At 37.6% G+C, this 288358-nt stretch overlaps 10 protein-coding genes and 1 pseudogene across 18 annotated transcripts in view; 6 read left to right on the forward strand and 5 right to left on the reverse strand.

The window, feature by feature from the left end:
- Window positions 1-4799: 4799 nt before the first annotated feature.
- Window positions 4800-11867, forward strand: LOC128860810 (DC-STAMP domain-containing protein 2). The gene is made up of 12 exons (XM_054098566.1): window positions 4800-5107; window positions 5169-5479; window positions 5545-5665; window positions 6386-6525; window positions 6596-6809; window positions 6862-7015; window positions 7085-7253; window positions 7318-7626; window positions 7689-7794; window positions 7882-7956; window positions 10917-11051; window positions 11118-11867. The coding sequence occupies exons 1-12, from the start codon at window positions 4800-4802 to the stop codon at window positions 11188-11190; spliced, it is 2115 nt and encodes a 704-aa protein (XP_053954541.1). The 3' UTR covers window positions 11191-11867.
- Window positions 11868-18868: 7001 nt separating this feature from the next.
- On the forward strand, window positions 18869-134367 carry LOC128862217 (breast cancer anti-estrogen resistance protein 1). 2 transcript variants are annotated; one of them, XM_054100721.1, is made up of 5 exons: window positions 18869-19589; window positions 107104-107247; window positions 112985-113299; window positions 131501-132285; window positions 132355-134367. In XM_054100721.1, the coding sequence occupies exons 1-5, from the start codon at window positions 19284-19286 to the stop codon at window positions 133472-133474; spliced, it is 2670 nt and encodes an 889-aa protein (XP_053956696.1). In that variant the 5' UTR covers window positions 18869-19283; the 3' UTR covers window positions 133475-134367. The 2 variants fall into 2 exon arrangements, with proteins under 2 accessions (XP_053956696.1, XP_053956697.1); XM_054100722.1 differs by lacking the exon at window positions 18869-19589 and adding an exon at window positions 73790-74744.
- A 92-nt stretch (window positions 134368-134459) lies between these two features.
- Window positions 134460-135596, reverse strand: LOC128862219 (dual specificity protein phosphatase 19). The gene has a single exon (XM_054100724.1). The coding sequence runs from the start codon at window positions 135594-135596 to the stop codon at window positions 135000-135002; it is 597 nt and encodes a 198-aa protein (XP_053956699.1). The 3' UTR covers window positions 134460-134999.
- On the reverse strand, window positions 135568-136892 carry LOC128862218 (tRNA pseudouridine synthase-like 1). The gene is made up of 5 exons (XM_054100723.1): window positions 136765-136892; window positions 136576-136704; window positions 136182-136490; window positions 135851-136109; window positions 135568-135792 (listed from the first exon to the last, which is right to left on the reverse strand). Exons 1-5 carry the CDS (start codon window positions 136809-136811, stop codon window positions 135568-135570), a joined length of 969 nt encoding a protein of 322 aa, XP_053956698.1. The 5' UTR covers window positions 136812-136892.
- A 936-nt stretch (window positions 136893-137828) lies between these two features.
- LOC128862438 (mitochondrial carrier homolog 2) lies at window positions 137829-139647 on the forward strand. The gene is made up of 5 exons (XM_054101054.1): window positions 137829-138185; window positions 138294-138465; window positions 138528-138846; window positions 138911-139089; window positions 139149-139647. The coding sequence occupies exons 1-5, from the start codon at window positions 137960-137962 to the stop codon at window positions 139231-139233; spliced, it is 981 nt and encodes a 326-aa protein (XP_053957029.1). The 5' UTR covers window positions 137829-137959; the 3' UTR covers window positions 139234-139647.
- A 547-nt stretch (window positions 139648-140194) lies between these two features.
- LOC128862437 (uncharacterized) lies at window positions 140195-157857 on the forward strand. Its single transcript, XM_054101053.1, has 6 exons — window positions 140195-140508; window positions 140572-140818; window positions 155256-155382; window positions 155475-156682; window positions 156999-157283; window positions 157435-157857. The coding sequence occupies exons 1-6, from the start codon at window positions 140305-140307 to the stop codon at window positions 157629-157631; spliced, it is 2268 nt and encodes a 755-aa protein (XP_053957028.1). The 5' UTR covers window positions 140195-140304; the 3' UTR covers window positions 157632-157857.
- Window positions 140733-144229, reverse strand: LOC128862440 (uncharacterized PE-PGRS family protein PE_PGRS24). Of its 2 annotated transcripts, XM_054101056.1 has the most exons (3): window positions 144095-144229; window positions 140867-141878; window positions 140733-140809 (listed from the first exon to the last, which is right to left on the reverse strand). In XM_054101056.1, the coding sequence occupies exon 2, from the start codon at window positions 141866-141868 to the stop codon at window positions 140894-140896; it is 975 nt and encodes a 324-aa protein (XP_053957031.1). In that variant the 5' UTR covers window positions 141869-141878; window positions 144095-144229; the 3' UTR covers window positions 140733-140809; window positions 140867-140893. The 2 variants fall into 2 exon arrangements, with proteins under 2 accessions (XP_053957031.1, XP_053957030.1); XM_054101055.1 differs by having other exon boundaries at window positions 140733-141878.
- On the reverse strand, window positions 157628-162328 carry LOC128862436 (kinesin-like protein Klp61F). Its single transcript, XM_054101052.1, has 10 exons — window positions 162104-162328; window positions 161730-162030; window positions 160904-161486; window positions 160401-160846; window positions 160197-160340; window positions 159974-160133; window positions 158829-159914; window positions 158588-158721; window positions 158292-158528; window positions 157628-158228 (listed from the first exon to the last, which is right to left on the reverse strand). The coding sequence occupies exons 1-10, from the start codon at window positions 162190-162192 to the stop codon at window positions 158205-158207; spliced, it is 3204 nt and encodes a 1067-aa protein (XP_053957027.1). The 5' UTR covers window positions 162193-162328; the 3' UTR covers window positions 157628-158204.
- Window positions 162329-163677: 1349 nt separating this feature from the next.
- On the forward strand, window positions 163678-192867 carry LOC128860645 (LHFPL tetraspan subfamily member 3 protein). Of its 6 annotated transcripts, XR_008454282.1 has the most exons (7): window positions 163679-164165; window positions 187886-188077; window positions 191097-191230; window positions 191408-191534; window positions 192045-192287; window positions 192355-192625; window positions 192693-192867. XR_008454282.1 is itself a non-coding variant. In XM_054098285.1 (6 exons), exons 2-6 carry the CDS (start codon window positions 187936-187938, stop codon window positions 192546-192548), a joined length of 840 nt encoding a protein of 279 aa, XP_053954260.1. In that variant the 5' UTR covers window positions 163678-164169; window positions 187886-187935; the 3' UTR covers window positions 192549-192867. The 6 variants fall into 6 exon arrangements, 5 of the variants coding, with proteins under 5 accessions (XP_053954260.1, XP_053954263.1, XP_053954261.1 ...); XM_054098285.1 differs by having other exon boundaries at window positions 163678-164169; window positions 192355-192867; XM_054098288.1 differs by having other exon boundaries at window positions 163678-164165; window positions 192382-192867.
- Window positions 192868-213040: 20173 nt separating this feature from the next.
- LOC128859644 (scavenger receptor class B member 1) overlaps window positions 213041-288358 on the reverse strand; it is a 108018-nt gene continuing 32700 nt past the window's right edge. Inside the window, exons 1-10 of one of the 2 annotated variants that reach the window (XM_054096611.1) lie at window positions 275368-275461; window positions 263797-264055; window positions 226825-226916; window positions 226583-226740; window positions 217025-217163; window positions 216756-216959; window positions 216432-216687; window positions 216111-216364; window positions 215903-216028; window positions 213041-215706 (exon numbers count right to left, since the gene is read on the reverse strand). In XM_054096611.1, the coding sequence (XP_053952586.1) occupies window positions 215365-215706; window positions 215903-216028; window positions 216111-216364; window positions 216432-216687; window positions 216756-216959; window positions 217025-217163; window positions 226583-226740; window positions 226825-226916; window positions 263797-264046 (1821 nt within the window). In that variant the 5' untranslated portion in view covers window positions 264047-264055; window positions 275368-275461 and the 3' untranslated portion in view covers window positions 213041-215364. Of the gene's footprint in view, window positions 215707-215902; window positions 216029-216110; window positions 216365-216431; window positions 216688-216755; window positions 216960-217024; window positions 217164-226582; window positions 226741-226824; window positions 226917-263796; window positions 264056-275367; window positions 275462-288358 lie in introns of those variants that run through there. The other variant, XM_054096610.1, reaches the window with a different exon arrangement.
- On the forward strand, window positions 274379-274479 carry LOC128862641 (small nucleolar RNA U3; annotated as a pseudogene).

Genomic DNA, 288358 nt, shown 5'->3' on the forward strand with positions numbered 1-288358 from the left:
TTGACACTTGTGAAGTAGATAGCTGCAGCACACAAACAGACAAGCAATACAGCGTGTAAAGGTCAAATAAAGATTTCTATCACTCAAAATTTATTTGTTTTATTCAGTAAAAAAAAAGAAATGATTCATAAAACAATTGGATGGTTTATTTTGCGCCACTTTATCCAATACTTATTATCCAGCTACATGCGATCTAAAGATAACGTTGAAATTTGGTGAAAATGCCCAGTTGGACTTGGTTAGTTCTAAAAGCTGAGTTTTGCCGTTAAATCTTTAATTTGCCCTAATCAGCATGGGTTTATTGCTAACAGATCTACAGTATCTAATCTGGCCGTTTTTAGTGAATACTGCATTGATTCTTTCTCCGCTGGCTTCCAGGTCGACTGTATTTACACCGACTTTTCGAAAGCCTTCGACAAAGTTTCTCATAGAATCTTAGTTAAAAAATTAGCTAGTATTGGCTTTAATTCTACATTTCTGCAATGGATAAACTCTTATTTGAGCAATAGACGCTGTGTTGTAACAATCGATGGTATTTCATCTACTTCCTTTGCTGCCATCTCAGGTGTTCCGCAAGGAAGTATCTTGGGACCGCTTTTATTTGTGTTATTTATTAATGACATCAAAAGTTGTTTCACATTTGCTAAATTTTTGCTTTATGCTGATGACCTTAAGATCTTCTCAGCGATCAAGACGCAAGAGGATGCCATTAAACTTCAAGCAGATATGAATAGGCTTTATTTCTGGTGCCAGAATTCACGACTTTCGCTGAACTTATCTAAGTGCTTCCAAATATCGTACTCTAAAACATCTAATATTTTGTGCACTAAGTACAGGATCTCGGCATGTGTCCTGCAGTGTGTTAGTGAGTTTAAGGACCTTGGCGTCATCTTCGATAACAAATTCTCTTTTAATAACCATATAAATTATATTACTTCTAAATCTTTTTCGATGTTGGGCTTCGTCAGACGGAACGCCACTAAGTTCTCTGATCCCTATACCATTAAGTTACTGTATACATCTTTTGTTAGATCTCACTTAGAATATGCTGCTTTTATTTGGAGACCTTGTAGTCAGCTAGCTATTAATAGAATCGAACGTGTGCAAAAAATATTTCTCAAATATGCCCTTCGGTCCCTGAATTTTATTGATCCCATGCCATCATATTCTGCTCGTCTCATGCTTATAAGTCTCAAGTCCTTAGAGATTCGTAGGACTATACTGTGTCTGTCTTTTACTCATAATATTATTACTGGAGTAATTGATTGTCCCTACTTATTGGAAAGGATTCGATTTAATGTTCCCCAGCGATCTCTTAGGAACTTCTACCCTTATTATGGGGGAAACTTTAAAACTACGTATGCCAGCAATGCTCCCATTACTCGTGCTTTACGGGAATTAAATGCCGTTCATAATGATGTTCTTCTTGATTTCTCGCTTTCAAGAACAGCACTTTTAAATCTTTTGAATTCTATATTATAGTTAGTTAGTAGCTAGTATAGTTTTTAAATACATATAATATATTTGTAGCTTAATCTAAGCAACTTTTGTGTCATAGTCTGTAAGGATTGTAATTCATAGACTTAAATAAATAAATAAATAAAATGTACGCAAAGCTCTTACACCAATAATTTTTACTTAATAAAGCATCCTTTTAAGAATTATGTTTTGTTTAGAAAATCAAGAACGAAAATTTCGTGTAAAAATGTATTAATGGAGCGTGTTATTTTATATCAGAATCGTTAAAAAAGACCGTGTAAAAAGAGACTTGGCTGTACTGCATATGTAAGTTTTAAAGATGCAGTAATTTAATATCACATTCAAATTCGTACTATTGTATTATAAAATAATAATATTAAATTAAATCATATGGTAGCATGATTTTCTCACCGCTGCAATTAACGTAAGTTAAGAATCCAAAATCAACAGCTTTCAGTTTCTTTAGGGGTTACACGCAGTTATGAAGCAAATAAAAGACGGGTTGTCAAAGATTTATCCTGAAGAAACTTCAGAATATTTTAATTTGAAAATTTTTGGCGGTTATAAAAGCATCCTTCAAGAACGTAACAAAATTTTTTATTTATGAAAATGTTGATTATAGAGCGCGCTGCAGGCGATTTCTGGAACCTCCTTTAAAAAAAGACGATTTACGGTGTACATCGTAACTCAGGATTGGATTATCTGAAATGAAAAAACCAAACAAATTTTGTTAATATATTAGATTATCTAGTAATTAATCGTGCGGCTAATCAAAATAGTGAATTTTCACAAAATGGCAGCTTTTAAAAGAAATGATTTCGATTTTTACGTTAAAATTTGGCCGTAAATTGATTATAAAATGGAAAATAAGTATCAGATTTACAAAAGGAACGATTAATTACTAGAAAATGTATCTTTAAAGATTGAGTTAAAACGGTTGACCGATCAAACAAGCCGTTTTCGAGATATCGTGTACACCGACTTGAAAAATGCCGTTTTGAAAAAAACACGTTTAAAGTTTCAATACCTACCTTAAAACGTGCCGAGGCATCTCTACATATTTAGGTATAACTCCGAAAGTATTGCTTAGATCTACTTCAAATTTCGTGCGTATACTTTTGAATATATGTACATTACAAAAATGCAATAAAAAATCGATTTTTTTGAAAGTCATAACTGCGTATAACCCCTTAAGGCTGGTATAATCATTTATTTATGTTTCCCTTTTCGTAGCTTGCTCTTTGTTAACTAACACTTAAGTCTAGGGCAAATACACTATTAGTTCTTTCCAAGTACACATAAATACGGTTTTCCGCGCTATGTATAATAAAGGAAAATATTTAGCATTCACTTTTGTGCCAGAGATCTTAACAGTTTAAGTTCTGCATTCTCATTATTTCATGTTTCTGACACACCTTGTACATATGATACAGAGTGCTGCGTGAAATAATTTTTCCATTGTGAATGGTTGTTGTCTGGGATATTAATGAATAACATATACGCGACATCGGTTCACAAGCTAACGACAGAAAAATTTCCTTAACTCCAAACGTCGCCTTAAAGCCAGGTTCTTAAAAATTCTCAAAGCAGCAGTGACATAACAAATATGATATTTTTTGGTACAAAAAATAATAAAATAGATTTATTTGTTTAAAATCATCGCTAGTAATATAGTAAAATTTCAAAGAGCACAATTATATTATGCTTTTTTGATTAAATAACACTCAATATTTTTGTGGCGGTCCTACATCTGCTCATTGCCGTTGGCTTAGAAATATTTTTATGTATTTAATTTGGCGACGTTAACAGTTGCAGTATTAAAGTCAAAATGTAGGCTGCGTTCATAAAAGCCTGTGCATTTTTATCTTTGCCACAGGCTGCAGGCAGTCCACTGTCGTTAATGTGATTATGGTATTAGTAAATAAAACGGCACAGGAGCCATCAGGTGAACAGAAGAACAACACAGTCTCACAAAACATTTTATAACAGAGAACCTAATTTGAAGTTTTTGTTTGCGCATCACCCTGCATCAAAGTGTAAAAGTTTAAAATTTGCGGAAGACCAATTATTTTCTGCGGAAGTAGTTGAATATTCAAAAAAAAATCCCTAAATCGAGAGAGCTAAAACCTCATTACTGCCCAAACACCGTGATGCATAGTGAAGGCAGTTTAATGGCGTGTGAGTGTTTCTTTAACGCTGGAGTGGGGCCGCTGTATCGAATCAATGGCATCACAAATCAGCAGGTTTGCAAAGATATTCTGAAAAATGTAAATATCGAGGCATTGTATGGCAAGTGAGAAAATCCCCTTGAGTGGGTCTTCCACAGGAATGCTGACCCAAAACGGCTGCAGAACACATAACTGTAATGGAATGACAATTACCCTCATCGATAAATATACATATTTTGGATATTACGTGACCGCCGTAGTATAAAAAAAAATCGCACTTGAAAAACCGTGAAATTTTTTTTTATTTTTATTGTTTTTTTTAGTGTTTATTTGCCTTAGTTTTATATGAAATATTTTTTAAATGATTGCATTTATAATAAGAACAGCGAATTAAAATTTTATTAAGTTCCACACATAGCGATAAAAGTAAAAAGATTCCTAAACATTAACTAATATTCACATAAACAGTCCGGTTCACTAGATTAGAGGTAGTATATTTTATGGAAAAAAATGAAGCAATCAAAGGTTTGCTCATAGTTCAAGGGAAGACTGTACTTTGCTCGGAAATAAGCGCACATCTAAATATTATTCCATCTAACGGTATTTCGGCGCAGTAAAACTCCAGCACTGTTTCTGCACCGTTGAATTCTATCTTTTAGTCTAGTTAGACGTAAGTTTGCAATTTAATTAGGTATATATTTTCATTATCTTTTAGTTTTAGTCAGCAGTAGTCACTTTCAAATTAATTTACTTCACTTCTTGAAAAAATAAAATAAAAATTTAGACGGCGCTTATATCCGGCAAATACTGTATACACTCAAAAAACCAATGGTGATTTGAAATAACTGTTGGATATTCCACATACATATGGATGTACGAGTATAACAGAGGTTTTGAATAGGATCAGTTGGTAATTTTTACTTGTTTCCTTTTTATTTTGACACTTGTGTAATAAAATTTCATAACTCAAAATACGTCATTGATTCCCATGATTCAACTATAGTTAAATTATAATTCTATAATTGAATCATGACTGATTCTATTCAGCCGTGAAAAGGCTTTTAATTAATTATCCGTCATTATTTTTTTTTTTTTGTGAACTTACGAATATTCTCATTTCCAAAGCTCCATAGAAGTAAAAGAAGAACGTAAATGTCCTACGACACTTCAACAACGGCTTGGCCAGCAACAACTGCGACTAATGATCACGTGTCCATAACGACAAAATCAACGAAGTCAACGGCAACATTAGGTCCACAGAGCCGCGAGAATGAACACCGAAAATTCTCTGGTAAAACCATTGTAACATTGCTGATATGCGGATACTTGACTGGAATGGGCCTGTTTGTGGCTTGGCACATGTACGAAACTGGCAACGTCCAGCTTCTAAGAGGCAAATGGCTCAAGTATAATGCGGCTGTATTAGTGTTCCTTCTGCTCGCCTACAGTCGACATGTGCGGTAAGAGAATCCTATTAGCAAAACCTTCATGTCAATTCTCGTTCACTTATTGTTACCGCAGTTGCATTGCCACATTGTGCATTCCCATTTTGTGCAGCTCTAAGGGGCGGTCCTTGTTGATCGCCTTTGCTTTTGTGATGGTCGCTGTGGGACCAACTGTGAATATTTTTCGGAACGTCGACGTGCTCGTGCGTAGCCTCTCCTGTGGCCAAATGCAACTAAAGGAAGCGCTAGAAGAAATGCTGGAGGTTATGAGACAGCCGCTGGTGGCCATTAAGAAATCTGTTAGAACTGCCATGAATAATATAAAGCAAGTCGTCAAAAAAGTCGAATTATTGCTGTTTCGCATAAAAGAGCTGGTGCTGGTGATCTGTGAGGATTGGCGCGAATACTCTCTTGATGTGTCTTAATCGAATGTGCTTTTACTTTGTTTGTAGTGAGCGCGATCAAGAACATGTTTGAATGGCTGAAAAGCATCGTGAGCTTTTGCAATAAGGAATTGGGCACACCCTTCGATCGGTGCATGAGGACCGCAGACGATGCGATGAAGGATTGCAGGTATCCTAAAACACTAAGTGTTTGAGTGATTCGAAACCTTTAGAAGTGTTTAAGCAACTTCCACTTAAATTCTTTCCCGCCTGCAAATACTGCTGCTTATTTATCATTTCCTTTGCCGAACAGATCGCAACATCTCTCAAAAGGCTTATGAAATGGTAAATTTAAAGTGTACACTGCGTGCATACTACAGTCTTGCAATGCACCAAAGCGTTGCATCAACAAGTTCTTCACATAGAGTATCCCCGAAATACATTTCATCAAGAGCTCACACCAAAGCTCAAATAATGCATTGCAGAACAACCACCATGAAACTCTGCACGAAAGCTCGTCTCTTTCCTAGAGTCCTCGAGCCGTAGCTTATGCGAAGATGTTTAGCCGCAGCACACTCGGGTGAGAAACGAGCTCACCCAGAAGCTCAGTTAACACTCTCAATCCGTTCCCACAGCATTCGGTTTTACGTTAACGCAGCGACCAGGATTTATATCCGGCCAAGGAATGTCACTCCCGGAGCATTCCTCGTACATGTAAGCGGAACATTTATGGTGCTTCAGCAGCAACAATAACAATCTCTATTAACACCCACTCTATCTAAACTAGAAAAGGTTTTTTTTTTGCTTTGTGCAATTTTCTACGGGAGAGTTACCAGACTTTGCCCTACACATTGGAAAAATGATTCGAAATATATTTCTGAATTTTTTTTCTTTCATGGCACTTGCGTAGTGAAAAACTAGGCTCATTCAAGGGACTCTGTCAGGCAACGCACATCTTCTCAATGCTTTGCTATACAGTCAAAATAGTCGATGTTCTCTGTGTGATGGTAGTCTTCTTTGACGATGCTGTGCTGGGTACTATTATGGACAGTAAGTGATATATGGAGACGTATACACAATATGCACGAACTCCAAACAACCTCACCGTTATCCATTGCAGAATTGCGCGAATTCACGGAGGAGATAAAGAATATGTTCGAGGTGTCAGTCACTTTCGATCATGACTTCAGCTTTACAACGGTGGCCTCAAGAAATCTCAGCGATGTGGGCCGCGATATTATGAGTGAGATACATGGGCGTATGGCAGGCTTCTTCCTCATTTTCGGTTGGCTGGATGTGATTAGCGGACTCCTTTGCATTTTAGTGATAATCAAGTGGGAGCTTTGCCAACCATAGTCTTCATACTGAATTCTACATATTTTTCAGAGCAATTTACTTCAAAATGAAATACTTGCGTCAGCCGGGCTACAACAATCACTATCTCACCAAAGACATTCTGCAGATCGATGAGCAGCGCAAGGGCGCGGGTTTGGAACGATTATTGCCGCTGAAGAAAATCGAAAAGCGCAAATACATTTGGGTTGGTTCAATCGTTAACTGAATTAGAGTTACTTAGTGGAATTAAACTTAATCTTTGCCCATCACTTAGATATCCAACTGCCGTTTGACACGCCGAGAGATCTATAGGCTGATGCGCTCGATGTTATTTCTTTTTATTTCCGTCATACAGATTTTCTGCATCTGTTTTTTTGATTACAGTCTATATTGGACATTGGCTATGATCAACTACTATGGCAGCCAAGAGGCAAACGTGGAGGGTGAGCTACTGCCAGCCACAGATATTTTTTTATTTAATTTTTTTTTTCATACAATCACTGACAGTTCCGCCCTTCATTACCGTCGATGTAAAGGGAGGGGGCTACACGGCCGAAATTTTTCGCGGCATTGTGCAGGCTTTCGAGCCGCTCAGCCAGAAATACAACATCGATGCGACGCCTTGCCTTCCGGTGCCGAAGCGTCCGAATTTGAAGCGATATATGGAAATTGCAGGTATTTGTTTGTTGGCTTGGATTTTCCTCTTCTGTCAGCCTTACGGCCTGCGACTGCGACACGTTGTGATGCGTCTGTATTACCCAGCGGAGGCGCGGCAACGAGCTGCTTGGCTGTACAATGAGATACTGATGAAGCGCAGTGAGTTGTTGCAGAAGATATAGAGTAAAATAAATATCTAAAAGAGCTTTACTTACTCGCAGTGACATTCTTCAAGCTGATGAGACGGAAAGCGCGCGCAAAGTTTAAAAATGAGCCCAAATCTGATCCATATACTTTTCTAGACTGGGTTAGAGCGAAGACCGCGAGGTACTTTGAGAAATCTCTTGTTTTTTCCAACTTATTTAATTAGTTTTTTTTTTATCTAATTATTATATGCAAATTAATTTCTTCCAGCTGCTTTCTTTGCCGTTTTATACTCGGACATCGTAAAAGTGATACTTGCATTTTGTGCGGATTCCCCCTGAAAGAGTAATATTACACGATTTCAATGATTGAATGTTGATAGAAATGAACTTAAAAGGCCTAGTACGAATGACTATTCCAATGACAGAAGTCGCTCACCGACTGGTAGGAGGTTTTTATGAGAAGGGCGCCTTATGAAAGAAAAGTACTGGAGGGTTTGACATTACCTGCTTAGGGAGGCCAGTGTATTCCCTGCAACATAATCACTTTGTTAATAATTTAGTTGGTGCCGTGAAGTATGGAATATCGGTGGAAAGGCATAACTCCGATATAATTCCAAGGCATAACCCAACAACTGCCTTCATAGACGCTTATAACTTGTAATAGAGTACTCCAGTACTTTGCGCTGGATGAAATGGGGAGAGTTTGTCCATTGTTTAGTGGTAGTGTAAAATTTCGTATTTTGTATCCAGTGGTAAAAAGCATGAGTTCTGTTTTACGTGGGTTCAAACTCAAGCCACAGCCTTTAGCCCAAGTGTTGAGCTCCCCTAGCACCCTTCGACTGATTCCACTAATCGTGTTAGGATACAGCTCAGATGCCATTACCACATCATCAGCATACGTCACCACTTTTATCCCACCTCCATCAAGTTGAATCAAGATTTTGCTTGTCATACGTTGAGTGCAGCTGTTATAAATCGACTGGAATCATCACAGGTTTTCTTAATTTCATAGTAGTCGAATCAGACGAATTTTTTCGTGCTTTTTTTATGCCCGTCCAACTGAGATCACTACGCCAGAAATAGTCGATAAATCTTAGGAAAGGCGCTCGAACTTGAAGAAGCCATCGTTTCAGCACATGGACAAGTGATTTAAGTTTCGCATAAATATGTGGGTGTGAAAATTCTATTCGGAAGATGGGCGTTTTATTTGATTTCATAATTATTTTGATTAATTCAAAGGAGCGTTGGCGGAACTTAGATTCGATACAACACACCAGAGACCAAGTAACAGTCGAGACAGATCACCTCGCGTGAGTTTGCTGATCCTCAAAGTCATAACGACAGTTTTTCCGATGCGCCCAGTGTTTTTCACATCGTTTATCTTAAAAAGAGTTTACCGATCATTGAAGCATATGAAACACTTTTAAATCGATTCTACTCACAAGCCCGTAGTCCAATAGAAAAATGTTCGGGATTAAATTACGAATTGTTTCACGATTTATCATATTCTTCAGATTTTTCACCCTGTGACAACTTCGAGCTCCAATTTACCAATATTAAGAAGTGGCTCGATGATAAAATATTGGGTCAATGAAATGGTCATCAATAAAATAAACAAATATTTTGAAGGTATCAAAAAATTAGAGAAATGTTTGGTAAAGGGTATCGAGTTCATAAAAAAAGAGAACGTTTTCAGCCGACTAGAGTATTATTTATTCAATCTTCAGAGACATTTGACTCACTTTCGTAGTACTAGATTTTCTTTTGGTCTTCCTTTGAGAAACAATGATTTCTTGTGTCATTTTTAGAGTCCAGAAACCAAACTAATAAGGGTATTCATCTACAAGTATAAACCAAACTCACGACACGCTGAAGTTCTCATGCAAATTTTGACAACTGATTTACGAGCTTGGAAGCTTAAGAGGTTGAAGTGATTTACGAGCCATTTAAATGCTAAGATGAATACCCTTAATGCAGATAATAGGACTATGAATAAGTTCGTGCGGGTTTTTTTCGAAATTTGAAACTTTATTGACGTAAAATGGTTACAAATTTAATATTCAAAATATTGTCCATCGCTTACTACTACTTTTTCCCATCTTTCTGGCAATTCACGGATTCCCTTTGTGAAAAATTCGGTCGGTTTTGCCGCAATCCACGAATCGATCCATTTTTTGACTTCATCGTAATTACGGAAGTGCTGGTCAGCCAGGCCATGTTGCATCGATCGGAAGAGATAGTAATCGGATGGCGCAAGGTCTGGACTATACAGCGGGTGGGGTAGGACATCCCATTTGAGCGTTTCTAAGTATGTTTTGACCACTTGTGCAACATGTGGCCGAGCATTGTCATGTTGCAAAATAACTTTGTCGTGTCTATCGGCGTATTGCGGCCGTTTTTCTCGCAGTGCTCGGCTCAAACGCATCAATTGTCGTCGGTAGACATCCCCCGTAATCGTTTCATTCGGTTTCAGTAGCTCATAATACACAACACCCAGCTGGTCCCACCAGATACACAGCATAACCTTCAGGCCATGAATATTCTGCGCCGACGTCGATGTTGAAGCATGGCCAGGGTATCCATACGTTGCCCGACGTTTTGGATTGTCGTAATGGACCCACTTTTCATCGCCAGTCACAATTCGATGCAAAAAACCCTTTCTTTTGTGCCGTTGAAGCAGTTGTTCGCATGCCATAAAACGGCGTTCAACGTCTCTTGGCTTCAATTCATACGGCACCCAATGGCCTACCTTTCGGATCATTCCCATGGCTTTTAAACGTTTGGAAATGGTTGATTGATCAACTCCCAAAGTTTTTGCAACCTCTTCTTGCGTTTGAGCCGGATCTTGATCGAGCAATTCCTCCAATTCGGTATCCATGAACTTTGGCGGCGCACCCTCGCGTTCTTCGTCTTCCAAGCCAAAATCACCACTTTTAAAGCGTGCAAACCACTTCTGGCACGTTCGCTCAGATAGAGCATGCTCACCATAAACTTCCACCAAGATACGATGACTTTCGGCTGCTTTTTTCTTCATATTAAAATAATGAAGAAGAATTCCCCGCAAAAACACATTATTTGGCACGAAATTCGACATTTTCAAGTGTGGTAAAAATATTGTTGTTTACGCTTCAAATAAAAAACTTATACTGAGGTTTGTGCCTTACGACAGTAGCTCTCCAATGAATGTTTGGAAATGTGGATCGATGGAATAATAATCAAGTTACGCCATCTGTTGTAAAACCGAAACGAACTTATTCATAGTCCTATTATGTAGTTGTTGCGTTCATTTAAATGGTCTTTCAGAGACAAAGTGGAATGTTCAAATCCTGGCTGCAAGGCGGTTTACTGTCAGAGTTGTTTTGACGAGTCCAATAAAAATTGTTGTATATGCAAAAGGCCGGTGGAATACGGCGATGACAGTGACATCTCAGAGGAGAAGTAAGCACCGAGTAGACTCAATTTCACAGAAGTAATTTGAGAAGCTTAACGATTTACTTCCAACAGGGATTCCTCTGATGACCCGAGCGCCGTACGTGAGCCGCGCGAAAGCGATAAATATTGTATTTGGGTACCCTAGTACTCATCAAGCAGTAAATGAAATCGCACAACAATTTCCACCAACTTTGGCCGATTTGAATTCTATCTAAATTTTAAATGTATTTCATTAAGTGCATCCACTACCATTTACAGTACCACAGACTATGGAAGACTGGCTACTGGCTACTGGCTACTGGTTATTGGCCACTTTTGTGAATTCCGCATTGCAAACCAACTATGGTCACAGTAGCCGCAAAACAACAGGAGAACCAACCGATTTTGGCTAACTCACAGCTGCAATAGATACACTGGCGTAAGTTATTCTGCGGTGCTTTCATTCAACACCCCAATCAAGACTCTGCCCAAATAAGCAAAGTAAGCAAACGACCGCTCCTCGTCCCAATTGGTTAGGATGCTTTCTGCGTCGAGTTGGCGTAAATGAAGCAATGCTGCGGCTAAAGTTTCGATCGGTGGAGCGTAGATATGATCAGCATCACAACGAGTAAATGGACAAATTGTTTGTTGTTTAAGGCACAGCTGCAGCTAGAAACGTCATATGCACTATCGGATTGACACATGCACATACATGTACGTACATACATACTGTGTGAGCACCACCTTCCTCGCCCAGCCACCGCTCCATCGAACCCAACGCGCAATTCGAAAAACATTTGAAAATTGCTGACGAATCGTAACTTTAGTCCACTGGCTGCTGGACGGTTGGACAAGTGAAGAAGCGACATATTTTTATGGCATTTAGCGGGAGTGGCTCTCGTGATGATGATGGTGCTGGCGATAGTTATGTATGCTACTGCCTTTGCTGCTGACTGCTGATGATCGTGCGCTTTTGAGGGTACTCGTACATTGATGAAGTGGGAATGTTGTTGACATTTACTGCGAATTAGTGTGGTCATGACGACATTGTTCACATATTTTCGCGCACATCGCGGCTGCAGAAGAGTGAAAGACAATTAAATGCACACAAAGTCGACAGCAATTGGAATTGCGTAAAATGGCTGCCACGTCTGCATAGTTCTGGACAAAGCGTGGAACGTCGACGACCCTTCATAATTCACTTCGACGGTATTTTGTGCTCCATTCCTCAGAATCCGCTGTAAATTACGCCCGTGTAATCAGAATCAGATAGAGGCAAAGATCGCGATGATGGTGTAAAATGGTCGCATTAATAGACAAAAGACTCCGAAGAAGGTACATGTCGCCACTGCCGACGCAGCCATCCACTGCAACTACGCATAGCAAACGTGACATACCTGACAGCCGCGCGTTTGCGATATGTGTACGAGTATGTCTGCGCGCAAATATATGTATGTATGTATGTATGTATATGAATTTTGAAATATCTGTTGCCCCCTTTGGATTTATTGTTGTTATGTGCAACATCGGTTGGCTGCGGTGTATTATTTGATCTTTGTTTGTTGCGTGCATCTTTTATTCGATTTTTATGAATTTTTAATAAAATCTGATATTAGTTCATTGTGTTTGCCACAACATTGTTGTAATTTTTTTATTATTATTGTTATTGTTATTATACTAAATGCATGTGTGCACAAGTGTTTATATGATATTTAACACCCGGCAAATGCATTCACCAGTCTGCATCTTTGGGTTGGTTCTCTGGCGGTTTTCGTTCTCTATTTATTTCTATCTTTATTTTTTTACTTTGTGTGTGACCACCATCGACGTTGTGACATATTTGGATCGCTTTGTTGGGGGGACACGCACAAGCCCCGAAATGAACGCAGAAGTAAACACTCCAAAGGCGCGCCGTCAGCTCTGCTGGCGATCCGCTGCGGCTGCGCCTGCGCAATGGGTATGTGAAACGGTTGGGGTTTCTTCGGCCGGGTTAGTCGCTTTCCGCAGTAAAATGGTTATGATAAACAGATTAGGTTACCACAAATTTTATGGGGACACATTTTTAATTTCAAAGGAATATTCTTTAGTTGTGTGTGACTGCGGATAGGAGGGTTAGGCGCAGGTTGCGCTACCATCGTTAATGATAAAATATGATCTCATACGTCATTACACTTGTTTGATTTCGAATTTATTTACATATGTTCATACATACATACATACATATGCTCTAGCTGTGTGTTGTAGCTATTTGTTGTTGACAATTTAGCATTCATGTTTTCCATAAATTAATTACTGACACAGAAAAGGGGTTCAACCCGAAAACGTATGTCTGCCTTGTTCGTAACTGTGCTAAACAAGGTTTTTAACAAAATTTATTGTTTAACTAAAATAGAGCACTTTCTAGAAACGTATGCTGGAATTTGTAACTGTGTTTATTCATAAAGAAAGCAATAAGAAGAAAGCTCATTTATGCGATGTGACTTTAACACCACGGGCAGGCATTTAAGAGATGTTCGGTCATGCTGGAGGAAATTCAGACGCCACAAAATACCACCGTGATAAAAAAGTTCTCGAAATATTCAAAGGAAATTCAAAATACAAGTTTATTCCTCAAAAGTGATATTATCGCCTTCAAAGTACTTCCCACCAACTGCAACGCTAATGCCATCGTCATCCGCGACTCACGATCTCTACTGAAGCGTTCATGTCGCTCGCAAACGGTTGTTTTCTTAAGAGTATCATTACCGAAACAGTTTTCCAGCATTCCTATTGAATCCATTTTTAACACAAAATTGAATGCAAACTCGTTGTTGCAAATTCAAATCCATTTTTAAAACTGTAAAAAATCGAAAACACGTGCAGAGGAAGATTTACTCAACACGGCATAACGTTTACAAATGGCAAGCAATGTCTATAAAATTTAACTCAATATTTCACCCATCAGCCTGCTGTGAATGCTGCACAAAAACCACGCACTTTTCGCTTAAAACATGAAGGAAAATTTTTACTTAAAGCTATTAACTCATTTAAGAGAAAAAACATTTATGAAATACACCCAGTGGTACAACCATTTACTAATTTTATGATAAATAATATTAGTTTAGACAAATTTATTAACAAATGAGGTCTTGTGTAGATTTTATTTTGAGTCTGATGAAGTTTATGGGATTTGCAATTATTACTGTTACGAGAGGGTTTGAGTGCGATTGGATTCGTGTGTTGTGTGATGTGGCATATTTTCTTATTTCTTCGATTCTTGTGGGTACTTTGGGATCACGATGAATTTCTGCATTTGCTATAACAAGAGGCGTTTGAGATCTTTCTGAGGGTTTTTGATTGGAAGTATTTCGATGTTGGAGTTGGCAGTCCTCGAAAGTTGAATGCCATATGTCCATATGGGTTTGAAGATATGTAGCTGAGTAAAATAAGAGCTTACTTTCGAATGGAAACTAGTTTTGGTGAAAATAGGGGTTTTCCATGCGAGTTTGCTATCAAGATGCATGCCGAGATATTTTGTGACGTTAGTTTGGGGCACGATTATGTTATTCAGCTTGGCAAATTTTTCGATTTAGGTAAAAGTGACTTGGGAAGATTTTGCTTCGTTTGGCTTAATGCGTCACTCTTTCAACCAATGAGTTATTTTATGAAGTCCTTTCGGCAGGTTTTTTTGGTGAATTGTGAGTACGGCAGTGCCATCCGCGAACGTTCCACCTATTGTTTCTTCAGAATCTGGTAAATCGTAAATGTATAGCAAGTATAGGATGGGGCCCATAATACTTCCTAGGAGTACACCAGCTGAACAATCATGGCATTGGAGAGAAAATAGTATCAAGAAAACTGCGGTGCTCTTCAGAAACAAATTTATTTTCAACGATGTCTACTCAATAAATCCGATTTTGGTTGAGTGAGTTTGGAAAAACAGTTTCAAATTGTGAAAAGGTACATTTCTGATGCTCTACACTACTCTTATTTGTACATTTTTACTGAGCCCGTCTCAAATCTCCTAAAGACCAGTTAAGTCAATTTAAAAACCCTCTGCAGCCCTCCGGAACTGGTCTTAAGGGGTCCCGGTTATCTAGAACTCGAAAATTTAGGGTATTTTCAGGAACTTTTTTTTTTACAATAAAAAAATGAAAAGCCATTTTAAACTTTTTGGCTTTTTATTTAACTTCTTTTACATAAATAAAGGGTGTTTTTTTAGAGGTTAGGTTTTCAAGATGAAATAAAACGTATATAATTTAATGTTATGGCTAAGAATTTAGCTTTATTATAAAGATAAGGGTTTGCCATTATGTTTTAAAAATGATTTCGGGCAAGTGGCCGCCGCGGCTGGCTCGAATAAATTCCAGCTGAGAGGCCCAATTTTCGACCACTTTTTGCAGCGATTGGGGCCGTATGTCAGCAATAACGCGCCGAATATTCTCTTCCAAGACGTCAATCGTCTCGGGCTTATCTGCGTAGACAAGCGACTTCACATAGCCCCACAAGAAATAGTCCAGCGGTGTTATATCGCACGATCTTGGAGGCCACGCCACAGGTCCACGGCGCGAGATAATGCGCTCACCAAAAGTTTCCTTCAATAAATTGATTGTTGCGTTGGCTGTATGGCATGTAGCGCCGTCTTGTTGGAACCAAAGGTCGTCCACATCAACATCGTCCAATTCAGGCACGAAAAAGTCATTAATCATGGCTCTATAGCGCTCTCCATTGATTGTAACATTATGGCCGGCTTCATTTTTAAAGAAATATGGACCAATGATTCCCTCTGCCCATAGAGCACACCAAACAGTGACTTTTTGAGGATGTAACGGCGTCTCAGCAATGGCTTGTGGATTATGTTCACTCCAAATGCGACAATTTTGCTTATTGACATACCCATTCAACCAAAAGTGAGCTTCATCGCTGAACAAAATTTTCTTGTGAAAATCGGGATCGGTGGCCATCTCGTTTGGGTAATAAATTTGCACGATTTGCAAACGTTGTTCAGGTGTAAGTCTATTCATAATGAAATGGCAAACCAAACTGAGCATAAATAAAGTGACAGCTGTCAAAAAGACCATCTACGAAAAAAGTAGTGCCAACTTGAAAACCTAACCTCTAAAAAAACACCCTTTACATACATACATAATTGATGCGTACATCCTTTTGGGGTATTTGGCCGAGCTCCTCCTCCTATTTGTCGTGTGCTTCTTGATGTTATTCCACAAATGGAGGGACCTACAGTTTCAAGCCGATTCCGAACGGCAGATATTTTTATGAGGAGCTTTTTCATGGTAGAAATACAATCGGAGTTTTGCCATTGCCTGCCGAGGGGCGACCGTTATTAGAAAAATGTTCTTTTACATACAAAATTGAAAAATTTATTTTTTATTTTAACAATTTAAAAATGGCGCTGAAGTTGACCCTCCCGAAAAATTGGACCTGGACGGTGTTGTCCATTTTGACTCTTCTATGTATCTGAAACACAAAAACCAAGAAAATTATTAATCAGTATGACTGTAGCTACATATGTGCCGTACTAGAATAAAAAAAAGAATTGACAAAATGGCGCGGTTTTGAATTAAACACTCTAAATATTTTTTTTTTCTGAGTTAATAAAAATAAATAATTTAAATAATAATATAAAATGATTCTAGTTCGGGCGATAGCCATTGATGTTGTGAACAAAATATTTCAGACGATTCGGTTGAATATTTTTTTTTTTTCACAACACCAGGCCGGAAAGTAGTTTTGATATAATTAAGTTTAAAGTTCTGAGGGTGGCCTCGTGACGAATCTGACACTACCTGCTAAAACTACTGTAGAATCAATATCCTTCCGAAAATTTGACTGCATATTCTTAAAAGCGTATACTTTCGAAATATCAAAAACAATCCATTTTTTGAAAATTTTAGACCACCGGACTCCTTCATTTCTCTTTTATGTTAATTTCAGTAGCATTCTGTGTTATCAGCACAGCTTCTGTTAATGTCAAATAAATGCTAACAAAATACCATTTTTCAATTCATCTCTGTAAACCTCTGTTGAAATGTTAGCTTGCTAGAGTTGGAGCAGAGAATGCTAATTTTGTCATTAATGTTAATGACATTAACATTCCCTCTTTCGATTCTTTCGGTCAATAGTTTAAATTTTTTTTTTATGTTTTTGCTAAGGAAAGCCATTTGAGGATGAATTATGACTTAATTATTTTTGAGCAAAAGTATAATTTTGTGAATGAATAACTTCCAATTCAATGTTTGTGTTTACACAATTGCTCTACGTATGTAAATGTATATGTATCTATGCATAACGAGCTTTCGACGTCCTCAGTGCACTCAATTTCTGTTTACGAATTATTTATTTAATTAAAAAGTTCGAGTGCTATTGAGTTGTTTTGAGTGTTTTGAAAAACCATACCTCCTGATAAGATTATTTTCATCAATCTCAAGCGTAGCACAAATCTATTTTTAAACACTCTGAAGGTCATGACAAAGAGTTATTCATCTAGTTTTGATGGAAATGAATAAAAAAAAATTTATAAAAACACTTATAAAAAATTGTTTTTTCTTGACTTAGGCCCTAGATTTGTTCTATGACCAAAAAAATTAGACACTAAGTCTCTTTAGTATTTTTTATTTACCATTGAATTCGATTGGGATTTTCCTTAAATTTGGAAAAAATATATCTACAGTCGATATTATTCAATTACCTCTTTCAATTTTTCTTTAGTAATGTCCAAACAATGATGCCCAATACTTCATTGTAAAAAATTATTTAAACCTCACAGAATTTAAAAAAATGAAAGATTGGAAGAGCAATTTTTTTCTCGGTCTTCCATTATTTTTATTTATATCTTTGAACTGCATGAGAACTATCGATATAGCTATCTATGGTTTGTCAACTGAGAATGGCAAACTGTGCTAGTATTTCTGTTCAATAAGCTTGGCAAATCATCATGAATCGTTTATCACCAGAACAACGCTTTGAAAAAAATAAATCTGTTCGCGAAGCTTATAGAGCGAAATGCTGAAGAAGCGCCTAAATGTCGATTCATGATCATTTTCAAAAACAACACGAACAATGTGTTTAGTTTTTGCTTTTGGTCCCTAGAATCTTAAAATCTACAAGCAAAAATTGACAGTTTGGAGCAACTTAAATAAAATTTGACAATTTAAAGACCAAATAAATTCAAAAGAAACCCTGTTAGAAGTGCTTGCTCCATAGTAATTTTTTGTTGTTTATTTGTGGGTATTGCTGTGAAAATACTTTGAATTTTATCGTTACTTTATTACATAATCTACACTACCAATGGAATTTTAAACGATAAACCCATTCACTGAGCTTTTCCACCGCCTGATGGAAAGTACAATATTTTCCAAAAACATCCGGGAGATGTATTGCTTGGCTTTGGAATCTAAAACTGAATCAACTTTTTAGAGTACAAAAGTAAATGGCCAAGTGAGCTGAAAGTAGAAATTAGAATTATTGTTTAGCTTAGGCGTTCAATCGCGCATACATAAGTCCGAGATCCAACTACCCAATACCACCCCCGTAACTGCATATTTATGTATGTATGTATGCCTTGCGCGTGCTTTATTTGAACTTTTTGCGGCCAGCCGTTCTACTGCGCAGCGCAGATAATTCTGAGCGCGAGTGTACGTAGAAGAGCACACACATTTCCTGTAGATAAACAGACGTCGCTACCGACGCCGATACCGTCATTGTCATTGCCAATGCGTTGGGTATTTACCACTTGGCTTCTTAGTTATGATTTTCCAAACAAGAAGTGAACATCGAAACCAAATCACTAGATTATTTCCACACGGTCAAGCGTGTGACGCGAGTAAACATCAACGGTTTTTTGGTGAATGCAATAATTAGTGTTAAAAATTATTACATCCGCACACCATATGTACATACAAGTGTAAAAATATGAAACAATGAAGCGATAAACCCGAAAAATGCAACCAAAGTTTTTGAGGTCGGTGAGTGCAACAAAAGTATGTGGGTAAATATCACACAAAAAATTAATTAAAAATCCAGCGAGGTGAATATAACTCAGAAAGAGATTAAATCGCAAAGGAATCAAGTAAGGGGAGGTTCGTCCCAACGATAAGTGCAATTTATGCGAATTATGCTTTAGAACGGGCTATTTATTTGTGGTGACACATCCAACGCATATGGCAAAATAGCAATAAAATAAAAATAAATACGAGTAAACTACAAATAGGGGAAACTAAAAACAACAAATAACTATTTAGTGTTCGTAAAGAGCTAATAATGTCCGCATTAACACAATCGCGCGAACCGCAAATGCAAGAAAATCCAATTACGGTATCTGGTGGCAAGCCAGCAGCAGCAGTGACGACGCAAAATACACAACAGCACCAGAAGCAACCGCAAACGCAGCATCAATTGTTTCAACCGCTTCAACAGCAGATACAATCTCAGGCGCTGCCAAAACATCTGCTAATGCATTCGTTGCCTCTCAGCGCCAAGGCGCAAACTGCTGTGACAGTGGGCGGAGGTGGTGGTGGAGTAAGTTACGCGGGTGTTGGTGCACTACAACGGGCACAAACTGCGCAGGTACGTATCCCGAATCCGTACAACGACACTGTATGTATGTATGTAAAGTGTATCTTTACGAAACATCCCGTTATATGATGCTGTGATGCTCGCACTAATACATACTTGCATATGTCACACATACGTGCATATGTATGAACGTATAGGCGTGCGAATACGCAGATACTTTTTTAATATGCGAAGAGGCGCGAAAAGTGCCGGCTCACCGGCAAACCTGCGCCATCAAACGTATAACGATTAGGCGATGGTATAAAATTGACATTCAGACGATGTCTGCAGAATGATGTTGTCTACAAAGGCTGCGCTATATCTTGTACATACATACATACACACATACATACAAACACTCACACACATGCATATGTACATAATTGTATAGAGACATAGATATATGTACATATGTACGTATGTGCACCCAGTCAGCCTTAACCGGGGTGATTTCGGAAGGCCGAACGACTTGTTCTGCTAAACTACTTCTATTACCAATTGCCCATATATTATATTTAAACGAAGCTTTCATTAAGCAGATTTGTCATTCGAGTCTGTTTCTGTGGAATTTTGTCAAAAATCCTGAGTGCAAAATAATTATCTCTCGCCAAGTCTCTGCTATCAAAAACAAAAACAACCTAAAAGCTATCGGATATCGGTGGCTGGATAAAACTCCAGCGCCCTCCATTCATAGAAATTAACCCTCCGTCGGACATCTTTTTTAAAACCTCCGGTTGGGCACCCGGGTCTGGCCTTTTTTCGTCCTGTTCGAGGATCCTTTTTAAAAGGTTATATTCATAAATCGATATAAAATTAAATTTTAGGAAGTTTAGGAACCTGAAAGCTGAAGTCGTTAGCTATAATAGAAATATGTTAAATTCACGTTCGAAGTAGAAAAAGTCTGGCCAGATTCGGGTGTCCAAGGGAGGTGTAAGGCATACACAAAGTATTGGTTCTGTGAGCCTCACTACCTATAAGCGTTATGATGCAAGATACACACATACATACATATGTATGTATATATGAAGTTATGAAATTTAGACAGTTGCATAAAATTTTCAATATCTGATGAGGAGGCTCATATACTTATAACTAAAAAAGGAATCTCGCATTTTCTTGGGATTTTGAAATTGGGCGCCATGTTGGACTCAGTTTATGCAATTCGAAATGATTTACATATGTTAAATTCTCTTTATTGTTACTGTCAAAATTTCGCTAGTTGGGTGAAAGCAATATCGCTGCAGCTCGACGTAGCCTATGTGGTACCCTTCAACATGGATTTCGCTGCTTTGTCTTAGCGTTTTATGGGCAATTGCAACAAAAATTATAATATCGGTGGCGGTAGGTCTTGGGCGTATTGGCGTATTGCGAACACAAATACAAGGACTTGCAACGTCATGAACATATTTATGATTGTAGGTATGTAAATAGACGCAAATAGATATGCGTGGAGAAATATGCGTGCATTACATGCGGGCGCATACTTGTGTTCAAAATAATAGAAACGGACGACGTTTTAACTATTTTTTGGATTTATATTTTTTGTGGGTTTTTTATAAAACTACTTAGTCTTGCCATAAATTCTGTGACACATTTTGAAATGCATACGGCGAGAACAAATTCGCAGAAAAAAGTTCCGTTATTTTTGCTTTTGTTCGTATGCATTGTCACTCACAAATTATACTCAGTTTCGTGGAAAATTTCGCTTGTTAACAATGGAGTAGGAGCTAAGGATAATCGCATTGCAGTTATTGGATTACAGAAGTGTGGTAAAAGTGCAAGCGAGATTTGAAACATCTGAAGTGACAGACAGAAAGGAAGTGGTCGACCTGGCGTGGTTCGAACCAGTGCAGGCATAAAAGCCGTTCGAGAAAGAATTCGCAGAAATCCCCTTAAAAAGCAGAAAATGATGTCCAGGGAAATGAATGTATCGACCAGATTCATGTAAAGACTAATTTGAGATGATCTCCACATGAAAGCCTTCCGTCGCTTAACTGGTCATCTTTTGACAACGCACTTGAAGAAAATTAGTCTCGCACGCGGTTAACGGCCATGAAAATATTCTTTTCACAGATGAGTAAATGTTCACTCTTGAAGCAGTTTTTAATAAGCAAAAATGTTGTTCCAAGGATTCAGCGTGGACACTATCCAGCCTCCGTAATAGTTTGGCGTCTCTTGTAAAGGCATTACATCTCTTCATTTCTGCGAAAAAGAGGTTAAGACCGGGGCAAAAGGGTACCAGGAGAATGTCTTAGAAGGCGTGGTGAAGCAGTTGAGCAGTACTCTCTTCAATGGAGAGCGTCGGATCTTCCAGCCATATTCCGCTCCAGCCCATAAGGTAAAAACCACCCAGCAGTGGCTAAAAAACAATGTTCCTGGGTTCATAGACGCAGAAGATTGGCCGTCTGGAAGTCCAGAACTGAGTCCATTGGGCTACAGTTTGTGGTCAGAATTGGAGAAAATAGCCTGTCGAAGACCTCACAGAAATTTGGAGAGTCTAAAACAATCTTTGGTTCGAGCAGGGACGTCAATCTCTGTGGAAATATATCGTATTCTACAACAAAACCCAAGCTTCAAGCTTTGTAAAAAATTCCTCTAAGCATATTTCTGCCAAGCTCCTCATAAAAAGCCATCTGCCGGTTTGAGTCAGCATAAAATTGTAGGTCTTTTCATTATTATGTACAGATATACATATGTATGTAATATTGCGAGGAAATATCTGCTCCGCGGTAGTACAGAATTGGAGGATTTTTTCCGGTGACAAAACAAGTGTGCGACAACACAACTCTCCCAAATTATTTGTGATTGGATTATTTATGCTCTTACATTGCGTCGTTAAAAACTCACCGCTTCAGTGCTAGCGCAATTCTCTGCATGGTGCGTGCGCATGTATGCGTGTATTGTAGGAGATGCCTGAATTTTCGCAAATACGTACGTATGGTATGTTTCTATTCATGATGCTGACGACGCAGAGGAGACACATACATAAATACATATGAACGTATGTATTAGTACCATATCCTCGCCATTGCCGGCTGATATGCATTCATTCAGTTCATTCATTAATGCTCTGTGACGCGTAATAAATTTGTTGGCGTCATAAAAAAGCGAATTTGCCTCACTTCCGTTGTTGGTTGCGCAGTGTGCGCGAGTATGAATGGGGTAAGGCACACTGTTTGGGCGTGAAGTATCTGGATATTCCAATGTGGAATTTTATTGGTTGAGTTAGTGACGTTAGAAATGGACTTTAATGTGTACCATAAATATATATATTCAAATGCGGAAGTTCACCTGATGGTACTCGCATGTCGCTTACGTACATTTATGTATATATGTCTGTATGAGTGCGTGTGTCTTAAAAATCTCCATGTACAAAGAAAGAGAAAAAAGGAAAAATCAAAAATATCTAATGATAATAAGTTTTTCAATTAGCAAAGTTTCTCACACCAAGAGGCCCTGGGTCGGATTGTTCGCAAGCAGGATTATAAAAATGTAAAGAAAGCATTACAACTTGGCTACACATATACCTATGTAGGTATGCTGTAATTAAAGGTTTACACCTTCCTTTACAACGAGAAACTTATTTTTTATAACTCCAGTAAAAAACACATACCTAAAAAGTAGCCACAGTTCCGACTAGTGCAAGGTTGCTTGCCTAGGACCAGACGCTAGGTGGCCCTAAGGCCCATTGTGATGCCATTCTACTGGCTAACCTTAATAGTTATAAGTTATAACACCTGTGAGGTCGCTGGTATTGATTTGTTGAAACAAGACAGAAGTTTTGCCCTCTTATGATTCAGTTTTGGTTACAGCGATTTAGAGACGCTGCAGTTAGTAGTCACAGACCACCTTCTATTGATTTCCGCGATTACGCTCAAGTCAATCGTAGCGCTCAGTGCGTTTAGAGAAATATTTACGCCCTCATCCATTCGTTGAAGGTCAAACTCAGAGCCTTTACTTGCAAACTGATCCGCTCTTTCATTTCCCTCCACTCCAGAGTGGCCGGGGACCCAATAAAGTGTTGTGTTGTTGAATAAGCGAGAGCGACCTCCTGTTTTCTTGAACACATCTTGAATGTATACGTAAAGAATCTTTGCTTTTCAAACTTGACATTACTTGTCGTGCTTAGATGGATGTTTTTAATTTGTCCAACAAACATACAGAAGTTGAAAGTAGTTTTCTCGCATGACCTGGTAAAAAATATAGGTATTAAAATCGGCACCTTTGTGCTAGCTCATCGTACGTATGTATGTATGTGTACATATATAATGGCCTAACTATGTATCTCTGCACTTACATACCATACTTTACTATCACATTCCACATCCATAAAACCATCCATATCCACTTTGTTAGATCCATTCATTGTCCTTTTATGGCTACAACGCTCAGCTTCTGTACAAATAAATACACTCGTATTAACATACATAGGTACATACTTACATACATATACATACATGTGTACTCCTGCTTGACCCCCACGACTTCACTCATTGTTTTCGACCCTGACACTGTTGTGAAAATTTCATTGTTCGCTTGCTATCCCTAAGCTTTGAGCAGCTGCTGCTGGAACCTTGCACTTGTTTACCGCAGTTGAAGCACTCTTGGGGTGGAATTCATTGTTCAAACACTGACATTTTAAGCCAACGACCAAAAAGTCAATGCGACGTGGGCAATCATCTTACAGCATTTGGCTATGAAAGGCAATTGCTGAATTACCCAGCTGAATTTATCTCTGCAGACCATTGACGAGTAGAAGAGAGAGCGAATCCGCAGTTTGAGAGAACTTCGAGGCACTCTTCTGCCGGGTATGTGGCAGGAAGCAGTCAGTCAGCCAACTAGCCAGCCGGCAATGGGGTTGTTTTGTGTCCCATAGCGTGCAGCCAAATACCCGCCTCGTGCAACACCTTGTGCAAACATTACACGAATGCTGATGTGATTACAGTGATTTTATGTTTTTTATTGGCTAAAATAATTTCACGCTGAATGCCTAAAATCGATGTTGAACTTGAGGTTGTTTTATTTGTTGCTATCGAACTAAGGTTGTCGAACGTCAAATTGTAGCGACAACATTCGAATAATCTATTATATGCTCCGACTTTTAACACTGTTTTCGTACTTAACTCAGTAGAGTTATTCTCAAATTGCACTAATTTGAATGGTGCATTCATAATTTTGTTTATTACCATCAATTTGGGAGCCAATCCAAAGCTGGTGACTGGGGTGGAATATGAAATTATCTCAAAAAGTTGAAGGGAAACTATATGAAAGTCAGGTGACATTAAGAAGGAACCTGCAACTAGTTATCGTCCGGAATTCCAATAAGCACTTTGATTCAGAACTAAGTTATGGATATTTCGGTGAGCATTCTACCTGTATATGTATGTATGTACATATATATACAAATACATTCAAGTATCCTCATATATATCTGCACTACGGCCGGCAGCGATCACTAAATTTTTACCACTGAAATCAAAAATGAATTATAAGGTCTTGAATTCAGACGTGAAAGGTAAGCGAATGCGGGTTGGGTAAGCGAGTGATGAGGGTTGGCGAGTAGAAAATAAATATAATAAGACAGAAGTAGAGGATCATAAAATAAAAGAAGCGCAGTCTGAGAGTTCTTGGCTTTTTGAAATTGCGGCAGTCGGTTCTACGTTACCTAAACGAACCCAATTTATAACCGGCCAAGAACTGTCACTCCAAACGCTGTGTAAAAATTAATATATGGCAATAACAAAAATTAATATATGTATTTATACATATATATGCGATGCAATTAAAATGAGCTGTTCCATACCTCTTTTTGGTTAAATGCCCTTCCAGCATCAGGCTAAAGAAATCACAATAAGCCACAAGAAGTGTGTTACCCTGTCTGAAACCTCGTTTGTTAGCAAACGCCTCGGATAGGTCCTCCTCAATTCTAACCGCGCTGCTGGTATTGAGCAGCTTTATTTTGCATAGCCATATTAGTTTTGAGACGTCGTGGCATATAGGTAACTCCTTTTCGTACTGCCGAATGCAGCTTTAAAATCGGCAAAAGGGTGGAGTGTGTCGATTCGCCTTTCATGGGTGTCTTCCAAGACTTTTCGTGTTGTGAATATCTGATCGATACCTCCTTCAGCTTTTTAAGGCTGGGGCCAATGCGCATCGATTGGCAACCCCTTGACTTTTTTGATACGATTTTCCACGCGCGCCATAAACTGTATAATTACCAGCCCTTCCAGCTGTATTAAACGAAACAGACGAGGAAAATGTATAGGTTTATGTATTTAATGCATAAAATTCGGCCGCCATAGGCGACTGGGCTGGTGCGTGACTAACATTCGGATTTCAGAGAGAGAGCGTTGGTTCGAATCTCGGTGAAATACTAAAATAAATAAGAAAGTTTTTTCTAATAGCGGTCGCCCCTCGGCAGGCAATGGCAAAACTCCGGGTGTATTTCTGCCATGAAAAAGCTTCTCATAAAAAATAACTGCCGTTTGGAGTCGACTTGAATTTGTGGAACAACATCAAGACGCACCCCACAAATAGATGTAGACTTTTTGAGTTTTATTTATTTGTTTATGTTTTTATAGATGTAAAGTGTAACAAAAAGAAAATATAATGAATTTTTCCAAGGCAAAATGCACTATTTTTTGGTGAAATTCAATTGAAGGATACGCCACGTTTTTTTTCTAGCCGCCCGTCATGGGAAGCGCCGAATTCACCATTTTTGCCTACAAATTAAATTTAATGAAAATAAATATGAGTTTATAACTTTTATTTAACGGGGCTAAGGAAACAAAAAAACAACGGCTTGCTGCTTGGCGTTTACGGTAATTTCGCGTTTAGGGCCCGATACATTTTGTTTATTATAGAATCTCTTTTATTATAGAATTTGTTTAAAGTTACTCACTATTTATTTGATTTTAATGTTTTTATTTTTTTTCCATTTCGTTCTCATGAGCTTTCGTTTGCCCATTGAACAGACGCTTTGTTTTTCTCATTTGAATGTAGTCAAGGAAAGAGTGATTTCATCTATGATTTAGTGCTAAAAAGTATGTATGTATACGAGGTGGTGCAAAACTGATCACCCTCTTGGAAGATTTGGATGCAATGGCACACGAAAGGTAAAAATAAAGATTTCAATCACTCAAAACCATTTTTTTATTTAGTAAGTTATTCAAAAACAAAATTGGATGAGTGTGTAAATATTGTAAATTATAATTACATGCAATGGTAATCAATTTGGTATCTCCGTAAACACGCAAAAAGTGAAATGAATGAGAATCTTTCTGGCAATCCATAATAGTATTAAATATTCTCGAAATGCATCGATGTAAGCATTCGTACAGAAATACAATACCAAGTACTTACACACATACATACATAGGAATATGTAAAGCTGTCAAAAGTGTTTATATACCCATGAATACCTTAATTACTTCATTATGTGCGTATGTATGCATGAATGTCTGGATGAAATACAGAAAATGTCATTGAAATTTAATGATAGTGGAAATGCAGAATGTAATTACGCTGCAATATTTATTGCATTTTCAAAGCAGGCGTAGAGTAGAGGCTGAAAATGTTGAACACAAACAATGTACAGTAGTCCAAATTCGAACGTTTTGGAATAGTTTTCGAATAATTGTAATTTTTGTAAAATCTTTAGTCACATCTTCGGAACTGAAGAGACCAGAAAACTTTTCTTTGTCAGGCAATTGAGAAAATAAACAGAGTTGCTGGCTACCTCCAACTTCGAAATAACAATACCCAAACACTAATTTTACGAATCTTATAATAAATTCACATATATCCAGGTTATCTACCTTTTCGAGCTTAACTCCCAATCAGTATTTAAAAAGCGAGATTACATATAAAAAATTTCTCTCCCTAAATCCGAGATTGTAAAATAATCTTAGATTATAACTATATCTTTTCCGTACAACCCTGTGTTTTCTCTGCTATCAATAATTATTATTACGAATGTACAGGGTTCGGCATTGGAAGTGTAAACAATTAAAAAGGCCATAAATTTAGTTTGGAAAATTACTGTCATTCAATTCGAAGTAAAAATGTTTGAAAATAACACAAAATTAAAAATCAATTTACTTTTGCTCGATATGACCACCTTTTGTCTTGTCTATGGCCTTGAAATGGCCCAGAAACGAATCGCAAGCTGGCTCACTCGCGGACAATGGCTTTTTTCAGCGCCTCGAGACTGGTTGATTTTTTAGTTCTAATTTTGCTCTCTAAAATAGTCCAAAGATAATAACCCATCGGACTCACTCCATTGTGTGGAAGTTATATAGTTCGAACGTTGCTTTTTAATCATTCTTGGTTCCCTTGAGCTTTGTGAGACGGTGTCGAGTCCTGTTGAAACGTCCATGGTCTGCCACCGAAATTTTTGTCTGCCCACAGGTCCAAAGCAGCCTCTAGAATACTTTCCCGATAATATTTCGCATTTAACTTGACGCCAGGCTCGATGCGCGTTTTGGATCTTGTAAGGCTTGACTTTGAGATCATTTTGCAATATACGGTGGATGCTACGGTCAGATATTTGCAGTTCTTTCGCCATTTGATTGGCACTTCGTCGGGAATTTCCCTCAAATCGCTTTTTCACTTTTTGAACCATTTCATGTGACGTTGCAGTCGAGTAATGGAGAGATAAACAAAATTTTTGTTTACTTTAAGGTGCTCGAGCTCACGAACAATCGCTGGTTGTGATTTTCCAGCCAAATATAATGCAATCACACTATTATGTTTGAAATTCATTTGCTGATTTTCTTTTTCCGCGTTTAATCTCGGCAAAATACTTCCGCGCGCTTGTAAACAAAACTCTGGGCTGTCATTGATGCCCGTGCATCAGCTGCGCGAGTGGTCTGAAGTTACACTTTGAGTGCCGGACCCTGTAAGTAAAAACTAAATAAAATAGATGCCTTTTTTCTGGTTTGTAGACATAATTTTTCGCCATTCACTTGGGAATGGCCAGGACGATTCTTCTGCATATGGTTCAAGCAGCTCACAACGGCCGGGATTAGCCCACGTATCCTCTGGGTAGCTTCCGAACACCCGTTCGGGAGTGAGCTAACGTGAGAAGGCGAAACATTCCAGGATAGCTGGTTGTGCGCTGGGTTTGGGACCCGCCACTTAAAAAATCCCCCCCAATGAAAAGAACTGCAAAGCCTCGGATGAGAACTGCCTTTACTGATGACGACCCCTGCAAACGAAATAAGGAATATGATTTGAGGGCATGCACCTGGAATGTCCGGTCCCTTAATGGGGAAGGTGCCTCTGCCCGGCTGGTTGATGTCCTCGTGAGAGTAAAGGCTGACATCACTGCCATCCAAGAGATGCGATGGACGGGGCAAGGTAAGAAAAACATAGGACCTTGCGACGTCTACTACAGCTGCCATGTAAAGGAGCGCAAATTCGGTGTCGGATTTGTTGTGGGAGAGAGACTTCGTCGCCAAGTACTGTCGTTCACTCCGGTGGACGAGCGTCTCGCAACAATCCGCATCAAAGCCCGTTTTTTTAACATATCGCTAATTTGCGCCCACGCCCCGACGGAAGAGAAGGACGATGCGACCAAAGATTCCTTCTATGAGCGCTTGGAACGTTCCTATGAGCGCTGCCCCCGCCACGACATAAAAATCGTGCTTGGCGACTTCAACGCCAGGGTGGGCAAGGAGGGAATTTTTGGTCCCACAGTCGGAAAATTCAGCCTGCACAACGAAACATCCGGTAACGGACAGAGGCTGATCGACTTCGCCGGGGCCCGAAACATGGTAGTCTGCAGCACCAGATCCCAGCATAAAAAAATCCACCAAGCTACCTGGCTGTCTCCTGATCGAAAAACGCGAAACCAGATCGATCATGTTGTGATAGATGGAAGACACGCTTCTAGTGTATTAGATGTACGTACGATCCGAGGACCCAACATCGACTCGGATCATTACCTTGTTGCAGCCAAACTGCGCACCCGCCTCTGTGCAGCAAAAAACGTACATCTACCTGCGCAAAGAATGTTCGACATCGAAAAGCTGCAATCACAACAGACAGCCAGAAGATTCGCCACTCGACTCTCACTCCTGCTCTCGGAGAGCACTGCCCAACAAACCGGCATGCGCGAGCAATGGAGCAACATTTCTCGCTCCCTACGTACCGCCGCCGAAGAAGAAATCGGATTCCGGCGAGCCCGAAAAAACAATTGGTACGACGAGGAATGTCATGCTGCCGCAGAAAGAAAGGATGCTGCCTATAGAGCCACGCTGCGATCGGGCGCAACGCGAGCCATGTGGGATCGCTACAGAGAGCTGAAAAAGGAAGAGAGACGTATTATCCGACAGAAGAAACGAGAGGCCGAAATACGTGAGTGCGAGGAGCTTGATATGCTGGCCAATAGGAACAACGCCCAAAAATTCTACCAGAAAGTTCGGCGGCTTACAGAAGGTTTTAAGACCGGGGCGTTTTCCTGTAAGAACAAAGACGGCGATCTGGTGACTGACGTACAGAGCAATCTTAAATTATGGAGGGAACACTTCTCGAACCTGTTAAACGGGGACAGCTGCGCATGTCATAGAGAATGTGAAGATCCCGATACCCCAATCGTTGACGACGGAATTGTCGTTCCGTTACCCGACCATGACGAGGTGAGAATAGCAATATCACGGCTAAAGAACAACAAAGCCGCGGGCGCCGACGGACTGCCGGCTGAGCTATTCAAACATGGCGGCGAGGAGCTGGTAAGGTGCATGCATCAACTCCTATGCAAAATATGGTCGGAGGAAAGCATGCCTGCCGATTGGAATTTAAGTGTGCTCTGCCCAATCCATAAGAAGGGCGATCCTGCAATTTGTGCCAATTACCGCGGGATTAGTCTTCTAAATATCGCCTATAAGGTCCTAGCGAGCGTATTGTGTGAAAGGCTGAAGCCCACCGTCAACCAACTGATTGGACCTTATCAGTGTGGCTTCAGACCTGGAAAGTCTACCATCGACCAAATATTCACAATACGCCAAATCTTGGAAAAGACCCATGAAAGGGGAATCGACACACACCATCTTTTCGTCGACTTCAAAGCTGCATTCGACAGTACGGAAAGGAGTTACCTGTATGCCGCTATGTCTGAATTTGGTATCCCCGCAAAACTAATACGGCTGTGTAAGATGACGTTGCTCAACACCAGCAGCACCGTCAGAATTGGGAAGGACCTCTCCGAGCCGTTTGATACCAAACGAGGTTTCAGACAGGGTGACTCGCTGTCGGGTGACTTCTTTAACCTGATGTTGGAGAGCATCGTACGAGCCGCAGAACTTAATCGCTCAGGCACAATATTTTATAAGAGCGTACAATTGTTGGCGTATGCCGATGATATTGACATCATCGGCCTTAACAACCGCGCTGTGAGTTCTGCCTTCTCCAAACTGGATAAAGAGGCAAAGCGAATGGGTTTGGTGGTGAACGAGGACAAAACGAAGTACCTCCTGTCTTCAAACAAACAGTCGGCGCACTCGCGTATCGGCACTCACGTCACTGTTGACAGTTATAATTTTGAGGTTGTAAAAGACTTCGTTTATTTAGGAACCAGCATTAACACCGATAACAATGTCAGCCTTGAAATCCAACGTAGAATCTCTCTTGCCAACAAGTGCTACTTTGGACTAAGTAGGCAACTGAGCAGTAAAGTCCTCTCTCGACGAACAAAACTAACACTCTACAAGACTCTCATCATGCCCGTCCTAACGTATGGCGCAGAAGCTTGGACGATGACAACATCCGATGAAGCGACGCTTGGAGTGTTCGAGAGAAAGATTCTGCGTAAGATTTTTGGACCTTTGCACGTTGGCAACGGCGAATATCGCAGACGATGGAACGATGAGCTGTATGAGCTTTACGACGACATAGACATAGCGCAGCGAATAAAGATCCAGCGGCTTCGTTGGCTGGGTCATGTCGTCCGAATGGATACAAACGCTCCGGCTTTGAAAGTATTCGATGCGGTACCAGCTGGTGGTAGTAGAGGAAGAGGAAGGCCTCCTCTGCGTTGGAAAGATCAGGTGGAGAAGGACTTGGCTTCACTTGGTGTGTCCAATTGGCGCCCGTTAGCACGAGAAAGAAACGACTGGCGCGCTTTGTTAAACTCGGCCAAAATCGCGTAAGCGGTTATCGCGCCAATTAAGAAGAAGAAGACATAATTTTTCATGAAAATTCAAATTCAAAAATGCCTAAGCCCAATATAGGGCGCGTGCCTGAGGAACATCAATGATACATGGAAACTCTTCTGTAATGTATATATGGAGGAATGCAATATTTTTAATATTTTTCATCGGTTTTACATAGTAAGTTTTTGGAAAGATTAAAAAGTTACTTTTTATTACTAAATATTGTAGAGGAATGTTTGTATTAACGATTGAGCTCTTAGCTCAGAACTCATTTGGCGAAATTCCACTTTGTTACTCTTTTCCTTGAACTTTCTACCTCCAAGATTAGTTACTAACTTCAAACCAATTCAATTTGTCGTTGTCTGCGTTGAGAAACGCCAAAGCTGGCCACTCCCAAAGAAGTTCATGCACGGTTCGCTTAGTTTTTCGGGATAATCACTTTGGCAACGAATTTTGTGTGGTTGATCTATCTTATCATTATTTATATGAGTACAAGGATTTTCTGGGATTTTATTCACCTCGCCCACATCTTAAAGCGAGAAAGCTGAGATGTCAAAATAATGTCTACATAGCAATTGTTCGGATATTAATATTTGCGTCACGTAATCCCATTCATGATATATGCCTTTGGTAGTTCTTTGTGTTCTCAGAGAACTTATTTGTAAAAAACCCACAAAAAAAATTACGCATTCATTTGTATGGTACTGCTATCTCACTTACTGTCAGTAGGATTTAATTTATTTTCTTTGTTTGGCCTGCAAATTTAAATCCATCAACTAACAACCTCCAATATTTATTTTTCCCAATATACTCGTATGCTGAAAATTGCAGTTCAGGTCCACTGTGGGATTCGTTGGATTTTTTTATTTACATTTTTTAGTCACTGCCTGCACTTAACATATTCGCTTTCGTGCCTTTGTTGTTACACCAGGAAAGCGAAGGAATTTTATTTGTTATTCCAGTGAATGTGCATGCCTTCACACTTTAACTCAATAACCATAGGCCACTTGAAACACACAAAAAAAATTATAAATTCAATGATTTGTTTTTTTTCTGTAAACTGTAAATCTTCACAAACATCAATGGCTGCAGCAAGAATAAAAATAGCCATCTACGTCTTCACAATGACAGCCCGTCAATTGACAATAGGTAGCTGCGGTGACTACGCTCAGCTGTTTTCTGGGCTCCACTGAGTACTCTCAGCTGCATACGGCAATTTAGTAATTGACCAGCAAAGTGAGCAATAAAGGCTGTGTGGCCAACGATAGAGGTGATAACTATGCGGAAATATTCTGCTATTTGAATTATCGTTCATAAGTCAAGGCTTTTATAACAACTACCCATTTGCAAATGCATTCGCATCTGAGTATCTTTACATACCTACATACACTCATGCAAACTCAATCGAAAACTGAAGTTTGGCGTAAGCCAAGGTGAAATGAAAAAACGTAAATATGTAAGCATTGTTATCCATCCCATGTACACACAGAAATATACGTACAAGTACTTGCTTTGAAGTACAGCTAAATCACTCGCAATGCAAATTACGCGAATACCCCACCTTTTTCTTGGCTACTTGCTGAGCGCTGCGAAAAAAGTTAACAAAATGCAATGTGCGACGCGCCATGGCGCCACTTACAGGGTGCCCCCAACGATTGCGCACCGGAATTGGACACATAACCGGACTTAGAGCAACGCACAGAACTAGTAAAGTGAAGACATTGAAATCTTGTTTACGCCAATTTATGACCCAATTGCATACAGACATATGCATGTGCGATAACAGTCGTATTAATGGTTAAAAAATTGCTGTTCTTGCACTTACTTCCATAATTTGCCAAGTGCAAGTATCAGTTGTCGGTAAAGTGGTTAGTTGAATTGGTGGACGGAACACATACATACATACATAGTATGAAGAATTAACATACATTCCGCTTAATTTAATTTAATTTATTTAATCAAGTCTATGATTATAATAAACTTAAAGACTTACTAAAAACTATTTCTTACTGACTAGAATATAAGAGAGATATTAAGAGTAATGGCACTGAATTATATAAACTAGGATCGCCCACACGTCAAAATTTCGACGTTATTCGACGTTATATAAATACGGAGAGCAAAATTTAGTCATACCTTTTTTTAGTATACATATATTGTCATAGAAAAAAGTTGAAACATATATAAATGGATAGCTTATGTTGAAACTTTTTACATGATATAGGTATGTGAATAGATGTAGTAAAATTAAATGTGAAAAATATCCCATTTTACCTGTATTAAGCGATCCTATATTTGTGTATTTCAAATAACATAATTTTTGTTTATTTATGAATTGGAAAAATTTAATTTCTTGTATTACGGAAAAAAAATTTATTTTGTTTGAAAAAGCATAATAAAAAACACTCATTAATTAATCCATGACCATAACAATTTCTGAATCAAATTTATAATAGTATTGATTCACAATATATAAGTGTTCAGTTGTTTCATCAACTTTTATATCATGATACATATGTGTAATATCATAATGCAGGTAAAATAGTGTGATTAATTTTACCTGCACCTATTCACTTATGTATCCATTTTAATGCATTATGCAAACCGTTCCAAAACCACCTTCAGGTGACGCTCTAGGTTGTTGTTAGGTTGTCATATTTTATTTATTTAAATTTATTTTTATTTTGTAAAAGTTACGCCGTCTTGAGTAAATCTTCCTCTGTACGTTTTTTTTTAAATTTTTTTACATTATTAAAAATGTATTTGAATTTGCACCAGCGAGTTTGTATTAAATTTGCGATAAAAATTAAACCTTAAAAATATTGAGAAAACTCAAGAAATTTTGGGTGACTCTTGGGAAATTGTTTCGATAATGATACTCTAAAGAAAACAGTCGTTTCGGAGCGGCATGAACGCTTCAAAAAAGATCGTGAGTTCATCGAGGCTGACGAACGTAGTGGTAGGCTGTCGCCTCAAAAACTGGTGAAAACATCAATATATATTAGTTAACGCAAAGTTGACCATCAGAGAGCAAGCAGAGTACATTGAACATTGCTTTGCACCGTGTTTCTGCAAAGTTGGTCTCAGAGGGCCTGAATTTCATCCAAAAAAAGGGAGCAACGCCAAAGATATGATATGATTGATGAGTATGACACGCAATCCAGACATCAAGCGAGTGAGAGGCTTTTTCAGTCAAAAAAGAAAGCGATGCTCACGATTTTTATGGATTACAACGGTGTTGCACACCACGAATTTTTGATCGAAGGTCAGACAGTTCATTAAGACTACAAAAAACACGTTCACGTGAAGAAATTCGTCTAATAAGAAAATATTTGTGGAATAACAACTCGTGGGTTTTGCACCACGATAACGCACCGTAGCGCAGTGTCATCGGTATCCGTGAATTTTTGGCCAAAAACGAAACGAATACCATCCAACGGCCATCAAATTCACCTCCTATGGCTCCATGTGATTTTTTCTGTGTGATCGAGCCAAAAAACCTATACGAAAGAAGAAAAAGGAAAACCGAAGACGGCTCTGATGGCTATACCGGAGATAGAGTTCCAGAAATGTGTCAAAAGCTGGATCAAATGATGGCAGAAGTGCTTTCCAGTTGATGGGGAGTACTTAGAAGGCGATAAAATCCCTCACGAAGTGATATTATCGCCCCTGGCCATCAGTGAAAATGTAGATATCATTTCCAGATATCGCATCACACTGTAGCAGTGTCCCAGCTTTCATTATTGCCATCAGTTCAGCCTGAAATACATTAAGGGGGGAAGCTGGTCTAGAGCGCAAAAAATGGGCATATTTTATGAATTTATTTTGACTCAACAAAGGAATCAATCGAAAATCTGTGAAATAGGTTTAATAATATAGCTTTCATGGTACAAATACAAAATTTTTCGTCTGAATTAATTTCAAAATGGCCGCTGTCCAGCAGTTCTCCTAAGGCGCCTTTTTTTCTAGTGGGTCCATTGCCGAAGACGTAAACTCCTTAATTTTTGTCCTGGATCAAAAAATAAAATTTTTTTAGTTTCTATATAACAACAGAAAGAGACGTACGTAGGATTTTTTCGATATTTTGTTTTTTCGCGAAATGGTGCACGTTTGAACAAAAAGTTACAATTTCACTATAAAGAACGACATAAAATTGTTGATTAAAAAAAAAACTATGTAATATAAATAAAAAATCCTACGTACGTCTCCGGAGAAAGGTATTTCGAATGTATTGTCAAAATTTCGTAAGAATCGGTAAAGATTTGTTCGAGTTATGTCTTCGGCCAGTTTAAAAAAAGTGATTTCGAGAAAAACGCGTTTAAAGTTGTAAGTAGCGTTCGGGGCATACCTGCGAGGCACTGCCGTCGAATGAAAAATTTGGGCATTTAGACATTTTTGCTGGCATCCCTCATTTGGTATATTATTTCTAAGACCCTAAAGCACCTTTTAAGACAAACAATTTTTTTTCGATTTTTTCAAAATTCTAGACCAGCTTCCCCCCTTAATGTAGTTGAAAAGTCAAAAACTGAAGGAAATCCCCAGATGTTCGAAATATATGTACACCACCACCCACCCTGAGCTTTGAGCCATATGTGTGTACATGGATGGACTCGCCCTGCCTTACATCGTCCCGCTCCCGGTCTTTCCTCGAGAGTAGGATGGTCGTGAACGTTGTAATGGCAAGTATAGACGGGATTGCATGATCCACCTGTCTGCGAAGCTCCGTCCATGTTTGACCACTTACTTAAGGTATTCAACCTTATTTCTGCACTACACGCAATATTAACTCTATTATTTTTAAGTCGTATGACTTGTGGGCTGTCAACTGGCTAACCTAACACATCCATGTGCCTAGAAAATATATCATGGTCGCTCAGAATATCGACGAAACACCGAAGAGTTTGGTTGATGCTGAAGATCTATTTCCACTATAGGCTAAGTTAATCTGAGAGTAGCCGCAACCTAAAGTAACTCGATACCAGAACACATGCCGGATACGAACACATTTGTAGATACTCGATTCCACTAACGTTGCTAGCAAACCAAGAGACAGTCCTTGTCTTATAAGTCGCCAATCAGTGCCGTCCTAGGAAGTTCACCAGTTAACTCGGTCGCATGCACCACCTTTTTTCTGTATACGCTAGCAAAAGTAATTATAAAACTGCTATGCGTTTTTTTTAATAATTTCTGTAGCAAAATATGTTGTGATACTCGCTTACGTAAATAACATTCTAAGCCCTCAGCGCCTTAACTTGTTTTTTTTTTTATTTGGCACTTCTATTTCTGAAGCATAATATTTCTTGCAGCAAACACACGAGTGCAGATACATACATACAAATGTGCAACTATGCGTCTGTTCATATAATTGCATCGTCATGTTCCAGAATTTCGAAAATTCTGTACAGAGTTCCGAAGAATGAACAGTCAATTAGTGCTTGTGGCAGCAAGCCATGAACTGCGTTGGACCCCATTTAAAACTGATGCCATAAATACTTTTCCTCTGCACACACAAACCTACAAACCCACAAACGGCAAAACAGTGCACCAAAAAGCTGAACGGCAGAAGATTTGAGGATTGGCGGTGTCAGTCTTAATGTCACCACAGTCACCATCACCGGCAACGCCACTGTCAACACCACTTCCTCTCATTGGTAACAAACCACAACCACTTGTGCACAGAGGCAGCGCACGCAAACTTTCAAATCTTCTCAACTTTTGGTTCATAATTTTTTTGTATTTTTTATATTTTGTTTTTGTATATATGGCATCGTGGAGTCGTCGTGTAGTTATCGGACGGATGCGATGAATGTCTTCGTCCATCATTGTCGCACATTTATAATAATTAATGGCTGTAAATGATCAAGATTTTTTACGGCAGATTATACCGTTGCAGACAAATGCTGAATTGCGCAGACAAATTTTAAATTAAAAACAAAAAAAAAAAGAAAACGAAAAAATAGACGCGTCTTTGAGAAGCTTTAGAAATAAAGAAAGTTTAAATTTGTTCGGGGGAATTCGTTTTAATTTATGTTTATGCGCATACAAACATGCATACATACCTTCAATCAATATTCCCTGCAAGAAAAACGAAACTAGCATGGAAACGTACTAGTTCTGTTACAGAGGAAATTTAATGGTTCATCATTGACTAGAACCATATCAGTGGTAAAATGGTAAAGAGTTACCTTTTAAATTTTGGGATTTTCCATCACTACTTGTGATTCGATACCTGTAATTTGATATTTTATGTCCATATGTAAAGTTTGGTATTTTTTAACATAAACTTACGTAAACTTTACCTTTTTGCTTAGGAGTTGAAAAATTCATCTGACTCAAGAGAAGGAACTAACGTGAAAAACTTCGTGCGATGATTTACAATGATTTTCGACGTGGATTATCTAGACAGGAGTACATTGGTCAACTTACTTCGACTATTGGCCTTGCCTCACCGCACTTAGCCACTGTGAAACGCTGGTACAACAAGTTCCAACGTGGCTGTCGTGGCTTGCAGTATGGATTTCGTGAAGGCCGGCCCAACACGGTTATTGTGCCAGAAACAGTGAATGATGTGCGTCATACGATAACTCAAGATTATCACTTGCCATCCTAGGCCATTAGTTGGACCAGCATAATTTCAATATTGTAAGAACATTTGCTCCTCAAGCAGATTTGTTCGCGTTGGATACGGCATAATGGGATAATTGCCCTAAAAAGGCACAAAGTCAGTTACGATGGTTCCAAGGGCTCTATTTATACATTCGCTTGACGTTCCTTGAATGCGAGCCAATCTGTCACAATAATATTTTTATCAAGTGTCGGCCACCATACTACATAATTCCGTCGGTCTTACCACTACTGGATACTACCAGTGAACTATTTTGGGAGATAATCCCCAAGTTAACTCTGTGGTATTTTCGCATACTAAAGTGCTGTTTAGGCTTTCCTCAATCTGTCTTCTACATTTGAAATCCAATTTAGCTTTCTATCTAATATCAAGTCGGGGTAGCGAACACTTTCGCTGAACTAAAAGGTGATTCCATTCAATGTCGGGGGTCTTACATCCGGTAAATGATGTTTCTTAGTAAATAATACCAGTTCAGTCTTGGTACTGTTCACGCCTAGTCCACATGACGTCGACCATTTGTCTACCGCTCTTATAAGCTCTGCATAATTTCACGGGATGTACAATATTTGAAAATTTTCCTCTACAACTAAAGCAAGGCTTTTCAATGCTCTTCAGCAATTCATTAATTGTCAGAACCCAGAGGAGTTGCGATAGCATGCCGCCTTGCGGGGTCCTTCTGCCGATGGCTCTCCGCATCTCCGAGGTTACTAATTTTCCCTGCAGGGCGTAAACGCACACAGGTACGAGCTTTATAAACGTCCAACCAGGCAGATTCACTTTTTATATCAACTTTGACCGAAAATCTAAAACAAGTCGAGGCTTAGAAATAATTTGAAATACTTGTTTACCTTTTTTTACCAAACATCGACAATATGAGTATGTAAGTATGTATGTAGTTATTGCAGCATGTCAATTAATTGGTGTTACGTGTAACAAAATTAAATTTAAATATTTCTGGGCGTCGTAAAATAAAATATAACTCAATTTGGGATACACCCACGATACACTTAGCTCTGACACCGTGAACCATAAATACATATTTACACACACAAATGAAATGCTCTTAATAAAATAAGATGTGACATATCTATTTGTAATATTACTTAAATATGTATGTCTCTGCATGTTTAATATATGTGCATATGTATGTATGCATGTACGAATTATTACAAATGTGTGCAGTTGGCAACGAACGTGCGTCGGCAGACGTTCATTTCATGGTCTCATTCTTTGAACAAGTTCTGTGTAGTAAAAAGTTACAATTTATTGTAATCTTCATTGTTTTTGTTTCGGAAGAATGTCGCCCCGTAGTAAAGTACATATGTAAATATTCTTCATAACAATTTATTTCAAAAAATTATTTCATCAATAGAAATTATGTGCTTAAGCAAAAGTCGTTGTATATATTTTTTCGTTTTTTTTTGACGATGGGAAATGCTTGTAAATGCTCGCTTTTATGTGAAACACTATAATTTTGATGGGCCATTATATGGATAGTGTTATGTTAAGTGCAATACATAAATTTCTAAATTTAAGAAATCGCTTGTGCGGGCATACATATAATTTATTTGACTGAAAAAGTGCAAAATGAAAATACAAAAGCAAAAATACAGAAATAAAAACTAAAAATAAACACTGTTTGGAAAATACGATACACGATACGATACGCTGAATCATTGAAGGACTAATCTTTGAGATCTGCAAGGAAAGTTAAGCTCATGCATTAACATTAGCTTTAATCACCTTCTAGGCAGCGGACCATCTGCTGCCCATCATCAAGTGGCCTCCCGAATATTCAGCTCAAATGAATGCATTTTGCTGCTAATAAATTAAAAAATAATTTAATAAATTTTTGGTTGATTAAAAAGAAAAGGGTTAACAAGTCTCTATTCATCTCATATCTCACAAAAATTCAGGCCTTCCACGCTGCTCAAAATAAAACGACAAAAACTTATTGGTCCAATCCGAACACCGCTTCAATATCTCAGCGGGTCGCCTGAACATTGTGCTGTACCTTATAAAGGGGTTTCCAATAACAGGTGTTATCTATCGGTCTCGAGAGATGGTTAACGATATTTTATGGCCGGAATTGGCCGTTGATCAAACAGACGGCGCTACGTGACACACAAGCAACGAAACCATTGATATTTTACGGGAAAAGTTTCCGGACCGTGTTATCTCTCGCAAGGGTTCTCACAATTGGCCACCGAGATCTTGTGACTTTTTTCTTTGGGGCCACGTGAAAGAGAGAGTCTACGCCAACAGCCCAGGGCCAATTCAAGACCTCAAAGATTGAATTCGTGAGGTTATCGAGGGCAAAGGGCAGCCACTTTGCAATTCGGTTATGGAAAATTTCATGAAAAGGATATTGTCTTGTAAGCGCGGTCGTGGTGGTCATTTGCCTGATGTTATTTTCCACTATTAACGCCATACCTTCCTCTTTATAAAGAAATAAACATCCGATCTTTTATATAAAAAAAAATAGCATTTTTCTTTGAATATCAAAATAACACCTGTTCGTGGAAACCCGTTTATGACATTCAGTATCGAAAATACTTCCAGGAGTATATTTTTGAGAGAGTAGTCGCATTTCTAAATAGATTAGGTTAGGTTGCAGTGGTTGACGCCAATGGTTGAAATGAACGATCTAGCGGGATTTATTAATTTTTAAAGTTGTGAAATGCCGTTAAGATTGTTTTCCTTTTCCTGACGAATAATCCACTGCAGTGATTAGCGCTATTTATATTATTTTACTTTGCACATTCGCATAAGAGCAGGTCAAACATTTTCGCCTTTTTTCACTGCATACTGAGACTCGCTACATTAGTAAATAAGTTCAGGATAGAGCATTCAGAAAATGTAGTTTTGTGATATGTGTGGATATATTTTAATTATAAGTTGTAGTCAAAGTTAACACTTGTATTTTACTTACTTTTTTGTAAAAAAAATTATTTACTTGTAAAATTACTTAATGCGAGCCTTTTGGAGAGTAAAACTTATGAAATTCGATCGTATTCAAGCGAGTCTCTATTTTGGTTATTAATGTGATTCGTTGTGATCATAAATGTGAAAAATCAGCTGCCACTCTTTGCAACTTTTAATGATATATTGACTACCAAACGATAATACGGCACAATGAGAGAATTCCTTCAAAAAAGTTTTTAGCCATGGAGTCATTTATATTTGCTAAAATTATCAATAGAGTAAATATTAGTAGAGAAGTGGAGAAGTAGGCATAAAATTCGTAATTAGTCCTGGTCGAAAGGAAAAGGAGTTCACACATTGCGTATCCACAATACAAGTTCGGAAAGCTTTTTCCGTTACTAACCAGCCTATACAAAGCGGGGAAACAAAATGCGTCCAAGGCTGTTTCAAAGATGAATGCTAATGAAAGCGTTGTTCAAAAATTAAGAAGTGGCATATGTGCAAGGGTATCTTGCATATTTCTCATAAACTACCAATAAAAAATGGCAAATTCGAGATGCTGACAAAGATATTGTTAAACAAAATAAATTAAGAATTCAAACACTTTTAAAAGAACGTATGGCTCTGCTAGCTGATATTCGAATGACTGATTTGGCTGGAATACTAACAATGGTAATACAGCCCGGCGCTTTTTCCATCAACAATAAATAGTATTCCAATTAATTGGGGTAAGTGAAGAACTGATTTATAGATTCAGTGTGATTCTACGATCTCTTTCTTATGGATATTGAATTAATTTTGAATCTTCTCGACAATACGCTAACCAGCTGAACTTTTTGCTACAAAATATCCTTGGTTCTATACGTCCAGCTCTGCACAGACAAAGCTACCATTGCAAATGCTGTTTCACCTGCAACCGGGCAAATTTCAGAAGAAGCACTAAAAGCTAGGAACAGAGACGAAATTATCAAAAGCATCATACAAGAAAAAGTTAAAGAAAAAACGCACACAGTAAAGACAATATGTCACGCATACAAAGTTCTTCAAGTAATTTAATAAAAAATGGGCATTTTTTTTTTAAATGGGCATTTTAGTGCTTTCTTATATCCAAAAATTGGCAACACTGCAGTGGCGAGAGAGCGATTTGGTCGCTCGAAGGAGAAGAAGACGAACAAACTTAAAACTTACTTAAAAAATGTAAATAAAGCGAAGAAATGTCACCAACACTACAACAATAATCGCAAACCATCGTGTATGTCATTTATACCAAACCGCTCTGAGTGATGATTCGATTTAGAGTCGATTTATCCATCAGTCTGGCTTGGTACACGTATTGCCCTTCGTCTCATTCGGATCCGACATGAATATTATTGGGATCGGATAAAAGGCAGGTCTACTTTTTATATCTTAAAACTAAATTCCCGTTCGTCCCACTGATGTCAAAAGTTATACCTCTCATTGCCTATGAGTTTGCTTGTTTTACTTTTTTTTAATATGTGGGTGTATATATTGGTAGTATCTGTTGGCGTGGAAGTAGCAAAGTACATAAGTGAACGGAAGGATTTATGAATTGTTGACAAAATTTGATTACTGAAATGCAAGAAAACAACGAAATTGCACGATAATATTATATATCGTAGGCATTCAATGGCGATAATGTTATCGTACTTGATAAGAAGTCTTTATTAATTTGCCAAAAATATGATAAATATGTGTGTAAATATTCACATGACGTCGTTTAACCTTGGGCTGAAGGCTGTGTGAGGTCGAAAAACTTGCGCAAGGACGTTTAAAGAGATTATGAAAGGTATTTTATGGGTATTCAGCTTCTTTACACAAAAATATCTATGTGTTGCATGTACTGTATGCAAATATATTCACAAATACATGCATGTACAGGCGTACCTTTGCAAGCAAATATATCCGCAAATCCCTCTCACTGCTTAAACGACGTTTCATGCTAAAGTACATCCGAGTGCATTTGTGTGTTCATATGTAGTGCATGTGTGCTTATGTATAAACACCTACAATTGGCCAATAAACTCATAACTTTATTTACTCAAGTGCATTCCTGCTGTTCTATTAATTTATCTGCGCTGTTTATTAAGCAAAAAAGTTCCAAGACATGGATTTATGACAAAATACCGAGAAGTGAAAAGAATAGCGAAAACTTCAACTGTATCATAAAATTTATTTGAGCTCTAAGTACGCAAAAAATGAAAAATCATAAAATGCCACCGATTAAATTAGATTAGATGGAAAAAATAGCAATGCCATTTGAAATATGTGTACACATTTGCACAAAAAAGCTTATTCTTAAGGCGAGTTTACATAGACGCCCATAGGATTTTGGTCGCGAATACAACACGCGAAAATACAGGGTGGGCCATATAACGTTTGCTTTTTGAACCACCTATTTTTTTGAGAATGGTAACACAAATGACATGTCAAATGTGTTTATAATTTACTTAAAGGTGTGATATTTACGAAATGGGACGCTATGCGCTTGAACAAAATTGGGAAATATTGAAAAACACACTGCCAAAGTTGCACTCGAACTTTTGGCTACCGTTTTTGAAAACCGAATAATCAGCCGAAATTTCGATATCAATTGGCCGCCTCGGAGCTGTGATTTAAGCCCGTTGGACTATTTTTTGTGGGGAGCCTTTAAGGATAAATGCTATGCGAACCATCCAGAGACGATTGATGCTTTAAAACACGAAATCGAAGTTGCCATTCATGAAATTGGAGCCCAAACAATCGAAAACGTGCTTAAAAATTGGGTTGATCGAATGGCCTACTGTAAAGCCAGCCGTGGCAGTCATTTGAACGACATTATTTTTCATTCATAAATGACAATGTTCAATCTTCAAAATAAAAAAAAAGTTTGAAAAAATATTGATTCGTTTTTTTTTATAGCCGATTCAAAAAGCAAATTTTACATGGCCTACCCTATATTATTATTGTAGGACCAAATAAATTTCTTATATTAGTTTAAGGAAAATTAAATCCATTATGTTCTCGGTAGATGGCTGTTTTCTAAGGCTAAGTTCGTCCTACGATATAGTACTCAATGGTTGTGCCGTCGTACTGATTTTCAAGTTAGTGCTCAAGATGTTTTTTAGTGGGTTCAAGTCCCATACTACGTTGCAGGGGCAATAAGGCGAAGTTTTTTACACCTCCAAAAAAAAGAAAAAAAAGTTTCTGTGAATATCGGATTGCGTTGTTGACAATAACAACTAAATTCCGCGCGTGCGCAAATAAGTTTAGACACAGTCGTTTTCAAACTGCTGCTTATTTTGCGTAGCACCGCGATTTTGGGTTTACGAAATCAAACTATTAATTAATTACTCTTTTAAAATGGATTAAATTCTATCTCTCCTCACGGAACTGTGTTGTTACTGTTGATGGTGCGTCATATATTTCTTTGATTGGGCCCCTGGTGTAACCCAGGAAAGTATACTGGGTCCCTTACTTTTTATAATTTCTGTTAATGACACTTCCAGTTGTTTTAGCAACGCAAATTTTCTTTTGTACGCGGATGGTTTAAATATATACTCGGTGATTGCAAGTACAGCAGACTATAAATCTCCAATCAGATTTAGATAATGTCGTTGCTTGCAGTAAAAGAAGTAAGTTAAATTTAAATATAAGCAAGTGTTTTTATGTCTTTTACTCTTAAAATTTTTTTCTGATACCTACTTTCTATTGGTGGATCTATAAGTGCATTACCCAATTCAAGTGAAATCATTGATCTTGGCGTGGCATTCGACTCTAGATTCTCTTTTCAAAGATCAGACTTTGTTGATCCATATACTGTAAAGATGGTATATACCTCTCTGGTGCGTTCGAAGTTGGAATACGCCGTCTTTATTTGGATACCATATTAGGCTTGCCATATTACTAGGCTTGAACGTGTTCTGGACGTTTTTGTGCGTTATGCTTTGCGTTCTTTGCATTTCACTGATCCAATTCCTTTCTATAAAAGTCGATGCTTGCTAATTAATCTAAAAGCACTAGATATTTGAAAGACTATTATCTCCCGCACTTTCGTTATCGATTTGACATGTGGGGCGATTGGCTCTCCATCGCTACTCGAGAAAATGAATTTCGTTATTCCTTAGCGAAACTTATGAAATTATGATATTTTCTGGTTAGGGATGGTTAGAACTAGTTATGCTTCCAATGCTCCGATTTCTAGTACTTTGAGAGATCTTAATTCGCTTCCAAATCATATTGAACTAGATTTTTCGTCTACAAAGTTCTACGGCAAAATCTTACTAAATGAATTGGTTCGAAACTAGTTTTAAGAATTCTCTAAATTTATTTCTTTGCAAACTTTAAGAAATGTTACCTTGTCTACATTAAAACGAAATAAGCAAATTATAGGTGTAATTTATTTTTAATTGAATTGTTTAGCATTAATCTATTTTTCAAAGTGTATAAGAAATACTGTATTTTTAGATTATTAAATGAATCAATATAATATTGGCATTTTTAAATTACATGCGGACACATTTTTAATACTTTCGATAGGATAAATTAATTCATAATGCCCGGAAGAAAAACATTGAATGTTTTGACCGAGCGAAAAAAATGTCAATGCACCAACTATTATAAGTAGAAGAAATCATTGAAGCCAGCACAGGAAAAATGATTTGGAGCGTGCAAGACAAGAAGTTTTGTGATACGTAAAATTGAATGTATTAAATAAGAAGTACTAAATTTATTACAAAATAACCAATAAACTCAAATTAAGTTTAATTTCATTAAAAATCATCAATCAAAAAAAGACCTTATTTTACATTTGGGATTCCACCACATCTAGCACACAAGGCTAGAAGCTCCTAATATTTTTAAGCAAGGCCTTCCTAGATTGAGATACTGATGTACGAGGTGTGTTCAAATTATTGCGAATTTTGTGTTTTTTCAAAAATTATTTATTTATTCATTAATATCTATTTTGTCCCCTTCAAAGTAATCCCCATGAGATATTATGCAGTTGTGCCAACGGTTTTTCCAATCTTCGAAGCACTTCATAAAATCATTGTTTTTATCTTGTTCAGCTCCTCCTTCGATGCCGTCTTTATCTCGTCAATCGTAGCGTAGCGTCGTCCTTTCATGGGCCTCTTCAGTTTTCTGAACAAGAAAAAGTCACAGGGGCCAGATCTGGGGAATACGGTGGCTGTGGCATCTTTAGTGTGTTGTTTTGGCCAAAAAGTCGCGCACAAGCAACGATGTGTGAGCAGGGGCGTTATCGTTATGTAAGAGCCAATTTTTGTTCTTCCACAAATCCGGGCGTTTCTGGCGGATTGCTTTGCGCAAATTGCGCATAACAGGCAGGAAATATTCCTTTTTGACCGTTTTACCTTGTGGCAAGAACTCATGATGCACAACTCCCCTGCAATCGAAGAAAACGGTAAGCAAAACTTTTACATTCGACCGAACTTGGCGCGCTTTTTTCGGTCTTGGATCGTGCGGCAGCTTCCATTGATATGATTGCGCTTTGGCTTTCACGTCATAACCATAAACCCACTATTCGTCACCAGTTATGACCCTCTGGAGCAAATTTGGATCGTCGCGGACAGAGTCCAACATCTCATTAGCAAAGTTCATGCGATGCTGCTTTTGGTCGAAATTGAGCAGTTTTGGTACGAATTTTCCGGCGATCCGTCTCATGCCCAAATCATTGAAACAAACCGAATGGCACGAGCCAATCGATATGTCTAGGTCCTCAGCAACTGCTCAGCAACTCGAACGGTGATTCGACGATTGGCCAATACCATTTTCTTCACTTCATGAATTATTTTGTCTGTTGTTGAAGTGCTCGGACGTCCGGCAAGCTTTTGATCGTCCACATCTTCTCGGCCTTCTGAGAACATTTTGTACCACCGATCAACGTTGCTTTGGTCCAAAGTAGCTTCTCCGTATGTCCGTATGACACCGTCAACATTCGGTATGCATCAGCGCACTTAATTTCGTTTTTCACACTAAATTTGATACAGGTTCTATGATCCATCTTTTTGAATAGGTAAAAAACGAAGACGAGCCGAAACACGTGGAAGCAAAGCAGCTGTCAACAATCAACTGAACATTGAAAATGGCCGAACTCGTCGGCATGAGTGAGAGGCATGAGTACTAACATATCGCCACAAAAATTCGAATATACGTAATCTGCGAAAATTCCAAATTCGCGATACTTTTTGAATACACCTCGTATATGCATGAATGTTCACGTAACCCCTGTAAACTGCCTTTTCGCCAAAATACAACTTTTTTGCGATTCCACGCGCATGTACAACATTAATATTTTTGTTATCGTTAGGTATAAATTCATATTTTCTCGAATCAACCATTTTGCGTACCAAAATTTACTTTGCGATTTTTGTATTGCATGAGGGGAGGTAAACTTGCCCTGCGCTGCTGACTGATAAGCCAGTATGCCAGATTAGATAAAAATTGTATGAGTCTTATGAGTAAGCGAACACGTTGGCTGCTAATCAAAATACGTGGAAAATTATTTTAGCTCATATGTTTCATTCCTATTTTGTAAATAAAATTGCACGCTGATATTAGTACTTAGTCGATAAGATAATGCAAAAAAACAACAACTTATGACCTGCCACAGTTGCCTGCTGGTTTGGCTCTGTTTTTTATGCCAATTCTATCAGCGTACTTTCTAACCATTTTGCGCACATGTTGTGCTGTCGGTTGCCATCCTTATATGTAATATATGTACATACATAAACATATTTGAGGCGATGAAATAATTTTTTTTCTGGCTTCTTTGAAAATTCCACAAATCTGGTGCGCAACGAATTTGTTTCCCATATTGTGGAAAATGATCTTCAGTTCTTTTGGATTAGCGCTCAGCATGCGTGTAAGCCTCACTTGTTTTTTTGTTTACTGGTTCCCATTGACGAAACTGCGCCGCTTCGGCCGGTAGAGCCTCCACTTCGGAGAAGGACGGATATTTGTTCAAGCTCATTTGCTTAGTATAAGTGCTACTGCACTTGACAAATGGCAGTTTCGTTCTTTCATGCATCTACATATGACTTTTCAACACACACATTTAAGTTCTTTCCTACACTTGGAAAACTGTACTGTTTCCAGACTAACATGAACTACCCCAATTCGAGATGATACTAGTCGGCGCTCCATCTTTACGGAACCTACTTTTACACAACCTTTGTTGATTGTTGTAATTAAAAAATTGTACTATCTGCTCAATCAGTGGAGTTCCAGTCACCACAGTATCAGTCATTCATTTTGCAACATTTTATACTGAGCCACGAAATGGGTCCTTTTATGAGTCTTTTTACTGCAGGGTTTTTACGTGAATTTGCGTAACAAGAATGTATGTATGTTTGTAATCATGAATGAAAAAACAAATATGTTGGTGTGTGTATAGGCACAGAAGAATTTATTTTGTGGCCTAGCGAAAATTGGGTGCTGTGTTCTTTGTACAGTATTGGCCAGATCTTCATCACCTGCTTATCATATTTTTTACTTATTGTAAAGGCTTTTCCCATAACAGGTGTTACAGGTGAATGGATTGCGCTATCAAGAGATTTTTTATGGCCGGTATTGAATGGCCGAGATCTTGTGATTTAACACCTTGTGACTTTTTTCTGTGGGGCCACGTGAAGGAGAAGGTCTACGCCAACATCCCAGGGTCGATTCAAGACCTCAAAGATGGAATTCGTGAGGCTATCGAGGACATAGGGCAGCCACTTTGCAATTCGGTTATGGAAAAGTTCATGAAAAGGATATTGTCCTGTTAGCGTGATCGTGGTGGTCATTTACCTGATGTTATTTTCCACTATTAACGGCATACCTTCCTCTTTATAATGAAATAAACTTCCGATCATTTACATATATTAAAAAATAACATTTTTCTTTGAATATCAAAATAACACCTCTTATTGGACAACCCTTTACATTTTTTACGCAAATTACGTTTTATATTCCTATTTTCTATTTATTTATGCCTGCATTATTGACTCCCGAATAGTAAAGGAATTCTAATAAAAATTAAAATCAATAAAACTAAATTTATTGATCACAACTTAATCACCAAACAAACTCTTATGATATGATTACTTACTAGCGTACCTATTATTATGGAAGACACTTGAACACGTCTGTAGCTTGGAGAATGGAAAATTAAAATATATTTTAAAATTTTGCCTGTTGAACCCACACAAATGATGAGAGGGATGGGAACATGCCAAGGGACTCGAACCGGAGTGGACTTTGACCAATACATAAGAAGGGTGATCCTGCAATCTGCGCAAAATACCGCGGGATAAGCCTGTTTAACATTGCATACAATGTCCTGTCGAGCGTATTGTGTGAGAGAATGAAGCCCATTGTCAACAAACTGATTGGGCGAAAAAACCGGTACACACCATCTCTTCGTAGATTTCAAACCCGCCTTTTCTAGTAGGGAAAGCAATCACCTCCATGTTCTATGCCTGAGTTTGCAAAACTTGTGTAGCTGCGTGCTACCACAAGCGCCATCAGAATTGGAAGTAACCTCTTCAAGCCGTTTGATACCAAACTAGGTTTCAGTCAAGGTTTCTCTCTATTGCGGCTTTTTCAGCCTCAGCCTTGGGACCAGCATTAACAACAAAAATGACGTTAGCTTTTATAACCTCTATTAGTTCGATAAAACGCTGATCATTCCCATCCTGGAAGACTGCGTCTCTGCAGCAGGACCTGTCAGTACTCAAGATTTTCAACAAGCGAGCGCAGGACAAAAACAGCTGGCGCGCACTTTTGGATTCGGCCAAAACAGGCTCATGGTTTTAGTGCCACATAAGTAAGTAAGTAATATCAAGGCGTTATTTTTAAAAGACCAGAGAACAGTTAACCTTTGGATTTTTGAATTTTTAAGTTGGGTGGGACTAGGAATAATTCGAGTCTGGCTTTCTTGTTTTTTGACGATATGAAAAATATTTCCGCCGATCGTCTACTAAATAATCCGATTTTAACTTCCTCTCCAGAAAAGCTCGGATAGAACTGCTCAGTCAGTGAACATTTTTCATAAAATTTATGTAGTCATAAGTCGATTTCCCATTAAATGATAATTTCATTATTAAATTGGGGGATACTTGTGTCTTGGCATTGCTTTACCTCAACTAAAACTTAAACAAATTGATTTTTCCTATTCTTTAAAGGCTTCTGTGAAGTTCCGCTAATTAGAGCCGCAAGCCTGTGTAAGATAAGCTATTTTTTTAAATAAAATTTAATTTTTTTAATTTGTTTTGCAATTGTAACTTTTTACTGATAATTCACCTCATTCTATCAGGTTATCGGCACTCAAAACTACAGACAAATTTAATAACTGAAATTTCAAACAATTTTGCTATGTTAAAAGATTGCACTAAGATGGTACATAAGTTCTGGCCACCACTGTACTTGTATTGAAATATATAGTTTGTAAATTTCTAGACACTTGACTTGAGTTTGTAGTAACCCGAGCTTAAGATAAATAATGGAGGCATAACTAATTATTTAACGACCTCTCCTAAGTGAGTATTTTACTTATTGCTCGAAACAATAACTAGGCGGCAAGACGATTAAAACAGAAAAAGTAGCTCATTCAACAACTCAGCGGGAGATCAGGAATTTGACAATAGCAAATAAACTACAATAAGGCATCATAGAATTGTTGGACTCGTATTAGTATCCATTTCAATAAAATTAATTTCTACTCGAAATTGTAAATGCAGTTGGCTTCTAGAGCAAGACACAAAAATGCGTTTCTCATAGATCACTTCGTCACCACAACTCTTTTAATATTTACTAAGAATTCAGAAGCGCAGGTGATACTATTAAATGGGAAATTTTTGGAGGTATGAAGAGAAAAGTCCTCGTTGATTTATTCGTTAGCGAAAACGATTAGCGATGACAATAAGCCATTAGCTACGAGGGATTTTCGATCAGTATACAGAATATATGGTTGAAAATTTAAAGCCCTTTGATTAGCCTTCAGTCACGCCAGATATTAATGTATGGGATGCGATGACAGAACAAAAGGGTAGTTAAGAGACAATTCGGGAAGAACTTACATCCAGAAAAACTTTAATTTGCATATATCATTGCAACCATAAATTTGCGAACATGCATGCAAAGGTGGGCTATAGTTTCTTTTTATATCATTTGTTATTTTGACACCGGCAGCTTAGTTCTAGAGTGATCATTTACTGTGCAGCCTAAGCTGTGGATTTATTAGTCTGAAGTCGCGCACATTATTATCGATAAGCGAACGCATCCACAGAGAGTTACAGTTTTGTGATTTTATTTTTGGTGGTATTAATGACCAATTTTCTCGAGAATGCTACAGGAAACGCCGTTTTGATTACTACAAAGTTATAATTACCGCCTTTCCATAGAAATTTATTATATGATCTTGGAGGATCTTTCAGGATGATGGCGCTCCATGTTACACTGACCAAAACTCGATATTTTTCTAACAATCGTTTGGAATATTTCTATTCAAATAAAAAATATGGAAATTACGATTCGTTCGTTTTTCCTGTAAAATAATAACTGTCGCACAAAAAACAATCTGCTCAATTCTTCAGAATCACTTTACTGTAAAATTATGTTTATCCTGTTGCATCGCATACTTATTGCCAATTATTATACATATAATTGGCGTTTACAGGCTTTTTGGGTGTTTGGCCGAATGGCCATCTCCAGCAATGGAGATGTTCGGAATGAGACCATTTTGTTTCCAACAAGAGTCTACTCATGTACACAAAGCCAGGGTTGTCCAAAATTGGTGTCGCGGAATATTTTTAAAGTTTCATATGGTTTCTCCAGAATTAAACTTATTGGACTTTAGCATTTGGGCCTATTTGCTGAGCAAACTCGAGAACCTAAATAACATAACTTTGGATAGTTTCAAAAATCAATTACTAAAAGTTTGGAACGAAATACCAAATGAAACGGCCCGTGCTGCGAAAGTTTTCTCAAAGGTGAAAGAACTGAACTAAAATTTGTGTAATATAAAATATGTACAAACATACATAGGTACATATGTACGATTAGGAGTACTGCAAAACTAGCCGAACAAACCTCGTATGATATGAAAATCTTCCATTTTGTCAGTGCAAAGCCATTTTTCACAAATCCCTTAATGACCTTAAAGAAGCCTTTGTAAAAATTGATTATTACATCTTGACCAGGGTCCGCGGGGTCGTCGTACCCGTCACCTCCTTGTGGGAGATGCACTTGCGGGCGTGGTAAGAAGAATTGGATTATTCCTTAATGCAGGGAAGAGAAGGCCACAAGGACACGCACTGCAAAACTTTGGGCTAAGACTTAAAATATATCCCTACATTTTCGAAATTGTTCAAGATTTCAAATATCTGCGTGTCGACAAGAAAAGCAACATAACGAGTGAAATTGATCAAAGAATACTTGTCACATTCTTGAAAGACCAGTGAAAATAACAATTTATCGTACCAGTGAAACAATGCCGATGAGCAAAAACTCAACTTTTTTGAGCGTAAAATCCTACGCAAAATATTTGGTGCTGTTTTGCGAAAACGGCATTTGGACAAAACGATTCAATAACGAGCTTCAATGACTGCAAAATAATCCGTCTACGATGGGCTGGTTACATTATAAGGGCAGACGAGGCATACCACCGAAGAAAATCGTGCTGGGTACGTGCACAAGAAATAGACGCAATGGAAGGCGAAAACTCCGATGGTTGAATGGCGGCGATTGGGACGCTGAGCTATATGGCATATGTTGTTGGGGAACTCAAGCGAGGGATAACTCGAACTGGAGAGAAATGTTATAGCAAGCCAAGACTCAAACCTGGTCGTTGATAAGTCACATTTCACCTGCTTAACTATTTTAAAGAACTAAGTAAAACAGTGAGTTGACATCGCAGGCTCGGAGGGTTAACCTTGGCCTGCTGAAAGGCAACTGCTCCTAGCAAAAAGTAGTTAACCTTTAATGTTGGAAGTTGGCAACAATTCATCATAAAATTCTTAGAGTTCTTGTGTGGAAATTGAGGTCACAGCGAATTTCATCCATTTGGGGTCTGTTTTATGCCAATCTCTTCATTTCATTCCAGCTACTACGCATGGTACTGGCTTTTGACTCAAGCAGTCTTCGTCAGGTGTTCGCTGGTCTTCATCATTTGTGGCTTCCTGGAGTTCTAATCAAGTTCGGCACTTGTTATGTCGTAATTTTACCTGAGCAGAACATTGTCGAGCCAGCCTCTTTTTCTCTGTTACCATCGCGTCATCAATTCAGGCTTATAATATAATGAAAGAAAATACTTAAAGAAACCTTCCAAAACAGTCGACGTTTCTAGCTTATTCAAGAACTGCTTCAACGTCTGACCTTTGCATATGTATATGTAAGTTCTCCCAGTAGCTAGCACGTAAACTTTTCTGATGCGTACGTATATTTAAGTTTCATCATAAGAAAGGTGGTGGAGGTAAATACATACATATGTATGTACATATATAGCATTGTGTCATCGCTGAAAGATGCACAGTTCCATATACACATACATACAAACGAGTATCGCCCGTGTAACCGTTCTTTCTATTCATGTTTGTTTACACACAACGCACTGAAAGTGCTGCATTTTATTTACATAACTTCTTGTAAATACCACAAGATGGGTGTTGCACACTCGTGTACTCCAGCAAGCAATTACGGCAATGGAATGCATTCCTGAAGAAGTGTCGCAATTCGCGCGCCGCGCATACCTTCAATTGCTTACTCATACATTCAGACCCGACATATGGCATGCCAGCAGAGCGAGCATTGTATTGTCGATGAAGTTGAAGTTTTTATAACACCAACCCTTTGGACCGCCAGCAACGGCTTCCACTTTGTACGAGTAAAGAGTAAATAGACATAAGTTTCTCTTATCAATCGTTGCCGCCGCTGATGATGCAGTAATGCAGATGCCAATTGCCTGGGAAGCGACCGCCAACATTTGGAATGGAAACCGAAGTTCTACAAACTTATGTTTACAAAAAAAGGCATACTTACATACATACATATGTATGTACAGCCGTTAAAAAATACTTAAGAACGACGCGTTGGCAGATATATATGCGCACGTTTTACCGAGGATGGTACCGTAACCGTACTTTTTGAGCTTGAATATATTTATTTGCTTTCTTTCCTTAAAATGTGTTCATTTATCTATTTCTTTTGAAGCGTTCGCATTGATTTTTTGCATTTTAGTAGAAGCACTGATATTTTTGAGGGAAATATACATACTTAACACTAAACCTACCATGGACGGGTCAAAGACCCATTTTAAACTTCTTGTCAGAAGTTCTTAGAAATAACATTATTAAATCGTCGTTTGCCTTCGCGACTTTTATTAAAAAATACATCGAATGTATTTTTCAAGATTTACTCTTCTCTTGCTAATTGTTTTACCGAGAAATATATGTGATCTTAATAATATATACATATAATATTTTAAAGACGGGTCATTTGAGCCACATTGGTAGGAATAGGAATACATAAAATACCGGTAGGTTTAGAGTTAAGAACTATTCGTTCTTCGTCCAACATTTTGTGAATTCTTTTCTATTTTAAGTAAGTCAGTCAAATATAAAGTATCCGGAGTATTCCTATCGCACTTTACTTTGGTTGAAACGATTCAAAAATGTCGAAAGGGAAAAATTGCACCCCAGCTAATCGAAAAGAAATCATTGAGTTGCAAAATACGGAATGTTCCCGCAGTGCTATTTCAACACAATTAAACATTTCGAAAACGATCGTTTTTAATGCTTTGAACAATTTCTTTTGAGTATAAAACAACCGAAAGCGTTACCAGAAAAAAAGGGTGAAAGACTACCAGTCAGATTAATAGGATGATCGTTAGATTGTCAAAAGAGGATATCAAGAAGAGTGCTGCTAACATCCATCGATAATTTTGTGTTCCCCTGGAAAAGGCAATAACGAAAAGGACGGCTGCGCTTCGATTGGCAGAAGCAGAGTTTCATAATCGACGCGAAAGAAGCTGGTAACATCATCGCAAGGGCACATATAATGGACTCAAAATCAGTGGCGTTATATTTTTTTCAACCAAAACGGCAACCAAAACGTGCAGCATTCGACCCCAAATTTGTCTCACCAATCACAAAGAATGAAGGAAGCTCAATATTAACGGCTCCATTTTCAGCCTTAGAAAGCGTGGCAGTATAAAGTTCTTAAACTCTCCATAATACAAACACTAGGTATCACTATGGATCAATTTCTGGTCTATGTGCGATCTACTTGGGAGCGCCAGACTGGTTCCTCAACCTTTTCATCTACCTACCCACCTAAGTATTTTTCTCGAAGAATTTTCTAATTGCATTAACTTTTGCAAATGAAATAAAAAAATTGTTTTTCTTCGAAAAAAGAAAAGTTTTAAATTTATAAAATAAAACCTAATATTAAGGGATTTCGTTAAAAAAGAGTCAAATTGGGTATCATTCTTAAGTTTTTTTCAACGGCTGTATGTGTGCTCGTATACATATACATATGTATGCATATATTGAAAATGGCACTATTGCTTACTGGGAGGGGTGTTTTCCATACGCTTGCCGCAACATTACCGCTACACAGGCTAATGCACTTACAAAAATATGATATTTGCAAATTCACGGCCCATTGAGAATGGTAGATGTAACTTCTTGTAACCCTTATGCTGTGAGCATTCCTATCAGTCTCAGTTTCAGCCTCAGCCTCCGACGGAAGTGCAGCGACAGCATCATACGTTGCAATAAATTGTTGCTGATTTTTCAACTCAATTTAACGCCTTGCAAATGCAATTGCGCTGTCATTTCGTATTGTGTGCGAATTCGAACTCGAATATAATGCAGCTGTTGCAAGTTCTGTGCATAAATGACGGCTCCAATTGAGCCACTGAAGGAATTGCACTCACGCGGACAAAAGGAAGCTGAAAATTACCCTCTTGATTTGTACAAAGCGTCAATTTAAAATTAATTGCAGTGATTCCATTAGCGACTGAATAGCAAGTGATGCCACAAATTGCACCCTAAGCGGCAAGCTCGAAAATATAAGCATAAAACCATAGTAAGTAATAATAGTGGAGTGTTGCAACAGTAGTTCGGAAAAATCTTTTATTTTTATTTAATAATTTATGTCTAATGTGCACCTCACACTCGTCTACGACAGATTCAATTATACGAACGAAAAAATCATTAATTTTTTTATTACTATTTAAATGTAAATTTCGGCGAATTTCCTCGGCGTGTGGGGTACATTAAAATTTCGGCAAATGGCCTCAAGCACGAAAAGATGAGAAGCATGTGATAAATTGTAATTGCAACAGCAAGATGTGGTGCCTACAATGTCGCCAATGCATTTGCCAATGAAGATGTGCTTGTACGTAGTACGAGGGTCGTTTGAAAAATTCGTGCAAAAGTAAAAACTAATTCATTGTTTGGGGTACACCTTTTTTATTTTTCTCATAGTCTCCTTTTAGGCTTATAAAAATAGCCATTCGTTCTTAAAAATAACCAGTCGTTTCTGCAGTCACCATCTCGTTTGAATAAAGCCTTTTTCCGCCAGCCATTTCTTCAAATTGGGGAGCAAAGTATGGGGGAGCCAAGTATGGAGAAAAGGAAGGATGTGAAACAAGTTGGAACTCCCACTTCCATTAATTTTGCGACCACAACTGCTGCGCGTGAGCTGGTGCGTTGTCGTGATGAAAAAGGAAAATCACTCGACTTCCTCGGTTCAAACGACTGCCAAACATAAAAAATGTAGCGATCTGGTTAAAACTTTGTGTGTATTCTTCCAAGAGATGCTCCCAACTAAACATAATCCCGGTAAGTGCCAGTATATCCATCTCTCTGACTTTGCTCAGACTTTTCTAACGACCCTCGAATGTGTCTAGTTTATTCTAAATAAAAAAAATTATTGTCAAACTCAGAAAATACTGCAAGTAAACTGGCAGACGATAAACTGCCGAAAAATTCATACGTGTATGCATGTATGTGTGTATATCTGCTTTGTGGCAGCGTTGCAACGCATAGCCGGACAAATCAAACATCACAACTAATGGCTCACTGCTTGACACGGCGGCGAAGGCGGTACTTGCAGGCCACAGCGATCCGTCGATATGTAAAAAAAAATAAAAAACACAGAGATTTAAAAGTCGAAGAAACACTGTTGGATCTCTTTGACACGCCGCCGCACACAGGAAAAAATACACTGCAACAATTTGGCACAACTGAGCAATGAAAACAATCATCGTAATAACAACAATAACATAACATTAGAGTCAATAGTAAATTTGTATGTAATTGCAACAGTTTCCAAGAAAACAGACAATTGTTTGTTTTACTTTCAAAGAGGCAAAAAAGCAAAAAGCAAAAGTAATGCAGCAAATATTCACGGAAGGGAAGTACGGAAGATATGGGCTTGAAAAATTATAAAAACTAAAAGATTTCTTGTTGAAGAGCCGCATCACACGAGCACGCAAATTTCACGCAAAGCGGAAATCCATAAACTTAAGTAACAAATGCGAAATTCCGATTCATCTGTTGGTGTTAAGTTTGCTCTGCCACAAAGGCCCTTGCAAAGTGTGTGCCATACATCCAACCAGTAAGAAAAAATCCTACAAGAGATTGCATCATAGCGCAAGTAGGTTTTGGATAAGAAGACATGATAATAGCTTTGAAAAATAGATCACAACATTTCGAAGACCTCAAATTAGAAGTTTCGTAATCCAGTGATTTAGAATTTTAATTTTATTCACAAATCGGCTCTATTTGTACTCTTTAGTAAATAGGTGCCCCATTAAACCCATCTATTTTGAAATTAGCACATTTTTGAAGTGAAACTTCTTAGGCGTCGATGGGTGAGCGAGAATGGAGAGAACAATTTTTCAAGGCCATGCAACGTTTTGGACATTTTCGTTCCACAAGACAGAAAAAAGATATAACGTAGAGAAAGAGCAGAGAGAGCTATACCTTATATATATCTTTGATTCACTTTAAGCTGTTTTTCCTGAGGGTTTTCTTGGAAATGTATTTTTGGTGCATACTGTTTGGGGCGTTTTTTGGTCCCAATTTGTTTGGTGCCTACTTTTTGGCGCTTATATCCGCTTCCTGGTTAGTGCTTGTGCGTACAATAAAGTGTTATCCATTCCGGCGTCGGATTTATTGGTATTGCCTTGCATTAACTTGTGCCCTTGCTGCGGTCCTAGAATCGCTGCGTTTGGGGGGAGGTGATAAATGCTCGGAGTAGTGCGCGTTGTTGCCACGGTTTGTGTCCGGCGTTTACCACCGGTCGACCCTTCTCCGTTTTTTGTAAATTTTGTCTATTTGTATTCTCTACAAATGTTGTGAATTTATTTAGATATATATTCTTTCTCTCTCTCTCTCATTCTCTCTCGGGTCTCTCCCTCTTTATTTGTCTGCCTTGAAAGTTTCAATTCTGTTATGTGTACTACGCTACACGCACTTTTTTTTATGTCGATTATGTGTCGATGTATTCTCGGAACTGCCATGTGCGAGCATTGAGGTTCTCCCTTAATTAAGGGACCTACGCCACCTCCGAAACGCCAGATGATGTTTATGAGGATTTTCTCACTTCAGAAACGCGCTCGGAGGATTGTCATTGTCTTCCTGAGGAGCGCCCACCTTGCTTTTTCGTACCCGGGGTTTTGAAACTGAGCGTCTACGAACGGAAATGCAGCAGGCGGCCGTCATTTAGGTTTAGGTGGAAGTAAGCAAGGCATTAAAACCTTCATTGCCCTGCAAAGATGCGAAGAAATAGGAGTTGACTTTAAATAAGAGGTCTTCCACTTGTAGGAGTAACACCCAATATATGATGGGCGCACCAATTATAAAGGGTTTGTCAAAACACGTGACACGGTGTAGCTTTAAAATAAAACTTGTAAAATTTTGGATTCTCTCCGCTCAAAATCCGCCAAAGCATCAATTCATGAATACCTGATTGTTGCGGACGTCGATGTACCGAGATATCGGTGTTGAGAGTTGTTCAGCAACACTTTGCGCTTCAACAGAAGTATTTCCAATAGAACGTCTAGTCTGCCAGTCCTTTTTCTATACGGGAAAGAACCAGTTTCTTCAAATTTGTTCACCAAGCTTTGAATTGTCGAGTCATTGGGACGATTAATCCCACCAAAAAACAACCAATTTTGAGAAATGTTGTTCTTAATGATCGACTATTTTCATAATAAGCTTCAATAATTTTGACGCGTTGTTCTATCGTGAAAAATTGTTCATCTATTTACTTGACAAATGTCAAAGATGATAAAAAAAAGATGCCGTCTAGGAATTATTCACTACTGACATCTAGGCGTCACTTTTGAAATACTCTTTATATAGGGGTCTGATTTCATTTCTTTTCATGCTACATTTAAATTTCTATAAGTAAAAAGTAAGACGCGACTTTTTAAATCTGCAAACTGAATACCTTAACTATTTAAACCCCAAATTGGGAGACATCAGAATTCGTTTTAGAGGTATGGTTCCTTCGGCAAAGTTTCTTATTTTGATCCCTAGAATATGATTTTCACAGAGCAATGGGCGATTTTTTTGCCTCCCCACAAAAGACACTAAAAGTTCGACCGGAATTGGGGGGCATCAGAATTCGTTTTAGAGGTATGGTTCCTTCGGCAAAGTTTCTTATTTTGATCCCTAGAATATGATTTTCACAGAGCAATGGGCGATTTTTTTGTCTCCCCACAAATCGACCCGGCCTACTGTATATTCTACTAAAGATACTATTCTGATCGCCGCGTGCGTTGGGTAAAGCATTCAGAGTTACCACAGATTCAGTGTAGTGCCGCATGCAACAAATTGTGCTTGTGGCGCTCACACTTTAACCGTTCGAATCACACACCACCTCCGTGCCACAGAAAACGCAAAGTTGAGATGCTGCTGTACAGACAAGATGTGGCCTGACAATTTTAAAGCATTTCATCGGGAATGTAATTGAGATATTTGTATGCTCGTAAGCAAATAAATCGACAATAAAAGCACCAGACGCACCAATGCAACTGCAGCTGCAACGCCAGAAACCGCAATACGAAGAGCAATCCTGTCTAGCGATACACTCGCAGCAGTAAAAGCAGCAAGGCGCGCAACAATTTATGGTATTCATATGTGGGTGTTGAACTCAACTCGAACTTCGGCTGGCGAGCGGCAGCTGAAAGGAAGCTGGTGGCGATTGGTTATGGTAGACGTTCTTGGTATGCCAATGCGCGCGGTTTTTTTTGATTTTGTGTTTTCAAAAGCAGAAGTGCCAGTTCTACAAACATTACGCTTGAGGGCAGACGAATTTCATGCGCGCAAATTTGGATGGAATTGAATTTCATTCAACCTCAAGCGATTTTCCAACATGCCAAATTATTTGTGGTAAAGAAGGACTAAGTTTGCACATATGCGGACTTTTGCAACACTAAGTGCATGAGCACTTCTGAGTGGGTGCATAAAGGAAAGACCCTGCAGGAAAATGCATTGCTTGAAAAAGTTCACTCAAACAAATGCAAGGGAGTGCTGTCTAATTTGATTTTATGAAATGGAAGTAGGACCCTATGGTGGTCCTATGCTTCACTATGGAGCGGAAGGAATAAATATATGTATAAAGTGGGGGCATACACAGGAAAATTTTCCTAAGTGAAAGTTGAAAATTAATACAAGAATTTTTCGCCTTTAAATTATTTTTTTTTAATTCAAGTTAAACCCATGTTTTTAATGTGAATTTTTTACATTTTTATGGACAAGTACGTTTGAAGGTATAGAAGTTGTGAATGATGGATTATACTTACTAATTGTCTCCGCACTTGCACAGTAACAGATGCCAATTTATTTTTGTGAACTCTTCGGCTTGGGCTCTATCTCGGCGATTTTCGCACTTTTTTTGGCTTATGCAAAGATTGTAAATTACATCCTTGAGATGGTTTCATAGCAAATAATACATAGACGTTGAATCGGATCATTTATGTGGCCAAATTGTTTCAATACATCTTAAAATTATCATCTCGTTTTGAATTTCTTTTGCAATAAATCAAATGCTTCCTTGGCGTTGTGGTATGTACAGTCTGTGTCAGAAGAAAAGAACCGGCTTTTTTCTTGTAACTTCAAGATATATTTCGTTCTGCTTTTTGCTGCGTAATAGTCCCACTCAAGGGCTACGACGCCAGAGCTGACTCAGGATAAACCCAATCAAACAAAAATGAGTGAGCAGAACGCGAAGCATTTTGAGGCGGTATTTTTATGCACGCGGCTGCAAAAGTGATTAAAAAATCCAAAAAGTTTGTTGTGATGTGGAATTAGCGGTATAAAGTGCACAAAAATGTTGATGACTTTTCCGAGCGCGGCGTGAAGCGAGGGACGACAAAAAAGCAGGATGAAGTGATCGTCCAACCTTTAGGCCAGACCTTTCATTGCGACTACGCCAAGCAAGCACAACTCTTGCTGGAATAGATGTGAGTATCAACACCATCAAACGACGACTGAAGGAGGCGAACATATCCTACCGTCCCACATCATAAAAACCACTGCTCTCAGAAAAACACATTGAGAAACAACAAAACAACAAAATGATGTCACAGTATTGGACTGGCCTTCGCAGTCCCCAGACGCCAACACAATTGAAAATGTGTGGGAAATTATGAAAACGCATGTTCCCAAAAACCATTCCACGATTTAAAGCAACTCGTACGTCAAGTTCGTAAAATCTGGTCCTCTTTGTCGACCAGCTACGCAGAAAAGCTTCAAAGCATGCCGAGAAGATGCCGAGCTATCCTCGATAACTATACATATATCTTTTATACTTCGTGAATAATCGCGCTTCTTTTTTTTCTGACACAGCCTGTATGTCTTACTCTTTTAACTTACTTATCTTCTTCAATATTCATAATATTAACAAAAGTTGAAAACATCGTTGTTTAGATATCTCGACTTCGCAATCTGTTGACAGTGAGGGCCTTTCCAGATGCTTTGTTTAAGAAAAACGGTCTAACGACTCTACCAGATTGTTAATCGAAAATTATGATCTGCTTAGGTATGTTTAATAATGTTATAACAACAACGCTTTAAATAACTTTTAGGCTACGAGAAAGATCCGGCATCAAAGAAATTTGGATGACCCAGTATGTCAATTGAAAATATTTTTTTTTTTATTTATTCAATACTGCTCCAGAAATAAATTGCATTTCTTATATAAGTGTGTGTCATTTTGTTTTTGGCATTGCAAACATATTTCTATTGGCTCTTTTCTTGGCATTTGTGTCGCTTCGTAGAAACACCCATATTTGGCAAACACCCTTTCTGTGATGCAGCAGCCATAATGGACAAATAAATACATCATTTTTTTAAATGTGGAAAACGTGCGCAGAGTCAAAATTTCTTGCTTTTGTTATTTTCACAGTAACATTCTGGTATTCACTCATATATGTATGTGTGTGTGTGTATGTATGCACAAATGTTCAATGTATATATGCAAGCATGTGGGGATGTATGGGCAATTACTTTCTTTACAGTTGCATAGAATTCGTTGAATAATTATCTTTAACGAACACAAAACGATAAGTAATTGCGAAAAAAATTCCGAAATCAATTCGAAGCGGCTGATTACAGTTGGGTGATTTCAGTTCGCTGCCACTACAAAGCCACTAACTTGAACTGCTTTGCTCTTACGTACTTGTATATGAACTTCAATGAGCAATAGTTTGTTAACTCAGAAGCAACTACTTTGACAATCACCCCGAGTAATAGAAATTTTTATTTCTTTGCTGCATTTAAGGGACTGATAAAGTACGGAATGGCTCTATTATTTTTAAATGGAGTGCCAACACTTGAGATATTCAGTTGTAGTGAAATAAAGGCAGATTGGGGGCAGTTAGGGAAATGTAGTAGTTCAATTTTGGAAACACTTCTAAAGATATGGAAGTGTGGTGAATGATCGCCTTTTGGTCACCCTTTTTTTCACCCTCAAGACATCACACGAGTGCTTGTTAGTGAAGTTATTCCCTCCGTTTATAGATTAGAGTAGCAGCAGATGTGGATGGAATTAATTATGCAAGTACACTGACAACTGTTTTAGTGGCTTAAACTTATCGAAATTTGCTGAGTTTTTGTCGCATTGCCGCAATAAAAATTTGCGTAGTCTTCTAAAGAATTATCCTATGCTCGTTCTATGTCCCGATTTACCCAGGGAAACATTTGAAAGGGAGAACGACGGACGGATAAGGGAGAGGGGATTTTGACTCCCGTATTGGCGACACACTTTGTGCTTTTTATTCGTATTGTCAAACTTAAAGTTGGCTGCAAAACGATTTTTGACGGTGGCTTCATTAGTTTTTTTTCTTTTATGTGAGAAAGTTCAGTGTTGGCTTCCAATCAAATGGAAGAAATCGACGATGACCAACAGCAGATGCTTTTTGCTAGCAAAGTAGGTATATTTTAGGGGACAGATACCTGTAAAATTTCGAGAAAAGAATTTTTTTTATCATAAAATGTTAATATAATCCTTTGAGAATATGTCAAACAAATTTTAGAACGTAAATTTGAGTATTTATAGATCGTCAACCGAGACGACTCTATTCGTTTTCGAAAATTTTTCGAAAAAATAATTTTGTTTTGAAGCATTTTATTCTGCGATGTTTTTTTTAATTTTTTTTTTAATTCATATAGAAATTATGACATTAGTAAATAAAAAAAATGTTGGTTTTTTGTATTCAGGTCACTGACGCCGATGCTACAATGCCCGCCGATTGAGAAGCCCCGCTGCGACCTTCCTGGAAGAATTGAGTGTACATCCGCCATTTTAAATGATTAAAATAAAAAAAATTTATATTATTTTAATGTACAAATAAACTGTATGCCAATTTTGAAAAAAATATATTGACTTCTTCATTTTAAATAATTTTAATGAAAATCAGGGAAAATATGGCCGTTTACAGGTTACTTATGGAACATGTTTCTGTTGAGTTCTAAATGGGTTTCCCCATTTCTAGATACTCAAGTTAATTTTAAGTTCAATTACTATGAAACACATGGGCTGAAAGGTCCCGGGCGTAACAAAGAAAACACGTTTATTTGTTCAAAATTGGCATAATTCATCAAAGTAATTTCCATCAAGAACAACGCAACTACTCCAGCGTCGCAAGAACATTTCAATACCACTTTAGTAGAACGATTTATATTTTGCCTTAAAAAGGGCCTCAGTTTCAGCGATAACCTCTTCATTCGAGCGAAATTTCGGCGCGTTTTTTTTAGGCCTGCGAACAGCCAGTATTTGCTGGGAGCCAAATCTGGCGCATACGATGGATGTGGGAGCAAAGAAGTTCAATTCATGTAGTTTTGCTATTGTTTTGATTGACTTGTGACACGGTGCGTTGTCTTGATGAAACAAATCTTTGAGCAAACGCGGCACCCACTTTGAAAAGAGCTTTCTCATAGTCAAATGCGCATGCAGTATAAAGCCAAGACCTTCTTTTGATTTTTTTACGATGTCAGTTAAGTCACGCAACTCACTTTTCGATCATTCAAAGCGATTTTGTGGATTTTTTTTAAGTTTTCTGGTGCTACCAGCCCAGGTGTTAAATACGTATTGGCGATTATTATCACATAAATTTACTTCTTCAGTAATTATCCACTGAGCATGTTACAGTGCAAATTGTTTAATTAAAGAATTTCAAAAATCATTAGACCACAGCGCATTCTTCACATAATTTTTTCACAGTGCAAAATGCATTGAACCGTGTCGAATAGCAATCGAATTGGGAATTCCTTCGAGGAATTTCGGGTGGTACACCAACGTTTTACTACCCCGATAAACAAACAGCTGGAAATCAATAAAGCAAGAAAGCCACTGCCATCGCTGCTTTTGTCTACCCGCGAGGCGCTGCATTACTACCTCTCGCAGAACTTCGGGGTGGATTGAAAAATAAATTTATTTGCGTGCATCATATGTGTGTATGAATGTACTTGGTGCATAATCATTATGCGGGTGATATCGCATATCGAAATGCGATTATATGTATGCTTTCGAGCACAACAACTGCAAATGGCCCATGGCTTAGGAGAATTCGTTTCGCTGCCTCCAGTGCATATTAACAACTTAATTAACACGACTCTGATCGCGATCTCAAAATGTTTACAAGTTGGTTCGCGCGCGCCTATTTCCATAGAGATGTTAACAAGAAGCATCTGTGGGCATTCATAGAAGGTGAAGTACATTTCGTGCGCCCGCCATCAACACTTCCATACGGACATATTTATTGACTTACAATGTGTGCCAATGTATACTTTTGTTGATATACAAGTATGTGTGTATGTAAATGTGTGTGTATGTGTAAATAATATATGTAGGTATGCCAAGTTGCTACATTTGGTAATTGTATTTACACAAAACAGGTGCCCGTCAATGTGTGATTCATTTTTAATGAATAAATTTGCATTCATTCGTCATAACGAGCCACGGGCTGTACTCACATTGATATGTATATTTAATATGTACATACGATGAATGTTTAGATGGAAAAGGAATGCTTTGTTTTTAACAAAAAAAAATGTTATATGCAAAAAACTATGCACACTTGACCTTCGTAACAAATAAACTCATGCTCAGCCTCTTAACACTGGACATCAAAGCGGTCAAGTGACCACAACCACAGTATTGATAGAACATACGGCATTCAAACGTCAATCGTGTTCTAAAAATTGTGGTTTTGAAAACTTACCTATTTTATATTTACTGAATAATAAATTTATTATTTGCTTTTATGTGTTACTTTAAATTAATAATGGCTAAAGAACAAATACAAAAACATCAATATTTTTGTTGGCTGGACAATCTGGTTCGGGGTTTCGCCTGCTGCAAATATGCATCCAATTATCTCGTTTTCGTGCCTGCGTCCTCCGTATCCAAAATCGCTAATAAACTGCGTCTTCATCTACACCATCAATCACTTTATCACATATCGATCAAACAATTTTGGCAGAACTCTCTTTTCAAAGATAAGCATCTTCTGTTTATTCGCATCTCTCAGTGAGCAACGATTCGCCATAGGAATTCTGCGAGCAATTTTTTTGTTGCCGTGATTAATGGTTACTTTTTATGCTCCTTCTTGATTGGCGCGACAACCGTTTAAGCGCCCCAATCGTTTACAAGTTGGACTCCCCAATTGAACTCAAGTCCTTCTCCACCTGATCTCTTCAAGTCAGAGAAAGCCTTTCTCATCCTCTGCTACCACCAGCTGGTACAGCATTGAATGCTTTGAGAGTCGGACACCGAAGCGCCTAATCTTTATTCGCTGCACAATGTCTATGTCGTCGTAAAGCTCATACAGCTCATCGTTCCATAGCCTGCAATATTCGCCATCACCAACGTTCAAAGGTTCAAAAATCTTCCACACTCCAAGGAACGTCTCATCGGATATTGTAATCGTTCAAGCTTCTGCGCCATACGATAGGACGGAAGCGAGAGGACTCCTAGGTTACTCCTATTATAATCAATATAATTATAATTTTTTTAAATTTGAACTCTGATCATAAGTCTAGGTCAAGGAAACACGCCTCTATGTTAGTTGCTTTGACCACAGCCTCCTAGGTGCGCATGCCCTAAGAATGAACATACCTCAGTTCGACTATTGCAGAAGCTGTGGTATCATAATGGATCGGCAACAGTTTTAGTGAGTTGGTTTAAAGACCGATTGCCATTTCTACTTGCCTACCTAATCGGAAGTCTGTAAGAATTTTTAGCTCATAGCCGCCCATACCATGACAACACCAAACCCAACATTTTAAAACGTATTGCTAGGCTTCATTGAAATGTATAAGCAGATGCTCAATAAATATAAGATAAGCCGATTGCTCTGGTAGCTGGAGCTTCTCTATATTTTCGTTAGAATTTTAATTAAAAAAAAGATGTCAATAATAAAAATAATATAAAATGTTTTAAAAGCAAACAAAAAAATGCAGATAATTAAGAGGCTTTCGTTACCATCGGTGACCTAACCTAAATTTCTGGAAGCGGTCACAAAATGCGGTTAAGTCAAATCTGCGGTTTATCCACCTTACGTCACTCGAAGTAGTTGATGTTACTACCTACTTGTTTTTCAAGAAATGTCGCTCATAAAAATACTAAAAAAAAATAAAAAAAATTAGGCATGCAGCCAATGCCAAGTAGTAGAAGTTTTGCTGGAACTGATATGTATTCAACGCCATAGCTTAAATGTGGGCTGAACTTTCGGATGATTAATAAACTCCATGAATATTAAAACTCGCAGCTGAATGAATATTGTTGACGAATTCTTCTTCCTCTTCTGCTCCGTCTTCGTTTTGTTTGTCCGAGTATCGATTGGAATAAAAACTTAATGACACAAATTACAAAAAGTAACGATTTTCTCATACATTTGCGTACAGTGGCAGACTGAAAATTACGGACGGGAAAGGAAGCTCGTCCGTTTTATGCTGATAATTATTATTTATATTAATTAATTATTTTATAGACTTGAAATAGTTTTAGAAATAAGAGGTATTTTATTGTGAATCTTAGATGAGAGATAGCAGTGTTGACACCTCTGCGATGTTAAGGAATATTACCAGACAAAGAAAATTTTTATATCACATCTTGCGTTTCACAAACTTCGCGTTTCATAAAGAAATATCAGGTCTGAATGTGCAAGAAAGGCTTGATATTGAAAAGAGCTTCAAAAATATTGAGAATATTGGAAGAGTAGTTTTACGAAAATCGTTTGCCGAAAATTGATTGGGATTGGTTGCACCACCAAGATGTTTAAAGAAAACCGGATTAGATTCTCGCTCAATGAAATGAGCAAACATTAAGTTTTTCTTTCTGAAATTATTAATCCAATTTTTATTATTATAAAAATACACAAAAAATTTAATATTAAGGAAGTCGGACACATTTATTTATTTATTTACTGATTCAATTCCGCAAGGATAAAAATTATAATTATCTTTGCCAATCACCATAGGTTACAATTCTCATGATGAAATTTGCATATGCAGATATTTTAAGATGCAAAGAAAAACAACTCAAGCTAATATTTAAATAACGAGAAAAAATACTTGAATTAATATAATATTATCTGTCTGATTAGCACCAGTCTATCTCTGAAGTTTGGGTTATAGTGTGTTCATGCTACTTATAGATACTAAACTTTAGGGAAGAGAATTTCAAAGTCGAGTCACACGCACCAAAACCTTTATTTCTGTCGTAAGTGTTTTGGGTCCAGCAGCGAGAAGTTTACAGTTTCTCACTGACTTCGTGGCAGTTATTCTGAGGGCGAGGTACCCAGTTACTTTGGAGTAGTAGATTTTGTACGAAAGTAAGACGGATATGAACTGACGATGCTTATCCAGGGACATTGAGTAGACAAAGTCGGCAAGATGAGAAAAGTGGTATCTTGTCTTGATCCCGAATACATCACAAGTAATGCGATTACGTAGAGAAGTAAAGTTTTGCGTACTCCAGAGCGCGCGAAGCTAACCGTACAATTTACCTGCGACTAAATTTACGTGACTATCTAAAGTTAATTTTTCGTTGAAAACTATACCAAGATTTATAGCCGTACGCACATACTTGATAGCAATGCCGCCAAGCAAGATTTTTGGAAGAGTTGGAGTGTCGAGGGGCTTTCTGGAAATAACAAGCATTTGAGATTTCTTAGGATTAAGAGTTAGTTCATTGTCGGATGCCCATTTGTTAATGCGGCATAAATTTTGGTTGATTTTAAGAACTCCAGCATTTATATTATTGAGCGCAAGATCGATAAATTTAGACATCCGACCGCATTTCGGTAAAGATTGCTGGTATATCGCTGATATACAAATAAAAGATAAGAGGACCACGAATAGATCCTGTGAAACTACGTTGTGTAATTCTAAAACAGATGATGTCAGTGGTCTACTACAGCCAGCTTGTGACCTATTTTCTAGAAAAGAACCAAATCACTATTAAGACGTAGAAGAAATCCCTAAGAAAGTGTCGATTTTTGCCAATAAAATACTGTGGTTAACTGAATCAAATGACTTTAAGTGGTCAAGTAGGCTAAGGAAAGTGACTTTTTGTCGACAATGGACTCATGAATATCGTCTGCAGCATCAGCGCAGTCATGCAATTAAGGCCTTTTCATAACCCGGTTTGCCATTTGTGTACAACAGAATGAATAGAAAGAAAAGCGCTTAACTGCTTATGCATAACTAATTCGAATACCTCCAAAAGATAGGGTAAAATTGTGATTGGTCTGAGTTCAACGTCGGCTTTAGGTATAGACAAAATTCCAAAGATTTTCATTTTGGAAAAGACGTTTTTGAGATAAACGCAGCGGTATTTTTAAGCTCTCAAACTGGCCGTTATAAAGGGGCAGCCTATATTGCTTAATTTTCCATAACAATCAACAGCCAACTCTGTTAAAAGGAAATTTTGGATTTTTTTATTAGAAACTGTTATTTTCTATTTAATAAAATTACTAAAAAGTGGCAATTGGATATTTTTCGATTAAATTACAAATTCAGAATGGATTTTCGGGTTTTATGTGCAATGAGTTAATGCATGGGCAACATTTTATGTGTACTTGCATGGATGTGCTCATTTAACCATTCAAACACATCTTAACGTAATCCTTAAATTTCAGTTATACACCAACTCACTTTCCCGCATTTTTTCATCGACTCCCTTTTTTGATACTTGAAGAAAACACATATTTAGTGTCAATGACATCTTAGCGGCTGACCCTGACCGCAACGGCAAATCACTTCCCAGTGTTAAATGTAATTTTGGGTGCGACCAAGCATTATTGACCAAATAAATATGAGCAACCCATTAAAGCAAGTAGCAAACGATTAACGGCTACTTGTGGCAGACACCGTCGGTTTCCTGGTATCGAATTACGTGAATGCTACAAAAGAAAGACCTGCGATTTGCGGACAGAAGAGCCGATAGACCGAAGACCTGTTGTTTATCGCCGCTTCGACACTCTTACACGTTTCACAAGCAAACCAGTCAAGGAAAGTGAACAAAGTCACAAAAATGTGTGCACTTCAGCATTCGAGAAGGTCACGTGATATCCTTTAAGTGCTCAACTGATTTCCTATATGGCAAGAGGCAGTGTGAGAAAGGTCGCCTTGTGTGTATTGCCATGGAAGTCAGTTAGTCAGTTCGTCAGGTCGTCAATTTGCCAGTGTCAAAGTTGGCGCTGCCACAGTGGCACTGGCAGACGAGCACACACAGCAGCACTTGAGTTCAGTCAAGTTGTGTCTGGAGTGTTGCTTGTGCTTGTGCGCCTCCTTAAAGGTGTGTCCTATACAATAATAAATTTTAGGCATCAAACACGCCTCAAACTTTCCAATCATAATAAGTATCCTAAGAAACGAGCGCAAAACAATTGACGTCTGCCTGCTGCTGTTTTGTGTGGGTATTTCTGGCATCCAAAGTACGTCCACATGTGCATGTGCATGTACCACACACATACATATATACGCATGTAGTTCGTATATTTGTTAGTGCATACGAGTGTAGCCCCGTTTCGCAGTACTGTGGACTGAAGCGATATTGATTGACATGACTTGTCAATTATTACACAATCAGAATGATTTTAAATTCACTTCCGATAATGAGCATTTTTTAACCCAAATGTAGACAGGGATTTTTTCTTGAAATTATCAGTTAAATTACAAAACGAAAAAATTATTCTTATCTTTACGGATTCTTATCAGCGCTCCCATTGATTGATACAAATTTCGTTGAATTCTGGCCAAGCGCTGTGCCATAAAATTAAATGGAAATTCGAAAGAAACTAGCAAAAGGAAATGAATAATTACATATGCAATTGTTTTTTAATGGGCAACGAGTAAACAAAATAAATGTTTGACATGATTTCTTCTATCTGAAGTTGCGTGCACATCCGCCGCCAAACACCCGGAGAGAGTACGAATATCTCATTAAAATGCAACTCCAGTACGAGTCCGCTTTGGAGATTGCAACAGCTCGCAGCCATTGAGAATGAAGCTATGTTTCTGAAATCCTGATTACCTCGCCGGCAATTTGAAATCTACAACCCTTACGCTTGGCAGCAATACATTTTTATGTGCACACCCACACACACATACAATATTTAGATACACACACATATGTATGCGCGCAAAATGTAGTATGGGCTTGTTGAATTTGTTTACATGCGAAACCAGTTTTGCGTTAAAAATCACAATAAACTTGCCCAGGAGTAGCGGACAACATGAGTGCTAACATACGTCCGTCCAGTGAGTGACGTGACATTCGACGACGTCTGCGGGTGGCATTCACGTACACGCTGCCACGCATCTGCATGTGCACTTTTCTGGGTATGAGTGAGTGTGCGTATGTAATACATATATATAAATGTGATCCTACAACAATGCATTCGCACAAAAACAGTGAGGAATTGCGCCTCCCGCATAACGAACAAATTCCTGTCAAACATAAAGGGGACCGAGAAACAATTGTTCTGCACACGGCAACATTTTTTCAGAACCCTAAAGAGTTATTAATTTCCCTTGTTTAGAGCTGAGTGCAAATTGAGGATAATGACTTCAAATTCAAAAGTCCATTGACTGGAGTAATTTTCTGTTTGGAGTTGAAAGGCTTGTACATCCATCGCATTTTTAAAATAGGACTGTACGGAGGAAGAACTTCTCAAAATACGGCAAATCTACTAATGAAGGCTGATGAAGAAGTATAAAAATTAAATCATTTGGTAACAACTCAAAGGCCGCCCAAACCTTCTTTACACAGCGTTCGATGCACTCCTTAATTAATCACGAGTCGTGACGAAATATAATGACTTATCAAACGTCTTCAGCTCTTCTTAAAGCGTTTCGGCGGATCCCTATAATATAATTATGGGGTCTCTCATTAGAGCAGTCAGTCAGTGAGCTTTCTCGGAATTAGTTGAGCTGCATTTAGGGAAATTTACGCAGTATACGCATTATGTAGAAATCCACACTTGAGCATTCAGAGAGGAATAGGAAAATAGGAATTGAACAATTGTACCATACCAGGTATATATCCGTGGCACAAACCACCACTGTTTGTAATTCTATAAAAATCCAGTGATCCCGTACAAATAGCAGTTCAAAACCAGATGGTATTAATTTTAGAGTAAGGAATATGGGATTGCGGATTTAGGGATGTTTCGGAAATGCCGAGCTGTAGGCAACCGAACGGGTCACAGGTGACGGATAGTGAAAGGCCTTTAGATATGAACTTTAGTTGCGAATAACCAATAAGCAGTCCCTGACAGCTTTCAGCGGCTAGCAGGGGGAGGCGGAGAGAGGTTTTGGGCTTCGGCGAACTCCTTACAAATCCTGAGTGCCTATGATTCTCCTAGTGTCGCGGAGAGCGTTTTGGCGCCATTCAATAATCATTCATGTTAGTAATCTATTATTTAATGACTCCTAGTGAGCCAACGGTATCGTCCACAGACTTCCGGAAACTTGACTACCAATATGTGTTTAGTCATTAAAGCACGATAGTACTTACTAAACTTCCGTTTTGTGTTTCTAACTATTGCTGGAAATGGATCAAAGCGTCAAGATTGGAAAGTCTTCAAGGGGTAATCGTGGTTCGAGAGATGCAAAGATGTAATATTAACGGGAGTTCATTTGATAAATGATGAGATAAAGGAAATGATGATGGTGATTAATATAATATGTTCACAAGTAGCTCATTTTCAATCCCATAGGTTTCTCCGTCGTCATCACCATTTTACTTAGCTGCCTAGTGAGCTGAATTCTTTGCAATGCCTTTATCCTTTTTGTGTGAATTGTGGTGAAAGAAGTACATTTTTTCATAGACTCCAGAGTTTGACCCTCAAATATAATAGCCTGGGAGTTTCACGTCCGAGCCTAATCAGGCAACGCTTTATATACACGCGACAGTTTTGAGCAACCAGGAAACCAGGAAGTATTTATTATTAGTATAGCCGATGTGCTGAAGTTTATTAGCAATCATTTCAAGTACTTTCCGATAATGAAGAGGTCAATAGCTATCAGAAAAAAAACTCCAAAAAGAGAATAGGGAACCCTGTAACTTAACTGTATCGGTGCGAGACAAAATAGAGGCATAACAGCCCCATTAAGACCTTTAGATACTGCGCCGCAGACCCGTTCGTAATAAATTTGCGTACATTTTAACCCATTGTTTTATAACAACGAGTGGGAGACGTGATCCTCCTTCCCCACCTGAAATAAGAACCTCGTCTCAAATACGAGAAAAGCTTCCATCGAAAGTGGCACACAATAGTCGCTCAATCCATAAGGCAAGCAGTTAAATAAGTGTAAGTTTACATTTGTACCTCATAAATGCCCAATTTTCTTTTCCTGCGCCATTCGAACTACAAAAATACACCATTTCAGCTAAATACGAAAACGATGGCAACAACACTCCACAGCAACGCTAAGCGAGTCGGCTCGTTGTTTCGCTTGTTTACCAAGTCAGTCGATTGAGATACGTTGCCGCGTCAAATACTATTGGTAGTGTGTTGCGGTTGACTTTGTTTGGTTTCGTTTCGTTTGTTCAGCAATCAACCGTAGACAGCGGATACTCGAGATCTCGTGCTGAGTTTTCGGTACGTTTTGGTAACCTTTCGTCGCATTCGCGCCGTTTTCTATGTATACGAGCACCGTAACTCCACGGCAAGGCATCTGAAAATTCGAATTAGCTCAGCGGTTTTTTGGCAAAAATTTCTTTTTGTCGTTATCTTTTTGGCATCATTTTCATACCCGAATATATGGGATTTTATAGTGTTGTTTTGCATCGTCGTTATTGTCTTTTGTTGTGAATTGTTGCTATTATACAGTGTACGAGTATGTACATATTTTGTATATGAAAATGTTCGACTCGAGTCGCCGTTCACGCTAAACTTGATTTTTAAGCTGAGCTTGCAAAAAATACAAAACCATAGTGTTTACTGGCGAATTCCACATAGAAAAAGATACGAGCACAAAAACAAGTCTGTCTTTAACAGGCAAGATGATTATAAGCTATGGAATTGTGTGGTGAAAAAAGCGGCGTATCTAATAAAAAAATTCAAATTAACAGGATTTATGAATTGTTTGAATTGAAGGCGCCTTCTATTTTTGGCAGCAACTAAGTCAAATTTGTGTTAAAGTCATTAACTTGTTGTAATCGAGTTTTATTTATTTATATTGTCCTGGATTAAATATACTTAAATAACTCGATTTGGTGCGAGGAACTCGTTTCGAAAACGGTTTGTAAATATTGTGACTTCATAATCCAAGGATATGTGTATTGTACATGAATATTTTGAGTTGAGTGAAAGCAGCAAATTTGAGTTTAAAAAATATTAATTGTTGGAAAAAATTCAAATTAACCGGCAAAATGTTGGATACGAGCTACCTACAGGACTACGATGTCCCACGTCCACAAGCCATAAAAATCCATAAGGTCTGTATATATGAATATCAAATTACATAATGACAATTACATGCATATGCACGAGTAAACACTTACATATATAATATAAAGTGAAGTCACACATGAATGAAGTTCGAGCTTATTTGCCTGGTATAGACATTTTATTGTTATAAATATTATTTATATTATTATAACCAGAGCAGTACACCTAATTCAACAGCGTGTTGAAAACACTGTGCACTAACCGAAACCAGCCCGGACTTTACTACGAGTAATACTTTCTGAGACTATGCCTACCAAGGCATAAAGGCAATGGATTTGCAAAAGTTTGCTTGAATTTTTTTTACGGCCTGATAAAGTTGTCATGTGCCACCTTAAGTGCTTTTCCAAAAAGAGTAAAAAATGCTTAAAATATATGTCCGAGCGAAATGAAAGGTTGAGGCATATACAGTAAAATTTCACGGGGAATATATTTACGAAATGTTATTTCGCCTATAAGCTCCCACCTAATAGGGTAATTTTAAGCAGAAAGCTTTAAAAAAATAATTTTGGATAGTCGTTAGCGGCATAAAATGTTTTAGAAAATTATTCTTTCGAAAATTTTACTAGGATTTTCTCGGGACCTTTTTTGATAGCAACGCAGAAATCCCTACAGCTGCAGAAAAAGGGAAAGAGGTGCTCACCCTCTTGCAATTTATAAAGCGATGCTCTAAAGAATACAGAAATCAACGATTTTTACAACTTTAGCAAAACCAATACTGGTATTAAATTTTCTATTTTTTCTCTTATTAAAAGAATTGGTGACCAAGAAACTTTAACGTGTAAAGTTCCACGTTGAAAAAGCTGAAAGCTAAATCTTCATCACAACTTCGCTGGATCATAAACACTCTAAGCGCTTAATTGCCTTTTGCGGCGTCCTCTGATGGGAGCAAATGAAATCTGAAATATCCTTCTTGTTAAAAAAACCGCTTACACTATACAGCAAATTAAATTTTTTTTCTAGTTATTGGGTCAAACCAATTTTTTTAAAGCAAAAAAGTAATTTCTGCGATTTTCGAAGTTAGGCACCGAAATCGAGATATGTGTCTTCGAAGTTCGAAATAGGGGCTTTAGTAAAAAATTATTTCATATTATTAAATGTAAATAACTAGAAAAGTAAAAATATCACTTTTGTTGCTCAAAATTATCTTACAGGTGCTGTGGGGGTTCAAAATCAGATCTTAAAAAAATTAAAAACTTATATTTTCATTTTTTGAACGTTTTTTTAAAAATGTGTCCTGTTGTAGAAATACATATTTAAATGTTCTTTCCTTTGATATGTATAATTAAACGTTAAAATAAAAAAACTTATACAATGCAAAAAAAAAATATTTTTTATAAAAAATAAATTTAATATAAACGAAATTACTAATTGATTGTACAGAAAATAACCTTTACTTTAATATAAAAAATTAAACTCATAGTGTTTATAGGAAAAAGTAATCCATTACCCATTTCTCGGTAGATGGCTGTGGTGATCGATATCTCGTAAAGTATCCATCAAAGAGTTTAAAGCTTATGCTCGTTGTCAAGGTGACATTTCACACTAAAAAATTCTTTTGCTGCTTTTTGTTTGTTCTATTCATTTATTCCAGGGTGTTAGCAATGCAAGTCAACAGAGAGAAAATTCGGTACATTTTACCGTTATTCTTTGATAAAGGAGAAAATGCGAAAATGCCAGCCAGGCCGCCGAAGTTGCGAATGGTGTTTATGGTGCCGATACTGTAGCAGCTAATTTCGTGTATTTTGGTTTCGCCAATTCCTTCAGGCCTTGGCATTCGATATTAAAGATGCATCTCCCACAGGCAGGCCCTTCGAAAATGTCGATAAAATAACCGAAATAATCGAAGTTGACCGGCATGTTAGTAGTTGTAGCATCGCTCATTAACTAAAAATCGACTATAAAACAGTTTAAAATACCTTGCGCAAAAATTGTACGCAAAAACTATGGATTTATTGTTCCCCAAACTAATACCGCTAACTAACCGAAACTCTAGTTGAGTCATTGCTCGTTGCATTTTTCAATAAAGCTGGCAAGCATTTGGACCACAAGCATCTAACATGTCAACGAGGAAAAAATGCTTCCTCTGTATGCGTAGCGGTATTGGGACAATTTTTAGTCGAGTCGGTCTTCTCCGGAACTAATAAATAGAATATCAAGAAATTTTAACAACTGTCTTCTTAAGGTTAGTACTAACTGAAAAAGAGGTGAATGCAATAAACCCAGTGCCAACTATGTGTAAGCCCGGGACTTTTCATGGAACACATGGATTCCGCAGCAAACAATATTTTTCTCTTGTTATTTTGCTAAATCGCCTTGAATTTATTCGTGTGAATGCAACGTAATATTTTGCATTGCCATAGGGTAACGGTGGGTTATTTCGGGTTAATGTTAGTTAATTTTCAATAAAAGTAAAATATATGCATTTGTATAGGTATGCGTACGTAATCATATGGATGGACATAAATAAATATTTGCGCAACGCCGTGAATATGCATCCTGCGTGTATGTATGTATGTATGCATGTATAAATACTCTACAGTTACATGCATGTACGCGTGTAAGTATTCAATCATTCCGAATGCGCTGAAGTGATTCCACGCCATTTGCATCGGAATGCATAATCCACATTTCATTCGACCGAAAATGGCGCGTCTTGAGATCCATATTTTTATGCGATTTTTCAATTAGATTCAAAAAATTGATTTCCCATCGGCACAGCGCAATTTTAAATGCGATTCACATAAGCAACCGACTATTTGTTTCACACACACATGCACACATAAATAAATGTTTATGGATCACTTAGCCAGCGTGCGGCAATATGTCGCAATTATGGGCACTAAGTGAGTTTGCAACCTGCAATTGTACGCTGCCATTGAAGCGAAAATTCTTGGCGCCGTGACTAGACTGCGAAGGCAACGCGTGAGTGAGCAAAATATGGCAGCAGTAAAATGCTGACGATTAGACGAGCGATAAGAACTGCAACGGCAATGAATAGCATCAACAACTGCCACAGGCTGCTCAATGAAGTGTGCACACAGCTCAATTGCCGCAATGCATTCGTTGCAAGAAGGCAGTCAGTCAGTGGTCGCCGGCAGTGCAGCCATGCAAACACGCTTACACACATAAGTATATGTATGTATGCATGTTTGTGGTAGTGTCATAAGCCAACATGCTGTCAATTGCTTAATCGCGGCTTTGATCTCAAAATTGCGACCAAAGAACAACGATTACCTCAATGCAACTGCAGTTTATCGGTACGTTGTTTTGAATCTAAATCAATCCAAGGGTCGCTTATGAAAATGCTGGAATGCAAATTGCTAACAATTAAAAATACAACCTAACAACAAGAGAACATTTCAGCAATAGTTGTAAACAGTAATTAAGACTGCCACAACGCGCGCTCGGTAGAAAGGCAGGCGCAATTGCCGCTTATAATTTCAACGCTGTGGCTCAAGAGCAAAATGCAAAATGCTATAAGGAAGCAAAACGCTGCAACTGTGTGCAAAATTTCTGGCGGTAAACGTATTAAAAACTTAGTCACTTTAGAGAAGGCGACGGCGTTAGGGCTGTAACTATTTGCCACAATTTCAACGGCAATGGGTTTTGAAATAAGTTGGGGTGACTCACAGCGCTTTAGTGGACCAAAATCGAAAAATTCCTCGCCTGCGATGTGAACATGTTTGTATAAATTTGAATAAATATAAATTTAAATGCAAAAATTAAAGAAACACAACATTAGTTAAGCACTTTTTAGAGCCGTTCTTCTCATTGCGCACTTTTTTCTGACAAACGGACAGGTTCTGTAATTCAGTTTCGGAACTGCGTTACCTGCCCGCGTGCCACTTTTACTTACATGGAAGTGAACTACAGATTTTCCTTAGGCTCTATTTTCCCATTCCTTAGCAAAATATCAAAGCCGCAGTTAATGCTGTGTAATCACTTTTATTGGGTGTTTTTTAGTTGCATTAAAACTATCGATATCGATAACAATGATTTGACAGCTGTGAATGACACTGTGTGGAGATTTCTCTTCAATAAGGGTCGGTAAGTCATCCTAAATCGTTCAATGCCAGAACAACACTTGCAAATAGTGGAAATTTACTTTGAAATAATAAATGGAAATAAATCTTTTCGTGAAGTTTTTATAGCAAAGTATTGAAGAAGACTCGAAAAGGTCGATTCGGCGTCGTTCTCAACTGGTTGACCTTTATGCTTCGATTACGTGGAAAATTTTACGTAAAGAATTTTGCTTATGAGGCTATAAAATGTAGCTCGCGCAAGAATTGAAGCCAACTGGCCATCACTTACTTCGCATTAATATTCGGATTTTTTGGAAAAAGTAGTTAAAAATTGGACTGATCGAATGAACCTTGTAAGTCATAGCCGCGGCGGACAAATGCCGGATATTATATTCAAAAAATAAATGCCGTGAAATTAGTTATAGTTTAGAAAAAAAAAAAATTATTCCAATAACATTTCTGTTTTGTATTGTGATTTTACGTTCTCAAGCTGAAAAAACGCCCTTAACATGCATATATGTATGTATGTATGTATGTCTAGCTACTGGCGCCATTTTGTGTTGGAAAGGAAATATCCCCTACCTTTATTTATAAGTAAGGTGACTTCATTTCAGTTCGCATTCGCTTCTGAACTGAGTGTCCGGCGTATTTTCAAGCTAAGAAAGGCATCGCAGTAATACAGATAAATAGGTTAAGGTCATTTAAAATCACCCGCAACAAATGAGACCATACGATAACAACCGCACTCACTTGTTAGATCACCACAAGAGAAATGGGAAAGTATTTTTCAAAACTAAATGGTCGTTATCTGCAAAGGAAAAATACATTAAATAAATGATGACAAAATGAAAAGGACTTTCTTCGGATTGTGTGGTCAATTCTACTTACAATACAAAAATACAAATAAAATACAATAGCAATGCGCTCATATGTACCTACAATCAATGGGACAAGGCGTGTGACCAGCTGGTCACTCGTGTAGACTTGCTTAAATGGTTTTGAGATACAGCGGAGCAAAATATCCAAACATATGTATGTATGCATGTGTATATGTGTGTATATATGTATGTACTTTAATCTAATAGCTAATTTATTTAATAGTACTTTTTTAAGTTACAATTTATTGCTTCATTTTAGAGAGGCACAAATTGTATGGCAAGTAATGCCTACCCTCAGGCCCGCCTTAATTAAATGCAGTTAAATGGCTGTCACCGCAAGAAAAATGAAAATTGAAAGTGATCGCCAGAACAGAGTTTCAATAAATTAACTGATAAGCATTTACAAATGTGGAATGCCACTATTTTAGAAAAACATATAGTATTCGTATATCGTATTGAAAATGCGGTTACCAAACAACCCCAACGACAATCTATCAAAAATTATAGGTTTTTAAATTTCTTCAGCGCTCAACGGTCATTATCAAAATAATCAATTATGCCAGTGGCAAAAAGTGAATATTTTCTATGATTTAATGCATCGCAGTATGCGCGAGTATGTGCTTCATAAACCCAGTAGGAAAAGTTGAAATAGTTAAAAAGCTAATTGTGGCATATATTTGCAGGATTTATGAGGAAACTAAAAAGAAAAATGATTCTAATATCGGGCGTTTTTTAAGAGTTTGAGAACTTAAAATGGTAATAAAAAACAAAAATATTGTCGAAATGAATTGTTTTTATTACATAAAAAATTATAAATACTTGCAAGGCATTTATTTTTTGAATGTGTTATTCGTGATATGGTATGTCCGCCGCGGCTTCCAATTACATGGTCGAACCGATCAGCCAAATTTTTAACTACTTTTATCAATAAATCTGAATAATAAATCTAAATGAGCCCAATCAGCAAAAATGCAACTTAAACGATGGTCATTTGGCTTCAATTCATGCACGAGCTGTATTTTTTGCATATAAGAAAAAGTCTTTACGTAAAATTTTCCACGTAGTCGAAGGATAAGTTGAAAATGATGACGAATCGACGTTTCTATACTTTGCTATAAGAACTTCACGAACATATTTACTTTCATTTATTTTTTCAAAATAAATTTTCCCAATTTGGAAGCGTTGCTCTAGCGTTAAACGATTCATGATGACTTGCCAAACCTTACTGAACAGAAATGTCAACACAGTTTGCCATTCTCAGTTGTCAAACCATAGTTATCGATATCGACAGTCCTCATGCTGCCAAAAAAACAACGCCTTATACAATAACAAAGTGAAATATTTTCAAAACTGCAGTTATTTTCAAAAGTGCAAGTTCCTCCTGTTGTACTGCCTTCCTTGATGTATTATAAGTAGAACAGAATTGCATATGGCCGGCAATTTTGTAAACTATTCAGGTTATATTTCCTACTTCACTTATGGACAAGGGCGAGGATTTAAAGGATGTGGAGAGCCAGGCGCATTGGCGATGCTTTATTCCTTACCGAATTTCCAAAAAAATTGTTTACGAATCTTGGCACTTTGTCGAGGAAAAAAGAATTCTCAATACCCCTGAAAATGTACCATTTAAGTCTGGCGAAAGCCGAATAGCGGGAGAGAATGTGCTCTGTACTATCCTCATCCTCCAGACAAGATGTACATAGTGGCTCGCCATATTTAATCCTATCAGAGCTCGTAGCTCACCACTCTTTGTCTGAAAAGAAATTCGCTGCCAGGCCTTTTCAGAAAACGCTTGGTTGTTTTACAGGTGTTCGTACTAAACCAAAACTGGCTCCAATCCAATTCGATGTTTCAGAGAATCGGAGTTTACCAATTCATCACACAATTCGTTGCCTTCAACACCACAGTCTTCCAGCACCCACATAAGAGGTCCTTTTCAGATTGGAGACCCTGCACAATCGCCTGCGCCACACCACATCATCGGTTAAGTCTGCCTTCTGAGACTGATTGCTATGTTTTAAGGATGTTAAGATGACCGAGCAAGTTTTATAAAAATATCCGTCCTTGGTCAGGCTGATATTGAAATACTGAAACACTTTTCAATACTGAGGTTTAGATTATTTTCGGTAGCCAGGGTTCAAGGTATATCAAGTATATTAAGGAGATGCAAACGACCGTTTAGAACGCAGTGTCTCTCGTTTTCTTTTACAATCAATTTTTCTAGACACCCATTAGCGAGACCGAATAGCAAATTTATACTTTTCGTCTGGTATTTAACTATTCGCCAAACTTTTGAAGTGATATAAATTTCTCACGGGTTTGTTTCATAATATGTGGGTATGTGTGTATATAAGTATGTGTGTCTGTCTGCGAAAAATTCCGCCCCTATTATAATGGCAATATATTAAATGATCAGCTAGGCAAAAAAACTAAGAAAACTATGAAAGCAATAAAATGAAAAATAAGATGACAGCGATCTATGCGGCAGTCCGTCCATCATCGCTTGCGCTGGTTTGATGTGGCTCTTCATGGCTTGGAAACTTGATCGACGAACGTTGTAGTCATTTAGAAAATTAAATAAGCGCTTTTAAATCAAGCGCATCCCTCCACTCAATCCGACGCGCTACTCAAACGCTCTTACCGCGTCCAATGTCTGCACACATACATAAGTACATATACACACACCATTGCACTCTATGCACTCACACAGCGAAGTGAGTCAAGAGTCTGAGATTGAGACTGAAATTGAAGAATGCCTTGCAGCGTTTTCGCACAAATGTATTAATTGCAAGTTGCCGAGTTAGCCAGCCCGTCATTCTTCCTCCAGTCAGTCAATCAGGCCCGTCGTCTTTGTGTTTGCTACTTATACTATCTCACTGCCTAGTTATTTATGGCATGTATTTGTTGTTGTTATCGTTGTACTCATATGCTAATAAAAACACATTCAGCTAAACATGCGCTACACCACAGCACTGCAGCATCCGAGCACCAGAAGTAGAATTGCCATTGATATTCACCTATCCGCCAGTTCGTCCGTCCACCCAGCAAACCATCATTCACTGGGTTGGCAGGCAGTGGAGGCACTGGCGTTGGCAGCAATGACGGCAGCAGCAATTACTTTTCGCTTTTGCGCATATTTGGATCACCATTTATATTAATCTCACTTGGGAAGCGATGCGCCCCGCTCTGCGCGCTTGGGTGAGGATAGGCGCATGCGTCTGCTCGTCGCGTAGCGAACCGATCTTTGGATGGTCGGCAAATGTTTGTGCAGATATCGCAAAACAAGAAGAGCAACACTGCTTTTGCTCATGCGTGCTGCAGACGTTGTTGCTGCTTTCAATATCAATGTTGTTGTTGTTGTGGTCGTTCATGTCTAACCGCGCAATTGATACCTAGGTATTAGTTGTTTCTATCTCTATGCTTGTGTGCCTATGTATATCGATCGCACCCATCGACAACAGCAAAAACAGCACACAGATTATTGCTGTAGTTGTTCGTCTGGCTGTGCCTTTCCGCACACTGGCTGCCTTTAATTACAGTGTACTTAATGTCAGCAGCTGTAAGCTTAAAACAGGAGTTGTGTAATTGAAACCCTCCGGATGCGGTGTGTAACACGCCCAAACCCTCCCTTTACCCCGCTACCGCTTCAGCTCGCGACACCAACAACGCCACTGGCCTAATTGCTGCGATCATAGATGGGCGCGAGATCGATGAATCCATTCATGGCTCCATGAAGTTGTTAGCTGGCGGCACTCTATCGCAGCATCTACAGCTTGGTCTCCAACGTCGGCTGCGGCTGCGCTTTCGACTCATGTTCTCGTTCATGTTCGCGTTCTTGTTTGCATCTGTACGGCTTTGCATTTCTCGATTTTGTGCGAGTATTTACTCTGGCTTGAGTGCATGTGTGGGTGTGCGTGTGCGTGTACACCACACACGTGGTACACTAATTAGACGTTATTTATCTAATTTGTAGTCAATAACTTTGTGAAAAGGCTAAATCAAGAGCGCGTTGCTAACTATCGCAGACATATCGAGGTTAGCGCAGATAAAGAAAAGTTCGTTTGCATGTTTGTTATCGGATATTGCGATGGAACAGAAAAAAGTGCTCATTTGCGCCCTCTCCCTTCTTTTCCATACCTTCAAAACAAGCGCTCGGTATGACAACTGCATAGTGATTGGCTTTAGTAAGGTGCAAATGGGTGGTGGAATTTAGGCCACGACCGGTGCTCCCAACTCAATATCTGTGCAATCTGTTACTATGCAGAAAGAGATCTGGCGCTGAGGTGGGTGGAATCTGAGGCATTCACGCACAGTCGTTACAAATATTGCAATGTATAGAGATCGAACAATATTTGCGGTATGTATGTATGTGTGTATGTTACTCGACTAATTTTCAATAAATTAGTTTATACGTAGTTTATGTGGGGTTTTATAGCTCTCTATTTATATACAGGGTCGTCCAAGTAAATCAGGAATATTTAACTTAAAATAAACCGAATACCTCATACTCAATACTCAAAAATAATTATATTTGCACGCACCTTGGTACAATAACAGTAGACTTGTAGTTATTCAATGTAACCTCTGTCAGTCGCAATAACCGTCTGCAACCGCGACCTGAAGCGCCTACGTGCGTGAGCCAACTATGTTTATTAAGGTCCTCACTATCATGGCGGTGGTCTTCAGAGCATTCTTAGTGTATTGGATTCTGGAGCATACAGGTGGTTCGGGAAAGCTATAGCACTTGAAGAATTCATAACTTGAGGAGTAGGCAGAGTTGCTACTTATAGTCTAATCTGAAAACCTGTTCAGTAACGCATTCACTTTGGCCAAGATATGGCTTCAGTTGGAAATGAAAATAGGTAATAATAATAATAGTCGAGTATCTATTGACAATATGGGTGTGAGGTAGGAGCACCATATATGGGTAAAAAATATTAAAAAAATTTTGAAAATTACTAGAAATCGAAAATCGATTTTTAAGGTCGAACCAAAGCGAACCAAAACGCGTATTTTCCAGGTCCTAAGTACGAGGGGTGCTATTTATATTTCCGGCCTTGGGCACTTCTAATATTGTGAGGAGCCGTCTAATGTTTTTATTGAAAAGTTCAGCAAATTTTACCCTAAACGCACTCAGAACCTTTTGATGTGTGAGCCATATTAGTGCTTGGTGTGAGCCATATTATCTTGGTAATATTTTTTACAATTTTTGACGTAGGTCAACAAGCCAAAAATGCATCGATAAACTCAAATTACTATATGGTGAGTAGGTGTGCTCGCACTGAATCTCACACAATTTTAAAAATAGGTGAACTTGGTTTTGTCTGTTTTTAGGACTCACTAAGGATAAACATTTTTAAGACCACAAAATCCTCTTAACGTAAGCTTCCAAACTAGTGAAGGCAATTATAAACTTGTTTCCATCATGTGGGGGGCGACCCGGTCTAGCATATGCAGTGTACTCTCTCTTAAGCAGACACCCAAGGGAAGTTAATAACACAGTTACAAATCAGATCGCTATCATGGAAATTTCACAGGCTGTTTTGAATTTTTTCTGAAGGAATAAAATTAAAAGATTACAGATGGTACCATTTGTTTTTTTTTTTTTTTTTTGTTTTTGCCGAAACCGGCTGAAAACATAGCTGAATTTAAAACCGAAGTTGGATCGTTCTCTAAAATTTACCTAAAACTCCAACTCATATTTATTATGGAAACTTGAAAGCCACCGTGACCTTTGGTATGCTGGAGTTCCGAACGGATTTAGCAAGCAAGTGCCAGAACTAGTAAACTTGTGCGATGCCTTACATCCCAATTAAAGTCCATGGAACAGAATGAGAGTATAAACAAAACCCATCCGCTGCACCTCATAACCTCAAACACATTTCTTTCGAAACTGTAAAAGTAGGTTACACAAAGTGTTTGAAATGTAGTCCGATTGCCATTTTCGGATGACGAGGAGAAAATCTTATGCGCTGAACAAACTACCGCACTCCAAATGGCGTTAACAAACGGCGAATTGAAAGCAACTTTTGATTATAACTATTACTTAGTAATTAACTGCTATTGTATATTATTAGATACAAAACACTTATCAGCGGCGTTCCGCTGGCATGAATTCCTCTGTATGAATACCAAATGGATTCCTCGTGTATACCCTGCTGGAAAACGCATAAGCTTCGAATTGGTACGCCTATTAAGTTTAGTTCGTCTTCCATCTGATCTCCGAGTAAGCAACTGGTGAAATCTGATGCTCTAGGGAATATCAGTTTTCCTCGACTGCTCGATTTGACAAGATGGAGTACGCTCTATATTTCTTTTTCGAACTAATTATATATATGAAAAACAAAACTGTAGCCCAACAGGCACTGAAATGGTCCTCTGTGTACAGGGTAGAGAAATCATGTGCCATTCGAGGGCCTACGTTCTATGTCATTTTCTATGGTTTGACAGCTGAGAATGGCAAACTGTGTTGACGTTTCTGTTCAGTAAGCTTTGGCAAGTCATCACGAATAGTTTAGCGTCAGAACAACCTTTCCAAATTGTGGAAATTTATTTTAAAATAGTATATCTTTTGAAATGAGAAAGGAGTTGCCGTTACGCTGAATGTCGAGCGCCATGTTGACTGAATTTTTGTATCCAAAAATGAATCAGTGAAAATACGATGTCCTTTGGCGCAACTTGCCATACAGTGCGCTTAATAATCGATTTATTGAACGGCTCGAATGGACTACTAAGTACGTATTTTACGTGAAATGGCTGTTATAATCCATACAAATTACATTGCCATGAATTATGCCTGACATTTCGTATGTATCTCAAGGCAAAGTAGTACTCGTACTCAATAGTACTTAGTTCACACCGTGAAGACTCCGTGCAACATGGGGCATATTTTCACACCTATTTAGAAAGTATATGTATGTCATTTAAAATTGAGCGAAAACTGGCAGTTTGTTTGCGAGTGAAGTGCTTGAGTTCAAATACTCCGAAGATATGGCATTTTTAAGAGAAACGTCTTCGCAAAGAGTGATATTTTTTCGTTTATTTTCTTTCCAAACAATTGCCAACGTTTTTCCTCTTTTGACAGTCAATGTTGTGAGCAACACTTCACAGAAAGCCAAATGCATGGCGAAATTTCATGGCTGTGAAGTTAGTACAAGGTTTAATTTGTAGACGCGTCGAACATACGAGTATCCCGGATATCATATTCAAGAAATAAACGTCTTGAAATTATCTACCAGGTTTTGTAAAGAAAAACGAACAGTTGCCGTCTGTTTTAACTTTTAGTCACTCCTATTTGAGTTTTTCACTTCGATTTAGACGTCGTCACTCTGTCACTCCATTTTGCATCAAATCACTTCCCTTCTGAAAAGAATTTAAAAGTTAAAAAATTTGGGCAAACAAAAAGAGGATGAAAATGGAATATGCGAAATGCAGGAGAAAAAATACTGAAAAAAGAAAGAACTCCATACCATAATTCTAATATTTTGAGATGCAGTGGCAGTGAAGATTCTGCCACATTACAAATCTTTACGAAAACTCAATAGACTTTTTTTTCTCATAACAATCTATTTTTCGGCCTTCAAAAATTAGGAAACGAGTGCTGCAAACAGGGAACCCTGTATGCCGCATGAGTAACGAAGTGTTTCATATGCAAGGATTGTAGACTACCAGGTTTAGCCAATCTGCTATGGTGAAAAACAAAATCGTGCGAGCAATTTCGGCTACGTCACCGGGTGCTCGGCAGCCGAATTCTGCCCGTGTATTTCACACGTATTCACACACTCGTCCAATCAGTCTTTGTTTAGACGACGAAGAAGTCAATGGCCGTGCTGATTTTTTTGTATACAATTACTATATAACCAACTTAAGCTCAGCTTTTTCGTAAACAAACTGCTGCCATGACCCCGGTGATGTCAGCCAATCTTTCAAACTCGATGAGAACCGGTTAGCGGTCTAGCGAGGTCACACCTTCTTAATTATTTCCCTTTTGGCTCACATGTATATAAATGGCGAACCCATTCCGTATCTTAGCAGAAATTTAATTTCTTAGTTTATGATTTTCCTGCAGGGTATTTATCTGCATATGTATAAGTGCATATACTATTCCATTGAGATTTTTCATTGATACGCGTTTGATTATCTGTTTTTTTCTTTAATACGTACACACATACACACATATGTTGCTGTACTTGCTCTACGATATGTGTATGTATGCAGGCAACATTAGCATTTGCTTAAAAAATCACTGTATTTAATATCTTGCAATTATTTGTGCCACTGGTTATTATTGCTGTTATGCAAAAAGCTACTATTTATTTGATGGAAAAGTTAATTGTTCAATTAAACGGCATGCACGATGAATACACACAAACATACACACATATGTAGGCCCATACAAAGTAAATGAAGACAAATGTGCATGTGTATGGGTGTAAATATTAATTTCTCGCCGCTCGAAGTCTGGCTGTCAAATTGACTTCTGCTATGTTTTTCTTCTTCTTTTTTACCGAGAAACCGCAAACGTTCGATTGTTGCTGCTACAATTTTTACATCATTCAGCCGGTTGAGGTTTTCTTTCGATATTTCGCATTGCCGGCATTGAATCAATTGTTGCCTTACATTATTCACACATACATACATACATATGCACAAATTCAGTGAATAGCAGCGATATGTGTTTGTGTGTATGTATATTCCATGCAGCAATAATTTGGTTTTCAAAATAGTTCCACTGAGCTAAATGCGAGCACTTGAAAAGCGTGACCTTTTGCAATTCATGCCCCGTCGAGATGGTCCGGCAGTGGTCAACCGAAGGGAACTATAAAGGAATTTTGATTGTGTAAGTAGCTCGATTTTGAAACGCAAATTTAAAATATTCAAAGTTGCTGGACTTTGCGTGTTGAAGTGGCATCGGAATTTCGATCGGAAGTTTTGAAAACTGTGCCTGAATCAGCAAATGAACACAACGAATTCACTTAACCCAATTGGAATGTTTTCGATCCAGTTCTTGCACCAAATACATAGTTCTTGGACTACATATATGTAAATACATATGTACATATACTTACACATATGTAGGTAGATACATATGTACACGCACACTTTAGCACATAACTTTTGTCTTCTTATTTTTGAATGAAGTTTATGACCAGACTCGAATTGAAATTCTTGCCATCGGCATTAGTGAGTTTGTGTTTCGCATAAAAAATCCTGGCAGCACACAGTTATTTATTTATCATTCAATTTTTTAGATTGTTTACGCTGTTGCATATGTGCCTGTTGCAACTAATCGTAAATACTGCTATGCTAAATGCTTATGTTTTTCTATGTTCATCACTGTAGTGCACTGTAGTAATGGGAATGGCTGTAAAGCGCCAAAGGGCTTGTCGGCGACGAATGTGTCGATGTTGCAAGTTGCCGCCGCCACATTTCTTTGCGTGAAATCAAGAAGTTGTGTATGCATTCCAGACGAGACGTGACGTGAAGTATCAATTTTGCTTATGCCTGGCTGAATTTGTACTTCTTTAACGCACATTTACGTACTTTTCTTAAAACTTCACTCCTTATACGGTCTATGCACGTTTATTATACTATGATATACTAAACATATGCAACAAATGAGAATTTGCTTGTGTGATATTAGGGTGGTACAAAAAAAAAAAAAAAAAAAAAAAAAAAAAAAAATGTATTGATGCTACCCCCTAAATATTCTGTGGCCAAAAACATGAAGTACAAATTGAAACATTTTTTTTCAAAATTAGTCCCCGTATTATCCAAAATATAACTTAATCACATTCGAAAGAAAAATACTTAATTTAAAATCAATTGAGGATTGACGAAAATAATGTAAAATAAAGTAGTTTAAAAAAATGTGTTACCAAAAAAGTTAGCTTTAGTTGTTACAAACCTTTGTCTATATATTTGAAGAATAGAGATTATCGCTCTGCAAACATTTTATATCAAATTTACGCAAAAACTTATTTCCTCATTGGAATTCATTGATACCAACCTATCGGAAGACGTTGTAATTTTTGCAAATGGCGTCGTACGTCAATAATATTTGGCTCCTGTGAACCAAACAGTTGCAGTATACAAATATACAAGTAATGGAGCGATAAGCTCCGCAAGAGCGTGGAATAATTGTGTCGATTCTTTTGACCAATAACCGGTCGGTGGTGAATATCGACGTCGATTTCCTAATCGTGTCGCTCCAAATGGGCAAACAATCCGCCACTTAGCTCTTCAACTGTAACAGACTAGAACCACACGAGACTTTGCAGGGAGCAGCGACTGCTGATGTCGCTGAAAACAAAGAAACATCAACCAGATGAAAGGCCACGCAATTGGGGCTTCACGAGACGAATGCTACAGCTAATTTTAGTGAAATACTTACAAGTTTACCCGTGAAAAATACAAATAGCGCATCAGTTAATGCATGCTGACCATCAGTGAGCGAATTACCGTCTAGCCTTCTTCAATCTGCGATAACGACGATTTTGTGCCGAAAAATCCGCGTGCTATGCACGAAGAGCCATTGCATCAGCTCAAAGAAACAGTATGGAGTGGCATTCAGGCGGGAGGAATGATTGGGCCGTATTTTTTTGAGAATTAGATCGTATTTTTTTGAGGATGTCATCAGCAATGCAGACACTGTTGCTGGCGAACGCTACAGGGCCATGATTAAAGTGTACTTACTGCCGGAATTGGATGAGCAGAGCTTAGCTAACATTAGTTTCAACAAGATGGTGCACGCACAGTACGGGACACAACGGATATTGTGAAGGAAGTGTTTTTAAGTTTTGGCGATTTGGCATGACCAGCAAGATCTCCGATTTAACCATCCCAGACTTCTTTCTTTGGGGTTACTTGAAGTTGTGGGCTTACGCGGAAAAGCTTGAGACAATCGCAACTCTTAAGGGTAATATTCGACAGGAATGCGAACAGTTATCACCGGACATAATTAAAATAATGATTTCCATGAGTTGAAATCAATAATTTTTATTTAGTAAAAAAGTTATTCAAGAAAAAAAGTGTATGATTAATTAATGTTTGAAAAAAGAATAAAGTTTAATTTCTTTCACCCTAATGCCTGTATGCACACTCCAGCAAGCATTTTCGATCGCTTAACAATTTTAGATGTTTTCCCGTGTGGGTGATTTTAATTTTCTTTTAGGGCTCTTTTTATCATGCAGGTACTAAATTAACAGGTGGGTGTTTCATAGGTACACAAACTGAATAGTTTTAATAAAAAATTCACGTTTACTGCATGAAGATGGTAGAAAGTATTTTATTCAAAAGTAATATCCATTACTAGTTGCACACTTCCACATTTTTGTGAGAAACGAAATTTAACTCTGTATGTGTGTATCTCATTGATGGAAACAAGTGGTTTTCATATGGGCACATGCCTGGTGAGCAGGCCATATAGGACAGTGCCTCCAAGCCAAGCGTCTTTAAAGGACGCTCCTGTTATTGAAAGTCCAATAAGTCAATTGTTTCGCTATAGCTTTACTTTTTATAGAAATTCATTTTAAAAATATTCCCGAAAATGCAACGCTGAACGGTATGACAAAGTATGCATACAGTTCAATTAACTTCAAAAATAAATTTATTAAGTTTAAGATTAGCTTTTTTGAATACTTCGTGTCCAATTGGTTGCTTTTCCTGCGATATTTGGTTTCATGTCTCCATCAACTTTTTTTTTGGCTATTATACTTTGTCAAATTTTTAAATTCAAGTTAAATAATAATTTGAGAGCCATTCTTTGATAATTTGATACTAGAGGTCATTGTCTTGTTAGAACACCGAACCTTGCCCAAGACTCAAGCATTATTCTGATGGCTTCAAATGCTGTTCCAATATGTTTTTGTATTCATATCGGTCCATAGTATCTTGAATAAAGGACATCTTTCCAATGCCAGAAGCAGCTATAGCTCGCCAAACCGTTACGCCCCCCAAAGTCGTGCTTGACAGTAGGTATCCAATCTTCTTCCATATCGGCATTTCTGCTCCGGCATATTTTAGCCTGGCCGCCGTAGCCGAATGGGTTGGTGCGTGATTACCATTCGGAATTCACAGAGAGGTCGTTGGTTCGAATCTCGGTGAAAGCAAAATTAATAAAAACATTTTTCTAATAGCGGTGGCCCCTCGGCAGGCAATGGCAAACCTCCGAGTGTATTTCTGCCATGAAAAAGCTCCTCATAAAAATATCTGCCGTTCGGAATCGGCTTGAATCTGTAGGTCCCTCCATTTGTGGAACAACATCAAGATGCACACACCACAAATAGGAGGAGGAGCTCGGCCAAACACCTAACAGAAGTGTACGCGCCAATTATTTATTTATTTTTATCACTTCCAAATATATCGAGTCGCCAGTAAATAAAACTTTAGACTAGACTTAGTGTTTTTTAGTTTTTAGCCTTGTTAAATTCGCTATTTTTAGACGGAATCCTTCCAGAATAATATTTCTCCAACTAACATTCAAATCTGCCATTGGCAGTTTTCAACTCTACAAATCACCGAGACCAGATGAAATTATCAACGCCGATCTGCAGAATCGCCCGAAAATTGTGCTAACTGCACAGAATCTCTGCTAAGCCAAAATAAGAGCATAATCTTAGCGCACTGAGATCGATTATAACGGGGCACTGCCTAATAGGCAGACACGCCCAAAGAATAAGCGTGCAGACACAACGCTTCCGAAGAAGCTTTTTAAATGAGGAAGAAGAAGAAACGATCTCGTACCTACCGTGCGCCACCACTTCAAGTAGAATAGAATATAATAAATTTAAGGTTTTCACTTCGACCTCACGGTCTTTTGTGGCCTCCACTTATCAAGTACTTCATCCAAACCCAGTTGCGTTAATAAACTTAAGTTAGAGCTGGATTGGACTGAGTGTATATGCTTTTCGCTTTTCTTCTGGGTGCAATTGGCCAAGAGAATTTGTATTGGAGTCTGGGGACTGGTTGCAGAAACGACAAGAGTCAATGGACGATATTCCAATCCTGTGCAGTTGACTGCGCAACTTGCAATGACTTCCCTAAGCCTCTTTTGATTGTATCGCCCCAATAAGGACTTCACCTGGGGTAATTTTTATCAGCTAACATTTTTTAGGTATACAATTATTTAATGGGTTAGAAGATCTCAGTAGTTTAGAAATCAGGGATCTTCTAAAATTTTGGGTTAGAAGATCACAGTACTTTAGAAATCAGGGATCTTCTAAAATTTTTGAAAAGTTCACATTGGTTTTAGGAAGATAAGGCTATGTTGAGTGTAGCCTGAGCGTTTCCTATGGTGGACAAACACTACAACTCAACCTAACCTAATATTCAAATCCAGGCTGGTAAGAGAGGAATATTCTTTTAATAACTTTTGTGCTGTCTGCATGAAGAGAATGGAAATTAATTCTAAACTTGGAACTCAAATAGACCAACCGGAGTTAGATATTGAAAAAAGTTAAAAGCAGCTAAAAATTCCAAGAATTCTTAGTACACTTTTTCTATATCATAATAAACAACAGCACAATTAGAATCACTCTATTACATAAAATAATTTGGCAACATCATTTTGTGGCAAAAGGTAGACACTCGCAGTAACTCCACTCCTCTGTGCATTTGCATACAGATAAATATGACATTCGTAATGTAAATAAATGCTTGTAGGCCGTCCATGTCACACGATTCGTTATCACTTTCCGCTTTAGCGAAAAAGTCATATGCCTTTGCTTCTTTCTATTGACTCTTACTTGTGCATTCTACGCACACAATGGGCGGCTCTCCAGACAGGTGTCGACATTATCATTGCTGCGAACTGTCTGTACATGCAAACAGCCACATTTATGTATACCTACATCTACACATACATAGAAATATGTTTGTGCTTATAATGCGCGATATTTGCCTCGTTTTGCATTCGTTTTCGAATACTTTCTTGTGCGAAATGATAAGAATATTTAAGGTAATTGCGAAGTTGCGCAATTGCGCTCATTCCCACTTTTATTCGAGTTACTTATCGCAGTTAATACTCGTACTTACGCAACCCACATAGCCTTTTTAAGTTGCTTTTCCGCGACGCTTGAGAAGGAGATTTTCTAAAATATTCCAATGAATTAAATGCTTTGAAGTATACTTTTTTCAATTAGTCTAAGACAAATAAAATGAAGAGAAAACGGAACAAACGATGAAAGAGTGTAGTTAGGACAGAAAGGAATAAGAAACATTAAAGTAAAAAGAAATTAATTTAATTTTTATATGAAATAAAATAAATTACTTAGTATCTTGAAATCAAAAGATATTTTTTTATTTTACTATTAAATAGAAAAAGTTTGCTCAAAGTTCGCACAAAAGTTAAAGTTATGCGATGCTTTAAAAACGTGGAAAAACATGCACTGCTAATAAAAATACTAGTAAGTGATAGTGAATTGCTTGTCATGATAAGAGCTATCTGAACTTTTTTGTTTGCTCTTCCCAAGCTTTCCAGTACTCCACCTAAGTATTAGCGCTGCTTATGCGCGTCTATTTTCAGCGCTGACATCATTCTACGCTTTTATCAACAACTTCGCTATTGGCAGCAAAATTCACCAGCAATTTTTCAAATTGTTAAAATGAAAAATTGATATTGGCATTAAGTATAAAAGTTTCTGCAAACTTCTCAGTAAACGGCATTCACCTTTCTATGCAAAGTTGCAACATTTTTTATTGCGGAATTAGCAAAAAATGCTATTAGAGTGTTTCAGATATTATTAAAATACTTATAGAAAACAGAAATTTTCATGAGCATACATTTGTGAGAAAGGTAGCGCAAAAATATAGACAATCACTCAACTACTCCGTTGAAGCTATTTGTAATGCATACATACATACGTACTTACGTTTACCATACCTCATTTGATTGTTCGTTTAACTACAATATTTCATTTGACATTCTTGAAGCGTTAAATGCCTCTAAATTTACAACTGCCATAAACAATCGCATTAAAAAGTGCAATACGGGTACAAACGAACAAAAAACAATAAAGCGAACTTCGGTTTCACAAACACAAATGCAAGTGACCTTGAAGAAAACAAAAACGTACAGAGCAAGCGCAAAGAGCGCCAATAATCTTTGTACTGTAAACAAATCAAAATCTCCTTCTAGCACTAGCTGAATTTTGCAACATTTATTTAGCAAAATTCAATTAACACACCCGAATATAAGTTTGATTTGTATTCGCTGGGGCCGAAGTTGGGCAGAGCAGCGGATAAATACGACAGCATCAAATACTGGCCGACAATCGTGATTTTGAACGGCAGCAATTAATCATTGGGTGGTTTAACCGAATTGCAACTGATGGGGTTACAAGCGTACAAGGGCTTAATATTGCGCATGCGCCGCTAGCGGGCAACAGCGTAAGTAAGGAACGACTGAAGCGGCTGATTGGATGTTTATTGCTTCGTTAAAATACTTAACTAAATTAATGGGCGTTTTTAAAGCGGATTGGATTTTTGATTGTAACTAAGCGACTCATTTCAAAACGTTGACAATAAATTCGCGACCACCTTTTCTAAGGGGCAAGATGACTTTCAGAAATAGTTTTGCCTAAGCAAGCAATGGGCGAGCCCAATGTTATGATGGAAAAGTGTGTTCAGCATTTCAAATTGTGTATAATTTTGTAAAAGAAATTGATGCCTAATTGATGGCAGATGTACAGTCTGTCTAATAGAGGCGTGACCGCCATAACACAGAAACTATTTGGCCAACTCGATTCTAATGGATTGCATTGCGTGGGTTTATGATATTTGTTATACGCAATATATTCAATCACCCAATTAGTTTTAACGGTTTAAATCTTCCAGTCATATTTTGTAATAATTTCTGCGCAATTTGTGGAGGTAATCGGCTCCAAATCAGCCGAATTTGCCTTGCTAACTGTTTGACTGGTCATATTTGTTTTCCTGGGAGTTTTTGCTCAAGTATTGCGGCCGCCGTAACCAAATGGCCATTGTGGAACTACATCAATATGCACGCCACAAATAGGACGAGGAGCTGGGCCAAACACTCAATAGGATTGCCCTCATTAATGGTTCACTATTATCAAGCACGTCAAGGAACGATTTGATGCGTTCGATTAAACCCCTATAGGCTAGACAAAGCCAGAGCTCAGTTTTTTTTTTGAAATTTAAAACATAGGGAAAACGAAATATAACAGAGGCCTTCCAGTGGCAACAAGTACACATATGGCTTGAACTTTACAATTTCCCGATTAGAAATTTCATACATTAATACAGAATTATTATGGATTACTATAACAAGTTTTAAATAAGTTATTATCAAACTACTTACTTTTTCCATTTTATCCCATCCACCAAGTAAACATTGAGCTGGTTGTTGGTTGGTTGAAGTGGTGATTCATCCAGAATCCAAATATCGTTTCAACACAATTTTGTTGCCACATCCTCACTACCAACTTGTTAAACGGTTATTTACAGCATGCCTATATCAAGTCTGTGCAATTTAAGAACCTGACGACTAAGTCAGACCGTTGTTCGGGGCTCTCAAGTGTTGAGATTATCTTCTTCCATAGGGCAGGGCATTCACAGAGGAAATAGAAAATCGTTTCCTTTTTCTCATTTTTCTCAGGTTGTTTACAACTGTGGCGGTGTGTGCTGTGAGGGATGGCCATTTTGGTTACTTGTGCCCCGACAGACCAAAAAGTTATGACTGGCGTGGGTCTCTAGGAGTAGTCCGTTTCATGTTTATCAATGTTTATGCTTGCTTGAGGTTGTAGGTGGGCCATAATGTTTTGCTACAATAATTTTGCATGTCGTCTGGTCTCCCATCTACAATCCGCGATTTGGAGGTATTTAGAGGAAATTGTATTCGCGATTGTTACCAGTGGTGTAAATACCGATTCTGCACGTTGGAACGTTAAAACGAATGTCATCAAAGTCCTAAACAAAGTGTAATATTCCTACACACACACGTGTACAGTAAATACATATGGATATGAAGATAAATATCAAGTGATATTCAAAAACATTTCGGCGAAATATTCAAGAGCAACACCAACAGTCATATGTAAATTCAACCTTTGGAATCTCCTCGTTACACACCACGTGCGTGACGCATACTTTCTGACATCCGGTGCGCATCGCAACGTCACAGCGCTGTGGATTCCGGCGCGATTCGCTGGAATTTCTGAACCGGTTCAACAGTGCCGGTGCGTACCGAGGCGCCTAAGCAAAAGCTAATATTCGTTAAGTACAAGTACATATGTAGTGACGTCAGTGAATGAACGTCTCAAGAAGCATTGAATGATGCTAATGAAAAAGCCAAACAGCAAAGTAATACAGAAGAGGTAAGATAAAAAAGAGAAAAAGGTTAAGAAAAAAGCATTTGGCTACGAGCACGAGCGTGATGCTGATGACACCCACACACAACAGCTAAGCTCTTGTCATAAGCGTTGGCTAACATCGATGTCTATCTACGCTATTCGCTTTTCCTTTTTTATTATCTGCTGCATCTTTGTTACCACTTCCGGTACATTTGCCTTAGGTCTTCTAACGTTTAACGAACTATCGGTATGGACTAGTAATATTTACTTATCACTTACAGTCATTTGTTTAAAGTGCCTTGTGCGGCGTTCGTAGCTGCAGCAGTGCTAATGGATTTCGTCGCGCACTCATAGCCGTTGGAATGCATTCCGATCTTCGATCTGTAGCTTCGCAGCATCCATTGATGGATTACATACACATATACATTCGAATCAAGATGTTCGTTTGTAGCATTTTTCATCTTTCTTTTGTTTTGTTTCAGTGCAGTGAAATTTTTCTCTTTGACGTTTGACGAGTTCTTTCTACTTTTACAGTTTTTGATCGGCTTAAAATGCGGTATGACTCATGCGCTTAGTCACTATGCTGCTCTTCAAATTTGTGTTATATGGAGCAAACATTTGAAGAGTTCTTATTTCATGAACCTTTTCATTATTTAAATAATGAACTGGAAATTTCAAAAAGTTCTGAAATAATATTGAGCTCAATTTTGTGTTGTTTGCTTTGCGCTGGATTTATTTTTTATGGTTTCTTGATAACTTCATTTTTTGAGTTCCTAACATCTGTTAGCATTTTTTTGAATATTCGTATTGTGAAAAGTTGAGGTCGATATCTGCAGTGGAGGCGCCGAAACCTGATGAGCGTATTCAGAGAATCAGTGAGTTTCGAGAATTGGGTTATGCCACTTCTGCTTTTCCATTTTTGACTTATATTTTATATGTACATACATACAAGTATAATTGGCGTTTGCACCCTTTTTGGGTGGTTGGCCAAGCTCCTCTTCTTATTTGTGGTGTGCGGCTCAATGTTTTTCCAAAAAGGGACCTATAGTTTTATGCCGGCCCCGGCAGATGGATGTTATGAGTCTTTTCATGGCAGAAATACACTTGGAGATTCACCATTGCCTGCCGCGGGCTGACTGATATTAGAAAAAATATTCTCTATCATTTGATGTTTGGGGCTTCGAACCGGAGCGCCGTTGAGTGGTAGTCACTGCCTGGAACGATCCACCTAAAAAGAGATGTGTGGGGTTTTAAACAGCAGCTGAAATACCAAATTATGAGAAATTCGTACATTTTTGGGGAAGAAGTTGATTTGATTTAATTATATGAAAATATGTAAATAAGTACATAAAGTAAGTAATGACGGCATCTTTAAAAATTTTGTCTAGTCAAAAGTCCTTCGATAAATCTTATCTAGTCGCAAGTGGGTTTGTGAGTTATTCGAAAATATTGAAATATTTTTTTGTTTTCAAAAATTGTATTTTATTTTCGCTTGACATATTGGCGCTTACATTTTACAAAATGCGCATAAAACTTACAACCTTCTTGTTGCGCTGACATATTTGATGCTAATTTATGTACGTTTCCCAGTATGTAGACGTGTCTGTTTGCTCAAGCTAAATGAGTTGTGAACTTGAACCATCGCAATGTCGTTCGTTAAGAATTTTAGATTATGAAAAGTGTTTCTGATGGATTTTGTCTAAAGATCACGTATGAGTCGTTATACTCATTACACATACACACATATGTGGGTGTGTATGTGTGCATGTACAGACAAATATTTAGATTCATGTGCGAGACTGAGAACAAGATAAGTGCAAACATACGAACACATTTTTTGTAACATAATTCACTGTTGCTTTAAAATTATATTTTTTTTTAATATTTTTTTTATTTCGAAAATTTAAAAAAATTCGGTTTTTTGGCGAAATTAGTTAATTTTTCTTTAAATAAATATCCCCGAAGCCAATAAATAATGTACTATTTACATACATATTTAAATAAAAGTTTATAAAATTAATATTAAAATACATTTTTTTATTGAAAAAGGCAGTATTGGGGGCGATTTACTAATGAGGTCAAAGTCCCTTGAATACTCAATTATTCAGCACTTGCGCGCAAATCACTGATATTCTCAAATATCTGAACGTGCACACCTCAATGCACCTGCATACGAAGTGTGTTGAAAAAGTATCACTAATTAGGAATTTTCGCAGGTTACGTATATTCGAATTTGGATTTTTTTGTGGCGATATGTTGGTACTCATGCCTCTCACTCATGCCGACGAGCTCGGCCATTTTCAATGTTCAATAAATTGTTGACAGCTGCTTTGCTTGCACGTGTTTCGGCTCGTCTTCGATTTTTACCTAAACCTGTATCAAATTTTGTGTGAAAAACGAAATTAAGCACGCCGAAGCATTCCGTATGCTGACTGTGTCATACGGAGAAGCTACTTTGGACCAAAGCAACGTTTATCGGTGGTACAAAATTCTCTCAGAAGACCGAGAAGATGTGAACGACGAAAAGCGTGCCGTACGCCCGAGCACTTCAACAACATACGAAAAAATTGATGAAGTGAAGAAAATGGTATTGGCCAATCGTCGAATCACCGTTAGAGTAGTGCTAGGACCTAGACATATCGATTGGCTCGTGGGTCGAACGGGTCGCCGCAAAATTCATATCAAAACTGCTCAATTTCGACCAAAAGCAGCATCGCATGAACATTGCTAATGAGATGTTGGTATCTGAAATCTGTCCGTGACAATCCAAATTTGCTCCAGAGGGTCATAACTGGTGACGAATAGTGGGTTTATGGTTAAGACGTGGAAACCAAAGCTCAATCATCTCAATGAAAGCTGCCGCACGAACCAAGACCGAAAAAAGCGCGCCAAGTTCGGTCGAATGTAAAAGTTTTGCTTACCGTTTTCTTCGATTGCAGGGGCGTTGTGCATTATGAGTTCATGCCACAGGGTAAAATGGTTAATAAGGAATATTACCTACAAGTTATGCGTAATTTGCGCGAAGCAATAGGCCAGAAATGCCCGGATTTGTGGAAGAACAAAAATTGGCTCTTGCATCACGATAACGCCCCTGCTCAGACATCGTTGCTTGTCCGCGATTTTTTGGCCAAAACAACACACTAATGATGACATAGCCACCGTATTCCCCAGATCTGGCCCCCTGTGACTTTTTCTTGTTCACGAAACTGATGAGGCCCCTGAAAGGACGACACTAAATACGATTGACGAGATAAATACGGCATCGAAGGAGGAGCTGATCAACATAAAAAAAATTATTTTTTGAAGTGCTTCGAAGATTTGAAAAAACTTGGCACAAGTGCACAATATCTCATGGGGCCTACTTTGAAGGGGGAAAAATAGATATTAATGAATAAATAAATAATTTTTTAGAAAACACAAAATTCGCGATACTTTTTGAACACACCTCGTACATACATATGCATGTGCATGCATACTCAAGTTGCCCTTCAGAAGCAATTGGGGCTCTTCGTGCTTGATAATTCAGCGAGCAAAGTGCAAAAGTACAAGTCCAAGCCATAGTTGAAATAGAACCGACCTTTTTCAGTGACAAAGTGGATTGCGAGTTTTATCACGTACATGCATGCAGTGCACACTCACACTCAGCAACGTATTCACTGCATCAGACATCAAATTTTGAAACTTAATTTTATGTGCATATTTGTGTAAGAAAAATTTGAAACAAAACTCTTTAAATTTTGGTTTTAAAAAGGATTGGCTCGCTATGTACCTACATCTTCTTCCTTCACCTTTCAAATGTGTTAAGAATATTGGGCCTGCAAATTGAGTTAATCTTTCCCTTGCGCATAACTCACTTTGCTTAATCCAAACGGGTGTACATTTGTTAGTAAAACTCACGACGCTGTTTTTTGCGCTTTCCTAGATATCGAAGAGACCTCTCTTCTTTCACTTAATAGTCTGATCTCTCTGAATAGCCTAACTCCTAAGTCAACTATTTGAATGTAGTTAGGCTACTCTGATGGCTTGGCAATTGTTGTCATGAACAGGCGACAGTATTGTCTATTAGGTTATAAGTTTGGCCCTTCCATAGGTTGCCAGTTTAGAAGATACAAATCGAACATTGATTTCACTATACTCTGGCTATGAGGTCAAGTAGCTTGATTAAGTTGAATACCTAAGGAAAATGAATGCCTGGGTTCGATATGTGACTGCTTTGACATCTTCAGATAAATTCAAAATTTAGTTGGGCATACCGTATGTGAAGTTGAGGTTCTAACATTTTCAATTTGTTATCATAAATCTTCACAATACTTGAAGGACACATTTATTGCCGTTTTTTCAGATAGCGAAACTATCTAGTCAAATATTCTGATCTATGCTATTGAGGAAGATGATACTCTTCAGCTTCTGGCAGGGAAAAATAAAGTAATGCCATTCCCAGGCGCCCAGGTGTTTGCGGGGTCGAGTGACAATGAGATGAACAAAGTTCTGACAAGAGCAGCAGCTCTACCTATTCTCCTAGGATTAGGCTCGAGGCATTATGATCTAGGGGATATCCATTCTGTACGAAGGCCATAAACCAGCTGTGTACGGCCGAGTTGATTTCTGAATTGACTTCGTTTGCACCTGCACCAGATGTTTCTGCGAGCTGGGAATGAATGCCTACTATTTATGGTTGTAAATAAATAAATACAACTGTGGCGATAAGAACCTGTCCCACGGATGCACTCAGTGCACTTATAGGAAACCTTCCTTCACTCATGATATGAAATTCATAAACAATCCTATAATTGCAATTGCGTTATAGAAATACAATGACTTCTGTGCTATAGATCGATAGAGTGAAGCAGGCAATTCACATTCAACCTAATTCAGAAATCTGGTACAAATATGAATCGAATTTAACGGATGGTAAAAGATTGCTACCAATTGTCTGTTATTTCACAGCTTTTCAACCTTTCAAAGATGTTTCACACAGAAATTTGCTGCAAGAGCTCCCACGAAGAGCGCATCCGTGTTTTGTCAGACGCCAGACAGAGTTATGTGCATTGCAGCTTCTTACAATAGCACCCAATCTTGTTGAGGAATGCTTCAGTATCCTGCGAACGGGTGGACTTCTTCTTCTTAATTGGCGCTATAACCGCCTACGCGATTTTGGCCGAGTTTAACAAAGCGCGCCAGTCGTTTCTTTCTCGTGCTAACCGGCGCCAGTTGGACACATCAAGTGAAGCCAAGTCCTTCTCCACCTGATCTTTCCAACGCAGAGGAGGTCGCCCTCTTCCTCTGCTACCACCAGCTGGTACCGCATCGAATACTTTCAAAGCCGGAGCGTTTGTATCCATTCGGATGACATGACCCAGCCAACGTAGCCGCTGGATCTTTATTCGCTGCGCTATGTCTATGTCGTCGTAAAGCTCATACAGCTCATCGTTCCATCGTCTGCGATATTCGCCGTTGACAACGTGCAAAGGTCCAAAAATCTTACGCAGAATCTTTCTCTCGAACACTCCAAGCGTCGCTTCATCGGATGCTGTCATCGTCCAAGCTTCTGCGCCATACGTTAGGACGAGCATGATGAGAGTCTTGTAGAGTGTTAGTTTTGTTCGTCGAGAGAGGACTTTACTGCTCAGTTGCCTACTTAGTCCAAAGTAGCACTTGTTGGCAAGAGAGATTCTACGTTGGATTTCAAGGCTGACATTGTTATTATGACGAACGGGTGGACTACCTAGCGAAATTAGACGCTACATCAAAATTCCTGGGGCTTACAAAAACCTACGTGAAGGAAATTTTCAACGAATGATATAACACGGAATTCATACGACACTGGATGAAAAGACCAGGACAGAGGCAGGCAAAGCCGGTTGCCCTTCGTTCTACTGGAACGTCCAATACGCACTTTAATTTGGATAGAGAGGCTTTACGAGCTCTCACTGAATACTCTACAGGACTTCGTTGTCTTCGTTATCATTTAATGAAATAGTATTAGTAGATTTTCCCACCTAGGTGGTGTAACTCTGGATCCATTGGTAATATTGAACCAAATAGCCCGAAAGAGTCCTCAAATTAATAATAAGCCTGACTACTAAGTACCCTTTCGCTTTTTTAGAGAGATTAACAAGAATATAAAAGGTGTTCCTCTATAATTGTTCTTTTGTTGCGCAGTGACCTTATTTTGGAACACATTAATCTCATAAGCAAAGAAAGAGAAGTTTGCTTAACAAAACACCTCTTGATCTCGTTCCTCTTGAGGAGAACATGCAACAGCATAGTGACACTCATTAACATTCATCCTCATTCTTCATTATAAGAGCCGCTTCATTCATTCTTGGAGCCACTGTTTGTTTTCGCTTGCTGATGCAAAGGCCACTTAATGCACTTTTTCCATTTCATTCAAAGAAAAAATGTCAAGTTCTCACTGGCTTTTTAGAGTAATACCTCAATCAACAAGTTATGACAATATTTGAAGAATATAAAGTGCCAGCACTTCAGCCAAATGTGATTCATCATATTTCGCTTTTCACTGTGTAAAAGCGGATACTCACTGCCCTTTGTGCCCTAAACCCCCGTTGCACACCCCTGTTGTGGCGCAATATTGTAAGCTGATACTGCTTCGTACAGCCACGCTGGGCATTTGGGTTTCCAGTCGCTCCGTCAGCATATTCTGTAAAATGTTAAATGTTTATTAAGCGTTAACTTGCGTTAATTCAGCGCACATGCAAAATGTGTACATATGTGTGTGCATACACATTTTGAATATCAACTTTTTCTACTTTCCCACCTTTTCATTAACCTCACTTTTTTCACAAGTTTTTAACGAGCGTTGATTTTTTGCTGATTTTTTCTTTGCTTTTGGTTAATAACCTTTCGACAGAAAGTTTCGCACTCAAAGATTTCATACTCATTTCATTTTATTAATTTTTAAAATCTTTTCTGCAGACATTCATTAGCAATAACAAAAACGTGAAATAAATGAAGAATTGCTTTTTGCAAGCTTGTCGTACTCAAAAGCTCTGGGAAGCAGAGGGGCGAAAGACACGTCAGCTGTATTTTAGTATAACTTTTCTTAGGTTTTTTATATCCTGACAGATATGGCTGATGAGTTACGGAACATAAAATTAAGCAACTAGAGACGTGGCTAAGTTCGGGTGAAATGTTGTAGTCATAGTCAAAAGCATCATTTAGAAAGCTAAGACACGTCCAAAGGCCAAGTCGCTTTTGGGTTGTTACAAGCAACAGTTATTTGTTCAAAGTTATGAAGCCCTAAAGCACTGATGCTAACAGTAAGAAAACTAAGCTTGAATGAAATAAATAAATAAATAAATACAAAAAATGCTTTTAATTTTTATACTAAAATAAAAACAATCTCTCGGAGAAAGATGCCGCTCTAAAAAGCCCCACGAAAGATGAAGATTGAGATGAAAATGCTGAGATGGTCAACATGCGTCACAACGATGGACAAAGTACCAAACCGAAACATTCGGGGAAGCCTTAAAATTACGCCAATTGAGAAAAAAACACTCGAGAGAGCCGTGTTCCCTCATAAGGTCATGTCTAGAGGAAGCCTGAACTCGATATGACAAAGAAAGTTCTAGACATCGTTACGGCCTGAGGCCACTCCAACATACATATATACATACACAAGCGTGCGACTTTAAACAACAAGACGAGCCAAGAGCGAAGAATTTGGCGATTACGAACTAGAAGAGTTGATCACAATTAAAATGGGGCAAAAGCAAGGAATAAGAAGAATTAAACAAGCAGGAATTTAAACAAGCCCAGCCCTGGTACTTTATTCTATATAAAAATATTCAATCACTACATCTCTGTTCGCTAGAGAATTCCGCTGCTCTACAAGCGAAAACTTTATATGAAAGCAACAACAGTTTAGCGATGATCAGGTGACTTCTTTAATAGTCGTTTGGCTCACAAGCGACAAGTAAGAGTAGAGATATTTGTCACATTTAAAGCGCAAAGCTTTGAAAAGTATTGGCATTGCAGTTTGGCAAAATTAAAAAAAGCTCAGTGCTGCTAAAGCAAATCAATGTTGGATTCAAGGAAAATTTGTTGTGTTATTCACTGTTCGCTAGGTGTTGGTGAATCGAAAGCAGCTATTCTAACAAAGTTCCACAATTTGATTTGTTTACATAGTTTTAAAACCTATGCGCTTCAACCAAAGTATGTAAACCATTGTACGCTTCTCATAGTAAAATTAGTTATTTGCCGCCAACAATCGAGTGCAAAATAAGCAAACGATGTACAAACAACAGTTTCCCGCCATAGATGATTGATTTTCACCCAAACATATTTACCATTTTGCCTACGAGTAGAAGCAAATGCGGGGACGCGGTCGCGCAGGCTGGCTTAACAATGAACCAACCAGTGATGTAGCCACCCGCTCGCCAGAGTCTGTGGAATAAATCGGTGAAACTGTCATATTGACGTTTTCAATTAGCTTTGGTATTTGCAGTTGCGCTGCACAAAGCTCCCCTCTATCAGTCGCTTCACGCTACACTTTATCGATAGACCCGAAATAAGAGCAAGCAGGCAAAAAGGCCTCCACAAATTAGACGCGGGCTTTTAGTGTAAGACAAAGGGCGATTTTACGCGCGTCGAAATATAACAAAACAAAATCCAAAAAAATATTTACTTTTGTTTCGAAAGAGCGAGGTGCCACGTACCGCGCTATGAACTCTTGTGGTTATAAGTGGATTTCTTCCTTGCCTTCTTGCCTTCATGCCACTTTGACACTTGGCATTCAAGTGTGGTTTCTACGAGTATTAACAAAGAAAATAGTGTGAGTTTATTTCGAACTCAAATCAAATAAAAGGTTTTTTCTGTTTTAGAAATTGTATAAAAAGAAAACGATTATATGCAAAGAAACAAGTTTCAATAGCGAAACGTGAAGTCATAAAGTCAAGAAAAAGCAAACGCCAGGCTACGTCAAGACAGGGCGAGCCCCAATAGGCAGCGGTTTTGTTGGACTTTATTGCATTCGGAGAAAATTCATACACCATTTAAGTGCTCAGATCTATGAAGTGAGCCACAGTTACCGTACACATACATACATGCATACTGTGGTCGGGTCACACACGAAGAAAAATACAACAACAATAAACAATAAATATTTGTCTAACTGTGCTTGTATTCCAAACGCTTAGTAATAAAAACGCCTGGAAGTATCTGGCAAAACCCGTAAGACTTTGCGGCTACAAGGCTTTGAGGCTTCCACTGAACACATTTCATTCATACATACGTACATTCATTCATATTCTGTAACTTCAGAACTGGCACGAAGACTGTGAGCCAGCGTTAATAAAAAGTGTTTGCCGCCATAATAATCCATTATCGCGCAACACTTTTATTTGCTCAGATTTCATGCAAACTTGTTTGGATTCTTGGAATTTATACCTTTTGATTAAGTCGCAAAAACCGCGCAGTACGCATAAAGAGCGCTTAAAACGAGGAGAGGAGAAAAGGCGAAATAAATGCAACATAAATTTTAACAAAAATGCCAAATCTAATTTCGTATGCCGGTTTCGTGAAGGTCGTGCAAAGTATTGGTTTATTAGGTACGGGGCAAAAATGTTGACAAAGTGCGAAAATCAAGTCTAAATTTGCGAATACTGATATGTACACCCATTCATGTTTATACGAATACATACATCCATATTTGTATGCCAGTATGCAGAATATTCGCCAAAAATGTAAAAGGCACTACTACAGCCTTAGAGGAAAGATTTAAGAATGCAAGTGCTGGCATATCTGAGCAGGCCTTGAATACTTCAGAGCTTAAACCAGGTTCAATTTATAATAATTACATGGAATATGGTAAAATAATAATGAATACAGAAGGTCTTCCAAATACACGTATCTTTTTCAATCATAGATTTTTTTTTTGACAGTTTGAAATTTTGTTCGTCAGTCAGTGGTGTACTTCAAATTTACAAATACTCGTATGTTTTATGAGCTGTTGCAGAATGAAATTATGTGAATGTATCTTTTTTTTAATTTAATTTCAAACATAAACTTGTATCACCCGTTGTCACATACATTTATTACACAAATTAGAAAACAAGCTGACTAAATAAATCTTTAAATTAAAATTTTTCTCTCTCTCTCTATCTTCAATTACAGAAACTTTATGCAAAAGCCATCTATGATAACTTTGCTGACTCGCCGGATGAGTTGGCCTTCAAAAAAGGCGATGTCCTCACCGTTATAGAGCAGGACACAGATGGCTTGGAAGGCTGGTGGCTTTGTTCGTTACGTGGACGCGAGGTAAGCACTTTCAGCCAGCAAACAGCAAACAAATTAACAACTGAGTCAGATTTTAATCAGCAAACAATTTGTAATGCGTAAATTGTCTCAATTGAAGAGGAAAAAATGCTAACGAACAAAAGAGTAACTACTGTAAGCCTCACGACTGCAAGACGCGTCTGCAATGTGGTGAGCGCATGGAGTACTGGCTGTCTGATTGGCTGAGTGACAGCTTTGTTATTAATGAAATATTCAAAATTGCTTAATATCAGCATCAACACATCCGTTCGACCGCTCCTTCGCTACGATTAGTTTAGTCTAAAGGCATAAACTGAAAAGTGGGGGGAGAGGAGCATTTTAATTTCACACAAGTTTAGATTTGCAGCTATTTTTAGTGCAGGGATAATTACAAAGTAGGAACAGCAGCAGCAGGAGATTAAAGTAGAAACAATTGGACTGTTGTCGATGTACGCGCGTGAAGTAGGGGACCCTACGGATGCATGCTGGGCGCATGCTCGTCACGCGATGGAACTTAGATTTTTATTGCACGCAAATTGAGAAAAGTTTTCAACTTTTAGGTTTTGCATATTGTTTGGCATTCCATTGGGATTGTTCTTAATGCGTTGTTTTGCCTAGAGCCGCAGCAGCATCTCAAATTAAATTCGAAAGCATTGAGGAAGGGAGAATTTGCCCGATAGTGCATTAAAGCACTCACTATTATGAATTATGCTGGTACACACATACATACATACCTGCTGGATTCCATCGTCCAAGCTTTTAGCTATGGGTAATGGTGTTAATGGATGATGACTACGAACTGAAAGGCGAAACACACACACAACCTTTTCTGGTGATTTATACCGAGTTAAGAATAGGGAACCGAGAACATGGTTAGGCTGAGTTATATGGTATAATAAGAGGCATAAGAGGGCTCACTTGGCCGAAAATTCTAAATCAATCCATTGCGATATAAGTGAAAAAGAGTTATAGGCAAAGCCGAACAAAATAGCGAAGGTTATGGCAAAAATATGGGGAAACGTTTACTTACCCATAAACATAAGATTTTCATGTGCCACAAACCTGCGTGTTCAAAGTTATATTGCATGCTATAAATTTCGTAGTAGTCAATGCAAAAGCTTCCCTTCCAAATCATAGGAATGTCGAATCTGGCATACAACCGTAGAAACCTCTATTTGTAAGGAAAAGTTATTCAGTGTTTAAGCACTTTTTACTTCACAAGTACTTTATTTTATTTATAATTTATTTTGTTTTATTTAATTTTGTATGTAGTTATCTCAAGTTCCCATTGTGGGCCAATGTTAATTATACTGAAGACTCCAGAGAGTAGGAAATGCTTAGGAAATCAGAAGGGTTCAAGCTTAAAAAAAGGAATCGTGATTCAGCAGCACGACGATCATCAACTCAACCCTTTCTCACGCAGTTTGAAAGATTTCCTATCATTCTTCACTTCTTCACCAGCTCTTGACACCCGGCTGCGGTTCTTAACTGACACTTTCAGACATGTAGAATAAGGAGGAGTGATAAGTTTAGGCGAAGCTGACAGCTAGTTTCATTATATAATATTACTTATAGATATGTATATTAAATTATTTAAATATTAGTTTGGGGAAAAAGAAATCCATTATTTTCTCGGTAGATGGCTGTAGTGATCGTATGAAAGTATCGATTAAACAACTTAGTTTCACTCTAAAAAATTCTTTTGATGTGTTTTGTTTGTGAGTTACAGGGTATTAACAGGGTATTAAAGTCAACAAAGAGAAAATTCGGTACAGTTTACAGGTTTTCTTTGATAAAGGCTGAAATTGCCAATGGTGTTTATGGTGCCGATACTGTAACAGCTAATTACGAGCACTTTTTATTTCGTCGATTCCGTTCAGGCATTAGCATTTGATATTAAAGATGCACCTCGCACAGACAGGTCCGTCGTAGAAAATGTAGATAAAATCACAGAAATAATTGAAGTTGACCGGCATGTTAGTAATCGTGGCATCGCCCAGGAGCTAAAGATGGACCTTAAAACAGTTTTAAACCACTTGAGCAACAATTTTACACAAAAATAATGAATTTATTTCTACGCAAACTAATCACTCAAACTATTTACTCAATTTTACGCTTTACAAAATGAATTTGAAATATTTTATAAATAAATCAAGAGAAATAAAAGGAATTAGTGATAAGAAGATTAATATTTAGTAAGTCCATCCTTTGGTTTGATAGCAGCAGCATTCCTCTGGGGCCTGCTGTGTACAAATTTTACATATTCGGCTGTACGTATGGCTCTCCACTTGTGAATCAAAGCATTTTCAGGGCTGTTTGCGATGTTATGCTGTGTTCCTTTATCTCACTTTTTAAAATAGGCCACATGTGCTCTCTGGGGCTTAGATTTGGAGACTGTGCTGACCAATCTTACAAAAAAATGCTGTTGTATTTCAACCATCGCATCGTAGTCGCCGATTTGTAACAATGAACATTTTTTTCCTTGTTCATTCCTCTCTGGAGCATGGGGCCTCGACGAAACTCTTCCATCTTTCTCTGTTCTGTTCTTTTGCATTGTCCCATGAGATGCCGGCATCTGCTAGTTCGAACAACATCGACCTTCTCCAAGTGTTTTTTGGTCGACCACGACCTCTGCTCCCTTGAGGTTGAATCCACATTCATTTTTCTTGTTGCAAAAGTACCGTTTCTAAGACATTTATGTACTTTTGACTGTCCATACGACACTCGCAAATGAGCCTTTCGCCAACACCATCAGCAGCCATACAGCCCCAGATCATAAAACGCTCTTCCTCATACTTAACAGTGGGTACCACGCAATCTGGATGGTATTCCTCGCCAACCCGCCATATCACGAGCATCCCACCAGGTATTCCAAATACTAATCGGAAAGCAAAAAAAAATCGTTTCATATGATTTGTACTATTTCCTCGAAATTGGGCAGGGTAGGAAGCTATGTTGATATTTAAAAACGATGTAAACTAAGGGTACATCGAAGCTCGATGCATCAGACCACAGAATACTCGACCAATCTTCTTCATAAAATAAGGGTATCGGAGAGCCAATTCCGCTTTTTCTAATTTTTTTCTTAAATCCACGGCTTATTGCGGGTTTTGCTTCATTTATCATATCCTGAAGGTTTCTTCTAGCTGGATTTCGCAATTTCTACCAACAGGATAGCTGCAAGAGCAGAAGACGATTTTTAATGATCCTTAGGAAATAAACGTATAAGTTTTTGCTCAGCTCCAACATTCCACCAAATTGGCAATCCCAACCTAAGTCTTCTCTTCCTCACTTAAAACTTGGATTCTAACTCTTTTCTCTTAACAAAGTTCACTTTTTTAGGCATTTTGTTAAAATAAATTATTTATATCCACTTGATAATTTTGCACTAAAGAGTATTCACACATTGACACCAAATTTTAAATGCCAAAATATTAAAAATGCATCTTTTTAGACTTTATGCATCAAGTATGCCATGGATTTTCTCATAATACAATTTATTGTTGTAATCAAAGGTTAAAAACACTAGCGATACATTTGTGAAAAGCCATGGTCACTTTGGCATCCATATTCTAATTTACTTGAACTTTAGTCGGGTGCGTAATAATTTTGGTCAAGGCATATAATTTAAGAAGTTTTTGGATATTAAATAAAGTTCTGTATTCAAACGATTTATCAAAAGCCCATTTACGTTTGAAATATGCTTATTTTGTGAATTTAGAACCTCAGAACTTAAATATTTTACAAACACCAGGCCGTAGAGCACTCAAGTGATCAAAAATTCAATTTTCGGCAATTTCATAAGAATCAAAACACTCGAACCACTGGCCATGTTGTGAAATATTTTTTAGTGCATTTTTATGCCGGTTCAAGGCTGGGAAACTTACTAATTTTATTTAAAATTGAATGTTAACAAATAGGGTGTCCCATTAGGAATGTCTATTTTGGAATTTGAAAAGCTCTGATTATTTTTTGTGTGGCCTTAACTCCATGAATTCCACATCGAATTTCAAATCTGATTTCAAGAATTGTTTCTGGATTATTGGCAAACAACGTTTCTTTTCTTTCAAAAAAAATCCTCAAATCCATTCATTTTGCTAGGCATACATCGGCCTGCCGCAAGATAATGGCTTTTCGTACAATCTCCTCAAAATATCAGCCATTTCTGCAGCGGGTTTTGACAATTCCTACGCATTGTGTGTACGTGAAATTTTCCAGGTGGTCTTAATATGACACCCAATAACAGATATACACTTTATCTACAATATAATCTGGCCACATATGCACTCGCACATACATACATACAAATTATATTAATTCTCATTTCTAGAGCATATTTTTTTTGTATTTGCACGCAACCTTGAAAGAAGATTGCAAAAATATTCCATTGGCTGCCAAAAATCGCATTCAATAAATATTTATGACCACTCGTGCGATGCGGGGAGGGGGAAGGCAAAACGATAATTTATTTTAATATAATACACTTGGGCATTGATTTCGCTCCGTTTGTTAACAATTTAATTAAGCACCGTTTAAGTGCGCCACATGCCTCAAAGCCAGTTCGCCGGCTCGCCAACATCGTCTGTACAACAACAAACGACCGGCACTTAGTGCTGGCCACAGAAGTATGCAGCTTGTTGCGGCGCCAGTCAACTGTTTACAGGCGACTCAGCGTCAAAGCAGCAAAACACTTGTCAGCGGCAAACCAATCAGAATACGAATTATGTGTAAATGATTGGGCAGCTAAAGTTCGCGTAGCGAAAACAGAAACAATGTTTTATTAAAAAAGCAACAGCACTTTCATTGGTGGCGGCAATATTTGCGAGTACAACAAACGAGAGCGACAATAAAAACCAAAAAATGTTAATTAAAAAGGCAACGCAACACTTTAATAGAAACAATTAACCCAAAAGTTAACTGCGCTGAGGCGTACAGCGACAACATCAACAACAACAATAGCAACAATATAAATGTGTACAATGATACTTAAAGCGCCGTTAAGGCTCTATTGCCTGCTATTCAGTCACGTTGGCAACAATGTAGTGCACGAACAGATGTCGGCGTGCCTGCTGCTGTTGTTTTTTGTTATTGCTACTATTGGCAACATGTGTTGCAAGCTTACTTGTTGACAGCTCGGTGGGTTGGTGCTCGCAAATTTGGAGCAATCAACAACATTTGTAGCATCTGCAGCCGCAACAACAACAGCAACAACAAACGTTAAGCAGCATAAATTTGCACATATTTCAAATGTTGCCACACAGCGCACAGCCCGGCAACAACAATGCGCTGAAAAATTACTAGGAAAATCGAAAGCATAAAATTGAAAATGAATACCGCTCAACTGGGCCACACAAACACCAGCATGCATCGCATTGTATATGTGTATGTGTGTATGTGTGCACGCTCATTAATTGCAAAGTAATAATTCATTGTTGGCACAATTGGTTGGATGTGCCCGCCATTTGTTGTCGCGGTTATGCATCGATTTTTCAATATTGCAGTAATTTGTACATTTCACATTAATTTTCAAATCTATCAAACGTTCAAATGAGTGCTGGCAATTTTCTAACAATGAACTAAGTCGGCAGCAGCGGCAGCAACAACAGCCGAAGTACCAGCAAGTGAACTGAGCAATTGAGGCCATTTACGCAAAAGCAATGAATCACAATTAACTATTTAGCCATTGATTTGATCTCTTTATAATTGTAGAAATTGATTATATATTTTCTATGGATTTCAGGGTCTATGCCCCGGCAATCGACTGCGCATATTGAACTCCTACGATTCCGGTTGTTTCTCCTTGTCACCGCCACCCTCGCCCTGTCCCTCGCTGGCACCCAGCCTGATTACCTTGAATAGTAACTCCACCGCTTGCTATGACCATTTGTCCATCAACAGCAGCGGTGGCACCATCAGCAGCAGCAGTAGTAGTCACCATGGCAACAATGCAACCGCCCACAGTGGTGTTGGACTGCGCGACAACCAACAGACACACCTCCTGACACAGCAGCAGCGACAGGGCACACGACGTTCCTGGCATGTGTCGCCAAATAAGGTAAAATATACCGACATACATACACACAAATATTAATTCATGCATGCACGAAGAGCGAATGTGTTTTGAGATGCCACACTTCCATATGGAAAAGCGATGCATTTAAAGGACTGTAGAAAAGGTTGAATTCGCTTGAGTTTCGTATGAGAGAATGAACTATGAGAGAGTGAGGGTGAAGAAAATGAAAATGAATTCGAAACACAAAAATAATAAAAGTGCGAGTGATGCCTAAAGTGTGCGATTCTATGTAAAACAAAGAGTTAAACCTCAGGAGTTTCGTTCCATGCCATACTAATATTATATTAATCCACATACATACGTACATACTCTGCAAAAAGGAACATGCGAATACTGCCACTTTTAACCTCTTGGGTATTGATTTATTTGAGAAAATATTATTTGGTACATTACAGCAGTACATTTTAAGTAAAAATTCATTTATTTCTTAAGTATTACTTCAGGTAATCCGAATTGCAAAACAAAAATAAATTAATAAAAAGAAAACACGTGTCTCAGACGGCAAATGTACCCAAGCGGTTATGAAATGAAATGTTCCCTTTTGTTTGAACAATTCCTATGAAGAGACTAATTGTACCTTTTTGTACCCCAACGGGTATGAAGTGATACTAGTCGGTCTAGAATTTCAAAATTTAAATCTATGACTCACTCATAAGTTGGCAACGCAATAACCGATAGATGACACTTGGGATCGGGAGTTCAAATTTTGGAACAGGTAAAAAAAATTGAATACATTATTTTTTCCGTTTTAAATGCTTTGCCAGCGGCATATTTTTTTTTTATTAATTCGAATATTACAACTCACTTAAACGAAAAGCAGACTTTCAAGCCCAAAAAGGGGCAGATGTAAACTTCATCGGACCTAGTCCCATGTTCGGATTCAACAAAAACAGCCTAAAACAAAAAGTACAATAAAATACTGTTCCAAAACTCTATTAAATCAGCATTGGAACAACGTAGAGGGTCTTAGACACTCCAAAAAGTTCCTAAGTTTCAACGCTAAAAGAGCTAACATGGCCCTCACGTTAAACAAAAAACACTCTCACAGGCGCCCTCACGGGTCACTTCACCTGCAACAAACACCTACATAAATTAGGCATAACTAACACCAGCACCTGCAGATTTTGCTGCGAAGATGAGGAGTATATAGAGCATCTCATCATCGAATGTCCGGAGTTGCGGGGGTAGGGTTAATTCCACTAAAAATATGCACTTATTTATGAATTTTTTTTGGAAAGATGATTCATGTAAATTTATTTATTCAAATAGTATACTGTAAACTCATATTTCAAAAATATTTTCAAAAATTTTCACAAGAAAATATACAAAATTGAGCCGTTGACAGCAGATCTACGCAGACGTCTCGAAAAAAAGGCAATTTGCCGTGGACAGTTTTTCTCAGCATTGGATCATCTGAAATAAAAAAATCAAAGAGTTTTCATTAGGTAATCAATTGTCCGAGGTAGCCCTGTCGAGTTTTTATTAAAAAAAAATTTTTTTTTAATTTTTTTTAACATTTTAAGTAGAAGTGCGATTTTTAGACGATAAATCGCATAATATTGTTTATTGTAAAATAAATAAAAATAGAAAAAAACCTCCCAGGGTTACCTCGGTAATTATGTAGAGAAAGTGTGTACAAAATTTCAGGAAGATCGGTCGAGTAGATTCAGAGAAAAAGTGTCCACCGACTTGAAAAACGTCGTTTTCCAGAAAATCGATTTAAAGTTCGACCATAGCAGGTAGCCGAGTCGGAGCGGCCAACGGTTATAATGCTCTAACTTTGTGAGTTTTGCACCGATTGACTTAAAATTTGGACACAACATTCTTGAGATTGTGTACATTCATTTTCTCAAATAAACCAAAATCTATTTTTCTGACCCGAAAAAGTACTGCAATTTTTACCATCAATGAGGGAATAACTGAATAACTGATTTGGATCATTTAACAGCGGCTTTGCAACTGCCATGAGAATAGAGAAAATTCCTTTACGCGTACAGTTATCGCATTTGAAGCTTAAGTAATTCCCAGGTGACTAATCAAATACCGAAGCAGGCCTATTTGGTGTTTTTTTTTTTTTTTTGTCGGGACAACTAGCAAGTGCAGCACTCAGACATTAATTGAGTCCATTGTACTACACTTGGATTCCCTTTTAATTTTCTTTAAATCTACCCGATCTCCGAAGAAATCTGAGTAGATCTTGTGGTGCCAAGGAGCCAAGATGGTCGCTTCTTAACACATCAGTACCAAATACCTCAAACCAGATTCGAGCGAAGGCGGGGCAGACACACAGGAAGTGGTCCGCCGTCTCATCCTCCTCTTCACAAGCTGGGCAGAGTCCACTGTCTGAGATGCCCAACCTTTCCATGTGCTTTGCCCACAGAAAGTGGCCCGTCATCAGTCCAACCAGCCGTCTGCACTCCCCTCTGCTTAATAACAGAAGGGTTTGCGACAGTCGATCGGACATGACAGGTAACATCAGTTTTGTCCATCTGCAGCCTCTCTCAGCCTGCCAAGCTCGCTTGTGGTTGGTAGTTACCCATTTGCTAACCGTGGCCGTGATGGCCGCAGAAGGGAGTGGCAAAACGGGCTCTGGGCCAAAGAAATTGGCCTCAGAGCCCATCTTAGCTAGAGTCAGAGGTCTCGTTACCCGCGATACCCACGTGTCCCGGGACCCATGTTAGCATCAGGCTATTATGTCTACCGACATAGTTCAGCCTGGATTTACAGGACTTCACTACCCCTGATGTGGTTGGAGGGCTGTCTAAGGCCATAAGCGCAACTTGGCTGTCGCTGCAGACACATATAGATCTGCCTCTCCATCGTTTTTCCACAACAAAGTTCATCGTTTCTTGAACTGCATACACCTCCGCTTGAAACACAGATGCATGCATTCCAAGACCAAAGTGCAGTTTTGTCCCGCTGGATTCCACGAGCCTTGCTCGGTCCTGGAGCCATCCGTAAAAATGCGAAAACAGTATTTGCCGGGCTCATTTTCTGAGTCTCCCCACAACTGAGCCTCTGGTAGCACTACACTGTATCTCTTTTCAAGTACGACTCTTGATGGCATAGAGTCAAGGGGCATGGAGAGAATCGTTGGATCGATATCCATGCCTTCTCTGTGTTCCAATGCCGGACAAGGGCCGTACCAGTTCCCACTGTGTTTCAGTCTGCAGATGGCCTTCAAGGCCTCTCCTTGGAGGAAAGCATCAAGTGGTGGTAAACCAATCAGAGCATCTAGTGCCGGGCCTGAAGTAGTCGGAAAAGCTCCGGTGCAACAGATGACCACAGTGCGTTGTAGTCTCGGTAAGGTCCTCCTGACTCCCACTAGAGAGAGTCTACTCATCCAGACCACTGATGCATAGGTGATAATGGGTCTTATCATAGCCGTGTAGATCAATAGGACCTTGCTAGGAGAGAGACCCCACGTTTTCCCAAAGACACCTTTGCACTGCCAGAAAGCTGTCAGTGCTTTGGATGCCTTTGTTTCAACGTGTGATTTCCCTAGGAGCTTACTATCGAGGATTACTCCAAGATATTTAATTTCCTTGGATAGCTGGATTGTGACTCCTTTTAGCTTTGGCATAACGAGTCCATCAAGCTTCCTCCTTCTGGTAAAGAGGAAAATACCAGTCTTGGCGGGATTTGCCGATAGCCCGTTCGCACAGCACCAAGTGTCAATCCGATGCAGAGTTTTCTGCACTTTCCTGCAGATGTTCATAAGCGAAGGGCCTGTTACCAAACAAGCAACATCGTCCGCATATGCTTGCGCGTAGACTCCCGAATCGTTTAAGGTGGTGAGTAGAGGAACGATTACCATGCACCAGAGCAATGGAGACAGCACACCGCCTTGGGGGCAGCCTCTATTAACCCCAGATGACACCAGCAGATCTTCCTCTGCTCGCACCGAAACGATTCTTTGGGCCAGCATCGAACGAATCCAATTTACTAGCACCCGGTCTACGCCGTGCCTACTAGCAGAGTTACATATACTATCAAAAGTGGCATTATCAAACGCCCCCTCTATGTCTAAAAAGATGCCCATAGCGTAGTCCCTCCTGTCGATGGCCAGCTCTACCCTAGCAACAAGGTTTTGCAGTGCTGACTCGCAGGATTTTCCACTCTGATAGGCATGCTGAAATAGAGACAGAGGGTGAGCCTTCAGCGACTTCTGACGTATGCGCAGTTCCACCAGTCGTTCGAGACTTTTCAGCATGAAAGAGGTCATGCTGATGGGTCTAAAGCTTTTGGGGCTGGTGTAGTCGTCTTTTGCAACCTTTGGGATGAAAGCGATCCTCCAAGAGCGTGGTATGTAAGCCAGTGCCAGGCATGCCGAGAAGATTTTCTTCAGGGCTGCTGTCTCGAAATTTGGTGGTGCTTGCGAATGAACCTGCTCCTGAATCGGGCCATACTTGCTCAGAAACAAAACTGCCAACATCAACATAATTCCCGTTTTTTTTTTAATTAACTTAAAGTCTCTAGAGAGTACAAGGTTTTTATTTTCACTGCCTTTTGGTTTTGTGTAAAGAAAGGATAAATTGATTGTTCATCTTTATTACGGAGCATTCACTTTCATATCCCTACTCATTTACACCTTTCATCTTAAATTGTTAAACAAAAATTAAGCTCGTAATGCTCCTATTGTCCGCTCTCTAAGAGAATTTAATGAGCTCTCGAGTTCTATTCCGCTTGACTTTTCGGTATCCAATAATGCATTTAACGGATTTTCTAAATTACTTTTTTTTAATTTATTTATTTATCTATTACAGTGCACTCGCGGTAACTCGAATAGCCGCTAAGTCGAACGACGTGCTAACTCGAACACATTTTTTCCCCTATTGACTTCTTTGTAACTCGAACAATAAAAAAGCGCTATAACTCGAACAAAAAAACAAATTTAATTGTACACACATTCTTTTCAAACATGTACATTTTGTACATAGATACATATGTATATTAGTATATGTATATAAATTATATGTATACTAGTGTATTGTCCATATGAATATTTCGGCGTTAATATCCCGTTAGTTTTCTGGGAACAACATCTTGCATTGACCAAATTGCTTTAAATTTGTCATTTGTAGTATATCAGTGCACGTGAGTAATGGATCGTAAAAGGTTGAAGTGTTTAACATTAAAAGAGAGGGCTGAAGTCCTTAACAAAATTAAACGTGGACGTAGTGTTACTTCTCTAGCGAAGGAATATGGGGTAGCCAAGTCCACCATAAGTCTTATAAAAAAGAAAGATAAGGCAATTTATGGCTTGCACTAACGCTACCGGCAACCATAAGCTTAAACTTCTCGTTATTGACAAAGCAAGAAATCCTCGTGTTTTCAAAAATTTTAACTGTCCGGTGGAGTACAAAAATTCCAAATCAGCCTGGATGACTTCGGCGATTTTCAAAGACTGGTTTCATAATTCGTTCGTGCCGCAGGTAAAATCCAGATTCATTAAAACAATTTTTTTAACCAAGTTAAATGACTTTAATATTTAGGTAAGAAAAAATTTGAAAGATGGGGACTACCTGAGAAGGCTCTTCTTCTAATTGATAATGCCCCATCACATCCCAACGAAATCGAATTAAAGTCCGAGGATGGTTTAATTTTAACTATGTTTATGCCGCCGAATGTGACACCATTGATCCAGCCAATGGACCAAAATGTATATTAATTCGTATAACGAAACTATACTACAGAAATTTTCTACTGGCTTCCATTTTCAACAATCGATCGAAAAATCGATATCGATGACTGTTTTTTTAACATAGCACACTCAATTGATAAGTCGAACAAATTCGATAAATCGAACAGCGCCTGTTTTAATTAGTTCGAGTTATCGCGAGTGCACTGTATTTATATATAGGGTTGTTCAATAGGTGCGCTTCAACTTTTTTCCGATAGGGAGGGCGAACGACGCAATATTTTTTATTTTTCGCTTGTCATTTGTAAACTTCATTAGTATACATTTCATCATGGAACGCTACACACTTGAGCAACGATTGTAAATCGTGCAAATTTTTTATGAAAATAATCGTTCTGTTGCTGCTATATTACTTTAAGAGCATTACGGCCATTTTACGGTCCATTTAACAAGCCGTCCCGTTTTGGGGTTATGTGAAGTCATTGGTCTACAGTAACAAGCCGGCGACGATTTGTGAGCTAAGAGCCAATATTGAACGCGAAATTGCTGGAATTTCGGCCGATTTATGCAAAAGAGTGGTCGAAAATTGGGTTCAACGATTGGACTTCGTAAAACGTGCACGCGCTGGTCATGCAAAAGAAATCGAATTTCATACTTAAATGTATATGTTCAAACTCGATAATAAAAAAAAATTTGTTAAAAAAGTCAAACCGTTTGTGTTTTATTCAAAAAAGTTCAAAAGTTGAAGCGCTCTTACTGAAAAACCTTTTAGATAGTTACATATCTGTAGTAATTTAAGCTCATATTAGCTTTTTGGTCTGTAAAAACTATTATCATGTTTTAAACTGGAAATAAACGAAATTGGGCGCTGCAGGATCTCAAGAATCATTTTTTATCACTAATCCTGAGAAACCAACGTTCGGTTAAAAGAAATCTCATTTCCCTAACACTTCTGAAAAACACCCTTTATTAAATGCTTTTAGTGCAACGAAAAAAAATTCTATTATGCTTACCAGTAAAGTTATTCATCACTATTTTCGATAAGCGGAAAACAATTTTTGGTTATCATTCGCAAATTTGTAGTTATGTAAGTCATCTCCCTCTACTTTGTTGCTTACTCGGTTAAGCTAATGCTGAAACAGGTCACATGTGCTACGCTCGTGCTTTAGTCGCCGCACTGACAAAGCACCATAGGCTCCCTGCATGCCTATATTGTACGTGTGTATGTACTCGTATATGTGTATGCACATTTGCACTTAATTAGAGTATTTCAACGAGGTTTCAAGTCAGCGCTAATAGGCCAACAAAAAATTCGCAAACTCATTGTGAATTATGTGAATTTAAAGTAGAGACCGTTAAAAGGTGCAACTGATGAAAAGAGGAGACAGACGGCCGACAGGTAATATTGTAGTTGGCGGTTGTTGATTGCGCGCTACTGATTGACGGCCGACGGTTGGCTTGATACCAGTGCCCGCAGGCTTTTTAAGCCCACTTGATCCGCTTTTGCGCTACGCCATTCAACTTGATTGCCGAGTGTGTGTTCAGGTGAATAATGTGAAAAGGTGTCAATTGACATTCGATAAGATCGTGTTTGCAGATCAAACAACGAGACAATTGGTGATATTATTCGCCTTCCAAATCGATGAGATAGCGGAAAAAAACGAAAAACGCCTCACAAACAATTTTTCTAAAACGTGTTTCGAATTATTCCTATAAGTGGGAAACCGGATTTGCTAAAATTTCACTTAAGTAGTGATCCAAAAGATCATTACACTCGCGAGTGGAAAGGTCCTATGTGAATTATGTACTAAAAAATCTGCTGCAGTTTGCAACTCAAGCTTTTGCATAGGATTACGTCAACTTTTGTTGTTTAATTCAGTATTCTAATCAAGATTAAAATATGCACCCACCCGTTGTCTGTTCGCTTTGTCATCCCTTTCGATCACTTCATGTACATTCGCGTCATGAAATTTCCAATCAAATTTACTTTCCCTTTCTCCAATAAAATTTACATTAAATTTAAATCGACAAAGAAAAAGTGAAAAATTCATAGTCGAATGAAAGAAGTGAAAAACTGGCCATTGAAAATTATAGCCTCGTAAAAGTTTCTACTAAATATCTGAAAGCATCAATCTGACAAAACACATAAAGCTCATTCAAGCACGTAAATTCATTTCACTCCCCAAAGCGCCACCACACTGCCCCTCAATAGCATTCGGCCACCACCAGCCGTCTGGCCAATGCAGTAAACCAAAGCAAACAAAGATTTAAAACCACAAGCGCTCATACATGCATACACACATAACTAACTCACAAACGAACAAGTTGAATGCCCAAAAGTTGTTGTTCACTGGTGGCAGCCAAAGCGTGCAACTGCAACACAGCTTTTCCTACGAATTTGCAACTTGTAAAAGGCCAACAACGGCCTGCGTGTATTTCGCTCTTGCTTGTAACAATTTGGCCACAAAATATGAATGTGTATGTACTAAGTGTGTATGCAGATGTATGCAATCTGTACGTACTTGCAGTGCTCGCATAAATGTCTATTTTTATATCTCGAACGTAAAAAACATGGTTCAATTTCTTCAAATGCCAATAAAATTTAAGTCATACCTATGTACGATAGGGACACAAAACGAATAACAGTTAAATGCTGACGTATACTTTGTAATTATAATTAAAAACATATATAATTACAATACATGTATAAAAAATAAAATTTTTTTAGTTTATATTATATTTTTTATATTTCCCTTATTTTTCATAGCCGCCATCCTTATTTCAATGCCATCTGCTAAAACCATGAGTCCAAAGAACAGCGTATGCATTTCTGGTGCTTTAAGGACTACTCCAATCAAAGTGCTGAATGTGCTAATCAATTTGCCGCACTAAATCTTGTAGGGAAACACGTTGCCGCCGCCTCGGCGCTTAGACTTAAAAGTATGACCCTATGGAAAGACCGGTGGTTTAGCCACACCTCTATTTTGCACAGTCTGAATAGTTACAAGCAGGAAATGGACTATTCTATTCCTAGACTCACCTTCGACCGAGTCAAGCATACCGTCAAGAGGAGAAAGGACATGAAGAAGGCGAGAATTAAATTTCTAGTCAAATGGTTCCCAGCTAGACGATTAGGTTGGCTATGGAGTATTTTCGAAGGAATTAGGAATGTGACTATCCCTTCGACTACCAGACTACTACTGCGTCGATCAGGCAGAAGTATTAGCTATAAAAGAAGTGGCTACGTATCTAAATACGCATCCCGTAACTAAAATTACAATAAATATATTCTCGGATAGCCAGGCGGAAATTAAATCAATGAATTAGGCTACACTAAAATCAAAGGTTGCACAGGGTAGCCGGACAGGCCTAAGTGATATTAGTGTCGTATTCAAGGTCAGTCTTATTTGGGTTCCGACGCACACAGATATTGAGAGAAATTGTTAAGCCAATGAACTAGCCAGGAAAGGTACTACTCTTCAACTGCTTAGTGATAGAAGCACCATCGCCACAAGCAAACTAATAAAAAAAATCAAAACATTATCCAAGTGGCCAATAGGTCATGGAGAGATGAAGGCACATGCGTAACAGCTAAATAAGCAATGTAGCCGCAAATAAAAAAGAAAAAGACAAATCAACTGCTTAGCCTTTCAAGAGAGGATATATGCGAAGGTCGTAGCTTATATAACTGGTCTTGACTGGAATATTGCAGAAGTTGTGGAGATGAGGAAGAGGAAGAAACAGTCGAGCCCTTTCTCTGCAATTGTTCAGCCTTAGCTAAAATCAGAAAAAAAACCTCTTGTTTTCTAGGCAGATACTTTTTCAATTCTTTTACGGAATTGCCTGGCGTGGGGATGGGACCAATCCTGCGCTATGGCATAAAAGCCACAAAATGGTTCCACGAAGAAAAATAAATGAGGCTCCCATGTCGTACAGTGATTTCACAACGGACCTTTAAGGTCAAAGTGAGTTGGTCGGTCGTACAGGTTGACTACCACCATAGCCTAACCTAACCTAGTCTTAACCTTATGTGAATAGTAACATACGCAGACAAAGAATTTATGGAGATATCGCAATTTTGTCTCCAGTTTTCGCTTGCATTGGCAAACGAATGTGCAGAGAGATATGATTAAGGCGAGTTTTCTACAAAGACAATCTGAACACTTTGGTATTGAGTTCTACCTATGGGGAAGGTGAGATAGTAGGTCTGGGTTATTTTCTCTATGGGAGGCGGCGGCAAGGCGGCGCGCTTCTCGAATTGATTTTAGATTTAATAAAGTTACTAGGTCTAATGGAGCCATTCACTTTTTAGTGATATCAATACTTTCGTACAGCATCTGTTTTGTGATATGGAAGGAAATGACCGCAGTTCAAAATATTCGATTCCTTTAAAACCCATCTCGATATAATTTTTTTGATCTCAAACTTTTATTGATTTTAGTAAACGACCGGTTGCTTCTGTTCGACGAGTCCTCAATCAATGAAATTATTTTCTGAATATTCATTCCAAATTCAGTTGTGGACACGAAAGTTCCGAAACAAATGAAATTTTAGTTTTCGTTCCATTAATTTTTCTCATACTTCATAATTATCGATATCTATAGTTATAGAAACACCCGATACATAAAAATTATATCAACACAAATTTAATTTGCATTAAACATTCACTCGAGTGCATTTGAAACGAAAACCGCTCGCAGCACAACGCCCACTGCCTCTTGACCGAAAAATTGGAATTCTTCATTGACGAAAAATTATCTAATTTTTTTATGCATTCCAAATAAATGAATTGGCTCATGAAGCGTTGGCCGCAAGGTGATAAAAACTGGTCAGAATAAAATGTAAAATTGCAGAATCTGGAGCGGAAATGTAAATTGAGTAATAGAGCGGCCCACACGCGTTAAAGCGATAAAACATACAAAGCATGACTTTTCATAGGAAATGCATATTGAAAAAAAAAACGTATAGCACAAAAATGCAGAGCAATTTAATCAAAAATAAAAATAAAAGCGAATGAGCAGCGTGGCGTGTGGAATATGAAAAATAAAGGCAATCATATACATAAGTGTGTGTTTGCTGTTGTTGTTGTTGTTATTGCAACTACCACTGCCGCCACTACTGCTGCTGTCGCCGCTGCCCATTGAGGTGAGTGATAGTTGGCTTTATGGTAAAAACGATACGAAACGCTCAAGTTCCTTGTGCCCGCATTTGGTCAACAACAACTGAAGCTGTCTATAAAAATCAAAGCACACAACAGTACTAAGCAATAAGCGGGCCTGCGTTGGGTAGGTAGCAGTTACAGCAGCATTTTCAGGCCTAAATGTTGATGGCCGGCCAACATTATGCGTAGCCTGATGTCTCTTGTCACGCCGCGAAGCGTTGAGATGCGGAGCTCCAAAGTGCTGCTGTTGAACTTCTGTATAATGTTGCTGCTGGCGATTGACTGCAGGCGGTGCTGTTGCCATCACTGCTTGTTGATGTGTGGCGCACAATAAGGCAGTTTGTTGTTGCCTAAAAATGGTCAAGTTTTGACCAAATGCGGACGTTGCCACAGTGACTTGTACGAGTATCGCACAAATAGCTATACAGGCACACATAACCACACATACATATGAATGTTTGCTTGTAGTGGGGCATGCACACACAGCTGCCCATGTAATATTAAACGTTGCTCAACTCTGCGCATCAACCATATGAAGAATACTCGTACCATATTTTACGGGCACATGAGTGCACAGTTGGCAATAACAGCTACCAACAGCAGTAACAGCAACAACAAACATCATAACTTCAACAGCGAAAATAGCTATAACAGCAGCAGCAAGAAACAACTTCTTTTTAGCTGGAATGTATTATATTTTGACGTGAGTCCGTTGTACCGCGTGGCATGATGCTTGTTGACCGTTCGCCCTCCTCCCGCCGTCTAACTACTTCGTGCTTGCGTGCGCCCCTCTGCTCGGCGTGCAGCTTGTTATAGACAGACATGTGAGAGAAATTTCGCCAAATCGGACGTGCGTGCTGCTTCTACTGGCTGGCACATTATGGGAATAATGGCGCAATAGCATTGAGAAGGCCACTGCGGAAAAAATAAGAAAGAAATGGCTTGGAATCGAATTGAATGATGGAATAAAGAAATTACACAAACAATATTTTATCTGAATATATAAAACGAAGTCTCACGATTTGACAGAGGAGGGCATGCAAGGCGAATCCGTACAAGGTGATAGCAGGAGTGCAAAAATGAAATTTAGATGAACTATGTTTTGGGATTTGGTGGTTAGAATGTCAAAACTTCAATCAACAAGCATCAAAATAAACAAACAAACAAAACAATAACAAAAAAACCAAATCAGTTTGACATTCAACCCAGCAGTTCGCAAGAAAAAAACAAATCAGCCGTTCTACTGCTAGCACCTTGTATGAATGCGCCTTGAAGACATGCAGGCATAGAAAAAAGTAATAATAAAAACGGCAGCAGCGGAATAAATATTCACTGATCAGATCCATCCCGCATGCTGTGGAACAATGCCTAAGTGATGCTCATGTTGCGCCTACCTGCAGTCAAAATCTAAATTGAATATAAATGACTCATTTACATTTCAACAAGGCTGGGTCCTTAAAATATTCGCGCATTTTGTGTGAACGTATAAACGTACTTGTGTTTCTATAAAAAAATAATGCGTTTATGAAAAAAGTAGGCACACATTTTCAACAGAAACAAAACATTTGAAGAGATGATGAATTTCAGGAATGCAAAATTAGTATAATAACAACAATTTTTCCTATTAATGCACTTCGGGGTATAAAATGAAGGTATATTTGTCTGTTTGACTGCATACCCTTCTAAACGACCAGTCTTAGTGGTAAATCCAAAAGGGAGAATGTTTTGAGTCATTTCATGTTTGCTATTTTATGAGAAGTGTTTGCAGTCACCAGGCTGTATAGCTAACGCAATAGCAATAAATGAAGCCTATGCGTAGAAGAAATTAAAAAACTGCGTTACAATAAATTATCCTTCTTTTTCTTGATTGTCTCGATAACCGATTAAGCTACTTTGGCCAAGTTTAACAAAGCACACCGGCCGTTTCTTTCTGATGCACCAAGCGCAGCCAAGTCCTCCTCTACATGATCTTTTCAGGGCAAAAGAGGCCTTGCTCTTTCTCTGCTACCACCAGCAGGTTTTACATCGAATACTTTCAGTGCTGGGGTGTTGGTATCCCTTCGGACGACATGATTTGCACTATGCCTACGACGGTCATTTGAAAAGTCCGAGCAACGTCAGAGAGATGGCGCTCTTCGCGCGTATCGTGTTCCACACACCAAGTTTCATCCAGATCGATATATTTATTTGTGTTTGGCATTCGTTTGAACCGGGGAAGACGAGTGATTTCCTTTTTCCATAACGACACACCAGCTCACGGCTCAGCAGTTGTGGTTACAACTCGTTTCACATCCCCTCTTGGCTCCCTCGAGCTACTATTTGTTCCTCAAGTCAAAGGAATGGCTGGCGGGAAAAAAATTATTCAAACGAGGAGTTGATTGCAGAAATAAACTTGAACAATTACTATTATTCGGAAGGGATCATCAAACTAGAACAGCGTTGGATGAAGTGTAAAAGCCTAAATATAGACTATGTCGAAAAATACAAAAAGATTTGTCTCAAACAATTGAGTATTTTTTATTTTCGCACGGACCCTCGTCGTCCCTAACTTGGAAGAAATCCGTATGCGACTTTTACTGAGGTTGCAAAAAATTATGGCAGCAATACGCATGGGATATTTTATATTACATTTTATAATAAGTAATAAGAGAAGAAAACGTTTATGGGCACACGCTTTCTTCTGTAAAATGAATCCCTAATTAATAATATTTAACACAAATTTTATTAGAATTTCTTTGCCGGCATCCATTTCATTTAGTTTTCATTTTGATGTTTCTTCTTATATTCGTAATAATAATTATCGATAACACAGGGTTGTATGTAAAAAAGTATCGTTATTATCTAGGATTATTTTATATTCTCAGATTTGGGGAGAGATATTTTGTATGGGAATCCGCGCTTTTTAATTACGGATTTTGAGTTAAGCGCGAAAAAGTAGATCATCTACTTAAATGTGAACGTATTATTACATAACCAAACCTGGAGAAAATCGAGCTATTAGTATCCAAATTAATTTCCTATGCTTGTTTGTTTGTTGACTTTCCCTTTCAATTTACCAGCATTTATTTCTTATACACTGCGAACCCTGACCTACCCATGCAATTACATACCCATACAAATGTGCCTATAAATGGCCCTACTTTCAATTTCCAGCCAAACCTTTCCTAAAAAAACATTTATCTTCAACACTTGGCAGCCAAATCAAACTCACTGTCATTACACTTAAAATTTAATTAGCACTTTCAGCAAATCTTCAATTAGCGTTGCTTTAGCTGTTTTTAAGTAATTGGTGGAGTATTTTATTTGGGAAGGTTCTACTGCAAGAAAATATGAAGAGCTGTCGCTGCCCTCAACTCATAAGAACATGAACATTTAGGCCGTGCCCATATCAACGCTGAACGCCTCTTGAACGGCCCAAATATGTCACGAGCGCAGTATGACTCTTTACTTGCCTCTTTACATACAACCCAAGAAATGGGGCAAGAGCCAACGAGAATGACTATACGAGCTGCATGCATTCCCTGCAGGGAAAAATAAATTGAGTGAGATTCATTTTCCGTTCACAACTAGCACACAAATTAATCTCTTTATGACTCGATTTTAAACATACGAAAAGAGATATGGAATCGGGTAGTTTGTTAAATATTTTAATTTATTTACTATTTTATTTTATTTTTATAGCCATGAGCGCTTGTGCACAAGGGTATTATAATTTTGTCCACCTAACGGTTGTACATAACAGCACAAATGAATCAAGATACTAGGTTGCTCAATAAGTTTTGCGGTTCGATAAGACGGTGCGTTGCTACTAATCTAATTTTTTTATGTGTTATGTTGGGTGGTTAATTTTGCACAAGAATTTAAGATCACATTCGCAATACATTCTTTGCCTGCATATGCATTTTTAGAGAAACCCTAAACTAGTGACAAACTGCTACTACATACTTAGTTAATTGTGAAGCACTTCGCTCCTTGTTTGTACGCTAGTGTTATAATACTAATATTGGCAGAAGATCCATAAAAAGCCATGAAACAGGACTTTCTAAGACATACTATAAACATGAAAAGTACACTTGTTACATTTATGGAAATAGGAAGAAATACGAACTAATATAGTTCTAAATTATTTCAGTACTATTGATTTGACCTGCACGAACTGCTTCCATAGGCGTAATGACTATAGTGTCTGACACACTGTAGTAATATGATATGAGCGAAATCGAATACGCACTTATGCCAACCCATAATGATGGTTATCGGAATTATTTTTATGTATGACTGTGCATATACGAGTATGTGCATACATACATATTCATACACACATTTATGCACAAATGCACAAAATATTTGTACTCCTTCAGAGAGAGTGCTCTACTTTAGCCAGTAATGTGTTTGCTCATGTGCATGTGTCTGTATGGGTATGCATTTGCGTTGAGGATTCGTAGAATTATTAGAACAATGAAATCGTTTGTTCACCTATGAATAGTTGCTATCAATTGTTATTATATTAGTATTGTATGAATTTTTATAGATATTGAGGGGAATTGAGGGGAAAAATTCGCCAATGTGTATATCTAATGAAATCGTCGTGAAATTGCGTCATCGGCCTACTTCGTTCTCATTATAATTAAAAACAAAACTTTAACAAATTTCTGAAGGGTTTCTCTTCCAAATTTGTAGTTTCTAGTTGAGACGAGCTTTACCTGAATTAGGAATCGAACCTTCCAAGTTGGGATTAATATTCGTTGAGCTATGCGCAAGAAAACCTACCTTTTCCACTGGTATTTATGATGTGTATTGCGTAACAGCGAATGTAGAAACTACTCAAATTAATATCTGGCTGCATACAGACAACATATGCCAGAAGTTTTTGGGGAATATAATAAAAACAGCAACAACCATCGTTCCATGGACAATTGTGTAAGCGCAGAGTGAAAGAGAACCGTTGCTTACTCAAAAATAATTAAAAAGTGCCCGACATACATATGTAGCCCATGTATGTATGCGTTGACATATTTCAAATGCCAGGGTTCCTTAAATTATATAAAAAAAAATATTTCGATCTGATTAATCAGACTATGAAGTTCGTACCTTTATACATGAAATAATAGAAGACTTTGATACTCGGTCACAGGCGTAAATAACAAAATAATATTAGTCGTGGAAATCTTGAGTAGTAAAATCTACTCTTGACATACATAAGCACTTTTCTACCATCAATATTTAGGAAACATACATTCTACGTTATTTGATTGCAAGTTATTACATGGCTTTGTTCGTAGTGGAGGAACGAACTGTCATGCAACGGGTAATAATTTCAAATTTTCGCAGCGGCATTTAAGAATCCATCCCTTCATGCCATTTTATTCCGCTTTCTTCAGTGTCTGCAATTAGTTTGCTTATTATTCCAAACTCTTTTGTTTACCCCCTTTTATTTTTTGCCCAAAATTGTCGCGACACTTCAAGTGCAGATGTCGTTTGTATTGCATCATTGCAAGAATTTTATCGAATTCTATTGATCTTCAAACGGTTGTTTGCCTTTCGGCAGTCAACCGAACAAAAACTGCAATTACCTGCGGCTACTTTCCCTTTTCGATTTTACCGTTACCCCTGCGCTCCCATAGTTAATGAGTGTATTTGGATGTTTGGCACTTCGCAGCTGTTAGCCGAGTTTTTGTATGTTGCATTTGGTTTTTACTTTTACCAAATGCGCTTTGAAATGAAAAAGGTCTCTGAGGAGGAGAAATATGACTCGTGCTACGTGTCAATTATTGCGGAACGAAATTACAATACAAGTATAGGTCCGATGGCAATAGGAGAAGGTGACTACGAAGGGTGATTGCTTGAATTGTGGTATAATACACTCCTATATGTATACACACGTATGTTTTTACGAATGTTTCTACTGTAGTAGCGATTTAGAAATTTTTCAGTTATATATTGTAATATGGAACAAAGTACAGAATTCACATTGATCACTCACAAGTAAAATCCCGCCCAGGAACATGCCGTCAAAAAATCTTTTAAACTTTAAAACTAAATATGTTTTTAAAAGTTAAAACACTTTAATGTTTGTGTTTATTACGTCTTTATGTGCATATGTATGTAAGAAGTAAATTTACTTAAATAATAAAATAAATAACAATAAATAAAAAGATTACAAATAATAACCAGTTAGTGGGGTTCCATATTTCATTTCTGTATGGACATACATACGTATGTGTGCGGGTTTTGAAACCACTTTAATCTATATTACCTTAAAACCTACAACAAGTACAATAATTAAAAAGCACTCCACATTCAATTCCCGCAATCACCTTTTTCTCAGGTGTAGTCACCGGCAAACGACAAGGCAAAGTGATTTATCCTAATAAGAGTTTAAGTATAAACTCACATGTCCTGCCCTCACACACTCGCACATATGTAGGTACTGTTGCACTTAATTTCTCTGTTGCATGACTTTGTACAACTTGCTCACATGCATACATACACACAACTGCAATCCATGCCACAATGGCTACGCCCTACGTGACTTTATGGTGAATAGCGTGCATTAAAAGCCAATCCGCCAAGCCGGCAACCGCCAAAACTGGAGCTGGGAGGGCACACTTGCCTTACCTTGGCAGTGACATGTATTGCACTTTGTTGTTTGCCCATAATACAGCGCGCCATACAGCTAAGCCATGAAGGTCCTTGCTCCGAGCGCAATACGTATTTAGCGCTTCACGCTTGCAGCGCCATCTAGGCATCAGTCAATATGGCGCATGCGCTAAAGTTCGGTTCCATGTCCCCACGATGATAGCACCATGCAGTTGGCAGTTCAGTTGTACGACTGTTTGTTTGGTCAACAATTTGACAGTAGTGATTCTACCGAGTTGCCGTTCGTGCGTGTGGTCATATCTTTGCCAAGCGTTAGAGTAAAAGAGCGTCGATTTCAAACCGAAGTGTTTGCAGGATGGAAGCAGTCTAGTTTAAGTGAACTTTTTTATAAAATTTTATACTTTTGTAATTTTGATAACGCATAAAACTATGTAATTGTTAAGGCTCAGAATAAAAGTTTATGGGATCCTTTGAAATGTGTGTGCAAAAGTGTGCCACCTTGAATTCCGTCTAGTGCTGTGTAAAAAATCGATATAATGGGTTTTTACGGTACTACTCCTTGCCATGATGTTCGCACTCGTATTTATGGGATAAGGATACACAGCGGAAGTGCCGTCTAAGTAGGTGAGCGTGAGAGTCGGTCAATGTTTGTGTGCATGTATGTACTCGTGCGATTGTCTATTGAATGAAAGTGTAACACCTTTGCAAATAATGTTTCCGCTTTTAATTCCTTACTTTATCATAATTAATCCTTTGATGTTCGCCCTTTCCCTTTCGCCAGGTAATAACTCCACAGCGACACGGTGATGTTTACATCTACAACTGGCCGGCAGCAGCAGCGTCAATCAGTCATCATCGGCACAGTCAACCTTACCAACAAACACATCAGAATCAACCACAATCACAATCTCAGCAGCTTTATAGCAACCAAAGTATATATCAGAACATCTGCATGATGTCGGCGACGGCTGCAAACTGTAGCGGAAATGGAGGCGAGTTCGAGACTTATGACACACCAAAGCCGGCTACCCCAGTCAATTACGATTGTCCCAAGAATGTATGCCGCACACCAACGCAGCTCCGCTTCGGCGATTCCATGCAGCTCAATATGAACGTCTGCTCTACACCCATACAAGAGGAATCATATGATGTGCCACGACCACTTAATACGCTGATTCAGCATCAAAACACCTTGACGCCTAGCAGCTCGAATTCATCGTTGCTCACCAGCGACAGCCTGAGCTTATCCTTTTCATCATCGAATCGTTCATCGCTGGCGAATATACCTGACTACGATGTGCCACGTCGCAATCCAATACCGGTGCGAGCAGTACAACAGCAATTGCTACTCCAACCAAGACAGCAGCCGCCACAATTCGTGAATGGCAACAGTTCGACCTACGACTTTCCGCTGCCGTCAAATCTAAGCACACCGGTCGCAGAGAAATCTTCCCCCAATGCCACACTGCTGGCTGCCGCCGCCACCAAGGAGCTGCCACTAGAGTTGTCCTCAGCACTGTACACGCTCGATAAACTACAATTTGAAGCAACAAATGCAATCACAAAGTATGTCCTTAAGCAATTTGATGCTGAAGTAAGAATTTCGCATTACTAACATTTCATTACTTATTCTAGGTTGCTCTCCTTTGTCACGCCAAACTGGCGTCTACGTGAAAAGCTTGAGCCCATATTGATGGACGTTAAGTTGGCCGCCGTTCGTTTGCGTACCGCCCTTCATGACCTCAGTGAGTTCGGTGAAGGTGCACTGGGCAACGCTACCCGCTCAGAAGATCGCAATTTGGCACTTAAGTTGCGGCCACATGTGCGGGCCTTACGTGATGCTGATAAGCTTTTACACGACACTACACAGGCGCTGGACGCGCAGGGCTGGGCGCTGGAGCAACTCACGCGCAATGAGGAGAAATTCAAGACTATCAGCAAGCCGCCCGACAGCCTAGATCAACTCATTGCATGCGCGCAAACCCTCACCGAGGACGTGCGGCAGACCAGCTCCTTCATACATGGCAATGCGTCACTTCTATTCAAACGCAGTCTGAGCGAGGCTGGCGAGGAAGAGATGGACACTGCAAAAAGCGCTGGCGTCACGCAGGACCAAAATACAACGAATCGTGGAAGTTCGGAGTGGGTAGAAGACTATGACTATGTTTCTTTTGAGTCCAAAGACGCTGCCGCGAAAAAGAATTCGGCGCTGCGTGAGGCAATACCGGCTAATTTGAAAAAGAATTTTGACACTGTTATTAAGGCAGCTGAGACCACGGTTATGGCCGCTTCCAATGTGGCAACGTCGACAACCAATAACACAAATGCCAAGAAACAAGAGCTCACTCACAAAGACAAGAAGTTGGTGTGCTATTATGCGGTGCAAATATCAACTCACATGGGCAACCTGCAGCAGGCGATCGACTCTTTCCTGGAGACTGTTGAGAAAAACCAGCCACCAAAATTTTTTATTGCCTACGGCAAATTCGTTGTGGTCAGTGCACACAACTTGGTCACCATTGGCGATATAGTGCATCGAAACATATCCAAAGCAGAACTGCGCGAGAAAATTCTACGGTGCACAGATGCGCTGTCCGAGGCGCTCAAAACGTGTGTGCAAAAGTCAAAGAAGGCCGCAGCCCAATTCCCCAGCGTTACAGCTGTGCAAGAAATGGTAGACTCGGTGGTGGACATTAGTCACTTGGCAGCGGATCTCAAGGTCGCCATGTTGCATGCCGTGCAGCTAAGTTTATAAATTAGTCCGGCCTAGAGTTGTAAGTCGTGGTCGCATACTGCACTCCTACGGACATATGTATATACACACCTGTATTCTTCGTATGCGTATACATGTATTTAAGCAGGGACCACACAGCAACGCGATGTTTGCCGTTGTTAGTTGTCAAAGGGCTTCAAAAGTCTTCCACACCCAGAGCAAATCGCCAAACTACTTAAACCGCTGCTAACAGTAATAAATGTGCTTCAACGCTTTATGCTTCCAGCAACAATAATTGTAGCAAAAAATTTACCAGTAATGGGGTTACTGCATATAACAGAAATTTAAGCACAAATGAAACATAATCAACCGAAGCTGACTGCACGGCAAAATGTCGGGAATCAAAAGCCAAATTCTTGTCGTTTAGAGAGAAATGATTTAACGGTATTGCAATAAGACAAACAATTGGGCATCTAGCAAACGATTTTCGGAATAAGTTAGGAAGAGTGCTCGACGTGCGTACGCCGACGAAGCACTTCCACATACTAATGTGTGTGTGTGTATGTAATTAGTAATGTTAATTTATATATAATTTTAAATGTGATATTTTAAGCGAAAACTGTCTAAGCAATTAATACATAAATCGCAAATTTTTACAAATGTAATTTCATGCAACCACATATCTATGTAAATGTATATGTGCGTACACACAAATAAATTGTATTATACCTACATAGGGACAACGACTATGTAAAGCTTAATTTATTTTAATTTGTTGTATTTGTATTGTAGATATATTATTTCTTTATCGATGTGACATACCTTCTCGCATTGACTCCCCGCATACCCAACTGTAAAACAAACTTGGTCTTTTAATTTTTACGTTTATATGGTATGTAGTTAGTTATTTTTCTCTAAAAATGCGAGGAAGAGCTTATGTGAACAAGAGTGACATGGCGACTCTTGTATTTCGTATCAGAATAGCCATCAACTCTGGCAGTCACACATTTCAACATAGTCAAAAATCTTTAAGATTAACAAAAGTAAGGATTTATTTTAAATTATTGCATCGCTATACACCATAAATTGTATGTATGTATTCCTATATGAGAGGAGAAATCAGACGATACAAGCCGGCGTGGTATCCTATTGTACCTCTTATATGAACGAGGAAATTATAAAATTGAATAAAACTTAATGTAGAAAATAAAAATAAACAAATGTGTTTCATTTTAGAGGACTGAACATATCAACAATTTATATGGAGTCAAGCTCGAAAAGCAGTCACGCTGCGAAAAATGATTTGTTCCTAACTATCACTTATGACTTCACCGTTCTACGTTACCGAAACGACCCGGATTTACGATATATCCAGCCAAGGGCTGTCACTCAGCAGCACTCCCCGTACATGTATGGGGAATGTTTATGTTGCTACAACAGCAATGGCAACTTGAATAATAAATTAAAATTTAAAGATATTTTTGAAATTACATTTCAAAACTACAAGTAATTATAGTGTTACATAACTAGTATTAATAATTATATTTTCAAAAATACCATATCTTACTTAGTCGGCTATTTTTAAGTTCTTTAACTGCTCAATAAATCCTGCATTTGGTTGTATACATTCCCGCTGTGACTTCACCAAAGCGTAGGCATCCTCAAACAGCATGTCGCGTTCCAACATTAAGTACCCAATAACCACACTAGCCGCGCGTGAAACCCCTGCGTTACAATGCACCAAAACTCGGCCATTAGCCAATTTTGCTTTGTTTATGAATGCATTTGCTTGTGGTATAATGTTTTCTAAAATTTTCGTTTCGGGCAAATCTAGGCATGGCAAAAATTGTATCTCAACTTGTTTTCCCACAATAGGCGGTGTCTCAATTCCAACGCTTAGAATATGTGTTAAGTTATATGCGGTTATATTCTCACTATTCACGGCATCCTGTGAGCCTAAATAAAGAAATCCGGGTAAGATGCACGCGGGTATGGTATCTGGCTTAGTGTCAACCACAAAGCCATAAGAACACTCTTCAAGTAGTATAGGTGTCGAGGTAGATGTATTTGTTTCCACAAATCGTTTACCGGTTGCTGTAGTCACAGTGATTTGCGTGGCTTTAAGTGCCGAGCGTTTAGTTTGAAGCTGCTCCAGCAAGCTCATTGCTATTGAATACCTCGGGCAATTTTAGATCTTTTTCGTCATAATAAACACGACAAAGATAAAGTCCAAATGGTGGTGAGAGTAACACGCGATGATCCCATGAGTTCTTCGAAGGAATCGTTAACATTTGGTATAAGGATCGCTCATCTATTCGTCCGGTAGCCAACGCAAGTAATGCACCAACCATGCGTCGCACCTGAAATAAAAAACAATCTTTTAAGTACCCTAAAATTTCTCATTTCTTACCATCTTACTTGCTTATAAAGAAATGCCTTTGCTGTGAATTCAATATCCCAGTAGTCGTAGAGGCTTTCGGCTAATCTAGCATTTGCACCAACTGCCACCGACTTCCCAGGTTTTACAATTATTTGGTCGATTGTTCGTAGTGTGTATCTAGGATGATCTCGAGTAGCACTGCGCTGTCGGCTGACGCTCATAAAAGTGCGAAAATTATGCAGACCTAAAAACATATGAGAACCTGCGCGCAAACGTTCAATGTCGAAGGTACAATTTCTAAAAGAACAAAAAATAATATTACGTAATTAACACCGCTTCAGACCTCTTTGGTAAACGTTCTAAACTTACTGCAAAAAGTAGCATCGATCTAATTCTTCCACCGGCATGAAAACGTCGTGATTCTTTAAACGGTCAGTATGACTATTACCATTTTTGGCCACTGCGAATCGATACAAGTAGTTTCGTCCTCGAGCATTATAACGACAATGAAAAGTATCTGGGACCTGCTGTGTGCTAAGCACTCGTATAGGAAATCCGTTTTTTTGCAGCAGACGATTAAGGACACATGTTATCGTAGTTGGATCAAAGGGTTTAGAGTTGCGTCGTTGCAGATCAACATGAAGTGTCGAGTGCAATGCATGCACACCGGCATCGGTGCTACAATAACAAAATATACACGTCAATGCATCCAAACCGCAAAGGTCATTATGATTTTATAAGTAGACATATACATGGGACTTACCGACTTGAAATTACTGTTTGGATTTCGTTAATCGGATTCAGCGATCGAAGAGCCAATTCAATGCATCCTTGAATAGTTTTGGTGTCCACGTGCGGCCCCTCAACTTTATTTACTATTTTTTGTATTCCTCTAACAAGAAAGTTGTGGATATGCATTAATTTATTTCAAAACAAATATCACAAAACTCACCGAAAATGTGTACCAATATAAGATATGTTTAGTAAGTACCGGTTCATTTTATTACTTTTGGTCACTGTGCATGTTGCGCAAATCAGCTTGGCATATCCAACATGTTTTACAGAGGGTTGCTTGGTAGCAATAAAATTGTCTAATTTACTTAGCGCGTCAGAGCCGATTTTGAGGGTAAATGTGGTTTCGTTGGACAACTGTAGTCCCTCATATAATCAGTTTAAGCTGCCGGAATCAATTTACGTTCTCTGCCATAGAGTTTTCGAGTTATTTGAAGCTTATTACTTTATTATTCTTCCGAAATCAGTTGTGTCCATTTTTAAAGCCTACCGCTTAAAATAAGATATTCGAAAAATATATGTATTTCCCTAGGTTGGGTTAGGTTTTTGTGGCAGTTGGTTTTGAAAATAGTCAACTCATTTAGACCAGGTTGGTCCGTTGTGGTACCATTGCGTAACACAGGGACCTCATTATTTATTTATCATGAAACAATTTAAACGCTCTTATGAAGCGTAGGGTAGGATTTACTCCAACATCGGATAGTTCCGTAAGAGAATATTTGCCTAACCCCTTCCTCTACTCCTAGCTAAGGCTGGACAATTACAGCGGAAATGTACTACTGTTTCGTCCTCTTTCTCTTCTCTACTTAGAATTATAATTTTTTTGACCTATTAATTAATTGGCGGGATGAAAATCTACAATATTACAGGATTCAAAAATCGAACTGTATTAATTTTGAACAGCTACACCCCAAATTATACCTTAATCCAACATCGAGGTCCAGAAGTTGTTTGAACTCACAACTATATGAACTTTCAAAACAATTTTGCTGTCATCACTAAAGTAACTTAATCTTATAATCTATATTAATGCATAAATAATTAATAAATTAATTAATTTCAAACATTGAAAATTTCATTTAATTTTAATATCACTCCAACAAAATATTTAATATCACATGTTTAGTTCTCCAATTCGTAGAAACCGAATCATTAAATTTGCGAAGTGTTGCAACCCTACAATGATAACGAATCGAACAAAGCCTGAAACTGTCAACTTTTTTCATAACCTGTCACAATTTGTTTTACAGATATTGGGGAAAAATAATAGCTGCCGGTTCCATAACATCCAAACTTTTGCTCCTAGGATAAAAATTACCGCGAATATATTAAAAATTTGAATAACTCATTATAGTATGGCCGCGTTGGACCCCACATTTGTTAATATCAGCGATGATCAAGGAAACAAAGAGGTGAACGAATGGATTAGATTTGGAATGCGACTGGCGGTGAGCGCCGCACTTCACCCATTTGAATACTCAAAGGTACTTATTCAACTGGGGTATGAACCCATACCGCCCCGCCCTGGCACATCTTTCTTAGGTAGACCGATAATGGTGTTGCCGAATATCTTTCAGTACGGTAAGTGATGTGATAAGCAACAAAAAAAGCAATTAAGTAAATAAGAGAACAGATAAGAGGAATTTGTGTTACAAAATGTTCCTTGTGTTGTTGTTTTTTGTTTTTAAGCTGGATACATCAGGAAAATGGATGGATTCTATGGCTGCTACCGTGGCCTTGCGCCTAAGTTGGTAGGCTCAATTGTGAGCATGATCTTCAGTGAGAAAATTGCAGACAGAGTGGGCCTTCCAGAGATCGATGATAAAGACAAAGACGACAATAACCTCACGGATGAAGAACTGTAAGTAAAATAAAAAAAATATGTATACACCTATACAAATTTTGTTTTGCTAATGATTGCAGCTACATTCAATTCAAAATTAATCTAAAGCGGGATGTAGTGTTGAGCGTATCTGGAATTATTGTATCGCAACCCTTCCATGTTATATCACTGCGAATGATGGCGCAATTTATTGGTCGGGAAAAACTGTATTCATCGATTTTCGGTTCTATTAAAGAGATTTATAAAACGGAAGGAGTTTTAGGCTTTTTTGCTGGTTTAGTTCCAAAACTACTTTGCGACGTAGTCTGCCTGGTACTTACAAGCACGACAGTGTTCGTTCTGAATAAATATGTCATCAAGGACAAAATTGGTAGGCAGTATAATGCAGGTTTTGTGCAGGTTCGTATAATTATTCTAAACTTACTTACGAAAATGTACATGTTTAATATATTCTGGTATGCAGTTCGCTTTCTCAAGCATTCTTTACCCGCTGCAAGTTGTCTCCACCTGCATGTCAGTAACAAGCTCGCGTTTAATGGCAGGAAGACCTCCGGTGATGCCAAAATACAAAAACTGGGTTTATTGTTGGAATGACTTGCAAACGCGTGGCGAACTCAAGCGCGGCAGCTCATTATTTTGGAGGTAAATCAACGAAAATAGTTTACAGTTGAATGGTAATAATATTTATGTTAATTTTGCAGGTCTGTTGGAGTCTCTTCAAAAGTGCTCACTGTTGGAAAGCGCGGTGACTTTCCGCCCTTACCTACTATTGCAAAATATCAATAAGTCAAGCATTTGAATTATTACCTCCATCACTGAGTAACGATGCATTTCAAATATAATTTTTGCTGTTGATTTCAACGCAATTTCAATAAACTAACAGCATTTGTTGATGAGCATTTTCAGAAAATGAGAAAAATGAGACACAAATTACGAACAACATTGGCAGCACCGTGAAGCGGCGTCTGATATTCAATGACTGCAAATGTGTTTATTATTACTTTTTTTAAATTGATGTTAAATATTGATTACGGCCTGTTTCTGTTGACTGTAACTTAAATTAAATGCACTTGGTGTACTAAAATATATTTTCAATATTTGTGATTATCTGCATACAAGTGATCGAAAAAAGAAATAAGCAAATCTAAAGAACTCCCCCTTAGTTGGAAGTAAAATAAAACTGCCTTTGTTTTGTTTTAATTTGCGTTTATTTTTCTTAGCGTTCAACGAAAATTCAGTGAGTATTCCAAAATAAGAGGAATGTTTCGAGATGTTATCGGGCCTAGTTAGTCTGCTCTCAGTTCGTGTTGGGTACGGTTGAAAAATAAGTCTTACAGTTGCGTTTTATTTTGAAGGGTAAAGTTAATATTAATGTGAAAATTTTGCAAAACTTCACTTAAAATGTAGTAGAAGTGCCGAATCAACTCAAAACGATTGCCCAAGCGTATTTACACATTGAAATAAATATGAATGTTTCTACTAAAATTTCCAAATATCTCTGCAACGCTGGCGCTGCGTGTGTATCCATAGAAAATCTTTAAAAATTTACTTTGTGCGAGCGATTGTGTCGGTTCCTTTATGTCTCAACAGCAACATACATACATACATAGTTTTCGGCTCACAAAAATAAACCAATAGGCAGTGTGTACGATTTTAAAATAAACCAAACGCTCCGAGCGTGTGTAGGTATTTTGGCTATTGGGCTATCCCGCGGTGATAAACATAGCGCATTTGTGTGCTCTCCGACTTACATCTGTAATGCAATAAATATACAAATCCAAAAAGTTTCTCATAAAATAACATTAAAGATCGGTTTTTAGCAGAGTGGATTGGGTGCAAGCATAGAGAGTTGGCGACATGTCGGCTCGGCGCGCGCAGTCATTGCCGCCGCATATGCTTGACCAAAAGCCGACGCGCGGAAAATGCATTACTGCGATTTGCTTTTCATGGAAAGTCATTTCGTGTGTTGTGTCGCATGTGATTCTGGTGTTAATGGTGGTCTCATATTGCGTTGGCGGCGCTTACCTCTTTCAACACTTGGAAATGCCACACGAGATTGAAGTAAGCTAAAATTCTGCTAAAATTGTTGTAGTTGCATAAAGAATTTGCTTCTGTGTCTTGTAGGTGAAAAGGGACATTCAGTACTTGCGTTTAAATTTAACTGATAAAATTTGGCATTTCTCCGATAATGCATCTGTCCTCTCCGAAAATGATTGGATCGCCAATGTGATGAAGGATTTGGCTAGTTTTGAAAAGCAAATAGTGACTGCCATTAAAACTAACGGTTGGGATGGTGATGAGGACGTCCGAAAGTCACAATGGACCTTTGCTGGCTCACTTTTTTATTCGATCATCGTTATAACTACCATAGGTGAGTGTAAAATTTCTTTAAAAGTTAAAACTACTTAAATATATTTACATTACATTACAGCTATAGGTAATCTGTCTAATTCGGCACTTTGGTAAAACCTTTGCTGATCTTGTCATCCACTTGATCGGTTAGTTTGCTACTTTTCACTCTGACTGCACTCTTTCCCTCAGCTTCTAGGTTCCGATTTGTGTTTTCATTGTCATTGAAAGTTGTGGCATAGCCGAAGGGACTTCCTCCTGAGTATTGGATATAGGCTGGAAACCCATAACCTTCGGTGTACTGTGGTCCACCGCTGGGGTATTGTGCGGCTGGAAACTGGTTGCCTTGGGCCTGACCACCAGGATATTGTGTACCGCCTGCCGCAAAAGCTCCGGGATATTGTCCGTTTACCTCAAATTGTCCGCCAATTGGGTACTGACCACCAGCCGGATATTGCCCGCTTGCAAATTGACCCGCTCCGCCAAATTGTCCACCAAATCCAGGACTTAGACCAGTTTCTGGTCCTATGTATCCACTTCCTCCGGCATTTCCGCCTCCGAAAATGCCTGGTTGTGCTGGAAATCCAACTCCAGGTTGACCTATAAAGCCATTCGCGGGAAATGCACCCGGATATTGTGGTTGAGGCCGACCAATTATACCCGTTGGCCCACCAGGTCCAACCAAAATGCCATTGCCGCCACCAGCAGGGCCACCAATACCGCCGAAACTCGGGTAATTGTTTATGCCAAACTGCTGCCCATTGCCGAAGGGCGGGTAAGGATAATTGCGTGTGCCAACATTTGTATTTACTTCTTCATCTGGATAGTCGTCGATCTCATCATTTTGTGGTTGACCCGGCAGTGGGCGCCTAGTAGTCGGTTCGCGATCGCGTGCGCGCGCATTACGCCTTAGTGCACTGCCCTGATATCTGGCTGAAATTTCATTATGAAAAGGACGTGGTCGGTGCTCACTGTCGCCTCGCTTGGGCCACACCCAATGGGCATCTTCGTTGGCACCAAATACACTACACAGAAGTGTTGTGAGTGCTATCAGAACTTGTAAATGACTCATTCTTTTTTACCTGAAATGAGAGCAGTTGATTCTTTATTATACGTACATATGTGTGTATGTGTGTAAATTAAAATGCTTGCATTTTTTAAGACACCAACAGTCCAGGCCTAGAATATAGGTCTCGAGCATTTGCTCCAGTAGAAATAGAAAACTGAAACTCATTGAATCACCTTGCAGTAAGTCTAAGCTGGTATCAGGCCTGATAGTATCAGGAAAGGTTGCAAGATGTACACCCAGCTTCTTATAGACAAACAGAAATATAATATAATACAGAAATATAGCTTTCGCCGTTAGACGGCAAGGTAACTTCCCGTTCTTCTAATCCGAGCTATGTAGACATGTCCTGGACATCAAGACAAGCTTAAAGTTGCATGACAAGATCGAGATTGTGCCATCGTAACATATGTATATACCATATATATGTAAATATAATTGAAGCTTAGACCCTGTTTTGGGTATTTGGCCGAGTTCCTCCTCCTATTTGTGTGTGCGTCTTCATGTTTTCCACATGTGGACGGACCTGCAGTTTTACGTCGCCTCCGCACGGCTGGCGGAGCTTTGTCATAGCAGAAATACACTGGGAGGTTTGCCCTTGTCTGCCGAGGAGCGACTGTCACTGGAAAAAACTTTTTCTATCAGTTGGTGTTTCGCGTCCGAAGTTTCGAATCTGTGCACTTCGAAATGTTAATCACGCAGTCATGAAGAAAGTAATATTAGTGTCGAGTGGTCGGCAAGCAAACTAACGGCGGAATACTCATTCTATCTTTTCGGCTGGGAAAAGAAGATGCTAAGTGGCATTGGAAGGTTAGGCGGCATTGAGAGAAAAGTAGCTTTGAAAACTTCTCCACACTGGTTTGGACTTATGTGGTAGTGAGAGAACGAGGATCGAGTAGTGCGCAGACAAATCTGGGTTTTTCTTACTGGAAATAGTGAAAAATATCAACGTAATTTTTGTAATTTTTTTTTGTTAATGCCTAAAACATCTCCAAAAATTTTCGGATAATTGCGTTAGCGTAAAGCCAACTGATCACGGATTGCTGGGACAGCAGAAAGATGCTCTAATTTGAAAAACGAAGACTTGATAGCAACTACAATTTTACAATTTCTTATTTTGTATCATAATATACTCTATAGCGGTATTTAATGCTTTCTTATAGCCTAGACAGACGGCAGCGATAATCGGGATTAACGGTGCAGTTAATTCTGATTAAAATTGTAGTGAAACAGATGGTTATTACGCGTATCCTATGGACCGCAGGCAACAAATACGGGTATTATCCGCGCTGATACTAAGAAAATTGCAATTTCTCTAACTCCGAAATATCAAAACAATTAATGTAATTTTGAACGTGTTGGAGCAAACTAGAGTGGCATAGTATCCAGGTTTTCTCGTTCTTCTCTTTAAAAGTTTCATTATTTTCCATTCACAATAGATATTAACTGTTATTTTTCTGCAATGTCCGAAAAAATCCCCTAATCCGCTTAAATTATGTGGATCAAGTCTAGTTGTGAATCCACATTAGTTGCACTTGATTCTGGAGATAGTTCAATATTAAGTAGTAAATCTCGATTAACGCCCCCGTCTGTCTAGGCTATTAGAATTCATATTATATTTCTATTTATAATAAAATGAATGCACTCGCAGTCTTTCAAAATGTTTCTCCACCTGTGGTTGCAAGGAAGATATCGCTTGACTGCTAACACCTGGACAAACTTCGGGCAGAAAAATATTTCTAAATTTGAACAAAATATGTAATTAGGCAGTTGAAATGTTACGGTGTTTTTTTTTTTGTTAAAGTAGAGTGAAAACGTTGTTTACAGCAAACAGTTTGTGTATCCAACGACGCTATTTCCCACTACACAAAATTTATAAGGTTCTGTGGAAGTTTTAGGTGCATTTTTTTATTTTCTTGCCCAATTCTCACTTGCATTGCTTGATATACCTCTTTAGGCCAAAAGGGTTCTTCTTTGGAATCCGGTGGAACTTTCTTTGATTGCCTATGTTGATGTCCTTGCAAATATTTAGTCACTTAAAAACCATTTCAGAAACCAAGGTACCTCTAGTCTCTTTGATATTAAATCACAGGCAGGCTGTACATGTAAACACATACAAATGCACGTCTTACATAATTTTCGAAATTTAGATATTGCAATTTTTGCAGTTATTCTGTCTTGTTATTTGAATTTTACTACAATATAATTTTTTTTTTTTACTTCTTTAATCACCTTCACTTGAAATATTCCACTTGCTCGCACTTGTTTGAATATATCCTTCTACCCTGCACTTCTTCTGCTTTGCCCCAGACGAAATGAAATGAAATATGCCTTCTTTTTGTTGTGCTGCGTTTGAACGCGTCGCTGGTTGTCGGTAGAATAATTTGGCATGAGTTGGCCACACGCTTCTTATATCAAAAAAATCAACCGTGCGAAACGCCAAGCGAAGCGTCATCGACTTCTGCGCCCAATAAAAAATAATAATAAAAGCTATTTAAAAAAAAAAGAATTATTAATCCACATTTAATGATGACGGCTCCCAGCCGAAATTTGCCGGTGCTTGGTGTGTGTTTGACAAGAAAAAAAATAAAATATTAATAATAATGCCGCAGTTTGGTAGAAGCAGCCTTTGCATTATTGTAAGTTTGTTGCAAATAGGCCCATAAGTACATCGTAACTGTATGGTTGAAACGCCTTCATTCAAAATAAAATCAATCGACCATTTCTGAGGAAATATCTGCATTGTCAAATTGTCATTACTCATTAGCGGCTTCGCGATGGCACGTTTCTTTGTGGTTTGTGGCTATTGGTGGTCTTTGCGTAAACCACCCGATCGCCGAAGATGCAATATGAGGGTGGTCAAGAAGTCTCTGAACATTGAAATCAGTTGCAAGGCCTATTTTTCTACAAAGTCTCTCGATCGTTCGAAACACTTCATCAAGCATTTCTCCCAACTTTTCGTTATCCTCCAAATAATACGACTTCTCGAGGTCCTCAAAATAGGTATTTGCCTCTTCATTCAACCCAAATCTTTACCGTTAAGCTATTTTCTTATATTTGTAAAAAAGTTTGTAAATTCCTTCCTTAATTCATTCCCCTTTTCAAGGTAGTCCATGAGAGTGATGCGCGCAATCCAAAAAACTGTCACCAGCACCTTTTTGGCTGATATCCCGACCTTGTTGTAGCAGTTCACTAGGCCCTAACTCATCTAACGGTAGGCACAGAAAACGGACAGGTTGGGTCCAGCGGGAATGGGTTTAAGAGAGCTTATGAATCGGTGGTTAGTATCGTGCGGTGTACCTTCACATGCCGGACATATATTAAGAATGTTGTGATCGATTTTGTATAGGTAGGTATACCTATAACCTGCTTCAAAATCCGAACCGTAATTGAGCTAAAGTTATGCCAGTCTCACCAGCAGCTGAAGCTCTTCGTCTGTAATAGGTGGTGGTTGTACTCTGAAAACGGCATTTGGGGGTCGGAAGTTTAGGAAAGTGGTGAGAGTGTCCCGATGTATGCTCAATGTCTTTCTATATAGTGTCCCTTCGAGTAGTTGTAGTTGTGTTTGGTACTGGATCTCGTCGGTGCAGTCGAAGAGATGTCTCCCAAGATGCTCCCAAGTATCTAAAGCTATAGCAAATGCCTTCAGAGGTGATTCCTACGGTGGCAACCTAGCAAAAGTTGTTTGTTGAGCGTGGAAGCCTCGTTGTAAAGGTGTTGTAGACAAGACATCAGACTTGCCCTGTCTGGTGTGTTAAACCTCACTCCAATACGGTCTTCCTCGTCTGCAATTCGCAACGGGAAGTTCACTGTCTCGACTGTTTCTTCGCCTCTGGTAGTATGCTGTGATGAATTCATATGTCGTCGAAGGTTCTGAAACGGTGCAAAAACTCCTGCAAGGCTCCTTTGAAGTTTCAAACAATTGTTTTTAGTGTAAAATGTGAACAAAGAGGGAAGAAGGAGGAGAAACCCTATTTCGCGGACAGTAATTCCATATACAAATATTTATGCAAAACTAAAATTACTGATCTATGTGCATATGTCATGAACCTGTAGCGGCTACCATTTCTTGTGTTCTGACCTCAATTGGTCGACTAGAACATTCGGGGCCGCTTGTGCTACTATAACCACAGGGAATTTATGTAAACAAGGGGTGAAAACAATCAATCGATTGTGAAAAGTCCACATAATACTTGTAATGTAATCCTTTTAATTGTGTAATGGTTTTTGCGAGCTAAAGATAAAGTTTAGAGAGCGCATTAAATTCACTTTTATACATTTTCGCGTGAATTCCCGTAGACGCTTGTTTCAAGTGGCTGTCATAACAAACCATTTGCGAGATTTGTCGGAAAATTGGATGGGCTCCTTTGCAAGATGTTTCTCTGTAAACAAACTGTTGGATTTGGGTTGCCAATGCCACCCGTTCTGATTCTTGATGCACCCTCGTAAGACGTTCTAATCAATGATCACGGCGATGTTGCAGTGGGCGCATTGCGCGACATGCAACATTTGGGCATTTGGGAGGGTGTGTGTGAGTGTGTGGGCGCTGTCTTTGCAGCAATCATCACCAACAATCGACATCATTCAGTGGTCACTGGCATTATACCTCCATTAATCACTGCATATTTGACGCCCAATAAATGTTCGAATAAATCATTATGTATATCATTCGATGAATTAGCAATTTAACGCTCGAAAGGGATCTTTGGCACCGCTTTGGGCAAAGTGAAAATATGTAAATGCGTGTGTATGTAAATTAAGTGAATATTTGTTGTTTTCGGTGATGTCGTGAGAGGAATACGAAATGGGACCGAAATACCAAAGCCAATACCGATAAACACATCACCCCAAAAGTGCATGTTATGGATATATTGAGTGCTGGCACAATATACAAAAACAATTTTATAGTGGAAAATTAAAATTCGAGTCTTCAAATATATACACATACCACTGCCGATTACTCAACTTGAAATGAGATAACAGCACATTTAAAAAAAAAAAAAAAAAAATTATGATAAAAAATAAAAATATAAAATATAAAATAGCAGCATTGAACTTCAATGTGACTGTGTAATCAATCATCTGCTATATAGATATGCCTGCATGTATGTATGTAAATGTGTACATCTGTGGATGCAGTCAAAATAGTAGATTAGATGCTATTTTATTCCCATTTTCAAAATGAAATGTAAATGAATTAGTTCGGAATTTAAACCAACTCACCCACTCACGCATACATGCACACATGCATCCATGTATGTATATATGTATGTGTGCATTTAGATCACCGCTGCTGCTCTAGCCAACTGTCCAACCACCACAGTGGCATTCTCACGTGTTTGACCTCCAAAGTTTGGTTTTGATTTGGATGTTCACATTTCATTGTATCTACGACTAAGTGTCCGAGTGTTGGTGATGATTGGACAATGATTGTGAGCGGATTGTAGCAGTGGAATAGCAGCGCTTTCCGCATATTCCACGCTCCAATGCACAGCGCCGACACTTCAAGCCAAAAATTCATTACGTTAGTCAAGGTCAGTTCTGGACGCTGTGGCGGCTATGTGTTTTAGGTATTTCCCAAACACATTTTTATTTTTAGTCTCAAAAACAGGTACCCTACGCTCAAACATACATATGCATGTATGTGTGTTATATTAATGCATTAATTTGTTAGTAAAGTTATTGTCATTTAATTTTTGTGGCTTTCGTAAAAGCACAAATTGGAGTTTAGTGACCGCGGCGGCCAATCAAAACAAATGGTTTTGGCCACCACGCGGAAATGCCGACGATACGTTAAGAGCTTCGTTTAAGGTAACTCCAACTACATTTGCTTACAATGTCTGTAGTTAGTTTGTGTCGAAATTTAAAAAAATATGTACAAATATATGGTACCTTCCGGTTCACTTGATTAGAGGCAGTAATTTTTATGGAAGAAAATGGTTATTAAAACAACCGTATTTGATTCGTTAGTAATCCAAAGTTTTCGGATAATTCAAGTGAAGACTGTACTTTACTCGACATGCGTCAAAATATTATTCCATCTAACGGTATTTCGCAGTAGTAAAACTTCAGCAGCTGTAATACTGATCTTGATTTATTGGTTCACTAGAATGGAGGCACTGACCGACCAAATAAGATAATATAGAAAATATATACAATAAATATAGAAAATCTCTTTTTTTACATTTATTATTTAAAGCTTAATAGTTTGTGATGCCACCTTGTTTATAAATTACTTCGTAAATGCGTTGATGAATGTATAGCCTCCAGGGAGCCTAATGAAATTTAAGACTAGACCGTTTTAATTATAAAAAATGTTGCCAATTCTTATAAACTTTACGAGCAAGCCATCATAGATTTTCCATAATGTTCAGATCTGGGAAATACGGTGGCCATGCAAAAGTTTCAACGTTTTGAGACGCAGTCCAAGTTCTCACCACACTTGAGGTGTATACAAATGAATTATCCTTTTGAAAGATCCAATTAATAGCTCCAAATGTTTCGCGAATCTCGGGGAAAGATGATTTCAACAGAGCTTTATAGCTGTCCCCGTAATTTTTTGGCCTACAATTTTCAATTCGAACACGCCATATTACGATATAGCTCCTCATACCATAATCTTCACGGCTGTGATGCCCACTCAGGTAGCTTTCCTCCTTTCTTAAGTCATTAAATACTAGATTTTTCCATTCAGCGGGGCCGTTATTTGTAACAGAACTCCAAGCTATGTGGTCGATTGCAAAATCTATTCAAAAGTGGTATTTTTTTGTAATTTTTTATGCTTCAGATGTGGCACTTTTAGAATAGCTGCTCGAATGGTGGATTTGCTGGCTGCAAAATTTACCATTTCTTTAATTTTTGCTGTTGAAAGGGTGGAATTTGATGCCAATTGATTTGTCCTTTTTCGCGATTTGTTACACCTTTCTGCTTACCCATTTTATTATTATAGAATTAAGAAGTTTTCGGCAAAAAAATTAATGACTAAAAAAATTACAATATTAATTTTTTCAGTTTTAATGCGCAAATAATGTAGGCAAGCGGAGTGCCTCTATTCAAGTGAACCGGACTGTATGTCTGTATCGCACACCCCAATGGCGTACATTGACTTGAGCCACGAATTTGTTTATGGGCATTTGCATTTTCTTGCATTAAAAGCAAGCCAAAAGCAAATAAAAAAGTACTGATTAGAAAATGACAACTTCGCAACTTCACAAATTCACAACTTCACTTAATTGCAAATCTACCACTGCTGGTAATTTGACTCACATTTCCTGCACAATCGGCGGGCATGCAAACAGTCGCTCAAAATGGTGACTCCAGCAATTGAATTTAAAGTGTGTCATGCGCTATTAGGAGACACATAAACAATGGAAACCGCAAGTTCTGAGTTACTCATTCGCATGAACGTAGTACTCGTTCAAGTAGGTATTTCATAAAAATCATAATTGCGCGGAATGAATAAAAGTTCAACAAATCGCATTGCTCGTATTGTACTCGTATGTGAAATGCGTCTGATCATTGGGGAGCCTTGCCCAATGCGTTACAGTTGGTTGACCAATTTTCAATGGCATCGAATGCTTCATATTGCACTGACGCATACATGCATAGGCATATGTATAGGATTATAGGATACAGAATACACATATGTAGGTACAGTGAAACCTCCTTTGGGCGGATACTCACTTTCGGTCAACTTTCGTGTCCGCTTATTTTAGAACTTTTATTTTTAAATTAATTGAACACTATTTCTTATTTGAATAAAAGATATTGATACTATTCAATTTAAACAAAAATGTGTAGGTATTTTTTGAAAAGCGCATATTTCAGTTATTTGCATAAGGGGTTAGGGGTAGTCAGAGGCCCGAGAAAATGATGATTTTCAATAATGTTTTTTTTTGCTAGTCAGTTGCTTTATTTTACAAAAATAAAAACATAGCATTAATACATCATGTTTCGACTAGACTTTAGCGAAATTTCAAAAAAAAAAATTAATAATAATAAAAGTTATTGCTGTTTGTGTGGAGCGCGTTTCTCCAGAAGTCCCTTGCGGTGATCATCACAAGTCCTTGGAGGTTCATCTAAAATCAATCGGACAAGAGAAATTAGTTTTATTAATAGATAATCTTGTGCCTCACCGAAGCTTTTTTGGTTTTAAATGAACAATATGGCATCGTCAGGAAATATTTTTCGTGAAAAAAACCGACAATTAATTGTTCAAAAAAAATTTAAATTTTTGAAAAAAAAAATCCTTCGATCAGGCACGAGTATTTTATGTTTTTCAAAAGCAGTATTGCAGTATTTTATTGAAATCTACCAAACAGCTTTTTAGTTACTGTGATGGCCAGTTTAAAAAACATAGTTTTGAGAAAAACGCATTTCAAGTTTCGCTACTTGCTCTCGAAAACACCAGATCGCTCGAGCGCCCTTTGTTAATTGTTGAATAACTTGAAAAGTATTTGACGGATTCACTTCAAATTTTCACACAATATTTTTAAGATATTATATACTTAAAAAAGAAATGCAAAACAAATCCAATATTTTTTTTTTATTCCGTGCATGTGAAGTATTATATACATATAAATATTTAATTTCAGTTAATAAACTACATAAACTAGATAATTAAATTCATTCGTAAAAAACTGGGAAATTGTCGATTGACGTAAGTTTTTTTTTTACTTTTTCAAAAGGAAACTATTATTTTCCAATAATCTTATCAATAACAATAATCTCTTTATTTTTCACGATAAACGCAGCCTGTGTTTTTCCAATTTTGAATCTAATAGGAAAATCGGATTTATTTCTTTAAATATTTCATACAGAGACTCAGTGATGACATTATGCCAAATCTATTGAATTATTTATTTTTTTATGTGGGAAAATTATGTTTGCAAGATTTGATTAGAAAAGCAAATTGCTTTTCTCGTAAGTGTTAATAAAATCACTACGCTAACCAAACTAATGGGTTTTCCAATAGCAGGAGTTACAGGTGAATGGATTGCGCTATCAAGACATTTTTTATGGCCGATATTGGATGGTATTGATCTGGACAACGTTTATTTTCAACAAGACGGCGCTACGTGCCACACAAGCAATGAAACCATTGACGTTTTACAGGAAAACTTTCCGGACCGTGTTATCTCTCGAAGAGGTGATCACAATTGGCCACCGAGATCTTGTGATTTAACACCTTGTGACTTTTTCCTTTGGGGCACGTGAAAGAGAAGGTCTACGCCAACATTCCAAAGATGGAATTCGTGAGGTTATCGAGAACATAGGGCAGCCACTTTGCAATTCGGTTATGGAAAATTTCATGAAAAGGATATCGTCTTGTAAGCGTAGTCGTGGTGGTCATTTGCCTGATGTTATTTTGCACTATTAACGGCATACTTTCCTCTATATAATGAAATAAACATCCGATCATTTATATTTAAAATTAGCATTTTTCTTTAAATATCAAAATAACACCTCTGTTTGGAAAACCCTATAAATGAGTGCATGAAAAAACTTCACACTTTGTCCAGGAAGTCCCCTTTTCTCCATTTAGTAAGTATGTAGGTATGTATGCAAGTAACTGTTCACTGACTTTTTTATATTTTGTTCGAATCCGCTCAATAGAGTTTTTTGTGTTAATTTTATAAAAAATAATTGTCCGCGTCCGGCCAAGAGTGCCCGCTTAAGAGAGAGTAATTTGTTCCGAAATGTATAATTAAAACTTTGTAGAGGAAAAAATGTCCACACAAGGGTGATGCCTGTTTAATGGAGGTGTCCGTTAGGAGAGGTTTCACTGTACCAGTATATATGTATAATTATTAAAAATACAAATGTAGTTTATAATTGTAAGCCAAACAGCAAGCGCTTGCCACATTGCCCTATTACTTTGAATGAGTTTTTTATAGCCGTTTATTAAGTATTGCCACATACATATGTATGTATGTGTGTATGTATGTATGTTTTAAGCCATTTAACAATTTTTAATGCTGAATATTTTTCCAATTTAATTCGAAATGTAAACCATCCACATTTCGTCATGTTGATTTAATAGAATCTTAACACTTTAAGAATTCAAATTAAGTACTGTCATGCATTTACAGATTGTCTGAAAAATAAGAAAGCAAATAGATATTCAATTATTTGCTTTATTCGATATAATTTTCCTGTACTTCATCCATAGGGAATTCTTCTTGTAAAATAAGGACCGCCGTAGTCGAATGGGTTGGTGCCTGACTACCATTCGGGAGTGCATAAGTTCGAATCTCCGTGCGTGAAAGATCAAAACGAAAAAGTTTTTTCTAATAGCGGTCACCTATTGCGAGGATTGCACTCGGAGGATTTTCATTTCCTGCAAAGGATCTCTATGAAAAATTATTTGAAAAATTATTTGAAAAATTACCCTAAACCTTTCGCCGATATGTCACTCGGCCTATGCGTAGTTATTAGATTTGATATGAATAGTAAAGTGTATCAATGGAATCCAATGTTGTGTCTGTTTTGTTAGACCAGGGAAACTAAAAGTTGTCGGAACAGAGGTCTTCTGATGATAGGTTTATGGGTTCAGTGTGTTGGGACTTTTTCTGGATAAGCAGAAGTTTGTTCAAATGGAGCTCACGGCCAATTCCAGCTCTTCATCTGCGATAGGTGGTGGTTGATGAGATAAAAGTAAGATTGAGCGAATAAAGGTATTTAGAGGGGTATGGACTAATAAGGTGGCGATTGACATAGTAGTGGAAGAGCCCAAAGGTCCACGCAGATGTCTTCTAACATGTTTTTGTTGAAGCAGTAACTTTTCACTGCCAGTGTAATGTAATCATGTCATCTTCGTCTAGCTCATCCAACGGTAGGCCCAGGAAACCTGTTGTTTCGACAGGTTGGGTTCAGAGGGGTGTTAGATGAGTAGGTTTGATGGGACATGTGAAAAGGTGGTTAGTGTCGTGCGGGGTGCCTTCACATGCCGGACATATGTTTAGTATGTTGGGGTCGATTCTGGATAGGCAGGAGCTTAACCTGCTACTGTATCCAGAACTTAATTGCGCCAAGGGAGTTTCGGGGAAATTGGAGCTATTCGTCTGCATTGGGTGGTAGTTGGACTCCGATGACGGCATTCGGGGGTCGGGAGCTTAAGAAGGTGATAAGAGTCTCCCGATATATGCCGTTAATTGTCTGTCTATACACTGTCCGATCCAGTAATTGTCGGTTCTTTTGTTCATTCAGTTAGAATTTAGTAAATAAATGCCACTAGTTGGAGTCCTCTCTTCATTACGACTCATGCTGAAGAGCTTGCGTAAATACATACATCCATATGTACTAGTATATCCTTTCTCGAATGTGTCCCGTTTGAATTGTTTAATTGTACTTGGATGCTAATGATGCGGCTTTGGCCATTAAAATTAATTTTTGAATAATGTCGTGCCACTTTGGATAGAAATCGATAACAAAGGGTGATCTATTTAGAGGTGTCGGATTATGAATTGAAGTAAAACAGCGAAAACTCAAATTGATTGTGCAATCTTTATTATTTTTGTGTAGAACCATTCGTGACATTTATGTTTTAAAGATAATCCCTTTCAAATGTTGGCCACAACTGCGCCGTAATTCGACCATCCGCAAACACCAATTTGGATTGACACGAGTAATGTTGGCTTCGAAGCTGGTTTATCCACAAATTATTAAGACTTTACATGCCCCCGCAAATAAAAGTCCAAAGGTTTGATATCACACGATCTTAGTGGCCAATCTACTGGCCCGAGACGAGAGCTAAAGAGTTCACCGAAACGACGACGTAGTAAATCAATAGTTTCACAGGCTTTATGGCAAATAACGCCATCTTGTTTGAACCAAATGTTGTGGAGATCGCCATAAGTTGGTCTGAGCGCGCGATGAACTCTTTTCACAGAGCGTCGATTTTAGTAACACAATTGTACGATTTTTAAACGTTGTTGAGGTGTAAACCTTTCCAAAGAAATTATGTATTTAGTTTGACAGTAGTCATGCGTGGTCTGTCGAAAAACCCCTATTGGAAAAAGTACCTCCAATCTGATCACCCTGCTATAAATTAGTTAAGTAACCGCTGCTAAGCGCATCCTCGATGTTGTCTGCACATGCACTTCGCCAGATTCAACTTTTCTGCAATGGATAAACTCTTATTTCTGCAGTAGACGTTGTGTTCTAACAATAGTGGGCATTTCATCTACTCCTTTTGCTGTCCCCTCTGGTGTTCCGCAAAGTATCAAAAGTATTAGCTAAATGTTTACTTTATGCTGATGATCTTAAAATCTTCTCAGTGATCACTGATCAAGAGATCGCCATTCATCTTCAAGGCGATATTGATAGGCCTTACCTGTGGTGCCAGAAATCACGACTTTCGCTGAACTTGTACAAGTGGTTTCAAATGACTTACTCGAAAACATCCAAAATCGTGCGTTCTAAGTACAGCATCTCGACTTGTGTCCTGCAGTGTGTTAGTGGGATTAAGGACCTTGGCGTCGTCTTTAATAACAAATTTTCCTTTAGTAACCATATAAATTAAATGACTACAAAATCGTTCTCCGTACTGGGCTTCGTCAGACGGGATACCACCAAGCTCTCTGATCTCTATGCCATCAAGTTAATCTAAATATTAAAATAACTTTTTTATTTGGAGACCAGGTGTCAGCAGGCTGTCAATAGAATCGAGCGTGTGCAAAAAACGTTTCTCAAAAGTGGCCTTCGGTCTCGGAACTTTATTTATGCCATTCCATCATATCCTGCTCGACTCATGCTCATAAGTCTCAAGTTCTTAGAAATTTCAGGTCTATACTTTGTTTGTAATATTATGACTGGAGTCATTGATTGTGCCTTGGAACCTCTACCCTTTTTGTGGGGAAAGTTTTAAAACTAAGTATGCCAGAAATGCTCCCATTACTCGCGCTTTACGTGAATTAAATTCCATTAACCCTTGGTTGGACACATGGGTCTGGCCTCTTTGTTCGTGTTCGGAGACCATTTTTAAAAGGTTATATCCATAAAGAAAATTCATTTTTAGGAAGCTGCTGAAAGCTCAAGTCGTTAGCTATAATGGAAATATGCTAAATTCACGTAAAAAGTCGAAAAAGTCTTGGGTTTTAGAAAAGGTATCAACGGAGGGTTGACAGTGATGTTGTTCTTGATTTCTCGCTTTCAAGAGTGGATTTTTTAAATCTTTTGAATTATATATTATAATTGTTTTCAAATACTTATATATGTAAGTAATATATCAACAGTTTAATCTAAGTTACTTTAAGGAGTTACTTTTGTGCCACAGTCTTTAAGGATTGAAATGCATAGACTTAAATATGGAGCTTAGGGCGTTTATAAATAATTAAATAAGGATTCGGCCATGCATTTCAAATGACCTACCTACTTTTGGATTGATTTTCAGGCTATGGACACATATCTCCGCGGACGGACTGGGGTAAAGTGACCACCATTTTTTATGCTATTGTGGGCATTCCTCTCATGCTGCTGTGCCTTTCCAACATCGGGGATGTGATGGCCACTTCTTTCAGGTTGGTAATCGAAAGCAATTGAATATTAACTACGGATCTAAATAAATACTTATGCATCTGTATGTGTGTATATTCCATTAAATTTTATGCAGATTCATATATTGGCGCGTTTGCTGTTATGTTTGCACCCGCGCCGCACGCCGTCCACGTCGCCCGCGACACCGCTCTAGCCGCGGCCAACGGTACACCTCCCGCTCTCAGCCACCACCTGTACGACGATCTATACGCCTTACACAGCGCTCGGCGGGCGATTCCGGTTTTGGAAATTCGGTGGGTTTACCGCACGCTTATTCAGATCCGGAATTACGTGCTGGGCGTTACGACTACGATGGCGGGCGTAGTAGTGGACGTCGGCATCAACACATCAGCAACCATCAGCGCAACCGCCATATACCTCCTTATCAGTACGACCAACAGTATTACGATGAGGGGCCCCGACATACACAAACCCTCAATCGTGGCTCAAGATTCGGACGCAGCATGCGTAACCGCGAAAGCATACGCGGTCGACACACCGTCGAACGTGAGCGCTACGTAGGACACTCGAAGCAACGGTTTGGTTCAATTGAAGATCTAAACGTACCACCGTCGAAGCGCTCGTATAGCATGCGATCAGTGCGCGCGTCCAGTGCACGCCGTGACGTTGCTCCACCACCACCAACGGCGCGCAGTGAGGCGCGTGAGTTACGAGAAGCGCCGCGTGAGACACGTGAAATGCGCGAAATCAATCGAATGAATCCTCGCACAATGCAGCGCGGCCGATCCGTACCACATGCACCAGTTACGGCGCGCGCCAAATCTGTTGACCCGCGCATTCATTACGAGGACGTCGTCGATGAGGAAGTTGTGCGCAAGACTCCCATCATACCCAACCGATATGCAATCGATGAGCTCGAGCATAACCAGCACCGTGAGCAACGCGGCAAGCACATGCCACGCAGCCAATCAATGCCGCGCTCCGCACTACTCAAAAACAGTTACCACAACGATCAGCGCAGCAATGGCGATAGCTCCTACCATTCACACCACAATCAACCGCGCCATGCATCTCCACAGCCAACACACCGACAACAATCCGGACATCAGTCACACTTTGGCGATAGATTGGAGTTACCCGATTTCGGTCCACATCCAATGAATCGCTCAAAGCGCGGACAATCACCCGCTCCACTTGAGCACTATGAGGAAGATTACGATGATTACTATGTAGACGATCGTGACATTTACGACGAATATGACAACCGTGATATGGCGCATCAATCCAAGTATAGAGATCGGAGGTATAGAAAAGAGAGACCAGGTAAGGCCAACTACTAACAAAAATGTTACGAAGTAAAAGGGGGTTCCCATAAGCGCATAGCGGCGGTAAAAAGAAAACTTTTGTAGAATTTTAAGTAATCTTTCTATGACTCGCAATCAGATATGGCTCCATTAATATTGGCTCCCAGGGATTAATAGCTTATTGGCTTCGAGAGGTTTCGAACAAAGAATTCGCGCGCAAATAACCCCTGCCTTGGCGGCTGCTTATAATTAATGATAGCGAAGTATTATTTGGTCTCTTTTTTAAATACATTAATCAGTTATTTAAACGATTTCACATTTCTTCTTACTCATAGAACGCTTACCGCCGTCACCGCGCATAATGTCGCCGATGGGATTTCCTGTAAAACGACAGATACGCAGACGTCCCAGCTTTGACTACGATGATGACTCCTACTATGGTGATGATTGGAGCGACTATTACGGTGATATCTCACCAAAAGATCGCCCAGTGCCAATCTGGTTGTGCGTATTTTTGGTAATCAGTTACATTTTGGGCGGTGCAGCACTCTTTGCCTACTGGGAGAAATGGTCGTTTTTGGACTCTGCTTACTTCTGTTTCATAACTTTGACCACAATCGGTGAGTCTTTTAATTGAAATAACACATTGATAACAATTTGCTTGCTTCGCGTGTTCATCGAATGTTATTTACAAAACCTGGTAGAGACGTCCAAGACACCGAAATAGTCATCAAATTGCAAATATTTTCAACGTGTTGTTTTTGCTTCCAGGGTTTGGCGACTTTGTGCCCGCGAAAGGAGTGAAGGACGAATCGCGCCAGTCAATTGCCTATTGTTCGTTGTATTTGCTCTTCGGCATTGCATTGCTGGCAATGAGTTTCAATCTTGTGCAGGAGGAATTCATCTCCAATGTTAAGGAGGTTGCACGTCGTTTGGGTATTTTAAAGGACGAAGAAGACGATGATTAAATGTTTCGAAGTATTGTTTATTATTTATAAATCAGCGAATGGCATATGAAACAAGCAAAATATTTACACACACAAACCAAAGTTTTAAGTTTAAAGTTGAATACATTTAGAAATAAACATAAGACAAATTAAGAGCATCTGAAATAAATTTGCACAAGAACATTTTACGAAGACATAAACGGGAGCTCATAACGAAGGTTTAACGCAGATTAAATTTGTTATTTTTTATAAAACTAGCAGATTTCCTTAACTTCTGTCACATGCAATGTGGTGCTACACTGGTTCAACAAATATTACGAATTCAATAGCAGTGATTAGTGTAAACGCTTCACTTTTGTCTATTCAATTTTATAAATATATTGACAAGTTTAAAGTTGAAATGAGAAAAGGCTGTAGTTTTCAAAAGTAGTGTTTCCATTTGTATACCAATCCGCAGTTGAATATACCTTCAAGGTGGCTTAGATGCAATATTTCTTTCAAATAGATATACAGAAATGTAATACAGGTATTTAGGAGGAGTCCATGGCATATGGATGCAATATTTTCTTACTGACTTATACCATGCGTTGAAACTCAGGAGACATTTTCCTTGTTTGTCTGCAATTTGATCATAATTTATAGCATTCAGTACTCCCATTTTAGTATCATAAAAATACTCACTCTAGCAATTGGTGCTGACGAATTGTGCATTGGGGATGGTTTATTCGGCGTACTGCCGTTGGACAGCGAGTTACTGATGCATAGTGGTTTTGATAGAACATTTAGCTTTTTGGATGCGTACGTATAGTGTTGTGGAGTTTCTACATTCGTTAAATCTATAGGGGTTGAGTTTAATAGGGTTTCAGTAGTGGACACTCCTTGAACCGAATTCCTTAGTTCGTGTTCATCTTCACTTCCCTAAAATTGAACAAACAATTAAATATACAGACATCTACATTTGTATGCTCTCTTCATACTTCATCAATAGGCGCTGTAGTATCCAAATCCGACCAATCGTTCTCTTGCCGAAACCGTTTTACGATATCAATGTGTGGCGATGTCGCTGCTAATGAGCGAGGATACACAAAGTTGCGTTTAGATGGAGTGGTGCCTGAAACGTTAAAAGAAGAAGGTATTAAATGTGTGCCCTGGGGGGTTTTAGTAGCTTAAAATAGTCTCAGCGCTGAAAGTTCTGATTGGAGTTGGAGATTTTCGTACCTGTTGGAGCATAAGTCTTGAGCTCACTTTGCTTAAACTGGTTTACATCGTCTACACAAGTTTTCATCTGATCTTCGTAAGTGTTTGCATAATTCAGAATATTTTGTTGCAAAGAATTGGTCAATCCGTTTGAGACTACTACGTGCTGCTTCAGTTGTTGAGCATCTTCGGCAAGGCCCTTATTTACAGCATCAGTTGCTTCTTCAATTTTCTGTTCACTGTCAAAACGGCTTCGTTTTATTTCATCTGCATAATCTTCCAGCATTTTCTGTGTGTATTCCGAGTGGGCAGCAGCTGTAGTTGTGAACTCTTCTACACGCATGCCACCGTCCGTTTGCAAGCTGCGCAATTGCTCCTGGAGTGATTTGTGCACATTTGCTTGCTGATCAGTGAATTCTCGTGCAACACTGGCATGCTGTTCGCACTCCTTTTGTGTTGCTAAATCTTGATTACAACTCGTCTCACAGAAGTCTTGCGATAGCGCAGAGGTCTGTTGCAGTTGTTCAATAGTCGACTGCGCATTTTCTTCCAACTCAACTTTTAGTTTTGTAATTTCATTTGCTCGCGACTGCCTGCTACTGTACGACTTTTCCTTCAAAGCATTCAACTTGTCTATGATTTCTTCCATGACTGTGCGTTCTTCGGCTGAAGCAGCTCGTTCATTTTCGATCTCAACTTGTAGTTTTGTTAACTGATCTACGCTGGCATCCGAGATTTGTTTTATTTTAGCAATTCGTTCTGTTAATTGGGTGGTATGGGTTTGAAGGTTTTTAGACTTCTCGTGGAGACTTTCTACTACGGTACTACACATTTTTTCTGTGGTGGCTTTTTGCTGATCGGTAAACTTAATTAAGTCTACCAGTTTATTCTGCATCTGCGCAACCAATTCGAGCTGTTTGTTTTCCAATTCCTTGAACAGCTGAGTTAAAATATCTTTGTGTTTACTACTAGAATCTCCTAGAACTTTCGAGCACTTCTCAACGATTGAGGTGGTGGATGCAAGCGACTCTTTACATAAGTCATTGACCCTTTTAATTTTCATGCCACTATTACTTATCAGCTTTCTGTGGACGTTTGCAGAGTTGGCTACGAAAGAAGAAGTATTTGTTTAAGGAGCTAAAGGAATTCATACTCACACAGCTTACCAAATTCTTCCAGAAGCATTTGAGTATAGGATTGTTGTTGTTCTTTCATGATACTTAAGTTACTATCCATTAAATCAAAGTTATCATGCATTCGTTCAGAAAATCGTTCACAAGCAGTTTTGATTTTTACGTCAACATCTTTTCTACGCTCAATTGTGCTCTGCAGAAAAATATTAGATTTTAAAATCGAGAAACTAAATTACTGATGTATTTATAAGCTTACATGCAGCTGATGTGTGTCTTTTGTAGCAACATCAGCAACATCCAGTATCTGAAGCGCCTGATTTGTTAACACCTCTTCGGTTTTCATGTGTGATTGCAACAAGACTTTCTTTTCTTTATAACGCTTTTTTGTACAATTAAGGATCTGTAAAGATTTTGCTAATTCAGCACAATTTTAATTTCATTTCAAATATATTTTATTTACTCTTTTGGTCTGTTGTAACACGCCTTGCGTCTGAGTAAGATTTTGTGCCGTACGCTTCAGCTCCTCTGTTTTTTCGACTAAATTGAGGCTGACTTCTGTAAAGATTCGTTCCTTATTTGACAGTTCATCTTTTAGTGCCTTTAAAAGTAACATTTTTTCATTTAGTTCCCGATGCTGTGAGTCCATTTTCAATGTCATTTCGGTATAAGTCTCCTCGGCTAAGTAAATGCCATTTTTGTCCCTAGCTGCCATTAAATCACGTTTTAGTTTGTCGATCTCCTCCGTGTATTCTTTAAGTACGGTTTTCTTGGTTAACTTTTGATTTACTTCTGGTTTATTTTGAATATTTTTAGCGCGATGTGCATATTCAAGCGTGCTTAATGTTTCTTCTATGTCTTTATGACCAGGTGAGATCGTGGCAATGATCGATGTTTTGGTTCGACCACCTTTGCAAAGAAAATTTAAGAATGAGGTATATTTTTTTTAAAGAGATCCCAACTTACCTAATGATTCCTGAAGAAGACGTGTTAGTTTCGATTCACGATATGGTATATGCGGCGTCCGTTCCACTAAAGCTGTGATGACACGACCCAATGTCAACAAACTCTGATTGATATTTACTGTTTCTCGCGCCCGTATACCCTTTTCATTCCCCGCCTTAGTAACATTTTCACTGCCCGCTAAATCAACCAAATTTAATTTGCCAATTTTTAACATTTCTTCTCCATCTATGCCATTTTCACGAATGTGCACTAAAATTGAAAACACTGTATGCGATCGTGAGGATTGTGCATTCATTAAGGTCGTAGCTGTTCTGCGTCGCTCTTTTCCTTTCTCGAGAAGTTTATACACATCGTCTTTGCTATGAACTGGTATCTCCTCCAAGCCCTGAATGATTACAGAACCCTTCTTCGTGCTATCGTCGAAGATACGGATCTTTACACTATCATCTGACGATAGCAAATCACATAATTCCTCATTATACAATTCTAAGTAGGAAATACGCATCGAAAATTCCATTTCCAACATACGTAACTCATCGAAAAGATGACTCAAAGCTCGGGGTATAATACCAATATCCGAATCCTAGAAGTACAAACAACACGTCACAAAACTTCAGTTTACGATAACATCTATAAAATTCAAATGTTAAAAGCTTTCATAAGACTCAGGTAGGAATTTCAAATCAGAAGCAACATTTCAAGGCTGTTTTGTATCTTTCATTGAAAACTGGTTTCGCACCCACTAAGATATCGCCCAACTACCTGCTGCCAAAACCAACATGCACCCTTTTCAAAAAATCATAAAATCGTACATTATTACACTTACGTCTTCCCAGGATGATTTCAATTCTGCGCATTCGGTGCCAACCATAGTATGCGTTTTGCCCGTGCCAGTTTGTCCGTAAGCAAATACAGTGCAATTGTAGCCCGACAGCACCTCTTCAATAAGAGGTGCCACCACCGTGCTGTATACATCTGCCTGACGCGAGTCTGTACCAAATACGCGATCGAAAGTGAACTTTTTCGTCAGCTTCGAATCAACCGTATGTCTAGTTACTATTTCACGGGGCGATATTGTGTCAATGACTTCCGCTGACCTTATGCAACGTTCTCGTGCATTTAGGGGCCTAATTAAACATACAAAATATATAATACATTTATAGCATTTTGAGGGAACATTCGACGTCGGTTCCAACTCACCTTACACGCACATACACCTGAATGTTTTGATTAGATATCTTACGCGGTTGATGGCTCGATGCGTTGTTATTGCCTCCAGATGTATTCATCGCAAAGAAATAATTATCACGATAGCACAATAAGAATATAGAGGTACACAAGAAAAGTTTACTACAATTTCGCTGCTATTTACTTGTTTCAGTCACTGAATTCGAAACGACCGTTTGAAATGCTTCGTTCACTTTCGTACAGCTGGCCGAAATAGAAGTGCTGCCCCCACACACACAGGGTTGCATGAATCAAAAGTGTTGCCAGTAAGCTTATTGTCTGAAGAATAAATGAAAAATAAAAATATTAGTTCATATCAGATTTTGAATTCCAAAAGGAACATACGAATTAGAATTCAATTAATTAAGAGGGTGTTTATAATATAATAAGCATAATTCATATCAGATTTCCAATTCCAGGAGGTACGTTTATAGTACTTAACTAAGTAGAGGGTGTTGACCAGTATTTGTATTTGAAAATGATAAGTATGTATTTGCATTTGTAAAAAATGTTTGAGACGGTAAGCTCTTTAATTTTAATGGTATCCCACTTTTTTGTGTTGGCTGAAGAGTATAATTTATTTACATTTTCTGTTATTCATTTCACATCTGTGATTGTCAGAGGACTTGAAATCGCGAAAAATATCGAGTTAGCGGCACCGCCTACCGGTATAGAGCTGATTTGCAATACTAAACATAAGCTCACGACCCACATTTTATGGAGGACAAGATGATATTTCAAAGCAATTTAAAAATAATTGTTGGTTTTTATACAAAAACTAAAGGTTATGGTATATACAATTTTTGATGAAAACAATTTACCAGAACGTTTGGCTGTTTCTTGGTTGAAGTGATTACCAAAAACGGAGAAATGGGTGGCAATACGCCTAACATTAAATATTAGTATAATAAACATTTTTAAGTGAACATTCGAAAATAATTATGCACTTTCGGAAGCTTACTTCCAACTGAGTTTAATTCGCTGATGTTTAGAAAATATCAAAAGCCCTTTAAGTAAAATCTCTTGATTTTCGAGACACTGGAATTATATGAAAAGTTTTCTCATTGTTTTCTCTAGTTTTCTTTATATTGCAAGCTCTCTGATTGCGACTTTGCTCGACTTATATCTTTAAACTATTGTTTTATAAAATAAATTTATCAGAAGTGATTATTTACTATGATTTTGAGGCGCATTTCGTTCTAAATCTCACTCAAAACAAAAATCTCACTCACTCTGAGTGTCCGGAACGGACTATTGGTATGGTAATAACCCAACAAACCAACCCAACTTTTTAAGTCAAATTTCGTATTACTATAATTTTTTTGTATCCCGTATAGTATTTTGTATAAAAATTTGCAATAAATACATTATTTCAATTAAACACAATTATTTTGATTCCTACAAAATTTTCGTTAAATTTTGAATAAAAACGTGCACCTCTCAATCAAAAACAATAACTGGTTGGCTCAGAGAGAGTGTGGATGTGTTTGAGCCCTAACTGCGCTCACCTTAACGATCGAGTCACACGGTCCCAGCCAAGTCGTGAGCGATGATGCGAGTTTAGTTTCATGAAGTCTTCGGTTTGTGTAAACGTGTTCAGCGGACTAGTGCGGTTGTGTAGAGTGTGAAATTTGTTTTTCTTTTACAAAATATACCCAAAGAAGAAGGAAAGGAAAGCTTTGCATTTTATTACTTTCATGTGAGGAAATCCGCAGTTCTTACGAATGCGAAACAACTGTGTTTGCAATTTTTCGTACATTTCGAAAGAGTGCAAGTGGCGGAAGGAAAGTGCGGCACGGCAACGATCAAAAAGTCGTCAAAAGGCATAAGCCAAAGCGAGTTTTACGTAAAGTACTCAGACAATCATACATACACATATGAAGGTATATGCTTGAGTAGTGAATATAAACAAATTCGATACACATTGTAGTCGTATCGCGCCGATTTTCTGTTTAATTGTGCCTTCTGGTGCCAAATGCCTTTGGTACTCGGCGTAGGCTATTTTCGCATTGAAGGAATACATACATACAAATAAGTGAGTGAGTTACGAAAATTTCAGTTACTGTGTGCATACTAAGATGGGTTACATACCTACACATGTATATAAGTAAATTTTTTAATGTATGCAGTTGTTATTGTTTTTTCTTTGTTTTTTAAATTAATTCAATTGTATATGCGCAATATATCTGTTTAACGCATAAGCCGGCATGGTATCAAAGGATAAAGGAAATATGTACGAAAAGAAGAAAGAATATTTTTTATATTTTCATGTATAGGAATAGGAAATATACTTAAGAGTCAACTGATATGGCAGAGAAATGTGGCGCGTAGATATTTTCGCAACAAGAAAAACCTGACGAACAGGTAGTAAACAGCTGCGAAAAAAACAAAAAAACAACAAGAATGATAAATGATAGAGAACAGCAAATGTAGCGCTGAGGTTTTTTCAAAGGTTTTTGTAGATATATGTATGTACGTACTACATTGTATGTCCGCATATATATGTAACAATATTTATTATCTTTGTGCTTGTATGTGTTTTATTTTGCGGTGGAAGTCTGCTTGGCAGTTGCTTACTTCACCCAAGAAGAATCTCAGCTTCTTTTATTGCCTCATGGTTTACTCTTCGTGCCATGTAGTCACATGCACACACACTTACATAGCCATGCATATAAATTATGAACTACCCTGCAGGGAGAAATATAGTACTAGGTGTGGAATAGAATACTAACAGCGCACTTTTCGGTTCAAACAGTTGATGTTCTACATTTTCTGCATGTTGTATGTAGCAGGTCGTATTTTTAACACGGCAATGTCCTACAACGGCCAGCTACGGCGACTGCTGTAGCCGAATGGTTTGGTGCCTGACTACTATTTGGAAGTGCACAGGTTCGAAGTAGCCGAGTACGAAACACCAATTGACAGAAAAAGTTTTTCTAACGACGTCGCTCCTCAGCAGACAATGGCAAACCTCCGAGTTTTTTTCTGTCATAAAAAAGCTTCTCATAAAAAATTATCTGCTGTTTGGTCCCTCCATTTGTGAAAAACATCAAGACACACTCCACAAATAGGAGGAGCAGCTCGGTTAAATATCCAATAATGTCCTACGAAATGCCAATTCTCGGCCATGCAACAGCAAAATATCAGTTCATACAAGTCGAAAAAAATTCTAGTCGAATATGTTTCCAAAATATTTTTATACCAGTTAAAAAATAAAAAAACATCCATTCCAACGTTTTAAATTATTCTACTTCATATTAAAAGTGTATACAGAATTGTTTTTTTTTTCTTAAAATTAAATTAAACTTCTTTCAGGTACAGGAATTACTTAAACATTCAAAAACTAGTTCAAACTTACACTAAAGCAAATCTTAAAACTCAAAAAAAATTCTTAAAAAAAGCAATAAAGAATGTTTGAGGCATTCACCTTAGGAACATAAATAAAATTAATGCTAATTAAACCTCGGTTTCTTATTTTATGTTTTCGGTGAGAATTTTTCTGCGTATAAAATTGCTGCGATTGTTTGCAAAAAACCTTTAGTAGCGGCAAAAATAGTGAATATTAAGTAATAAATACGTAAATGGTGTGAAATAATTATTGATTTTGGCGTTTTAAAGCTTAAACTAAGATACTGTAACAATATAAATTTGTTCCTCTAATCTTACTGACTTATGTTGGAAGTCTGCATATAAAGTGAATTAATTTAATGCAAATATTAATTAATTGTTGCTTTATTTGATAGACTTGGATATAGTGTTTTTCAAGTAAATGTATTCATCAGTCCCTCCCCACTTATTCATAGTCTTCTAACCATAGAGAAGTCTTAAAATTTCTTATCTAAAAAAAAATAAACTTATTTGCAGAAAAATTGATAATTTCACTTAATGTTTTATTCTAGTCAGTCACGAATTACTGTTAAATACTATTTAGTATCTGAACTAAAATACTTCTACAATACTTTTTCTTTTCCCTACCGGGTGGCTGCTACAGTTGTAATTCAAGCTTGCTCTTTTATTATGTTTTTATCAATGTTTTTCGTTTTTTAAACCTATTTGTTGTTGGCGACTACAAGCGGCAATCTATCAACGGTACATTGGATATTCCAATTCTGCATTTATTTGCAAGCATGAGAAACGTGATCTAGTAATTTGCACAAAACTCTCTATTGTGAAAAACGAAAACAAATCCGTTCTCTTTGGTGGGGGTGGGCTAACATTTCACAACACAATTCGACCAAAGCGCACGTAACAAAGCGGATATAAAATAAAAGTGGCAATGCAGCATATTAGATATTTTAAATTTAGGAAAACAGAGACACACTTTTTAATGTTCTGAGAATATTCTTTAGAAAAGTTGGACATACATACGTATGCACATACATCAATGGTTTAATTAATTTCAGTAAGGCCTCTTCTCATATATTCACATACAGATGCGAGGTGCAGTTCAAAGAAAACAAGATTTTTTAAAAATAATATTCACAAAAAGTGGTTTTGGCAAAATCGATTTTTTTTATTAAAAATAAACCTATTTTTTTAAAATTCAAAGCCAAAAGAAGTGGCTTTAGCAAACTCGACTTGTTTTATTAAAAAAAAACATGTTTCAAATCAATACAGGGGAATATTTCGGCAAAAGGTACAAGTTGCTCGGTGCCGAATCAATATAAAAAGGGAGAGGTTGCCACTTGAAACGGGATTTTTAGTCAAATACTCTGGAAAAAGTGTCGATCGCTGAGATATAATTTGTGGCTGTCAGTTATGTCGTACGTAAGCCCAAATGTTGAGTCTAAAATACGATCATCAATTAGATTTAGATTTGCTAACTCCAATGCCATGAATTTCTGTAACTGGTTTTGAGCGAACTGATGCGTAACTTTGATGTAATTATTTGAGCTATATGTGTCTCAACGACCAATTTTTTGACGCCTGTACCACTTATGAAGTCTACCAAGAACTACAGAACCTTGATAATAAAATTCATTTACCCAGCGATGCAGCAAAAATACTGTTACTGTTACGCGGTTGATTTTGAATAAAATATAATTTTTTTAGGAAATTATTGTCATTTCTCTTTATTATGATAATATTGGTATAGCTCTATTACATATGGAACAAAATATCGGCCAAATCGCCGCCGCGGCCTCGGCGGCACAACTCCATCCGATGGCCCAAATTTTCGATGACGCTGAGGCATAATTGAGGTTCTATGCCGTTAATGTGCCGAATTATCTCATCCTTTAGCTCTTGAATTGTTGTTGGCTTATCGACGTACACCTTTTCTTTCAAATAACCCCAAAGAAAGAAGTCCAACGGTGTCAAATCACATGATCTTGGCGCCGAATTAACATCGCCGCGACGTGAGATTATTCGGCCATCCAATTTTTCGCGCAAAAGAGCCATTGTTTCGTTAGCTGTGTGAGAAGTGGCACCGTCCTGTTGAAATGACATATCGTCCACATCCATATCTTCCAAATCGGGCCATACAAAGTTCGTTATCATCTCACGATTGCGAACACAGTAACTGCCTGACCAGCCTCATTTTGGAAAAAATAGGGATGTCAATTGGATTATCATTCGCCCAAATGCGGCAATTCTGCTTATTGACGAATCCACTGAGGTGAAAATGTGCCTCATCACTGAAAATGATTTTCTTCGAAAATTGGTCATTCACTGTTGTCATTTCCTGCCACCATTCTGACCATTGATGACGGTGGAAATGGTCAAGAGGCTTTAGTTCTTGAGTCAATTGCACCTTGTAAGCGTGTAAATGCAAGTCTTTATGTGTAATGCTCATCAACGACGAGCGTGAGAGGTGCAATTGTTGGGCACGACGACGAGTTGAGGTGGACGGCTCTTCAACCACACTATCGCGAACAGCGGCAATATTTTCTGCAGTACGAGCTGCACGAGCATGCACTGGTGTTTTCACATCTAATACAGACCCGGTTTGCTCAAACTTTTGCACAATTTTTCCGATTGTACGCACATTTGGACGATTAAATTGACCGAAAAAATAATGAAGTGCGCGATATGCATTTTGATTTGAACGCCCGTTTTCATAATAAGCCTGCATAACTTTAACGCGTTGCTCGATTGTGTATCTTTCCATGGTTCAAATTGAGTTAGTCTGAAATTGAAAAATGTCAAATGAAATGCAGAAAAAAACTTGACGTTTAGGTGTGGTTCACATTCAACACCGGCCCTTGAAATTCAACCACCCTTTATATGTACCTAATAATAATATTTCGATATCTTTTTGTGTTTTGTTTGTTTCGATTTAATTTATATGACCGGTAGAGTATTATTTCCACTTCGAATAAGAATTTACACTTTCTTTCGAAGCATTAACATTTGCTGAATGGACATTTACATATGTAAATTCAATTTGAAGAGTAAAACCAATAGCAATTTATTCACTAATACATACATACTGTGAGTTTTTCGGGCGACAAAAGAGAAATCTTGGTTCACATTTACTAAAAAATACATATAAATCAAATATACGATTGTATGTATGCATATTAGACCATGAAATTATACTCGTAAATATATTATATAAATAACCTCGTATGAACCAAAACTCATTCTTCCATTTTTGAATAAAAGCATTTTTGCAATTTCTTTGCTTAAAAGCGGGTTTTTTGGCCATTATCAGCGGAATGCGATAGAGCGTTTCCGCATCACTTTTTATTTTGTGAAATTCACAAGGTTTTATATACCCTACATGCAGTGAAAAAATAAACACTACATTTTAAAAAACTCTTTTTAATCATTTTCATAATAAAATTTGCTAAATAAGAAATATTTTATGTAAAAAGTGGGTACATATAAGTCACAAGGTGAAGAGCAATTGAGTCCTTGAACAGAATTGCAGCGGACAGCCGGTAATGGGTTGACATGAACTCGCTGTCAAAATTAGAACGCATTTAATGGCATGAAATTGCACAGAATTGCGGCGGGAACGGATTTATTGTCGTTTGTTTTTTTAGCGGTGACAATTGAATGACATTCATTTCAATTTTCTCCGCCGGGTTGAAGACTCAGGGTTGCTTTTCTGATCACTTGATGACAATTTGTTTGTTCGCAAGCAACAGCAAGCAACTAACAAGCAAATATTATTCAGTTTGGCCCTATGTTCCACACTGGAACTCAGGAATTTATGATGAATATTCGATTTATACAAGCAAACCCGAGAAATATCGATAGTTTAGAAAGAAGTTGTTTTTTGTAACAATCAGCTTCAACGAGAGGTTTTACAAATATAGCAAACGAAAATATTTATTTTATTGTAACCACAAAACATCAGCTAAAAATCGTGCCGTCGCACAGTGCGGCCGATTCCTGAAAAGCTGGCCAAAACTCAAAAAATTAAGTAATTGATTCAAAATTGCTTACTCGGGTCTTGTCGGGGTCGCTGAAAATCCACCAATTTTGAAAATCCACCCCCTTCCACCCCTATTGGCCACCCCCTCACGTGAAATAGCGTATATTCAAGAACATAATCAAGATGCATGTAAATTTATATGTTTTCGGGGTCGCTGATTAGCAAGTGGTAGCAGCTGAATCTTGTTTTATTCAGTAACCATTACTTTTTTGAGTAACCTTTAATAGGTTTCAAAGCAGCATATGACGGCGTTGCATTACTATACAGTTTGAAAACTCAAATTTTATAAAAAAAATTGCAAAAAATGTATCTATGTATTGCTGCAGCTAAAAATTTTGTGTCGAGGTATTGATATGTACTAAAGATTTCTCGTATTTTACTAACTTTCCGAAGATGATTCCATTTGGTTTTGTTCAATTTACTCCATTACAAAATCTTTCAAATGTGTACAACTTTCACTATTCATCGACAGTAATACGATGCTCAAACGAAGGCCACGTTGCGACTGAAAATACAGAGGATACTTAGGGTACAGGACGTTGCTATGAACGGTTTTCACTACTCAAGGCATTACTGTAGCCAACCCAAAGACAAAAAAACTCTATCTAGAAACTTTTTTTTTCGACTTTTGGCCAGCTTTTTGGGAATCGGCCGCACTGTGCGTCGCAATAGTGCTTTCCGTCTCCGTCGGAATTGTGATTAAGCGTCCAAATTTTCCGACGGAAGGGCATCAGCTGATTACTACCCGTCAACGCGTTACCCGCTCTCTCGCTGCATTTCTATTTCGGGTCTGATGTAGTATTTTATTTCTCATTTGATTGAATGCGATGGTAATATTTGAAGTGTGGGCTTTACCATGTCATATTATCGTCACTTGGAATAAGTCGCTAAGTAGGCTAGTACGTTGTGCCCGAATTCGTGATTGTTTGATTTATACGATAAAGAGAAAAGAAGGACGGACGCCGAGATTCTGGGTGAGTTCTGTTTGTAAAGATGGGAAGTGCACTGTCTCGAAAGCTAATATTATTAAGGATGTAAAAAATGCAAAATAACGGGCCATTGCTGCGCAGATGTTAGCGATATCTTACTTAAAATATTTCAAAGCATGAATTGCCAACTCCATTCAATTTGCAGTCTCGATTGGAAATTTCATTGAAATTAACCTTTGAGTTTAATCAAAAATTAAGTGTCGCCATGCCTAGTAATAAAGGTGTATGCCAAAGATATCTACAAAAAAATCAGTGGATAATGTCAAATAAAAAAAATATGAAGTGCAGTTCTTCAACGCAGTTCATTTGACGATTTCAAGTAAGATATTTATGAGTCGATTACCAAACAATTTGCACAGCTGAGATTGCCTGATTTCAAACAGAAAGTGCCGCATTCACTATTCAACAAAAACAACAACAACAACTTTAGAATACAACTCGCTGAAAAATGCCAATAGTTTCAGTAAAATAAGCATTGGGAAATTTATATTCATCATAATAATTTTTTAATATATTTTTTTAATTTTTTACTGCATTCAATATCAACTGAAGTGGACGGTGAAGCCGGACTACTACTGGTAATGGTTTGCATTTTACAATACAAATTTTGTATTTGTTCGGATTTACAATTTTTAGGCTTTTATTTATTATTTTAAAGAATTCTTAATTAGCAAACCGAAAAATAATTACAAGCTACTTCTTTGTGATAGGAGATTCATTTTCGTTTTCTCAAACGCTTATTAAACTCTCTGGCCATTTTATGAAAGACCAGTTGATATTCCCTATAAAATTTGTTAGCTAGAATTTGTATTAATTTTTTGCATAAAATAGAAAACCGCGCTAGTCAATTTGAATTCAAATAAACTACTCGTGCATCGCCACAATTTCATAATAGCCCTGCTAGAATTAGTCCTTTGCGTCCGTTTCAGCAACGCACTCGCTTGACATGTCGTACAAAACGCGATGCCACAATGAAAGTATTGCCTTATAAAAACGGACCACCAGTTCTATATTGTATGCTGCCTGCATTGTTGTTGTGCCGGCTTGCGGTACGGCAAAAGTAGAGAGTTGACCGGCAACACACGCGGTACGAATGTGCCACTCTCTGTACAAATGTAGACAATCGATTCGGCTATTATTCAAATGTTGTGTTGAAAAGGGTGCAATGGCTATCGAGGCTTAATTCACAAATTTTTGTACTACGGATGCATGTGAAAACGAAAAGCAAAACGGTAATGGTAATGGTGAGAAAATGGCTCTTAGTCCTTACAAAAGCTTTATTAGAATTTGAAAATGTGTTAATGGGTACACGTGATGCGTTATGCGTTAAAGGGTATATGCACACTAATCGTCTGGCTTAGTTTTCTTCACATTTCTTCTCATATTTACCTCTCTGCAGTATTTCATTAGAAAATTGTGAACTTCTATTAAATAGCTGCTGGTTCGTTTGCTCATAAGTGATGCCGAGAAATCTAGGTAAACTACACAAGTGTTTTTCGCGCCCCATTTTACAACAACAAACCAAAGAGGCAAGATTTTGCTTTTGATTTACGGCATGACCACACCATTAAATCAAACTCCACTGCGCATGCGTCTCTTGCTCGATTGTTGGCCACTGTTTACTGAGGTGTTTTACGCCGCACAGTATCGCGTCAAGGTGTGAGGAAAAACTGCACAAAGTAAAAATGTAAAATAAGACAAAATGCCGTATTTTTAAGTGCCTAGAAATATGAACAGTCTTTACGCTAGCACTTTGCTTTGTTTCACCGTTGACGCTATTTTGTTGTCGACTGCCAGTTTTTTGGTTGGTTACAATTGTATTAAAATATTCTAAGTTGCCGCACGCCGTTGGAGCTGCGTTAGCTGTGGCAAATAATTAAGTGCTATCATAAAAACATTAAAGAGACTTTTGTAACGGAAGCTTCGCAAGTTCACACGCGCAGCACATCTAATTGTTGCGCCACAATGCGACGAGTTGCCAGAGAATGCATGCAGATGATAAACTGATGGGCCGTCAAACTTAGGAACTGCATGATTTGGAGCTATTAAGTCGCGAAAAGATAAAAATAATTACATATTATATTATATATATTTTCTATTGAAATATGTTGAATTGTGGCCTTGACTTTGATCTTTCTTGAATCTTTACAGAATTTTAGCATAGGACACCTAAATATTTACGAGTATATATAAAAACAAATAATACTTCAAAGTTTTGTATAAAGAACAACTGATACTGATTAATTTTACACAGCATCCAAATTTTCCTTTTTTCTGCCTTTCTTTTGGCCTCAAATTTGCAAAGTTTTTTAAGATCGGCACATAAAAGTTAATTTGGGTTGCAACGGCCACCGTAATAGGAAAATTCGTTCGTCTTCTTCTCAGATTCCACTTTTCGGACGTAAAGCAATTTTGTTATCCCCTAGCAAGAATGGGTTTACGGCCTGTTATCCAGCTCACTCATACATATACCCTGTGATCAAAACAGGAAGGTGATGTTGACTATTTTCTTCGACTGCCAAGGTGTAGTGCACCATGAATACCTTAAATCGGCCAGACAGTTAATAGGGAATATTATTTATCTGTTTTGAAGCGTTTGAGAGATGCTGTACGTCGTAAAAGGTCGGAAATGTGGGCAAACAATTATTGGATTTTGCATGATGAGAACGCGCCATCGCACCCAGCCCAAATTGTGCTGGATTATTTGACCAAACACTAAGTAAATACCATCGTGCAAGCACCGTATTCACCTCATGGTCCTTGCGACTTCTTTTCCCAAGTTGAAGTTGGAGATTTCAGTCGATAGAGGTTAGGTAGTAATGGTTGCCCAGAGAGTGCGCCCACTTGGACGAAAGAAGTCGATAGAGGAGATCAAAGAGAATGCGACGAAGGAGCTGAAGGCCATCCCTTCGTCGGCCTACCAAGGGTGCATGGAGGACTGGGTTAAACGTTGACACATGTGTGTCGCTTCAGACGAGTCATATTTTGAAGGAGACAAAATGAATTCGCCTGAATTGTAACTCTGTTTTGTTTTATTTTAACATTCCCGGTACTTTCTGATCATAGGGTGCATACCATATATATAAAACTTCCAACTGATACCGCCAAATACCAATTATAAATCTTTTGTCAGTAAGTTAGATGGACCAAAGAAATAATATAAAAATAGTCAACACTTTGTAATGCGTCTGTCAAGCAGAATATTCCCACATGAAATTATCATATAATTAAGCAATTTGACGAATATTTGAAAATTTGATATCAGCCAATCAGTCTAAGACCTTGCGCAAATTCGCTTTTGTTAGAAGCATTAAAAGGTTTAATTGGAACTAATAAAGTCTGGTACACCAAACCAACCGCTAACTAACGAAAGCCATTTGTTGTAATTAATGTTTTTCACATATCAAATTACATTGAAATCCGCAAATCACCCATGCAGTTACATACCATACATACTCTCACACATACAAACACATTGGCATAGGCAATGCAGCATTCCGCATTTTATTGTTACGCAATTCCATTTGTGACAGCATGGACAGCAATGCTGCAAATTGCATTTCGAAAAAGGCAGTACATTTGTGTTAGTAGTAAAATGCAATAAAAATATTAGTATCACCTAATTAATTTCTTACCAACCCACGTAAACCAGCAAGAAGCATACACACATACGCACACACACGTGTGTGTACTCGTATCAGTCGAATAACTAAAAAAACTCACACAAATGCTTTTGATTCGCTACTCTCCACATTCTTGCATGATTTGCTTGTGAAGCCAGTCTCCATTCTGCGGTGACTCATTTTCGCAGATCGGTGGCCATTGCCTGGTATTCGTACAATTTAATACTCGTACAACCGCAACAAGCGGAATCTTAATGAACCGTCCAGTTATTTTCGTACACAGCATTCGTACGCCCCATTCGAATGTTTGTATGGAAAAGTATACTGCTTGGTTGCACAGCAAATCACCAGCTATTGAAGGAATTACTTCCTTAATATTCACTCGCAAATATGATATTAGTGCTTAGTAAATTGTTTTCGTTCGGTTTATTGATTGTTGTCTAACTTCATACTGAAGTAGTGTATTAATGTCCAAATGTATTTACTTGTAGATGTGCACTCGCACATCTGTGCCTGGCCTGCTTGCTTGAGTTGGTGGGAGCCAAGCAATTCCTGGCGCAAATTCATTTGTCATAATTTCTTGTTTTACTAAAATATCATCATAAAAGTATGAATTTTGCTTTTGCTAGACATAACCAGGCCATAACAATCGCACATTCATCCATTTCTATTGGTGATCGTGCAATAAAATAAGATTTTTTATTAGCGATCTCAAATCGACAGTGGCATCCCACTATATGGCGCAACTGCAGCATACCTATACAATTTTTCCGACCGCCGATCTATGGGTGCGTTTCGCTTGATCGGTTGCTGCTCGGCAGCTTGTTTGCAGCTCAAGGAGTGTTGTTCCATAACTGGTTGATGGAATGTCTGATGCGCTGGCTAACTGGCTGGTTATTTGTCTGGCTATTTGTCTCGTCGCCGTATTGCATGAGCGACTATGTGGCCAGTTGGCTAGTGTCTGGCTAAGTGCAGTGCAGCGATTTGTGAATTCTCCATTGCAAGCCGGTACTGGTTGTTGGTACTGTTGGTTCAATGTTGATTGTCTGCGACCTATAATAATGACTGCACTGAGAGCGTTTTGTTTACTCGTACATAAACGACGTAAAAGCTGGTAAATAATTTCACTTCTGCGCCTCATAATAAGTGCCTATGAACATAGACAATAACCAGCGATTTCATAGCTTTTAAAGCTATGGAAAAGCAAGCAACACATATTGCAGTGAAAAGTAAGTATGTAAGTACGCGTATGAATGCAAAAGCAATTATTTGAATTACAGTTTTAATTAAGGAGTTATACGCAGCCACACAAGTGTACATATGTACGTATGAACCAGTTAGAAAATGGCTGAGCATGAATGAAGACATATTTTTGATGTTTATATTCGAAAAAATATAATATAACGGCTAAGGCAAGCAAATAAAAGACCAGAATTATTAAGAGGAACTTACAGCTGGGTAGACAGAAGCCGCTATTGCCAAAAGTAGTTGTATTAAATGAGATTAAATTTGATTTGAGGTTTGTCTTTGACCTCATAGCCTTGCGAGCCTTCTACTCATCACAGTGCCTCATCCAAACACTATTCCCTTATTAATCTTTAAATAGAGCTGGGTTGAGTTGAGCGTATACATATGCCTTTTTCGGGCTACAATTGGCCGAGCCAGAAGGTCATTGGAGTCTCAGGGCATTCATTGCAGAAGCGACAAGAGACAGTGGACCATATTCCGACCCTGTGCAGGTGACTGCGCAATCTGCAAAAGCCTGTGCGAATGCCCGTGGACATTTTAATACTGTGTCTTTGCAAAAGCCTTTTGAAAATGATGCGATTTACTCTTTTCTATTTTCCAAAAAATGTTATTATTTTCATTTGGTAACCTCATAACGGACCTATTTTGTGGTCAAACCTCACCTAACCTGGAATTCGAATTCATTATCCAAGTAGTATAGTTACACCGAACACAAAGTTTTAGTATTTGTATTTTGCAGCTATAATTTTGAGAGCTATTAGGAAACCTCAAATAGAAATAGAAAGCCAACGAGCGTTAGTCTTTGAGTCCAGCAAAAATGGATAGTCCAATTACTGCTATAAGTAGAAAAAATGTATGTTATGGAGTGCTGAATCCAAGCTCAATAGGATAGCCTCAAAACTCAAACTTATGTTAAAATAAAATTATTCAAGATCTGAGCCACTCCTCCAGGGGATGTGCATATCTTCATATTGCCCTCAGCATAATGCTATGCTTTTATGAAGTACTTTTCATAGCTCAAATTCACGAGAAGTTTTGCCATTCTCTGTACGGGGTGAACCGGCTTGAGAAATTTTTTTTCTTATTTGATACCTCCAGACACAGAGCGCTGCTTTTATATGAAGCGACACTGTTGTATAGTAGTCGAGAGTTATCTTTTTTCTCTTTATAATTCTTGCTTATGGTAGCATATTTCATCACCTGAGGCCCAAGTGGAGTGAAGTGGGTCTCAGGTCTTTGCTAGAGGTTGAATATGTCTCAGGGAATATTTTTGTAATTGTAGTAAAAAGGGTCATTAAAAGGTCAGGTTACTAGCAGTTAACCTCTTACTAAAAATGAAGGCGGGATCCGAGTTGTTCTATACCAGCTATTGAAATTTCACATATCTAAATGATGTGCGCTGCGGGAAAGAGGCAGAGAGTTAGCGCTAAAAGCTCCATACTTTTTGATTCTTATTACAATGACTCTCTTAAAGCCGTCTGGTGTCTTGTGTGGCACCAATATACACTATTCTGAGAATCTCACTCCAGCAAGTCACGCGAGATTTCAGCACTCAATGAAATGAATTATGTCCAATAATCATGGTTGGAAGAAATAACAACAAAAATGAAAAAATATGCATTAATTATACCATAAAGTAATCAATAGAAATTAGGGTTAAAGTTCTTAAATGTCATGGATCTTATCGATAATCGAACAGTGTTGAAGCGTCACTGTCTTGTTGTTTTGGCTGATCCAAGCTGGTAATTAACAAGCACGGCAACAACTAAGGAACAATGCATATAAATAAAAATAATAGAAAAAGGAAAAGTGTAGAAAGTTGATGTTGACTGTGAGAGTATGACACAGCGCTCAATCAAAAGTTGGCGGCTTATAGTGTATTAAAAGAGCAGAGGGGATTGGAAGCATCGTTGAAGAGGCCGCATCCGCTGCAACTGACCGCTGCCACGCATTTGCCGCCTATTTGAAAATATTTAAATAAAAAATGAAAATATTTTAACCAAATGCGCAAATGCGAAAGGGAAGGTATAATTAAATAGAGAATTTAAAATACTTACGCGAGCTTTAAATAAAGCAAAGGAAGTAAGTATGTAAAGACGGAAAACGAAATTGATTATAGTGCGTACAGACTTTTTGTACCGTTAAATATAGGTTACAAAATAAATGAACAACCTTCGTTTCACCATTTACATATGTACACACATACATATGCATATGTACGCATGCATGCACATAAGTAGATAAGTATGAGTGCATGTGAAATTGGGTCATCTTGGTGAGCTCCCTTTTCTTTAATGTCGATGCAATTTCAGCTTTTACTCTGCCAATGCCAGCCATCACGATTTGGTTGCGTGCGTGTGCGTCTTAAATGCCCGCAAGTGGTGAGAAATAGCATGAAAATATATATTTTTGCTAGATGCCGTATTCGCTGCTCAACTTTAATACATAAAAGTTTATATTTTTCACATTATGTGGATTTCATGGCTATCCCGTGGCAGTAAAAGTGTAGTAAAAGCGAAAGTTTTTTCAATAAAAATTTTACTAATAAAATTTAAAAAATGTGAGTGTTACGAAAAATTCAGTACTTAGTAAAAAATGCTAACACTTTGCTAAATGTGTGTGTTTTGATATAAATGCTTTCCACTTCAATTCAACTGGGCTATTCGGGACATGTTTTTCGATTTGGATGTAACTCAAATATGTAGATCTCTGGTCAAAATAATGAGACACGTATTTTTTTGTTCGCCCGAAAAATTTTTTTTTCAAGATTTATCGGCAATTTTGTTTTTCGACTCAAAATCGATTTTTTTAATTCTATAAGAATTTTTTTTTAAATGCTCATAACTTAGTCAAAAATGAGCCGATTTTCATGATTCTGGGTTCAAAATGATCGTCATTACTTGCACGAAAAAAGTATTCGAAAATTTTTTATTTTGCAAAAAAACAAAAAGGGCGAAATTTTTTCGAAATTCAATATTTCAAAAAATATATCTTTTTTTTTAACTTTTTCCAAATCAAGAGCACACCTCAAACTTCAATTGAGCTGAATGCCTAGAATCTAAAATCAGTTGTTTTTGAGTAATGAATTTCTGAGTAAAAAACCTGTAAAAAGCTGAAAATATTAAAATCGGTCAAAAATTGCCTTCTTAGGATTTTTAAACAAAATTGATCGAAAAATCCACATTCTGTGACGTGATGTCGACTTAAAAATAGGCCTGCCATTATTAGGCCAAAATTTATAGAACCTGAAAAGGGCAGTCACTATAGCCGATAGAGCCAGGGTTCAAAACCCGGCGTGGGCACGAAACACCAAAATAAGAGGCAACCTAAAACTCAAATCTCCGTGCATGAAACAGCAAAATGACAGAAAAAGTTTTTTCTAATAGCGGTCGCCCCTTGGTATTTATGCCATGAAAAAGTTCCTCATAAGAAACCATCTGCCGTTCGGAGGCAGTTTAAAATTGTAGGCCCCTCCATTTGTGAAACAAAATCAAGAAGGACGCTACAAAAAGGAGGAGGAGCTCGGCCAAATACCTAACAGAAGTGTACGCGCCAAGTATTTATTTATTTAAAGTTTTGAATAATAACCATTTAATTATATTTTTATAATTTACTTCAGAAAAGTTTATTACATGCAAATGCATAAAAGGATAAATTGGTTTAATGGTTGGAAATAAATGAAAAATAATTTTATATATCTTACAAATAATTTCATAAAATTGCTTCATTGCTTCAAATTGTTTTTATATTCATGACAATTGCAATTTCTTTTCACTTATTGTTATTGTATTTTTATGTACAGTATTTCGGTATGTAGCTCACCATGAGAAACTACATTCATAAATATCAGATAAATTAATAGCAAAATGAAGCACTTTTCAAAGACTCATAAGTGCGGGCATGGCTTAATGCAATTTTATTCATGCAACAATAAACAAGAGCGATTGCTCAGTCAGCCTCCAGCCGACGCAAAGTACGAGTACACACCTTTGTTTGTTATACAGCACCGAACGTGTGCAAATGCCAAATTTTAGCAAAATCCAAACTGAAATCTCAAAGCGTCTGCATGACCAGTAATAAATACATACGTATGCTTCTGCGTTATTGTGTTTTATATATTAAAAAAATACGGGCCACTGAGACAGAGGCGTCTAAAGAGAGGGGTTTTAAATGAGGGAACAAAGCTAGGCAAATAACACGCAAATATAACTAGACTGAATTCATTAAGTAATAAATTTGTTATGCGGTGTGTTTCATATTTATAGTGCCACTTGAACATTTTTAATATATCCGTTATCAGTAGAGATTTGAACTCAGCGAAATAGCTACATGGGACAAACAAACTTCATAATTTTCTTCTAAGATAGCTGCATAATATTTTCTTGAGTTGTTTTATAATGTATTGAAATGTATGCACGAGCATGAATACTGTGGATCGGTAGTTTGAAATTAGTTTGTCTTTTGCTTTGAGTCCCGCTACGTTTGAGCGTTGCTTGAAATTTGGGTTTTTTGAAATAAATAGTTCCAAGGGACCAGTGCTTTGGTTAAGAATTTATTTCATGCAATCGCGTGATATTTATATACACATTTCACAATTCTAAAGATTCCTTAAGGCAAATTGAGTAGCTTCTATTAGCAAATAAATACAAGTTCGAGTGAAGATTCAAACAATAGAATATCAAAGTAGCCTGCTAAACCGAAGCTTACACCATGCCACCGAGCAGCTAGACCCGAATTCGTCGATAATCATAAGTTCTGGGACGATGAATGGTAGTCCATAATTTAATAGGTCTGATGGTTGTCAGAAGTATTAGAGAGATATTATGAGGCACCGCAAACGCGTCACTCTCATGATTTCACAGTGAATATCTACCTGGGGGGTTTTTGGCAACCGTGGCAAGACCACAAGACAATTTATTTTATTTCGCATAAGAGTAATGAAGACACGTAGAGGCCTATTTCCATTGTGGAGCCTCTGGAGCATTCTTAGGAAGCAAGTATATAAAGGCGGATGCAAGTTTAATAGCCTATTGCACCTTAAAAAAGCTATTCAAGAGGAATGGGCAAAACTCGTCCTTAGTGTATTTTAGTCACTCGTAAATTTGATGCCACGACTACTAGCATCAGTTACAATAACTCACGGAATACATGAATGGCTCACGGAGGACAGAATGACAATGGCTTTCGAATTCGCCAGATGCAAATCCGATGGACTATTCCATCTGGTCCATTTTGGAGAGCAGGGTGAGGACTAAAAAATATGCCAGTAGGGATGCGCTGAAAAAGGCGATTATACGAGAATGGGCCAAAATACCTCAAGGTCACATTCGTGCAGCATACAACTCATTTTTTGACAGTTTGAAGGCTATAGTCAAGGCAAAAGGTGGTCATATCGAGCTAAAGTGAATATATGTTAAAATTTTAATCATTTTTGAACCAATAAAAACTAATTTCACACAAAAAAGTTATGGCGTTTTGAATAGGTAACACTTCATATCGTTATTTTACATCGTTTTTTTTAAGATTTAATTTATCCGCAGTTTTGTCCCGGCTCTACCAGTTAATAATACTGCCGGTGGTGTCGGACGGCTGCTAACGCTGGACAATGACAAGCAAAGGCAAACTAAGCTTAAGAATGTTCGAGCGAAAAATGCTCTGAAAGGAGTTTGGCTCCATACGCTGCAGCGCTGGTTTCGATGGTTAAGACATACTGGGCGCTTGGAGGGCAGCTGCTCACAAAAATCATTTTCACCAATAAACTCTCAACAGGTTGTTACCTAGGCCCGAGGACGTCCACGGTTAACGTGGCTTGATCAAGTCATGGCCGACCTGAAAAATCGACGAGATAGGAGCTGGAAGTTGAAATCGGATTATGGACGGAGATAAAGCTCAACCTAAGCTGTAATCGCTACTTGATGATGATTTTTGATATTTTTACTTATATTTTCTTTTAAGCATTTGAAAATTATTTATTTTTTACAATAAATGGTTGGAATAAATGCTTTAACATGTTTTATTCATACCTTTGTTTTCTTCCCTTATGCCGAAAGGTAAACAGATTTAATTTCTGATTATTTTATTCCAAAAAAAGTTTTTGTTTTGTTCATTGTCAGATCTGTTATTTTACTTAGTGTACTGTTGTCGCGCGCGGATGAGCTTAGTCGCAGTACTGCCATTTTAACCCAAATAATCCGTTACACATAAACATTCACATTCTCGGTCTTTATATTATATATACATATAATACATCTTTTCTTTCTTCTAAAGAATTCGCATATGTTAATTTAATGATGCGGCGAAGGTTTCCCTTGACAAGCACACGCCTGCAGTTTTCAACAAATTTATGTTAAGCCCCTCCCATTGGGGCACAACATCAAGACGTAAATCATAAATGGAAGAAGGGGATCGGCTAAACATCTAAAAGAGGATGTAAGCGCCAATTATAAGTACGCGTATTGTTCAAGGTGGCGCAAAATTAATCATCCTATCGGAAGATTTGTAATTTTAGCAAATTACGTCGTGCGCCGATCATATTTGACGTTTGTAAACTAGACAGCTACAGCATACGAAAATACAGGTCATAGAGAAAGTTCAGAATGAAGTTCCCTCAAAGATTTCACTGGAAATAATGTTTTTTATTTTATAAAAAAATTATTCAAAATTTTATTTATAAAATAAAAAAAAATTGTTGAATGAAATAAAATTGAATGATTAATTTTGCGCCACCTTGTATATATGTGTTAACATTTAAAAGCGCATGCAAAGGCTACGTGGCAACCATGAGACCAGTGAATACCCGCGTGTTGGTTTCAATAGGCAGTACCAGCTTTAGAGTAGCCTCTCAACTTTTGGCATAAAAGATAACTTTTTTACCATATTTTATGGCAGCAATCGAAGACTGCTTGTTTGATTCCAAAAAAAGTTATCCCTCTGCTACCATAAAAGTTGTTGATGTTTCATACTCATGAGCTTTTTATTTCATGCCGTACGTGCCAGAACTAATTATCTTAACTGAACTCACAAACTTAAAATATTTAATTTTTTTCCTTATAACCCATAATGCCAGTATTTATTTTTTCAACAAATCTTTTGAAATTTTAATATATAGCAAGTCATGATTTACAAAATAACTACTAAAAGTTTTGAACAAAATTACTACTCGCTCATTTCGATCATTTCTTACCCACTTTTCAATTTACATATTGCCGAATTTGATAAATTTTACTATTGAATGAGGCTTATTGAGCAGTCTTATGTTTAATACCATTCACAGAGGAAGCATTTTTCTATTTTCAAGTATCGAAAATCCAAAAAGAAACTCTTAGTTCTTTCAAATTTTGTCTTGCACTGCTGAAATTTCAGCGTTGCCAACGCCTATGTTTCGCACTGATTTTGTATCTTGATGTTAGTCCAATTGCTGTTGCTTTTACCAAAGTTATTGTTATTAGTTATTGTAATGGTCGCGCACGCAAACGACCTTAACAATTAAACTGGTGTGCGCTAATGGATTTATTTACTCAGTTGTGCATATGCAGCCTGTGCCGAATTAATCCCACGATGAACTCGGAGAGCATATACAAGTGAATGTACGTACGTATGTATGTATGTATGCATATACATACATGTTTATATTGAAATTTGAACCTAAAAGGTCGCACCTACATTGATTACTATTCGTTAAAAAAGAGGTTGCGTGCTAATTCTATTTAGCATATATTAATTGGTCAAGTATTAAAAGAAATTAATTTCGTCAAAAGTTAATAAAATTTAACAACAAAATCACGTTCGAATTGTCGAATTACAGAAATTCGCAGTGAAAAAGCTGCGTGAATCACGTTCCATATTTACGTGGCCAATCACACCACATGCGAGTAGATGTTTATGGCCAAAGAATGCCAGCTAGTTTTTATTACATTTTTCCCATCCACTCGTTATTTTTTCTCCGTTGAGCTTGCGAAACTCGTCGAAAAAGCGAAAACAATTTTGGAGCAATAGTGAGAGTGTTTTTGTGATGAACATATTTTCAATTCTTTTTTTGATTAATGGAAAGCTAAGTGATGCTGCAAGCTGGTAAACAGAAATACGTATGTATGTTAAATATTCACGTATGTATTACTGTGTATGGGAAGCTGTTTGCTTCACTTTATCTGTTGATGGTACGATGAGTTTGCAGCAAAAGTCTTTCGTATTTGGAACATCACCCGACTGGTTGTACATTTGAAAGTTTAATTAAATAATTATTACTTATTGGTTAATAGAAAAAAAGGTGAAATAAATGGCAAAGATATATTCACGTAAAATTTTAAATAATATTAGGTCAATATAGAAAAGCGCAGATTATTACTAAATAAGTGTAAATCTACTTGCAAGTTGTGTTTGGTTGCTCAAATAAAAATCTTGAAAGTTGTTCGGCTTAAATTATTGTAAAATAATATTTCGAGATAAAAGCTGTTGAAATTTTGAAATGTTAGAAGCTAGGCGATGAGCTCAAACAGGTTCAAAGCATATTTTAGGCTAATAAGAAAACATGATTTTTTAAACATACTAAATGGCTTTACCCTTTGATTATGTGGAATAACAACGGATCGGCAACGGCCCAAGTAAGTTGGTTTAACGACCGACTGACACTGCTGCCTACCTACCTATCCTTTAGTTATCTCACCCGAACTAAAAACTGGTTCAATTGTGATCCGTATATCACTTTTGTGAGTTTTTTCAAGAGAATTAAGAGTAGTTGGTTCACCTGCGGACGAAGTTATAAAATAAATATTATAATATAAATATTGGCGCTTACACCCTTTTTGGATATTTGGCCGAGATCCTTCTCCCATTGGTGGCGTGTGTTGTTCCACAGAAGGAGGGGCCTACAGTTTTGGGCCGACTTCGAATGGCAAATGGTTTTTAAGAGGAGCTTTTTCATGGTAGAAATACAGTCGGAGGTTTGCCATTGTCTGCCGAGGGGCGACCGCTATCAGAAAATTGTTTTTCTATCATTTTGGTGTTTCAAGCACTCCCACATGGTAGTCGCACACTAATCCATTTGGCAAAAGTGGCCACCGTCATTGTCAGTTGAATCGGACGAAGTTATGCCTGCAATAGTCTGAGAGTTTTTCTTACTATTGAAGTTTCAGCACCAGATATTGCAGAAAACTCGTTCAACAGCACTCAGTTTATTGCTGATGAGTTATTGGTTTTTTAATAATTTGTAGGTATTCTAGGTATGGCGTTTGCATCTCCACCAGTCTGTTTCTAAAGGGTCTTTCAAACTTGACGTCTAGATGTTAGTAGTGAATAATTCCTAGACGGTACTTTTTTCCATGTCGACTTAAAAGTAATTTGATTCCAGCTTAGATAAAAGGGCGAAATCTAGATGCGAACTATTAAAAATTCTATTAATTTCACTAAGAGACGTTCATTCAATATTCAATCTCATCTGCTCCAGTAGATCTGTAGCTGCAATGAAATCATGTACAAACACTAGTGGATGTACTATGTGCCTTGAGGAATGGGATTTCAAATTTATTAACATCCAAAGAACCTCATAAGATAAACTTGGCTCGTGAAAATGAAGAGATTGCAGAGAAAACCGGAATAAGTTTGCGTTGAACTCTTTCAGTCCTTTGGAAGTAGACAGTATAAATTGGATTCCAAATTATTGAGATATATTCTAACTTTGGCCTCAATAGAGAATTATAAAGCGTTGTCCTAGTATAAGGATCTTTACAATCTCGCTCATAACGTCGCCCAAAGCACAAATTGGAATCGGTCTTAGTAAAATAGAATCTAAGGAAAAAAAACACCTACAGTCGAAAATTTTATTACTGCGGAAAGACGAGTATTAGAAATGATATAACTAGAGGCAATCGCGTTTAGTACCGTAGCGACGATCATTTAGCATTAAGCATTAAGCAATAATTTGCTTCCGTTCCTCCTTTCGGATAGATTGTTGAAATCTCTTTGTAATAATAAAATATCCGAAATAATTTTCAAATCAACTGCATGGAGCAGAAATTAGCGAGGTTAAAACGAATACAAATGCCATTAAGAAAACCAAAAATGCTACTCCAAGACACACCAGAGGTGGTAAGGAAGGGGTGTAATTTGATATTATCAATTTCGACATATGAGGATCGTTTGGACAGGTAAGACCTTAACCAAAAAAGGAAATTTGAATGGAAACGTAACTTTTCAAGCATCAAAAACAATATACTAGGCGACACAGAATCAACAGTTTTACTGTGTGGACAACATCTATTTGATGACCAGTTTTAAAAAATGAATCACAAAATAGAGAGAAATGAGCCAGATTGCGATTAAGAAAGAAAGACCGCCGAAACCATGTTAATGCCGATAAATTATATATTTCACGAAGAAGTGCAGAAGCTTCCAAAAGCTTTAAGCGTTCTTTCAGCATTCTTGGCCCCATACATAAAAATCGCATTGGATACAACTTTTCAACGGTCAAAAAGTTTGCCTGTAACGGTAGTGTGAATGCTTTTTCAAAACAAGCCCTTCTATTTTAACATGGACCTTTTAAAACTATATTCATTAACTAATTCGGAAATGTTGTCTGGCTTCCAGATACATAATGCGGTCTATACCACCAAACGATACGAAATTTATAATTGGCGCTTACACTCTTACACTGAGATGTTTGGGGCAGCTGTTCCTAATATTTTGTGATGTGGCTCTTGATGTTTCTTCACAAATAGAGCAACCTGTAGTTTTAAGTCGACGTTATGAGGCGTTTTTGTCATGGCGGAAATACACTCGGAGGTTTGCCATTGACTGCCGAGGGGCGACCACAATTGAACAAAAAACTGACTCTATGTTTGATGTTTCATACCCCGACTTTCGAATACGGGCCCTAGCGAATGGTAGTCAAACTCCAACCCATTCGGCTACGACGGCTCTCATAGATAGGTATAGCTCATTGGCACATACATCTTTTGATAACAATTTGGCGGAACTTCTCCTGTAGATTTTGGTGTATATCTTGATTGTATTTCACAAATGGATAGCTCTATAGTTTGATGCCGTCTAAAAACGGCGTAAGGTTTTTTTAAGCAAACTTTTCTGTTTTTTTGAGCACAAACTCTCATGAAGGTTTGTCATTACCTGCGAATGCTCTTAGAAAATACAACAGTTTTACCATCTGATATTTAATGGCAACTCTGTATACATACCCATTCGGCTATGGAAGAAAGTTCGCCTAGACAGTAGGCAAGTAGGCAAGTAGACAAGATGATTTATTTCTCTTATATATTTTTCAAACCAGCTGAAAAATGGGGAATTAATACAAAATCGAAAGCCAAGAAATATAAAGACATTTTTATTTTATGTTCGTATCCATTTAAAAATATTAGTAAAATAACAAAGTCATGAGGTCATCACTGGCATCATTCATACTAAAAATTAAAAAAAATTTTACCGAGCTCAAGGCCAGCTGGTTTGTCGAAAATTCAAAATATGAGAAATAAAATATAAATACAATATAAAAATAGTTCAAAGTGGTAAAGGTTATAGCCGCTATTTCGGAGATCACTACATAGCCGAACCCGCGGCACTTTGTCAGTACATTAACACAAAGTGCCACTTAACTTAAATTAGCTTGTTGCGCTTTCCAACTTCATTTCAGCCAACTGCTATCAAGTGCGATTTTTTTACCTCCTTCTTTTACAAATAACACTTTTGGAATAAGGAAAATTGATTTTTACGTCCCCAAAGTACGTCTCTACGTATATACTACAGTCCTAACCTACCTACAACCCTACCGAATTCTCCTTTTAGGTTGTGGATGACCATCAATGCTTTTAGTGAAGGCTGTTTTATGGTCTTATCTGCATCGAAAACTATTCAAAGCGACAGATTTGGCTCGGGAAATAGAAAAAGTCAAACAGAGACACTTCACGATGCCTGGGTGATCTTATCCGCTGAGTTTTTATAGCCTCGCATGGAATGATGTATATCGGAAACCAGAAAAATACTATACATTCATGATAACAGGCCACTGATTGCGATTACAAAGAACTATTATTTCATTGCCATGTGGAGTTGCGGAAGCTAAATAGTTAAATGCGTTTACTATAAATAAGAAGAATTTATACGACTTTGGAGGAGACCAGTGATTAATTAGTTGCAAGTTGGCTTCACAGAATGTCAGCCGCCAACCGACAAGGCTCAGCTACGAATATTTGTACGAAGTGCCACAAGCAGCTCTGGCATATAAATACCTCTAAGGTCATTCAACTGACTCACATAAAACTATTTGTTCCACGACAAAAAGTAAGCAGCTTAAAATATTAGCCGATTCTACTATTGAGTTTCTACTTCCTTTACTGCCGCAAGAAGCTTTTTAATGATGTGTTATTTTACGTTAGTACTTTTTAATGTTTTGGCTTTTATACTTTCAAAATATGTGCTCTGCACAAGTACGTATTACATACCGTATTATAACCATAGAGAAATAAAAAAAATAATTGTATTTACTTTACTTTACAATTATTTTCAGCCAAATCACTGTGAAGTCGTGAGTGTGCAAAGTTATTTGTGAGCTGGAAAATGGGCACAAAGATCGAGTACGTGGACACGACGCATCTCTATGCAACCAAATACATACGCAACTCAAAGGCCATAGCCGTACTCTGGGCGATATTCACAATATGTTACGCTATCATCGGAATCGTTGCCTTTGTGACGCCAGGTTAGTGTGCCAGCCAATTGAATGAAATGAACAGTTGGCTAAGTTAGATTGCTTTTGAATTTTCTATCTCTACATGGCGGGGCATACCTATACGAGTATATAATATATAGGTATGTTCATATTAGGGATGCCAAGCCCGGCATCTCAGTGTTAGAATTAGTTGATATTAGCCCCTTGGTAATTTATACATTTGTTAGGCTTAAGTATTGTATAAGAAAGATTTTCAATAAAATTTCATTAGAAAAAAATCATATTAATTCAAATTACAAGACTTTCCCGTCGGGCAAAATGCAAGTAGAAAATTTTTTGTTTACGTAAGTATGGATGTTTAGTTATACTTGATTAATTATTGTTTACTTTATGAAGAGCCTTAAATATGAAATACGAAAGTGCGTCAAAAGAAAGTGCCCACCACATATTCATAAGCTTTGACTATTTTTTATATTGTCATTTTTATGTTCAATTATTTTTTTATATAAATACCGTTCATACTACAACAAAAACCATATAAGGCAAAACTTCAAACTTTTTATAAAATTTGATGAAATTCGGCCAAATTTCATCAAAATTTCAAACTTTTACTCAGAATTTTTAGAAAATCTTCAGGTACGCAGTTTTATAGATTATTGAATTTTTGTAAAGTGCAAGTTTGAAGTGGTTTAAGAATCGCTTTTTTTCTTCAGATGAAGCTGTGTGCTTTCCATATAAAAAAATGTGAATGAGGCGTCAAATAGAGAAAGTGCTTGTGCGCGCGACCTAAAAACATTCTCAAAAAACATTGTGACTTTTGATGAACTTGAAATTTGCATTTTATTATACCAAAGTAAGCCGTTCTAAAATTTCGTACTTGAGATTTTGATGAAAATTTGTACAATACAAAGTTTTGAACTTTGATTTATATACAATACTAAGAACTGTGTTTTTATAAAAGAATAATTTAAATTAAAAAGTAAATAAATAAATAATTTAAACTTGTCATACTTATTGTCGACGCTGACTGTACGAATAGAAAGAAATTATCCAGGTTTTCGCTTATGCTTGTTTTACATTTCTCTTTAAATATTAATTTTAATTTAATAATTTATTAATATTAATTTGATTTAGTTTAATTTGTGCAATTTGTAGTTAATCTAAACGATGAAATGTAGTTAATCTAAACTAAGAATTAAATAAATACTTCAAAAAAACTAATATTAATGCGTGAGGAATTAGAATTTCTACTGTACTAGGAATTTATCTAAAAATTTATTTGATATGAAGTTTTAAAATGTTTCTAGATTATATAAAAAATATTAGGTTTATTGAATTACTGCTGAATTTGAGAAAGTCATATCCTCCACGAATATTAGATTCCCGGGATTACATTGAAAGTGTGACGAGATTCCGAGATGGAAATCTCCAGTTTATATACTAATACCAAAAATCATTCATTGAGGGAATTATTACAACACATAAACCATCAGTTATCCAAATTAAAAATACAAAAATAAATTAGTGAACTTTATTAAAAAATACAGAGTGACTCAAATGCAAGTTACATTTTGGAACGGCTTTAAGTCAACATAACTCACTACTGGGCTCACTACTTTCGGTGCTGACCGATTTGTGGTGTTTCACGAGGAGGATATGTGAGAATTTTGCACCTAGCATTTTTAGTACAACCTTTAATTAATGCTTCTCAGTTGGGACCGTAGAGCAGCTCGAAGTGAACTTCGAAATTGGTCCGAAGATTTCTTTCGGAACAAGGCGTATTTTCATCTAGTCAGTCATGTTAATACACCCACACTTTGTGCTAAGTCATGAAGCCAATGGGAGAGTGTTAGATTGAAGGGGATTTTGTAACCTAAAAGCAAAGATAAAAATACTTTTGGTGTAGTTAAAGAGAGTGGGTTGTGTCATGAGCCATGAAAAAAATCATTATTTTGACTTTGTAATGCCATTTGGTCGAATACGAGCCGCAATTTGAATCCCTTTATCTTTTGTTGGTTGCTCTGAAATATTGAAATTATGCAAATTATTTAGAGACGATTCTTCGAATTGCTAGTGCGACGGAGCCTTAAATCGTAAAAAGGGTATTGGAATATTAGATTCTAAAATGCGCCAAAACCATGCCAGCCGAAAGCCGTATTAATGAAGTCGTATAATAGCAATGGTCGTTTTCGGTTTTTTTTTTTCGAAAAGAGTCGCACGGTCGAATATTTGATTTTTGTTTATTTAATTTAATTTTAATTTGCTTTATTTAATATTTTAAATTTTGTTTTACTTTGATATAATTTATTTCATTTTTTTATTTTATCTTACTTTATTTAATTTTATTTTGCTGTATTTTGTTTTAGTTTAATTTATTTTCCTTTAACTCTCACTTGAATTTATATTAATTTATTTAATTTTTCTTTAATTAATTTTAATTTAATTTATTTTTTTTTATTAATTTACTTTAATTGAATTTAAACTAAATAAAATTTAATTTGTCTAATTTTATTTTAATATACTTTATTTCAATTTATGTTATTTTAGTGGAGTATGTGCTTTGGATGTTGCCATTAAGGGGCAAACACTTCGATTTTTTTTACTTGCCTTGTCGAACAAGATGATGCCTGGTTTGTGGCAGTTGCTGTTTGATCTGTGGATATAAATCTGCCCCATGGGGACGAACACCGGTTATTGTTTTTGCCTTCCATGCCTCGATCATTTCATTTATCTGATTTTTTTTACTCATTTTCTTGAAATTGTTGATTTTATTTTACTTTATATTAATTGATTTTTTATTTTAACTAATATAGATTATTGTTATTTTAATTTATTTCTTCATATTTTATTTTAATTTATATTTATATGTTTGTATATTGTATTAATTTATTTTATTCCCCTTTATTTTCCTTAATTTATGTTATTTTATTTGATTTCACTTTTTTATTTTATTTTAATTAATTTTTATCGCCCTTATTCGCTCGCATTCTATTTCCGCATTTGTATGATTTCTCCATTTCTAATTGCGTTGCTTGTCATTTCTTTGCAGAATGGATTGGCGATCCAGATAACGAAAGTGCGGGACGCTTAGGCCTGTGGCAGGTATGTCAGCGCGACGAGATATTCGACAATTGCAAGCGCCGTTGGGAGACCATTCTTTCAGTGCCAACATTCTCGTTTCAAGTGCGTATCGCAGTCACCTTCGTGGCTAGCACCAATAAAATATCCACGTCTTTCAGCTACCTTATCTCTATTCACTCATTTATTTGTTCTTTTTTCATTCTTCATTTGTTTAATTAACCATTGTTTGCGCTTACCTACAACCAACAACAACGCGTCTTCATCACGATGAACAAACAGTTGGCAACATTCTTTATGGTTGCGGCGGTGGCATTGGCCTTGCTGACAATCTGCTTCTTGGTATTCTTGATCTTTATGAAGTCAACGAGAGTATTTCATATATGCGGTTGGATGCAAATCATATCAGGTCAGTATGCGCAAATTCAGCATGTTTGTACATGTTTAGGTGCAGGTGTACATATGTATGTGCAAAGTATAAATAATTGAATGTAGTAGAGTGCAATTGCAGTTGCTTGCATTGTGCACATACACATACACACACATAAACACATATGTATATATGCCCATTAAATAGGTGCATAGCGAATTGTTTTTTCATAAAGATTTGCAAAAACATAATAATAAATGAAAAACTCTACTGACCGACATTCGAATGCAAAAAAATGTACTTGACGGCAAGCCCGAATCGCTGCCAAAGCAAAGCGGTCAGATTAATTTGCAAAGGTAGACATTTTTTTCATTTATGTTGATATAAACAAAATAGTTGAGCAAAAATTGTTATGAAATAAGTCGCTATTTCGGAGGAGAATTTCATTTACATAATTTGTGAAAATAGGCAAATATTTCGAATTTACAATAATTTTGACCCAAATTCACGAGTTCCTATTATTTGGTTTTCTCTTTCCATTTAATCCAGCGCTTTGTATGATTGTTGCCTGCGCCGCCTTTCCGTTCGGCTGGAATTCGGACGATTTTCGCAAAATCTGTGGACCCGATGCGAATCGTTTTGAGCTCGGCCTGTGCGGCATCCGCTGGGCCTATCCTCTTGCCATAATTGGTTGCATCGACGGTGTTGTTTTGGCCACCCTCGCCTTCATACTTGCCACGCGACATGTGCGCCTACAGCCGGATCCACTCTACCAGAGTTCGCTCTACAAAGGTGAGTTTAGATGATTGTAGGAAAACGTTTCGAGTTTCGAAATCATGACTTTTTCTTTTCTGACCAGGTGAGATTAACAACGCTTACATTACAGACGCTGTCAGCCTAGCCGGTTCGCGGAAGTCGCTGAATCTGCAGCCAATTTTGCTGGTGGCACCCCCGCACAACGTTGCCATCAACGGCGATGATACGATATCGCAATTCTCCTCGCGCACACCCAACCACCGATATCGACCCGACTATCCAATGCATCAGTTCTGAGGATTGCGCCCGTTTTGGCCAACCTCCTGCCTTGTACACTCTGTGCTGCCGACCCATTTTGTGATTTGTGATCCTCTGTGTGTTAAATATTTTATTTTCTGTTTTGAAAACTATTTTTATTTTCTGTTGGTATTCTGAATGCAGGTTTTATGGACTGAAAAAAGTAAAATCAAAACCTTGTAATAAAAGCTGAGCCGCACTTGTGTGGCTACCTGTAAATACGGTAAATAGGAATGTAACTTTATTGTATTTAAAATTGTAAAATCTACAATAGAAAATAAGTGTAAACCTAAATAAATTATTGTCTTTTTCTGAGTAAGTGAAGTCTCTTAAGATTCGTTTGTGAGGAAGTTCCTTATCCATTGTACTGATGAGTTCATTCGCTTGATGATTAGGTATTCCTGATCATTTTCACAAGTGAAAGAAATATTTTTTTTGCGTTTTTTTACTTGTTTCAATTCAGATTTACCTCAAGTAAATATATTCGGCATTGTCTAATGGGAAGGCGTGAAAATAGACTGGGTACCGCATGATGACTTTTTTCGAGGCTGTCGCGTTATTAAAGAAGAAGAAACTCGGATTTGCCTTTCTTTGCAGCATTGAAGAGGTCTCTCAAGTAGGGTTGCCGAAATTAACAAAATTTGTTAAATGCACAGGTTGGTTCAGAGAAGACGCAGGAGTGTAAAGAGCGAGCTCCAATGGTATCACAACGGGACTATTCAGGCCTAAGTGTATCGGATGACTGCCACTCAAACTAACCTAACCTAACCTAACTGTAAAATGATTACCCAAATAATGTTGCAGAGCATGGACTGATTCTTTTGTTGTTTAGGATTTAGTATAAGTAAAGGGTGCACCATTAGCCGGTTTTTGATTTACTCGCATGTTATTTTGACACAAAGCGTCTAAATTTGCGAAAAATACGAGAAATTGTCATCTCATTTAACGTTAGCCAAGCATTAGCTTGAGCAGAATTCTGCATGGAGATTTCTATCAATGGGCTTATACCATAAGTTTCAGTTAAATCTGAAATTGAAGTCATGTGACCATTGCAGCAGCTCATCTTTTTAGATGAGGTCCTGATTGCCAAATTAGGCGCTTGGAAAACCCACTGGTAGTCTTTAAGTAGTCTATGTGAACCGAGCGCTTGATTTTTGGTATGGTTTGTGGAGTGCAGCCATTATTAGTCTTGGTTTCTTGGAATAGGAAAAGACAAATACGCTGTGCCATCCAACAATCTTTCAACAATCAGTGTCTAGTCTGCAAGAGGAGGCGATTTGAGACACTTAGGATTTCTATGTGAGGGCCATTAAATATGGATACTGTTCGCTATAAGGCTGACGTAGGGAACAACACAAAGTTTGCGGCTTTGAGTTGTATGGTTTTTGTTGTAGAATGCACTTTACTTTAATAAAGCCACACAAAAAATTTAATACAAAAGAAAATAGTTAAAACTTGGTAGTTCGTCGCGCATATGCCACTGACAAAAGAGTAGATATCTACAAAGGTCGTTTAAAAAGTCCCTACAAAAATAAAAACTACTTAACTATTTGGGGTACACCTTTTTTATTTTTCGACATACTCGTCCACTTGTAGTTTGTTGATCCCTTCCGAATAATAGGATTCGCCCAAGTCTGAAAAATAGCCATTTGTTTCTGCAATCAACTTCTTGTTGTAATAAAATCTTTTTTCCATCAGCCATGTCTTCAAACTGGGGAACAAATAGTAGTTCGAGAGATCCGAGGTAGCCAAATCTGAAGAATAAGGAGGATTGAAACGAGTGGGAGCCCCCACTTTCATTAATTTTGCGACCACAACAACTGAGGCGTGAGCTGGTGCGTTGTCGTGATGGAAGAGGGCTTTTTTGAAAATCACCCGAGTTCCTCGATGCAAACGAATGCCAAACACAAAGAAATACATTGATTTGGCTAAAACTTGGTGTGTGCTCTTTTAAGAGATGTTACCAACTTAACGTAATTTCGGTATGTACCAGTAGTTCCATCTGTCTGACTTTGCACTGACTTTTCTAACGAGCCTCGCACTGTAAAAGTACGGACTCTGCGATATAGCTGTTTCTATGTAACTTGCGATGGTGATTTGACATCAGTGACTCGATAATAAAACACTATATTTCACAGACGCAGCCAAAACAACATCACGTCCTGTCAAAATCGACCCGTTAATGTGAATAATCACGCAGTTGCATGACATTTTCTTACACATCTGCACTTTCCCCAGAAGCTTTCTTAAAACGGAAATGTCAGGTGAAGGCCGCGTATTTCACTGTCTTATCAAATTTCCTACCACTACAGTCTTAACGTCAGCTGTCATTTCGCAGTTTGAAAACTCGATTTATTCAAATTTTCAAAATTCCTTAGTGCACCATTTCGCAATTTATTTGATGCCATTTTGAAAATGAAATGTCCGCAAATGAGAAAATGGGACAAAGGCAAAACAGAAACACAAATATTAACAAATATAGAGGAAGTTGTAGATGTGGTGCTAAATTACATTTCACAACTAGTGATGTGCACTTTGTTCGCGACTCTCGTCAAACCCGCGGGCTCTACACACAATTATGTGTAAAATTAAAATATTCATGTCACCCTGTCATTGCGTATTTGCGTGTTGAAAACATAGCTGTTCGGTAAAAATATAGCTAAGTTCACAACCGGTGGTAGAGGTTGCGCGCCAGCAGCGGAAGTGGGTAGCTTTAGAAGGCACATAGGAAAGCTTAAAATTTTAATTCGATAGATGCTTCCCAGGCGTTACATATATTTAGGCGTTCAAATATAGCAATGAAGCTGATGAAGCAGAGAATGCTAATGAAACTTGTAACCCGTTAATTTTAAAATTAGTTGTGAAGAAGAAACTCGCATTTTGCGGTAGTCAGGGTCGTATTTGAGTGTTAATTCAACAATGGCAGTAATAAATGGTAAGGCAAGGCCCATATCAGAGTCCTGTCGGAATTTTACAATTATGCACGCAAGAATGATTGAGAGAGAGATTGCGCCTTCCGTATTCGCTGCGTCGTAAGAGTCCATGAATAAACATAGAAAAGGAAGGGGAATTACTTGTTTGTGAAGAAGAAGAGTAGGCGAGAGCAATGGAAACAACACAACACAAGATATTGTACGCACTCACACACACACACTTTCCTGCCACGGTGTCTTCCGCATAAAAATGCAAAAAAACTGCGTTTAGGGGCTTAATTTGTGCTTTGCAATTAAGCACGCGGCACTTCGTTTTCATTAGTTTGTTTAGTTTAAATTTCACAAATCACAATATTACCAAACCATTCACACAATTTTCACAAACATGAATATTTTCTCCTCCTTGTGTTTGTTTTGTATCGAAAAAGAAGCTCACGCTAGACTTGTCAAAATCGGGAAAAATAAAGTAACTCAATTCGCAGTGGTTGGCACGATGAAAAAGACAAAGCCCGGAATACCCCCTGTATTCACAAGCAAGGGCATAAATTGGTCTCATCATTGAGTTGGTTTTATATCAAATAGTATAACTTCACTATCGGACTGCCCAAAGAAAAAAATTGAGTTGCTACTTTCAACCAAGGCAAGTCTATTTAAGGTGGTGGCAAAATTAGTTTGCCGCGCATTCATTACACAACAACAACTTGCCGTCGTTCCGTGTTACTGTCTTTCCTAAATTGAAGGCGAACTGAATAAGAAGAAATCAACTACTCTAATCACACGACCTTCTATAGATTTGCCTTGCGTTCAATTTTGCTAGAAAACAATATTGTAAACACATCGTCGCATAAAACACTTCCAGAATTTATTGAATTTTACAATCCCACCAAAGGTGGTGTTGACGTCATCGATAGACTGAAGTCCCACTATTAGGTCCAGGAGGCTACTTATGTAGATTATTTTTTTCAATGCTCGATATTGGTTGCAAAAATGCGCATATAATATTATATTTGACACTTTGCATATGGAGCAGAATATAAAACGCAAGTATTCCTAGCTTTTGGCATTCTCCCTAATTGAAACTCATCTTAGTTGTTCAAGCACCATTTAAACATGGCTCGGGAGTTGGCGTTTCTCATTCAGCGTTTCACACAACTCTCTTACGAGCAAGAAATATTCCAGAACCAGAACAAAAAGGCGTTGATGTGAAGTCGGTCTTCAGAATTTACACAGAAATTATGCAAAAACATTTACCCATTGCAACAAAACTAAATATTTGTCCAAGACACTGCCATGGAATGCGTGGTCAGGGAACAGGGAATTTTTATGTTTGTTTTCGTTTTTGCTACCTACCTCTTTTAGTTTTGAAAACTTGAAAGTTATAGACATCAAATATACATAAATTCGTTACCTCTGACCTTTTTATATATTGGGTTGGCAATTAGAAAGTCATTGCGGATTTCCTTCATAGATGGCTTCAGTTGAATTTTTAGGTTTGCGGACGTAGTACAAATGTAAAACATATTTTGTTATTTGATAGTTGGCATTTCAGCTGTGAATCAGTAAAAACAGTTTTTTGATCGGTTGCGTAGTTTTCGTTTGGCGTTCGTTGAAAAATGGAAAATCAAAAGGAACATTTTCAGCATATTTTGCTTTTTTATTTACGCAAAGGGAAAACCGCATCGCAATCTCATAAAAAGTTATGTGCTGTTTATGGTGACGAACCCTTAAGAGAACGGCAGTGACAAAATTGGTCTGCCAAATTTGATTCTGATGATTTTTCACTCAAAGATGAAAAACGCTCTGGGCGTCCAGTTGAAGTTGATGACGCCCTAATCAAAGCAATAATCGATTCAGATCATCACAGTACAACACGTGAGATTACAGAGAAGCTTCATGTATCACATATATGCATTGAAAATCACTTAAAACAAGTCGGCTACGTTCAAAAGCTCAATACATGGGCTCCTCACCAACTGAAAGAAACGCATTAACAGCTGCGATTTGCTAAAGAAACGTAATGAAAACGATCCATTTTTAAAACGACTGATAACTGGCGGAGAAGATCGCGGAGTTGGCCAGGTGAACCAACTCAAACAACATCAAAAGCTGATATTCATCAAAAGAAGGTTTTATTATCAGTTTGGTGGGATCACAAAGGAATTGTCTACTTTGAACTCTTACCACCCAACCGAACGATCAATTCGGATGTCTACATTGAACAACTAACGAAATTAAACAATGCAGTTGAAGAAAAGCGGCGCAAATTGACGAATCGAAAAAGTATTGTATTCCATCATGACAATGCAGGCAACTCGGCGGTTTTGCCACATCTACCATATAGTCCTGACCCTGCATCATCTGATTACTTTTTGTTGCGATATTTACAAAACTCCTTGAATGGTAAAAATTTCAATAATGATGATGATGTCAAATCATACCTGATTCAGTTTTTTGCTAATAATCCCAGAACGTTGGATTATGATGCTGCCTGAAAGATGTCAAAAGGTCATTGATCAAAATGGGCAACACATTACAGAATAAAGTTATTTAGTTCCATGAAAAAATTGTCTTTGATTTTCTAAAAAATCCGCAATTACTTCGTTACCAACCCAATAGTTTATTAAAACAATCAACGGCTACCGTAGCCGAATGGGTTGGTGCGTGACTACCATTCGGGAGGGCGAAGGTTTGAATCACCATCCATGAAACACCAAAATGATAGAAAGAGTTTTTTCTAATAGCGGTCGCCCTTCGGTAGGCAAACCTCCGAGTGTATTTCTGCCATTTGTCGTTCGGAGTCGGCTTAACCCTGTAGGTGCTCAATTTTTGGGACAATATCAAGATGTACATTACCAGTAGGAGGAGTAGCTCGACCAAACACCTAACAGAAGTTTACGTGCCAATTATTTATTTATTTTTAATGTTGTTACTCTTAAAAGACTTGTCCAAATCGCGCAGGTAAAAATATTTCCTCTAAAACATAATAAAAAAATTAGTAACATTATTGTGCGCTTATAATTATGTCACGGAGCGTATAATCGGCGCATATCTATGTACATACATATTTAGGTACGCATGCATCAATTCGTTGTTGTTCTTGTGGGGCATAAAAAAATCATTTAACACCAACTGGCTACCATCAAATATTCGTATATCGAATAATTTGCAATAACTTTATGCGTCCGAATACCAACTTTCGGATCCATTATTTAGGCATAAAAAGTACGGAAGCATTTCGCCATATCCACGATAACTCGCCACAATAAAAAGGGAAAGTTGAGTTTCTTTTATAAATGCCATAAAACCCAATAAAAATATTGTATATCAAAGTAATTTGCTACCGCACAAACGACCTTTCAATGCTCCTCCATGCACCGCCACACCTACAACTCGATAATCCACCTCACACTTACACACACACACACACACATACATGCGAATGTTATTTTATGCTACCCACGGCGGCGGAGTAAGACTTCATCCAGTCGCAAGCAATCAAACGAAGGCTGTGTGTGAGAGCAATAATGGAATAGTAGCAGGACTTTATCGGAAACAAAACGGCAAATTTCTTCGCCATAAAGTCACAATTGCAAAATGCTGCCGACAATATGTTGCAGTGCATAGTATAATTTCCGTTTAAGGCTGTCGAATCGTCATGGAACCCCAATAATTGAAAAGGAACGAGGGAGGAAGAGCGAGAGAGCGGAGTAAGCGGCCGGGGTTGCAGTTGAATACGAATTCGAAAAGTTCTTATTGGGCCATGAAAAGGAAAATATCGCCAGTAAATAAATAACCTGTACAACGCACCGGAAAATACGCAGAACCACCGTCGGGGAGGAAAACAAAGCTTAGCAGGCGTTTAGCAGCTAATCGAGTGGGTGGCGGTAAACGCAGGTGGGAGAGCTAGCAGTAGGTATGGGTCGCCGAAGGGTCGTGAAATGGAACCCCAAACGCCACAACCCGGGAGTGGGCTAATAAGGGAGTGTATGTATTTATGTGTGTGTGTCGCGCTGTGTGTGTGTGCTTCAATATTGAGTGGCGTCAGCTTGTTGCCCACTTAGAATATTTTAACGCATTTCTTTCGCGTTGATAGAATTTCTTATGAATTATACAAGAATATTAAATCCGCCTTCATGCACAAACACATACAAACACTATATGCACAGTTATGCGTCCCCTGTAGGAAAATTTGTTAATTTCGAACAAATGTCCTCTCCAATACAAATAACTGCATGGCAGTGATCTGAAAAATTTGAATTATCAACCGCCTAATTCGGGGATCAATAATTGCGCAAATTATATTTGAAAGTGTCATTTGCAACAAAATAAAAACTAAACCAGCGATGTCGCTAGGAGTATTTTTAAACCTTCCCAAATGTCTTGTTTTTTTCGTCTGTCATCTGTCAACAATATTCAGTTCATTGTTTGTTACGTTTTATACAACAATGCATTTTTGTCGCTCTTAAAAATGTCGAAAAAATGCCTTCAAACTACAATACGATTTGCGGACATCGTGAAACCACTTGTGAAATGCTGCTCTCCCGGTTCAAAAGGGTTCAAAGTCCTTTTTGCATCGAACCGTTACGGGTGATGAAAAATGGATGTATTTCTCCAATCCCAATCGTAAACGATCGTATGGTCCGCCCGGCCACAAGCCAAAAACAATGGCCAAACCAAATCGCTTCGGCCGCAAGGCAATGTTGTGTGTTTTCTGGGATCAGCGAGGTATGATTTGGTACGAGCTATTAAAACCAGGTGAAACAGTTGACGGTGCACGGCGTCAACGACAATTGGCCGATTTGAACAGCGCTATACACAGAAAACGCCCAGAATATGCCGCTCGGCGTCGCAAAGTAATTTTTCTTGATGACAATGTACCGCCACATCGAACAAGAGCGACCCGGGAATTGGTGGAGACGTACGATTAGGAATCGCTGGTGCATGCGGCTTACTCACCAGACTTGGCGCCTTCCGATTATCATTTGTTTGCATCGATGGACCACGCACTTTTCGAGCGGTGCTTCAATTCTCACGAAGAAGCCAACAAATGGCTCGGTGATTGGTTTGCCTCCAAAAACGGCCAATGTTTTTGGCGCGGCATCCACAAATTGCCTGAGACATCTGAAAAATGTGTTGCTAGCGATGGCTATTAATTTGAAGATTGAATTTGTAACCATTTTTTGTTAATAAACGTTGGAACTTGAACAAAAGTTTCATTTTATAGGTATATATCGTAGAAATCAGACGCCCTACATCCTTTAACTTTGCTTTGCTTGATTATTTATGAAGAAAATAAAAATAAAATATTTATATTTATTTTGTTTTAAAAATTTTAATAGTACAGGGTGGCTGATGAAAGCCGCTACCAAAAAAAAATTGAATAACTTTTTTCTTTTTAAGTTATCTGTTCCATTTTTGTTTTAATTTGCGGATTGATCTTTAAAATTTATTAAAATGGATAACTGGGACACGCAAACAAGAATTTGGATAGTCCGCCGCTATCACGCACTGGAGTCCGTAGTTTTGGTACAGAGAGAGTACAGGCGGATGTTTGGCGGCGACCCCCCGAGCAGATGGACCATAATGAGACTGGTGAATAATTTTGCTGAGCAAGGAACAGTCGCAAGAAGGCCTTATCATCGAAACCCACCAGTTCGGACGGAGGAAACGATCGCTGCTGTAGCTGCAGCTATACAAAGCAATCCAAGGGTTTCAACAAGAAGCTTATCTGCTCAACTTGGTGTCAGCCGACAGTCTTTGCAAACAATAATGCACAAAGATTTAGACTTATTTCCCTACAAAATTCAAATGGTTAACAAACTGAATGCAGCAGACTTGCCGATTCGCTTGGAATTTTGCCAGAAGATCCTGCAAATGGTGGAAGAAGACCAAAACATGTTAAACTGCCTTTTCATGTCTGATGAGGCCCATTTCGATTTAAACGGCAATGTGAACAAACAAAATTGTCGAATATGGAGTACTTCTAACCCACAGATACTCCACGAGACGGAATTGCATCCTCTTCGCGTGACAGTGTGGTGTGCGGTTTCTTCACGCTGTATTGTCGGGCCTTATTTTTTTGAAGAAAATGGTCACACCGTTACGGTTACTGGAGACCGTTATTTGAAAATGCTGAAAGAATTTTTCTGTCCAGAACTACGCCGAAAGAGAATTCCTTTCAACTCTGTGTGGTTTCAACAAGATGGGGCAACGTCTCACATAGCCCAGACTGTTATCACAGAGTTGCAACGAAAATTTCCCAATAAACTGATTTCAAGAAACTCCGAATTTCGCTGCCCCCCCAGGTCGCCTGATCTTACTGCACCTGACTTTTTCTTGTGGGGTTTATGTAAACAAGAAGTTTATAAAACAAAGCCAACAAATTTGGATGAACTAAAACAATCCATTCGGGCAACAATTGCGGCTATTCCTGTCGCAACTCTCAAAGCAGCAATGAACAACTTTTTACTAAGATGCCGCACTTGTGTCAACGAGCATGGGGGGCATTTAAATTCAATTATTTTTAAAACTAGTTAAGCTACATTTAATAAAATTTAATGACCTTCAACTTGAAAAAAAAATAAATGAATTCCATACACTAAAAAAAAAGTTATTTGAGTTTCTTAATGTAGCAAAATTCATCAGCCACCCTGTACTATGAAATGATGGTTAAATTTGATTAATGCATAGTGATAGTAAATATCTCAATCTTTTATAGCAAAAAAGGAACACTCCAATCGTTTAAGTCATTTTTGTTTTGTTGCAGGTTGAAAATTAATTTTATCATTTTTCAACGCTTTATAGCTTACAGGTACCCCTCTTTTCTAAGGTTGCGTGTATTTCAGGACTTTATTTTATAAGATGTAGAGAAGATATATACAGTTTTCACTTGACTGACACTAATGAATAATAAGTTCGGAGCCATAGCTAACAATCTTTTTTATAACAGGTTCTTCAGAGCTAAGCCAATGAAATGGTTAGTTTAGCTTTATTGACTTAAAAATTTCGTAAAATTTAATGTTTATAAATAATTTCGGATTAATGGCTAACTCGAACGCGTTCCATAAAGATAAACCATTCGGTTTTTGTTTTTGTTGCGTCTTCAGCATAACCGGACTTACTTTTTTATATACTGGTACGTTACTGGTATTTTTAAAGTTATAAACTATTGCAGTACCCTTCCTACAACTTTGAATATTAAATCTTTACTATATTCCTTTGTTGATCCGGATAATAATAAAATATATAATATTATCCACAGTGGCGAGAATTCAGCAGGCGTAATCAACATCATACCATTAACCGGCTGTCAACGATTGTAAAGGAATCAGCTGACGTATTAGAGGTCGTAACAGTGGTTTGTTTACGACAAAACAAGGACTGTGTTGGTGATCGAACGAAGAAATTAACGCAGCTGGTAATGTAAGCACTTTTCCTAAAAAAATGTGTAGCCAGAAGTGCACTAAAAATGCAAATCTAGAAAGACCTTGGGTGGAAAGACCTTGGGTTCCAGAAGTATCGAATGGTTCACAGACAGTTCGAAAACAAATACTGGAGTTGGTGCGGGGGCATATAATGGGTAAATGGCCTAGCGAATCAAAATTGTGAGTGCTACTTTGGTTCTTACGTCATGGTTGATTCGGCAGCAGAATTCTGTCCCATCATTTCTTACGTATTCTTAACTCGTTCAATCAAGTCGTTGGCCATACGGCAACGAGGAGCTTATAAATATTACAGTTGGTTAATTTTCTCTTATATCACCAACACCATTTAATTTTTTAACAACATCTGTCGTAAATAAACCGCTGCCATAACTCTGGTTACGTCAACAAATCAGCTGATTCCTTCACACACCTTCTTCTCAGCATGGCTCATTTTCTATTCTCACGATTGCTGCGCTGGCTCTGAAATGGATATTGAATGCAGAATTAGCAAAGCATAGTCGGCATTCACCATCCTCGCTCCACTGTGGTAAATCAATACCATCGGTCTTCGCCCAAAGCTTTGCTGTTAAAATAAACGTCCACCATTTTCGTTTTGTTCGAAAGAAAAAACAAATAAGTGAAAAGTTGACTTGACAGATATCCTTTTCAAAAATTCTATAGGTCTAAAAACATTACCACCTAGTGATTTTATTTCTGACTCTCTTGAAATTAAGCTTTTCTCATTTATGTACTTATATATAGGGTTTTCCAAACAGAGGTGTTATTTTGATATTCAAAGAAAAAAGCTATTTTTTTTTATATAAAAGATCGGATGTTTATTTCATTATAAAGAGGAAGGTATGCCGTTAATAGTGGAAAAAAACATCAGGCAAATGACCACCACGACCACGCTTACAGGACAATATCCTTTTCATGAAATTTTCCATATCCGAATTGCCAAGTGGCTGCCCCATGTCCTCGATAGCTTCACAAATTCCATCTTTGAGGTCTTGAATCGACCCTGGGCTGTTGGTGTAGACCTTCTCTTTCACGTGGCCCTAAAGAAAAAAGTCACAAGGTGTTAAATCACAAGATCTCGGTGGCCAATTGTGATCACCTCTTCGAGAGATAACACGGTCCGGAAACTTTTCCCGTAAAAGATCGATGGTTTCGCTGCTTGTGTGGCACGTAGCGCCGCCGTCCTATTGCCATAAAAAGTCGTTAATCATCTCTCGATAGCGCAATCCATTCACCAATAACACCTGTTATTGGAAAACCCTTTATTAGTAAACAAAATTATAAATAAATATATTAGTAACATTCTCTTAAAGTGCTGTGCTATGCATTCATAAAATAATAATTAATTTCTAAATTTTTTCTCAACTGCCCGCATTTTAGTCACCACCAAAGATTTGTCTCAGCGGCTCAGGTTTTTCCTGCGGTGTCGCGATTCGTTGTATGTGTGTGACCCCATAAGCATAATCTTGCTCACAGCCAAAGGACTGCGTCCTTCCCACACCATTGCGCCCTCAGTGCAGCGCTTTCAATAATAAACATTTTTTATTACATCCGCTCTCGAGATATTTCAATTCCGCTGGTCGTGCGCTGTTTTTGTTAGCGTTGAACTGCACTGGTGGTGGTGAAGCTAAGTGGATAAATGGTTGGCTGGCCAGTCGAGAAAATCTTATAATCACCGCACGCACTGCTCCGTCTTCTTCTCCATATTGCGATGTCTGCATTGAATGGAGCAACCGCTGGCCCAACTTGCTGGCTGGCGCGCCCTGCATCTCATTTACGCATTTACTTATTACGATTTTTATTCGTTCTTTTTATTTTTATTTATTTTTTCATAAGCGAGTAAGTGGGAAGGGCAGGTAGCAGGTGGCATGGGCATATACAAATAATTTGGGGAAATTGTTATTGAAATTACCGGCCATTGAAATCAGCTAACCAATCAACTCCTCATTTGGCGGTTCAATAAAATGGCTAAGCGTTTTTTGTTATTGGGTAGTTGACTGCTGATGCTGACATATTTTGGTTTCTGACATTCAGCGGTAAAGTTTTATTATTATCGTATTGTATATTGAATTGGCAATTAAATGCCGTATTGTTGACAAATAGAAATATTTAATTGCAATTAATTCCATATCATTTTAAGACGACACAGTTGGAGAGTCCGAGTGGAGTCGAATCGTTGATAGCCAGCAGTATTTTCAAGCATACATCAATTCGGGAGGGTTTTTAGCTTATAAGGTGAATGTAGTTATGGAATTTGGCTCGCGCTTGAGATTTGATTGAAAATAGGCAATGAAAAGAGTTTAACGAAATAAGACTGAAGAATGCCACATCTAAAGGCTCCACGCAGCCGAGATTTTGAACACGACGAATTACAAAACGAGAGTGATTCCGCTAAGTGGTGAGGAAAAACAGGTAATTGCAGTCCGATTTGGTTCTTAAGTAGTCGGAATATATTTTCCTTTTATTTCATTTTTTATTTAAGTCTATGACGACACGAACCTTACAGACTAGACGCATACATTTACTTAAAATAATTCTTATGTGCTAGAACAAAAGAGTGCTTTCATGAACAGTGGGGCACAAATCTTGATTCGAAAAGAAATCTTGGCATAGAAAAATCTGGGTCGAGTAGTCTGTAGATACTAAGTCAGTAAGAGCCTCCAAGATAAAGTAGTTTGATTTGACTATGTTGACGTTAAATTGATAGTAAAAGTAAAGTCAAGTTTTCTGAGGAACATTGAAGTCAGTCTGTTCAAAAACTTTGGAACAATCACCAGAGCCACAAATAATATCAAAACAAACTCCAAGAACTGAAGGATACGTCTATTGGCATGTGACCCCAGATTTATTAGCATGCACCGAGTTGTAATGGATAGAAAAATGAAGAGGTTGCAGAGCGAATGGAATAAAATTTCGGCCTAGCCTTTCAATTCTATTTGAATGAGAGGCATAAATTGCATTCCAAACCAACGATGCGTATTCGAGCTTAGAGCTACTAGAGGGTTACATACAATTTTTTTAATATAGGGGTCTTTAAAATCTCTACCATAAGCCTTAGAAATGCTAAATTAGCATAAACCATCGGCAATATCTGACTAACAAGATTTACGAATGTAAAACCAGCCAAATTTCTCTCGTAGATCAGAAAATGCTTTTAGGGGACAAATACCTGTAAACGGCCATATTTTCCCTGATTTTCATTAAAATTATTTAAAATGAAGAACTCAAAATATTTTTTTCAAAATTGGCATACAGCTTATTTATACATTAAAATAATATACACATTTTTTTTTTATTTTAATCATTTAAAATGGCGGATGTACACTCAATTCTTCCAGGAAGGCCGCAGCGGGGCTTCTCAATCGGCGGGCATTGTAGCATCGGCGTCAGTGACCTGAATACAAAGAACTAATATTTTTTTTGTTTATTAATGTCAAAATTTCTATATAAATTAAACAAAAATGGAAAAAAATCGCGGAATAAAATGGTTAAAAAAAAATTAATTCTGGGGCGAATTTTCCTACTATTTTTGCTTATTTTTTCGAACAATTCACATAGAAAGTAATATCATAAAAAATAGTGTGCAAAATTTCAGGGAGACCGGTCAATAACTTTTCAAGTTATCCTGTACGCCAATTCGAAAAATATAGTTTTGAGAAAAACGCGTCTAAAGTTTGAATACATGAAAATTCCTCTCCCAGCGCTCGAACGCAAAGAATAGAGTCGTCACGGTTGACGATCTATAATATAAGAAATACTTAAATTTACGTTCGAAAAAAGTTTTGACATATTCTTAAAGGATTATATTAACATTTTATGAAAAACAAAATTTTTTTTTTTTAATTTTACAGGTATCTGTCCCCTTAACTTTAGAAAGAAAAACATTCACAGTTTTTGAAAAGGAGACGTAAAAAATGTTTTCGTCTATATATTAAGTGAAAGTTTATTTTGGTTGAGCAAAAGAAGATCCGATTGGCAAATTACTTTACTTAACAGTTTTAGATCATCAGCATATAGTAAAAACTTACAGTGGCTAAAACAGACCCCAATGTCATTAATAATCATTAACGGGAGGCTACAAAAGTATAGGATTTAGTGTATTCAGTTTGCACAAACGATTTTCTTTTGGAAAGAAAAGATTTCAACCATTAGTTGAATGAAAACCTAATGATTCAAGTTACCGCAATAGGATATTGTGCGAAACAGTGTCAAAGGAACAAATCCGCAAAATTTTATTTCCGCTAGATGACGCTGGGTCATTTGGAAAAGGATAAATTATGTCGATTGTTTTAAGAATCCATTGGCTTAGGGTCCTTAAAATTTATTGTTTTTATATTTTCTCTTGACGTCTCTTTGGAGAGATATTAAGTGGAAAATCTAAAATTTACTACAAAATTGGCGAGTCTGCGAAATTTTATGGATACTTTCGGTTGTTAAAATTGTTCAATTGTTAAGCCCGAGTTCACATTAAATTCTGGATATGTTATTGATTTATTTTTCCAAGGAAGCAACCAATCACTATTGCACATTACTCGTATTCAAAGTTATTTGTTCGTTGTCGTGGGAGAAATTATCGTAACCTAAAACGTTGGAAAATTTGTGACTATCCACTTTTAATAGATATTGAAATACTTCCAAGATTTAAATCGAAAAATGGGGAAGTTTTCACCAGATGTGGCTGTTTGGGCGAGTCAAAAAACCACTATGAGTAACGCGTTCTAAGAGACGAAAGGAAGTAATGCAAAAATTAAAACGGCTCTGATGGCTATATCGCAAATAGAGTTCCAGAAATGTTTCGAGATCTGAACCAAACGTTGGCATAAATGCATTGCAGTTGATGGGGAATACTGCGAAGTGGTAGGTGGTATAGCGGAGCAAGTGCTTAAGAAATTCTACAAATATTTCACATTACTGGGGTATTTTTTGTGCTTTTTGTTAAGATTTAGGATTACAAATTTTCAAGTAATTGATTTTTATATATTGAGTATTTGGTAAGCATTTAGTAAAACTACCAAAATTGTTAACAAAAATATTTTTATTGCATAAAAATACAGATTCGGAATAAATTTAATTTTTTATGGTTTTCTCAAAAAAATCTTTCGATGTCGTTTTTCAGAACATCCCAACCAATTTGATGCAATGGCAGCAACCATAAATGGCCGGTGATTCATAAAAATTGCTAAAGAAATCGCAAACAATAGTTTAAGTGGATATCTGCAAGTGAAAACGCAGAAATTGAATGCCAGCCTTATATGGAGACCGAGCATCTGAGGCTGGGAATGGCTACAAACCAAAAATGAGCCCATGCCAGGCTATTTATCTTCGAATACTGCAACAACACTTAATGATAAAAATTAATTTAAATAAACCTATTATTAGAATTAAGGGATATTGCAGCTTTTGACAATGAAAACCCACCCAACCCACCATCGCTGCAACATCTGCGGTTGACACATTCCATCTATTCCAACTCCTCCATTGAAATGCCAAAAAGAGAGATTCTGTAGAACGCTTCATAATTAATTTCAACCGAGAAAAATACAAGCAAATGACAGCCTGAATTGTCGAAGTCGATTACCGGCAATACTTAAAAAAAAAAACTAATAATAAAAACAACAATATTCAAAAAATAGTCCACAACAAATGAAATAAGTTTAGGAGTGCAGTTGAGGTACTTTCACAAATTCTCACACACAAGGACCTCATTAAAAACGCATAAACTGATTGATCCACTTTTACTTGTGTGAAGGAATATTTAACGGGATAATCAGATACTAGCAGCTGGAAGCCGCTGATGTTGGCGTTTTTTTTAGTTAAATTTCGTTTAGTTACTTTCATTTATTTCAATTCATATTCGTCGCAAATTTTTACTTGTGTAAAAAATTTAAATTCCAAAATTGCTTGCAAGGGCTTAAAAATTTCAGAGAAAATACATACATACATGCATGCATACATTTCACAATAAAAGCCCTTCATTCCCCCCTTAAAGTTTTCGTTATGGCCAAATGGAATGCTTTTACTTCTTTCTTTGCTCGCTTCGCTTTTTATACCCGCGCACTTGCGCCTAAGGGTATTATAATTTTGTTCACATAACGGTTGTATGTGAAAGCATAAACTAATCGGGATAAATGTAAAAGACATAATTATAAAAAAATGCCCACAATTATGGGGAGTCATTTAGCTACGTTTTTCCGTCCGACCGTCTATCCGTCCGTGCGTCCGATAACTCGTTCGAAAATTGGTATGAATATTATCAGATGGTATGGTATTTAAAATGGACGAAATCGGTCAAAAGCAGCTCCCACTTCCCAAATAACGGTAATTAAAAAAAAAAATCCGATATCTCTGTTGGAAATGATGTAAAATTACTAAAAATTGGGAAATATGATGAACCCAAAATTGGCAACGTGCAGCAAATTTTGAAAAATGGACGGTGCCATGCCTGAAATTGAAATTTGAAATGGTCGAGCCAAAGAGCCCCAGGAGATTTGGTGGCTCCTGGTGACACTCAGGCTAAAAAGCCCATTGTATTTAGAGCTCTGGAAAGAGAGTAGATAGTCAAGGAGGGAAGGAGGAAAGTATTAGAGAAAGAGATAGGAAAGAATAAAGACAGAAACAGAGGTAGTTAGTCCTGTGAGAATTTCCCAGTTTCTTTGTCAAATCTGTAAATTTCCACCAGTTTCAGAGAACGAATATTATTCATTCTCACGACATCGGAACCCAAAACTCGTAGCCTTGCTCTAGCAAAGGCAGGACACATAGAAAATGCTCAGTGCTATCCGCCTCCTCCAAGCACGACAGGCACATTGGGTTCTCAATGATTCCAATGGTGGTCATATGCTGACCGTATGGGTTGTGTCCTGTAATAATACCGACTATGCCATGCGTACTTATGGGCTAATAACGACTTCACAAAACTCGCCCAGACGTACATATTGCACTCCACCTCATTTAAATTCGCTTAAAATACGAATAGGCTTGTACAAAAACCACGCCCACTTCTTCGTGAAAGTTAAGACTAAATGTCTGCGTCTCTATCTGATGTTATAAGCTATAACATTAATTTTACTAAAATGTGCGTGGGTATACGCAATTCTGCTCAGACGGAATTTGGCCTTCCTTACTTGTTTTTATTACTTTTGCTCCCATTATAGCGCCAATTGTTTGGACTTTTTTACAACTTCCGCTCCACGCTGAGAGGTCAATTGAATTGAGTGTAAGTGCAAGGCATAGTGGTTTGTGTGCGATGCTCAGGCATAATCCTTGTTGTTTCGCATTCTACGCTATTTTTCTGTGCCACTGATTGCTTTCGCCCCCACCTCGTCTTATCCTACCCGCTGCGGAAACACGCATCCACTCAGCTTTGGCCGTTTTGATTTGGCCCGTTGAAATATGATTTACGAATTTTTAACTTGTGGCAGCATATTTCTTCACTTGAAAATTACGTTCGCCGTTTACCAGTTCCTTTTTTCGAAAATTTATTTTTCCTTGCTGAGCATTTTTTCATCTTCATCTGCAAGTTGGTGAAAAGGCCCTTTGCCGCAGTGGTCAACGGCGCCATATGTTGCCGCCACATGGCGAGCACGGCCACTGTACGCTAGCCGACCAATGGGAAAGTGGGCGGTAGGCAGTGGCGGAATTGCTGTGGAAAGCGGGAAAGTGCAAAGGAGTGTTTCGATGGGGTGTTTGTGACCATGATTTGTGAGTGAGTTGGCTCCTCAAGCGTCGCTTCGGATATATTGTGTGAAACTATAATTTGAGGGAATTGTGAAATGTTTTGAAGCTTTTGATTGACGTTCTTTTTGATGTTTACAATTGTTTGTTTTATTACTTGTTCCGTTATTTTCCGTTGCTTTTCGCTTTAGTGACGATAAATTAACTTTTTTACGCAGCTGACCACTTTTCATGGGCCAAGCATGGACTAGTGAGTGTGTGTGTGCGTGTCAGTACTTTTCCGGTTTTACTGTATGTGCTTGAATGAGAATTATTGTTTCTAAATTTTATATATGATGCACTTATCAGCTCGTCATGGCGTTCAGTGTGCGGGGGCAGATTACATATGAAAGCTTTACAAAAGTACACCCAATTTACGAATACTTTTTTTAGTGCATTTCTGTGAATTTCAAGATGTAGAAAAACTTTCTTTGCATACAAACGCACACACTTACAATATGGTTGTGTACTCGTTTTCATGTATGGATACAGATGGGAGTTCTGGATGAAATGTCGGTGGTTATGTGAGTAGAGAAACATTCCGTTTTCATGTTGTGCAATTTCTGTTTTTGACATTCACTTAAATGGAAACCTTTAAGGCGTAAAACTGCAGTTTTCATAAAGTTGTAAAACACAAAATGCAAAACTTTACAGGTGAATTGAATTTTCATTTTTTTGTTTCTTACTGCAATGCCAATAAAGGAGGTTGAGTTTGAAAGAAAATTAAAGAGATTTTTCGGGGAAAATATAAAACAAAAGACTAAGACATGCTGCGGAATATGCTCCCGTAAAAATGCTCGATAAGAGTAACCTTTGAAAGCTTGCTCTCCTTCCCTTCGTATTCGGAAGCGATTACAAACAGGGCACAGAGGCACATGAAATCCTCAAATCGGTTATTGACAACACTTGGATCAAAGGCGTTGAAACATTGTTGGCTGCATACAGACAAGGCAAACAGTTAAATAATACATGATATAGGTGGAGATGTGCCATTGGAAGCTATTACTTTACTCCATCTTTCAGGCAGCATACGGATTCCTCTGACGAAAAGTTCGACTTCTGTTCACTTGATTCATTCATTGAGCCAGTTTGCGATGCGCTCGTAAGAAATGAAACGCTCTCCAATAAGGGCTGACCTTGCGGGTTCCAGTCTAGGATATCTCTATGTGCTTTTCGCAGTGTGTGGCCGAACCATTTCCACTTTCGCCGTCGGATTTCAATATTAGTATCTGCTTCGTTAATGCCACACCTCCACACCCTCTCATTTACATTGGATTCAAAGATCCTCAATTCGGAAGTGCATAGTTCACCTGTCTGGGAAGTTCCGAAATGCCAGTTAGGATCTTAACGTGACTGTAGCTTATGTTTCGCCATATTCAAGCTAAAACTCAAAACCCATTGACGCGACTTTTTTACCATTTTGTTCATATAGCTGCGACAAATGCATATATTTCGAAAAACCTAAATGACTCTAATAAATCAGCATAAGAAGAGAAATTATTGAATTAATTGCTTGAGTTCCGGGAAAGTATTGCTGCTTGTTTCATGGCTTCTACTAACAATCATTCTGCTTGTTGTATCAGCTCAGAAAATATGGATAAAACGTAAGTGTGGGAAAAAGAGCTGAGTATTCAGTTGCAGATTTACGCTTTTATTTGTACTATCATTTTCCTGTCTTTTCGCTTTTAATTAAATAGAAGAAGAAATAGAATTTAGACGTGATCGTACAAGCCTTTAAGACGATCCATGTCAAGGACGTCCAGACACAGCAACAGAACAGAAATCTTGGACGAAATACAGGATTTCGTATTGGAAAACCGTCGAGTGACTGAAAGAGAATTAGTAGAGCCTAGGCATTCATTTGGTCAGTGTAAGCAATATTTTGACTGAAGGATTGTTTTTCAAAAAGCTGTGTGCACAATGAGCGGGGCATTCGCTAACAATGAAACTAAAACACATTCGAATGTAACTTTCTCAGCAATATTTAGGGTGTGTTTTGAAGTGGATTTTGTGAATAGAATCATCACTATAGATAAGTCTTGGGCCTATCACCAGGATTCAAAATGAAAACAAGAGGCTAAAGAGTGGTAAGAAACCTGGTTCTTCGGCTCCGAAGCGAGTTCGTGTCCAGAAATTGGCCAAGAAGGTGTTAGCGTCAGTTTTTTGGTATGCGAAATTAATTTCGTTTGCGGATTACTTGCAAACTGGGAAACAATAAATTCTGAATATTGTTGTAACGTTTTAGATCAGCTGAAGGAAAAAATTCGTGAGAAAGACCGAAAGGTAAAATTCTGAACAACGAAGTAGTTTTTCTACCGTTGATTGTTCCAGTGACAGTTAATTTAGTTCTTATGGTTTCAATCAAATTACAATTGAATTTTAAGTATAAAAATTTATTTTCCTAAAATAACAATTCTTTTTCGAAAATTTAGTCATCATTCCTCAAAGAGCGGCTTAAATTTAAATTAAACTGACTATGCGTAAAATATATGCATAATTTTTTTATAAAAACTGCAAAAATATCTAAATACTTAAAACTGCTTACGGATAATAATCTGCTCTCATTTTTGTGTCGTAAAAATGACTAGTTTAATAAATTTGAATTTTTTCTTTTAAATATATTTCCATCTTACAACAAAAAGTATTTAAGAACTTGTCAAATTACTAATAATACGGCTAAGTGTAAGAGTAGTATAAGATCCCCGCACATACAAAATAAGTATTTAATATGAAATATGTACATACACACACATGTACGCTTAGAAATATCTATGTATGTACAAAAAGCCTAAGGCTAAGACTTAAAACTAATTGAATTTGGTTTTTGGACAATAAAAGTGCATTTTGGTTTTGTCGCAGCAACTCGTGTTTCGTAATTTTCCAAAAGTCTAAAGTAGTATTGCACATACCGCGTGGTTTTGCTGGAAGAACGTGATAACTCAAAAAATTAAAAATTCGAGAAAAACTACTTTAAAGTTATCAATTTGATACCCGTACGCCTACGCAAGTATAAAGAAGAGGTAAATATTTGTTTCTAATAAGTTGTGCATTTAAAAAACAAAGACAACAAAATCAAAAAACAAAAGAAAAAAAATTACTCTCTGTCACCTCTACATACTCAACGCTTAGATGCCGAATTTTTAAAATGTTTGTGAACTATTTATATTTGGTTGCACATACAATTCTAAAGCACTTTTGTTCCACCACTTTTCTGGCGATTGCGTCTTGTATATTTTACAAGTTCTGTTGGTTGGAAATGTAGCGAGCAGGGCTCAAGGTAAACTGTAGAGCAGCTCCCTTGCGGATGCTCTGCGTTATTCAAAATGTGCTTAAAATATCTGGGAACACCAAGGTTTGACGGATTGGAAGACATCTCAGCAGTGGGCTGGAAAAGTCTCCTTAAATTCGCAATAGAAGCAAGCACCATGCGGGTGGACTAACTAATAACTAATGAATTGCAGCTGCTATCGCTATGGATCGAACCGATCTATGCGTGACAGCAAGCCAACTGGGCAAACCTAACCTAACCTAACCTTTATTGGTTGGCCCTGCGTAGTGTCAAAGGCGCTTAAGCAACTCAGAAATGCGTGATAAGAGAAGGTATGGTATATTTTTAAATATGAAATGTGTTTATGTGTTGACATAAAGTTTTTATAAAAACAAAAATTATTAAAAGATAGTTAGATAAACACAGCCACAGCATAAAATTGAGAGAAATATGCGCTTTACAACTGGCATAACGGGCAAAATTGGCTTAGTCTACTAAGAATTGCTTAACAAAAATGTTCGTGTACCAAAATCATGCAAGGCATCTTCAAACAAGCAAATTGTTCTCTAAATAGGTCGTTGGTTCCTGGCGGTACTGCCAGGCGTTTGAGGGTTAACTAAATATTTTTTTTTATTTTTAATTTTCTTTTTTGCAATAGACGTTCTTCCACAAAACATGCGAATATATGGTAATTTTTGTTAGGAATTATTGAGTTGTACTTTCTTTGTAAATTCAAAATTTGTTGCGTCATTTGAGCTCAATAATGATTTATATTATTCTTGAGTAAAAATTGCACTATTTCTTTTCCATCATCTCTTCTGTAATTGTTTCAAATACTAATTTCTCATATTCGCTAAAATCGTTGCTGTTTCTACTTGAATGCATGCAAACTTTTACGTACTTAAGTTTAACAAACTCTACCACTAACCCTGGAAAGTCACGTGTTTGTTTAAATCGAGTATAAGTATAAGTAGAAGAAGAGAAAAGCTAAACACCGCATTATAAATACATGTATGTACCTATGTAAATATATTATAAGGTATCAATTTCAAACTCATAGGCTTGAAATTGTTGAAAAATTAGAGCTAAAACGCACTAAAGGCCGCAGACACGCGCTCCCCCAGAATCACTTCGGAAATAATAGAAATCCTCTAAGTAAAAATTTGTAAGTATCTACATACAAAACTAAAAACTCACACGAAAACTTTCGAAAGCAATAACTTAAATCACATGTTCTTGTTTTTGTTGTTTTTGATATGGTACTTCAACACGCACGCGAAACATATTAAACATTCATAAATAATTCTCGCACTTAGCTTACAAGACTAATTAAATACAAAAACTAAATTCAAAAGGCAACCACGCATATGCACATAAGTACATACATATGTATGAGTGTGTGTGAGACTCGATTGATCGCACCACCGATCACTCAATTCCACTGCGGCTATCTAGGAATACTATGAGCTATCCGTCATTATCGGTAGCGTATCCTCTCTGTCGTCCAACAAATCACCAGGCGCCGTCTTTAGCAACGTATAGCTTTCGCGATGCATAAATTTGTGTTGATGCTGCGCGATGAAGCTACTGCCGCGCCGCAACGATCGACGTCCCATCTCCAATATCTCCAAAGTGGGATCGCGCGCAAATACGAAGTTTTGGTATGCACGCACGAAGACAAACACAATGGCGAGAGCACCGCCAAACATCATCAGATATGAGAAAATTGGTATGACGATTGGCACAAAAACCGTGGCTAAGTAGATCCAGCGCCGGATTGCTGGCGTTAATTCGGATATACCCTGAAAAGGTGAAAATATTTAGAATGAAACAAATCTTATGATTCAAAAAAGTGATTTGTCATAGCTATGAAGTGGTCAAAGCAGCGCAAATGGATCGTGTGTTAGATGTTTGCGTTAGTTGTTAGATTCATCAAATGGGAAATCTATGAGCAATGATACGAAACGAGGCGTAGGAGGGAGGTTCATAAAATCTTACTTCTTCTAGCCACATAATCGGGAATGTAAAATCCCGAAAATCTTTAACAGGATGCACATCTTTCGCCCGTGTCACTTTCAGATTGAGTTGAATGCGTACTTTGCCCTCTAGCGGAACGCCTAATTTCTGGAAGGAAGTAGTGAGTCATTATGACAATTTGCTAGCAGAAGTGAAAAGTATTTTGACTTTTATTTTGCATGCCACTTACCGACTGAATTTTGAAATATGTTTCATGTTCGCTTTTATTCGGCTTCAGACCCTCTACCGAATTCAACAACGACTCATCGGCTTGGTAGAAATGCGGATTGGATATGTAGACGGGCGCACCATATTGACAGGGACTTATGTTCTGTAGACCTTTCACCGGTTGATAATCGCTTGGATCGAAGCATTTATTTTCCGGATTATTCGCCGAATCGCCGTAACTGTTCTCGGGCAAGATGTAAAGATCAGCGTCAATGCCTATGAAAGCAGAAAAACTCAAATAAATGAAAGAACATACCACCAGACAATATCTAGGCTCCCATACCATCTTTCTGTATGCCTCTTTGGTAATGCAACGGTATGACGCGACACAAATCTTTGTCGTAAAGGTAAACAATATCAGATTTTGTACTATCACGCGGTGGAAAAAAAGAACCCTCGGAGGCGGCTATCTGATTGCAAGGTGGCTTATGCCAATGAGGCAAGTGAGCGAGCCCATTGAGTCGGTCTATGTAGCCGAATTCTTCCATACCTCGTAGTCCGGTTTTTATAGTTGAGATTTCGGTCAGTGTGCCATTGCGCTGCATAGAGAAACGGATAGGTGAGAAGTTGTGGAATGGGTTTAAGAATTGTTGAAAGTGTTACATACCCCAATTAGCAGACCCATGCGCTCCATTGGACGCAAATGTTTTGGATAAAAGCGATGCGCAAGACTAACCAGCGCATCATCGTATCCAAACACCAGCTGATCAGCGGTCACATTGATGAAGGGTTTGAATTTGGCTGCAGTTAACACCACGGAAATGGTTTTTGAGAGCAGATAACCTAGTTTTGGACTGAGACTAGTAAGAGTCTGCGGACGGAGAACAAAGTCAAGGCTTGTTTTTTGTTTGTGATGAGTTGATAATGCGGACTTACCAATAAAGGAATATTTGGTGTGACTATCGGAGTATTCTTGTCTATACTCAATTCGGGAACAAATTGTAGAATTTTCTTGTGCTGATATGACACTGTTTGATTGTCGTAGAAATGAATATTCACCTTCTGCATGTCTTCTCTTTAGTGTGGAATAGAAGAATGGGAGGTTATTCGAAACGGAAACATAGCGAGGCATAAAAAAAGTATTTATAAATAAAAGTAAATTAAAATAATATAAAGCAAGATGAAATAAAATAATTGAAATTAAAGTAAAATAAAATAAGATAAAAAAATAATGAATAAAGTTAGAATAAAATATTTTTTTTTTATAAAATTAAGATCACAATTCACTTAAAGATAAATATAAGCCGATTCAGAAGGTTGTTGAACGGCCTCAACACAAATTATTCGCCTTATTGTCAGTTATTCCATCGTGCAAAGCTCCTGCAGCGCACCTTGACTACCGTTTCGTTGGTCAAAGTTTCAATGCCCACTGGAACATACAACAGCAGCGGCTAGAAAAAGTCATTTCACTGGCAACCAGCCTTCGACAGGCAATAACAAAAATACGATCCAAAAATTGTTCGAATGTTTTACAAATAGCATCTGCCTTATGAACGAGCCATAAAATTGTAGGTCGCCCCATTTATAAGACAATATCAGAACACTCGACATAAATTGGAGCACAACTTAGCTTAATTAAGTGACAGTGCATAATGCCTTTAATAAATGGGCTTATCTAATGAATTTTAAATTCTGTGAAATCGCCAAAGCTATTCACGAGTATTCGATATAATTCGCGTGTGCCGTCAAAGTCAAGGCAAGTCAGTCACTACTGGAGCCTGAAGTTTATTTGTCAATGTTTTGCTAAAGCAATGCATCAAAGCCGCTCGTCATACGAGTTGAAAGTCAAGTTCAGCATCAAAAAGCTACAAACCTCACCCTGCGCTGATATCCATGCTGAACCTCAAAGGTGTGTTGCGGAAATTCCCATATTCACCCATATTTGCCTTGCTCTTCAAAGGTAAGCTTAGTTCCGTTGCCGTTGTAGATTTTTATATTTATGTCTATTTCCATTGTTGTTGTTATTGTTATTGTTGTAGTGGTTGCGAGTGACACCTTACATTCGTAAGTGTAAATTAAATCTAATCACGCATTTCTACATTTAAATATTTACGATTGTTTACACTCGGCTATTGTCGGTGTTTGGTGGTGTTGTCAGTATGTTTGGCATTTGTCAGTTAAACTGTCGCCTCACTCGTATTTAGATGACAGCCGCATTTTTATTGTTTGGTTTTGTGGCGCTGGCTGACTCCAAGTTGCGGTTTTTGTAATTTTTTCTTATTTTTTGTTTGGTATCTTTGACGTTTCAAGTGCGACGTCGCTCTTCATTCATCATTTCGGCACCGCCACTATATTAAAATGACTAATGATGTGACGTACCGCCATTTTAACCACCCATTTTGCCAACTAACGGAAAGAGTTATTTGCGGTTAAATACTTTTAGGGCCGACTGTAAATACTTTATGAGTTTAGTTTTAATGTTCTAAAAAATAAATACAGTATTCACGTCTTCACTTGATCTCAACGCTTTTAATTATAGTTAGAGCTACCATAAATAGGCAGAAGGGAACGGCTAATGAAATAGTATCTCCAATGGCTATTTTTGTTTCATTTGTTGGGCTTAGTATTCACATTTGCGGAAAGAATGGGTTTCTTATTGCATATTGGTTGAAAAATACCAAAAATACCAGAAATCTTTATTTTTTAGATGTCTCTGCAGGAATGCTTCAACACTTCAGAATTTCTCGTTCGACACCAAAGAATTACTTTACTTTACCTAATTACGAGAACCATTGGAACTCCAATTGGGTTTCTATATATATAAAAATGCTTCCGACTATAATATAAATGCAAGCCGATTCCCAACGTTAGATATTTTTGATGAGAAGCTTTTCCATGGCAGAAATACACTCGGAGATTTGCCATTGATTGCCGAGGGCGACTGCTATTAGAACAAACTTTTTCTTTATTTTGATCTTTCACCGAGATTCGAACCTATGATTCCTCTGGATTCCGAAAGGTAGTCACGCGCCAACCCATTCGGCTACGGCGGCCGGCTTACATGTTACAATAGTTATTTTTGACGTTCGAAGAAAAGAGAAAATTTCAGTTGGAAAGTGCAACCCAGTGAAAAAGGGAGAAAGATAAGGATAATCTTAATCTAGTCTTCATGACGAAATCAGTGACACGCTTTACATTCAAGGGGTGCCCGCACAAACACAACAGTTTGTTGAAAGGTCACTGTTCCTCTTTGGAAAAGACAGTGGGAGGTTCTCATGTAGTTCTCATAACATCAGATGCCGTTGCAAACTGGATAGGTTGTCGTGGCCTACAATCGAACTGGTGGCTGCCAGAAAGATAAGCTCATCTATTACAAGTACAAAATGAGTTCTTCAGACTGCAACAAGTACCCTAACTCAACTCTTTCAAGAGGTAGAGCAATAGGACCGAGATAGCCTATGGCCTAATTTCTCAAGTCCTGGTAATCCTAGAGAGCATCCTAGATGTCCTAGAGAGCATCAGACGAGTTTTTGAGACTATTCTGATTCCAATTTTGAAGACTAAGGTTACTAAAAGGTGGCACGAAACGAATTATCCATTTTGGTTCAATACATTCAATATTGGTTTTGAATAACTCTTTTACTAAATAAAAAAAAAAATTAGTGATGAAAACCTTTGTATTGACCTTTATACGCTCCAGTATCAGACATAAGTGGCGTCGACGCCAATTGCCAAAATTGCAAATCTTCCGATAGGGTGATTAATTTAGCGTAAACCTGTATAAGTGCACAACTTATCGACAGCCTTTGATATAATCTAAAGGGTTTTCCAATAAGAGGTGTTATTTTGATATCCAAAGAAAAATGCCCTACGTCCTCCATAGCCCGAATCCCATCTTTGAAGGCTTGAATCGACCCTGGGCTGTTGGCGTAGACCTTCTCTTTCACGTGGCCCCAAAAAACAAAAGTCACAAGGTGTTAAATCACAAGATCTCGGTGGCCAATTGGGATCACCTCTTCGAGAGATAACACGGTCCGGAAACTTTTCCCGTAAAATATCAATGGTTTCGTTGCCTGTGTGGCACGTAGCGCCGTCTTGTTGAAAATAAACGTTGTCCAGATCAATACCATCCAATTCCGACCATAAAGAATCGTTATTCATCTCTCGATAGCGCAATCCATTCATTAATAACACCTGTTATTGGAAAACCCTTTATAACAGCATCAAATTTTAAATTCTTCAGTTATTATTTTAGGCGCTGTAGTTTGTTTATACAGTCACTTGAGCTCCTCCAACCGTCAGATTGAGGCCGCATTTCTATTATCATAAAAATTGTCAACCTCTTTGCAGCGAAAAACTAAAAGCGCTCTCCCATTGATGAAGAGTTTTTATTACATTTGTAAAGATTAGATGCTCCATATTTATTTATTTATTTATTTATTTCTAGAGGTTCTGACATTAGGAAAAATTGCAAAATATAATTGTTTTAGTTTAATGCGCTTAAGGCAAACTCCAGTAACATTATGCGAAATTATTGCACAATAAATACTACTTCAATCTATTATAGAATATTGATGCTGACTTATCGGAGTCTAGCTTCAAAAAATTCGAGAAATAATCGAACTCGGACAAAGCTCTATTATTTGACGCATTGGCATTGCAAAGCGATTTAGCAGCACGGGAGTGGAATCACGTTTCCCACGCGTTATTTTAAGCCAAAGGGTTAATTAAGTTTAGTTTGAATGAATTTTTACAAAAATAAGTTTAACTTTGTTTTACAATTATCGCAATGAATCTGCAAGAAAAAGCTTCCAGACCTACGACAATTTAGAACACGCAACCGATTGAGGCTACCCAAATGTTTGAATTACGTGAGTATACATATGCATATGTGTGTACACATCTCTATACATATGTACTATCATTCATATTTGAGTGACTTTATTACTCAGATTGTATTTTTGCTGCTGACACTGAGGTTATCGGCAATTTCAAGATTTTACTATTTTGTTTTGAATCTTGCGCGTGCTACTTCTAGACATGCAAAAAAATTGCAAAAATTTATAGCAAAAAAAATTCAGCGTAAGATGTGTTTACATTTAGTGCAATAAAACAAATAATTAATTATAATTCTTCAACGAATGTGATACACATACATACACAGTCATTTTTGAAATATCTATTCAAAATATTTGATGGTGAGTCAAATTTAGTACTTTGATCCACTTGATAAGAATACTTCAATTTTGAGACGCAGTTGTTATGCTCGGACATTACAGAAAAAGTAAAATGCTTTATAATTCGTCGCATTTCAAATGCTGACTTTATTCGTTTTGCCTTAATGCGTGTAATTACTATAATTAAATAAATATGATTTTACGTTTGAATTGAGTCGCCGGAGTCGCTCAGATATTCATCGTTTGGAACGAATGCAATTTAGACTTAAATATGTCACAGAACATTATTTCCAAAGCAATTAGTGAAAGGAAAATTTATCAGGTTTCGACTTGATGAACTTTGTACGTTTCCGACGATTTGTTTACGCACTTATTCTGTTTTTTAGAACTCTTGAAATGCAAATTTGCAAAATCATAGGCATTTAAGAAAAGTCCGTGAACTATGATTTCTTTCCGTAAACAAATTATTTACTTGTGTTTTATAAATCAATTCCTTATAATACCTTAATTACTTAATCACGCCAGATCTATAAAGTGGCGATCGTAAATCGTAAAAACAGCGGCCAATTAAAATATCTACAGTACACACAAAGTAAGCAGTTAGATAGCATCGGAAACTGTTACCAAAGTACGAAATTAAGGATGCCAATCATTTAAAATAATTGAGACTGTCATAACGCAAACGAGCAAACGGTAGAAACTGCATTTAAGAAACTGCTATTAAGAGCTAATACCTTTTCAAAGTGAACGGCACCTATGGGAGTTACTGCAGTGAGTGACACCCGGCCGCTTTGTTTGTGCGAGCAGCATTTCCTAAGGCAAAGGTTAGGTTTAATTCAGTAAAGCTATTTATTTATTTATTTATTTCACTTTTTATCTGCATTCCGTCATTCAATGATTGAGGTTTCCTGCTTCATTTGTTTGTTTTTTTTTTCAATTGATTTTAAATAATTACAGGTATTCCAGTAATTATGATTTTAACGGCTATTATAAATTTGTTTCATCGATCAACTTATTAGCTTATAATAAACTGTGCATAATTTCTTTGGGGCCCAAATGACCTTGAACAACTATCGCACTGCGCATAGTACTAACAACAGTGGAAGGCTTTGAAAGGTTTGGGCTGCGCTTCTCCACAAATCCACAAATTTGTAGCATGTGGCTTGCTTTTTACGCACAAGCGAAATGCTCTACATAGAAAACAGTATTTATGAGAAACCTTTCCATGGCAAATTGGCATGATTCTCTATGAAGAATGGATATTCACTGCCGAGGCGAGCGCCGAGAAACACAACTTTCGCTTTGGCTAGCAATTGACTTTTGTTGGCAGAATGTATTGGTAATCTATAAGTTTCAGTACCTAAGCTAATATTCCTCTGGTGGTTTCTAGCACTGCTTCAATTTAGAAAAACAGCAGCGGATCTAAGCGAGTAATTAGGCAACCTTTGAATTTGAATAATTGATATATGCGTATACTTATGTATATATGTACGCATGTATAATAAATATTTTGTATTAGCATTGGTACTGTTTGCGAATGTTATAAAATACTGCTAAATAATCACTGCACACTTAACTCTCACTTTAAGGGGGAACGCCACTATGAAAATTCAAAAAAATCGATTTTTGTTTTGCATAAATTGTTAGTATAACTACTCAAGAAAATGTGGTAAAAGTTTTAAAGCGAAATTCGCTTTATTCCCGATTATACCTATGTGCACTTTAGTGAGCGCCCGTCGGTTCGGCCCCGTAGCGCTTACGATACGATGCTTTATTTCAAACGCGTTTTTCTCGAAACGACTTTTTTTGATACGGTGGCAACGATTTCTCGAAGACTAATGCACAGATTTCAATTTTCTTTTTTTTGAAAATTTTTGTTATCGCATTGGCTATCGTTGTACGTAGTCAATTTTCAATATTTGGAAAATAACTATTGTATTTTTTTTGGACCTGTTGAAAATCAAAAAAATTGTGAAAAAAACACATCGAAATTCAAATCACCACCATTTTGTCCAAAAAAAGGACTACGTACAACGATAGCCACTATTGTATACATTAATAACATTTTTAGTTTTTTGATTTCAGATGATTATTCATTGCTGTATCGCTGCCACCAGATTACGTCATTTTTTTTAACTCGCTACGTTTATTTACATAAATTTGTCAATTTTCAATATTTTTTAAGAAAAATTTACAACAACATAGTTTAATACAAATATAATAAATTGCCTTTTGTCCGATCCTCAAATAATCAATCATTCCTACATACAAAAAAAAATTCCCAAATTTTTTGACCCCCCACAGTGGCGTCCCCTCTTAACAAATTTGACAGTTCAAATTGACAGCTAAAAAGTATGCCCAAAAATAATCTAAATTCTTCCTAGTCACTGCAATATCGATACTTCCCCGTGATTTAGGATTTTTCTCTATTTAAGTACCAGATTGGACGAACTCGCAGTTTCAGAGAAGGAGTTGAGTACTCAGCGTTGTGTAATTGAAGAATAAAAATAAAGTTATATGCGATTTACATTGCGAAAATTTGTTGGTGTGTATACAGGGGATACGTCAAAAAATTATGGGGGGAGGAATGTATAAGTATATTCTTAAGTATATATACTCATGAAAGGTGAAGTCCAAAATAAACAAGACTGAGCTAAAATAGAAACCACCTGAGCTTTGTTCTGATAACTTCGAGTTTATTTATTCAAAATAGTTTCCTCTGGCCTCGATACACTGTTTTCACCAAGCTTTCACTGGACGCCAGCTAGGGATGTAACTTCCAACGCACTAACTCATTAAAAAGATGGCGCCATCAAAAACATTTTTATGACGCCAGTCTTGTTTATTTTGCGTGCCCCCTACTAGTCGGACGGAATTAATTGAAATCCAGTTGATTTAAAATTTGTATTAATTGTCTAGTGTTTATGATGCCTTGCCAAAATATCAATATTTAAAATATATCTTTCCCATTCAGTGCGGCTGTTACGAATCTGTGTAAGCGATACTGGAGTGGAAAATGGGACAAATGAAACTTAGGATAAATCGGCCAAAAACCACGCTGGCTTCAAAAGTAGTATCGGAGTAGGTGGTATAGTATAAATATGGGAGTACTACTAAAGTGTTAAATGCGAGTATAATTTTTTTTATCACACATCACCTTTACTGTTATTAAGCAGGATTTTGAAAAAAATTTAAATCCGACTTCAACACCCCCACCCCCCCTTTCCATTTTAACACCCCCTCATGCCATATATCGCGAGATAGAGGCATTTTGAGGGATTACTGTGATCAACACATATTCAAAATTGCATGAACACTTGGACGCCCAGAAAATTTGTTCTGGTTTCGCACTATTAGTTTGACAATCGTCCATAAAAAGACTCGTGTCTATTGGCGTAAAGAAAAGTTGAAGAAATTTAGCCGCGGTGGTTCAGAGTACGTTTAAGATGTCTGAATAGGTGGTGAATCTTGGATCTAGGCAAATGAGCTGGAAACAGAACAGCATCGAAAATATGGGTGTTCCAAGAGGAACTTAATTCAGCAAAGGATGTTCCAAGATGAACTTAATTCGCGGAAGATGCACCTCAAAGAGAATAGCGGTCACCCCTCGACAGGCAATGACAAACCTCCGAGTGTATTTCTGCCATCAAAAGGCTCCTCATAAAAATATGTGCCGTTCGGAGTCGCCTGAAACTGTAGGTCCCTCCATTTATCGAAAAACATCATGACGCACACCACAAATACGAGAAAGAACTCGGCCAAACACCTAACAGAAGTGTACGCGCCAATTATTTATTTATTTTTAACCGCCGAAGACGAATCATCCTTCACCGGACAATGCGGGCTCTCACGTACCGGCGCACTCAAGACAGTTTTTGAGCACTCAAAAGATCGAATTAATTGGCCATCCGCCTTATAGGCCTGAAATGACGCCTAATGATTCCTTTTTGTTCCCAAATGTCAAAAATAAAACGCGAGGTCTACATTTCTCAACGCCTGAAGGAGCTATTGAAGCCTTTAAAGAGCTCCGAGTGGCAAAAGTGCTTTGAAAATTGGTTCAAGCGAATGCAGAAGAGGAATCTTTTGAAAGACAAGGGGAATCCCTTGAAAACAATAAAGCCATTTTTATTATTATCCCACTGCACTTTCATTATTGCGCGCAAAATATTACTTAAGAGGCACTTATTTGATTTGTTTGCTAAAATAATGCCATACAGGTTGGCTTTTATGGTTGCATGGGTTTATGTATGTGCGTACATACATATTTTTCTTATAGCAATTCAGCAATCAATGTTTTGTTTCACTTTCAAAATATCAGAGTAATAAAAATAAATTTTGTGAAATTTCACTTTAATTACTGATTCGCACTGTGGTGGAATTGTCGAATAGCCGCTGTTGCAACATTCTTAGCGGGCTCACAATTTTCAGCAACTTCTCCATTTGGGTGCACATGCACATTTATATGCACTCTTATTTAAAATATTTTATTTATTGCGAACGCATTCCAGTTTTAATTGACCCATTTTTTTGGTTTTGTTTGCTTTTCATGCTTTCTGTGCTACGAACTTCTTCAATAAAACAAACTGGCGGAAAGTCGAAAGTCAGCGAATAATATAGTATATAAATATGCATTGAGGCACATTCTTGTGTGCTTATGTTGAAAATTTTTATACCTTTTTGCTTATAATTGCAAAAATAATAATAACAGGGCAATTCCATGACAAGTGAGCCAAGTATTTTGGTCTTCGATTTAACCGAAAATTGCTTTATTTCTAGGTGCAGCGAACCAGTCAAAATTCAGTTCAAAATACTGTTCCAGGGAAGCGCTAGCATCCGTATTCATATATTATATGTTGAGCATTCGATCGAACGAGCGACGAATCGATCGATATGTTGGTACGATTAGTAAGCTGATGCACAGTATTTTTATTATATACTTGAAAAGTTCGTGGATTTCCAACTTAAAGTCTCTGCTAATAATAAGAAAAAAATATATAAAAAAATTTGAAGGGGTTGCGTTTTATACAAATTAAAAAAAAATGTGTCCCAAAATTTCGAAAAAAATTTCTTTTTTTAAAAATATGTGTTATCCCAAAAAAATAAAAAAAATGTCAAGAAATATCGAAGATATCTTAGTTTAAAAAACTCCATGCCAATAATTTTCATTATTGAATAAATCTTAAACTTATTACATTTTTTCAGTTCACTTCTTATGCATAAATCAGTTTTCAGTAAAATTTAAGACTAAGACCATTTGGTAATCGGTTACTAGTTCGAACCATCTGCCAATAACTTTAAAATATTTAATTTTACTCACCTGTAAACGAATGGACCCACTTCCGTCAACCTCGGTTTTTCTCCACTCAGGAAACCCTCTGGATTTGTGACATTATATATATACACTTTAGTTAGACGTACGACGCCAGGCCGCTGCCAGTAATGATAACTTAACGTATCATTCCATAGCCTTAAATTCTACAAAAAAAAATTAATAAATAAAAAATTAAAATATAAAAAAAGTTTGGCTAGATTTTTTAAGTATCAGCTTTGAATGGTCACCTTTAATATAAAATAATCCAGCCATGGAATTGATGATAGCATTATTCCTATAATTAATGTTACTATTCCAATAATTATCACAGCTAGTCTATCTGAAAAAGAGAGAAAAATTAAAAATATGTTAATGGGGTGAGCGAAAGAAGTGGTTTAATTATGAGGAAGAGAATAAGAATAAAATAAAATAAATCAAATAAATCAAATATTTTTTAATTATCATTAATAGACAATTTTAAGTGCCCTAGAGAAGTTTGAGCAAACCCTTAATTTGTCCTTTCGGCCCTTTTGAGGCACATACGTCCCGGTAGAAGTTTTCTCATATCTAAAATAAATATTGGAAATTGGAGTTGGATAAAGTACGCGCCGTCAGATATCCTTAGGTGAAAACAACGTTAAAGCAACCTAATTTCAAAGGTTCATGCGGAAAAATTCCACTCAAGCCTCGCCGTTCTTTTTGAAAGTGGCAGAGATAGGATCTCTTGCTAGTTATTTATGAATATTCTACTGATTGAGTGGATATACAAAGTGGCACAAAATGAATCACCCTATTCGAAGATTTATAGTTTTTGCTCTTGACGTCGTACTTCAATCATATTTGACACTTGAGAACTGACGGCTACAGTATACTACAAACAATGGAGCAATGGAGCGCGCAAAGGTCAGAATAAAGATTTTCATTCATCACTCATCTAGCAATGCTATTAAAAAAAAGTTGATCATAACACCTATGGCAGTGTTTTCAACTCGAAAAAGTATTTCATCGATCGATATAATTAGATAAGTCAATTGCTCCTGTAGGATTTTCTATCCTACAGGGGAAATCCTCCACCAATGCTCTGGTTCGAAAATTAAAAAGTATTTGAAACAAATCACTTTCTGAAAGGAAACAAAGTTGTGGAATATTGTAGTAAAGAACCTATTCTAAAAAGGAGCCCAACTTGTAAATAAAATATAAGATATAACTTGTGGCACCATCTTTTGGAAAATGTTTTAGATCCAGCATCGCTATACTCTGAAAATTATTACAATTGGTTATAAGTAATTTTAGATTTTGCCTAATTTTTGTTGTATGAGTTTCAAGTAAACTTCTTTTCTTCTTAATTTTCCCAATAGCCTCTTAAACGATTCTGGCAGAGTTTAACAAAGCGCGTCAGTCGTTTCTCTCTCGTAAACACCAAGTGAAGCCAAACTTACGAGTGGAAAAAGCGATTTCAGTTGGGCGGAAAAACCCTTAGTGACGAAGAAAGATCAGTCTATGCATAGAGTGAATTATTTCTTAAGAACATCGAAAAAGCGTGTAATTTCTTTGAAATACAAAAAAAAAAACAGAAGATCAGTGGAAATCATTGAAGTGGAATTGAGGACAACTAAAACAAAATTTGTTAATAGTGGCTATTGAATTTCAGACAAACAAAAATCACAAATTTCACATTCTGAGGCTATTATCTATTCATGAAACCGCATTTCATGATAAAAGAAAAGTGTCTTTAACGGATTAAAGCTCTTTAAGCCGTTGTGATCAAGTTTAAAAAAAAAATAAGAAAGAAATAAAAGAAAAAAAATAGAAAGAAAAGAAAGGAAAAGAAATCTGTTTACAGGGCAAATAAATTGTATCAGCAAGTTGAGGAAACGGCCCTAAAGTGAGAAATTCTGAAGTCTCAGAATAAACTCGCACAGATTCGTTGCTATTTCCTTAAATTTAACCAAGTTCTTCTCCACCTGATCTTTCTAACGCACAGGAGGCTCTGGTCCAAGGGCTTGTATCTATTCGGTCGACGAGACCCAGCCAACGTAGCAGCTAGATTTTCATACCCTGCACTATATCGATGTCATGGTAAAGCTCATACAGCTCATTGTTTCGCCGCCTGTGATATTCTGCTAACCTGCAATAAAATCTTCCGCAGAATCGTTCTCTCAAACACACCTAGGGACGCCTCATCGGATGTTGTCATCGTCCACGCTTCTGCGCCATACGGTAGGACGGGCATGATGAAAGCCTTATGAAGTGTTTTTTTGCTCGTTCGAAGTTGGATGGTTCTATGTGTAGAAGAAGGCCCTAAGGAAAGAAATTGAGGAAACGGCCCTAAAGTGAGAAATTCTGAAGTCTCAGAATAAACTCGCACAGATTCGTTGCTATTTCCTTAAATTTAAACAGTGTTGGAAATTTCCGTACTAAAACTATTTTTGTATGATGTAAAATGCAACAAATAAGTTTGCAACACTACTTTTAAAGTAATAAATCTTAACAGCAATGAAAAAAGAGTCCAGTATAACAAACGATTGGAGAGAACAATTCAGAAGAGCAACGGTGTTCGCCGAGGCATTCAGTGCGAACTGACACCATTAGTCTGGTCCTGCATTGGTCTTAAACTAGTCCCGTACTGTCCCTAGTGAACGTTTTCACTTTTCGATACCTAAACAATCGCCTGCTTTATGTGTTTTGCATTGAGTAAACTGAGAACGGATGTCGCACATCGATTGCCGACGACAGCCACGAAGTGTTAATTGGAAGTGACGTAAACAATAACAAAATGAGTAGGTGCAGAATGTACTTTAATGCCAGTACGTATATGTGTATATGTGTGCATAAGTATAAACAATGTTATATTACGTGCAGGTATACATAAAAATTGTTATTGCAAAGATAGGCGATGCTGTGCTGTGCCGTTGGGAAACATTGGGAATTCCTGTTTACCGTTGTATGCTTTTGTGTAATCCGATATGCAGGTATTAAAGTGCTTTAATGCCCTGTTGATTGCGTAATCAATGGAGTTGTGCCAGTTTCGACAACTCACCCCAAGGACTGTCCAATAGCCTTGAGATGAGTGAAGTGTGTCGAAATCTGCCAAAATTCAAACAGCAACTGATTTCATGTAAGTGATTGGCGATTGATTTAAATTACTATGCATTTATGGACACTTATTGATGTTTATATACCTATACGAGAGTGCTTCGCCTTGAACAGTATGTAATAAATAAAGGGTGTTATTGGTGTTAACAGAAGTTATAGGTGAATGGATTGCGCTATCGAGAGATGATTAACGAAATTGGGTGGTATTGATCTGGACAACGTTCATTTTCAACAAGACGGCACTCGTGCGACACAAGCAACGAAACCATTGATCTTTTACGGGAAAAGTTTCCGGACCGTGTTATCTCTCGAAGAGGTGATCACAATTGGCCTCCGAGATCTTATGATTTAACACCTTGTGACTTTTTTCTTTGGAACCACGTGAAAGAAAAGGTTTACGCCAACAGCCCAGGGTCGATTCATGACCTCGAAGATGGAATTCGTTAGGCTATCGAGAACATAGGGCCGCCACTTTGCAATTAGGTTGTGGAAAATTTCATGAAAAGGATATTGTCCTGTAAGCGTGATGGTGGTGGTTATTTGCCTGATGTTATTTTCCATTATTAAGGGCATACCTTCCTCTTTATAATGAAATAAACACCCTATAATTTATATAAAAAAATAGCATTTTTCTTTGAATATCAAATTAACACCTCTGTTTGGAAAACCCTATATATATTGTAATATTGCTAAGAATTTGTATACTTTATATTTTTGGTTACTTACTATATACAGGGTGTCCGGTGGCAGAATTAGGTTTCAAATTTACAGTTTCCCCTTAACCGCAGATCGTGTGAGCAGAGAGGGGACCGCAGTAGCTTCATTATACGTGCGAGTTGTTTGGTGAGGATGTCCCAATGGACGGGTGAACAACGTGTTTTCATAATCGAAGCATATTTCAAGGGCAATGATTCGTGTCGAACTGCTCATCATAGATTTTTTTCACGATATATTGTAATATTCGACGTTTGTGTGATGCCCCAAGTGAAGATTTGATGTTTTCATGGGTGAGATTGTTACAGGCAACAAGGTCGGTGGCAAATAGTCCACTGCCGGGCTCAGTCGGATATTGATAACAAATGAAAAAATTGAACTCGTCGCAACTGGATTGCCCTATAATTCGCGTCAGTCCCTGTGTAGGAGGGACTTGCAAAACTTATTGTGCGGAAAATATTGAAGAGATTTCATACGGTAAACACTAACCACTCGAATGATGAATCCCATTTTAAATTAAATGGATGTGTAAACAGTAAAATTGCCGTTCTTGGTCGCCTAAAGGACAAACCCCACTACTAAAACATCAACAAGTTCGTCACAGTCCCAAAGAGACGTTTTGGTGTGCATTGTCAGGCAACAGTTAAAACTTTGTTTTGAAGACCGTCGAGGGCAAGCAACTTTGGTGGACGGTGTTTCCTATCGGCGCATGCCCCACGATAATATTTTGCCAGTGATGAGAAAACATTCGTTCTTCAGTATACAAACATGGTTTCTGCAAGAAGGCGCAACGTCAGATACGGCCAGAGATACCTTGATTTCTTCGCTAAAGAACTAATAAGTCGTTTAGGTGAACAATTTTGGCCATCCAGGTTGCCCGATCTTAACCCGTAATGACTTTTTTCTGTGGGAGTACCTCAAAGATAAAGTCTTTGAAACATAACCAGCCACCATCTCATCACTAACGGGAAATATCGTTCGCGAGATTAATGGCATCCCGACATCACTTCTGCAGCGAGTGGGACGGAGTAAGGAGGACAGAATCCAAGAGTGGAAACGACTTAATGATCAACATTTAGAGGAGATTTAAGAGGACGTTTCCTCTTTTCATTAGTAATTATTTTTTAATTCAGCTATTAATTCGAAATTGTGCCAGCGCACACCTTGTATTTCAATACCGTTTTTACGTTAATGAATGAAAGAATTTTCTTTTCAAGAAATAATAATTAAAGAAATTCTACATTTTCTACGCCAATTGTTTACTACCTTTGGCATTTTATTCATTTGTTCTTACCCAATGACCAAATTTTCAACTGTACCAACTTTGCGGACAGATTTGTATGGAGCACAAAGGATTCTGCACAGGTCGGGCAAGAGATGACATCCACCCAAACGTTTGTATTCTTACAATGCTGGGCTAACTCTTTCCGTTGTGTTTGCTGATGTGATTGTTTTTGTTGCTTCGCTTCAGCACCTTGGGCGCAGAGGCTGCAAATGTAACGCAGCAACGAACGCATGGCTCCGAACTGCACTGTTTTGTTGCGACGTAGAATCATCACGCACTAGTATTCAAAATCACAATAAGTTCCTTATTGTACAGTACAAAAGAAAATTATAACTGATAATAATCGTGTGTCGATTTGCATGTGTATAACGGCTCAATCAATTGGGATAGATAAATAAATACAATCAATCAATTGTCGTCCATCTCACTAGCATCGCAATAATGGCTCGTAACGGTTAGTTAAAGATTGTCAACATGCAACGCGTGCAGCAACGCCCACTTCTCTCAAGTAAGTTCGACGAATCGGAGTATTAATTTGATTAAGTATTTAAATATGGGATTTCAATAAAAATGCAAATGTCAATTAAATATTTGTAGTCAGAAAATTATATGATATCCATTAGATTTATTCAATTATATTGTTTTTCAATTTTTAGTTTTTTAATTTCAAATAATTTATTATTTTAAATGGATTTTACGAAGATAATCAACCAGCGAACTTTTGACTAATGAAGTTGGTGAGTAAATATGACAGTGAACACTTTCTTCGCTTCATTCTCAGTGCTTTATTTTTCATAGGCTTTTTTGTTTATGTGAGTGTACAGGGCCTTTCAAGCTCAGATTTATTTTTTAATTTCAAATCCAACACATATTTTCAGTGTTTCTTGTATCTTTAGTATTCTAGCAAAGATGATCTTTACTCTTCTTCTTCTCCTTATTAATTTCGAGTTTAACACAGCGCCGAGCTTAACAAATCAAGTCAAGCCAAGTTCTTCTCCACCTGATCTTTCTAACGCAGAGGAGGCTTTGCTCCAAGGGATTGTATCTATTCGGTCGACGTGAGCCAGCCAACGTAGCAGCTGGATTTCCATACCCTGCGCTATATCGATGTCGTAGTAAAGCTCATACAGCTAACGTTCAAAGGTCCAAATATTTCCACAGAATCTTTCTCTCAAACACTCCAAGGGACGCCTCATCGGACGTTCTCATCGTCCAAGCTTCTGCGCCATACGATAGGACAGACATGATGAAAATCTTATAAAGTGGAGGTTGATTCCATGTGTAGAAGTCCAAGCAAGTGGAGAGAGTCCCTGATTGCCATTCACAAGACTTCTGCATATGGTCCAAGTTGCTCACAACCTCCAGGCTTCGCCCAAGTATCCTAGCTTCCGAAAATTCGCTTGAGAGCGAGCCAATGTGAGAATGGCAAAAAACCAAGGATATCTAGTTGTGCGTTGGGTTTGGGACCCGCCACGTATAAATCCTCCCCCAATAAAGAACAGACTGCCTTTACCAAATCTTATGACAGATAAATTACAAGGAATTGGAATACCAAAACTGCGAACTTTACTTTATCACTGTCTAGGAAAGACAGCAAAATATTGGTTGGAGTACTAACGGGACATTGTCTCACCCCACATCACGCAACCAAAATGGGCCAAGTCCAGAGCGATACGTGTAACATATGCAACCAAGCGAATGGTAGGGGTACTTTGGAACAGTTACTTTGCCATTGCCCTGCTCTCTGTAGGACTCGACAAATGTGCCCAGGATCAACTTATTTTCCACCCCTTAGGGTTATTGCTGACGAAAGGCTGAACGGCTTCTTAAAACTCGCGAAGACGCGCATCAAGAATTACCTGAAATAATAATTCGACTCCAAATATTTAGCACTGATAACATAATGGACCATAGGGGTCTAAGTGAGATCTTTTTACAGACCAGCCAGCACTACCTAACCTAACCTATATCGCAATCAGTTGACGGTAGGCGTATTTTCAGCTGTTTTTCAATGCTGTATCTCACAGATTTCTTCGATACTTTCAACTGAACTGCCGGAACGAACACTTACTGGTGCTCTTATGTTTTGTTCTGTCCTCAAAATTTTGTGTGCATTGTTGGGCAATAATAATGACCAAAAATATGCATAATTCGGGAAAAATTAGAATTTTCACAAATGCACAATTTCCGTTAGGATTTTAATAATTTTTGTACACTTCTCGTGCGAAATCTTATTTTTATTAGTAAATTTTAGATTTTCGTTAAGCTATTGCTGAAATAGGTTCCATGGAACTGTGATAGTTGTTCTAAAATAAAATGTTGCTTATAAAGAAACTCAAACTTGAAAGACCCTACACAATGCAAAAATTTTCCGAATTCACTTGCGATTGCATTTTTCACTTTTGCAGTCTTTTTCAGTTTTTGGGGTCAACATTTTGTATATTCAGCATTATTTCGAGAAAATAAAAGAGGCATTCTGGTTTACAAGTGAAAATAATGCCAAGTTAACATTTTAGCCAGTTAAATGGGATATTTCACGCTAAACGTGCATTCTTTTGAAAATTAAATAAACCTTTGAATTTTTGTATTTTTGAAATTGAATTTCATATGTAATTAATCATACTCGTGTGCAAGTAGAAAGTATTGACGCTATGGAAATTGAAACTTACCGTCCAGTATCGCTCAATCCATTCATAGCGAAACTACTGAATAAAATCATTACAAAAAAAAAATTACATACACCCAAACCAGCTGTGATTTAAAAGAGGGAAATGAGTTTCTGACTGTCTGATGTACGCAAAATATCTTATCACTGAACCCCTGTCAAAAAAGACACACACATTCATTATCTCCCTCGCTTTTTAGAAGACTTTCGATAGGATTCGAGGGCATGAAATAATCGACCGATTGCAAACGTGAAAAACCGTACCTATAAAAACCAATTAGGTTGCTGATTTCAAGACAAACCGAAGCACTTTTTAATGAGACCCCAAGAATTTCGCCGATTTCTGTCACCTCATATCTAATAGCGTAAAAAAAACTCGCTTAACAATCGAAATTGAAAAAAGAATTAACTTCATATGCCAGCCTAACTCAACGCTATGCATGGAACATATTCTCGAAACTTGCCCTTCTCTAGCACAACTGCGAGTACAAAGTTTTAATAAAGACAAACCATCTCACCTCCCACCTCAAAGCTCTGTTCAAAGTGGGTGCCGCATTTTCTCACTGTTGACCAAAACCAAGACAAAGCACCGCATCACAAGTCAATCAAAACAATGGCAAAACTACATGAATTGAACTTCGAATCGCACCGTGTTCGCCAGATTTTGCTTCCAGCGACTACTACTGTTCGCAGACCTAAAAAATGTACTTGTCGGAAAGAAATTTCGCTCGAAAGCAGAGTTTACCGCTGAAGCTGAGGCCTGTTTTAAGGCAAGTTACTTTTGTAACTCAGTAGAGTTGCATTTAAACACATCCTTTACCACAACTTTCCCAACGAGAGAAGATTGAGACAATGGGGTAATGGACAATAGAAGCGGAATCAGCATCTATACTGATGGTTCCAAGCTAAATGATCAAGTAGGCGGAGTCCTTCATTCTGAAAGAATGAATGTCAACATCTCATTCTGGTTGCCGGATCACTGCAGTGTATTTCAAGCTGAAATTCTGGCTATCAGGGAAGACCAGCTAGCTCTAAATAAAAGTGTCCTCAGCACAGGAGATATAAACATATATTCAGATAGCCAATCGGCCTGAAAACTTTAAAATCGCCAATATTAACTCGAAGACAGTAGAAGAATGTATCGACGTTTTGACAGAATTATCACAGTACTTTGTAATAAACCTGCTCTGGGTGCCGGGTCAGAGAGACATAGAAGGTAACTGCAGGGCAGATGAACTAGCGAGATTGGGCGCCACATTACCGATCCAACCAGACAAAGCGGCAGCAACTTGTAAGATGCTTATAGTTAGATAAACACACTATCAGAGCTGCCAACAGGCTATGCACTCAGCCCTGACCTGTGCAACAAGTAGAATGACGTGGCCGGAATGGAAGATGGGCCGCAAAAACCGACTGTTGCAACTAAACAGGAAGAACATGAGGAATCTTCTCGGGCTCCTAACAGGGCATTGTCTAATTGGCAGGCATGCCAGTATACTGGAAGCACCCTATAACGACTATTTCAGAAGCTGTAATGACATTGAAGAAGAAGAGACTATAGAACACTTTCTATGCGGATGCATGGCTCTGGATAGAAGAAGGTTCAATATTTTAGGAAAAAGTTCGCTGAATAACTTGGCAGAAGAAGCCAATATAAAAATAACAAGTCTTGTTAGATATACATATTAAAGCCACAGGTTGGTTCAATGAGGACAATGTAGAGAGAGGAGAGGGGACAGAACCGGTGGTATCACAATGGGCCTACAGCAGGCCTAGGTGTGCCAACCGACAACCACTATACCTACCTACCTACCTAAGACAACCAAGAAATCATTCTACGAAAGTGGTATTGAATGAACGAATCAATGGAAGATAAATGACTTAAAAAAATGAATAAGGCTAATTTTAAGCAAAAAAGCGTGTTTTCTTTGTTAGGCCCGAGACTTTAGATATAGAGAGCGATATATAGCGTAAGATATAGATATATAGCGTAAGATATAGAGCTTCCAAATTCTGATTTTCGTTGTGTAACACTTTATTTTTTGGATTGCAGGTTAAACCAATGTCAATGAAACAAAAAATATATCTTTAGCATTTTTTCCGCTATTTTCGATAAAACATTAAAAAAAGGTGCAACATTATTTTGGTAAATAAATTAAAAAAAATATTTTAAAATTGTTTGTTTTTTCCATGTTCACTGCTCTCGGGAGCATAGGGCCTCGACAAGACTCTTCCATCGTACACGGTTCTGGGCTCTTGTTTGCGCTCTGTCCCATGAGACGTCGGCATTTGTTAGTTCGCGCAGCATCGACCTTCTCGAAGTGTTTTTTGTTCGACCGCGACCTCTGCTCCCTTGCGGGTTACAGTCCAGTGCCATTCTCGTGATTTGCCTTAGGATGGGCCCCTCGTTCGTTAATCTCCACAGTGCGTCGATACTAATGGTGTTTGGCCCGAATATTCAGCAGATGATGCGGCGGCATTTATTGATGACGGATTGTAGCCTCTGAGTGATGTTGCTTTTAAATTATTTCCACTAAACAAATCAAGAATTTTGCGATGTGTTGTTCTAAGGGATTGACGGTTTTCATGGTAAGTTTTAATAGTTTTAAGGCGTTGTTCTATCGTGTAAAATTTTACCTCTGTCTAGTTGACAAATGTCAAAGATGTTGAGTAGATATTTGTGGAAGATTTTTGAAGTAACAATAAACAAAAACAATTTAATTACACAACGGAAAATTCGTCGAAAGACGAAGGTTAAGGAAAGCGGAGCTTTTCTTGTTATTTGCATGAATAATATTCGAGCAGAAACTGCATAGTTTTCCGTAAAACTCAATCAAGCAGAAGCAGATGCTTTCCATAAATATGCCATCTACACCACTATCATCGCACATCCAACTCCTATCTGTCTCTCAAAATCAAAACTCTTGTTTGAAAATACAAAATTTCACTCTCAATGCAATTCTCTGTATTGTAAAGCAACTAAGTTAGCTGGTAAATCGAAGCACTCTTCTAATGATAAAGTACAATTTGGCTATAATTTAAGAATGTTGTGTAGATTCTCAGTATGCCATAAGTGTATATGTGTGTGTATTTATGTGCATAAATAGTGTCAAGAAAGAGAGAAAAATGTTATTATTGTGGACCAAAGATCAAAGCAAGCAGCTAAGAGACCAATAACCGCAAACGATAAACTGTGTCACAAATGTTAAAATTAATTATTTTTCGCGCAACGCGCAAACAGCAGCCAGCAGCCAGCCCAACAGCGAAACCAGTCAACAAAAAAATCGGCGCGCGATCAGTATTGACCTTGAATTTGCGAAAGCTTTTTATTTGCATGTTTTACCTCTTTTCTTGCGCATTACAACGCAAAGCGACACAATATGGCATTTGTGGTTGTGGTTGTTGTTATTGCCATATTGCCATTAAACGCTTGCGTCAACGCTGCCCGATAAAGCTGCTATTGTTATTGTTGTTCTTGTTGCTGTAGATGGCAAAACACAAACGTTAATGTGGTAAATTCGGTAATCGCCTTAACAACGCCGCCTTAGCCGGTCATCTGGCTCGCTTGTGGAGCAGTGAAAGTTGCGTAAATATTTAAAAATACTCAATAAAACCGAACCGAGACTTTATAGGCAACATCTTCAAGGTCAAGGGAATTCCACAGTGCCGCATCATTCATAAAGCCCCATGCCGAGTCAGATTCCGGCAAGTAGCGGTTAATTACCTAAATAATAAAAAAAAATTAAAAGAGAAATAACCAAATGTCTAACTTTGCAAAACCTTTGCATACAAACCGAAGTGTGTAAGTGTGTACCAAGTACCTGTATATGTGTATGTGCGTATGTATGCATACCTCTTAGTTAGTAGCACACGCTTAACCACGCTGCTAGTAAAAAGCCATAAACTAAAAAACGCACATAACTACGTTCGTACATACGTTTGTGTGCCCATCCATGACTAGATGGATTCGATTCACTACTGGAGTGTGGCAGTTTAGTGTTTCAAGCGCTCAGATACTTTACTTGTACTTTATGACGCCTTACTTTGTTGCGCTATGTGGCCTATACCAGCGATTTGCCACATTTACATCCATATGTATGTATCTACATTTCGCGCATTCTTCTTCTGCACACTTCAAACAGATTTATGATACATTTTTATATACCCGTAGATTTCAGTACTGAATAATTCCTAGACGGTGCCTTTTTTACGTCATCTTTGACATTTGGTAAGATGTTAAATCTAGCATTAGCAACGCAAGAGTCGCCTTTGGCGTGCTCTCTTCTGTGTGGGGTCATAACAACCTTAACGCAAACAGATATGCCATTTTACACGATAGAAAACATGCGTTAAAATCATTGAAAGTTACTATGAAAATGGTCGGTCTTTGAGAAAGCAAAATAGGAAATTCGTGATTTTTTGGTGGAAGTAATTTTCCAAATAAATCGGCAATTCAAAGGTTGGTGAAAAAATTTTAAGAAATTGCTTCTGTGGAGAGTAGGAAAAGGACTGGCAGACCCAAAAATGGGTATTCTGTTGAGAATATCGCTGCTGCAGCGCAAAGTGTTTGCTGAACCACCTTCAACATCGATATCTGGAAGTTCCCAACAATCAGGTATTCATGAATTGACTGCTTGACGAATTTTTCATAAGGATTTGGATTTGCATCTTTAGAAAATTCAATAAACACAAGAATTCAAGGCAACAGGTCAATATCAATGCAGACATTTCGTGAACTGGTTCTTTGAACATGACTGGGGTTTCACACGAAATCATCTCGAGCGATGAAGCTCATTTCACACGGGATGGATTTGTCTACAAACCAAATTGTCGCATCTGGAGAGAAAATAGCACAATACCCTCTAGTAACTTCAGAAAAATCCGTACATCCGCAGAAAAAGTACTATTTGGTGTGGCTTTTAAGTTTGTGGAATAATCGACCCAATTTTCTTTGAAGATGGAAATGAAAGAATTCTTACTGTCCATTGCTATGGACATCTCATTGAAGACGGATGGAGCCACAAGTCTCGCAACATGGAAAAGCATTGCACTATTGCGATCTAAGTTTCCCGGTGGATTAATTTCACGAAATGGTGATTTAAAGTGGCCACCTGGAGCAAGCGATCTAACCCCACTAGACTAATTTTTATGGAGCGCTTTGAAAAGTAAAGTCTTTGTAAATACAGGATTGCCAATATTCGACGGACCTATCTGGCAACCCTATATCTTTTGACAGAGACGTTAGATCGCTTAATGACATATCGCGTTGCAAGCGTCAATCCAAGCAGATTTTTACCATGGAACAGTACACGCCACGCAAGCGCTCCCAAATTGTTGAAATTTACATTCAACAAAAGAAGTCAATTGGGAAAACTCAACGTGCCTATAAAAAATTAAATAAAGTGACAAGGGCACCTTCTAAGAACACCATTAAACGTTTGTACGAAAGGTTTTCGACTGGTGATGCTCTTTCTAATCCAAAAAGGCCAAATCAAAACCGACCAAGGCGTCGCCAAGGACATCCCAAAATCGCCGTTCTCAGCAGTTGGGCCACACTATGTTATCTTAATCGATTTTCAGGTGTAGGAAAATTTAGAAACATGAAAATTTCAAAATGCGATATCTCAGCGAAAAAAAAATGATATTTGAGCAAACCCCATCCTTTAATTTTGGTGAAAGAAAACATCTGCAAGGCTACATAACCTCAAATATGGGCAAAAACGGTTTTTTTGCACTTTTAGGTTAGGATATCTCGAAAACCAGAGCTGATAGAGTAATTCTGAGGCCAGATTTGGATTCAGCGCATCATAAACCTTTGAAAATATATAGTCCGGTTTCTGGGTCTGAGATGCTGTCGGCCTGTGTAATATGCGGACCGAGAAGGCTGAATTCAATGCGATAATGTGTGAGCGGGTCCCTGAAATTTTTTATTCTCGTATGACAGCCTGTAGACGTGCCCATGGTGTTCATTTAGATATTTAAACTATGCTATTTTTCCCTTGTAATTGTTAAGAGTAGTATTTTGAATAAAAATAGTGAAATCTGAGAGAATCTAAATTTTTAAGTTTTATTTAAAAACGACATGAAGGCGCATTTTGAAGTACCCTTTACTTCCGTAGCAGGAATGGTGCCATTGAATAGCAAATGGAGCTACACATGACATTTTTAGTTATCGATCTATTCACTAAAACTAAAACTGTTCACGCACTTCACCTAAGACTTTTATATTGTGTGTGGTTAAAGAAAAATTTACAAGCGTTCACCTGAAGTTCATCTGAAAGCCTACGGCAGCGCTTAGGGCAATAAATTGGGTTTACAGTGGCGCATTCCTCGTCTCTTTGCCATACAAATCCATCGTAGGCTTCATTTGTGCATGCGCCTGCATTTGACTACATACACACACACACACACTCATGTATGTGATGGATATGCGTGCGAATAATCGTTGTTATGAGTGACTGGTTAATGCGATATGGCCAATAAACATTTAGGGCAAGTTGAAAGGTACACTATTCTACCAGTAATCTATCGAGAGATGTCATTTTGTAAATACAGCCATGTGCAAAAGTTTAAAACCACTGCAGTTTCGATAACCTGCTTAAAGCTTGAAAGATGAAACTAAGAACATTTTTACCACATTTAAAACTTGAGATGTAATTGTAATTTTTATTCACGGGTATTTTAATTACAAAAAAATATATATACTAGTTTAAAGTTTAAGACTGCTTTCCTTAAAATGCAGCTTATTCGCATGCAAACGCAATTTAGTTATTTGGGTAATGTATTAGACTAAATTTTTATTGGGTCACTGTTTTCCATTCATGCTTCCCGGTGCACACCGGAATTGAACAGCATGGCAGAGTCACTAGGGAAAAGTGCAATCAATGTAGGCTTAAAAATAAACTGCGGCAAAACAAAAATTCACGTTTGTCTAGCAATTCAAAAGCAACTGCGGAAAGTGCTAATCTTGCTAGCGATTTTGCAGCTTTTGTTGTAGGGATGAAGATGTCAAATCTGGAATTAGCAAAGCAAAAGCTATCTCAGGTATGATCTCTTCTGTGTGGCGCCATAACAGCCTTCACGCTCACATAAAATTGAGGTTTTTCAAATCCAACGTCGTATCAGTTTTGCTCTGTGGCTGCTGTACATGGAAAGTGACTAATTCCATCACTTAGAGCCTTCAGGCTTTCTTAAATCGCGGGAAAATTTGTCTGAGGGAAAATTTCCGTATTTTTGGGCCTGAAATCTATTTTGCCGAATAGACCAAGGGAAACCTGGAGGCAAACTAGAAGCATCGGGAGGAGCTGGAGCGAATTAAAGTAGATTGTCAAGAATCGCACAAGATGGCGCGCAGGCCTGGATGATGCCCTATGTCCCACGAGGGATTGAGAACTGGAAGAAGAAGAGACTCCGATTTTTTATATTCTTCTTTCAGCTTCTGTTGAAAAATTGTTCCTTGTCGAAGCATCTCTTCTTCACTAAACGACAACAAAACATATGACAAATTGGACATATAACTGTATTTTTCGCTTTTCTAATCATGCCGTGAACCAAGCATAGCTCGGAATATGCATTATGCGGCATAGCTTCCCGTCCAGTAGCTTGAACTCCGCCTCCTTCAACTTATTTTTGCACGCTGTTCAGATCGAGCCACTCTCTCCAGGCACACAATTCCTTGCATTAGGTACAAGCAGAAACACTCTTTCACCACAACATTTCCATTGTTTAAGTTTCCAGTAGCAAACTACATCTGTGATTTTTCGCTTTTCAAGTGCGCAATCAGTAGGTTTTTAGTCTCAGAACGACTTTTATAGCCCATACCGCATAGATGCCTTCGAGGTGTCCATCGCAAATTTCGTGAAGCTGAAGCAGTTTTAGGGAAAAGTTGTGTCAATGTATCCAAAGACACGATTGGAGGACGTTTACCTCAAATCCTCAAATTCCGGAGAACATCGAAAACTACTGCTCTCATTAACACACATTGAAAAGATATACTTGCATGGGCTAAGGCAAATTTGAAACGGAATTGAAGAATCATAATATTCACGGATTAATATTCGTTTTGTGCGAATATTTGCATTCGTCGATCCTGGTGGACTGCTGATGATCGACAACTTCAACAAGCTCTTAGGCTTCCAGTTAAGGTTCATGTTTAGGGCTGCCTCTTCGAAAAAGGATAATCGGGGAGAAACTTTGAAATGTTGGATTGCCCTTCACAGTCGCCCAATGCCACCCATATTGAAAATGTTTAGGCAATAGTTAAGTAAAAACTCAAATGAAAACAAATATGGACAGCCAAACAGTTATCAAGGCGAATTCGGCTGATTTAGAGCCGATTACCTCCACAACTTGCATAGAAATGAACACAAAGTATGACTCGAAGATTAGAAGCCTTCATACCTAATTATGGTGAATTTACATTTTATTGAATATATTGCGTTTTATAAATATTTGAAGGCCATACAATGCAGTTTGTTGTAAGCGAATAGGTCAAATATTTTCTAAGTTATGGCGATCACGCTTACATAAGACAGATTTTGATTTATATTTAGTGGTCTTAAAGTACTGCGCGCTACTGTATAGGTATATTCTAGTTCAAAGCAGGCGGACACAATCAAAGGCAAATTGTGTACTCGTTCATATCTACAAATCATTTTAGTGTTCGTGCAGTAAGTAAGTGATTTTCCTATATTCGTTGCACATCTTTTCATCTGACTGCCGCAATCTCAAGTATGCACTCATAGACTCAAGTTGAGCTGAACTTATTAGCACATTTATCGATGAACGATGCTGTGCGGACTTTACATGCAAACAAAAAACATGAAAAGGTAAAAATCGAGTAAATCTGCCAGAGTGATTAATACAATTTTTCGATTTATGGCGAGTGTTTTTATTGTATGTTTAGACTTGAGAGGGGAAGTATCCAACTTAAAATACAGGGAGTCGATGGTATTTGAGGGCTTGCATACACGTGGGTATAACTTCCTGAAAATATTAATTTTTTAATAGTTCTTTTCCAGATTAGACACGGAGGACTGCAACTTAACTCAAGAAATGAAGTAGCATGCAGCTATCGTCGCTCTATGTGCAACTCACACCGATTTAGAAACCCCTAGTTTTCTTAAGTGCACCCGTTCAATCGTTCAGAAGGTTCACTGTGAATTGGAAGCATCATGCGGCAGAATCTGTTGAAAAACGTAAAAACACGAGGAACGTACTTGTCCGATCTACAGAATTTATTCAATAAGAGCAAGCGATAATTGGCGAGGACCTTTAAAATTAAATGAGTGCCCTTGCGAGGGAGCTTGATGCTTCTGAGTTGTTCAGGAAAATCTCCGGTATAAATCCTACGTTATGCGAAGACAGTTTAAGTCGAAGTAAACAGGAGAACAGCGAGTTATGCGATCAAAATGCCTTCTAAACAAACTCAAACACTCTGAATCGTCTGAGGTGCTATGGTTTTTGCTTGATGACAAAAATTTTGACCAAGACCTCAAGATTGCCGCAGAAATTACCAGAATGACAGACCGCGATGTTCCAATACTACAGAGGTTCCTGCTGTCAAGCGAACGAAGTTCCCAGCCACTGTCAAGGTTTTAGATGGGATGAGCATCAAAGGACATGTCCTTCTACCACCACACTTCTTTACTTAAGGATTTCGAGTGAATTCTGCTGCACATATCGAGGTAGAACCTTAGTGAGAGACAGTAGTGAAACCCTGGATTGATAGTGTACGCGTTGACAGCCCGTAAGACAAGCTGCTTTAGCAAGACTCTGCTCCTTGACACAAAGCAATCATGACACAAGATTGGATGACTGAAAACTTCCATGATCCCTTAACTCCGAGCTTAGGGCCGCCTAAAACCCCAGATCCTAGTCGCCTGGATAACTTCGTATGGGGCGTACTTCAGCGGCTGCAATTAATACCGTTATTCTCAATATGAAAAAGCAGTATTTGGTTTAGACCTGCAACTGTTTGCGCACTCAGATCAAGAAGGTTATTGCAGCTGGTGGGAATTTGATTGAATTGTTGTTTTTTTCCTTTTTTATAGTTAATGGTACGTAAAAAAAAATGAGCAGCTAATTTTTACCCTCAAGTTGCCCTCAAATACTGTCCGCACCCTGGTCGTCTCGAAAATTACGTTTTTAACTAATGACGTGCATTTGAAATTTTAGAAGCAGATTTTAGGTTAAAGATTAATGTGCAAATTAAAGTAATCTTATTCCTTCTTACTACTCGGTTATGTTTTTGAAATCATATGGATGAGTCTGTACACCCCTTTTAGGTAAAATCTGGTTTTAGCATCTGTATTACTGACTTAAATATATCTGCTTATAATTTCAAATATACCTTTTGTCTATTTTGTCTATTGAGGAGTCAGCAATTCAGAGGCCTAGGACCGGAATATATGGCCCCAAAATATATGACATAGAATGCTTGGTACCGATGGGCAGTTTTCCAAGCACCTTCCCAGCAGAGACGTATGTCATTTAACTATGTGTGGAAATGTCAAGAATGAGCGAATTGCCATTCTAAGCGACAGTCAGGCGGCACTCAAGGCTCTGTCATCCTGTGAGAGTAAGTTTTCTCTGGTTCTTGAGTGTATTGAGAAAATGAATCTACCTGGAACGCCCAATCGCATCAAGCTGATTCGGACCCCAGGGCACAGGGGTAGAACTGGAAACGAAGTAGCGGACGCATTGGTGAGAGATACTGCGTCCTCGCCCTTAATAAGACCCGAGGTTTTCCTTGCTGTGGGACAACACACCATTAAGAAGAAGCTCAGGAGTGTAGAGCTAAGGCAAAGAGAAGATAGCTTACACTAAACTATGGGCCTACACCAGGCGAAGTCCAAAAAAAAAACTCATAACCTTCCCGAAGAATAAACGGAAAATGCTCATGGGCTTTGTCACAGGCCACTACCGACTGCGTATTCCCTGAATTGAAATAGGACATAATTTGTCTTACAAAGTCCTCGGTTAAAAAAGTCTATATTTGTGCAAATCAAGTAAACTATTCGAGTGTTCCCTACAGAATATTACTCGAGAAATAAATTGCCACATCATCAAAGATTTACAAAAGCAATGCACCAATTTCAACTAACCACAACTGCATTCTCATACAACTGTGTTTTTTTTCTAATCACTAAATGAGTCGTCTAATTGTCGAGAATAACTTTTGCACACAACTTCGCAATTACTCACACTTATGCATCTACATACATACATACATTCACCGCATGCGCATTGTCATTACCGTCAAGTGATGCCAAAACGTCAACTTGAAAAGTTTTTTCCCTTTGGTCCGTGACAGCAACGCCTCTTCACAATGACAAAGCGCGTGAGAAACAACAACAATGCCAGGTGTCACCAAACAATGCTGCTAAAGGCGAAGTAGTGCGATGCCATAATTATGCGCGGCACTAATCCAGTCTTTGGCTCACGTGCACTCCCTATACGAACACACATACATATGTAAATATGCAGATGTACACATACATGCAAACATATGTAAGTGCATGGCTACAAAAAATAATGCCTATTACTCGGTGAGCTTTTGCGCCGGCGTGAGCATTGCAATAATTCGTATTGGCGCGAAAAAATAAATGACGCGGCAGTTAGTTGTGCGGTCAGGCAAGCAAATGGGTAAATCAGCAAGTAGGCAAGTAATTGGTTGTTAGCCTGCGTTTATTTGTGGGCACCAATGTACCCATGCAATTGCGGTGATAATGAGTGGGTACATACGAAGAAATTGAGACGCTAATTGATGCGCGCTTCTGCACCACAATTAGCACCAAATTAGCCAGAGTCGATTTGGAGAAAACAAAACCAATTTTTAAGGAGCCATTCAAGTAGGTGTGCGTTTTTGTACGCTTGTATTAGTCAAAGGACGGTGTGGCTGACTGCTTCTTCGGCATCTGACATTAATTTTAAATACGTAACGACTTATATTTGATATTTTAAAAATATTTGAACTCAGATTCTTTTGGTAATAGTGAAAGACACCTTTATACCCTAAGTTTCTTCTAATAGTCGCCTCATTTCTAAATGTCATTGGGAAGTGTCATTAAACTATGGGACCCTTCATTTATGGGACAACAAAAATATGCGCAACACAATTTTAAGAAAAATCTTTAAAGATATATGCGACAAGGATGTATGGTCCATCATGGCCACCACGAATTGGCTTAGGGGTTGAAATCTAAAGTGTCAAGCTAATGTGACTGTGAGGCTCCAAGGTAGTTATGGCCTTTAATATGAAAATAACGAAATCTGTTGTAAGACTCTTTACGGGAGTCATTAAAACACGCTGTGTTGTTGTACCTTTCTTGCGTATGCCAAAGGTAGTACTACATAATTTTGGACTACCGAAAATGGGATGCGGCAGTAGGCTTATCTAAGGGATCATCACGAATTTCTTATATAGAGGCAGCGGGAAGTCGAACTAGTCGCGGTTCTTGTTATAGTCACGGCAAGCGCCCCAGTTTGGTATAAGCCAGTTGCCTAAAACGCTATGTCCTCCAGTGGGGGTTTGGGCTTTATTATATACGGCCCACCAAGCCAACAAACATACGCTCCAATTGTATTTGTATAAATAAAACGATAATATCTATGTATGCAGACACTTTCCCTTTACATTTGGTCGACACAGGATTAGAATTTATAATCTTTATTAAAGTGAAAAACATAAAAATAATTTTTAAATAAATGGGAGGGGAATGTCCGCCGAATCAAAAGTATAAAGAACTGCGATTGCTAATAGAAAAATGTCTGTCCCATGGCATATTGTATTGTATGGGAGATAAAGAGTTCAAGTGTTAGAAAACATTTTCAAGTGGCGCATGCTTTTTAAGATTTCTTGAATACTTTGGAGATTCCTGTGAGCTGAACGTGTTATAGTGTACCTTCCCCTTTGTTTATTCCCAATTGTTTAGCAACAATAATTTTGCTTATGAGGGATTCAATAGAAAAATAGCGATCACGTACCAAAACTGCTAACGCATCTGGTGATATCTTTGTAAACACGCGTATGTATGTATGTCTATTTATGGGTACTTTTAAATTTTTATACATATAAATGCACATCTAGTAATTCTTATAAGGTTAACTCCATTTTGTTTTCTTAGAACAATCCACTTCATTTCTACAACTACTACACACACACACATAAATACAAATAAAATGCTTGTTCATTATAAGCATTCAAGCAGTTTGCGTATCTCCTAAGAATTCAATTCCGTGTACGCTTTGCGATTTTATTGAATTTTTTCCCTAATAATTTCGATACGTCATTAATTTTACTCGAAGTGAGTCAAGTAATCAAGTGTTGGCACATTTAGGATAATTAGTGTTATCGCTTATTAATGGCCATCACCATGTAAACATATTTATGCTCGTTTAATGCTGTGCGAAAAAAACTCTAGGGTGGTTAATAAAAATTCGAAGTTATGAATAAATATGTGATACATCACGGAGGTAATCACTTCATCGGGCATATATGCACATATCCATATATTAGGGTGCTCCAAAAAAAGTTAGAGTACTGAATATTTATTGTATTATGACATCCCAGAATTGTTCTGTATTGAAAAAAAGAAACGTATTTTTTTTTTATTTCGAAATCGCAAAAGTGCAATGAATTTTCTGTGTATTTCATATGCGAAAAGTTATTTTCCTCCTCAAGTCTGATATGAAATCGTTAATAATTAATACTTTCTTATATCTTTGCCCATTTACATCTTATATTTTATTAAAAGTATTTAATGCGGCCGCTGTAACCGAATGGGTTGGTGCATGACAACATTCGGATTTCAGAGAGGGAACGTAGGTTCGAATCTCGGTGAAACACCAAAATGAAGAAAAGTGTTTTCTATATTGGTCGCCCTGGTCGGCAGACAATGGCAAACCTCTGAGTGTATTTCTGCCATGAAAAAGTTCCTCATAAAAATATCTGCCGTTCGGAGTCGGCTTAAAACTGAAGGCCCCTCCATTTGTGGAACAACATCAAGACGCACACACAAATAGGAAAAGGAGCTCGGCCAAACAGCCAAAAAGAGAGTACGCGGCAATTAAAAGTATATATATTTAATGCAGGGCCGCAAAGTAAGCCCGTACAAAGAAAGCAGTGGGAATGTCTTTCTAAAAATATAAAAAATATGTACATATTTTCTTATTTAGTTTTCCGCCAAAGTATTAATTGTTAACAATTTTAGAAAATTCTCAATTAAATATTTCTTTTAATTCTTTAACTGTTGATATTTTTAGGGTTGGTGTCGAAATTCTGTCTGTACAAAATTCTAAAACCAAAATTCTGCTTTTTAAAATTCTGCTTTTTAAAATTCTGCTTTTTTAAAATTCTGCCTTTTTAAAATTCTGCTTTCTAAAATTCTGCTTTCTAAAATTCTGTATTACAAAATTCTGTATTAAAATACAATGTTAACAATGTTAAAGAGGTAATGTAATTATTTAATTTATTATTATTATTATTTTTTATTATTATTCGAGATATTAAATAAAAAATAATAATAATAATTTTTTCTTCAGTTTCGATAGAATCCACAGTATTTTTGCGTAGAACTCTTCTAAAAAAAATGAACAGCTGCGAAGAATTATTAGAAAAAAGAAATGAATTAAGTCACACTACATATTTAAAAAGAATTGCAAAAAATATTGTAATTGGCTAAACTAAAATATTGTTATCGCTTAAACATACCTATATGTATATTTATGAATTAAATGTTTATTTTGTTACTTCTTGTATGACGAAAATCACAAAACTTGAATAAAAAAGCAGAATTTTTCGCATTAAACATGCAGAATTTTGAAAAAGCAGAATTTTAAAAATCAGAATTTTAGAAAGCAGAATTTTAAAAAGCAGATTTTTAAAAAAGCAGAATTTTAAAAAGCAGAATTTTTTTGCAATTTACAGAATTTTGTCATCCAGAATTTTGTAAAACAGAATAATGACACGCTCCCTATTTTTATGTATTGACACGAAAACGTAAACTTGAATTTTTTTAGTTTCTGTGTTATTTTATATTCCTATAGGTATATACATATATTTTCGACGCACAAATTATTAAAAAAAATAATTTTAATTACGAATTTTTGATCAGTGAATGTTTACTAACTACTTATGTTTTTTTTTTCAACAAAAAAAAAAAAAAAGAACAATTTGCTTATTTTATTAAAAACATTCCACTTTGATCAAAAAGTTCCCGAAACAACCACCAGGTGATGCTCTAAGCAAACTGATTCGAGTTCTGTGTTTTTGTTAGGTTGCCACAGCCGTGATTAATGATACCAAAATTGCGTCGCTCGTATTGCTTGACAATTGTAAAAGTTACGCCGTCTTGAGTAAATCTAATTACCTCTGTACGTGTTTTCGATTTTTTTACAGTTTAAAAATGGATTTGTATTTGCAACAACGAGTTTGTTTAAAATTTTGCGTTAAAAATGGATACAATGAAGCAGAAACCTTAGAAATGTTGGGTAACTGTTAGGGTTATGATACTCAGAAAACCAAAGAGGTCGTGAGTCCATCGAGGATGACGATCGTAGTGGCTGGGCGTCGACATCTAAAAGAAAAGTTCATTAATAACCCAAAATTAACCATCAGAGAGCTGGCTGAGGACTTGAAAATTGCTTACTGATCCCTCAATGACCTGATTTGGTTTTGCATCATGTTGCTGCAAAGTTGGTCATGCATTTTTTACCAAGAACAAAACGATATGGTTCCTTGCGTTTATGTTCTGTTTGAACGAGTCAAAAAACCACTACAAGGCACTACAGGGCACGCGGTGATTGTGAGTTTTTCGAAGTCGTTAAATTCACTTTTGAGGAATAAACTTGTATTTTGAATTTTCTGAACATATTCTGGGTGTTGTGAAAGCTTAATCGAATGTTTTAGTAAATAATTATTAATATTTCACAACTTTATAAATTCCGATTTAAGCAATTATTTGACTCTGCAGTAGCGATGTTTTTGAAATACTTCTTTTAAGGGGGTATTCTAGTGTACAAATTCGAAAAAATCGCTTTTTTTGTATATTCTCAAAGCTTAACATTTCAAGGATTTGAAAAAATTTTAGCGTCAAGACTTCTAAACTGGCTCGGCTGGAACGCCACAGGGCGTAACTGCACCCAAAACTTTAAATGCGTTTTTCTCGAAACTATGTAACTAAAATATTTACCTTGATTTTTCAGGTTCTACTTAACCGATTTACTTGAAATTTGGTGTGAGCCTTCTCAATGTATACATCTATTATACTTACTATTAGTATAAACAAAATAAAAATGTGTACTATTTTTAAAAAATTCCGAAAAGTATTGTAACAAAAAGTAGTAAATAAATTTATCATTTTTTCGGACAGCCGTAATTTGGCCAAAACAATTTTTTTTCGACGGTTTTGTAGTATGTACGATAGCAGCATTCATCAAGGTTAATAATCTTTTGTATTTTTTTGTTTCGGATTATAAGAACGCTTGCAATCGTGGTAGGTATGGCGCGCCATTTTTTGTTAACACCCCACTTCAACAACTTGTAACTTTTTGAGTTTTTCATTTTTTGAGATTTTTTATTTTTTTATGTATTTTTAACACATTAATAAATACCTTATTAAAAAATGAATGGCAAAAATATTTTTTTATTTTTCATTTATAGCATCTGAAAAAACACCTCAAATTTATGCCTCTTCACTAGAATACCCCCTTAAATAAATTTTCAAAATAGCGACCTTTTTCAAATAAAATATATAGGAGACGGCATCGGCTTTGTGGCACCATTATATATGAACTAATTTCCAAATAAAAACTAAGTGTCTACTTTCAAGTATGGAATAATTAGTAATAATAACTCTGGGGATGTCGTATTAATTATTCAGCACTTTCAATTCTTGTGGACCACCCTAATATGCCCGTACGCGCATTACAAATTGAGTACCTCTGTGAACGGCAGGCGGAGAAGTTAACAATCAAAAACTGATTCATTTTGGTTTTTTATGCATCACACACACGCGAAAGTGTTGCAATTACAACAAGCACAAGGCTATACGAGGACTGGCATCCTGTTTGGTTGCCATACCACTTACAATGGACTGTTGACGATATGGTGTGGCTGAATGGAAATTTACTCAATAATATCAGCTTTTTTTGTGCTCACACCTAAGGTCACCATTTATCACAAATATTTATTTACGTCGTCGCCGTGATCACATTTTATGAGCGGAAATATCCATTCACTTTTTAAACTTTTCAATGGAGATAGCAATTAAATAAAAAATTAAAGCTAAAGGAGGCAGTTTACAATAGTTGCAAGTGAAGTTGCTCAATTTAAATATGAAAACAGAGAAATGGAAACTTTTCTGACAGCCAGCACTCCGATGGTATACTCAAATTGTTTTGCCACTTTTGTCGCTGCTTGTTTGCTGCAGATAGCAAATGCCGGCTGTGTTGGTGTGTTATACAAGTAGAATACCAAGCGCTGAAAAAAGGTGTGATTGTGTTGATGTTTGTGTGTGCTGAAAATCGTACTTTTCTGTGGTATAATCTTTAGTGCAGAGTCAGAGCCATAAGTCTGCGCTGGCAGTGGATGTATGTAAGTTGCGCGCCAGCCATTGGATTAGTAGAAACAGAAAAGCAGTGCGCTAACTCCACACTAGCTGCCCGTTGGTAGACACTGGCTTAGAATTGTCGTCTGAAGTGAACAGGTGTTAACTGCGCCTGCGCGAAAGCGTGCACACTTCAAGTCATGTCCACCGAGTGTGCCCACTTCTGTTGTTTGGCGTTTGCTCACAGCTAATGCAAATCCGAAATGTCTTTTCCGCAGTTACCCTCTCAGCAGATTAATGGCAGCAGCTCAAGACATGTCTTACAGAAATTAATAAAATACATGCAAATGCAAACATTCAGTAGATCTGGGTTAGTTTAGGTTAGATAAAGCCACGAGGGCAGCAGCTCGCTCCAAATATATGTATATAAATACGCTCTGTGCTAATGCACGGCCCTGGTAGATCTTCATGCCCAGTTAAAAAGTGGAATACAGGGTAATTCAATAAGACCTCAAATTTTCTTTTATAAAAAAAGTACAACAATATTTGTCGAGATAATTTAATTCAACCTATAAAAAGGTTGCTGTCATATTGCAGTTCCGTTCGGCGCTCAAAGTAACAGCGTTACCGGCATCATTTTCGTAGAATTACCATCCCTAGACGCCACCAGGCAAAAAGCACATCAATTAGTGACTCATTGTGTACAAATAAAATAAATAATTTTCGCGTATACTTTCGTCACGTGTTTAGCCGAGCTCCTTCTCCTATTTGTGGCGTGCGTCTTGATGTTGTTCCAGTTTTTCTTGAATTCTATGTGGATTTTCAGTACCTCGTTTTCATATCCGTTTATGTTAAATGTGTTGACTGAAAAAATTACGCAATGCGCCAAATGCAATTCTTGCAGAACGACCATTTCGCTAAGGTTACTAAAGTCTGTAGTGCAAATTGCTTGAAAAATACATGAAAAATATTTACATATCACAAATAATTGTAAAAGATCTGCATCACCCTTGAATCACCTTATACCAAGTCAGAAAGCTACCATAAAATGACAGTGAAAATCAAGCGGTGACCGTCGTTTAAAACTCCTGCCACTATCGGGAGTTTCAACTTTTTAGCCTAAGCTTCTCTAAGGCTTCCGTACTGAGCTGACTCGATGATTATATACACATTGGCGCTTACATCCATTTTTGGATGTTTTGCCGAGATTCGCTTCCAATTTGTGGGAAGAGGGACCTACAATTACAAGTCCCATCCGAACGGAAGAGTGGTTTTTGTGAGAAGCTTTTTTTATGGCAGATATGAACTCGGTGGATTACTATTGCCTGCCAAGGGGCACTATTAGAAAAAACGTCTTCTATCATTTCGTGCAACATGCCTACCGTAGGTTTTGAGCGCGGGCCCTACCGAATGTCAGTTACGCACCAACGAAATCGGCTACGGCGGCCACACTTCCCCAATCAAGATATTACGAATGAGCAACGTAAGCCTCAACCTCTCTTTGTATAGAAAAATCTCCACAAGGGTACCCCGCCTAACCAGCGCATCAATCATACAACTTTTTGCATAGATCGAATGAGCCGCTGCTGAGCAAGTGTGATCGTGATGTACTCAGATGTGACCAAAAGAGAAGTTGATCAATACTTAGCTGATTGTCAGCATAGTGCTTCCAAGCTATTATAATATATATATGTTTATCTCCTTAAATGCATTCGTTTAATTAGACTTTTCTTTACTAAATTTTTAAGCATCCGTGGGTGATTCTGGCTTTGAGGGGATTTGGATAGAGAAGGATCCACTTGGGTCTAGCAGTGGCGAACACTGCTCAAAGGCTGCTTAATAGGGCGGGTCGATATAAAAATCGCTCATTGCTCTGTGAAAATCGTATTCTAGGGATCAAAATAAGAAACTTTGCCGAAGGAACCATACCTCTAAAACGAATTCTGATGTCCCCCAATTTGGGTCGAACGAAAAATCCCACTTTGACCCATTTAGAGTGCTCCAATCGAGTCCAAATGTATGACCGACCCCCACTAACTTTGCACGGCCGATCCACCCATGCCAGTGGCACACCCCCTGGAACTCCCCTGGGGGGTTCCCCATACAATCATTTCAAAATGTCACCATTTTTGGCCTTTACATGAGAAAAGAAACTAAAAAGTTCTAAACTATACTTCGGCAAAGTTTCTTATTTTGATCCCTAGAATATGATTTTCACCGAGCAATGGGCGATTTTTTTGCCTCCCCACAAATCGACCCGGCTTACTGCTTAAGCTACTAAGATTTTTGTAGTATCCGAAGTTGAAAAACCCAAAGCGTTCGTCCTGAAATCTAGATAATCTTTAATTTTGAATCGTCGGGCCAGTAGTGGCAAAATTATTTGTGAAGTAAGTATTCCCATTAAGCCGTTTTTGGAGTTGAGAATACAGTTTTTGTGTGCAAAGAAATCTAATGTTTTCACTTGGCTCTGTTCAAACTCCAAACTCCTAGTTGAGCAATTTTAAGTTAGTCTTGTCCACGAATTAATAATCTCCCCCTTACTTTATGTTTATGTACACACATACATATGACTATAGAAACAATAACAAAAATAGCAAAAGGCGCTAGACTGCGCCATAAATGCTTGATTGTTCGCTCTCACCGCTTGTTGCTATCGTTCATTCAACTGCTCGCCGAGCTCCAATTTTTCATTTATAATGTTTTGATTCTGCCGTGAAGTTGTTGCTGTTTTCTCAGTTAGTTACTCTCTAGTTAGTTACTGGCTTTCTGTTTAGTTTTGTAGCTGTTTATACTTCAGCACACCTGTCGATTATATTTTCCAGCGCCAAACTCCAAAAAAGACTTCAACCGGACTTCGGCCCATAGATGAAATACAGACAGCGGGTGCGGGGCTTATTTGGCATGTGCTGAGCTTTTTTCAAATTGATTTTGCAATATTGTTGATTTCATGTTTATTTTGCTGCTAGCTGTTTGTTTTCGCTTTATTTTCATTTTCGACACTGTTGTCTTCTTCTTCTTCTACACTGACTACTTTGGCTTGGTCTTTTACTTCACTTGCATTGTGGGCTTATTTGTTATTTATATTGCTTTTTTGTTGATTTGCTTCTTACTGCCATTATCGAGATTTCATGCAGCCCATAGTAGGCATTTTGTTGTTGCTATTTTACCGATTTTGTTGTTCTTTTGTTGGTTATCGCTCACAACTATTCGCGAGCATTTGCTAAAACTGCATTCGTTTTGTACTCCGTGCCAAGTGCCATTGTGTGTGTGCACTTCAATAGGAGTAGTTGCTACTGGGCATTCGCGGTAAACAGTACAACGTATACAAGCGCATATGTGTGTATGCATGTGTGTCTCTGCACGAGCACTCGAGCAACTGTTTGCAGAATCGCGCGTCACAGTCGCCTTGCAGGTGGAGTCTTTACAAAAATTAGCAAAAAGTATTGTATTTGCCAAACAATTTGCAATACTTGCAGCATTGACTATTTGCTATTGTAAGGTTGAGGTGTGTGGTCGTGTCGTCCCTGTTTGCTTAATAGAAAATGGCATTTGATTTGAAGGGAAATATGTTTTCATTGTTGAACCTTAATACCGATCAATGTGACAAGCAGTCGTTCCATGTGACAGAGCCAGTAAACGAAAGTGGATATTAGGGAGCAATTCTGCAGTGAAGTAAATTTAGAGATGCGCTATGAGAAATAACTGTGAAATATGTGTCAAAATAGCGTACTTTTGTAAACAAAAGTGAAAAGGCATAATAGAGAATAGGACAGAAAAATGTGTTGTTAAAAAAAGTTATGTAAGCAATCGTCTAAAATTACGTCAGCTCAACAATTTCTCCTTCTTCTTGATTGGCGCGATAACCACTTAAGCGTTTTTGACCCAGCTTAGCAAAGCTCGCCAGTCGTTTCTTTTTCGTGCTAACAGGCGCCAGTTGGACATACCAAGTGAAGCCAAATCTTTTTCCACCTGATCTTTCCAATACAGAGGAGGTCTTCTTCTTCCTCTGCTACCACCAAAGCCCAAAATTGAACCAAGTCTCTTAGTCCAAATTGTGGGAGTTTTACGTAAAAAACTTGTTTTATATTCTTAAAGGTCAAATTAACTGAAATTTCATATTCACAAGCGAATTCATAAGGAAGTTTCGTTATAACTGAAAACCACCTTCACTTTATCGATCCTACGAGCTACGATTAATAATAATTGCTTTCGATTTATCAACCAGCCAGGATATGCTTGGCCGGGGGTGCAAAGTGGCGAAAAAAATAAGTTCCATTGGGTTCGATTTGCAACTTCCAACTTTATCTGCGGTCACGTGAGCGATTCGTCACCAGTCGGGATTTCATTAAATAGGCTTCGCCTCCATGTTCCCTTTGGTTGTTCTCTACGACGAGAGCCTTGCGGGTGCCAGTCCAACGACATTCTGCTGATAAAAGTAGCAGGTTTACGGATTGTGTGATCAATCCATTTCCATTTTCGTTCGCGAATCCCAATTTCAATTGATACTTGACAATGTCGAGTAAGGAGCTCGTCATTCGATAACCATTTGTCAGGCCACCAGATACTCTGCGTATGCCTCTAAAGTAGTGAATTATAAAAGTTGGAACTCTTTTTGTGGATGGAACCGCTACCGACACACACAGACTGAACATTTGAGTTAAAAAGCTTTGTTCTGGTAGTCAACTGCTTAGAGTGTGGCCATATGCATTTAAGTGTAGCGTAAGACGACCTGACTTTCAATATATTGTGTTCGATGTCCACAGTTGTGCCGTCATCTGGAGTGACTTGGCTACATAAAAAGATACATTTATTTACTTTTCACATCATTTAAATAGGTTGACCGTCGAGCGTGAAAGCGCCAGGTAGAGTATCATTAAGGGCCTTAGATTTTAACATTATTACGCAACCCAACACGTTAAGCATGCGCAGCTATATCATTTAGCTTGCGTTGCATGTGTTGCTTTTGTTGCGCTAATATAGCAATGTTGTCAGCATAGTCGAGGTCATCCAAATATTCCTTACTTATTGGGTTCGAAAAAACACCTCTGCCAGGGTGGGTGTAAAGAGTGTTGCCCAACGCCCCAACGGCCACGATTAGAAACAGTAGTGGCGACAGGATACAAGATCCTTGTCTCAGATCCTTGAACGTCACGAGACTTTTGTTGCAGTCACATAGAAATTTTTCGCTTAAGGCTAGTACTAATTTCATACCCGAGAAAGTTCGTCAACTTTGGCTTGCCGTGAAATGTTGGTAGCAACACTCATTGCCAAATGAGAAGAAACGTTAAATTTATGAGCATCACCCCAGAAGCAAATGGCAAAAATTTTGGTAAGAAAAGTGGTTTTAAACAAATTAATATACATACGTATTTATTGACCCAAAAAAATATAAAGGTTTTTTTTTGTTGGGACAACTAGCAAGTACTGCACTAAGTCCATTGTACTGCACTCGGGTTCCCTTTTTAATTTTCTTTAAATCTACGCGACCTCCGAAGAAATCTGAGTAAATCTTGTGGCGCCTAGAGGTCAAAGTGGTGCAAAAGACCTCAATCCTGATTCGAGCGAAGGTCCTTTCTGCTTAATGAAAAGAGGATCTGCAGCAGTTGGCCGTACATGGGAGGTAACATCAGTTTTGTTCATCTGCGGCCTCTCTCAGCCTGCCAAGCTCGTTTGTGGGTTGAAGTAACTTGTTTGCTAACTGTGGCTGTAATGACTACAGAACGGAGTGGCAGAACAAGCTCCGGGCCAAAGAAGTTGCCTTCAGATCCCCACGTGTCCGGGGACTCATGTTAGTATCACGATATTATGTCTACCCATGAAGTGGTTGAAGGGTTGTCTAAGGCCATGAGGGAAACTTTGCTGTCGCTGCGGACACATACAGATCTGCCTCTGAATGCAAGGGCAAAGCGTAGTTTTGTCCCGCTGTATTCCACGTAGACACCAGAACCGAAACCGTGCTCGGCCCTTCATGAAAATGCGAAAACCGTGTTTTCCGGGCTCATTTTCACATTTTGACCACAATTGAGCTTCCGGCAGTACCACTGTATCTCTTTTCAAGTACAACTCCTGATGGCATGGAGGGACTCGTTGGATCGAAGTCCATGTCTGACAGGGGCCATACCAATTTCCATTGTGCTTCAGTCTGCGGATGGCCTTCAAAGATGACCTTCAATCGTGAACGAGTTGCCATTTTCCGCTGAATTTTAAATGACATGGAGTCAAGGGCATGGAGAGACTCGTTGGATCGAAGTGCATGTCTGACAGCGGCTTGTATTGAAGGTATTTTTAATAATTAATTGTTGCATTGTAGATTGAAATAAAATAGGCACATAAAATTAAATAAAAAGTTCACTTTCTTTTGACTTTTTTCTGTACGAAACATAAATTAGTTGATGAGGAAGTGATTCTTTTTTTATTTATTAGTCTCTCCAACTAATGCAATATTTATGCATTATTTAAGTAGTAATTGAAAGTAATTAAAGTAATTTAAAACCAATTAAGCCTAATTAGTTGGTACAAAAACCCATTAGAACTGTGTGCTATACACAGCAACAATAAAGAAAGCAAGCAAAAGCTTAATTGTTTGGAAAGGAACTCAGAAATTTTATAAATTTCTAATTAATAAAACATACCAATTTGACTCTTACTTTACTTAATACGCGTACAACAATTATACCTAAATGTATTTCTTTAACATAAGTGGACCTCGAGTGTATATTTATGAAAAAAATAATAAAAGTTCAATTCAAATACATTTAAAAGCTGTAATTAAAGTAATCGTGGGTAGGCAGTTGCTAACGAGGCCTTGTCAAGTGCACCTCTGTTAAGCCGACAGACATCGGTAATTTCAGCCAATGCGATGGCCAACTGCTTGAGCTGCCCGCATATTCTGGCATACATTCATACAAACAAGCAAATAAATGTAGACTCGTAAACAAGCTCAGCTAGAAGCATTGAACTGTCCAAAGGTGGCGGTGGATTTCGCTTGCGTTCTAGACAAGTACATAATCACTTATTTACCTCTCTTAGAACCCTTCTCACTCCATGTGCCGCAAAATGTATGAATTCGTATAAGTATTTCGCTTAGTTTACATTTTATAAATCGCTTGATAGCCAGAGTGTACGAGAATAACTATTTGTGTGCGTTTTGGATGACCTCGCCGCCTTCAATGTTCAAGGCGATACTTTGAGCCTGTTTGAGGTACTTACTCAAATCTGCATAAGATTAGTGCCATGGCAGTTGACACAGTGTTAAGCCAATGCTACTGTATTTACCAGCTAAGATATTTACTTGCTCGTTTTTCATTGCCTTTATTTGCATATTTGTTTGATTGAAATTTGAAATTTTACCTCTTTGATTTATTCAAGATGTGTCTAATCGCAGTGCTTCTTAGGTGACGCAGAATTAAGGCGGCTACGAAATTGACAGAGGAGTTTGTAGCTATAATCAAAATAAAAAACTCGTAAGGACAGATGTAGCACAGGCTGCCTAAGGACATGCCAATCTGCTCTTAACTGCAAGACAGGATGAACTGAACACAATTTGATTGGGGAAAGGCTGTACGCATTTTCAAATGAAGGCGAAGTCAAATTTTTAATGAAGTGACATGGAAAGGGTGAGTGGTTAGGCCGTGACTGCATTCTTCCTAGTGGGTTTTTGTACGGCGTGAAATCACTGCAAATGTAGTGTGTGCGATTTTACGTTTAATATATCCAGTGGGGAATGGTCAAGTATAGTCATATATCCAGCAATGTATCGACCTTAGGTCCTCTACATTTCGCGTTGTATCTTTGTTCTTAGGGTGCTTCCACCTTTTTGCCAAATAAGCAAGCAAACTTGGCCAGAATGGAACCACAACCGCACAAAATCGCTACTGAATCTTAGGTAAGGTCAGGTTTTTGTGGCAGTCCGTTTCGAATAGTCAACTCACTTAGGCGCGTTGTGGTACCACTGTTGAAGACGGGAACCTCAGTGTTTACTTATCATGGAATCATTTAGACGCTCTTATGAAGCGTAGGATAGGCTTCATCCCAACCCCGAGTAGTTCCATAAAAGAGGCAAAAGAATATTTTTCTAACAACCTGAATCTACGCCTACCTAAGGCTGGACAATTACAGAAGAAGTGTTCTACTGTTTCTTTCTCTTCCTCGTCTTTACAATTTCTGGAGTATTAATTTTTTTTTTTTTTTTTTTATTGAAATGTTATACATTTTTATTTACATTCCATAAAGATTACACCTAGTATAAAACTAATAAGTAATTTTCATTTCACAATTTGAAGTGTAGCTTAAACAATATTGACAACTAAGTCTTGAGGTTTCTTCCTTTTTAATCTTCTTTTTACAGTTGCTTCATCGCTTAGTACGGAAGCTTCTGCGTTAATGTGTTTTTTTAACTTTTCAGCATGCTTAACTGCACAGAGACAGGCTGTGTCTGGAGTATTCATGAGACAATACTCGTAGCCTAGAAGAGTGCAAACGGGCACTCTTTAAATTTCAACAGCCAATGACTGGTGACGCAAGCCACGACCTTCGAGATGTTCTCTCTTGAGAGGTTGAGCAATTGTCCTGATCGTTTTTATCTATTTGTGGCCAAACGAGCCTGGTTGTAACGAAAGAATTTTCTTCTCTCCTATTGGCCTCCTGGAGAGTATTATTATTTTTTCTTTAATTTGCAAATTGCCATAGGAATTCTAATATTGCCTCTGTTTTCAAGCAGTGGAAGATTAGTACCTTTTCTGGCTAGCTCTTCGGTGTTGCAATTTCCTTCAATATCACTATGTCCCGGAACCCATGTAAGACTGATCTTGAAGACGGTGCTAATATCACTTAGAGCTGCTAGGTATTCCTGAGCAATATTTGATCTTAGTATAACTGCTTCCATTGATTTTATGGCCACTTGGCTATCCGAGAAGAATCTTAGGAGACAGGATATGAGAAACACGATATGGGTAGGAATAGACTGGGGGTACCCCATAAGGACTTTTGTCGAAGCTGTCAAGGTATTGAAGAAGAGGAAACTGTGGGGCACCTCTTGTGTACATGTATTGCTCTAACTTTCTGCGCCTTTCTTGACAGCATTGAAGAGGTCTCTCAAATACGGCTGCCGAAAGTAACAAAACTCATTTAATCCACAGTTTGGTAAACTCCAAAACTCTCTACTGGGTGTTGGGCCGAGCTCCTCTTTCAATTTGTGGTGAGCCCCACGACTTTTTTCCTCAAATGGAGGGACCTACAGTTTCATGCCGACTCCGAACGGCAGATATTTTTTTACGTTCTCTCTGAATTCTGAATTGTAGTCACGCACCAACTCATTCGGCTACAGCGGCCGCCCCATGACATAATTATCACGAAATTAATTGTCACAGCTAATCAGGAAATACTTCGTTCACTTATTTGTAAACCACTTTCTCCCTCTCTCTTCTTCTACAATCTCATTTCCTCTCTTAAATGAGTGGGCTTCTGTATGCTTCCTGTCGATGGCATATCTGCATTAAGTAATGCATTAATTTTATAAAAAAGTAATCTAAACTTCACTTTGCAACTTAACTTTCTTGTTTAAAACACATTTTTACTTTACTGTTTTTTAATTCGGCCTTTAATGAGCTCGTGGCTTCTTGCACTTTTTTCTTAGGCGTGTATTCTGTATATCCGTTTTTGGTTAAGGTACTATGCAAAATTTAGAAAGGTATCGGCTAAACCTATTGCTGCAAAAATCTTATTTCAAGTCTAATCAAACCTAAAATGCATCCATCTCTGGCGGCTTTTATGAAAATATGAGCTAAAGTACAGAAACAAACGAAAATTGGCACTGATATTCCTCTGAGCGGCCCAAGCCGAATTAATTAAAGGTGATATCAATAGAGCAGTTGGGTTTTTTTTCTTTCGCCGTATACATTCGGATGCCAGCAGAAAATGAAATGACGAGAAGCCGTTCCATTCACCCTTTCAAATGTATGTCGGCTGTTGAACGCATTTGGTCCTTTTCTTTTATACCTATACCTTGTGTTGGACTAAAAAAGCAAAAATTATGTATGGCATATTCTAAAAGTACATCATCTTAAAAATATAAATTCAAAAAATCATAAGGGTCGGAGCACTAGAACGAAAGTTACAACTTTAGACGCGATTATCTCGAAGTCGTGTTTTTTGAAAATTACTGTTGCGGTGATCATTATTTATCAAAAACTAATTCACCGATTTGTATAAACTTTTTTTTTAATTATTCGTAGTTACAACCTCGTGAATCTGAATGGTTCACTTTTTATAAATATTTGCATAGTTCGCTGGAATTAATTTTTTTTTTAATTTTTCAACCCCTCTAAAATCGTTTTGTTTTTGGTGCAAAGCGGTTTTCATATCGAGAAATTTTTTTTTGGGTAAATAAACCGTTCAGATTCACTAAAAACATTTTTCTACAATAATCATTTAATTTTTTTGATTTCAGTTGAGCTGCTCATGCGCTACCGTGATTACCGCAAGCCTCTTCTAAAAACGGTGTTTCGGAGGAGGGGCGATATCAACAATAAATAATAACATTTTTTAAGATAAAAACACCAAAATGTATTCTTCGAGAGTTACCATTCAGTATGATATATGCCTCACTTGAATAAAAGTTCTAAAGCTTATTTAAAAAAAATTATGACAATCGTCCATTTTTTCGGGCTCACAAGGTATTAAGCTGATCTTTAGATTTGCTGAAATATTCTGGCGCATAAAATTCTGAACTTATTTCAAAGCGTTGATTTTCTGCGCATAAACTTCTATAAATGTATGCACATATATGTGTGTGTAAGTTTATATTATATGTATAGACAAGTAGAGGTACATACACATACATATATGCATGCCTAGTAATATATGTAATAGAAAATGAAATTTTATACGATTTTTCGGCAACAAGTTTTGGCAACACCAATCGCAGCATCATCGTTTCGTGGACTATTCGCAGTTGTGCCGAAAACTTCTAATACAAGTTTCTGCACGCGTGCACGTCTATGTACGAGTGTGTGCATGTGCTAAAGTAAACACGTTGCTGTGTTAATCTGTGGTTAGTTGAAATTTTAGTCTTATTTGGAATTTTATTTTATTTTTTTATTTGTGTGGATTTTTCGACTATATAAATGCTCATTATGCAACGCTTCGGCCAAATGACCACATATAAAATGTTGAAATGAACTTGTGCCGTGCGGCTGTTGCAAGTGTTGCAACGTGGCCAGCTACAGCTGCAACCAAAATAATATCAACAACCTGCAAATTACTCAGACTCGATCTTTGCCAATTTTTGGCTACTGCATTGCAGCCACTTCGGTTATTAGCTGCTTCTGGTATTCTTGTTGTTGTGTTTATATCTGCTACGATGGCTGGCAATGTTTGCGTGTGCATACTAGCGCTGCTTGGAACTGTGCTGATCGTTGTTGTCGTTTTAGAATGTTGCATTACGCAAAGACAACAACAACAACAACTAGCTGATGATATGGTTGTATGCGCCAATCAGTATTGGCATTCGTGGGCTGTTCTTTTTGTTGTCGCTGTTAGTTGGTTGGTTGGTTGTTGTTCAATGGAAGTGATATTGACTTTAAAACCAATTGCCGAGTTCGTCGCTGCCCCCACAGTCAAATAATTCTATAGGATGTAATATGTGTGTCTAAGTATGGGTGGATGTGTGTGTGTGTGTAAGTAGTAGTTGCAGTTGTGAATTTCTGCTAAATGAAAATCTTTTTAAACCGGAAAATTTAGTTGGTTTCCTTGAATATTTTACCGTCCACAACAATTGCTTTATTCTCAAAGTGGCTTCGTTTTGTTGTTGCCTCGGCTTTTCATTTCATGTCTTACTGTGCGATATGGTTTAGTGACGGAAAATATTTTATAGCTACTCGTACATGTAAATATATAATTTGTGTCAACTTACGGTTATTGATTTTAGCTCCTTGTGATATTAACATGGACAGCGGGGTGGGGCGGCTGGTTAAATTTGGCATACCGCCGTGTTCACCGCCACCACCACCCCCACCACGATGTGTGCCATGGCCGTTTTGGCTATTGTGACCATTATCGCCGGTGGTTTTCACGATGGTGTTGCGGCGTCCTCCGCCTGCCAGTCCCAATATATGATCTCTCGCACTGCGGCCATATCTGAGGTAGTGTTTTTGTAACCCCATAATTTAGCACTGCAATTAGAAATTAGACAAATAATTTATTAAGTAGTTGTGCAATATTTTTTTAATATGAATAATAGGAGATGAAAAATATCAAGTTTCTCATGAAATGAGCGGCGTCGCTTCTGGTGGTAAAAGATTTTAGAATGCATTGGAATGTCTTATACCGATTTCACGTTCTTTGGTAATCGAAATTAGGTTGCGAATTCATTTTGCCCACCGTTTTACGATTTATAATTCCATACAATTTAAATGAGGAAAGCTCATTTTTATATAGTCTGCGATATTCGCCGAATTTTATATGGAAATAGACTAATGTACAAAAATTAATTTTCAAACGGTTACTTTTTGTGTAAAATTAAATTCTTTAAAAATATTTTTTCCCTCTGTTAATATTACATGTAATGCGGCGTTCGCTAAGTGAAGCAAATAATTTTAATTATTAGGTGTGCAACTAAGTTTTCTGTGCTAAAAATACAACTTGATGAAAATACAACTTTATTCTGAAAAATTTGTTACAAGTGAATCATCAACATCATCCATCACTGGATACTACTTTTTCCCATCTTCCTGGTAGATCTCATAAGCCGTCGCGGTAAAACTGTTCATCTTTTGAGGTTATCCACGGATCAAGCCATTTTTTGATGTCTTTATATGAATGGAACTGCTGGTCAGCTAGACCAAGTGCCATCGATCGGAACAGGACGGCGTAATATCTGGAGAATATGGCGGGTGGGGTAGGATTTCCCATTTCAGTGTTTCTAGGTAGATTCTAATGGGCTCGGCAACGTGAAGCCGAGCGCTGTCATGCTGTAGAAACACTTTTTCATGCCCCTCCGCGTATTTCGGCCGATACCGATCCCCAGTTATGGTTTCGCTTGGTTTTAACAGTTCATAATAAATAACACCAACTTGGCCCCATCAAATACATAGCATAAACTTCGCAGCGCGAAGCCTCCGTTTTTTTTTTCGAATGAAGGGGGAAAATCAACACTTCCTGCATATGACGATTTTTCGGCACAAACTCAGACATTTTCACAAAACCAAACAAAATCACTAATGTGTCGAAGCAGTTTGTTTACCATATGTCTAAGCTTGGTTTATGACGTTGAGGTTATGTTAGAATCGACTGGCACACACTGCTGGCGTCATCTATTGCACACACAGAAAAATATATCGCTACTTTAATAAAAGTAGAAAGGTCCGCACGGGGCCATATCAGGTGAATACGGTGCTTGCACGATGGTATTTACTTGGAGTTTGGTCAAATAATCCAGCACAATTTGAGCTCGGTGCGATGGCGCGTTACAGCATCTCTCGAACGCTTCAAAATGGGTAAATAACATTCTTTATTGACTGTCTGGCCCGATGGATGGTGCTCATGGTGCACTACGCCTTCGCAATCCAAGAAAACAGTCAACATCACCTTCCCGGAACTTTTTGATCATAGGGTATATAAAACATTGATTCTACTACTGGCAACATATGGATGTGAAACGTGGAAAGAAGAACACTGAGAAGAATACTGGATTCAGTACGAGAAGCAAACGGTCTCTATCGATCAGATATAATAACGAGATAGAGGAATTCCTAAAAGGCGAAAACGTTATGCGGTTTGTTAAATCGCAGCGCATCCGATAGTTAAGACACGTTTGCCAAATGTCATATGAAAGAATACCTCGCAAAGTTTTGGATGGAGACATGCCTGGGGAAAAGCGAAGAGGGCTACCGCGGAAAAGATGGTTTGATGGCTTTAAGGACGAGCTAAGAAGTATAGGAGTGACCAACTACCGCAGTGAGTGACTCACACCGAGCTGTGGTATGAATGATTGAAAAAAAAAAATTCCAAATCATTAGAACACCAAACTGTTATTTTTTCTTTCCTTCCATCTACAGACGTTAATCATAACAGCAAGTTCTACATATTTATTTAGGAACTACTTCTTGTATAACTGGGATTCCAAAGTACTGTTCATACCTTTCTTTCGAACTATTTCTTATATGTATTAAATGTATAAATAGTTATTAATTTTCAATCGTAAAGAAACAAATCGTTTCTAAATTCATGCGCTACTTTTACTAACACTAGATGTAAACACTTTCTTCTTTTTAGTGTGAAATCCTTAAAATAAATACAGTTAATTTTAATCTTTTACTACATATTTTTCGTGATTGTTTTTAATTTTTTTTTCTGCTTTTGGGACACAATTCTTTTTAAGATAATTAAAAACGTATGGAAAAGATTATTATTATAGGCACAAAAAATCGTTTTCTTTTTAAAAAATGCTATTTTTCCTAATAAAATATTTAATATAAACAAATTTCTCAGGATAATGGAATTTTTTTAACAAAAAAAAACTACACGATGATTGTAACATCAATGAAAAATACATACAATAAATCACTCCTACCTGTGATCTATAAGCAATTTGAAAAGCTGTTGACTAAGCTAAACAAAAAAAGAATAGAACGAAAACAAATAAATCCAACACATAAGCTTGGTTTTCGAAATAAACACTCTACAATCGATCAAGTACACAGGTTCACGTACGAAATAGAAAAAGCACAGGTACCATACTCAAGCCCTGCGAAGTACCTGGGTATGTCAAGTGTCATACTTCATGGCCTCAGTGGAAAAAACTTGTTAAAAAAAGGAAGAATTGGGCATCAAACTCAAAAACATGCGACGCCTCATGGTGTCATCAGCTCTAACCATAGAAAACAAACAAACACAATCACGTACCAAGACCAGTATGAAGTTATGATGCACAGCTGTGTGAGTGTGCCAGTCGCAATACGAAAAACCTAATCCAACAGTTCCAAAACGAGGTCCTTATGCGCATTGCCAAGGCACCATGGTTCCGACATTGTGCGCGACCTTAAAGTAAACTCCGTCAACACTGAAAACGCAAAGATGGCAGTAGCCCATAAAAAAATACTAATAAGCCACATCAATGAGGAATCTAATTGAAACCAACGGATTAATACGAAGGTTTAGACGCACAAAACCTTGCGATCTCACAGCTCCATAAAAATGCTTTATGTTATGTAGAGTGAAAATTGTACAATGTTGACGTATTTAAGTTGGCTGTTAGTCATTGGTAAATAATATATTTCTGAACAAGTCCCAATAAAAATAAAAAAATATATTGTATATATACTTTAGGTTTCATAAAATACGTAGAATTTTGTTGCACTGTGTCAACAATTAAGTATTTTTTTGCACAATTTCAGTAAAAAAAATATTCCACTTATTTGAACTTAAAGAGCAAAACTATTTAAATTTGCTATTTTAAATGGCAAATATTTCTTTCGCTGCCATTAATTACAATTTAATAAAGAACAGTTGTTGGAAAAATTTCCATATGAATATATCTTCCACAAGTATATTTACAATCAGATATCCATAAGATGTAAAATAGCTCAGGTGATCAATAATCCACACAGTCACGACGTCAGTCAGATAATACAAATGTTAATGATAGGATATTTAATTAAATTTGACATTTGCAATTAATCCCAAGCAATTATAGCGTAATTAGATATTTGTTAAATGTAGTACAATATAAAAGAGGAAGAAAAACAAACTGATCTACAACGAATGCTGCAATTAAGGGCGTGACGCAAGTACATCATCTAATAACTGAATAAGGGGCTTCTTCTCTACCGCAACAGGTTTATAGTTTTCATACGAGAGAGGAGAAAACTCTTTCTTCGTAATTATCTATTTGAACGCCTAATGAATTTTTGCAAAAAAAAAGCAAAACAACAAACTGAAAGCACAACAAAACGCAGTTGGTGCCCTTTTAGAAATATCCAAAGGATTATAGCTGAGAAAAAGCCTACCGTACTTTTGTTATTATTGCTGAGCCCTAAAGCGTGAAGGATTTGGGTATTTATAGAGTGATCTTGATCTCTACTTGATCTGTGTCTGCAAACTTTCGTGTTTGTTCCGAAAGATCCTTACTTTTAGAATGAAGTCACAAATTTTGTAGCTTTGAAGGCATTTGCAATAAGGTTTTTCAGTCACGATTAGTTCCACACTGATTCGGCGAGCCCAGTCTTATATGTTTTTTGGCTTGAAGTAAAGAAGAAATTATATTTAAAAACTAGTACATGTAATGGCTGAGAAGTTTTTTACTCAAATAGGTGATCTTGAGATCTTTATGAAATAGTGAGATTTATGAGAGTTTTCACTAGCGCCACCTTTTGTGAAACTGTCTAGTCGCTAAACCGTTTTCATCCGAGTTTAACGAAGCGCGACAGTTGTTTTTTCATGTGTTAGCCGGCTCCAGTGGGACACACGAAGTGCAGCAAAGTACTTCTTCACCGCATCTTTACGGCGCAGACTAAAATTATTTCAGAACTGAAGCGTTTGTATCATTCGGATGACATGACCCGAATGGATACAACGGAGTCACTGGAGCTTTATTCGCTGCGCTATGTCCATGTGGCCGTAAAGCTCATTTTTATATGTACCAGACGTCGTCACCAACGTGCAAAGGTCCAAAAATATTTCGCAGAATCTTTCTTTCCAATATAATACATAGATTATTTGTTGATTTTGGTGAACGTTGATCAAATTGAGTAGTGCAGTAGTTTTTGCTTATTGGTATTAATTTAATATAGTTCACTTAACAGCTGTATGTAACAGCATAAAGGAATCTAGATTGATATATACCAGAAGGCTCAGAGTGATAAGAGAAGTCCATTTGGCCATGTCTGTCTATCTGCCCGCCAGTGCGCACGACTGCTCGACCAAAATTTAAGTTAAGCGGCCGCCGTAGCCGAATGAGTTGGGGCGGGGCGACCATTCGGAAAGTGCGCAGGCTCGAATTTCCGTGTATGAAAAAACAAACGATAGAAAAGGATTTTTCTTATAGCGTTTGTCTCTCGGCGGGGCGGGTGTATTTCTGCCATGCAAAAGCATCTTATAAATCATATCAAAATATCTGCTGTTTGGAGTCGGCTTAAAACTGTAGATCACTCCATTTGTGGAACAACACCCAATAAAGAGTGTAAGCGCCAATTAGAGATTGTATGAAAATCTCGCCTACTTTTTATATCTTAAATGTAAATTTTCGGCCGTTCGTCTGATGCTACGAGTTATAACTCTCATTGTCTGAGAGTTTGTTGGATTCCAGATTCCAGCCAGCCTACAATAATTAGCAGGTGTACGAAGTTCGAATAAAGTACTTTCTTACTTGGTTACTTCATGATAAACTTGAATGCAACTGTAATAAAATTCTATGAACGCTTCCTCACTTAACATAACAATTAGAAAGAGAGAACTTCTGCGATCTCTTTTGACGACCACTGAATGTTGATGCTTTCCATTTCAATTCAACCGGGCTATTCGGGACATGTTCTTCGATTTCGATGTAATATAACTCAAATATGTTGCTCTCTGGTCAAAATAATGAGACACGTATTTTTTTGTTCGCCCGAAAAAATTTTTTTTCAAGCGTTATCGGCAATTTTGTTTTTCGGCTCAAACTCGATTTTTTTTAATTATAAAACAAACTTTTTTTTTTAAATGCCCATAACTTAGTCAAAAATGAACCGATTTTAATAATTCTGGGTTCAAAATGATCGTAATTACTTACACGATCGACTTCATGTAGAAACAATTGCAAAAAAGTAGTCGAAAATTTTTTATTTAGCAAAAAAGAAAAAAAATGGAATTTTTTCGAAATTCAATATTTCAAAAAGTGTATTTTTTTTTTTTTATAACTTTTTCCAAATCAAGAGGACACCTCAAAATTCAATTGAGCTGAATGCCCAGTAGCTAAAATGAGTTGTTTTTGAGTAATGAATTTTTGAGTAGGAAACCTGTTTCGCAATTTTTTGTTTTTTGCAAAATAAAAAATTTTCAACTACTTTTTTGCAACTGTTTCTACGTGAAATCGCTCGCGTAAGTAATGACGATCATTTTAAACCCAAAATTATTAAAATCGGTTCATTTTTGACTAAGTTATGAGCATTTAAAAAAAAATGTTTCTTATATTATTAAAAAAAAAATCGATTTTGATCCGAAAAACAAAATTGCCGATAACTCTTGAAAAAAAATTTTTTCGGGCGAACGAAAAAATACGTGTCTCATTATTTTGACCAGAGAGCAACATATTTGATTAACATCGAAATCGAAGAACATGTCCCGAATAGCCCTTTTGAATTGAAATGGAAAGAATCTACATAAGAAATTTTTTTTTAATTACTCATAACTTAGTCAAAAATAAGCCGATTTGAATGATTCTGGGTTCAAAATAATCATAATTACTTACACGAGCGACTTCATGCAGAAACAATTGCAAAAAAGTAGTTGAAATTTTTTTATTTTGCAAAAAACAAAAAGTGCGAAACACGGGTTTTACTCAAAAACAACTCATTTTAGCTACTAGGCATTCAGCTCAATTAAAGTTTGAGATGTCCTTATGATTTGGAAAAAGTTATAAAAAAAAAATACACTTTTTGAAATATTGAGTTTAGAAAAAATTTCAATTTTTTTTCGTTTTTGCTAATAGGACTATGAATAAGTTCGTGCGGTTTTTTTTCGAAATTTGAAACTTTATTGACGTAAAATGGTTACAAATTTAATATTCAAAATATTGTCCATCGCTTACTACTACTTTTTCCCATCTTTCTGGCAATTCACGGATTCCCTTTGTGAAAAATTCGGTCGGTTTTGCCGCAATCCACGAATCGATCCATTTTTTGACTTCATCGTAATTACGGAAGTGCTGGTCAGCCAGGCCATGTTGCATCGATCGGAAGAGATAGTAATCGGATGGCGCAAGGTCTGGACTATACAGCGGGTGGGGTAGGACATCCCATTTGAGCGTTTCTAAGTATGTTTTGACCACTTGTGCAACATGTGGCCGAGCATTGTCATGTTGCAAAATAACTTTGTCGTGTCTATCGGCGTATTGCGGCCGTTTTTCTCGCAGTGCTCGGCTCAAACGCATCAATTGTCGTCGGTAGACATCCCCCGTAATCGTTTCATTCGGTTTCAGTAGCTCATAATACACAACACCCAGCTGGTCCCACCAGATACACAGCATAACCTTCAGGCCATGAATATTCTGCGCCGACGTCGATGTTGAAGCATGGCCAGGGTATCCATACGTTGCCCGACGTTTTGGATTGTCGTAATGGACCCACTTTTCATCGCCAGTCACAATTCGATGCAAAAAACCCTTTCTTTTGTGCCGTTGAAGCAGTTGTTCGCATGCCATAAAACGGCGTTCAACGTCTCTTGGCTTCAATTCATACGGCACCCAATGGCCTACCTTTCGGATCATTCCCATGGCTTTTAAACGTTTGGAAATGGTTGATTGATCAACTCCCAAAGTTTTTGCAACCTCTTCTTGCGTTTGAGCCGGATCTTGATCGAGCAATTCCTCCAATTCGGTATCCATGAACTTTGGCGGCGCACCCTCGCGTTCTTCGTCTTCCAAGCCAAAATCACCACTTTTAAAGCGTGCAAACCACTTCTGGCACTTTCGCTCAGATAGAGCATGCTCACCATAAACTTCCACCAAGATACGATGACTTTCGGCTGCTTTTTTCTTCATATTAAAATAATGAAGAAGAATTCCCCGCAAAAACACATTATTTGGCACGAAATTCGACATTTTCAAGTGTGGTAAAAATATTGTTGTTTACGCTTCAAATAAAAAACTTATACTGACGTTTGTGCCTTAGGACAGTAGCTCTCCAATGAATGTTTGGAAATGTGGATCGATGGAATAATAATCAAGTTACGCCATCTGTTGTAAAACCGAAACGAACTTATTCATAGTCCTATTAAATAAAAAATTTTCGACTACTTTTTTGCAATTGTTTCTACATGAAGTCGATCGTGTAAGTAATTACGATCATTTTGAACCCAGAATTATTAAAATCGGTTCATTTTTGACTAAGTTATGGGCATTTAAAAAAAAAGTAATTAAAAAAAACGAGTTTGAGCCGAAAAACAAAATTGCCGATAACTCTTGAAAAAAATTTTTTTCGGGCGAACAAAAAAATAAGTGCCTCATTATTTTTACCAGAGAGCAACATATTTAAGTTACATCGAAATCGAAGAACATGACCCGAATAGCCCGGTTGAATTGAAATGGAAAGCATCTGTTGTAAAATTTATCAGCAGAGAATGTTAACATTCATTCAAATTAACATAGAGCAATAACAAAGACATTTTAGGCTCTCCATTTAAAAAAACCTTTTGTTTGCAAAGCAAAATGTTATTTTACTCATTCTTTGTTTATAAATAATACCTGACACGAGAAGTGTGCATTAGCACGCCGCACAACCAAATGCAGCAATATTGAAGGTTTCATTTTGAAAATGTTATGAAAAAGAAAGTGTTTTTGCGTAATTTGTTAAAAATGCGTTTACTTCCAAAAAGCCAATTCATAGTTTTCGCTATATAGTCGTGTAAATTTTAAGCAAACACAAATTGTAAAATTGAAACGTTGAAGTGTTTCTAATACTATGGCGAGTACTGCTCATACTGGACCTTTAATTCTCAGTATTAGCAAACTAAGTCAATAAATCGTAAATTTGCGAGTGTCATAAAATACTCTGCTTCCTCTAACAAAAAATGTGCTTGCTTTATTACAATGCAAAAACAAAAACAAAAAAACTTACACGGCAGTGACGTCGTGTTGTACTCAAATATGTACGCCTATGTACATAGGTATAGTCGTATATGTATGTAAAAAACACTCTTATACTGTTAAGCATACTTGTACAATTTCGTAAGCGTCAACCGGACACTCAGTGGGAAATTGACACTTATTCATATGTATGTATGTACATATATAAGTACTTGTGCATTTGTATACCATTTAGTAGCAAACGGTTGAAGCTGAAGTGCATTCGTGGCTCTGCAAAAGAAAATATTTTGCAAAAAGAATATTTCTACTTAGATTCGTGTGAAATTTTAAAAAGGTAATATAATTATACAACTGCTCAGTAATGTTGAAGGCTCATCTCCATCGATTGGACGTAATAGAGTAGATGCCAAAAATAAAAAATACTTCGTTGGCGTTTATTCTCCTGGTGGCTGAGCCCTCGTGTGTGTCGTGAGAGAAGAGTAGCTGATCTTTAACGTTATTCGTGGTTCTCTTACTCTAATTGTTTCAATGAATTTGAATAAATCTTCTACATTTAAGAGGAAAGCCGGTGGGAAAACATGATTCTGCATATTTTTAATATCTCTTGAAACTAAGTAGCCCTTGTATGAGGAGGCATGTTATAGAGCACTTTTAAGTGATGGAACATTTCGTGTACAAATTGACCGATTTAAAAGTAGGTACTGATTTGGGTTGAGGGGCAAGAAATGTTCTGAGCAACCGAAACAGTTTGAAAACTGAAGGCATTATTTAAAAACCGGGCATGTGAAACTCAAGAAAAAACTTGCAAATTTATTGACGGTTACACAGAAAGCGATGGATTTTAAAAACAAGAAAGCAAATTGGATACCGTACGAATAGAGGCCTTTGTAGAAATGTTGAAAGGCTTTCATAAATGTACATAACAACTGCTTATCAGCCAAAAAAGGAAGAACTTCTTTCAGCAGATTGTGACGGAGAGCAAAAAGTGGATATGGTCTGAGAGAAAAAAGTACGTCACCACGTCAACCCTGGCTAACCAATATCATCAAAACTACATCAACGTGTAATCCCAAGCAGTCGGTTCTACATTACCGTAACTACCTGGATTTATATCCTGTCACTGCATCAGCACTCTCGGTATATTCATGGTGAATCTTTATGCTGCTACAACAACAACGTCTACCATTTTTCCATTTTTGTTTAATTCATATAGAAGTTATGACATTAATAAACAAAAAAATATTTGGTTTTTTATATTAAGGTCACTGATGCCGATGCTACAATGCCCCCCGACTGAGAAGCCCCGCTGCGACCATCCTGGAAGAATTGATGTACATCCGCCATTTTAAATGATTAAAATAGAAAACAAAAATTTATATTATTTTAATGTATAAATAAACTGTATGCCAATTTTGAAAAAAATATATTGACTTCTTCATTTTAAATCATTTTAATGAAAATCATGGAAAATATGGCCGTTTATAGGTATCTGCCCCCTTAATGTCTCATATTTTAGCTGCTTTCGTTCCACCACTTCTCTACTTGCTAGGAATTGAATTGCTTGCTGAGCGAAAAATGTGTATGTGAAAGCAAGAACAGTTTAACGGAATTTAAGCGGTTTTGGTTTTAAACGCTTAGCTCACAAGCGACAAACTTAAGTCAGTGGTTACAAGTATGAATAAGGACAGATTTTTTTTATTTTTTATAATTTCAGGCAAAGACTATACCTCACAGGATCATTTCTGTAGTCAGTCTTCAATAAGTTCATGTGAAATTTTTAAAATGAAATGGAAGCAATGTAATTAAAGAACAGTTTGCCAAACCGAAAATAATGCGATCATCTGCAACTTGGTGTTTTTATTTTATTCACTACTCGCTAGGCGTCTGTTGAAGTAAAAGCAGCTAATATTTCCTTACTAAAATGCGGTAGTTAGGCAGCATTTCTAAATACTTTTTTGTTTTTTATGTTTTTAAATTTAGAATTTCGGTGATTTATGTAAAAAATAGCTCTGGACTTAACAACTTGGGGGCTCAATATTGTGGTTCTATTAGGTCAGCTCTAAATGACAGCTGAGAAGTGGTTTTAACGTTAATTCACTGACCCTTGCTCGACAATATAGCAAAATGTTGTAAACCCGTTCGCTATGTTTTTAAAACTATTGTACATAAATACATATTTGCATAAATGGTATATTCGAAGCCACGTCCTTTGAACTAGCATCAAAACAGCCAAATACAAGTCACCAGCTTTTATGGGCATCACTGTTTAATTATCGATTGCACGTTTTTTTGTTTTGTGTTACTTCGAATTAATTTTTTTCTCAAGCTCTCAAATGCACACACACAACATAAATATATAGGTATGCATATCACGCATACATACAAACATATAGAAATACACGAAATATCAAGATCCACTTCTTCAAGTAAGCACCTAATTATTGAACTTATCCACAAAATCTCACAAAAAAGACGCTAGATTGCAGTTGCTAAATGTATTCACTGGCATATTTCAGAACTTATTTGTACCACACATCGAACTTCGAACATTTCTTGGTGAAAACTAATGCTGTAGTTGGTGGTTTAGGGGCAATTTCGGCAAATTGAATATCGTTTGTTATTTAATGTTCAATTGTTCAATTTTATTAGTTATTGCAAAATAATTCACAGTTCAATGCACTACGTCACACATAAGTACATACGTACCACTCACACTACTCAAGAGTCAAGGCGAATACTGACTAGTTTGCCATTTGTCATTCTCGCTTTAGCCTCTTTCTTTGTAGCCATAAACTTTTCAACTGCAGTCAATCATCAAAGTGTCTCACTTCGAGGTCTTAACATCTCCAGTTTTATTCCCACTATATTGCACATAAATTGTTACTAAACTTTAACGCCAAGCCGCTCAAAATCTATAAAATTGCATTTGTATTCGTATTGCGATTTCTGGCAAGAAGTGATGTGGGCAAAATCTATTTGCTACAAATAGCTAAATCTGCACATTTGAAAGGTGCTGAGCAATGAAACGCCCTGCGAGCATATTCGCTTTTCCTTTACTGACTCTCCGAGCTGTCACCTCAATTGTAATAAAGTTTTCTTCATGCAGCACACGCTAATCGCAAAAGTAGCGCAACTCAAAATCAAACTGGGAATCAGATATTTTTTTCACTTTACTCAAAAAATGAAATAGAAAAAAATTCTTATGTATTGAAATAGTTTTATGCCTAATCATCAATTCCTGAACATTGTAATATGTGCTCACATGCCGGTCCGACTCGACGAATTTAATAATTTGATATAAGAAAATACTAACATACAAGTAAAAGAAGAGATCGGTAGCGATTAGTTGCAATCCACATGGAAATATATCCAAAAACTCCTCAACTAAATAAGAGGTAGAAATGCCATTCAAAGGCTTAAAAACAATAAAGCGTCAGACACTGACACTTTGCCACAGGAATTTTTGAAGCATGACCCCCCAATACTTTGCCCTATCACACGCGACGTGTGGAATTCCGGCAATGTTCCTACATAATGGAAAGAGGGCATTACAGTGATCTACCAAAAAAGGAAAACCTCAGTCAAAGCAAAAATTAGTGAACCACAACACTATTAAACTACATTGAAAAGATCTTTGCGTTCACAATACGTTCAGGCAAAGCTAGGCTGAGACAAGAACAAAGTGGGTTTAGACCTGGACGCTCATGCGTAAATCATATCAATACAAATAGACAATTACAAAGGCAAAGTCAGTGAAAAATTCACAATATCAAATGGAGTAAGACAGAACTTTCACTACTTCTTTTCATCACACTCTTAGATCCAGAATGTCCGGAAGCAACCCAACGGAGGCCCCAAGAAAAGCATTGTGATTTGGGCTATGCGGGTGATATATGTTTTACCACAGATAAGTAGATAAAATAATGCGCTTTGACACAGCAAACGAAAATCCTCTTACTGTGTTGTATCCAAAGGCGGAGGAGCAGATGCAGATACAGATTCGCGCATAAACAAAGCTCGTAACGACAATCACACGCTGCGAACAGTCAGGAAATGGTCGAGCATCAATGAAAACACCAAACGAAGAATTTTCAACACAAATATCTAACCAGTTCGGATCTGAAGCTTGGCGTGTTATGCAGGCGATATCAAGGAAAACACAAACATTTGCCAATAAATGCCTACGCAGGATGTGTAGAATATTTTCGTTAATCATAATTTCAGACAAAGAGCTCTACCACATAACAAACTGCAACCCGATTGCTGCGGAAATAAAACGCATTTTAGGTGGCCGAACAGGATTAAGCGAAAGACAACATTGCTCGAATGGCCCTTTAATGGATCCCCAAAAGGTACTCGGAGGAGTGGGAGACCGATCTTAGCTTCGATCCAGTCAATTCATGCATGAAGTGAGGGGCTTTATGTGAAATTAAGTATCTTGCGTAAAATCCAACACATTGGAAGATATTCGTTACCGTCCTATGCCCCAATAGCAGCGTCAATTAAGTGCACAAATACCAATTGTAATTTATTAATTATCAGAAAAAGTTAATTTAAGTAAATTTTAAATAAGTAAGCCTTCTAAATCGCTTTGTTATTGCTTTTGGTACTGCCCATAAGCAACAGACACTTTTCTGACCACCTGCTCCGACTTCTCATCTTGGCCTTAATGGCACTGAAAAATGTACCAATTTTTTTATTTTCTACCATCATTTTTTGTTGGAAAGCTGTAACACAAACTCAAAACGATCAAAGAACTTTTTTGAAGTGCAACATCAACTTTAAATTGCCATATGGTGTGATCCGCTGCAGTGTATACATTCTGAGATATGTTCCACTAAAGACTATTTGCGGAAAATATTTAAAACCAATATGAGCGAAATAGCATCCAAACCTATGTATTGTGCTTTTATGATACAGTTTTGCGGTTGCGAGAAGAATTTGTTTTAATATTTTATTTCAACGTTTTCTAGTTGTGCCATTTTAGAAGTTAGCGTTCCATGAGCACTTGTTGAAATCTTTTGTTTGCTCATCGATTTTATGAGGCCATAAATTCAGTTGGACAAGTTTCCCGTGAAACAAATCACTTACTGTCAATATTCTACAATATTTGCTATATGTGAAAAATGTTGTAAACAGTTAAAAACGTATCGTAGTTTAAAGTGCAAAGCCGCTTAACTGGCATTTTTGCGAAAAATGAGATTTCCACACCGGAAGCTCACTTCTCTTTAAAAAAAACTTCTCATTAAGAACTAACAGAGCTTGAGAAGACAAGCTCTCTAGGATATTTCCGCTTATTATTTTTACTATCAACTTTGCAATAAAATTTTAGAATGGTAATAATAAAAAAACTAACTGCTCGTCGTCCAAAAAATGTATATGTTTATGGTTAAAAATCACGATGTGTTCAAAATTTTATATCAAATGCAATTAGCACAGCGCTCGCCTGCGATTCTCAACTGGCTTGTGAAGTATTTTCTATCGATTAAATATCAGAAATTGATCACTTGGAACAAAAGGCCATTTAATGGGTAGTAAAGAGTCAACTTCGATTTAAAAAAGATTGGTATGAGCTCAAAAAAGTGCCTTTATTTGGAGATCATACCACACATTTTTAATTGATTGATTGAAATTTAGGATCGAACGTGTCTTCGAAATATGTACTAAGTTCAGTAAAGTTTTCTGATTCTACCCCGTCTTACAAATCTAATTGAAGTCTTTAGAAAGTACGAGATCGAGTCTTGCTCTCTCGTTTGCTTTTAAGGGGACAGATACCTGTAAAATTTCGAAAAAGAAAATTTTGTTTTCATAAAATGTTAATATAACCTTTAAGAATATGCCAAAAAATTTTTAGATCCTAAATTTAAGTATTTCTTATATTATAGATTGTCAACCGTGATCGTCTTTGCGTTCGAGCGCTGGGAGAAGTATAGTTAAGGGGGTAGTATGGTATTTTTTTTTTTTTTCATTTTTTTTTTTTTTTTTTTTTTTAAATTATTCTATAACATCTTAAGATTATTGTGTGAAAGTTTGAAGTGCATTAGAGTAAAATTGACAAAGACACAAAGGATTAAGTATCTATATTACCTCTCCAACCGGATTTCACGCTGTAAAAATCTTCACAAATCTTTAAACGCGTTTTTCTCACACTTGCCTTTTTTACGGTCGGTGTCCACTGTAGATTCATATCTACTGCACCGATTCTTTTCAAATTTGGTTTTTTTGTTTCCTTACTTTATTCACGAGGTAATGACGTCGAGTTTTTTTTTTTTTAAATTTTGTCATATTTTAAAACAACAAAGTTTTCAAGTTTTTTTTATGAAAAATCGGTGTTTTGACTTCAAAGCGCTTTAAAAAATTAAAAAAAAAAAAAAAAAAAAAAAAATTCGACGTTGTTACCTGCGAAACTTTATTAGCTGATGAAATCAATTTGGTTTTTTGATTTTAGTTGATCCAGTAATGAGTTCTGAGGGACACCGCAATAAAACTTTTTTATGAAACGTCCGCGAAGATTCGCTGCCACCAACTCATTTCTTCATAAAAATCAATGAAAATTTCACATAATATTCTTTAAATATGACTTTATAATGAAGTAATTTTAAAATTTTGAATAAATCAACTGTGTCGACAAAAAAAATTTCGAAAAATATGCTTGTTTTACACCGAATTAACCATACTACCCCCTTAAGTTGTATTCAAACCTTAGACGCGTTTTTCTCAAAACTGTATTTTTCGAATTGGCGTACACGATAACTCGAAAAGTTATTTACCGATCTCCCTGAAATTTTGCACACATATTTCTTATGATATTACTTTCTATGTGAATGTAAAATTTCGAAAAATTTTCGAAAAAATTATTTTTTCGAAGCAAAAATAGTAGGAAAATTTTCCCCAAAATCAATTTTTTTTTTCTGAAGCATTTTATTCCGCGATTTTTTTTTCCATTTTTGTTTAATTTATATAGAAATTATGACATTAATAAACAATTCAGGTCACTGACGCCGATGCTACAATGCCCGCCGATCGAGAAGACCCGCTGCGACCTTCCTGGGAGAACTGAGTGTACATCCGCCATTTTAAATGATTAAAAAAAACATTTATATTATTTTAATGCATAAATAAACTGTATGCCAATTCTGAAAAAAATAGATTGACTTCTTCATTTTAAATAATTTTAATGAAAATCAGGGAAAATATGGCCGTTTACAGGTATCTGTCCCCTTAATATAACTAAGGGTGACATGCGCCAATTATATATATATAACAGATCTTTAACGAAAAGAAAACAAAGAAAAATTAAACTTTTCCTTCCAAACGAAAGTCGGAGGTACTGAATTAAATATCCAGACACTAAATCGCAGTTATTTTCGCTATGAAAGAGAACGTTTTGTAGTTAACAACACAACGGCAATGACATACGTCAAGTGTCAACAAAAAGCCTGAGTTAAATGGCAAAAAAAAAGGTCTGTGTACAACATAAGCACATTCAGACTACACTAACAAACGCAATTACACCTGTTGACGTGAAATGTGACCGCTAGTAATTAATTGTGCTCAGCGATGTAATGATTTACTTTTAGAATTCTTTTGTTTATTTAGTAGATTTTGTTTTGTAGGAAAAACCTCATTGCCGCATTCAGAGTCTTTTTGTTACTCTTTGCTTAAGATCATTTATGCATTCACACACCGTCTCATCTAAAGGGAGTTTCGGGGACTCTTTTTCCCACCTTTATGGACCAAAGTCCCATCCAAAATGTTAAATTGGACATTTGAATGCTTTTTACAGTAAAAGTGCATTCGCTTATGCAGCGCTTAGTAATACGTAAATCCACAAAAATTAATCTACCCTGCAAACTTGACAGTTAGCTGTCAACACTGTTTTGAAAGGTTTTTGTTCATAGAATTTGGTTTGGTGGGAGATTTTAGTGTTTTTTGTTTATTTAATTATTATTAACGATATGAAGAAAAGGCAAAGGGAAGAAATTCAATTGGGCAATTTGCTGCTAGTAATAGACAGTTTGAGGAAATCCGTAAACGTCGTTACATTTTATAAAACGCAAGAACAGGCCAAAGTGTCTGTGGACACAAGATTTTTTTGGTAATATGAATGCCTGTTTAATAATGTCTACATTGAAGCCTTCAAAATGAAAGCTTTTCAAGACATAACATAAGCATAATAACCAACTATGAACTACGCCTTGACCAGCTCTTCAGTATTACAAACAAAATAATCGAAAAATGCGGTACAAAGGAAATCTTATAGGTAAAAAAACCAATACTTAGGAAATAATGCCATGTGCCGCAGTATAGATATTTAAGGTTCGCTCTACAGTTCTATGCAAATCATTTGCTATTACTGTTAAGCTTTTGCTATTTTCATGCTATTTTTTGGCTCCTCAAAGTAGTTACACCTTTTAAGTAGTTATGAACCCAAAGCCTTGCTCGCAAGTTCATATGAATTCATAAAAGCAGATTCAGCCTATTCACTTTTGACATTTTCTAACAATCACAAATGAAGCTTTGTATGTATTTTGTTTTCATTACTTATATATTTGCATATTTAGGTTAAGTACTACAAGTAAATGTATACAAACACACGCACACATGTGGCTGGCGATACTTTAGAAGTAAGTCAAACCGAATGCGTTTTTAATAATTCGCTCGCAATTAAGGTCGCTTTTAATTGCGCTCAAATAAAAAAATAAGAAATAAAAATGCTATAACCAGCAGTTAAGGCAATTACACTCGTAACTATGAAGTGTTAAATGTGTTTCGACAAAGGAAGTAAGCATCTCTAGTTGAAGGATATCTACCCGTAAACAGCGACTCAAAAATAACGTACGATTGCATACTTGTGCACATAGCAGCATATATATGTACTTATATATGTAGGTAATAGTGAATGAGGTCTCGACACTGCTCTCATACCGACACACAGAATATGAACAAACTTGAAATGTTTTGATTTTTTACTGCCTGAACTCAAATAAGTAAATGCGAGTGTGTGTGTTATGTACACACGAGGGGTGAGGTAAGTAATGCTTTAACATTTCGCTACTGATAACATAAATTGCTTACTCATTGCTCCTATAAATAACACCTCCTTTTGTATTTGGGTCATTAACAGTCATCACTGGAACATGCAACAACTCGAAGTCAACGGATATGGGAAATTCTCATTTCAACCATTTCTCATTAATTAAATCCATTGTTAAAGAGGCAATGTGTACAAGAAAATTGTGAAGGAATGTGATCAGTTCTCGAGAACTATGCAACTTGATTTAAAATAGTAAAAATGTGTTCAACTGCTTCAACAAGCCAGAGCGACTGGAGGCCGTGTCGCGCAGTGATGGTAGTAGCCAAAGAAAATATCTAAAAAGTCGAGAAATCAGTACTGGGCGATCAAAGAATAAAATTGTAGTAGATAGCAGATCAACAGACCATATTTGTACCAGAACAAATTGCACCTGATTACAGCGAATGCCTCCACTGCTTGACAAGCAGCTACGACTATGCATAGATTTGTTAAGAATTTAATTTATATGAGAGTGACTTCGATGAAACTTGCAACTACTTTTTGACCATTGATGAAGCTTGGATTCATTGGATATGAGCCGGAGTCTAAATAAGAATCGATTCTGTGGATGGAAAGGAACAGAAAGCATACCAAAGAAGCCCAAATTGGAAGAATCGGCATCGAAGAGTAGGGCTACTTTTTCTGAGTTAGCGCATGAAGTTTATTATTCAATTTCTTGCGTTCAAAGGCTACAATTAACGGCCAGTTTAATGTAAGTTTACTAAGTCAGGCACGGAAAGCTGTCATACTGAGGAGATGTGGCAAGTAGGTGAGAGGAGGGTTACGAGTGATGTCCGGAAAGTTACGAGGTTCATCAAAATTACAGTATGCACCTAGCTCCTAATGACTTTTGCTCTTTTTCAAGTTGAAGAAGAAAGTTAAAAAAAAATATAATAATAATAATAATTTTGTATTTGTAGCGTGCCGAGGGGCCGACACTTCAAACTAAAAGATATCTACATGTTCTACTACATGTTTTAGAAGTAGTTACTTTTTACTAGTCCTATTGACTTGCACTACAAAAGGAAATAAATGTATTACACCAGGTTCTATTTAACCTACATCTACTCTGCTTGAGGCTGGGAATTGGTTGAAAGCCAAATTCTTTCCGTAAATATTCCGCCTTGTGGACAACTTTTGGAATATCTGCCACAGGAGAGTTCTTGATTTCATTCGGATCCATTTGATCTCGCTGAAAGATGTACAGTCTTGTCTTTGTCAAGGCAAACCAGTTACACAAGATATGCTCTGTGGTTTCATCATCCTCCGGACAGAGTCTGTACTCCGTCTCATTCTCCTGGAATACTATATAAAGAGTATTGAGAAACAGTGAGATAAGATCGGACATGGAAAACTTTTTTGAAGCGAAATCGAAAGTCATATTTTTCAGCGGCATAAAGGCAAGATGTGAGGAGTGTTTTTCACTTGAAAGGAATTACATTGAAAAATTATAAATATAAAACCATTCATTGAATTAATGAATCATCTTAGGTCGCGCACTTATCAACCGGCTCTCGTACGTATATATGAATAAACATATACACTCCAAAATGCTTAACAGCGACGAGTCCCCAAATTTTAATTAATTCAAATGTTTTAAATGACTCGACTCATTGGGCCCAAATGATATGGACAAACCTATAGAGCCATTTCTCAAAATTATGCCTCAAATTTTCAGTTTAAATGCTTGATTTATTACGAAATTAAACGTATCACTTCAAGTTCACAAAATTTAAAAATAAAAAATATATTATAAGAATAACAAAAATTCTATTGAGCCAACTTTGAAGTGATCGTCAATGATCAAATGCTTTACACCGTTATCCTTGCCCGTATTTTGCTGCTATTAAAATGTACTGTTTCTTGACTCGCGATAAGCAAAAAACAAAAACTAAGTAATTGAATTGAGTTTGTCGTCGAACCCACTGTTTGTTCAAATAAAAAGGACTGTTTTGATAAATTAATCGAAATGAGAAAAATTTATTAAAAGATTGAAGATGAAATTGTTTGATTGATTAAAAATGGGCGCTTATTAAAAGAAATTGCACCACGCTTGAAAATCTGTAATCAAACTGTACTTAGTGTTCTTAAATGACGAAATATAAAGCCTCCAAATGTTACGAAAAAACGCTGCAATCTACTTTTGGATAGAGATGCGCGAGCGATGGAGCGATTATTGACTCATCACCAGAAAAAAAAGCGCACAAAGGATTAAAAAACCCGTCAGTGCGTAGATAGTATGCAGAGCGCTGAAAAAGCCACCATCATGCCACAAAAGCCAAAATTACATAACAAAAACGTGAAAGCGAGGTTGAGATTCTGCAAAAAGTACAAACACCGGAGTGCTGACTGCAGCAAAACAGTGACATGACCTGAAAACACCCATATTAACCATTTTCAGTCAGATGCTAAGTTGTATGACTGGCACTGACCACAGGAAAAGCTGCAAAAGCAAAAAGTAAAAAAAACAAACGAAGCAATGCGGTGGTAGCCTTATGGTAAGGGGCTGCTTCACGTGGAGGCATATGCGAATATTCAGGATAATGAAAAAAGAAGATCATTCGAATATTTTACAGATCAATTCGTCGAATTTTGTTGACCTAGAGAGATATATGGGTAATGCCGGGTAGATAAAAAATTAGGACGTCCAATTTTTAAAATGGCAAGCACAGAGTCCTGATTTAAACGCGATTGAAAGTTTATTAGCTATTCTATCCTCACATGAAATCACCCCACAGATCCTCGACGAACTATGGTCAAAAGTTCGGAAGGAATGCCGTGATCTTCCACACTCAACTATTGAAAAACTGGTCGAAGGCATGCCAAGATACATGAATAGCGACATTAAGGCTAAGGTCTCTAGATAAAATATTAATATTAAATTTCATGTAATAAAGGTTATCGCCGAGCAAAATTGGTTAAAAGCATTTTTGGTTATTTTTGTAATATTTTTTTAAATATCAAGCATGTAACCTGAAAATTTTATAGCATTTGAGAAATTACTCTACAACAATAAAAAATGTATGAATGTGGCAAATATTTAGTCAGTTCTGCAAGCCACTCCAAGTATTATTTATATAATTCATTAGTTATCATATTAAGTATTTTAAAGGTCTGCAATTTTCACATTTAATTATAATACAAAATTCGAAGGGTAAGCACCCACATTTCACTCGAGGTGCATAAAAACTGAGGATTCTCAAAGCAAAATTCAATAATTTCGCTTCATTTCAGTTTTTGATTGAATTTAGCTCTATTTATTGAAATATCTGGGCCCACTTATTCAAGTGTAGACCACAGTTTGCCAAGGGGTAGCGCCAGCATATTATATTTGCAAGTAAAGACCTCCTCATTTCAATCTTGAAATTGCTGGTTTAGACTAGATTACTTTTCCTTAACGAAAACTTAATCGGCAAAAGAAACCAAAACAATTTTAGTTCATCTATGAGGGCTGCGGTGCAAACATTTCAATTCAAAAGAAATAATTTTAGAGGTTTTTTTCTAATTGGGCTGAGAGCCCAAAAGCCGCCACTCCACCCAGAAATTCCTTAAATCAATATTACTGATCGAAACCGTGATCTATTTAACCTTTAACCTTCTTGCACTTAGTTTCGTCTGTTCGATCACGGTCTTACATACATACCTTTGCAAATTCGCGATTATCTTCTTACGGCAGCTAAATTTCTCTCTATTAGGTCAACAATTTTACGAACTCACTTTTCTCGCTTTTTCCCGCCTTTTCATCGCACGTTGCATAACACGTAAGAAAGAAGAAAAATGTGAGCTAAAAATATTGAATCTGTGAAATTTAAGATTAACCAGCCTACGTGGCGATGCAAAGCTAATTTCTGATACTTGATGTGGCTTTGGGTTGAGCAGCGTACGAGTATGCAGCTTCATTAATAATTTGTTGTTGCTTCGATGCTGGTGTGTTCGGCAGTATATGCACAAAAACATATACTCGTAATTGGTTTATGCAGTCAGATATTTTGTTTACATGCCGCGTGCACAGTCACTTGCAGATTTCTGTAAATTGAATACTTCAATGCGTACGGAAAATACAGGCATATGCACGCGATCTGTCCAAGTTTCGAGCCCATATGAATGTGTTAATTTCATATGTGTGAACACATTTATTCATATATATATATACATACATACATTCAACTGATGAACCCTAAAGCGAAGAAGACAACGCAGTTCGGCACGCCATACTTCAGCACTGCATTTCAGTGCATTTTCCTCACACGCCTTTCTCTGTAAATGAAAGACTTAAGAACCAAACTTGGTTCCACGTTGATTTGTATTGTGTGATTGAGAAACCGTTAATTTTCGAATAAATGTTAAAGACGTGTGAATTGACCACCTCGCTGTCAGCTGCTGCGAATGTGGCGAGATTGCAACATCAACACAACGTCTGCACTTTCTTCGTCTTTGCTTTTGTCTGAGATTTTCGCAACCTGTGCCATAATAAGTAATTGGTGTGATTGTTGTAATCATTTCACTGCAAATATTGAATGAAAGACAGCCACAACGGTGGAATGGCGATGCAGTCAGGCAACTTGGCTACTTGGCAACCAATCAGCTGTTTATGGTCAATCGTCGTAATGAAGTTTCATAGCGATAATGAAGATTTGTAACACTTTCAATTTCGTTCAAGACACCGGTTACGCTGCGCTTCAAAGTAGCATAAATACTTGTGTATGTGTGTATGTATGTGGATACAATCAACACGAAATTGTGCACGTAAATCTAAGAGAACTGGTGTGCGGCGAGTCGGCTGATCAGGTTTTACGACAACAACAATAGCAAGCTTTAGTGGCAGGCGGTGAATGGGCTGAAACGCGGTTTTGCGGCACTTTGCTGCTTTGAACATGCGGTCAGTCGGTTAAATTTGCCGGCAGCACTTTCAGTTGCCTAGAATTGATTTACTTAAGCTGCTGATACCAACGTAGCGGCATAGATGATGTGAGCTTTATGTGATTTGATCATTGGGTACGGCGGAGGACAGCTCGAAAAGGTAGGTGTGTAAACTGCTTTAACATTTGACTATAGCTGCATATTTTAAATAAAACAACATTGTGATCAACTGGATTTATGACACCCCGAAGGCTTTATTTTATTTAATTTTTTGCGGGGTTTGAGGTTCTAAATTTTGAAGTTCGAGGAGTTGAAAGAAATTGTCAATGTGTTAGGCAGAATAATTACATATTTAATTTAAGCAGATCTGGGTCTAGCAAAAGCTATTTATTTATTATTCTGAGTGTTGTGCTGTATTACTTTATTCGTTTGGCCCACATATCTGTACTTCCCAACAGGTTTATGAAGCAATTTTTGTTGCTGGTGTTCTTGTAACAAAGAAATTCTCCATAAATGTTTAGAGAGTGGAACTTATCCAAGAACTTCTGAAGCATAGATAAATGTACCAATAAATAACTTCTTAGTTTGGGAACATTTTTTTTTTGTTTTTATTAAAAAAATTGTTTCGTTTCAAAACGTTTTACTAATAATGCATAAAAAAACGAAAAACAAAAAATTCTCACGACAGAATTTGTTAAAGCTTATACAAAATTGGAGTGGTCTGAAATAATTAAAATATTTTAGTTTAAAAAAAATTACGTTATAATTTGATAAATATAAAGAAAAAATTGGAGTGAACAAAAATTAAAAAAAAATTTTGTTGAAAAACGCAACGACATAATTTGGTATGTTTTTTTATAATTTTTGCTGTTAAAATAATAAAAATTAATATTAAAAAAAATAATTTTTTTTTATTAAAAATGTTTTTTTTTTATATGAATTTTACCAAATTATGTCGGTGCGTTTTGTACGTTTTGAAACAAAATCATTTTGGAATTCTTTTTGGTGCTTTTTATGTGATTTTTTATTTTAAAAAATTTTGTTTTTAATCAAAAAAAAAAACTAAAGAAATATAAATTTTGTAGTTCCTCAACCGTTCTGAATGAGATCAGTTACATTTTTAAATCTTTGCTAAATGAGTGAAAGTGGGGCGGGTAAGAGGGCAGAGTAACCATTTCACCTACCAATCTTCCTACAAAATATATATATAATTAGTCAGATATATATATAATAATTATATATAATAATTAGTCAGAACTCCCTCAATATGTGGTGCACACTTTCTTTTGACGCTCACGGTTTGTATAAGCAATTTCCTACAGTGATACTTTAATTTTTCACCATTAACTTTTGGACTCGTGAGTGATGGACTTCATACCACCCACAGGAGGTGATATTAAATAAATGCATTTGGGATATCTGCTCAAAAATATCATAATTTAATACATATTTTTTTATTAACTAGAAACTTCTCACCTCCTTTAGTTAAAAGTCATGGTATTATTTTATTATTTTAAAGAATGCGATATTTGAGGCTCCGAAAGTAGCTACTCCTGCAAAACTGGCTAAGTGGGGAATCGCCATAATATTTATTTTTATTATTTGGATTAATTGAATACTGCATTGCCGCCTTCTCTATTGGTTACCAGGCGAGCTGCATTTATACAGACTTTTGTGTCACATAAACTTCTGATTAGTAAATTTTCCTGTTTTTGAATTTGATTTAGTACTATCGCTACTAATACACGCTGTATGGTCGAA

Source organism: Anastrepha ludens, chromosome 4, assembly GCF_028408465.1.
Source record: "Anastrepha ludens isolate Willacy chromosome 4, idAnaLude1.1, whole genome shotgun sequence".
Taxonomy (NCBI): domain Eukaryota; kingdom Metazoa; phylum Arthropoda; class Insecta; order Diptera; family Tephritidae; genus Anastrepha; species Anastrepha ludens.

Bases quoted from the DNA above. Each gene is read 5' to 3' on its own strand.
- LOC128862219 (XM_054100724.1), bottom strand. From the start codon at position 135,596: ATGAGCTTGCTGGAGCAGCTTCAAACTAAACGCTCGGCACTTAAAGCC.
- LOC128862218 (XM_054100723.1), bottom strand. From the start codon at position 136,811: ATGAACCGGTACTTACTAAACATATCTTATATTGGTACACATTTTCG. The intron at 136,705-136,764 runs GTGAGTTTTGTG...CTTTCTTGTTAG, and splicing joins TATATTGGTACACATTTTCG to AGGAATACAAAAAATAGTAA. The intron at 136,491-136,575 runs GTAAGTCCCATG...TTGTTATTGTAG, and splicing joins CAAACAGTAATTTCAAGTCG to CACCGATGCCGGTGTGCATG.
- LOC128862440 (XM_054101056.1), bottom strand. From the start codon at position 141,868: ATGAGTCATTTACAAGTTCTGATAGCACTCACAACACTTCTGTGTAGT.
- LOC128862438 (XM_054101054.1), top strand. From the start codon at position 137,960: ATGGCCGCGTTGGACCCCACATTTGTTAATATCAGCGATGATCAAGGA. The intron at 138,186-138,293 runs GTAAGTGATGTG...TTTGTTTTTAAG, and splicing joins GCCGAATATCTTTCAGTACG to CTGGATACATCAGGAAAATG. The intron at 139,090-139,148 runs GTAAATCAACGA...TTAATTTTGCAG, and splicing joins GGCAGCTCATTATTTTGGAG to GTCTGTTGGAGTCTCTTCAA.
- LOC128862217 (XM_054100721.1), top strand. From the start codon at position 19,284: ATGTCCGCATTAACACAATCGCGCGAACCGCAAATGCAAGAAAATCCA. The intron at 107,248-112,984 runs GTAAGCACTTTC...TATGGATTTCAG, and splicing joins GTTCGTTACGTGGACGCGAG to GGTCTATGCCCCGGCAATCG. The intron at 113,300-131,500 runs GTAAAATATACC...CCCTTTCGCCAG, and splicing joins GGCATGTGTCGCCAAATAAG to GTAATAACTCCACAGCGACA.
- LOC128860645 (XM_054098285.1), top strand. From the start codon at position 187,936: ATGGGCACAAAGATCGAGTACGTGGACACGACGCATCTCTATGCAACC. The intron at 191,231-191,407 runs GTGCGTATCGCA...ATGAACAAACAG, and splicing joins TGCCAACATTCTCGTTTCAA to TTGGCAACATTCTTTATGGT. The intron at 191,535-192,044 runs GTCAGTATGCGC...CATTTAATCCAG, and splicing joins TTGGATGCAAATCATATCAG to CGCTTTGTATGATTGTTGCC.
- LOC128862437 (XM_054101053.1), top strand. From the start codon at position 140,305: ATGTCGGCTCGGCGCGCGCAGTCATTGCCGCCGCATATGCTTGACCAA. The intron at 140,819-155,255 runs GTGAGTGTAAAA...ATTGATTTTCAG, and splicing joins CATCGTTATAACTACCATAG to GCTATGGACACATATCTCCG. The intron at 156,683-156,998 runs GTAAGGCCAACT...TCTTACTCATAG, and splicing joins GTATAGAAAAGAGAGACCAG to AACGCTTACCGCCGTCACCG.
- LOC128862436 (XM_054101052.1), bottom strand. From the start codon at position 162,192: ATGAATACATCTGGAGGCAATAACAACGCATCGAGCCATCAACCGCGT. The intron at 160,134-160,196 runs GTAAGCTTATAA...ATTTTTCTGCAG, and splicing joins AAGACACACATCAGCTGCAT to AGCACAATTGAGCGTAGAAA. The intron at 158,229-158,291 runs GTGAGTATTTTT...ATCAAATTGCAG, and splicing joins CGTCAGCACCAATTGCTAGA to ACAAACAAGGAAAATGTCTC.
- LOC128860810 (XM_054098566.1), top strand. From the start codon at position 4,800: ATGTCCTACGACACTTCAACAACGGCTTGGCCAGCAACAACTGCGACT. The intron at 5,666-6,385 runs GTATCCTAAAAC...GCACTTGCGTAG, and splicing joins GATGCGATGAAGGATTGCAG to TGAAAAACTAGGCTCATTCA. The intron at 7,627-7,688 runs GTGAGTTGTTGC...ACTTACTCGCAG, and splicing joins TGAGATACTGATGAAGCGCA to TGACATTCTTCAAGCTGATG.